The 288358-nt window shown below is 36.5% G+C and overlaps 1 protein-coding gene across 2 annotated transcripts; it reads left to right on the top strand.

The window, feature by feature from the left end:
- Nucleotides 1-112296: 112296 nt before the first annotated feature.
- On the top strand, nucleotides 112297-262822 carry CDH8 (cadherin 8). 2 transcript variants are annotated; one of them, XM_013941160.2, is made up of 12 exons: nucleotides 112297-112372; nucleotides 124206-124338; nucleotides 164986-165280; nucleotides 179904-180023; nucleotides 194946-195113; nucleotides 199328-199515; nucleotides 202274-202527; nucleotides 209891-210027; nucleotides 227772-227893; nucleotides 234779-234896; nucleotides 259349-259600; nucleotides 260811-262822. In XM_013941160.2, exons 1-12 carry the CDS (start codon nucleotides 112353-112355, stop codon nucleotides 261302-261304), a joined length of 2301 nt encoding a protein of 766 aa, XP_013796614.1. In that variant the 5' UTR covers nucleotides 112297-112352; the 3' UTR covers nucleotides 261305-262822. The 2 variants fall into 2 exon arrangements, with proteins under 2 accessions (XP_013796614.1, XP_013796613.1); XM_013941159.2 differs by lacking the exon at nucleotides 112297-112372 and having other exon boundaries at nucleotides 123992-124338.
- The last annotated feature ends 25536 nt before the right edge of the window (nucleotides 262823-288358 follow it).

Genomic DNA, 288358 nt, shown 5'->3' with positions numbered 1-288358 from the left:
ACAAGGTGGCTGGGAAGAAAAGGCACAGATTTACCAAGGGCAAAATGTGCCCAATTCTCCTCCCTGGTGAAATGATTGGCTCCGTGGAGGAGGAGAGAGCAGTGGGTATTTATCTTGATTTTAGCGAGGCCTTCAACATGGTCTCCCATGGCATCCATGTGGATAGATATGGAGAAATTGGGGAGGTATGGACTGGATGGGTGGACCACAAGGTGGGTGAAAAATTGGGACTGCCAAATTCAAAGGATAGTGGTTAGTGGTTTGAAGTCCAACTAGCAACTAGTTAGGAATGGCATTTCTCAGGATTCAGTAACGAGGGCCAATACTGCTTAACATCTTCATCAACAGCCTGGACAGTGGGACAGGATATGCCCTCTTCAAGTTCATAGATGACACCAAATTGGAGGGCATTATGGTAAGCTGGAGAGCAGGGCTCTCATTTAGAGGAATCATGGACTGAGAGGAACCTTTCAAAGTTTATTAGAGATAAATGCAAAGTCTTGCACCTCGGTCATAATAAGCCCATGCAACAGTACAGCTGGTGACCGACTAGCTAGGTAACAGTCTGCAGAAAAGAACTGGGGGCTCTGGTGGACAGCAGGGTGAATGTGAGTTAGCAGTGGTTTGTTGCAGCAGTGAAAGTTAACCACATGCTGGGCTGCACTGGCAAGATCACAGACAGCAGTTCTAGAGAAAAGATTATTCCCCTGTTCCCAGCAGTTGTGAGGCACCGTCTAGAATATTGTATCTAGTTTGAGCCCCTGTGAATAAGAGAGACGTTGACACAGTGACATGAGTCCACTGAAGGGCCCCTAAGGTTTTTAGGGGGCTGGAGCATATGATGTATGAGGGAAGGCTGAGGGAGCTGCATTTGAAGGAGCAGCAGGACAAGAGGCAGTGGTTACAAGTTGCAATAAAAGAAATTCCAATTCAACAAAAGGAAAAAATTCTTCACAGTGAAAGCGGCTAAGCACTGGAATAGCCTGTGGAGTCTCCATCCTTGGAAATTTTCAGAATCCAATTGAGCAAGGCCCTGAGCAACCTGATCAAACTTGGAAGTTACTAAGCTCTGAGCAGGGATTTGGACTACGTGATCTCCAGAAGTCCCTTGGAAATTAAATGACTGTGTGATTCTTTCTGTTACTCCATGCGGAACATGCTTTTCTGCCCTAGGTGGCTTAAACCGTTGGTTTCAGGTAAACAGATATACAGTACATGTTCTTCAGTGAGCTTCATCTTTATTGTCGTGGTTATATAAAGTGATCTGGGAGTTGTCTGTTGCAGAAATACTGAGGCTTGCTTTTCCCTTTATAGTATAAGCTGCTATTCCCTTTATAGTTTAAGCTTTATACCAAAACTGAAAAACTTTAATTTTTTAAATCTTTAATTTATTGTGCATTCTTTCCATCCCTGCCAATTGCCTTTTATGCATCTGCAGTATTCAACAACATACATTTCCTGTTGTTTTTGTAAATCCACCTTCTTAAGATAGGAATTATATCAGCTTAATGTGTAACTTACACAATTGTGTTTTGGGTCAGCATGGGATAGTTCTCACATACCAGTTCAAATTAGAACTCCTGAACTAAATTTAGAAGTCTGATTACAATCTAGTGTAAGGAAAAGTAAGGCCATGGGTGTATATTTGAGGTGCTGAGACATTTGAAGACACACACATGTATTATTGGCTTGCAGAGTTCTTTTCCATGGCTTCAGGCAACCCAACCAGGTATCAAGAGCACCTTCGCAGCATTTCAGCTAGAAGTCTTGCTACATTAATTTGTTTTGTGGCATTTCAAAGAAATGCAGGAAGGTAGCGCTTGGAGACCGTTGTTTTGAGGAAAGAAGAGGTTTTTTTCCATTCTGATGAATTTCATCCCTCAGGATAGCAAACTGTGAAAGCAAAGTAGACCAGTATAAGTAGGTTAACAAACTCTGAACTTTTACAGTAAAACAAGAGATGTGCCAGCTCTTCTAAAACTATTAAGAGGAAAAATACTTCAATACTACAACTCTTAGAGGTATGCAGAGACCCCTCCTAGTGAGGAGAAATGCAGCATTAAGAGCCTTGACATTAAAAGCAAAAAAATATTGAGGCAGCTGGCATTTAACTTAATTATTATTTATTAAGGTAATTAATCACTAGGTATTCAAGATACTGTTTATTAAAGCCAATATGTAAAATGGTGGCCATATTGTTGAAGAATTTCCCATAACCTTTTAGTTGCTAAATCACTAATCAGCATAACTGTCTCCCCCAAATTCCCCCAAATTAAGAGATATATTAGACAGTTCTCGCCTAACTTAGAAAAGTCTGTATTGTTTGTGGCTTCTTTCAAGTTTGTCAAGACTGTGTCTTACCTTGGCACTGCCCTTTTCAAAGAGGTTAGCCAAAGTACTGTTTGTGCCAGAGGCACAGCCTTATCTAGACTAATTTTGGATAACTGAAAGGTCATAGCCACAAAGAAACAGCATGTACAATTACTGCCACAGTAGAAGGGTGCAACAAATATATATGAATACCCAACAGAGTTCAGTATTGTTTTTTGAAGTGGTGTACATAAAGTCCTGATATTAGGAACAGAATGGAAAGCAATAATTAGGGCCTTTAATTTATCATTGAAATGTTAAAAGAAGTCTGACAGAGTAAACATCAGTTCTGACAAAAAGAGCAAGAGTCATGCATTTATAGAAAAGGTGAAGCCTTGCGGGGACTTATTCTTCCACTGCTGGACAGAAGTCCCATTGACAACTCCAGGAGATACTATTATTTCCTCAGTTTTTTTTCTCAGAGTGGTGGGAGAAATAAACACACATATTTAAAGTGAGTGACTCTGGTAATTAACAGAGGACCTGCACCTACTAATAAAGTGTTAGCAGAGTACAATATTTTTCCCAGCAATTTCATTTTTTATGCTATAAGAAGGAACATAATTGGCTGCAATAGTTTCATTCTGGTAGCTTTTCTCTTCCTTTCTCATCCTGCTATGTCACATCCTAAAGAAGAAGTAAAGCCTAAAGAAGAAGTAATGCCAGGTCATACAGCAATTTTTTTCTTCAAACATAAAACTTCAGTACCTTGGAAATGAACTAATTTATGTTAGTACCATTAATTTGTTTTCTTTTCCAAAACATCTAATCATGACCTCCTTAAATTCAAAATAACTCTACTCCTTTATCAGCAGAGCAGTTAGAGAACATTTCAATTTAGCAACAGCTTTTGAATTTTTGCCATGGTTTCCTTTTCCATGGAATACAAAACCTTCTGATTGTTTTTGCAAAAACAAAATTGCCAAAGTGTCAATTTTCAGATTAAAGCCTGATTTTTTATTTGGAAAGATTTTCATGTTTGGTGTCCATGACAATGAGACATAGTATCCCCTTTCTAAAACCTGTGTCAGGCATGAGTAAATCAAATTCTTGCTGTGCAAAACTGAGAGTTTGAATCTGTGTTTTCCCGTCCCATTCCAGTGGGATATTGCTACCTGTAAAGAACTTCCTTTGAGATGTTCATTCTGCATTCTTTTTACTTTGAGTGATCCTACTAAAAGTTAAATCAGTATCCTTAATTTCTTTACATATTAAGCATAATAATATAGAGGCAGTCAAAGTTACTTTTTTTTTTAATTATCTGTTCAGTTTTCCTTAACAAAGATTAGCTCTTCTCTCCTCCTTGATCAAGAGGTCTGACAAGCTGCAGTTTTGTTCAGTGTGTGTGTTTTATTAAATAATTTTGGCTACCCATCATCAGAGTTTGGTACAGATCAGTACAACTGGCAACTGATGCTCAAGGGAGGTACAGAGTATCAATAACATTGTCTGTGTAGGGTTTAGGATATGACTTTGCCATATCTAGACCACTGTAGTCAGAGCCAGCTCATAGCCAAGGTTTCCCAGCAATGTAGACAAAATTTTGTTTTCTCACTCTCTGGATCCCGCCTGGTGAAATGGGAAGAAATCTTTTTTCTTCCCCTGCACCCTGTACTCTGTTGTTCCTTTCTCGGAGGACATGGGACAAGTTTGGGTGATGACTGCTGCTTCTGTGGCAGGACCATCCCTCCCCACTTTTCTTTCCTTCCCACCCTCATCACTGCACCCCAATTGCCATACTATAGCAGCAGAAAACAGCTCCCAAGGAAGTGGGTGTAGCCATTTTTAGCTGTTTGACACAGCTTTTTGGTGTAGCTATGTAAGCTGTCAGACGAAAGTTGCCTTTCTCCACCAGTTGCTGCATTAGAAAGCTACTCACTTTGCCATTGTTTGGAGCTGGCTGTGATGTGGCAGATTTAGAGCCAGACACTTGTTTGAGTCAGTGCAATTAGAAACCCCTTTTCATCACTCTGAAATTGAGAAATGAAATAATGGGTGCTATTCCAAATGCCTGTTGTAAACTTAATAGTCTTAACAGTAAGTTGCAATAATCCTAGCAACATGGCAAAGTCTTCCTTAAAAGATACAGCATTCCTATGAGTGATATAGGGAGCTGAAAAAAAAAGAAACAATGAACTTCTAAAACAATAGGTTTATTACTCTTACCAGGATCATCATGTTGACATTTCCCAGTATGTAGACAGTGTTTTTTTATATATAGAATTTATGAGAAAAATTCATTTGAAATGTTCAGGAGTGTTGATTTTTTTTTCAACAGAAAGACTGGAAGAACACTAGAACAATTTACCACTTTCTCTTCTCATTTATTTTAGTGTAAGGGGGAAGAAGGAGCTGAAAAGAACCTCTGAAGCCTAAAGTTAGGCTGATTAAAAATTTAAAGAGCAAACAAAAAGCCCTCGGATTTGCTCCTTGACAAATGCTTTTAAGTGAAAGAGTAGTTTGAATTTTCTTAATGTTGTTTTTCATTTTAATTAGCTAATAAATCAAATTCCTTATATACAATGAAATTCAGAAAAAGAGACTTTTTATCCCGATTTGTCTATAGCATAATAGTTGAAATGACAATAGCTAAAATTAATTAGTTAAGATTGATGAATCATGCAATATTGAATCTATAATTGTGAGAGAAAACTGGCTACTCACAGAGCTTAATATATCCCAGGTACCTAAGCTAGAACTGTATCAGTTCTTTTAAAAGTTGCTGTGTATTCACTATGCTGGGTATGTCAGCAAAACTTTATAGCTTCATTGTAGTATTTAGACAATAAAGAGTCCCAGTAGTTAATGTAGATGGAAGCGTTTGCAGACTAGTTAAACTCAATATGTAATCTTTGATCTTAATGTGACCTGAGAGAGGATACCTACTGAGACCTGTTGAAGCTGCGGTGTCAGACAAATGGAAACGTTGCTGTTTACAGATTTTGCAGACCTACGCTTTCCAAACTTAGTACAGAAGCTTTCTGAGGTGAGAAAGAAATATCCAACTACAAATTAAAGCATTTTTTAAAAATTAGGTCACTAAAAATGAAATGTAAAACAGCTGGGAGATTTGTGCTTTTTCTGAACTCCTGCCCTGTGGGATGAATTTGACTGCCAACAGTATATTTGTTAATTGCTGCTGTTGTAATCCAGAGAGCTTCTCAGAGCCTGACGCTTATATTGAACATCTAAATTAAATTCCCTCTTGATGATGTATGTGCAAAGGTATCTCAGAACAGCTTTTTACATTACCTCATGAACGTTTTCCACTCCAAAGGTCTATAGCAAGTTTTCTCCTTCTCCCATTAATCTTGCTACAGAGAAACTTACTCTCCTATACAGCTAGTGATAATGTTTTACTAACTCACCGACTGTTTTCCACATTCATTTCTGTCATGACTGAAATGTAGTTTCAGTTTATAAATTCATATGATAGTGTAAGTTAAGTCAATTTTTATTCACTGAAGAATAGCAAGTGCAACGATAAGGTGAATTTTAGATACCAATAGCTTAGCTTACATAGAGGTTTGTATTTCAGCTAAATTAGATAATTTTTTTCTCTAATATTTAATTGTGTCAGCTATGTGAGACTCACTAGATCTTCCTGGACATCACTTAATAAATTATGGAAGCCCAAAAGTAATGAACTACAAACATATCCTAACAGGGGTTACTGAGTCACAAAGCCTGTTTCTTGCCCCTTGTGTTGATGTGTTTGTTTCAGTGTTTAAGGCCATGAGATAAAGGTAAAAAATAATTAGAGAGGAATCCAAATTGAATTTCTCCCGGATATAGAAGCTCTGCACCGGGAAGAAATCCGCACTTTGTATTCCACATACGTCTGCACTGCATTTTTGCAGGTTGGCTTCAGCTAAGCACAGTCCCGTGTCATTCTGTGCACTGGATTAGGAGATGCCTGTAGTTCAATACTGTCTATAGTTTGCAAGGACATCCTAAACTCAGGTTACAGTGTTGTATGCTTCAAGTACAGATGAGATTTGTTGGTAGCCTTTATTAGAAATGTCTCACGTACAGACATTTTGGGGAGCTGTCTGTCCCCAGATATCAAATATATGACATTGGCTTAATGACAGATGAGCATGCGGTGATGGCTCACATTCCCTCTGGGTATGTATTTATCTCCCACTAAAAGGGAGTACGAATCCAAGCTTTCATCCTGACGTTCCTGCATTCACCTCAGGCTGCTCGCCACCATAGTTTTATGTCCAACTTTGAATATTAGATAAGTTTGGATTAGGGGCTATGCTCAGAATTATTCTTAAATGCGATTCTTAAATTAATATAATTATTTGCATTTCTATTCCAATGTATTAAATTATGTATTTACAAGAACAGAAAAAATTGTTAACATTGAGAATACAGATTACTAGGAACACAGCCATTAAAAAGGGAGGGGGATGCATACAGACGCGCTCTTGTCCAAGAAGAAACTTGGACATTAGAAAAGATGAAAATGTAAAGTAACAAAATGACCTTAACTTTTTTTCCCTTAGAAATGCAGCCTCCCATGGTTTTTTTTTTGTTCCTGTTTTGTAAGAGGCTATTTTCAGATCACAGACTTTATTAATCTACAGCCTGTATCTTACGAACCATGTAACTACTGTATAACTACTGTATAAAACTATACTGTTTAAAATATAAGAAGATTACTTAAGAAGGGTGCTGTGAGACCTGATTAATTTGAATTTGGAATCTGCAGATAAATTGTGAAAATAAGATCCCCATTGGCATTCAGAGCATAAGGTTATGGTTTTGCTTGGTCTTCCAAAGAAATTTGGCAACTTCAGTACCATACAAGATATTACAACTTCAGCAATCCACACAAGATCAGAAGAACTGTTCCAAACATATCAGAATCATAAAGTAAAATTAACTGTTTCAGAAAAGTCTGCAGTTTCACTTCAACTTGATAATACCTTTATATGCAACTATTGTTTATATCTTCTGGTGATTTTTTTCAATTTATCATTTCTCTTTTGCAGCCCTATTAAAGATGGCTGATAGTAGAAGTGTGGCTACTTGGACTTTAAATAATGTGGTCTTCGTCGTTCTCACTGTTCTTCCCCACATCCCCTTCTGACATAGACATGCACACAGAAACATGTACACATACACACACACACATTGACTCTTGGTTTGCTGACCGACTGTCTTGTTTTTTCATTGCCCAAGCCTTGTTCTTCATGAACAGGGACCTCAAAGAGCTCCCATGCTCTCTCCAGAGCAGCTAAGTATTTCCGTCTGCACTCAGCACTTTCAAAATTATTTATACAATGTCCAGAGTCCTTGTCCAAGACAGTTTTTCCCATAAACTGCAATTAGGGTAAGAACTTACCGTGCAGTTTCCTACTACTCATTGCAACACAAACCGATCTCCCAGCTGTTAGCGTAAATCTTGCATGGAAGGTCTAAAACGCCCTTCTCACCCCAGCCCAAAAGAAAACCCATCAATAAATAGAGGCTACTTTTCACCAGTTCCTTACTGGAAGCTATGACCAGTGCAGCCTTTAGTACTACTATGCATGAAGTAGTGGTCCCTTTTGGGCAGAATTTCTACCACAGATAGCTTTTAGCAGACATATCACTTCAGCGGATGAATGTCAGGGAGCAGCAGGAGTGGGCTGTTCTGCAAGGGAAAGTGAGCTGGGAGCTGAGGGTGATATCAGAGCCAAGCAGGGGCCATGACCACCACCAAGAGGGTCAGTCACACAGTGCCCGAACAAAAGAGCATGACAGGTCTGATGTTAGTAACCAAGGTCAGTCGACAGGTCAGTGACTGCCAGACATGTCTGTAGTGATGAGGCATGTTCAAGGTCAGGCCAGGAACTGAAGCCAGCAGGTCAGGGTCAGGATCAGCAAGGTGCATGGCCAGCCACAGACATACTGACGTTGTGACTCATACAAGGAGCAGGGCAAAGGCCTGAGATTAAATGCAGAGTCCCAACGAGGCTTCTTACAGCTCTTTCTCAAACAGTTTATTTTTTTCACAGAAGTCTGCTCCAAGATTACACAGCTGCACTGTATCAGTGGCCTTGAACACAAACAGCTAAAATCCCAGTGAGGGAGAAGGTGTTGCAGACTCTCAACACCTCACTCAGGACCCTGACAGCAAGGACTTTAGGCAGTAATGTGGTTTCAGTTATACTTAACATAAACTGATCAGAGTGTATAGCTGGCATTTCAGATGTAGTCGTTTCCAAGCTTTCCTGAAAAGGATTAGCACCTTGCATGGCAGAAGATAGTTTTAGTCTATTATTCTTCACAAGTGAAAAAATATTCTCCTTCAAAGTAGTTGTTTTAACCTTCAATTTCTAATTGCTTTTTGAGTAACAATTACTAGGAATCTGGAGAAGACTGAAAACTAGTGGTTATTGCTCAGTAATAAATGCAATTAGTTTTCCTAAGACTTTTAGAATACTATGCAAAATGTTACCATCAGGTCTTTTAGTCATGTGAATTCGATTTTTTCTAGAGAAATAAAATTTGCTAAAAATTCACTGACATAAAGTCTGCTACAGAAGAATTTTCTAGTGGTCTGATATACCTATGAAACTGGGGGAAGTTCCACAACATGAGTTAAGGTGGGGGCCAGTTTGATATTGTATCCCATTCTCTTCTTACATGTGTGCCTTTTTTGTTCTCCTCTTTTTAACAAGCTTTGAATTCGACTCAGATCAGACTAATGGTATAGTGTTTAACCACATCTTACCATTTATATTACTGTTCTCTACTTTTACCGTACCAAGTAAATTGATGTATTGTGTAAATGTATTAATATTTGCTACTGGACATTGCCAGCGTGAACCAGTTCATTCAAAATGTGAGGACTGAGATTCTTCGGTTATTCTGATTTGAGTGTCATAATCTTTAAAATTTACTTCCATCTCTGCTACAGTTCCGTTTCTATACCTTCATTCATTTTAGCCGTACTGTTTCCATTCTGTTCCTTCTGTAAACTGGTAGAGTCTATCTAGGTGTCAGACTAAATAATAGACTGTCTTTAATATCTACCCCATCTTTGCTGCATAACATCTGTACTTCTTATTTTGTTTTAATTTGCTTTGCCTCACATAATTTCGGGCAATATTTAATCCTGTAAGTCTTGGTCCCCAAGACAACCTTTATTATGGAATAATCCTTCCTTTTCTGCCCTTTGTATACTCTGCTTCTTACAATGCCTAAAAGTGTAATAGAAAATTCAGTCCATTTAGAGAGATTCCAGGCTCTCCCATGGATATTGCTAGGCACATAGGTTTCAGAGAGCTCACACCTTTGGCCAGGAAATTTCAGGAATTCTCTGTGTTCAAAATCCTAGTGGTCTTCAGTCCTATGGATTCAGTTATGGATTTCATAATACAAATCTTTACCTGGACTACTGCTGTGTATTCTTCTGCACAACTGATAACTTAGCCAAGGTTTTCTTTCTCTGAACCATTCTTCTGCATGGCTTTCACCATTTCCTAAACCCAAATATAGATGTATAATCTTTAAAGCTCTTTTATTGAGCACTCACCGAAGAAATTTGATAGCTGTTGTATATAAAAGTGTATTTTGTTATAAATCATAGCATTTCTTCTGACATTTATGTTGGAAAATGATGGCTCCTGTTATAGCATTAGGCAGATCCATATAAAAAATTATCTCTTTGTCAGTAGCAGACTCCCAGCACTACCTCAGAAGATTCATTTTTACCTTCCTTCCCCAAAGTAATGTTGATCCACAAAGATTTGTTTTTAACCACTTTATCTCTTTTTGTTTTCCTTTGTTCATCATTAACTAACAGTACTAATAAATGACCTTTAAAACTATCAAACCTGGATTGTACAGTGTTGTATTCTTGATCGTGTTCTGTTTCTCTTGTATCTAACTCAAATGTTCCAAGCTTACATTTTGAAAATGTTCTATACCCTCCTTCTTTGTCTCGATTCTCTCTCCATTTCTGCTTTAAGATTTTTTTTCTTTTAATTGGTACCTTTATAGCCTTGTGAAATACATTATGGTCATTTTTAAAGAGAATAACTTGGAAGTGATGTCAAAAAAACAATGATAATCAGTCAGAAACTCTGTATTTATGCCTGTCCCTTTAACTTTCAAATATACTGGCTGTAATCATCCAATACATCGGAAAGCCTGCAGATTACTGGGATTGGAAGCCCATCCCCTCTGTATTTGAAGAGTCATTTAAGAGAGCACTAAAACAAGGTCCTAGGAATGTCTTCAGACAAGTAAGAGTGCTACAAAGCAAAGTAATTATGTTATCCATCAAAACTATGCAGGGGAAATTTTGTTGGTTTTCATTACTTCAACTGTCATTCCAAGTGCCAAATTTTCTGTGAAATTTGGAGATTACATTTTTGAACAAGCCACAGAGAACTCTGAAGTCACAAATCAAATAAGTAGGAAAATCAATTCATTTAACTGAGGAAAATTGTATGAACAAGTAATCCTAATAACATTTTTTCTCACAACCATCAACATACTGTATACTGACATAAAAATAGGTTACAGTATCTCTAAAATTAAAAATGGATCGGTATACATATATTTCCCAAGATATTCTCATGTCGTATGCATTTGATCAATTCTCACCCTCTTTTATGACTATTGATAGAACAACAAATTTTCCAGAAATAACTGATCAATATTAGAATCAGTTCATAGACTTCTTATATTATCCATGGTTATGTTATTACTTTCTAGTTTATGATTGCATTTTCTTATTTAGTACTTCAAGACTTAAGCATATTTATATACCAAACCCTTCAGGAGATTCTTTAAACACTATTATTCTCTAAAACTCAGCATAACCTCACATAAATACAGGCATACCTGGTTTTATTGAGCTTCACTTTATTGTGCTTCGCAGATGCTGCGTTTTTTACAAATTGGAGGTTTATGGCAACCCTGTGTTGAGCAAGTCTATCGGTGCCATTTTTCCAACAGCATTTGCTCACTTTGTGTCTCTGTGTCACATTTTGGTAATTCTCGCAATATTTCAAACTTTTTCATTATTATTATTATATCTGTTATGGTGATCTGTGAGCAGTGATCTTTGATGTTACTATTGTAATTGTTTCAGGGTGCTACAAATCGCGCCCATACAAGACGGCGAACTTAATCGACACATAAATATTGTGTGTGTTCTGACTGCTCCACCGACCGGCCGTTCCCCCGTCTCGCTCCCTCTCCTCGGGCCTCCCTATTCCCTGAGACACAACAAGATTGAAATTAGGGCAATTAATAACCCTACAATGGCCTCTAAGTGTTCAAGTGAAAGGAAGAGTCGCACGCCTCTCACTTTAAATCAAAAGCTAGAAATGATGAAGCTTAGTGAGGAAGGCATGTCGAAAGCCGAGACAGGCCGAAAGCTCGGCCTCTTGCGCCAAACCATTAGCCAAGCTGTGAATGCAAAGGAAAAGGTCTTGAAGGAAATTCAAAGTGCTACTCCAGTGAACACACGAATGATAAGAAAGCGAAACAGCCTTATTGCTGATACAGAGAAGGTTTTAGTGGTCTGGATAGAAGATCAAACCAGCCACAACAGTCCCTTAAGCCAAAAGCCTCATCCAGAGCAAGGCCTTGACTCTCTTCAATTCTGTGAAGGCTGAGAGAGGTGAGGAAGCTGCAGAAGAAAAGGTTGAAGCTAGCAGAGGTTGGTTCCTGAGGTTTCAGGAAAGAAGCCGTCTCCATAACATAAAAGTGCAAGGTGAAGCAGCAAGCACTGATGTAGAAGCTGCAGTAAGTTATCCAGAAGATCTAGCTAAGATAATTGATGAAGGTGGCTACACTAAACAACAGGTTTGCAATGTAGATGAAACAGCCTTATCTTGGAAGAAGATGCCATCTAGGACTTTTACAGCTAGAGAGGAGAAGTCAATGCCTGGCTTCAAAGCTTCAAAGGACAGGCTGACTCCCTTGTTAGGGGCTAATGCAGCTGGTGACTTGAAGTTGAAGCCAATGCTCGTTTACCATGCCGAAAATCCTAGGGCCCTTTAGAATTATGCTCAATCTACTCTGCCTGTGCTCTATAAATGGAACAACAAAGCCTGGATGACAGCACATCTGTTTACAACATGGTTTACTGACTATTTTAAGCCCACTGTTGAGACCTACTGCTCAGAAAAAAAGATTCCTTTCAAAATATTACTGCTCATTGACAATGCACCTGGTCACCCAAGAGCTCTGATGGAGATGTACAACAAGATTAATGTTGTTTTCATGCCTGCTAACACAGCAGCCATTCTGCAGCCCATGGATCAAGAAGTAATTTTGACTTTCAAGTCTTATTATTTAAGAAATACATTTCGTAAGGCTATAGCTGCCCTAGATCGTGATTCTTCTGATGGATCTGGGCAAAGTAAATTGAAAACTTTCTGGAAAGGATTCACCATTCTAGATGCCATTAAGAACATTTGTGATTCATGGGAGGAGGTCAAAATATCAACGTTAACAGGAGTTTGGAAGAAGTTGATTCCAACCCTCATGGATGACTTGGAGGGGTTCAAGACTTCAGTGGAGGAAGTAACTGCAGATGTGGTGGAAACAGCAAGAGAACTAGAATTAAAAGTGGAGCATGAAGATGCGACTGAATTGCTGCAATCTCATGATCAAACTTTAATGGATGAGGAGTTGCTTGTTATGGATGAGCAAAGGAAGTGGTTCCTTGAGATGGAATCTACTCCTGGTGAAGATGCTGTGAACATTGCTGAAATGACAACAAAGGATTGAGAGTATTACATAAACTTAATTGATAAAGCAGCGGCAGGGTTTGAGAGGATTGACTCCAGTTTTGAAAGAAGTTCTATTGTGGGTAAAATGCTGTCAAACAGCATCGCATGCTACAGAGAAATCCTTCGTGAAAGGAAGAGTCAACTGATGCGGCAAACTTCATTGCTGTCTTATTTTAAGAACTTGCCACAGCCACCCCACCCTTCAGCAACCACCACCCTGATCAGTCAGCAGCCATCAACATCGAGGCAGGACCCTCCATCAGCAAAAAGATTATGACTTGCTGAAGGTTCAGATGATGGTTAGCATTTTTTAGCAATAAAGTACTTTTTAATTAAGGTATGTTCATTGTTTTCTTAGACATAATGCTATTGCACACTTAATAGACTACAGTATAGTGTAAACATAACTTTTATATGCACTGGGAGACCAAAAAATTTGTGTGACTCACTTTATTGCAATATTTGCTTTATTGCGGTGGTCTGGAACCGAACCCGCAATATCTCTGAGGTATACCTCTATATGTACTGTAGCAACACTGATACTGCATCGTCTCTGTACTGGTCCATTTATTCTAGGCAAATGATAGGGTGTTCACACTTTGTGTTTTCAGCTACATACTTTAAAAATAAAATGAAGTATTCCAACTTAGTTACGTTAGAGGATAGGAAATAAACCATTAGTCTGCTAGAAAATGGCTTTCATTCTCTTATTCAGTCAGAGAGAAGATAAGTATTTATTTTCTTCTGTTCCATATAAATTGTCAGTATAAGACTGTAGGGATCAATATGAGGGTTGTTTAAAAGTGTGAAACCAGCATTACCTTTCAGTGGACAAATGTGTTGCAGTATTTATTTACATAGTGTACCTATGAGTTCATCAGTACACTATTTTGTAAATAGGACAAGTTGTTTACAGGATATAAAATCACCAGCTGTTTACTGTGAAGCCCTGTGACAAGTGCATTAAACAGATTTTTGGAAATGTACATCTACAACCAAAGCTCTTTCATTATACTGTCTATTTTTACGTAGACTATGGCTTAGTGTAGCACTTCCCATATTAAAGTTTTTAGAACAAGAACATGCCATTATTCATATTAATCCATTTGTGCTCAAAGTAGGATTTTCCTGGAACAAAATTAATTGTTGGCACAAGAGAGTTGGGAATTAATATTTTCGTAGACCACTTTCAGTTTTAGGCTTAATACTTTGTGATCTAAAAATCTATATTTGATGAAAAAAAAAGGGATAAAGGCTAGGTCAGCTTAACTTTTCTGCAGCGCTCCAAAGGCTGACTTCCCAGAGAAATATTTTTTTGTTTCCCTCCCTCCCCCCAATCATTTCATGTTCCAAAGGTTGAAGAGTTCAGTTGTTCAGATCTCCCTAAATTAACAAGTGTATTATCCTCCTTTTGCTGTGTAACACTGTACTACTGAAAAGTCTGGCAAGTGTAAATTAGGAACAGTCAGCTAAGTTGTGCAGATGTCACTCCAAGAATCATGAAAGATAGAAAGTTTTTAGAAATACTGGTTTTCATCTAAAAAACACCACCCCATCCACTATATTAGAAGAAAGTTAAGGTTACAAAGACAGTCAGGAGTTCAGAAACACTGGAATAAAGTTACTTGAAAAGCTCTTTTAATTTAATTCCATTAATGAACACTAAGGTTAAAGTTTTTTCCGCTTTGAAAAAGCAAAGATTCTTTCATATGCAACCTTGCCAGCCCCCACATGATTCAGCACAGACCCAGGCGTCTCAAGCAGGGGGAGCAGTAATGAGGAGCCTGGTAACGGGGGTAGGTCGTACCCGAATGCAGACCAGCCATTTGGCAGTGCAGAAGTACTTTGCACTGGTGGGGTTTCAGCTATTGCTGACAGCGGAGGCATGTGAGATCCTCAGTAGTATTTGGAGTTAGGAGGAGTCGTCAGATGGACATGTTTAGTAATTACAGAGCTTATGTGATTCACTTCCAGGTTCCAGTTTCTGAAAGTCTGCACTTAGAGTCTAAAATCTGCTTACCAGTATATATCAGCTGATAGGACATAGACTTAAGGGCTTAAGGAACAAGCAAGTCTTTTTAGAACTCGGGAAGTACCCACAATGTGCCTTCTCCCTTAACTCCAATAATGAGGATTTAAGCTCCGGGGTTGGAGAGCTTCATTTGTCCTATTGTTTATGGGAAGCATGAGGAATCTATTAATCAATACTAAAATATATTCTGCACAACATGTTAAAATGCTGATTTATATTGAGGCAAATTCCCATTGAATTTCAGAGGAAAACTTGTCTGTTTAAGGACAAGAAGCGCTTGGAGAGACATGCAACAAGTATACAACAGAATTCTAACATAAGTTCTTCATAACTGGTTGGAGAATTTTGACACGGTGTTATGATACACTCTATGTATGTGTCTCTATATATATGCCTATGTAAAATACATATATAAATACTTATATTATGGAGAGCATTCTTTGCAGCAGGTTGCACATTTCTGGTACCTGTCTCAACGAGTCACCCTGCCCAGGGTGTCCTTTTTAGCTCCTGTCTCCTGACAATACGTTCAGACTCTAAATTAGAACTATTTTGCCTGAGAAAGCGCCTTTCATTCTGGCTTCTTGAGTTTTATTGATAAAATACAGAAATAGTTATTTTTCTTCTGAATCTGGTTTTCCAAGGACAAGGATAAAACTGTTTCTTTAGCATAATCTGTGTATTTTTTTATTGAAAAATAATTGTTCAGGTATAAATGTTCCAGAATTAGAACCTCTAGGCTCTGTCTCTCCCAGTAAAAGTAGATGTGACATCAGATAACCAGATGTGACAGGCATTTAATCCATGCCTTAAAGCAAATACCTGAGTTCAGAACAAATATCTAGTTTCACAGAATAGCTAGAGATACTCAAAAGAAAGTCACAGAATCACAGAATCACAGAATAGCTGAGGTTGGAAGGGACCTCTGGAGATCATCTAGTCCAACCCCCCTGCTCAAGCAGGGTCACCTAGAGCACATTGCACAGGATTGCATCCAGGCGCGTTTTGAATATCTCCAGAGAAGGAGACTCCACCACCTCTCTGGGCAACCTGTTCCAGTGCTCTGTCACCCTCACAGTGAAAAAGTATTTCCTCATGTTCAGATGGAATTGTCTGTGTTTCAGTTTGTGCCTGTTGCCTCGCGTCCTGTCACTCAGCACCACTGAAAAGAGTCTGGTCCCATCCTCTCGACACCCTCCCTTCAGATACTTGTACACGTTGATAAGATCTCCTCTCAGCCTTCTCTTCTCCAAGCTAAACAGGCCCAGCTCTCTCAGCCTTTCCTCATAAGAGAGATGCTCCAGTCCCCTAATCATCTTTGTGGCCCTTCGCTGGACTTGCTCCAGTAGTGCCACATCCCTCTTGTACTGGGGAGCCCAGAACTGGACGCAGTACTCTAGATGTGGCCTCAGCAGGGCTGAGTAGAGGGGGAGAATCACCTCCCTCCACCTGCTGGCAACACTCTTCCTCATGCACCCCAGGATACCATTGGCCTTCTTGGCCACAAGGGCACATTGCTGCCTCATGCTTAACTTGGTGTCCACCAGCACTCCCAGGTCCTTCTCAGCAGAGCTGCTTTCCAGCAGGTCAACCCCCAACCTGTACTGCTGCATGGGGTTATTCCTCCCCAGGTGCAGGACCCTGCACTTGCCTTTGTTGAACTTCATGAGGTTCCTCTCCGCCCACCTCTCCAGCCTGTCCAGGTCTCTCTGAATGGCAGCACAGCCCTCTGGTGTATCGGCCACTCCTCCCAGTTTTGTATCGTCAGCAAACTTGCTGAGGGTACACTCTGTGCCTTCATCCAGGTCATTGATGAAGAAGTTGAACAAGACTGGACCCAGTACTGACCCCTGGGGGACACCGCTAGCTACAGGCCTCCAACTAGACTCTGCACCGCTGATCACAACTCTCTGAGCTCTGCCATTCAGCCAGTTCTCAATCCACCTCCCTGTCCACTCATCTAACCCACACTTCCTGAGCTTGTCTATGAGGATGTCACGGGAGACAGTGTCAAAAGCCTTGCTGAAGTCAAGGTAGACAACATCCACTGCTCTCCCCTCATCTACCCAGCCAGTCATTCCATCGTAGAAGGCTATCAGATTGGTTAGGCATGATTTCCCCTTGGTGAAGCCATGCTGACTACTCCTGATCACCTTCTTTTCCTCCACATGCTTGGAGATGGCCTCCAGGATGAGCTGCTCCATCACCTTTCCAGGGATGGATGTGAGGCTGACTGGCCTGTAGTTCCCTGGGTCCTCCTTCTTGCCCTTTTTGAAGACTGGGGTGACATTAGCTTTCTTCCAGTCCTCAGGCAACTCTCCTGTTCTCCAAGTCAATCATACGTCAGAAACAAGAAGAGCTGGTGGATTAATATCAACCAATCAGTTGATATTAATAAGAATATAGTTAAGAAACAAATGATTTTTTTGGTTTAGTGTTCAAAGGGCATTAGAGAGACTACTATGTGTCCGCTGCTCTGTAAAAAGAATGAGATACTGAGAATATCCAGAATAGACATTCCAGTTGATGGTGATACTAAGACAGTAGATAATATTACCACTAGAAGAGAGGTGGTAATAGAGTAATTTACTGACCAGGAAAATAGCATACATGTTTAGATTTTAAATGGCTTTCTAGCAAAAAATTGTATACTCCTTTAAGACTGACATTCTGATGGAAGTGTGGCAGTAATGTTTTCTAAATACAGATATTTACAAAGAGATGACCCAAAGTTAGGAGACCAATAAACTTGATAGTTTTACCTGACAGAGTGCTTGAACCAATTTGAAATTAATTAGACAACCAGAAAAAATAAAAGAGGGATCCAAAGTGTTCTGCTTCCAGATAATTGAAAGTCATTTATCATTACTAATCTTGGAATTCTTTCAGTTGAAGACATCAGTAAAATAGTGGGTAAAGGAGAAAGACTGGACTTTTTAAACTTTTTAGAGCCCTTTGACAGGGTCAAAGAAAGCTACTAAAAAAAAGAGCATAGGATAAGAGAGAATTTTCACCAATCAAAACCAGCTTGAAACACAAGATAGCAGAATGACCTTTTTTTTTTTTTTTTACAGAAAAAAGGGTTAATAGTGTGGTTATGTTCCAGCGTTAACCAATGTTTAATGTATTATGTGGAGAGGCAGCTGAGCAAGAAATGAATTTATTTAGGTTCATCTTGCCCAGGAAAACATTTCAGGGTGTCTTAACTATGCTAAATAGGGCAATATGATGACAGACTAAGTCTGATGTTAATAAATGCAGACTAAAGCATGCAAGAGAGGAAGATTCAAGTATGCATGTATTTTCTAAATGGTCCAGCTCACTTGAGGAAAGAGACCTGGCCATGATTACAAGCTTAGTGAGGGTTCCTTGTCAATATGCAGCTACCGTAAAAAATGCGAGATAGATTCTAGAATATTTAACAAATGGAGAAGGCTGAAGTACTGAAGCCACTACTTAAAGCATTGATACAACTCCAACACAAGAATTGCATCAATACTGCTCACTCCATCTCAGGTTTGATGCCACAGTAGCAACATAATCTGATTTTAATATCTGCTTAAGGTTGAGAAGGATCTTTAATTTATTTGAGCTACTCTGAGAAAAACTTTCATATGTCTACCTATTAGGTCTGTTAAAAGACAGTTGTTCTCACCACAGCCAAATAAGGTGCACATTATGTTGTCATGTCAGGTGTTTTTAAAATGAACAGTAGCAATCATCTTCAAGGATGTGCTAGCATAATCATATTTCAGTTTTGAATCCATTTTTTAATAGTTGATTCAATTTATGTTTGTGTATAGATATGTAAATTTACATTCTATACAGAAATACCACTAGAGCAAATGATGGTGCTGTAGGAACATACAAATGTTACTTCTATTTAGGAACCTTAATGTTATGGTTGAAATATTCCTTATACAATATTGAATCCAAAGAAACTGAAGAAAGCTTTTCCTCCTGTTTACTGGAGATCTTTAAAGAGCCAGGAGTCTCTGGAATTGTTACGTGGAATTCCTGCAGATTCTGCATCTGCATGTGCTGTGATAAGAAGCCTCAGCAAAGTGCAATACATTTTCCTTATGTTGCGAAGAAGAGAGGTCATGATTTAGTCTACATAGATTCTGTGCAGTTCTCACACAAAACTACAGTTTGAACTTAAAAGCACTGTTCAGTATCAAAAAACAGTTAATGAATAATACAAAACTGAATAAAATGAACAAATGTTGGTCTGAGTCAGAACCTCGGAATGAGGCACCTTTAGCTGTTTTTACTTCCGCTCTGGACCAATTGCAGATTCTGTCTTGACTTCAGGTACAGGTCTCCGAGGCGAGCGCTGAGCATGCTCCCCTGCCTCAGTGTAATGACATTATTGACATCATGATTTCCAAGTCAGATGAAGCATCAGCTCAGAAGGTGTACTAGCAGTGAAATGCAGCATGGAGTAGCCTACTTCATTGATTACAGATCAGAGACAGTTGACTCAGGTAAAGCATCAGCATAAAGATATTACGCAATGTTCAATGATTAGAAATAGCACTATGAATTTCATGTCAAAGATTTAATGAAGGATTTAGTGTCTTAAAATTTCTTCTTAAAGTGTTAATTTTCAATGTATCATGAGCTAATCTAAATCCAGTTAGACTATTTTGTCTGCAGACACTTTAGAATAAAATTTGAAAAGAAGGGCTCTCCTTCTTTTTTCCCTAAAAAAAATTGCATTTCTCTGTAAACCAAAAATGCTTTTTGCAGGCTGAGCCAGACTACCAGAAAGGCTTTGTTAAACAGAAATGGCTACAGGGACATAGAGCATGCACATAAGACTTCTGTTTGCTGGTATGGAGAGAAAAATAGGGTTGATCTTTACTTATTAATCTATGCACAGCAATGGGTTCAGAATTTCATATGATTTTTCTGACAAAGCCAATAGACTAACATGAGTTTTGCAATACAAAAAATATTTTTCAGCTTTGATATTTGCAGACTTTTATACTCATGCTTCCTCAAATTCTTAGTTACTATACCCTAAGTGAAATATCTGCCAAACTGATAAAAACAACATATATTCTTAAACTTGTTTCCTTTTTGAAAATATGTTTCTGGGGCAGTTTAAATCCAGAATATTTATTAAAGCAAGATGGACCAACTGAATAAAAAAGGGGTATCCATATTAGGAAGAGTTAACCTTAGGTCAAAATTTACAGTTTAAACTGTCCAGTAGCAATAGTAGTAAGAAATCATCCTAAAAAGAATAAAATAGAAGAATAAAAGCAATAGGTGATGACTAAAACTGCAAAACACAGCAGAAGAATAAGCAAAAGCATGAAATAAAAGCTTCATGCTTTGTAATGAGACAATATCACTACAAATATTACATTATTAGTTAGACAGTGGGAAAGTATTTGCTTAGATTTTTAGGACCTCATGCATTAAAAATATGAATCATAGCAGCTATAAATCTGAGCTTTATTGTAAGTCGCATGAAGAGCTGACAGGGTGGTCTCTAAATAGTGCAGCATAAAGGGAAACAGTAGGTGAAAAACCATAATACAGATAACTCTTTAAAGTGAGCAGAAAAATCATAGTAATCCATATTACAGAGCATTATAGGGAAGCTACAGAGGGCTAGAAAACACTGGGGAAATTTAATTCAACTGCTTTTTGCTTCAGTAGTGAAATAATAGTGGTTGATGATGTTACTAATTAACGTCTCCAGACACTACCCTGAGTATTGGCTGGGTAGCCTATGCAGGCCCAGAATCGTTTCTAACGGCTGGATCCCGACAATCACTGAGATGATAACAGGCATTGATTAGCATTGATTAGACCTCAGATGCTTATCCAATGCGTAGTATAGCAGTGTTTCATCTTATCAAGTCTAGGGGCTACTAGAATACAAAAAAAGAATTAAAAAATTCTTTAAGTAACTACAAAAACACAGTGAAAACTTTGCAAGTATCCTAAAATGTTACGGACAGACATATTAAAATCATTAAATGATAAAGGAGCAAAGGATGTAAAATTACCAAGGCTTATTAAAAACTGTTCAGAGACAAATACATTCATACATACAGATTTTTAATGGAATAAGATTGTCCAACACCTTCAGATTAAAGAACATTTTCAAAAATAAAACAGAAGTTTACACAAAGACTTTGATAGACAACACTGCTTTTCTAATTGTCTTCAGAGACGTTTTCTGTTATGATTATTCAAATTTTTAGTTTATACATTTGCTAACTCAGCCATTTGTCTTGATAAATCAGTTTAATCAATTAATTAAAATTACATTATATATTTTTACAGTCCACAGTCTTACAACTATACCTACAATTAACTTTTCTTTATCTGATTTTGAAGGAGGACTTGAGAAACTACTTCTTTAAAATGTTGAGATCCTTCTGCCACACAGTCATGCTGAGCCTCATGAAAATAACCTGTCTTTTGAAGTAAAAAAATAAAAAGATACTGAATGCAAAAGCATCACTGGTGACCCATTGTTTAGTTATCTTTGTGATTCATATTTAAGTAACTGGCTTGTCTTGGGTAGAAGCCATCTCTTCCTTCATTTAAATTAATGCTCAGCTGTAGTTGATGACCCTCTGCTTTTAGTTCTGTGCCAGACAGAAGAATTCTCCTGTCGTAGGGTTTTATCTTTCCACAGAGGAAAAAGCAACTAAGAGCCCAGTTTCAAGATATATTTTGCACTCTGGTGTACACCAAAAAAGAGCTTCCATTATTTGAGTGGTACCTAGATATATAGAGCAGTACCCAGACAGATTTCATCAGCAGAGCTCTGCCTGTTTTTGCCTAGCCTGCTTCAGTCTTTTTTGACTGAAAAGCAAACATTTGCATTGAATGCAATATAGCATTGAATGGAGCATGAAAAATAATGAAAGATATTAGTCACAAACATTTGGTAGTTTCCAAGTGGAGTTTCACTTTGACTCAAATTGTAAACTTCATTATTCACGTTTTGATTGCATTCATACAAACAAAATTATGTTAGCTGGAAAGTTGACCAAAATATGCTTTTACTGTAGCTGAAACCCATTTAATCATGGAACAAAATTTGCTTTGAGCAGCACAAAACTGAATATAGGGATAAAAAAGAAATTTTTTAAGTTCAAGTCATCAATCCAAAAACAAAAGAATGCAGTGTGACTCTCAGTTTGAATTGTGAATTCTCAATATTCACAGTGAACGAATTTGAGTTAACAGGATTAGAACTTGTTCCTACAAAAGGTTCATCATGCAGTCACCAAATACTTGAGTAAAAGCCTGGAATGTGTCTGTATACATAATACTAAAAGGCTACCTTTGCAGAATAAATTTTTGTCACTAATATTTAGTCCAAATTTGCCTCTGATCAACTTGAGCAGAGATATGCCAATGAGGTCACTGTATATTGTAGCCTATAGGGGCTACAAATGATTACTTTTGACCAGCCAAATATGGATATTTTGCATCAAAATCAATTCAGACCATCCTTGTAGATACCTCATATTTTTATTAACTTCTGTTGTCTTAGTTACATTCTGAGAGAGAAGAGCAAAAGGATAGATAAACATGCCAATAAAAGGAGACAAGCATGCTGTTATCCATGCCTTTGACTGTTTACGCTGAGTAAAATGGGAATTAGTATTCCAGGGTTGTGACTCTACCTCTTGGCTCTTAGACTTTTAAATGCAGTTGCTAATAATCTCCATGCATTCATGCATGCTGACAGATACGCCACAACACTTTAATCAGCATTGGCTACAAGGCTAATAAAGGTTAGTAATAAAATAAAATTCTGTAGGGGCTCCCTCTTTACAGGCAATATCAAGCCCTATGAACTTTTAATGCCTACTCTGTCTATTTAGATAGTCATGGTTCAAAGCCTGTATTAAAAATAGCAAGGAATGCTTATTCTGAAGTGTTTGAAAATATTGCAAATTATGCTGTAGTATTGGCTTACTCCAAACTAATCTTATCCTTTACTGACCTTTGCAGGAACACTTCTCTTTCATTTGGCAGCTTCATTTCCCTCCCTTCCTTCTGTCTTATTCCCCTGTCCTTCTACCTTTAGTTTATTTAGTCATCAGGAATTGGTGTGATGGGGCTGCTACTCTTTAACTATGTAACTGATAGGTTTGTTGCATTCACCCAGAAGCAAATACCTATTTCTCATTCCATTTCCATTGCAGCTTCATTTTCATCTCAATATTGTATTCCTCAGGAGCTGTATAATACATTTCTTTTGAGGAAAGCAGTGAATATATTTACTCTTTGCTTTACCTCAGTACAGAGCGCTGTGTATTTTCCTGTTCTTTATTTTCCTGTACATTTTATAAAGGACTAAACTCATCAGGAAGCTAAAAATAAATGAAAGAATGAGTAAAGAAAGCAACAATGTGTGTACACATGCATTTGCAGTAAAGGTCTTCTATTAATGTTATTTGTTAGAAATAGACTACAGTGCAGTAGCAGTGCAAGGGTTAGTAAGTCCAGTGGAAAGCTAAAATGTTTTTACAATGAAAGATGGATATATCCTTTATCTTTTAAGATCAGCAGACTTCCATCAGGTCTAATTTTGCCTTGATAGTCAGTATAAGTTTCCAAACTTTTTAGTGGAAATTGGGTCTTTGCACAATCAAGAAGAATAAAGTGAACCTGGGGTAGTCTTGACAGAGTGAGTGCATCTAAGTATGGCACCACTATTTCATTCCACTCTACATAAAATAAAATCCAGACAATGCCCTTCAGCATCCCCGTTGGTCTGTACCATCCTGTTGTAACCACCTGTTGCATCATGAGATTGAGAAAGAGCACTAGAGAATTCAAGCTAAGGGAAGAGTGCACCAAAATAATTTTTACAGACCCAAACAGCCATTTCATCTCAGCGTCTTGACTCACGGGACCAAGTAGTATGGATTCTTGTGTCCTGGCTCTCATCCTAATCCAGAAGTCAGCTCCTATCCAGACTTCCATTTATCTGTGGCAAAAGCAGTTTGGCACAGACATGTCCATTGCAGCCGTTGTTATTTAGGTAGTTTCTGAGGTCACAGATCATCTGCTTTATTCATCTGTAATGACACTGTAATTGTATTCTAAATATTATTCATTCTGTTATGCCAGAGCCATTGACAGGACACACAGTCTTACCCAGTGCTCCCTGGAATGGACCCGTATAATTCTATAGGATATCATTCTATTATGCTCTAGGCATCACCAGTTTCTGTGGGTGAGCTATCCATATTGTCAGCAGTACTGGCTATATTGATGTTTGTTTTGGAACATCCTCATTACCTTCTTTGTCAGTAGCCTGGACTGTATTCAGTGATATGGTGTAAGAAGCAGAGGCTCAGAGATGTTCTCCTATCAAAACCCACAGCTTGATTGGATTAACGTCTATCCTCAGTGATAACATTTAGGATGTCTGGGAAGCAGAGAATGTCCCGGAAGACAGCTGTGTCTGTGCAACAAGTGCCCTCACTTTCAAATACTAAAATTTGGGTAATCTGGATACAGGCTAATTGATGTGTTGTGATGTGATAATGAGGGGCCCAGAATTATCCCAGAAGCAAAGCGCAAAGGAAGGGCACCAGGGAAGACCTCTGTATGACAGGTCCCAGATACTATACCTACTTGAGGGGTATTTTTAAAGAGCTGGTGGTCTGCCACATCCTCTCCTTTCTTCTCTTTCTGTTAAGTGATGAGGTCCATCTTCTCCTGTGGTGACAAAGACTACATTGCTTTGGGGGTTTCCTTGGTTGAAGCCTCCTTCCAACTTTTCTACCAGATGCTGAGCTTTTACCCTTGGCATTTCAGCTGAAGTATTCTCAGGGTGTCCCAGAGATGGATAGTCAGAGTGCCCTGGAGCATCCTTGTATTGACCATATTGCAGGGTTGCTTGCCCTGTCTTCATTATCTGAGATACTCATGCATCTGCCAGGATGACAATCAAACAGTTCTAGGAAGGACAGCAGTAAAAGCTGAAAGACTAGTCATTAAAAAAATTCCAAATAACCTAAACCAAAACAACACAATAAACAGTACAAAACAGGACAGGGTTTTAATTTTTTTGATTTGGAACCTGTTGCTTCATATTATTCTCTAAAGCTTCTTTTCCACTGGCTGTTCACCACAGTGCTCTACAACAGACCAGAGATAATGGATAATCACATCTAAACAGTACATCTCAAAATTCTAAAACCAAAACAAGAGTAGCAAGCCATAAACAAAACGCTTATTTTGAAATGTGTCATCAAGTTGCTTTAAAGAGTAAATCTATGATCTATTCAAGGACTTTTTATAAGAGAAAAACAAGGACAAATTTGTTGATTACGGTATTTGTTCAGATTTTTTTGTTCAACTTCAGTACTAATTCTCTTCCTTTCATTTAAGATTAAGAAAAAAATCTGAATGAAATGTATCTCTGTATGGAGGACCAGCAAAGAGACTATTCTACTTATGCCTTGTTTTCAGGGCTGAAGAATGATTTAAATGATGCTAAGTTTTTGTAAGAGTCCTTAGCAAAGGTACTATGAATCTTTTCCATCAGAATAAGAAAAATCAGGGCATTTTCATATCAGTGTATTATAAATGTTTGAAGATGTTTCTAGAAGGTCTGGTTGCAGACACAGGCTTATATCCTTTTTTTTCCTTTCTAACTTTTTAAAATGCTTGTGGGTTTTTAATAGCTTTTACACTTTGTTCATAAAAGAAAATCACATACCATTGGAGTTATCCTATCAGAGAAAGCCTTATGTTTTGAAATAATGTGCCCAATTTACTGTACTATTTTTTGCAGCGCTGCTAGTATTTAAGACTTCACTATTCATCACAAAGACAAATCCAATTCTTTCACTGCTTGATTTCCTCACTGGTACTATAATTAATATGTCCTTAGTCCTGTTCTTGCGTGTCTTCCTTTTTATTAACATCTGGCAAACCTATATCCTTTGTGGTGCTACAATTCTGCAAACATTTACAATCAGATATTTTAACCTATGTTAGTGATAGCTCAGGATATAAAAATAGAGTCGTTCTTTTTTATTGCGGCACTTTCCTTTTGTTCTTATTTTACTTTGACATGGTTCTTCTTTCCACTGAGGATTTTGTAATCACTCATTCAGCACCAGCATCTCCGATTGGAAGTCCTGCTTGATCATCTGCTAGGACACAACTGATGTGTTGTGCAAGATGTATACATATACTACTGAAAAGAACTTGGTACTCTTAGCAATTGGCCATGTAAAGCTTCAGTGATGCAAATCATTCCCTGCTTATTTAATATAAACAAGACATTGAATTCACTGTCTCCCTAATCTTGTAAATAACTGCCCAGGAGTCTATTAAATGGTCAACACCAAAATGTCAGAAAAGATATATTATGATACTTAAAACATTTCTTCAATTTACCATTTTTCTCTTTCTGCCATCCCTATTGCCTTGTGAAGTGGCCTGTGATGTTTACGATGTAAATATAAAACTGGATTATATTAGTTCTGTCATTTAATGTTTGTTTTAAAACAAAACTAGTATTTTTCTGCAGTTGTCTTATAAAAGATTAACATTTTCACCATCTGGTTACCAATGATTTTGTTTTCATGACTCAGTGACATAATGCCCAAGAAACTTTAACATTAAAATTTAGTCCCAGTCAAACCACAGTTACACCTAGTCACAAAGGAGGAGAAGGGTAATGCAGTGTTCTGGATATGTACTGGCATACATGTTCTTTTTTATACTTAGGGTACGCATAGGTGACATCAGTATTAGAGCTCCAGTGTGAAATCAGGTTTGTGAGTTGCAGTGAGCTGGCCTGGAACTCTCTATGCAACCCTTCACTGTTCTCGCCCGGCCATGTCACTTACTTAGGCTGTTTCTTAAATAGCTCATCTCTCCTCTCTGTTCATATTACGAGGCTTGTATTTGGTTAAGGCCCCAAAGTAGTACCAAAATGCAACTAAATAAAAACTAACAATTATGGTTCTAAGTCTGCAATGTAACTTTGCCATTTTCTTAGCTACAAGGAAACTTATTTGTAGTGTATGTGCAGCAACTGTGTGGTTGCTCAGGTACTTAATGATGAATGCTTTGCATTTATAAATGCTAATATAGCTTAAAAGTCATAGATGATCATACTCATTTAAGTTATTATTCATCAGCATCAACAAAAGTTTTAAAGTCCTTGGCTGTTAAATATTACATAAAAGTTCTTTAGTAATATATTTCTGTTATTTTTTCTTTCAGTGTTGATTCATTGATTGAGAATTACTTGGTTTAAAACATTATCTTACAACTTTTATTATGACTATTCTTACTTTTTCTAGTGTTTTACTCCTGCTTTCAGTCTTCCTTTCCTTTTTTTAACGAGCAGCTGTAGTCACACGTTATCTGTAGCTACAACTATAATGTAGCTATGGCTACATTAGCAAGCAGTGTGGACCAACACAACCATGTAAGTAAAGCCAAAAGGTGGTGCTAAGAACTTGATGTCCACATTATGGGAATGTCAGGTGGGCTTATTTCATCTGGTCCCATGGACTAAATATCCATTAGTAGTTGCATCTAATGCGGTCCAGGAGTGCACCTGAAAGCAACCCAGTTTATGCTCTCCATGACTCTTCCCCAGGGCAAACCAGTGCATGGTAAATGAAGACCTCTGGGAGATGAGTTTCAAAAGTGCAGTCCTGAGTAAAACTGAAGCACCAATAGATGCACAAAATAATGGACAACATCTAGGCTTGTACTTTCTGGTTCCAATTGATTCTTCTTGCTGTTTGAGGAAAAAATATATTTAAAAGTATACACATTCCGGCACCCTTCCTAACATGTTATTTCTTGTGTGTAGAACATCCTTCAAGATCTACTGTGGGGTCCTACATAAATTAGTTTCCTTGACTTCAGGGCAGAAGGAGTTCCTGAGCTCCAGGACTCTGAAATTTGGAGAGATAAACAATTGTTGTTGTTACTTTGAAAATTCTATTGCTCATGAGAGAATGAGAAGGAACAGTCCTTGCTTTTGAAAACTTTGCTTGCAGAAAAAATTATCTTGAATCACTCCATTTCCTTACTCATTCTCTTTTTCATCTTAGGATTTGCCTGAGTAACATCAGTGCTAGAATCCCAATCAGAATTCAAGTCTATGAGTTATGATGTCACCCCTACCATTTAATGGACTGCCAAAATCTGCTTCCTTACCTCAATGACTGAAGAAGAAGAAATGAAAGGTAATTATCACATACCTTGGTCACACTAATCCTCATTTACTGGTACTTTTAAAAATTTTTATGGAGTTAAACTAGTGTTATGGAAGGTGCCACATTGACAGCATGGGAAAATGAAGACCTTTGTTTATCTGTAGGGCTATGTTTATCATCCAAAACAGGTCCTCCTTTACTATTTTATCTTCAGCAGGCTCCTAGTGGAAGCTTAGACAGGACCTTATATGAAAAGTGACTGGCCTAAAGTATTGCAATTTAAGCATTTAGCAGTTGATCTACGTATTGTTAGTGAATTAAGTTCTATTGAGGCTTCCTAAGTGGAGCTGCAATGAAGTTTTTCCAGCATAGGTCAGTGATTGACAAGGCAGCAATCCTGAAGACTAGACACTTCAAAAAATAATTAAAGAAAGGTTAAGAAATGATCAAATACTGTGAAGATCACAAGAAACACAGGCAGCTGACATCACAAAGCTAATGAAATAAACTGAATAATCAGCTGTGTGGAGACCATATTCTTGTTTATCTTGTAGGCTCTCCTTGGGCCCAACTTAAATAATGCTAAAGTTATTAAGATATGTCCTGTGGTTTCAGTGGTCTTCCGTGTAAACTGAGTTAAGCTTTACAAAAGGTCAAGAGAAATGATGCAGAGAATACAAGACTGCAGCATTTTCCATTAAATTTACTTTATTCAAGATTTTGATTGTGCTCAGTTACAGAACACTGGGGTTGCTGGGAAGTTTTGAAATACATTTAAGTTCAAACTTAAGTGGGTCTACAAAGTTATTGCATAAACTTTGTGCAATCTAAAGCACAGGTTTAAAGCCAGTTCTGCAGCAAGGCTGAAGAGCCACTGTCTTGGGAGTAGTAAGAGACCACACGCACACTAGAAGGAAAAGGTCCCTAAAATGCTTTTCTTTCCATTGCTGCACTTGTGACAGACCCTGCCGCAGAGACCTCCAAAGAACTGCCTGACACGTCCATCCACTCATTGATCACTGCAGCCTGGCAGGGAGAATAATTAGTCACTAACAGGATGGATTTTGTCAGGCTGATGTTAGCAGGGCAGGGTCTCAAACCAGTGTATCTTGCAGATAAGCTTAAAAAAGGCAGAAGAAAACATTGCAGTAATCATGTCAGCCTGTCAGATACCCAGCTCTCACTCAAAACAACAAGATCCAAGATGGTCAAAGCTGAGTGACCCAAAAAACTCTTCTTGAAATTGTTGTGTATAGTCTGACAGTTATAGACAAACCCTGCTTTGATGGAATAAAACCACTGCAGAGGGGAGAGTAATGTGAAGAGAAAATTACCATGTGAAGAATTTATATATGGTTCTGACACTTTCTTTTTTCATGTTATTATTAATGTGTTTTTTAAAAGTGCATTAAAATTTCATTCAAATTAAGATGTAATATCAGAACAGCAATAAAAGTAAGGCATTGAAAGATCTTATGTTGACAACCAGTTTTAGGCAGTAACCTTAATCAAGGCTAATATCATTTCAGTGCCTCATCTGAGATCTTCATTTTGTGTCTTAGGCAAGCCTGGCATTTTTGCTTTTTTCCCAGTAATCCATTTTATTTGTGATATGTGTTGCAAACTAATTATTATTCAGTCTTATCACATGTTTAAATAGCATCTGTGGTGGAACCTCATAAAATATTTATTAATAAATGTAAAGTACCCAAGATCTAAAAATATTTTTGCATTATTTTATTTAACAGCAACAATATTTTATGTGGACCTTCATAACAAGTTTTCAGTAATTTCAGTATCGTTCAGTTTTTTACTCTTGCTGTAGGGAAACCTATGCAAAGTAATTGTATTGCTAGGAATTGCAACATATAGTTCAGATTTGTTGATCTCTGCAAGATCCCATTACACTCAGCAAGTGTACATTACAAAGTATAAATTATATTGTATTAATTCTAGTTCATTACAAGTATTCTATTAGAGCATGGTATCCAGTATAAGCCTTTTGATACAACTGTGTAATATATACTACTTAGAATTTAGAATCTATATGAATGTGCCATTGATATGCCCTGCCAACATTATGTAGTCTTAAATCCTTAGTACTTTCAACTGGCCACTGATGTGTCCTCAGATGTAGAAGCAACCCAAATATGGATCCTTTATTGATCCTTTACCTAAGGAGAGGGTGCATATGGAAGTACTCAAGCATTTCAGTGGTTTAAGATCAGGATCTAAATTTGGAATCTCCATTTCTGGCAAAAATTCAAATCTTCCATTCTAAATGCTGATCCAGCAAACTTGCTAGATGAGTCATCCTAATTATGCAAGTGAACTTACTGACAGTGTCACATGGCTATACAATTTGAGAAAAGATTAAAAGATCTGGCTGTGTGTTAGAGGGTAAAAAATATGCTGCATTTAATTGAAAATGTGGGAAACACTGAAACAATAGAATGTTGTAGCTTTTGTATCTAAAGTAGACTGTAAGAAAATTGACTCATTATTCACCATATCTTATAGGAGTAAAACAGAAGTAATGGATTTCATTTATTCATTTTCTCTTTCATTGTGTAGTATGTATTTTGGAAACAGCACTCTCCAGTGGATGGAAAGACAGAGTTATGTTGGTTTTAGGTCCGTTTTCAGTGCAGGATGCATTTCTGTGTCAGAGTTGCTTGATTAAAAATATGTATAGCTTATGGTGAAAAATTTTTTGAAAAGTACTTAGAGATGTTAAGGGATGTAGATTTCCACACAAGAACTAAGTATTAGTTAATTATTTTTTATATCTAGGATATGAAACACAGCTCATTGGGCCATTTAATGAATGTTCTGACCAAATATAATTATCAATAATTGTGTTGCAGTATTTAGTTTATCAATCATGCTTATGGATGTAATGTAGATCTTCAGTAGATCTGTCCTAACACCAAATGGTAGGAATTTTCCGTGGTGTCAAACCCAGAAGATAAAGGGAAACAAGGTTGCAGGGACATTGCTTTCTTACATGGATGATTTGCCATGGAATCTATGTTAAACACCTTACTCTTCTTACTATATCACCTTGGGTGAGTGCCTATATGAAGTGCCATCATAAAACAACATAAAATTAACACAGTTGTATTTACTTCACTATGGGCAAAATTTTGATACTCAGCCAGAACAGAGAACTAGTGCAGATAATATACAAATACAATTAATGCTATACTTACAACCCACTCCATTTGAATTGTACTGGTAGGTATCATGTTCTATGTTAGATACAGATTTCTGAGTATTGACCAAGAATTATCACAAATGGCCGGACGAGTGAGTTACGCATGTTGTGCTTTCAGACAATTCACATTTAAGAATGAAGCTCAGTTCATTTATCAGGGGATTTTGTGAAGTGATGTACTGCTGAAAGACGGCACCTTCCATCTCCTTCTAGTATTTACTTTTTTAACTAGGTGTTAAATTTGATTAACTCTTTTTGGATCTGCATGTTTTGTTCAATGAAAGTTACCCTACAGAGGGCTGAAATGGGTTATATTCCTGAGTAAATATGTTGGGGAGGAGATTTTGGGAGGCCTTATGAAAGGGTGGGAGTGACCATGATGCAGAAATATACAGATGATTGTAATCTTCTATATCCGTCTGATTTATTCTTTTTTAATCACAGTACATTTTGCTTATAGCTTTGACTTTGCTCTGTCTTTGCTACTGTTTTCTACTGCATATCAAAAACTTTTGTCTCTTCTAAAAAATATTAAGCAATGGTCTAAGCTGCTCATCTGCTAAAAGCTACCCATATTTATCCACCTCTGTTGTTTACTGTCATTAATAGCAATTGCATTTCACAATCTGACCTTGAAATGACAGTTTATGTGCATAAATCTCCTTCCCTCTAACACACATATAAACACATAGTATTCATGAGCACAAACATTAAGTCAAAAATCTCTAATTTAATACTGGAAAAATAGATTCTGACAAAAGAGTACTTAAAGGTGTTAGAAATATTCTTGTAAAGGTATTTTTTCATTTTAAATTTTGAAAATAATATTTGCATCCTATCATTTTTTCTTTTCCCATGTAGCACAAAAATATCAAGTGCAACTGCACAGTTAGAACAGAGGCATTGTATGACTGCAGTGCTGTTCCATAGCAAGAATAATAGAGTAAACACTAAGAATTCTTTTTTCTAATAAAAACAAATATGCAGTTGGCTCACTATAAAAAATTATTTGCTGTACCCATAGAAAGTATCCGGAGACCACTTGATGCAAAACTGTTGTGCCTCCCACTTGCTAGTTAATTTTAGGAATATTTTCTATGTAAAGATTTGCCTTCAAATGAGAACCTATTTTTTGTTTCCCTCCTTCTCCATGAGCATGAAGAGAGTTTTAGTATTACCAATGGAGAAGGGCTGCTTTGTCCATCCCACAAGCAGCTATGTTTTTTGGGGTGGGTGGATGTCCCCTAGGGACAGTATTCATTAAAACACCTAGGAATCATTCAAGATAAAAGGCACTTTAAACTAGCTTATGTTAGAATTCTGCACCTAAAGAGTGTTGATAATGTTTCTCATTACAGTAAGCACATTAGATCTTTTAGCCTTGTATTCAGGCACGGATGTATAAGAAACATAGCTTATAGGTACCTACATCCTCTTCTGCCAGCTTTCTCTAGGGGGACATGCATTTTCCTTACCATAATGAGGACCATAAAGAAGAAAAATGATGTGGCCTGGTATAAATAGGGAGTCACATTACAGTAACTTTTCGTCAAAATTAGAGTAGTTAGAAACTACTATATTATAGCAGTGGTGGGTAACTCTGCTACTGTTAAGAGCCAGCTGTCAACATTTCTATTATAAACCCCATTTTTCAGAGGTTTATAACTCCTCTGGAAAGATCCGCTCAGGAGTGAAGCTTGTACAGCAAGACTAAGCAAGGGAATGATCTTTTAAAAATGAGATAAAGGGACAAATAAAAGAAACTCGAAATCCAAGGCATTTTCTGGTGATCGGCTTTTTTCCCATTTTGTTTCCTTTACCCTAGTGTGGTTGCTTAGTTACTTGTTTTAGCATAGGGACTTACTGCAGATAAAGTTTTCCAAAATGTTTCAGTGCTGATGCTGAAGTGATTACTGTATATTTAGAAACCAACTATAGCTCCAATGAGCAGCCTTACCAAGCACTCTTAGCTCATTACAGAAACTTCTAATGCCCCTGGGACACTCTGTTACCAAAAGAAAAAAAAAAAGGACAGTATAGGATTAAAAGGAAATGATGTAGATGTCTCCTTTAGTCTTTCTGATCCGGTTGTCTTCTCTTGGCCCGTCTCAGCTCCAGCGTGTTTCTTCACGTAGAACTCCGCTACGCTCTGGGAGTTTCTGTGGGGTGTAGCAAGGGGAACAGACCATTTCTGAGACATTTGATCCATCATTTCCAAATAGAAGTAGAGCCTGTGCAGGGAAGAGTTATGAAATAGACTGCAGGAAAATGGTTATGGTAATTCAATACGCGACATTTTTTTACTCTGAAAGGAATGCCTTACTTCAGCATTAGAGGGCAATGAAGGGGCTGCCTTTCCAGCAAGACATTAAACTACTAGCTTCTTGTAGGCACTGGAGTTTCCACTGAACTCTTCTTCTAAGAGTCGGGCTGTTAACCTTGGTGTCATAGCCAAATTTCACGTCAAGTGATTATTAGCGCTAATAATCACTGAGTGAACAATGCAAAATAAAGCTGTGAGTTTTCATTTGATTTTCAAAGCAAATTTATAATGACTGGGGTTTTTTTGACCTTTTGGAATAAATCTCTAGGAATGTCCTTGTACTCAGACGTTAGTAGAATGCCCATCAGATATCAAATTTCAAACTTTAATGTTTTGTAAGAGTTAATTTCAATTTGCAGTGAATCTTCTGGTGCAATTTGCAGCTTTGCTGAAAAAATTGGTCAACTGTTGCAAATAAGTGGAAAATATTAGGCTTGAAAATAGGTTAAATTTGCCTGTGTAATCATTTCTTGCAAATTATTCACCAAGTCTAGTAGTTGTCTGCTTACCCAGAATTTCTCTAACATTCATTTTACATGATGTTTTCTGTCATGCAGACAACTGCGGTGTTCAATTCTGGAGGAGGCAGTGTGGCAGTGGTGCATGAAGGCCCTCAGTTCTTTGGGGCATTGTAACTTAATTTTACATGTTTAATTGATAGATAGCATGCTTATATAAAAAAATATTATTTATTTTACTACATCCGTTATTCACATGCAAAGTAAAGAGGATGAGAAAGATATCTCCAAGATGAATGTCTTTCTACTGCTGTAGAACATTCCTGATCCCTTGCCATTGCCTTTTGGATTTTTCTTTCAAATATTAACACTTAAAAAGAATTTTTTTAATTAAATTTTGTGTCTATATGTCTGACTCTACTGCAAATCAGATCTTACCATGGAGGGTGAAGTAATAGATGCTTCAGAGGATAGAGAAGTGTCATAGAAGATTGCCGCTTGGTGTTTTCTTGGTGTAATCTTCCATCTTCTGGAAACATCCTATTCAACTAAGAGATTTGATTCTGGGTCAATCCATTTCTCTCTGTGTGTAAAAGCCACATACACAACACCTTCCCTTTGCAGACAGCAGTTTCTTTGCCATTCGTTCAACTGAACTTGCATCTTTCAACTATATCAGGCAGATATATTTCTTCATTTTATGTTTATTTAAATTATAGTTAAATTTAACACAAGGTAAAAAAATATGTAGTAACAAAGGTGATTATTAATTTATTCAGTGTTGTATTATGCATATATTATACTTTTGCTTGCAACTCATTGATTATGCTTTGGGTCAAGGAACAGATGTACAGATGATCTCCTCCAGTTTTTCCTATCCTTATTTTTCATAATTCTCTGTTCTCTGCAAGAAAGTAAGTGCAAATAATTCATTGCCAAATTTCTTTGCTGGATATTCAAATTATTAATCACAGTGTAACTGGAAGAACAAGTATCTCATCATTACTACAAATTTTATTACATTTACTTTTTTGGTGCTCATAGTAGGTAGAGGGACAAGAAAGGGCAGAGATTTTCCTCCTTCATTTTTCCACCCATCTTGACTTTGATATGGAGAATTAAGAATATGAAACACAAGGGCAGATTATTTTATCTGAGAACTAGGAAATTATACGCATTTTGTGATTATCAGAATCATGTTTTGTTGCTTCCTTTGCTATTATGACAACACAAGCTAATTGTTGCTTCTTCTTCAAAGGGATGGAAATGTATTTAGAATCTACTCATCGGTTCTCCTCCATAAACTAAAAATATTCCTGTTTTCTGAAAGTCATTTATGAAACTAGATTATTGCTGATAGCTTGCCTATTGAGCCAGAATAAAAAATTGAATTACTATTAATAAAGTAATTTCAGCCTCCATTCTGAAAAGGATTTTGTATTGCTCAGGTTCTGAAAAAAAACCACACTACTGGTGCAAAAAAGCTCTTGATAAAGGTCTCATCACAAAGGAGAAAGTTTTTATTCACCTTTTTTATCAAAGAAATATCGACAGCAGGTTATGCTGATGACTCAGTGGTCTGAGTGATGTATCAAACCATGTAGAGCAATAGTAGTCTTTGACATGAGTCTTTGACATAATCACTTTAGGGAGATGAATTTACATTCTTCTGGGAAATGTTTATAATCCCAAGTAAAATCTACAGAAAAATTAATCAAACAGGTTCTTCTAACATGTCAGATAATCTGTATGTTAACATGTCTACTTTCAAAGATAATAGTATCTATAAAGAAAGAAACAAACCCCTTTGATTTATAACAGAAATATATTCCTGATTGAATGCTATGAACAGATTTATGTCTATGAGAATATGTTTAAATACTTACTCAGTCTCCAATTCTAGGTTGAAACCTTATGTTTTTATGTTGAGAGACTGAGAAACTGCCAGAACAAAGCATTGAAATAAGTTTTATTTTCCTATTTCTGCAACTCATGAACGGGGTAATGTTATCAGCAGAGATAATAACACCTTTAAATGACTTGGAATTTATTTGGTTCACAAAATCGTATGGGAAGACTGACAGCATCTTAAACAGCAGCAGTCAGTGAGGATGTGGCTTGAGTATTGACAGGAGTGATTTTTCGAGTAATGAAGAAGGTTATGTGATTAAGTTTCCTGAAGCATACGTTGCCTGCCATGTGCACTTACTGTATATTGTCACCCTTCTGAGTCACAGAAGAGCTTCACTTTTTTTCGGAAGCAGGATCAATAGGATTAGGGGATTTGCACTCAAAGCTTGCCTGTGGCTTCTTGTTAAGTGTGTCGTATGCTTTATAGCTGCCTTTGACTGGCTTTTTACACTGTTCCATGGTATTAATCACCTAATAATATTCCTTCATTCTGATGTTTTGGCCATTTTTTTCTATTAGTACTTTAAAAAATAAGGTATTTAAAAATGAGTCAGAAGTCAGAGTCTGAAATTCATGTTTAGGATTTTAAATAATAGCCTGCTTTTCAGAAATTCTGAGGGTTGTTTGAATGTAGCTGTTCTGCAGAAGACCTCTTGCCTTCGTGCATCAGACAGTATATACAGAGAAGTCTGCAGAGCCAGGTAGATAATGCAGTTTGGCAGACACATCAAGTCAGGTGTGCGGAGGACACCTGATCTAGCTCCTTGCAGGTCAGCTCATAGCCCGGCGGCACGCATTAGGTAAGCTGATGATTGTGCAGGCCAAACATGTTTTGAAGACATGGTTTACATGAAATGGTAAAGTCTACTAGTGTGCTGCAATTCAGTGGGCTTCCGATGCGGTATGGAGATTAGGCATTTTATGTCGTCTGTATCGTCTCTGGTGTAATGGATTGGTAAAGTCATAACAAAAAGAAGTGGTTACTGAAGAAGTTGAGGAATCAGATCTTTTACAGAACTGTACACAAAGCACATAAAATACCAAGTTTGAATAACACATAACATTTCATTGTCCCAGTTCAACAGCAAGAGAAGTATACTCCTGTTTATCTTACCAAGTTTAATCCAATTTTTAACTTCTGTTCAGTGGGTATAATCTACTCTTTTCCGCAGACAAAGGCTGCAGAGACATACAACCAGATACTTGAGCAGGGTACATACAGAGAGAAGTGTGAGAGGAGAGAGGGTCAACTAACCCTGGAACAATGCGTATTGGTAGCCCCCCCATCCCTATAGGTAGGGAAAGAGCAATTTTATTACTTGTGTGGTATGACTTTAAGAGGTTTTTTATTGAGGAGTTTAGAAAAAAGATGCCATATACCTGTAACTGTGCAATTGAGTAATTCATTAGATAGCTGATTAGATGAACTGCTTGATCAGTGGTGGTAAAATGTGTTAGAATTTATCTGAGCACTGGATTAAGAATAGGCTTATTCTTTTTCTAGGATGGAACAGAAATAGATTCTAAAAGGAAAAAGGGCTCTTTCTCAGGAGAATTTGGCTTAAAAAATTCAGTATTAAAAAAAGTCACTTAAGTTTATTGTTTTTGGAGGTGAATTAGTGGACATGAATTAAGTACTGCAGTACTATCCAGGGAAAAAGATAAGGAATATAAATGTATGTAGAAGAGTCCAGGAGTTCAAGTATTCGGTATAGGACAGCCCTGTTGCAACTCAGTATGTGTGGATTTGAATATTCGGTACTAGAAAACAGACAGGCAATAGTGGCTGAACTGGCAATAGAAATGGACATCAGTGCTAGCTCAGTGAAAACAAATGTACTGGAAGAACTTGGCTTCACAAAAATCTTCCTTATATACATTCCCAGATATTTTGAAAAGGACAAAAGGACATGGGAATCATTGAGAAGAGTGAGGTATCTATCTTCTAAAGGATTAAACTTTCTCTGATGTTCATAGTCTGGCAAACTGGAATGACTTTTGCAGTGATATTATTCAACTGAAAAAATGGTCAGCTAAAGAGAGACTAAGAAACACTTTTTTTCTAAAATTGTGTCATGTGAACTTGGAATGAGTGTCTTTGAGGTATTGTGCAGTTACCTTTTTTATGACACAAAGATTTTGAAAGTACAAGAGCAGTATGGTAAAAATCAAAAAACCCCGTATGAATGTCTCACAACTGAGTGCATGCTACAGATGTTAATCCAGGAAATTATATAGAATAGATAGCACCCACTAATTACTTTTCAGATTTATCCTGTATTAGTTATCTGGTGCCCAAATGGAATTGATGACTTCAGCTGTGGTAATGATACAACAGCAGTAGTGAGAGTCATGTTAAAATTTAGTACCATGAGGAAAACAGTGCTGATGAGAAAGTGTAAACAGGCAGTTTTGCTGATAATAATCAGATTTTTTAAGTGTTTGTCATCTTTGATTGGGAAAGGAAGTGAAATTCAGGAGAAATATTTGAGAAAAAGCAGAACTGAGGGAGTACATGGGTGGCTCGTGCTCAGTGAAACCAGAAGTTTCCTGTGAATTCTTGTAGCAGGTCTCTCAGTGATTTAATGTGTTTATTCTTTCAGTTCCAGATCATCCTTTCTTTTTTTACTTTTTTTAAATCCAGATGGCATGTTCTTCAGGAAGGAACGTTGTAAATCTGATTTAAAACTTGCTGTTATGCGTGACACTGACCTTTGTAGAGTTCTTGAGTGTTACTGGCATTATAACTGCACTTCCTGAATTAAGTGAATTTCTTTCTGGGCGGTTCTAATGTACACTCACTTTAGCTTAATCTTAAACATTAGGCAGATTCTAACATGTATATTCCCTCTCATTTCAAATGCTACTCCACACTCTCACAGTTCACAGGATAGGATCCATCAATTAGTTAACCAGAAGGTTGTTGAATATATCCAAGAAAACTGGGTTTGACACTCAGTACTTCCAGCTGTGTGGTGTGTGTTGCACAGACTAACACCTGCGTCTGTACCTAAAGCCACTGATGACACTGACTCATAGATGAGGAAAAGAACTTGCCTTTCTGCCTCACAATGCTGAAGAGCTCTTGGATATAGCTATTTTCCGGGAAAGATTTTTTTAGATTACAAGCTTCATAAGAAAGCAGAGTATGAACAGAAAGATTGTTTGAATTTCAGACTGTCTCAGAACATGGTCATTTTTGCCTGTGTTCAGCTTTGTCTGTTTTTTTAATTTTACACAGACTGGAAAAGAAGAAAGAACCAAAGTTCTTGTTTCCAGAGTGAAAATTAGAGTTGCTGATGTAGAAAACTTGAGATATGATAAAAATGGTTTGAAAGGTCCTGAAGGGAAGCATGTGTTATTTTAAAATCCTAAGGAACTGTGAGAAAATAGGCTTGTTTAGATAATTTTGTGTGCTTCTCTGTAAGCACCTAGGATGACTTAATATAACCGAATTATAGCTGTGCTTTTGTTTGTATGTTTTAATAATAATAAGAAGAGGGAATGATGCAGTCACCAGTGTTTTGGTTCTCTGTAATCTTTCTTTGATTTCTCATGGGCAGTTTTTTCTCCATATTCAGGTTGAAGTTTATGAATTTCCAGAAGAAGTATAAAATAATTCCATCTGAAAGGAGCCTCTGTAGGTTATCTGGTCCAACTCCTTGTTCAGCACAAGCTAATTTAGATCAGTAATAAGAAAGGAAGAATGGAAGTTTGCAATGCTGTAGAAATTCATGATGCAAAATTTGTTCCTACATCCAATATGAGTTTTATTTCCCAAACAGTACAAGGAACTATAAAATGTCACCTTAGAAATGGTGAGAAGAAATAAGGAGAAAGTTCCTTTTTTAGTAAAAGGGCCAGATAAGAAAGTTTGGGTTTGGATAAAATGAACAGTAGAAAGGTTTGTCAGTTATTATGGTAAGAAAACCTATGGGAGGTTATTATTTGATTATGGATCATCAGGATACATTTATCAAAGAGAAATCACTGCAACACATTCTGTAAATTCTTTTGAAAAGCACTGAGTAGGAAATCCCTGGCTGCAATTTACTGAGACATTTAAGAAATCATTTTATATGTACAGTGAAAATGTTCAAAAGACTAACCTATCTAAACCAATCTAAAAATATAAAAGACTAATCAGCAAGATTAGTAAGTTACAAATGACGAGCTGCTCAAATGGACGAGGAACTCTGTGAGAGAGGGCAAATATGAATGACGACTTCAGGAAGGAGAAATTTAAATGCAAGCTGCCCAAAAGATCAGGTTCTTAACCTGTTTTCAAATTTATTGACTGATTTACTTTCAAAATAATTTGGAAGAAGAAATGCGTAGTAAGGCCAAGAAATGTGCTGAGGAAACAAATACAAGGCAGGGTGGTCAAAACAAAGTACTAGAAGGGAGGTCATGTCACAGGCATGCTAGCTATTAATGAATTAACATTGAAAGTTTTGATGTTTCAGTTGAGAGGAGCCTGGTAAAATTCAGGTGATTGTCCAAAACTTCACCTAAATGTGAGTGTCTGCAAAACTCATATGGAAATCTTAAGAACACAATCCTTCTTGTAAATTTAAATGACATTTTTTATTCCTTGCCGTGGTAGTGGCTAATTACACTGATAACCAGAAGATAACTTTATGTTTTGAAGTATTATGTTGATCTAAGACAGGGAAAGATTCTAAAGGTATGATTCAGAAACAATGATTCTCTATTCTTTACACTTGAAACCCATTTTGTAAGGCTCTGAGTTACTTGTTGTTCACACTACTGTTTAAGTAACAAAACAATTTCAGAAAAGAAGAACAGATCTCACTGGAGTATTCATTTTTCCTATTGATAATCTTTAATTAGTTCATTAACAATTTTTTACCCTAGCAAACATCATTACACTTCAGTGAGAAATATTATTTATTGTAATGTTATTGTGGAGAGGGAGCTAAAAATAGTATATAGCTCAAAGATAGACACAAGTAAAAAAGAAAAATTCTTCTCAAAATGACAGCAAAATGTGGCAGCACAAAACTCCTTTACTCTTAAATTACTTTTATGATTTTAAGACATTAATCATTACACGTACACAAGGAAAAGGTGAAAGTATGGTTCAAGCACTCATTTAAAGCCAATCCTTTACAAAAGTATTCAGTGCCATTTTCTTAGTAAATCCAAACATAACGAATCCAATGGAAGGTTATTACTGATTTGTCATGGATTGTTCTCTGTCGGATTAACTTTTTTGTCTTTGTTACTTATATCGTCCCCTTTTTGGTGTAGTTTAATTTTCCCCTTTGTATCTTATTGTAATTTCTTATTCCCATAACATACTGGCATACCTATAAAGGATCAAACAACAAATTTCATTTGTGACAGTTCTGTCCCCTGTATTATGGAACAGCAATACAGGACTGAATTACTAGTTTTTCCACTGTTGGGCCATTTCTCAGAAAATGTTCACTGATAGGCATAGGAGTAATAAGAAAGCTATGATGGGTCTCAATCATCTTTTGAGTTTTCCAGGTCTTTTCTGTGTAAGATTTGAGCAGGGGCACCATGAAAAATCCCTTTGCAGTGCTCTCTCTCTCTTTTTATATGTATATATATATACACATACATATATGTACATACAAATATACATATGTACAAACAATTGTGATACTTATTTTCCACAGATGTCACCTGTTTTTTCCCCACTAATTCTGCTACAGTCTTAAAATTCTTTATGATTATGTCAGCTACTGTAAAATATGTTAGATAAAAAGTGGTAGGGTTTGGTATCAAAATAAGATTTTTTTTCTTAACAGGCTGTTGTCTCTTTGGCCATTTCATTTACTTATCCAGATGACTTCAGGAGGTTCTAAACTTTAAGGCACCCTTATACTTTGCAAAAGCCAGTTCATATTTCTAGGAGGCATTCCTGGAAATAAAAAAGAGAAGGAATACTCTATTCACAGATGAGCTCAGTTTCTCCGAAACCCAGTCTGGAGATTCCATATATTTTTCTTCTTACTTCCAATAGCAAGCAGATAGTTAACATATCAGTTGAGTAGGCAACTTTTGCATAAAGCCGTTTTACTGCTTTAAATGTGTTGCTAAAAACTCCAGAAAAAAATGTTGAAGCTAGATATCAGTATACAAGTAAATTAAGAGCTGTTTCATCCACGTCCGTATAACCTGTTTTAAAATTTAGGATTTGTCAGCTTAACCCCAATGATTTTATTGAAGCTCTTATCTAAGTCTTATTATTAAATATTTCTGCAGCCCTGTTTTCTGTCAGCCTAACTATGTTTTCCTTCCATAGTCATCGCTTCTCTCAACGTTCCTGGGACAGATCTTAACAAACTTTGAGGGCCAAGTACTGTGAAGGTTTCGTTCACATTTTCGGTGGAAGTTGTGTTCAGCATCAAAGAGAAAAAGTCTTTAAATCTTTAAATACTAAGAAAGAGTTTGTACTTTTCGTGTAAATCATAGTTCCTATATTTTTAAGGACTTACAGTTTTAGATGAGGGCCTGAATCGTAGAGTATTCTAAATTATAGTTATATTACCAGTCATGAAAGTAACTTCTGTTTGATTAGACACTTTTATGTTGGATTTAACATACAGATCTGTTCTTTGTGAAAATGAGAACTACTGCCTAATATATGCAAACAAACAAACAACATCTCATGCCCTTTTATTTTATGTTGTAATTATTTGGGGGCAACAATAAATAACAGGACTTTTTTTCACAGAAAAGTCACAGCTTTAATAATGATGTAGAAATTCATACAAGGCAGCGTGACATCCGCTAATAAGATAGGAAATGCAGCATGCAACTCTACAGAAACCCATCAAGCCTTTAGAAATAAAGTCCTTTGTTACAATTCTGACAGAATAGCGGAATTTATGTGTATATATAGACACACATAAGCACATGCTGGGAGGATTATTTTCAGAAAGAAGCATTTCTGTCATCAAATACTTGTGATACACCTGAGTTTCAGAGTGGCAGCAAAGGGGTAGAAATAAATCACCACGCTAACCTTTTGCTGAGATGATTAGCAGGCTTGGCATGACTCATTAAATAATATGTGAGATAATTATTTTTTATTAGTGGCAGGGGATTTTCATATAGAGCAAAAATAACATTGCAGCTGAACATCCAAATCATGGAGGGGCTCAGACTGTACCCATGAATAGAACAGAAGTTCTAGTGTATGCAATTATTATTATTATTTTTTTTTTTAATGTGTTTATAAGGAATAGTCCACACACATCTGAAAGTGAATCTTCTGATAGCCTTTTGTTTTTCAAGCTTTCTCCTTTTACTACAGGTTGTGGAAAACGTCATTTTCTGTTTCATCTCAAAAACAGAGATGACAGTTTTCTGTCATTATTAGCTTCTTACAGGATGTTGCAAGTGCAGAATTCACAGGCCCCAGCTCCGCTTCTGCAAGTTTCTCCTTACCGCTGTAACTCTCATGCGCAGGCTGGCTGTATGCAGGCTCTGGGGATCCCTGTTGGACACAGAGTTGGATCCAAAGCTGTCCCCCTCTTTGAGGACTGGACTTTAGGAGGAAGCATGGGAGGAAAAGGCAGTATTTCCCTTTTGTGTAATTTTTAGTGCTCAGTGTACTCAGGGGTAGGGGAGGATCTTTAGCAAGTGATGTTTCCCTCCTGGGAAGAGGGACCAGAGTCCAGGTTCTTGTTTCCTATGCGGTATTCCAATTTCCTTTTATTGGCGGTCTCTCCCAATTTATTGTCACCAATAAGCACTTTTGGTTCTAGATATAGGAAAGAGCACAAAAATCACCAACTCCGAGCAATAGGAACAGTGGGTAGCAAAGGCACAAGGCTTCCAACAATTCCACTAAAAATTCTATAAATACATTTGCAATACTTTATCTTTAGACAACCAGGACTGACAGAACACTCTACCATTCTTTGTCCTCTGTCGTTTCTCAGGTGCATTTCTACTGGTCCAGCAATTCCTTATTTCAGCATACTGCATGGAGGGCTACCCCAACACCTCGGCAGTGACCTGGCAAGGAGCCGGGTGCCTGGCAGAGCGCATGATGGCAGCCCCAGAGTGGGCTCCCTGCGCACTGACCGAATTCCTGTCGAGGCCAGGCATGCGTATTCCAGTTTGTCAGCAATATCGAGCTGCTTCCCTGCGGCAGCTACTCAAGGTTAGTGCAGCTGAGATAAGGAAATAGTTCTAGTAGATTTAAGGGGCCCTTAGGATGCAATGAGTGAGTCCCACCTGGGCGCCCAACCCCTGCGTCCAGCAGCCTCCCATCAGCTGCCCCTCTGCATGGTTCCCAGGGCTCCCTGCACAGTTGGGAGTGCAAGTGCTTTACTAAATCTGTCCTGTTTAACCCCCCACAAACCTAGAGTGTCTCTCCACACCAGTACCCTACCCTCCCTTTTCCCACCTTGTGGTCACAACATCCATTTGGGAAATACAAAATAGATGACTGACTTGAATAGACATGAAACTTCACAGCAAGCGACACCTACTTCACCCTTCTAGATCCCAATAAATAGGCAATTAAATGTATTGATCCACTTTCCTCCTTTTTCTTGTAGTTAGCCTTTAGTAAAAGTAACCCTTTGTAACAACAACACTAATAACAAGTACAATTTTAATAAAACATTACAAGCCATTCCCACAGGTTTTGCATTTTGCACCCAGTCTAAAATTTCAGACATTTGTTATTTGTTAACTTTAGTAAGAATGATCCATTTGCTGCTTTGACCCACAGACATTGCAAACTAAGATACTGACAAAAGCTTACTGAAGTTAATAAAAATGTTTACTTGCTGCCTTTTGTTATGGAAATATTCAAGAGCCCAGTTCTTTTATTGTTCAGTCAAGTAAAGTCTTGGAGTCAGCATCAGAGAAGATTTTTCCTGGATTTTTTTATACTCTTGCAATTTCCAGATAAGAAATTACTCCAGTGCTATCTGTCTCCAGTAAGGTGAACTATTAACATGTAAGAGACAGCTTGCTTTTGTGCCCTGTTAAGCTGGTCTTAGCTTCATTAAGAAGAGATATGGTGTGGAAAACATTATTCTGGATAAGACAATTTTGTAACGAATGACTAGGATGTCAAGACTTTTGTTTACTTGCTTTTTTTAAAATGCAGTACTGTAGCTTCAATGGAAAACAGCAGCAGAGTGTTACAGAAATTTATACTCGTATTTTACAAAATAAGATTGATTAATTATCTAGTGATTGCTATTGCTGATGTAAATCTTGCCATTGGCTTGCATCTGAAGCAGCATTTTGTTAACATCTCTTAGAAGAATATCAGAAACCCAGAGGCTATTCCTGACCTGCCTTATCTGGCCAGCGCAAGCCTATGGGCACAGCATATTCTCAGGTGTCCTGTTCCCCGTTGGACAGATCAAGGAAGTGTCTGGAGCACGTTATTACTTCTGTCCCTGGGGTAAGGGGACAGTGAGGGTGCAGCTGGGATCTGCATCTTGTTCCAGGAACTGGTTCTCAGAGTTCAGACTAGCTGTGAAATACAGTGCCTCTTCCTGGCCATTATTCTACTCTGCAGGGGAGTGTTCTGCCCCGACCCTGCCTGCAGATGGACTGGCAAAAGGAAAGAAAAGTCATTATAATTTTTCGGTGCTCGCTAGTAGTGCCTCAAAGGAGTAGCCACATTCCTTATTTCTGTAGGATCTGTTTTCCCTAGTATTGGCCCTTCAACTTTCAAGCTTCAGCTGCTAATAGTATTTCTTCATTTTTATTTATATATATATATATATATGTATATGCATATATACACACACACACACACACAAATATTGCCTGATATATGTGAATTGAAAACCACAGAGAGAATTCATGGCTTCATTGACCCACTGGCAGAAGTCCCATTGGCTTTGAGGAGCTGGCATGTCGCCCCAGAAATGTAGATGTCCCACCCTATTTTTACTTGTATGTTTTGCCTCATTAATTAATAATAAAAAATGCTGTAACATCAAAGGTGAGACACCAAAAAACACCCTTTGCTCTCAGATCAGAGCCTCAGACATTTTGTTCAAATGTGTAACAAAGAGCAATGCAAAGTAGCCTGCTTCCAGTTTTCAGCGACAGTTTTGGAAGAAGCATGCAAAATGCCTTTGAGCCTATCCACACTTTTCAAGCTGAGCTGGCCATGGTAAAATATACAGCATGAAGAATTTTAATTTGAAACAGACTCCATTAATATTACCTATTTGTCTGAAATACATGCTGTTAGTGTTATCTCCAAGTGCTATACACAGCTGTGTTTTATATTTTTAATCAGAGAATATAAGGTTATCGTAGTAATTATGACATTAAACCTTTAAAATGAATGTATTTATTTCAGCTTGTATAATAAACTAAATAGGTGTTTTCTTTAATTCACAGCAGAATCAAAACTTACTCTGTAACAGTCTGGGATAGACCTTTATGTTTTGGGTCTTCCTCCCCATTCCCTCCACCACCACTTACTTTAATATAAAAAATAATCAAGTTTTAATGTTCTTCTTTGGGATCTGTTGACCTCCATTCCACCCGCACATCCAGCGGAAGCTTGAAACAGCAAACAAATTAATTTGGGTTAAAAAATTTAAAAAAAACTTTAAAAGCCCCACTGGGGTGCAGTACAGCTATGGAATAATTTATGGAGGGGGGAGGAGATATAATGCTCTTCAAATGCATTTGAGTAGCTAATTATTAGTTGTCCATAAAACTCAAAACCACTTTTCATTGGAAGTTATTTTACTTTATGAAGTTATATGTTTAAATAATATCAAAAGTAGCACTTAATTTTTTCTTGACAGTATTTAATATCTTAATATTTGTGTACTAATCAAAAGTTAGAAATAGTGAAACTGCACTAGTTCCCTACAGAATAGCACTAACAACATCAGACATTTATCTATACTTAATGCTGGACAAATAGAGAAGGGCTGCTATATTTCTATTTCTTCCCTAAAGGACAGTCATTTTAAACATTTATTCTCCACCACCCACTCATTTCCTTGTTGCCTTCATAGCAAAAAACATTTCCTATTTCCTGTCATCTCTATGTTCAAATTAATCAGCATCAATAGGCTGCATACCATAAGCTCTCAAAAGCAATAAAAAACACAGTATCTCTTATCTCTCAGCTAAAAGAATATCAAACCTTAATTATTTAAAAGAAGAAGGTAGAGAAAACACCTTCTTGTTTTTATCTAAGTAGCCACCCCAGAAGAACAAACAGCATCTGAAAAACCTCGTAAACAGTAAGAAACAGCGTTTCAAGGAAATGGGTGCATAATTTTTGTGCCTGTTCTTAATTTCCACTTAGCAATTGCTCTTGCAAATGTTAATTAGTCACATTATTAGTATGATTGTCTGTTTTTTTTCATGATCTTATGGTAAGTGTACCTGTTAGCTAGGCTCATAAACTGCTGTATTTTTGTCACATTGTATACAACTCAAGGAATATTGTACTTAAATCTTAGTACATAGCTTGTTATATGCGCATTAGTTGGATATATATTTCAGCTGAGGTGAGACTCACAGCTGGTGTCGATTGATGGAGCTGCATTAAGTTATGCCAGGCTGCCCTTGCAGGGGTTTTGCTGTTGTGAGGGGTGGGAGTGGTGTGGTGTGGTGGTCTTCAGTGCTAGGTAGATCGTTTGGTTTTACTGGATGCTTTTCTAATTCAAGCTGTCTTCAGAACAGGTATGTTCAAAGTAATCCTTTTTTTTTTTTTTTTGGAAGTAATGATATGCTAGAGATAGTTTCTCTAGAAAGATGTTTTAGAGATAGCAGCACAATGTTATTTCTCGTGGAAGCATTCAATGTTTTGGAAGAATACGGGGAAGCCAAAAGTTCCTCTGTTTTTTGGTATGTCAAATCTAAGTGTTTATAGCTTACAGACTTTAGCAATTACAGACTGTGGGCTAAAGAGGAAAAGAAATAGTCTTTTAGCCATATGCAATTGTAGTGATTTCGGTGTGTGTTGATGCTGGTCTTTATTGATGAAAATCTGATTAATTGGGGGGAATAGGGCTTGTTTCATAAGAGATACTTTGTGCTTTTATAAACTGACAGATTTTTAAATTAAGAGATGCTTGAAAGCAACATTTTATTGCTGTGTTGTTTAAGGTTATTTTCTTGGTAATATTTTTAAATGAATGCTGACTTCATCTTAATATCCAAAGCTAAAAAGAGTATCTGGGTTTCAGAAGTAAGTAGCTGTGACAAAACTCTGTTACGTAATTTTTCTCTCGAGGAGAGGTATGGTCGGCCTTAGAACACAATGATTTAAATTTGCTTGTTTTCAGAACAAAACTTACTTTTTTGAAAAATTTTTAGGACTAAAATGATCTCCATATGATTCTTTCAATTAGCAGTCTTTACTTTTGCTTAATAATGCTGTTCTTTATAAAGCGTTTGTGTCGTGCCCCCCCCATCCCCATTTTCTTCTCGGTGACCTTGGCTGTCTCACAACATCACTGTGTTGCTGTTGTGGACTTCCCCACGCACCTATATACAGCATGACTCATAAAGGTTAATGAGAGTACGTTCGTTAAATTAATCCCAATAACTAGCAGACTCAGTGCTTACTTCTCAGATTTCTAATTTGTGGCACAATCTTGGCAACAGGCTTCCCTTAGAAGCAACACTTGCATCAAAAAAGCCCATTTAAGAGAAAAACAGTCTTATTTTCATTAGAACTAAATTGTTGAATTTAAAATCTATTGATGATACTTACTGACATAGAAACACTTTTTTGCTTAGAAAAATTAACTAATAAAAAGAGAGTACATTAAAATACCTTTTATTTCTACACGCATATGTCCAAAATGACTTTTGGACCCAGTAAGTTTCCTTAAGTTTAGCCCCTGATTCATAAGAATACATCTGTCGACTCTACAGAAAAGATAGAAAACATGGCTATATAGCTACATTCTAAAAATCCAAAAGCAAATGCTAAACAGGCCTTTTGATGCTGTCTTGATCTTAATTTAATATTTGTTTTCAGTCTAAAATAAAAACATCAGTAAGAACAAGATGAAACTCTTAGAAAGAGGCTTACGCAAAGAAGAGATGATGGCTCTATTACACTAGCATGCTAATCTTAACAACAGTTAAAGACTGATTGGGAGGATTTTGAATGTGCTTCTATTTTTATTTGTATCCCATTGACTTTAACAAAGTTATTTGATTTCTTTATGTTGCTATATCTGAAAGTTGAGTGGGGCTATTGAGGTTTTATTGCTGTTTTGTTATTATACCTAAAAGGTTTCATCCCTGAGATAGGTTTTATTCTGTTAGAATTAACTGTGTACTGATACAGAAGGAAAAAAAAAGTCAACTTCTCTTTTCTTTCTCTTCCTAATATTAAAAAATCTGTGCTACTTAAAATACCGAATTTAGATTTCTGAAATGAGTTAGTTTTGCGATGGACAGCTAGTTCTCAGTTTTTATTTAAAACAGTAAACAAAGCATGTGCCAAGAGGAGAGTATGCTGTTTCTACTCTGTGCAGGGCAAGAGAACCAAAACCTTCACACAATTTTCAGCTAGTTTTAGTTCCTATAACCCATGGAGGTTGTAGTTCAGATAAGTTTTCATATTTAGGAACTCAAATTCCACGTCGGCATCGGAGCTCAGTTTTGTGGGAAGGGGCTATGACATTTGGCAGCTCCCGAAGTGGCAGCAACAGCTCTGGTTTAGGAGCCTGACTGCCTGCGCTGTGCCCAGGGGCAGGTAACTGCTTCCTGAGGACAGCCCGTAAACTCTAGGCACGGAGCCTCCGCAAGGCAGTCTCTAGCTGAGGGCAGCAGCGATTGGAACTCTCTCTTCCGGAGCCTGAATTCGACTCGTACAAGAGCTGCAGCTTTCTCCCAAAAGCCTAAAAAACACCTGAAGGAACTGAGTGCCACTATATATTTATATATATGTGTGTGTATATATATACACACACACAATTTTAATTAGAGAGATCTCATCTTTTATATAATACCACATTTTAGGTAATATTGTATTGGTTAGACCACTTGCTGCTAAGGTGGAATTCTTGCTGCTACACTGAAGACATTCAGATACATGTTTTCTAACCTATAGGTCCTGTATGTAACTGACTGGGGTACCCTTAACTTCTCTCTTTGAAAATGTGACTGTGGCAATTATACAAGTTCATAGAAGAAGAAAGCAACAGGGATTATGTGTATGTGAATTGTGGCAGCGCTCTTGAAGGAGTTAATGATGCAGAGGCATAGGGTGCCCTTTCCAGGGCCTCAGGCATGAAGAGCTCTTGTGATCATCACAGTTTAAAAATTTGCTTTGTTAAATAGAATTAATCTTCAGTTTAAAATAACTTTTGCAAAAATCAGATTTCTAAATATAAGCTGTTTGACCAATTGCCCAGTTTCAAAATGAGTGCTACTCTAATTGCAGAGTCTGCAAGAGTGAGAATATTTGTCTGTTTTTTTTAGAATGGCAAAGAAGAAAGTGATGACGATGATATCTATTGCACATGTGAATTTATTTTTAATTTTGCTGATGGGTGACTGATTAAGTGTTTTGATTGTCCTAGCATTCTTGCAGTTAGTTCTTTTTATATAGGCATTTGTCCATTGACTAGATTCACAGCTCTTCTAGGCAGGTGACCTAGGCAGACATCTTCAGAAATGACTGTATTTGTCTGGATTTTCAACAGCTTTATGGGTTCAGAAATCAGTGAAATGTATTTGAAGAGAAATAATGTTTTTTTGTTTTGCGTTTTTTTTTAATCCTAATTTAATTCAACCTTCCAACAGATACTGCTGCTTATGATGATTTAATTCATCATAAAGTAATGCTAAGATTAGGCTGAAGGCATGTTCCAGGCTATTTAAAAATAAAAAAAAAAAAAAGGCTGAGGAAAGATTGTCTCCTGAGATAAATTAAAACTATCTCAACAAAAAATAACTGAAGCATTTAGCTAAAATGTCCTAAAATGTCGTCTTTCTTCCCAAACAAAAGTCTGTCGGTAAGAACGTTCCAGTCTGTAGAGCATCACAACCTGAATTGCTCTTGCTCCCTGGGCTGCTACTCTAAGACTTCTGAATATGGTGAAAGCTGATGTGTTATGAGATCTTTTGATACTTGCATCTGTTTTCCTCTTTTTATAGTTTTTGATATCACTAGTTGAGAAGTGTCATACCAGTCTGATTTTCCTTGCTTAGCAGCAGTTAGAATGTTCTGAATATGTTTCTCTTTGTAATTGTACATCATTGACTTCAGGGAAAATTGTTTTGATTTTTTTTTTTGGTTTGTTTGAGTAACTGAGATGAAAACTGTTCTTCCCATGTTAGTTTTACCTAATCCAGATGTTGCTTTCTTTTCTTTAACGTAATGAAGTGTTTCAGGGAAAAAAAAGCTTTTTTTATGTGAATGTGTACTGCATTCTTGCATGCTGTCTTCTCTGAGAGGTATTGACAGGATGCTCCACCCTGCGACTGGCTGCTTTTAAACAAACATGAGCAGCCTTGAAATTTACAGAACTTGAAGTCTGGATTCAAATTTTGTAGCCAACAGTCACTTAGGGGTTTTTTGAGCCTGTTCTAGACAGAATTGAGAGATGAGAAAAAAACTTGAAGTTCCTGATTTCTAAAATGAATTTAAAAATAATTAACGTGAATAAGCCTAGAAGAAAAACAACAGGAAAAGTCAGTATAAGAGTAAGTGAGAAGGCAACAGTACTGAAAGCATTTCAGACTCAACTCTAATCACTTCAGTACTACAAATTTAATATGAAGTTTGCTTGTAGAAGACTTCCAGGTGACTTATCAGACCAAAGAGATGTAGAATTGAACTTAAACCTCCTTAGAATAATAAATGATGAGTATGTATCAAAAGCTAGATTGTTAAAATAAATATGTTTTGTTCTCAATGTTATGTGAAGAAATAGCCTAAGGGACAATAGCAAGCATAATACTTAAGGTTTTTTGAAATATTTTTTTTATCAAACTTCAGCTGAGTGTTGGAAAGAAATAAGAGAGGCTATAGTACTTCTAGGAAAATTGTAAAGTACCTACTGTGGGTAGTTGAATTCTTTTTTGAATGGACTGCTTGTGGATTAAGATACTAAGTATTGTAAGTGAAGTCCTTGGTGCTTTCCATTAACAGCCTACAGCTGCGTTTACCATTAACTGGATTATTGTCAAATGAATAAAGAAAAATCAGCTATCCACAAAGGCAATACAAGGTGATGCTCACTGCCAACAGGCAGAGCTAGATAAAGTATAAACTTGCCATAATATTTCTGTAATTAAATGCAAGAATTATTTCTTAGTATAGAGGCCATATGGAATTTTGTGGTTAATGACACTGTTTATACTGTAATAAAATAACTGATTTAAGAGGCTAATATTTAGGAAAGCAGAACAATTCTGCACTTAAGATTGTATGTATTCAGGAAGCCTGCTCTGAAAATGGAGTACTTTGTTTCCCTTTATACCATATTCACTGTGAATATTATGTCCATAGAACTAGTATTAATAAATGTTGATAATTTTCTTTTAAATAGAAGAATGAAATTAAGATCATTCTTTTAATCTAGATGATCAATAAAGAATAAAATCTTATTTAGAATAAGCCACTTATTCTGTAATGATTCTGCAACAAATAAAAGCTTTTTTGTGAAGTCATACTTTTCTTGAGTGAAATTTGGGAACCTATTTAAATCCACATCTTTCCACTTACAAATCTGCATCATCACTCTTCATAGTAGTTATCCTTCCATGCAGCTCATACTTTGTGTAAGGTTCGCAAGCAGTTTTGCGACTCTCACACAGTAGGTCAAGGAGTGGTTCTTGTAGTCTGTATGAAAGGTGGTGAATATAGAGACTACAAAATGACATTTTTGATAATCAGTCATAATTCTGTACAAAGTGTAACAAAAAAGTTATCTTAATGTGATTCATTTTCTGCTGTAAAGAAAAAATGAAATGCATTTTCAAGACAAAAACATTATTTACTGAAATAATTTTGCACTGTCAGCCAAAGTATTATTCATCATCGTTACTCATCCAAAATAAGCATATGTTTAATAAGCCTGAAATACAACTTTTTTTAACACCTGCATTATTACTGGACTTTATAGAGACTCTGGAACACAGCTAAGTGTTCTCTGAAGGTTCCACTAAAGTACAGATTAGGTCGTAACTATCAGTATTGATGTAATAACCTAAAGCATCTTTATATAAAGTTTTTCAGTGGCATTAAAATAATTTTGATACTGAGGCAAAAGAAAGAATGAAACTGTACAAATGATAGTGTTTTCTCAGTAAATTGACAGGTAGTTTTTACTTTTCCATTAGCAGAGTCATAAGTATCCCTGAAAGTTGCTTAAGATGTGAAGAGAAGTATTCAGCAAAGTCTGTGTCCTGTTTTATTAAAAAAAAAAAAAAAAAAAACACTATTTTTCCCTTACTTTCCCAAAAGACATAGGCTTTTAGATTCTGAAGTCTTTCTGTGAAATGGGAGTTATGGCTAGTACGCACATGTTGACCTGAGATAATTGTCCCTGCCATGCTTGGTACTTGCCTGCTGGTAGCAAATGCAAAAAAAACTTGATGTGGATCAAGTCTTTCACTTTGGACCAAGCTAATGTGATTTACTGTATACTTGATACAGGCTGAGAGCATATACACAGACAGTTGTCATTGCTGAGATGATGATACCTGGAGCACTTTTCAGTGCAGCATGATCTGGCTTTTCTTTTATCATGTGATTCACTGGTCTCCAAATTTTAAGTCATTTCATTGATGGCCAAATGGAAAGAAAGTGTATGGCAGATCTTGATGGGACCTTGTTTCTTATGGGAAAGTTCTGAGTACGGACTCAGTGTGCAGTATCAGTCAAAAAAGTCTTCAGGAAAGAAATGGAGAACCCGGTTTGGGTATAGTGTAAAGGTATACTTTTGAAATAAGTCATGAAGCTTTCATACACTCATCTTGGAAAGAAAAGGTCCGGAATAAAGAGCAGGCATGGTGAAAAGTATTGGATGGTCTCCCTGCACAGAGTTTCTGAAGAGACACCCGTTATTGGGATTGCAGAGTTTCTTTTTAAGAAACAAATTCCTGCTCATCAACTGCTCTTACACTGTTTGTTTTCCAAAATATGCCTTCATACTTGCATTTTTCACAGTGCCACAAATCCTAAATCCTGGTGCTTTTTTTCTGCAGTGACAAAGTCACAAAAATCTAAAGGGAGCTCTACTTTTCTTAAGTTAATACTACAAAATAAAGTCCACCTTGTGCTTCTAAAAGTAACACAATCAAAAAATTCATTATTTACATCATTCTACAATTGTCCTTGCTCCTTTACAGGAAGAAAATGTTTATAACACCACTGAAGTATCTTCCTAGCCTTCGTATGTTCTGTTGTCTCTTGAATCCTCAGATTTTCAGCTACCTACAAGATAAAATAATGTTGCAATGTTTCCCAGCTGATCTGTGAAAAAATATTAATTCATGATTCAGATTGTATGTGTGTGTGGATACTGAAACCATGATGATCAACCAACACCATTTTGTTTACTTACTGTTGTCCTGGAACATATTTTGAGACAAGTCTGGTTACTGGTTTAGTCTTATGTTCCCCTCTTTCCTGACAGATTCGGATAAAACATGAAAGGTGAAATAGTAATGAAGAGAAAATGATGAAAAGCCTGAATTTCTCCTGATTTTTGTAATTTCTTTTTCTGTGTTGAATTTCAGGTTGAGGGATGTTGTACTAACCTTTCATCCTTTTTGAGTGCTAGAACAAGATCACCATTTTGTGCTGTCATAAAGCCTTTTTTTAAAGGCAAATCTTTCAACACATTTGAGAAAGGGGAACAGAACAAAACCTGCAAACTATTGCCAGAGTTATAAATGGATTTACCTGCCAAAACAAATCTGATGACAAAATTGAAGCAGTCAAAGAGACAAGAAGCATAAGAAACGGTGCAAAGCTGTCTCGGATGTAGTTGGAGTTATTTTTAGTGGGAGGTGGGAGGGGGAGAAAGCTGTTGGCTTCTGATATTCTGATAAATTTCCCATCAATAGAACAGTTTCCACAAAGTATCATAATGGGCTGTTGATAAGAAGGGGACAAAATGAACAGACTGTTTTTCTATGCATATTTTCAGATTTGTTTTTTTAATCTACTTAGGAGTGATTGAGTTCATGGTTTTGATTTCCACCCTCCCCCAGCAGACTATTTCATACAGGCTTTGAATCTCTAAACAACTTTCTGTAGATATTCTGTGAAATTCAGAGTAATTTACCTTGTGGCTCAGCCTTGAAATAAGAATACTTGTGTGATTTACTGACCTTTACCTTACACCTCAGTACTGCAGCACTTATTTTTTTTCCCCCATGTCTTGCTTCATGTCTCTGTGGGGTGTATATTTTTTTGGCAAGGTGAAGAGGGTTCTACCGTGCTCAAATACACTTCGATTGTCGCATATTTTCTTTTTCCAATAACTTATCATGTATATTTTTATAGGAAATAAGATATGTAGAGAAAGCATTGTTTATTTCTGGCATCAGAGCATGGACAAACTGAATGACTGAAAAGACGCTGAGATATCATGTACAAGTACTGTTAGTCCCTTCTCTTGTTGACTGAATTATTTGCATTGCGAGAGGATGTTTCCCTGCAGAGTGCAGTGCCTTTCTCCAAGTCTGAATTGTTTGAGGAAAACATGGAGTGGTATTTTGCCTTTACCTTATTACACATAAACACACAGGTGATAACTACTTTTTCTTTGAATTCAGTTTTAAGTATGGTATCTTTTGTAGGGAGCCTTGAGTGGATACTTTTAGGTACTTTGGGGATGTTAGCAGTTGTATAATACCAAAGACACATTGTTGTGGTAGCATTGCTTGTACCTTTGCCTGGCGACTGCCATGTCTCCCTGCAGAAGGCATTTCGGTTCCAGGTACTTCAGTACCCAGATACTTCAGGTTTGTTTCACACTCTACTTGCACTGTTTGCACGTTTCTGCTGTCTTTGGCTGGCAGCTGTTAAAAATTAATGTTTGGTCAATTTGTCTGTGATGTTCCCCTAGTTGCATGTTGACAGTCTCAAGTATTTTCTTTATACTAACCAAAATGCTTACTGCTTGCATGTGAAAGGAAGTAACTGTTTTTCCCCAGTAGGGGAGAAGAGTAAATGGAGAAGTTGAGGCTAACTTTTCTTCATCAGGTTAGTAGTACAGAAGTTTCCTGCATTCTTTACAGTACTTTACTGCCACCTTGCACTGTGGAAGATCAGAGTCCCTGATAGTTTTCACAGTGGAAACTGTTAGCACAGTGATTTTGCCAAAAAAGAATGGTGGCTTTTATATAAGCTTTGTATAAGAAAACAAAGTCAGCTCAGTGCAGAAGAATGAATAATCTGCTGCTCGGAAGTACCAGTTTTTGGAGGATACCTGTATGTACATCTCTAATAGTATATGTGAAGCTGATTAGCTGCACGTTGCAGATTTTTAATAATGGTAAAGCTGTTGGTCAGTGAAATTCCCTTTCTTCAAGGTGTTTCTCTGCCAAGGAGTTCATGGTTTCACTTTGCTGGAATATGACTCCTGTAGCCTCTTATGAAATGGATGAAAGTGAGGAAGGACACTCAAACAAGTGCATTTCCTGACCTGCCAAAATATGAGCTTTAAGCAAAGCATGCCTGTTTACTGAGACAGGCAAAGTAGAAGCTTTCATCTAGAATCTTGCACCTCTTTTACTCAGTACAGCTATACAAACTCTGCAAGCTATTTTTAAGTCTGCATAGGAAACAGGTGGGACAAATTTGCCATAGTTTTGATAAACTCGAATTTAAGAAAAATGATGTGAAACACTATTCTGTCTGATACAGTAGGAGACAAGTCTGGGAAATGGAAAACAAGCATTAGTAGGTGCAGAAGCTGCTAGTGTGTTATTTTATTTCATTTTTAAATGCAGTGTGTCTATTTTTGTGATGATTTTATCACTTGCCTCTTGAATACAGTAATTCTCAGAGGACTAATCTTTCCTCCTACACTGCTGATGTAAGAATGTGCTGTATTTGGTGATCAACAATAGTATACTCCAGCAAGTCTTTTAAGCCAGAAGTGCTTGGAAGAAGCAGATCTTGTAACAATAGCAAATCAATACATTTTTTCATATTAGAGGAACATATATATTTGTGTTAGATAAATACACCACTACACAGCTTTTGTTTAGCTTGCTTACCTATATGACTTCCAGAGATCATATCTGTATTTTTATACCAGTCATTATGAAGCTTTGAAGTCTATTCAAAACAGATAGTTACAATATTAACAGGGAAAAAAAAATCAAATAACTTTAACATTCATAGTTGTATGTTGAAAGTAGATATGGTCTGGAGAATACCTCCTTGATGATTGCTTTACGCAGGAAGAACAAGAAAGCGGAAAGCCAAAATGCCATGTAACTCTAATTTGGAGCACTGTAATGTAGTTAAAGTGAGTAGAAATGCAACAAATGAAAATGAAATGGCATAATGAACAAGTGCAAATTATATATTCAGTTTCACAAGTTTTGATAAAGACAATTTTTTGATCAAGTGTGGATACATTTAGAGCAGTGTGCAAGACAGTTGACAGAAGGAAAGAGAGGGCTGAGTTCTGTAACAGTCTAACAGCAGTCTCGTATCAGTCCAACAGCAATGATAAATCAAGTTTGGTAAAAGTTAGGGGCTACCACAACAAATTTTTAGGAGTCTGAAACCAACGACTGCAGTCTGGAACTGCTCATTAGATGGGCAGTGTTTTGAGAACTGGGCATGTTGGCATGGGATTTGCAACAACCAGATACACAGAGCAGCAGGCAGCTGGATGAACTGGCCAAGAAGGGATGCTGAGCAAAGAGATGCAGGCAGACCATTTTTCAAATTGCTTTTTAGGACTGAAAGTGGCATCATGGGCTACAGGGAAGATAAGAGGCATTTTGGTTGTACAACATAGTGGTTGTGTCTTTTAGTGTGTTTCATTCTCTATTTTTGGGGCAGTGTCAATATTCCACAAAAGGGCCCTGGGATCCAGGACGCTATCTGAAGTTATTGCTTGTGCTGTCTAGGCAAGTGGAGACTTCTGAAGTTTAAAATAAAACAAAGGGGAGATGGCATACACAGCTATTTGCACTGCAAAAAAAGTGCATGGGGAGTAGAGTTAGCAGATTTTAAGTGCTTAAGTCCTACCAATGTCCCACTTTCGATATTAATGATGTCCATGCAAATGTTTGAGATGCCACTGTAATTCCTAGGATGTAAATGGTGGCCTTAAGGAACAGGTTTTATAAAGCACTGGGAAATTGCTTTGCATATGTTCAGTGGAGTAGGAATCATGTACTTTCAACTTGAGATGGAGAAATGCCTAATATATAACAGGTCTTTATTGTCTATAATAGTTGATGCTTGAAAATTCCATATGTGCTCTTTTAGATCTTGTCATAAATATTTTTATTTGTCTGTCATAGAAATGTTACAATGTGAACTGTATTGAATTCATAGTATTGTCAGTCTGGATTCTATAAGCAGGCTGGTTTAAAAACAGGTAGATTCTGGCTCTGTCTAAACTTGAGAAAAAGGAGGGTGTATAGTTCTCTTCTGAAATAAGGCATCAGTAATGTTCTCTTAATTTAGCTGAGCTTAATCGAGTGCCTCACTGTCAGACTTAGTTGCTCTCAGGTAAATGCCTCCTTATGATGCCTTCATAGGATTTTATAGGAAGTTAACATAAAAAAAGCACAGGTTTTTAGCATGACAACTTCACCTCTACTCTGTAGAACATAAGTAATCACACTGTTCACATCCATGAAAAGTAATTAAATATGAAATCATAAGTTCCAGTCTCTGGTAAAATTGTCTGTCATAATTCTGATGATAATGGCTGAAAGTTTTATTCTTGGACAGCTAATATTAATGTTTCTGAAGTGGATAGCAAAACACTGTTAAATGTGCATACCAGGCTGCATTCTTCTTGCTTAGAAAAGAAACAATCTAAAGGACAGTAAAATGGAACAGAATATTTGTACACTGTTGGAGGATTATATTGTAAGAATTCAATGCGTCAATGAGTGATACTCTAGTCCTATATTCCCAGTTAAGGTTAGATACAGCAAGGCAACTGTTAAAATGCATAAAAATGGAAAAGAAATTCTCTGAATTTTTACTTATACATGCCAGCAAATGAAGCAGAGAAGTGCTGCCATTAGTATCAGATTCTGCTGAAGTTTAGAACAGTGTCATTTTTTTAAAGACACACAGAAGATCTAGAGAGAGGACTTTTTTTTTTCTTGCTAAAAGGTAAGAGGCACAAGAGGACAGATGTAGTTCAGAAAGGGAATTGGCTTGGAACTGTTGTAATAAGGATGATATGAAAGTCTAAGGAAAATCTTTCATTTTGGAAGATAAAAAGCATTATGGAGATTTCAAAGACCTAGAGTGCTACTGAACTAGGATCTGGTGAAGGAGGATTGTGAAGTATTAAGCATTTGAAATGTTTTGTTCATATGGGAATTCATTTGAAATTGTTGTTGATTTTTATTATGCAGTTCATGTTAATGGATATTTGACTCTAAGGTTGATTATTAATGAAGGACAAATGAAATCTATGCTTAATGTTATGTCATGGCATATCACCTTGAAACTTTTTTTAATCATAGAAATTCAGTAGGGCTGGACTTGATCTGTGTTTTGATTGAAAGCTGTGAGATGCATGAAGTAGTGCTGGTGACAGGCCCCAGGACAGCTTAATGACAGTTCATGTTACCTTTGGAGAGCCTAAACTACTGCAACCTTTTCTGATCTCATATTATTTTAAGATGGAAAAAACTTCAAAAGGTCTGGTGACAGGCCAGGCAATAAAACCTGTATAACGCTTTCCGTAACTAAACTGTTTCTCAGAGTCTTACTAGTTGGAGGTTTTGGGGTTGTTTTGTTTTGTTTTGTTTTTAAACGATTCTATAAATATTAAATGATTGTTTGCTCTCCTCCCATGACCTTCAAATGGAAATTTGCTTCAGGGTTAAAGGCCTGTTTCTGAAATATTTTCAAATGGCCCAGAAATACTCATTGGAGGCGGTGAGGAATTTTGTGTCACATGTTTATGTGGAGGGTGGCATTCCTCGTTAGTTTTTTTCAGTAGAAAAACACTGGTTTGTCAAAATTTGAGTCTTTCACTAAATACGAAACTTTAGATCAGATCTAAGGGTGGACTTTTGTCATCAGAACCAAAGAGAAAAAGCCTTCTGTATTGCCTTCCCCACTCCCAAAACACTGACCTCACTAGCTGTTGTCAGTAACCTAGCAGTCAGGATTGCACCCGGGCTTTCGCAAGCGTTCATGCAAAATGGGATCCCAGGAGGCTCCAAAATGGGTGTCTGGCCATGTCTATAGTAGCAGGTTGGTGCGGTAATGCAGACTGATGGAAGCAAACCTGTAGAGCGCAAGACTTGTAGCTGAGGAGGACCTGACATCCACCATATGTGCTTTTCAGGCTTTTTTTATTAGCAGTAGTCTGGCTCTATGGAAAAGTATGTTTGCAGTTGGAGTGCCACACTGCCACGCCGTGGTTATTTGGAAGATAGTTGACAAGTGAAGAAACTCATCTGTGGACCCCTAAAACCAGAGTACAGGGCTTTGATCCTGGCTAATGCCTCACCGAGGTGAGACAGGTTTGCGTGAGGCTGATAGTCATGCCAATACTCCCACAGGCATTTGTCTCCTCTCTTTAACTGTGTTATGTTTCATTGACTCTAGCACTCATCTTTGGAAAACTTCCATGTTCTTACAAGTAACATGCTTTGAAGTAACCAGAGGGGACTATCATGGGAACAAACATAAATATTCAGTCATTTTGCTTTTTGTCCTTGTTCTCAAAATTTTCCAAAGCAAAATGAAGTTCAATAGCTATTTTTTTTAATTCAGGATTCAGGTGTAACCTGTATGTTCAATATAATCTGATATTTGTTAAACAAGGCTTTAAGCTCATTGTTCAAAAACATCAGCCATCAAGGCTGAATGGATTCCCTTAAGGGACCATTGTAGCTCTCTTCCTCTAAAAAGTCCCTCTTGGATCTCAGCTGTCTCTTCAGTCAAGGTGCTCAAGAGATTAAAAACCTACATGTAATCAATGAAATAAGCTAAAAAGAATTTCTTGTTTGTTTTAAAGGGTCTCCCTCAAGTATCTGTGGCCCAAAGCAGGGAGTAGCCAACTTGTGGGTGTTAAGCAGCCTGTAGACGGTGACCACCTCCAGGGGAGTCTGGAGGCCATGCCCCATCCCCGGCAGGCGGTGGGCACTGAGGCAGACACAGCAGCACGGTCAGCACGGAGACCACCCTCTGCACTGCGGGAGCACAGAGGTCCCTCACTCCAGGGCCTTGGCCCTAGGAGGATGGGTTTTTGGCACATGGCTAGTAGATGAGGAAGCCTGATCGCATCTGAGCCAAAATAAAGCAAAAGGAGGAAACTTTTGAAATGTACCCTTTAGCGAGGGCACTGTAATTAGTCTTTAGTTCCTTTTGAATCTGAGAGGGGTTCTCTTGAGCATGTCCTAACTGCTGATTTATCTCATCAACAGGGAAAGTACTCAAGCAATTATCAATCTATTTAAGCTTCTGTATCTCAAAACCGATTTCTTCAACTACAGCTCGGAAGTAGTGCAAAGCAAGTACAGACCATTATATTGTTATATTATTTAACTCTGTCTTGCAGGGCTGAGGGATGGTAATCATATAAATTTCAAATCTTTTGAATGCAGGCAATTTGCAGCTGGCTAAAGGCACAGAGAACAAAAGAAACAGGCAGGGTTATACAGTGGCTAGAAGGAGAAATCATGAGGCCTAATTTACTCTTCTCCACTTCTAAATACATTAGAACGTATTTTTTAATGGTATTGGGTCTCAGTATCACTCTGGCAGGAATCAGGGAGATCAGTTTAAATGCTCAAATTCATTGGAAACTTAAATTTTTTAATTAACAAATGAATGTTCCTTTCTGTGACAGGGAATACTACTGAAGCCTGTAGATCCAAGACATGTAGCCCTGATGCAGATTAAGCAACTTTAGTGTAATTAAGATGACAGGGATCTTTTGCAGTTATAATTACACATCAGTGTTTTTATATGGTGTCATCTTTTTCCTGTTCCTTGCTAGCAGCAGCACATACGTGATTTGACACTTTAGCCATGTGCATTGTTCACATTAGATCATGTTAATAAGGTCAGCACACCTGAGGTAGAACTAGCTACTGCACAGCTTTTCCCCTCCCTGCTCTAGCATGTGTCATCACTGAGGCTCCGCAGGTCGTTGTGCTGATATCTCTGGGCTTTCCTCTGGCAGATGGTTGGGTTGCAAGTGTGAGGTCTCATCTCATTCCTTTTTTATTTTTTTTCTTCCTTTGGTATATCTTTAATTCTGAAGAGTTTGTTAAATCTGAGTACAGCATGTATAATTTTCTCATTAAATCAACGGGCAAGGTCATTATATGTTAAAAGGAGGAAATAACTAGTTCACACATGTTATCTTCACAAAAATATGAGCTGAGCAATTCTGTACTGACCTTTCAATATCATTCAAAATTAAATTCCATATGCACTCTGCTACTATATTCCATTCTGATGCTATGTTAGAATGGCTTTTGGAGGAAAAATAACTGTAAAATAACTATTCTTTTGTAGCTATTGGATTGTGTTTGCTTGTCACACTTTTTTTTTGCCTCTATTTAACTTCTTAATTAAATGTTCATATGATTTTTTTTAACCGTATTGACATCAAATAGCTGCTTATTGGAATAAAAACTGTGGACTTTGCATGTATTGCTGTCTCCATAAATACAGGCCTTGATATGCTTAAGATAAAAATGGAAGGACCACATCTTTATGTACTGTAGAAAAGACATTAACAGAGATTTATAATCAAAAAATGAATTGGTCTGTCTCAGTGGCAGAAAGATTTCTGCAGGATGTAATTCAGAACACAACATTGCTACAAAGGTGCTGTAAAGATATAAACTTGGAGTACACATTTATTAGAGAAATTTAATATTAGAGTGATTTAAGCATGGAGAAATGGAATAATAACTTTATTTTAGGGCCTCAGTTCTCACATCTGTGGGTACGCTTAATTGTTTTGTTATCATGCTTTAAGTGTGGTGGATGGCAAATACAAATCTCTAGAACATTTCCTTATTAGGGTTTCACCTGAAGCCATCACAGAGGCATTTATCTTTGCTACTGGCAATGTTCTGTACTAGCTAACTTTTTATGAAAATACATGTATACAACACAAAGAGAAATGGGTACTTTGAGGAAAGACTTGTCTGTTATTCTGTGTTCAGGACCTAGCACTGCTGGCTTTTAATCTTTACCATGGCTTTGGAAATCATTAGAGCGTAGTTATTTGAAAAGATTGAAAGGTAGAGCAAGAGAGTTATTTGGAAAGTATTTTTTTTTAATGCTGGATGTTGCCTTCTGTAACCAAATTTGGAAACCCTTAAGTTTGTCATTTTACAACATGTATATGTTTGACAGCAAATTCTTTCTCAAGAGCAAGAATTGCACAAGAATTATAACCATTTCCTGATGTAAAATTATGGTCTGAATAGGTGCGTGGAGTTTTCTAAGCTTTCTTTCATAAGTTTTCGATATTGAAGAGGAGGAGGGAATTCTAATAACATACCATCTTCTTCTCATGAAAATGAAGTATTGAGGTCAGGGACTCTGGATAAATGGATGTTATTTTATTGAAGCATCCGATTTGTATTGGCTGAGGCCTGATCTGATGATAAAATTAGAGCTGGATAAAATGTTTTATCTTAATGCAGGTTGTCTTTCAAACTCAGATTTGCACGAGAGGAGAATAAAACTTTTCCAAGGTTGAGGACAAAATATTAAACAGCAATAGCCAGAACATTCAAAAGTCAAGGGTGCCTCTGCCGAGATGTAGAAGCTCTCATGTTCAGTCGGTTCTGCTCTGTACAAGATTAATGTCCTGACCCTCCTATTTATTAGTCTAGGGTATCTCCATATCTTTTGGGTTTTGACCAGAAAACTTTTCCAGTCTGTTGCTGAAACTGGTCTGTTCTCAGTCTTTCATGAGTTCTGACTAAAAACAATTTTGTTGAGCTAGTCAAGAATTTGGCTGTTTCAGATATAGCCAGATAGGGTGACTCGCCAAACGAGAGAGCACAGTAGAACGGTTTCAGTTTGAAGTTGAGTTCATCCCTTCACTTTTAAGATAAGAAATTCCTGAACTGAGAAGGCAAATACAACTTCCACTTTAAGAAAGGACACTGGGAAAGGTCAAAACAATTTAAAAGAGATTTGCCTCTTCAAATAAGGCAAGTAGTTATGTTGTTTTAAAAAAGGAAATGAAATCTTCATTGTGGAGGACTTATTCATGTAAAACAGATTAAAATATGCATTCATAATATGTAAATATAGAGTCAATTAGCATGAGATTTTTTTTTTTACAGTATAAATGATTGTAACCTGCCAGTGTCCTCTGGGACGACTTTGAAACTGAAATGCTTCTTCTCCATAGTCCCAGTTAACAGAAATCAATAAACAGTAAACATAGAGCAGTCTGTTGCCAAGTGAGCAATGTCTGAACAGGACAGTTTAATTTTCACCAGATGAGCAGAATATACCAGGAATAGGCTCAAGAGTCCACAAAGCACTCTATGCTTTTCCGGACCAATTCCAGTAGGCAACAGAAAATGTAAAACTCAGGAAGAGGATTAAAATCTGTGTGTGTCTGGACTCTCTCCTGTCTGTTTTGCCTCTTATTTAGTCAGCTGCGCTTCTATAGAGTCAGGACAAAGTAGGTATAAAAACATGGAAACACTTGCTCCCACTTTCAGTTTGATCTTCTCTTTGGCCCTTGAAAGGCTCCATCAAAGGAGGATGGTTTGAGCCTGTTGGGAGGTGAAGGAGGTCTTGGTGAGCCTGTTGAGGCCAGGTGGCGGCTTTGCCCCCCAGCGGCTCTGCCAGGGCTCTGCGAAGGGGCAGGGAGACAAGGGCCACGTTCTTGCTAGCTCTCACCATTGCTGCAGTTCTCTGTAGACCTGATAATGTCAGGAATAATCAAGTCATAATAAAGAGCAGCTTATTTATACATCAAATCATACAGGTGGACATCTCTGACTGTTTTTTTTCCTTGAACAGTTGAAATAATTACTCTATTTTGTAACTAAATTATACCATGTAATTTAAGCATTTAAGTGCCCATGCTTTGCTCCCATCTTTAGAATTTAGCCTTTCAGAAATCTCCATATATGACAAATGAATCTTTATCATACATGTAGATATGTAATACAACTAAGGCATCTGACCATTTTTACATGAAGTATGCTCATATACAACTTTCTATTCATATGCAAAATGAAAATTAGAGATTATGATCCTTGAAATATTCATCACTGCATCTTTAATTGCATTAATTCAAGGTGCAAATTGCTTACATGTTTCTGGCACTACAGAGGTTGGCTCAACTAAGTATGAAACTCTAAAAACTAAGCAGATTGCTGAGGGTTTTGCGCATTTGCAATGTTCAGCATTTGAAAGCAGTTTCTGCTGAAAGTCTGTCTACTTAAAATTCAAGCACTCTGCAACTAAGGAACTCCAAAAAGAGGTAATGAACCATAAATTATTGCCGTTAGATATTTAATACTCAATCAGTATGTGCTCTCTCATGCATATCCCACTGGCATTGCATTTATTCTGACAGTGTGGTACTGGTTCAATTACTTTGCTCATTTACAATAAAAGATTAATGAAAAGAGGTATATTTTAGTTCACAGAGATTAATTGCATCCCTTACTTTCCCTACACTAGAAATATTCAACCCATAATCCTGATAGCTTTTTCGTCAACAAGTACATGGAAAATTAATAGACTTTCTTCTGCTGGAATCCTCAGTGGGCTTGCAGATACAAACATCCAGGGAAAAGCTGACTGAAAGTTGGCTTTCTGGTATGGAGGAATTAATTTACCTTCTCTCCCTCTCTCTCTTTCTCTTTCCTTCTGTCTTTAATCCACTGTGGTGACTCTTTGAATTAGCCAGAATAAAAATGCTTGTGCAGTAAGGGTTTGAAACCAGCACCCTTTTTGTCTGTTGTAGTCCAGCTAATAAATATCGTGTATTCTCTACTGAGGTGCAGCCAAAGGCTGCTGGTCATTGTGAGGGTGGATAGACGTTTCGAGCACTTTCTAGCATGTTACTGCCTTAAATTTAACAGCTTTTGTATCTGCAGAGTATGTGCTAAGGTTACTAATAAAGATTTACTGTTCATCTTGCTACGAATGCAGTTTATATTTGTTTAAAATGTGAAGAACTAGGTTTTCACATGGTTAATGACTGAACAACTTCTTAGGCATTTTAGTTTGGAGTTCTTATTCCACTGTGCAAAGATGACAGGAAAAAAATCAACAGAAAGGCTCATCATATCTGTCGTGTTGACATGTGGGCAGAGGGAATAAGGCCTTATACTGCTTTATTTTGTAGGAGTTTTATCTAGCTTAACAAGTAAACTAATCAAAGAAAGAGGCAATAGAAGGAGAGTAATTACAGTATTGGGACAAAACTAACCAGTGACAGTGGGCTTATAAAAATATGAAGCTAGAGGCATACAAGCAACAAAACCTTACTGCAGATGTTGAGCACTGGATGTTTGCAGCTGGAGCTGGCTTTGGCTTTGCCTCTGCAGTGGTAGCCCATTTGTGACCTCTGGAATCACAGTCCAGCCAGGCTGATCTCCCGCTGTGGCTTTGGGTTCAGCTTAGATCAGCCTCCAGAAGTTCAGAATTTGTCCCAACTAGAGCCTACAAAACCAGAAGGGAAATCTGATGAAAATAATCTTTCTGGCAATATTTTGATAGTTCTGGTTATGTTCCCTACTGGAAACTATTAGTGAAAAAAGAAATCACATTTCAATATTTTAGACCTTATGCATTTGCTTTGGGCATAAAAATAGATGAAAGCTTTATGTATGTGTCTGGTAGATGTGCTTATCTTACCTAACTTGTTTGCCTCTTCATGATCACACAGTTAAAGCTCTTAGAACTAGCTTTGAAAATGTATCCTGGATATCCTTCCCCAAATCTACTGTAAAATATGTAACAGCTATCTTAAACTTTATATCTAGCTCAACCTAAAAATGCAGTTTTAAGTATTAGGATTTTTTTTTTTAATCTAGTGTTTTCCATCTCATTAAGGACTGATGCCTCATTACTAATTCAGGGTGAGCCTTGCTGACTTTGAAAGCAGAATGAAAACTGAACTGCCTTATGACTAGGTGTACAATTTACGGGCAGTTCAGACTAAGGTAAATGGAGAAGCTTGACTTCAGGGAGTCTCCAGGTCCTCTGTGGCCATTATATCAGCCAGATTTCTCTCTTGTGGACTAAACAAAGACTTGGATAAAATACTCGGGCTTGATTGCTTGTATGTGAATACTGAAGACTTTAGAGGCCCAGTTAATCCATCTGCCTGTGTCTTTTTCTTCAAGTCACTTTTTATCTCAGTAAAATAGCACGGTATAAGGGATTCTGAGCTCCAAGCTTGAGAAAGAGGGCATATATCAAAACCATCTGCACAAATTTTGAAGAACTGTTTAGACAGTATTGCTTAATGTACTAGGCTCTCACTGTGTAACGCTGTTGTTCATTTTACTTTTCTTAGGTTTTGGATCTTGGAAATGGTTTCACTGGGCAAAACTGGGTTTCTCTGGCAGCTTTTTGGGATAAACCAGATTTACCTCTTGTTTTCAGTTAGTATTTGCTGGTAGCTACCTCTGATTTGAAAAACCCACAGTAAAACACTTGCTGCATGTAATTCTTTTCTGTGTGAAACTTGCATTCTGGTATTTTAAAACTGAATAACTTAGGTTATTTTACTATTATTCCTTCATACTTAATCCTAACTAACCCTTAATCTAAAATTTAGGACAAACAATTTTCTACAAGGCTTATTAAAGAAACGCTATGATTTGGTCAAAGTTTGGGTGCGTTTGTTTTGTTTTGTTTTTTTCCTTCCTGCTGCAGTTGGAGCAGGACCTACCAAGGGAGAGAAGAGGAATGCCGGTCCCTTTTCTTCTTAGCTGAAATAAGATCTGTGGTGATTTTGCTTTCAGGACCTATATACACACATATGTGTGTAGGTATGCATATCTGTGTGTATATATAGAGCATCGGCTTGTTGTTCAATTAAAAATCAGGTTATACAGATATTGATTCTTTATCTCGGCAATAACATAAACAAAAACAAAGCAAAGAGACAAATGATGATGAATCTTGGGGAAAAAAAAATCTGCCAGCATATCTTAAATCAAGCAAGTTAAAGGTAATATGGGTGAAGAAATGTGGCCTGATCTGTTGAATTCTTGTAGTGACCTACAGTGCTGACTGAGGCTGTACAGGCTTGTGAAATCCTTCTCTTTTGCAGGGGAAGAAAATCGCGCTGTCTCTTAACAATGCAATCAAATATCCAGTGCAACTGCTCGTCCTTTAAGAAGGTAAGATGAGATTCATTTCAGTCATTTTACTTCTTAACTAAACCTTACTGAAGCTTAGTGTTTTAAATAGCCTTATTTATTAATGTACTATTTTAAGAAAGAGCAACTCTGAAAGACTGCTTGTTAGGAGTAAAAGGCAGAAAACCATCACTGTGAATTAAGAACCACCCTTAGATACAAATATTAATGTATTCTCGGAACCATCATCCTTTAACAACAATCTCTCCTTGGAGCCAAATAGGGAAGGTAGAAGAAAAAGGCTGCTTGAATGTATCTATATTGAATATATTCTGATATTCTTCTGAGTCAATCAGTTACTCATTTTTCTCCCTCCCTGTCTTGGTACTGCTTAACTCCATTACAATACAAGAACTATTTAAGTTTATAGAAGGGTTTATATGATTGAGTGAACTGAATTGAATGCTCAGGAAATTGGATGCTCAGGAAATTCCCTCTGCTTCTGTATACTGTGAGTCAAGAGGGAACAGCAGTCAGTTTGAGTTCTAAAGCTTAAAATTACATATGCATTATGAATTACATAGGGAGGAAAAAAGGCCTAGGAGCATAAAATACAATGTAGGTGAAGTTAGGCATCTTGATCGAAAACTATATTGCATGGCTTTGATTAGCTTCTATCTGGAGTTCTCAATTACTGTAAATTGTTGTTGCTTCATAGGAGTTTTCCAAGTTTTTGCAAAGACCTGAAAGTGCTTTCAGACTTGCTCAAAAAAGTTTCAATATGAGAAAAGAGCTTGTTTTTAGAGCTAGCTCTTGTTTAATTCCAGGTATTGATGATAGGAGCTGGGTGGTATTCTGCCAACTGGTTATGATCCATTGGGCATGGTCTGAGAATGACGGTCATCCTAATTGAATCATATTCTTCACAGAATACAACTCCTTCATAAAATGCCTTTCTTCAATTTTCCTACTGTCCTTATCCACTCACTTTATAAAGTCTGTTGGAATTTTGTTTCTGGATACGTGCTTGTGGATGCTAAGTAATAAAGAGTTCCTTTGTGTATGACTAATATGAACAATGAGCTTCCTTGAACACAGTGATCTCCAGAGCGGTATGGGATTTTTAGTCACATCACCCAGTAAATGTAGTGGACTAAAAGTCAGTCAATAATGAAGGATATATGGAGTACTACATATAGCAGAGATTCCCTCATTGCGTCTTGGCAGCCAGTACTATAGTTTTTATAGTAAAATTGATTAGTATTCAGAATATTCAAAGATGTACAAGTCTCATCATTAAAATGATTCCCTTTTGCATGTTTGCAAATCCAATACATTTGAATCTTTTTATCTTCAGAGATTTTCTTGTGTTCAATTTCTTCTTTCTGAAGCAAAAGATGGAGTTTCATTACCTGAATCTTCTGTATCAAAAATGCTACTGGCAAAACAATATCTACTAAAATTGGGGTATTATGCTCTGCATTGCCTGTTAATGGTGAAGCTGTGGGAAAAAAAAATCATTTGAAAAAGCTAACACAAGGCAGAAAAATAAAACATCTGTTGAGCAACATTTGTATTGGTTGAGATGAGCTACACTACTGAAGCAAACATCACCAAACAAGTTTTTGCTGGTAATTAGCTTGAAAAGTGTGGAGTATATGGGGGAAGAAGCAAGATTAGGGATCAATCATCTTTGCCTTTTAGCACAAATCATTTCATATTCAACAATCTATTTGATCAAGTGAACAAAGCTCAAGAGCTTTTATTAGCTGAACTTTCTGAAAAAAAGACCGTTGAGTTCATACAGTTGGGATATCTTGTTCACTATAGTAGTAATTCTACTTGTGGTATATATTTGATGTCATCAAAAGAGATATCATTATTTAGGTCTAATGAACTATTTTTCCTCCTTTCAAGTACTGCAGTACCATTCTTGAAGAACTTGTTTAGAAACTATCTGTTGAGGAAGGAGAAAGGCTGGTGGTTTATTCATCCTTTCTGATGAAGTTAGGGTAGTATGTTTTAAAGGGTAACAGTATCACTGACACATGACTCCCTTAAGCAAATGAAGGATCAGAAGCCTTCAGAGTACTGCTGCAATTCTAATCAAGAATCCAAGATTTATGCCTAATCTTAACTGGTACGTTTTCTAATTTATTCAAACTTTACTTTTACTATTAGAAAAAACGGCAAGAAACTAAGTTAAAAGAAAACACTGCACAAATGCTATGTGAATAGTATTTACACCTTCACAAATAATGTCTTTCATAATAATGAAATGCATCTCAGTTGGAGTCTTGAGTTCTTGTTGTATGGTGCAGCTGGTGCCGCTCCATTCAGTATGCCATGCATCCGCCTCAAAACCACAGAGCCCAGGCGGGGGTAAAAAGTAAACAGCTGTATTAGAAATGGGAAGGGAGATGCAGCTGACCCATCTGAGGCAAGAGTGGCAAGTCAAAACTTAGTTTCAGTAAATGAATGTGGATCATTGTTTTCATCAGCCAGCTAGGTTTATAGCATGAACTTCCTCTATTTTCTTTAAATCAAAGACCCTCAAAGATGAAAATAACCAAACTGGTATGAATTAATGCAACTCTGTCAGTCTTTGAGACATCACAATTTGTATGTCAAAAGTGTGGTGCACAATGCTTGAATCCTTTTTAACTGCAGGATTATAGAAGCTGATTTTTGGACTTTAAAGTGATTGAGTAGGTGTGCATGAATATATTTGTATCTGGGAAGGAAACAGAGAATGATGGTAGTCTGCACTGATGAAGCATGGGATAGGACAAGTAGAAAAGAGGGGTGATGACTTCAAGGAGGCTGCCTCACATTACATGTCTACATTACTGTGCAGGCTTCCTCACCCTATGGGGGATTGTATCAGTTTGTTTCTTCCAGGAGTGGGGAGCACCAAAATAAATAAAGACCCTGAAAGTAGATCCTCACTTCTAGCGTACTTTACCCTGACACTGTTCTTACTGTGTCTGACAATCTGAAGCACAGAAGATATGCTTATGAATGTAACTGATATATCAATGTCATCAGTAGTTCAACGGGAGTCAATAGTTTGTTAGAATGAAAAAGCAGGGAAAAGGGAGGCGGAGGAGACTGTTTAAGTGTTTTACGTGTTTCCCTTCTGCAGTTAAGACCAATGTTGTTCTGCTGCAAAGCTGACTTGAATAATATTATCTTTGAAAGAAATATGGACTAAATGAAACAGTTTACTGTAAATCCACAGATTTTGTGACGTTCATTTAAATATTGTTATAGGGGGTTCCAGTGGCTGAACAGGACAGGAAAGCAAAATTCTCAGGGCTTTTTTTTCTCTTTGGTCTTTGACAGAACATTATTTCATTTAGTATCAGACTTTTAAATACACATCAGGTCTTTGCACGTAGTCCCATTTCACAGGAATTCTTTCCATTTAGTTTCTCCCCCACACTGAATATTTTGTTGATTGATCTTGTCATCACCTAAGTGTGTAAGGGAGAAGGTTTTAGAAGGTTTCTCATTTCTTCCTCCAGAGATCTGCACCATGCCTTCTGCTCCTTGAGATGACTCCTACAGAAAAACAGACATAATTTTCCAAAGTAGGACCCATGTTCATTTGCTTTGATGTGACTTTGAGAAGGAGTTAACTGCCAAAGATTCAAGAAAATGGTCCTATATGAAGGAGGAGGAGGAAAAACTCCCAGGAGATGTAGCGTTTTCCTAGAAAAGCAAAAATTGTAAACTGGAGAGTTGGGTCATTGGTGTGGAATGGATGGTGTGCTTCTGACAAAATGCATCAACAGGACATAGCAGCCAGATTCAGACCCAGAGAGAAGCCAAAAAAATCTGTGAAAGCTAATGACATTATTGACAAACTTATCAAATGTATTTTGGAATAAGACTTGGTGAGAATACAACTGAAATGACCGATTGATGCATTTGTAATCCTTGAACCTGTCAGTTTTATCCTCTTTCAAGCACTCTAGTGATTTGTGTTCTCTGAATTGTTTTTCTTTGCAATCTCTGTCTCACTATAGGGTTCTCTATTCAGAGCAGAAAATGAGAGGGGAAAAAGAAAACTGAACAATTTCACAAGAAATTTATTGCAGATAGCAATTTAGAAGACTCATTATCCCAGCATGAGGAAAATACGGTAGGATCCTGAGACAGCCAATATAATACAAATGCAGCAAATATATTCAGCAATTGAATGCACAATATCATTTTTTTTCTGTTCAGATTAATAAAGATCCTAACTCATTTTGCTGTAAAAAAAACTGTATTAAGTAAATATTAAGTTATAAGTGCTAATTAGTATCCAGCTATTGAAAAAGCAGCAAATATAGTGCACACACACAGGAGATTACTTAAAATTGGTAGAAATTCTTAAGTTGCTGGTTAATGGGGAAGGTATAAGTAATGTATGGGCAGAAGTCTGAGTAGCAAAAAAGGTGAAGAATGCTTGTAAGAATTTTCCATGCAAGTCCAGTTACAAAAGAAAAATGCCCTGCTGGGCTGGTGGAGAAGGCCAGTTTTAAAGTTTCAGTATTTTTAAGACTGGCACAGACAAGCCAAAGAGGTAGTAGCTTCAGCATGGTCAGTTCTATTCCCACTGTTTTCTTATGATTGCAGTGGCTTTAACAAATGCTGTTTTCTGATGGTTTCTTCCTTTCCTCCCAACTAAACCTTTTTTTGAAATGCAAAGACACTCTTATAAAATGAGTCAACAGAGCTGGTCAAAACCCAGTAAAAACAGCAATTTTGTTGAAAGTATTCTGACTGGCTATAAAAGTCAATAATATTTCAGGCATTGCATTTAGATATATGTTCATCTCTGTGGTATTTCTTAGCTTCAGCTTTTGACTCTGTAGGAGGTATGTGGTGGTGAAAGTCATGCAATAAACTCCTGTGTCATGAAAAAACTTGTATTGATCAACCAGCTTTGACAGTCTAACCTTTGCTCTGCCCATGATTGCAGGAGCAGTGATTTTAATTTGTAAGGGTGAAGTGATATAAATAAGGGTGTGGGAGAGGCCCCAGGGGAGGCTGGCTGGGGCCGTTAAAACCTGTTGGTGTGCTCAGGGCCCTGACAATAGCAGAATTAAACATACCAGTTTTGTGTATAAACCCATTTCTTCTTCCCTCTTAGTTCTATTCTGGAAGTATTTAAAACTTTTATTCCTTGCTGATTCCTGTACAGCCCAACTTTGAATATAAAATGCTCAGATCCTATAACAAAAGCTTAGCAGCTTTGCTTGGTTTTATTTTCTGTGTCAGAGTAAGAAGTGAAGGGGCAATGGCAGCTGGAGCATGGGAACGCTTCAGAGCTGGTTCCTGCTGGGCGTTAACCAGAAGTTCTGGCTCTGGTCTGAATTTTACAGTGGTGTCATTGCATCAGAATTTGGATTTTCCAGAGTTCATGGTTAAACCCAGATGTTGCACACTTACCTCAAAAGATCAATAAACTCTTTTGCTCAAGAAGCCAAGTACAGTCAGCTATGTTGCTACCTCTTCTTTTCTTTGGTAAAATGTTCTCAGAAAAGTAATACCTGTCCTGTTTACTGTACTGAACAATGTATTAAAAAGAGCTCACATTCCTTTTTGTGCTTTATTTTTTGTGTATTCTAATTTCAACTGGTCTTGAGATACAAAATCCATAAATCACTTTTACCTCTTAATTATATATTCACTTCAACCATTATATTATGAAATAAATTTTTCCTCTTGCAATTGCATCTTTCGTAGTGTTATTTTCCCTCCCTTCCCCACCAACCCAGCTTTGGCACCAGTTGTCCTTCGTGCAACTTTGCTGTCTTTGCTGCCTCTTAAATTTGCCTTCCTACCTTGGGGGTTCTCTAGCAAGCAAAGCAGATCTCTTCATCTGCAAGTTCCATGACTCACTGGACCGCAACTAGGCATGCCCGGTATTGCTTTTCTGAACCCTTTCTTCTTTCTGATCCATGCTAATAGCACAAAAACATGGGCATTTACTGCCCCTTAAGCAGGGGACCGCCTACGTATCTAATTTTAGGCTTCTGGTGAACAATGGCTATAAAAACTGTTACTGTTCACTCAAGGATTTTACCTCTGTTCTCTTAAAAGCTATATCCATGTAACTGTTTTCTTAAACTTGCTTTTTGACTGACCTTTTTCAGTCTGTGAATGGCCTGGAGTCGATGAGAATGGATGTGTTAGCAACACAGAGCAGAACTGTAGAAATGCGGTCTGATGTCACATACTACTGCACTGAATAATTTAAAACTGACAAGGTAGACAAAAAGAGTATGTTCTTATTCAGTAATAGATGGGCTTAATCCTTCTTCTGTCTAGACAACAATCTGTGTCTCATAATTAATTTTGTTAACTACTTGCCGGAGTCATTTTGTGCCATCCAAAGACCCTGTAAACTTCTACTAAATGGGGCTATTGCGATACATTGTTAGAGAGAATTGCTGGAATGCATTTGCTCTTGTGCTGCCAACGCATTTGAGAAGTCATTCAATACTTCTGTGCCTCCCTTTACCCATTCATAAAACTGGTGTCCACAGAAGGTGTTATCCAGTGCTAACACTATTTCATATGAATATATTTTTTATAAACTCATTGATATGACTTTTTATGTGAATGGAGCTGTGTGGAGTTGCATCGAAGAGACCAACTCTCTTCTCTACTATCAAAATGCAAAGTTAAGCTTTTTGGATAAGATTAAAAAAAAAAGCCTTGTGCTTCAGAACAACAGGAGGGAGGGGGGGAAAAAAAAAAAGTACAGGGCATACTGCAGTGCACCAGACTTGCTAAGTCCTTTTCCTGAAGCCACAGCACATGTTAAGTAAACGAGGAAAACTTATAGCTTGTACCAAGTCAGGCGCTTCAACATGCGTGTTGGACCTCTTTGTGCATAACAAATATTGGAAAACTTGCTGTTGTTACTGTACCGTTGCAAAAATGAGCATCCAGTTATCATTGAATTTTCACGTAATGATGACTTCAACAGTAATTTGTGTACTAACTTTAATTAAAATATTTTCCAGGTAATCTTTGGATGTTATCCCTTTAGTTATAAAGGAAAACTGTTATTAATAGCCTTGGAGACTGACTTATTTGCTTTAAAATGTAGGTACATGTACAATTAAACTTTTGTGATGTTTCACTGTATTCTGGATAGGATCAGTGACCATTATGCATTACAAGGCTTACAGAGCTGTGATAATGAAGCAAATTTGTGCTGAAAACCTATACTTCAAGGGCATATTAAAGCTCATTAATTTCATTAGCTGAATGTATCTTTTTAACATAACCTTAAATCTCATAGCACCATGGAAGAGTAGTATAACACTGTAGAATGGACCAATTTGTTTAATAACTCTGACTTCATAGCAAATAAACATTTTCACATGATTAGTCTAATAGTATGCTAAGACAGGATTTTCTTTCAAAGTTTAGCATTTTCTCTTTTGCTTATTTCTTAACTGCATTTGGTGGTGACACATAATATATTCCACATCATTAGGAACTAGCGGAGTCTCAAGAAATGTCATTGCTTGGTACAGAACCAGTGAAGCCGGGAGTTATTCAGAACAGGCTCAAAGCACAAGTAAAACAGGCTGCAACCTAGGATGGGAGACAGTATTTGCTCATGTACGAAGAGGTTGGAGTTGGCTGCTTCCAGCTCAGCTCTTCTACTGTTACTGCTCCTCCCAGCATTGGCTGTTGCCTTCACCACAGTTACGAATTAGAAAAATTCAGCCTTTTGGGGGCTGCTGCTCTGATAGTGCATCTTCCTTCCAAGCTCTCTGCCTTTTGCTCTCTGAAGGGAAGGGAGGCCGTAGCTCTTGCCCCTTCTTTCTGTGGGCGCTGGGAAGGATGCACAGTGCGAGGGGGAGAGGAAAGAAAAGCCATTTCTTTTGCAGAGGTGGGGGGGGGGACTTGAAGGTGGACGGTTGTAGGATGGAAAGCAAGTCGAATGGATAGGAGAGGAGTTCATAATCCCCAGGGAGTGGGGGGGAAAGGAGGGGGATCTCAGGAGGAAAGTAGGCTGAGGAGGAGTGGAAAAATGCTGCTTTCATCCCCTGATCTCTCCTGTTCCTGTCTTTACCTCACCCTCTAAAATACTATTAAACTCTCCTCTTCCGTTCTCCCTCCATTCCCAAATGTAATTCTAATTTTTTCAGGAAAGTTGTGGTTTTGCTTTGTTTTTTTTTCGCCTGAAGGACTCTAGGCAGAAAAATGTTGTTTAAATCTCTAGAAAGCCTTGAGCTGGCTCTGTTCAACTTCTGCAGGAGATTTTTTTTTAAAAGCTGGGCTCCCCAGGGTCCTGCTGGGGGCAGAAGGATCCTCTCAGGGCAAAGGAATAGATGCACTGACCTGGCTGAAACTGCCACCAGCCAGGATCTGAGAAAGGGTCAGTCCTCTTCACTAAGGTCTGATAAGATACATAAAATCCTGTTTGCCCACTTCATTCAAAATTCCCATTAAATTTGTTGAAGCTTAGAAACAAAGAAAAGCCCCCGTTCTTATTCACCTCTGCCCTGAGTTATATCTTCTTAAATCTCTCTGCTGGGATATTAAGGCAGCCTTCCCCTTATACCAGTAGCAGGGGCCACTTATCCAAGAAGTGGCTGGGCTGGCAGGTGACATGTGATTCCTTCCTGTTTGCGTCAGCTTTAACTGTCTCCCTGACTGCTATTTTACGACTATCCAAGTTCTTCCCCTACCCAATGCCCCCCTCCTTTTTTTTTTTCTTTTTTTTTTTGGTTGACCCGCTTCCATACTGGTACAATAGAAACGTAAGGGGATTGCGGCTGTAAGGCCCCCAGGCGGTTTGCTGGGGTGGCTGGCTGGCTGGCCCCCTACCTACCCCCTACCAGCGCGTCCCAGTTACAGCAGCGTGGCGGTCGGCACTCCTGCAGCCTGCTGGCTCCGTGTTTAGGCAGCCGCCTGTCAGGCTTTGATTATCTTTTCAAGCGTTTCGTGGCAACAGCGAAGGATGATAGCAAAGCCCTCTGCGGGGAGAGGTGCTGGCGTCTGCTGCAGAAGGAACCGGGGCCCTCGCTTCTGGCCTGGGCTGTGCATGCTCCGGCACTGGCTTCAGCATCCCACGGAAACTAGTAGTATTGTCAGAAAAAATAAGTAAATGATATTAGAATTTAAGCCAAGTCAATCTCCTAGAGATTTTGTGGCCTTGGCTAGATAAGCATTTCTTATTATTTCACCACCATTCAAAAAATAATCATTTTTATAAAATAACATGCTGTTGGTAGTATTAAATGCTGTTATTAAGGACTGAAAATAGTCAAATATCCCTTATTTGACAATGTGCTGTGTTGTAACCCCATTTTCCTGACTGTTTTTGCTCTTTAATGCAAATAAGATTAGTGTTGTCTGCCTTCGATTTAAGGGATCTAAACCCAACTACATAGCTACCAGCATTTATTAGGATTTGCTGTCTTCATTTCTTCCATTAATAATTGATCTTTATCCATGTTAAGAGTTGGGGGGGGGGGAAAGCTGCTGAAGTCATAGCAGATTAGTTGGAACATAATGTAATGCATATCTTAAAATGATAACATAGTGCAAAGGATTAGTGCTTTGCTTGTTAGTCAGAGAGCTGTACTGTATCCCCTTAATCAGAATTATTAAACTTGTACATCTCCAAGTAAACATACTATTAACCCATTATTTTCTAGAATTCCCTAATTGCTTTCTTAAATGTGGAAACAAATTTGAATGAAGATTTGATTGTTGTAATGATCATAAAATCATTCATCACAAAATTGGTTTGGCTAGTGTTCATTATAAACCTCATTCCAAAGCTCTCATTTGTCTGGACTGGTACTTTCCTTTACAGTCCAAATTTTGGTTCACTTAGATTTTTGTTCACCCAGGACTTGCTTGGCCTTATCACTGTGTGCTGCTCTCTCTAACCGATCATTCTCTCTGCTAACGTGGCTGTCTGGTGCAACGTGTTTCCATAGGTGTCCCTTTCCTGTGTTGCACAGCCATTACTCTTTCTTCATAGGCAGAAGGTAGCTCAGGAGAGTCAGGGGAGCCTGAATGTTGCGGCTGTTCCCGAAGCAGGATCAAGTATTTTGTGCTTGGGGGGAGGTGGGGAAGGGGGGGGAGAAGGGAGTTTAAAGCAGGATTCCAAACTTAAGCAAAAAAGAACTTTCAAATAATTGCAATATGTTTTCCCATATAAAACTGTAAAACTGTTATTTCCTCTGTCCCAAGAGAGCAAGTGAGCAACTTAAAATAGTGAAACTGCAGCATATATTTTCCTGAGAGTGCTGATTGCTACCAGCTCTCTGCATTTGCTCTACTCGCAGCTCAGCATCGGTTGTGGAAAGGGCAGAGATCTTGACACGCGAGTAAGAACGCAGTAAGTGGAAGCCAAAATTGTGATCAGTGAGGGAAGACTTGATACAAAACTAGAATGCTAACTGCTGGAGATGACTCGCCGTTCTGAAATTCAGTTTCCTTCCTTAATTGCTACTATGTGGCATAAAATGTTTTGTCTAAATATTGTCTTCTGGATGAGCAAGGTCTGCACTTCAATACTTTTTCCTCGAACTGAATTGTTTACCAGCCTTTAGTTTTTATTTCTTTTTTCCTTGCTCTTCCCCCAAAACATATCTGGCTGAATTTGTCTGTTGTTGCTCAAAATGCAGCATCTTTCCTGATTTACAGCCAAGAGAAATCCTCAACCAGAAAGCAATTGTTGTTAATTAGTATCACAATGCCTTAAAGACAAGAGTTGAGTCTTTTAATTTTGCAAAGTTGATTTTATTTTAACGTCCTTGCAGAATGCTTTCTCAATGAAGTTTAGTAATGTTAATGACAGTAAAGTCATTTGCAATTACTGAGATACAGCTTTGGTTAAGACAAGCTTACAGGAGAATTGAGTTAGAAACTAGTGATCCTCTCTTTACTTAGTTGCTTTTAGTAATGTAATTTAGTTGGAGGGTGTATATGTGAGACATTTTGGAGTGGTAGGTTCAGATGTTTACCTATTATGAAATCAATCATCTCAATTTTCTGACAGATTATACTTCAGTGTCATGAACTCCTGGGCCGGGTTCTCTGCTAGAGTTAACTTGCATTGACCTCATTGGACCTAGGAAATTTATACTAGTTATACCCCTTCCAAAGCGACTTTCAAGGATCATTGTTCTGAAAAGAATTTCTCCTGAAAGTCCTGATGTGTTTTGGCTGCCCACTTGGTAGAAGAGGGATCATGCACCACCTGCCCCCTTGTGTTTTCTAAATTTATTATTTTTTGCAAGAACATAACAGCAGTTCCATTACAATGTTTCCAGTTCCAGAATTTTTGTTCTGAGTAGACTGCTTTTTTTTTTTTGGGGGGGGGGGGAGTTGGTTTAAAACACAATGTAGCATATGCTGTACTAGATTGTTATTTTTCGAATGCATAAACCTTTTCCAACTGCAGAATGAAAAGATAGGTTTTCAGAAAGAACACTGTAGATATTTTAAAATAATATACTATTAACTTGGTGGAAAATGCTAGAAGTAACGTCTGTATTCATTATGGTGGGGCACCAAATAAAAACCGCTGAAAAAGAGAGAGGTGTTGCTAACATCCTACCCATGATTACACTGTTTCCCTTATGATGCTGAAATTAAAACAATGTGTAGTTGCATAATATCTTGCTGACTTGCTAATTGCTTTGTGTCTTCAATGAAGTGTTACTTATTAGAACCTACTTTTGGTCTTTTCAGTATTATCTGTTTAAACAAACCATCCTCAATATAATTCTCTATTTCAAGACCGTGAAGTAGAAGCAGGCTGGATTATTTCATTAGGCTTAACTATTGCACCGTATTCCTGCAGCCAGCCACATGTGTGTTTATTAAACATGCGTTATATGATGAATTGCTTATTGGTTTCTGGATGTTGCAGTTGCTCTCTGTCTAAACCCAACTCACTAGTACTTGTGCCCTCACTGTGAGGGTACGTTTTTAGCCAAGGTGTCATGTGAGATAGCAGATTAAACAGTGATATTTGTGTGAAAAGTTAAACGGCTCATGCCATTTTAAAGGAATTTAATTTTTTGGCTGTTTCTGACCTATGACTGTGCGTGTTCTGCAATAATGACCTTGTTCTTCAGTTTGAGGAATGAAAAGATTGTCCTTAGTGGTACTTCCAGAGGTTTGGGTCTTATGAGTATCACTCATGTGCTAAAAGTTAATACATCACCTGCAGTGTCCTTAGCCCCTTCCCTAGCAATGCTTTGGCTCCTGCTCGTTGCTCGCTCCCGTTTAAAGTCTGTTTCCTACCTGTTTCCCCTAACCGTGGGGGGGGAGGAGGCGCGCAGGGGCCACTTCTCCTTGGCCTTAAGCAGCATTTGGTACTTCGTAGCTCAACAGTAACTTAATTCTTAGTAACACTTATTTAAGAATTAGCAATACCAGCAACCCGGAGACAGCATATATTCCTCCTTCTTTCCCCTTATAATCTGAGAAGTCAAATAAAATAAAATGGCTGTGTCTCAAGGGTATTATCATTCGAGGAATACTATGTAATTTAGTGGGTTTTTTGTTAAATGTCGTTAGATGTCAAGGCAGCTAATATTGATGATAACTTTGTTAATTAACAAAGACTGCCATGTTGTAGCCATATGACACCCACTAAGCAGTAGTAAACATATTGCAATTTGAAATTGGATGTTTTCTGTTAAGGTTCTGTACAATTCTTTCTTCAAAATGAACAGAAATATAGAGGAAAAATGAAAAGATGAATCAAGGGTAATCCTCAAAGGTACCAATATAGATGTATTTAATAGCTTGTATGAGTCTCTTCTTGTGCATACGTTTATTGCTTAAGTTTGATGTTGATCCTGAAGCCATAAAGCTGCATATGGCCCAGATGCTGGAGCCTGTGCTCCCGTTGGTAAATCTGAGCACTTTTGGTGAAGTTGGTGTAATCCGTACTGGAGCAAGGAGCTCATAGTGGGGCCTTGATGGCACTGAACGGCTCTCCCGAGAAGGTGTGTGACCGATGCTTCTTACTTTTGTACCCTGCCTGTATCCTTGTTGCAGAAGCCTGTCTTGTTTGCAGAGCCTTGGGACAGGTAAGCACACTACGTTGTATCTCAAAAAGTAAATGGCAGATTTGCTTTTGTTTTTGTTATTAGGTAGGGTTTGGAGCACAGTGCATTGTCTTTCTAAAGTTTAGTAGTATTTTACACTGTATACCTCAGCCATCCTGCTGCTGCCATTAAAAAACAAACCAGAAAACCCCACACTGTATTGTCTCTGAATGCTGTGCTGATACCAGGTAATATCAGTTGGGTGACTTGGCCTTAATTACTACATTCTGTAACAGGTATTTGTAGGATGGAGCCCTAAAGCAGGAAAAGCAAACTCTGGACACTGGAGGACAGGTCATGCGAAATGATAAGAGGTCACTGGATATTAAAAAAAATATGGATGGGCTCTTAAGAGGAAAAAAAAAGTCTGAAAGCTGAGAGCCCTTAATGATTTAAAAAAATAGTATGAAGAGATTTCAAGGTTATCATGAAACAAAATCTCTCTCAAACAATACTGTATTATGTTTTTTTCTTTGAATTAGTTACTGATCAGATCACTTCTCTTTTTATCTTTCCAAAGGTCTAGCGAGGTCTTTAAAATCACTTGGTCTCAACTATTCTGCATTGTATAAATATTTGATGACATGAAATTCTGTGGGCACTTCAATAATTATACCAACTGTAATGCTAATCCTTGGTATCAATAATGCCTTTGGAGAAAATAGCATTATATACTTTATTCCCAGAGAATAATAACAATATTAATGCAGCACTGACACTTGGCAGCACTGCTTCCCCAGCCTATGTTCACTTGGCAATTGGAATTGCAAAGAAGCATAGAAAGTACATATTTCTGGCTGCAGTTCTGCTTCTAGAGTGGCAGAAAGAATTTGGCATTTAATGATATGCAAAGTGTTGTTCCTGTTTGATTGTAGTATACTATATATGCCTTGGAGCGTGACTTAAAGTAATTTAACAACTGGAATAACAGGCATTTGGGAAGAAACTAATTTCATATGAAGGCAGATCACAGACACTAGGCTTGTTCATAAAAATGTTACCTTGTCATGCTATATGAAGTTGGATATCAAGCTAGCAAGATGATGATGTGGGGGGGGCAATATTCCTCAGTGCAGACTGGATGAGATCCACTTGACAAAATAACCTAATTAGTGAAATGTAAATATTGTAGCTAACCTGCTTTACAGACCCATATCAAAGATGGATGAAATAAAAGCCTAAAAAGGTTTAAGAAAATTACGGTATGCAAGTGTCCATACTCGCACACTTTAAATAAATAAATAAAATAATCATAAACCCAACATAACAAGATCATTGGCCTTAATACGGTGTCACAATGTATGGTACAGGTTCTGCACTGCTACATGGCTGCCCATCACTTTGTTTCCTCTATGTTTTATTGACTTGGAGAAGGAAATACATCATTTGAAGTGAGAAGTGATGTTGGTTTTGGAGTCTAGTTGCTTCTCAACTATTTTGCTGGTAGACTTGTCAAATTGAATAACCATCAATAACTGTTGCCCACAGCTACTGGAAGCTTAGCTGAAGCTGCCATTGTGTTCAAATAGTTCAAAGTGGGTCCGGAAGGACGGAAAAAAAGAAAAGGAGGAGGGGAGCAGAAAAAAAACTAGTAGAAGTTTCTGTTACTGTCTCTCAGATGCTGTGTGCCACAACTGAATCTGGAGAGCTAAAGCCTTACAGTTTAGCTTCCATGCCCACATTAGCTGAATGGAGGATTGAGTGTGGAGGAGATCTGGGCTTTGGGATGGTCACAGATTTTCTCTGCTTTCAGTCTTTCTTAAACTATCCTGATTAACTTTTCTGCCAGTAGAAGAATGAGGAGGAAAGGGGAAGTGATACAGTGTGTGGCACGGGAGAGCTTGGCAAAGAGAGGTGACTGTGTGGGTGAGAGTATGGAAGTGCTGCCCTTGATGTTGTCATGCACGTGGCTACAGAGTCCACAGTTAGATGATTATTCACATGGACTAAAATTTGTGGTGGTTTTTGACACCTTCAGCACTAATTATGGGAGAACCCCAAATTTCCCTTTAGGGGTGTAAACCCTAGTTCTCAATCTGTTGTATTCCACAAGGTTGTCACAAGACCTTTTTGAAGTAAAACTGAGGTTAAAATTATTGTTAGAATAGAAGTTACCTGCACTTCTGTAGTGGCTTTCATCCAAGATGTTATTGCTTTACCAGCTGTAATGAAGTAAACCTCATGACAGAATTGTGCAGTAAGGAAAGGATATAGCTTTTTCTTTGTGCTGTGATAGAAATGATGTAGCAAAAATTGCAAAGTCAAACCTTCCAAAGAAAGGAAAACCAATTTTTCTTCACTATACTGATTTTTCAATTCCTCCTCCTTGTTCATGTGTCCTATGATGTAGCTCTAAATTATATAAAATACATTTCTGTAAATTTCATGTGCATCCTTATTGAATGCGTAGGATAGTATCAAATAAGGTAGAAATATTTTAGAAAAAGCAGATTAACCCAGCCTTCAGTCCCTTGGACTTTACAGTTCCGTGGCATGTTATGTTTACATGCAGTATGAGTGTTGTATGACTGCTGTATGTGGAGATGCTTTTTCTGTAGCACAGGAAAAAAGACTTGACATGACATGCAGTCATGAAGTGTCAACTCATTATACCCCTTAAAGCTGGATCTCAGGAAGTCGCATCCCATTTTTGTGTCCAGTAATAGCTGCTATTTCTCTCTCATTACGGTTATTGTATGGTAGAATGTCTTGCTTCTAAAAAATAAATAAATAAATTAAAAAAACAAGAATACTATTTGAATCAACTGAGAAATGCAGAATTAAGACTGAAAGCAATATCTTTTGCCATTTCTGTTACTTTTAAGACTCTAAATTATTTGACATGGCAATCTGACAGATGTAGTAAGAGCTGGATGTTATATCCTAGTCTGAATTTTGTTACAGTTGCCATTTTTGGTGACTATTAACTAAATTCTGTGTGACACCTCTCCTGAAGCATTAGAATTCAATAGTATAATGAAATTCATAGTAGAACATGCCAATGCTCATTTGAGACCTGTTTATCATATTTCCTTCAGTTAAATAAAAAAGATAATTTAGGAAATGTTTTAGGTGAAATTATAGATTAGTGTTCTACTCATTCATGCTTAAAATTGAGTTCCATTTCAGCTGTAGTGACCAATAAATTTTATATTTTAGTTTTTTTCCCCTTATTCTTGAAGATTATTGTGTATCAGTAAACAATCCTTTTTTCTGCATTTTACCAGCTAATTTCTGATCAAAGGAGTATGAAAACCTAAACATCAAAGGTACTTCTTACAGATTTACAAATCTCTCCCTTCTTCAGTGTCAGAAAATGGAGCTGCTAGTTTTGAGGATACTGCGTTGTATCTGTCTGGAAAAATAATCTTCAGTCACTTAAACAATATCAGATCTACTGGTAATTTTCATCCTTGTATATTATATTAGCTTTTCCATTTCTTCAGCAGAGCCATCTGGACGATAGGCTGTAATAAAGGAGTGCATTGACTATAATTATAGTAATTCAGAGAAAAAGTGTTATTTCACCAAAAATTAACATTGTTAAAAATTCTAGTATGACTTTCAATTACAAAAAAAAGCAGTGAAATGGACTAGACTAAAAGCATATCAAAACAAGTGCAGCAGAAAAATCCATAAAAAGGAGGAAATGAACAGAATTCAACCACTGTTTGACTACTTTGTTCATCTCCCCTCTTACTGGCAATAACTGCATATGTAATAGCATCCATGTTTTTGTAGCAAAATTTTGCAGGATATTTCTGTTTTTAACCTGAGGTGCAGGCCTTTTGTGTTCACTGCTGCTCCTTCGTTCAGAAACTCCACCATTATGGGAAAATCTGAACATACACAAGTACTGGTGCATTTATCAAAATTGTAAACCTGAAGGAGAGAGTATGGCAAGAGACTGTGACTCTGTGTGTGCAGTTTGGCTCTTAAAGGAAGCCTGCAGTTGTGCATGTATGTTAAAATAGAAAATAAATAGAAGTTGGGGTTCTCAAGACTGACATGGTCCTGCTATGGAAAAAGCTAAATGAGAAAACAGCCTGCCTGAATCCTGGGGTTAGTGTTTGTGATATATATGTGAAGTCTTTATTAGAGTCTCAGAAGGATCTCAGTAATGTTTTCAGTCAGCTGTTTTTCAAGAGAGATTCTTCTCTCAAGGTGAGAAGTCCCCTAAATCCTATGCTTTCTGCCAAATGCATTGTGTTGTGATGCTCTGCTAGTGTGTTTTGCCACAGCACTGCATCTCTGAGCGCATATATGATCAAAAATCTACCATCCATGTAACAAAGATAGGTATAAAGCTATTGAGGGGAAAAAACCCACCTATTTCACAGGTCAGGTAAGATCTCGAAGTCTGTAAAACTCTCTAAAGGCTTCTGATCTCATCTCTCTTCCTTTTAAAGCTTAAGGGTGGTCTGTAGACTAGCTTTGACTTTTCTGCTCCTTTTGAACTCTCTCTTTGCTCACTTTCCACTGGATCCAGCGCGTCCTCTTCTACTCTGTTATTAACTATTACTGTTCCTTTCTATGATTCTTTTTCCTCTCTCACCTAATCCATGGGATTTCCGCTTCTCCTTCCCCTTTGCCCTTTCCTCAAGGGATTCTTTCTTCCTCTCTCCTGCCATGGTACTGTGTGACAAATACCTTTTCATTGGCATGGGGAAGAGCGAAGTTAGCCCCTGGCTTTTTGGCATCACTTGGTGCTTGTGTGTTTCTGCTTTTAGGCAGCAGTACCTTTGTCCTGCCTGCACATGCGGTAGTTAAGATAGCGTTCTCCTGAATGGAGCTAAACGGAAATTATGACAGGTCATCACTCCATACTCATGGAAGAATAAATAATAAAGGAGGATAAAGCAGTAATGGGCAGTGGCCAGAAAGATGATCTGCAGCCAGCACACACTGGGTAGGGACTTGGGATGGACTGTGATCCAACTGTGTCAAATACTGGCAAAGAGAGTATGTAGTTCCTGGGTTTCTGAATGAAAGCGCAGGTTGAGTTAACTGTGCCAGGTACAGATTTTTAGGAGCGCTAGGGCCTCCCCCTTATCATGCAGAGGAATGGCACTGACTTCTGCATGGAGGGGCTACGTGGCTCTCCTGTTTTGATTGGTATTGCCATAGAAATTGGTGTTAAAACCCCCCCATTGATCTGTATGGAAATCAGCTGGACTTGCTCCAAGTGCTTTTGGAACTCCTACTGTTTTTCCCTGAGATACAGTATGATGATTTATCCACTCTATTCTAAAGGGCAATTTCAATCTTTAATGGATGACATTGGTATTTTCAAATGAGGTACTTTTTAAAATGTAGAATTAGCTTTGAGAATAATTCCTGGTGAAGTAAACATGAGCGTTGGCTTTTTGTTGCTGTGCAGAAAAATACAGTTTTGCTTGGGGTTGATATGAGATTGAAAAGTGTGGTTCGTAATAAAAGCTGAAGTGGGAGTTGCTTTAATAATGGGATTGTCATGTGCAAGCCTATAAAATAAATAGTAATTATCACATTTGAGAAACTGCTGTTAGAATTTGTATTGCTCTTGACAGCTTCATCTGTACATCAAGCCTTTCTGGTTTATGCACTTTCTAGTTCTTAATGAGCAAAAAAGTGAAACAATTTCTTACTCTGATAGAAGGTGTTGATTTCAACAGAACCTAAATAAATACAGATAATAGAGCCAGTATTGAAGACTGCAGAATTATTTTTTCATGAATGCATTTTGCTGTTACAAAACAAGATTAAAAAACATATCGATATAGTTCTATTTAAATTTTTCCTCCATCTTCAGTATCATATATGCTGAAGGAGGTGAATTTTACATATTACATATTCCAAATTGAAGCAGTATTATGAGCAGGATTAAATTCAGAATAAAATTCAGTGTTTTTGTGAAGAGTTGTCAATGTCCTGTGTTTGTGAATCCAGAAATTTTAACATATCAAATCTTGAAGATGGGTGGTTTGGGTGGGGTTTTTTGTTTGTTTGTTTGTTTTTCAGTGGCGCTCCCTCCCTTGCTTCTGTATAAAAGCCAAATTCAGAAGTAAACAGCAGAAAACAAGTTGTGTTGCATTCACACTACACTGTCCTTGAGTTTTGTCATGTTTTCCCTTTTGTTCTCTTATGTAGGGCAATAAATTAGTTACTGTAAGCAGGACTATTTTGTGATATTGAGGGGTAATGTGTAAAAAGGGTGTAGGGTTTCCAGTTTTCATTGGTTAGCAAATCCAAATCAGTATGTCAGTGTTAAGGAAGTATATTTTCAGTAAAAGTAAGTTATTTCAGTGTGCTGACTTCATTCACAGTGATGTTAATGGCAAAGCTATTGATTTTGACATTAGCAGGACTTCAGACCTCTTTACAGTTTTATCTGAATTTAGTCTTGTGTTCATAGGCAAGATTTGATGCAGAGGAAGGAAGGGAGACGTATCAGGGCAAATAATGTTCTCATTAAAACAAAACAAAACAAAACAAAACTCAAGGGAGTAGCACTAAACAGAAGAAGTGGTACTAATTCACTGTTTTAACTTAGGATAATTCCTCAGTCTGAACCCACTTCGCTCTGCAGTAAACTGGGGAATTTTGGATGGGAAATGTGGGTTTTCTATTGGGAACATCCCTGGCCTGGTGGCTGAGCACAGTCTTTGTAGACTCCCACCCACGAGGGGGCAGGACGGTCTCAATTTACTGCTCAGTCAGATTAATATGTAAAGTGGAAGCAGCAGAGTTTCATTCCAAGATCTGTTTGTCATCCAGCTTCAGCACAAATTTAAGTAAATTAATCACAGCAACACCCTAGCAATCACGATGTCGGTACTGCCTGCAAGCGTTGCTAAAATGCTGCATGTCACTACGTAGCTCCAAGTATGTTTGAGTCTCTGACAAGGCCTGGAGTCGCTTTGGCAGCGCTTGGGTAATAGCAGTATTGCAAAAGACTCTTTGCAGTTCCCTAGCAATCTCGTTACAGCCCAAGGTGCTGCCGCAGCAGCGATGCTTTCTGGATAACGATAATGCCTGAGCTAAGCTAGTGCCGACCTGTAAAGCGAGAGACATTTTATTTAAGCAGCCAGGGTGTAAGTTGCCGGTACGTCGGGGCTGTGGCACTATGCCCCTGTAATCCAGCTACACCCCAGCCATCCCTTTGCTGCCACGACACGGCTGCTGGCTCCTGCCTCGAAGCCAGGGAGGCGTCGTCAGGCGTGTGCGCGCCTGGGAACGCGGCACTGCGTATTAAGCGTGCTGAGAAGGGAGGGGTCAGTGCAGATGGCACGAAGGTCTTTAAAACCTCAGTTACACGTTGTAGGCACAGTAGCCAAGCAGTAGATTTCTACGGAAGAGCCCTATTTGAAGTATACAATCGACTAGATAGAAGGTAGGGAATGTACTATGTGCAGCTGTGCTTTGCTGTTCAGAGAGCAATCGGGTAGCTGCCTTTGGTACCTGATCGCCATGGCCGCTGGCTCGTTTTGTTTTCCTCTTGCCCCAGTGCTCCTGTCCCGCCCTGGAGCGTAGCCTGTTGCTCCCGAGGTGCGTTTCACAGTCCATGATACAACTGGTTTATCCCACACGGACGAGGAGTGAAGGGCTGGTGCCTTCAGAAGGCATTTCTTTCTTTGTAGTGGAGGTTGTCCTTGTGGTGATGATACCCAAGAAAAAGGTAAAGCTAGTGCAGGTTGCACGTAAGGAATAACTGTAGGAGATTGCACTGTGGAAGCCTGGAAGAGGCAATAATGTGGGACAGAGAAATAACTTCACCAGTGGACTGACTTAATGGGATTGTTTTGGCTTATTGTCTTCATGGCCCTTTCCAATTGCGAGCTTATTAACATTATAGGGAGCTAAGTACAAAGGTAGAAATGCAAAGGAAAAAAAGGGGGAAAACTCAACTGTTTTGAAAAGGAAAAACAAGGTAATAATGAATGCTAGGCAAATATTCTAAGTGAATTATAGTGTTCTGGCTTTTGTCTGAGTTCAACTCTTGCTTTCAGAAAATCTTCATAAATACAGAATTCTCACCTAATTGTGGGGTGGGAGAGAGCCGGAATTTGTGTTCATTTTGTGCTGGTTCATGGCTGCGCACAAGCATCTATGTTTTAGTCATGCAATAAAATCCCTGCAACTGGATCGCAAAATGGGGAAACTCAGGCAAGGCAGTAGCAAATATTGTGCTAAAGGGAGGGATAGACTTATATTTGAACTATGCTACTACAGGTAGCATGGATGCATCTCAACTTGAATGCAAAAGATATACTTGAGCTATAAAAATAATAATAAAAAAAACCCTCACAAAGTACTGGTTTGTTCCAACACAGATAGATTGTCTTTAACACACTGAATGCTCAGTGGGTAATCTTCCTGTAAAACTCAAAATATAGCAAATTCTTTAAAGAATGAGTTCAGCTTGTCCCATATTACAGTGGTGTTCAGTGTCTCAGAACAGTCACTGCTCGCTCTGCAGAGATCCCTGTTCTGAAGGACAGAGTCTGATAGCCCTAACTACAATGAGAAGATACTTGCTTTCCAAATGTCTTTTTTCAGCTGTTCCAAATCATGAAAATAGTGTTTGTGTTCAGTTAATGTAGTGACTGTTCTTTCCTTTACTTTTTAGATAAATGATTGCCAGTTATGTTATAGTTGTCCAGTAAATTTTAGCAGAACTCAAACACATAGGAGACATCTGATAGTTTGCATTTGAAGCAGAAATGCTAGTTTTTGCATTTAAAATTAATATTCATAGATATAAGTTTTATTTACCAATATCCTGCTGTGATGAGAATAACATTAATACACTACATAACTTCAACTTTGCTAGATTTCCATTTTGTAATTACTTTTTTTTCCACCTGAATTTTTCTGTCCCTCAATGACAGAATGCTTTGTATTATACAGTGGAGTATAAAAAGCCCAAACTGATCTGGATCTGTGATGCATAATTTCTAGTCATTTTTATGTATATTAGTGCTAAATTATCTTGATTTCCATAAATGACCCACACAACATGCCAAACTTTTTCCGCATTTTAAACAGCCCTAGATTTTGATGAATAAAATTGATAGGTATGGGATGAACAAAAGAATACTGATGACACATAATATAAGGCTTGATCAAAAGTTGTGAACTTGTCAATGATCTGCCAAAAATAGATTATTTTCTAAAAGTTTGAAATATGGCTGAGATGCATGGTAGGCATTATTCAAAGCCTTTAATTTTTAACATTGTTGCCATTAGGCAAGTGATAATCATAGGTTTTAATTTCCTGTAGAATTGGACAGAAGTAAAAAATGCTTTGTGTAATTTAATATGGAAAAAAATCAGAGAAATTACAGATAGAATTTATTTCCTTGTGAGTATAGGTTGTCTAATCTGACATAGATTGATATTAATGTATTACATAGGTTTTTTTCTAGACCTGTGCTATTTTGCTGATTCCTTGATGTTCACAATTTTAGAAATACCTACATGCAATTTTTAATAATATACAAACTAATATTTTGTTTAGTTAAACTTTCTCCTGTAATTTTTTGCTGACTTAATGCTGTTTGGTCACCCTGTGTTCAGTTGAGCTTGTTGAGATCACTCTGGCGGATTTTGCATAGATTTTAGGCATGTTGTCTATACTGCTTTTGTTCTGCCGGTTAACAGTAAAACTCAGTACCTATTAGGTGAGTGTCCCATTTGTGATGCATATTATTTTGCTACATGTATTTTTGGTATAGCTTTGAGTTCTTTGCAGTATGTGTATATTCTAGTTTTCTTTATCAAAGGATAATAAAGTCAGTAAAACCCTCCTGCAAAAATCCTTATACATGTCTTCATCGTATTCACTTCCAACAAACCTGATTTCATCAGAAAAAAGCTGTCTAGCTTTTCCCTGTCCAGCAAAGACAACCTTTGCCATAATGCATCCAACAGGCCTCACTGAGTGACAGTGTCTGGTTTCCTGGTGGCTGGCTGGGTAATCTCTGCTTGCTCTGGTGTGTTCTGCAGACAGGTGGCCTTGGGGTGTCGTGGATCTGAGCTCAGGGGTCTTGGTCAGTATTAGATTATTCTGGAGATTAAATCCCTAAGCATTGAGGATTCATAGGTTCAGGGAGGTCCTTGCATGCCAGGGTTTTTGTTCTCCTAGTCAGACTGCTACAGCTAGGGATGTCAGGACCTCTACGCTTCAGAAGCCATGAATTATACTGAAGAGGTCATGTTCCAGTAGCCTTGGAGAAGCCCTACTGGAGCAGGGATTTGTAGGTGTAGGACTCCTCAAATTCTGCAAGGGATCCGGGATGCCCAAATACTCCAGTCAAAGTTCAAGCTCTCAACTTTGTTTTTCTGTTGTGGCTCAGGAACTTGGTAGTGCTCAAACTGGCTTTTGGAGCATGGTGCAAACAAGTCATGCAGATTGACCCAGGATGATGATCATCAGAGTTTATAGACTTTCTGGTTAGCTGGCACAGGGCTGATTAGACAGCAGAAAAAAAACAGCTGACAAGGGACTCTGGAAGACCTGGGGTCCCTAGTGCATGCCTCCACAGACCCTTAGGAATGCCAGAGCAGCTAAATGAAGCTGATCTTTGGGACTTAACAAAATATTAATTTCACTCAACAGCTCGAAGGGTTCCAGAAACACTAAGTTCCAAAGACATTTTACTGAAAATTTTCATGAAAAATATATTCTGTAGAATAAGTTTGGCCAGCTTGACTCTGCCTTGCCTTATTATTGCAGCTTATTTGCTCTGCAGCTGCCCAGAAGTCTTACTATTTCCTGACTTTTTTTTGTTAATTGTTCTTTTAATAATTGTGGAAAGCATGTTTAGAATGCAGTGTTAATCATAATAGCTCTATGGACTTTAACTTATATTGTTTGAGAATCTGACAGTGTTCTACCAAGTGAAACGTCTTCCTGTTAAATATTTCTTTGGTTGGACTAACAGTATGTAAGGATTTGGCTAACTCCATGGTGTAGAGGCAGCAAAGAACAGGTTATGTCTAGTTGTAAGTAAAAGCTAATGTTTTGCCTTTTAACAGGGAAGGAAATGAACAGTGGCAGTATAAATGCATCTGCTAGAGCAGAGCCGAGCCTAGTGGCAAAAGCTACCTCTTGTTAGTGTGATGACAGTGTCCAGATGTCACACCGTTAGGGGTCTTTGCTATAATCTTTTTGAAGTAGGAACACCTGTGACCATCAAAAGTAATAAATATTAGATAATAAAATGCATTCCTAGTAGGTGTACTGTATAACCAACATAGTCACTGATAGAGCAGTCAACTTTGTCACGCTTTCCTTCAGGGCACTTGCTTCTCTCTGCGTATTCCTACTTATATAGTATTTCTCCCAGGCTGAAACTCTTGCTCTATTTTTCCTCAGCTATTACTACATATAATGTATATCTTGATTTCCCATTTCTTCTGGTTTTCAAAATTTTAGACTGAGATTTTGCAGGCCTGAAGTTTGTGTCTGGGACTTGAGATTTAACTGCTGGGAATTTGGGGTCTTTCTCTAGTGTTGCATGTGACTTGGTGTCTGCTGAGTGTTGCTCCATTATAAATAAGGAGATCATATGCAATGAACACATTGCTGTGAACTATACTTAAACATAAATATTTGAAGTATCATTCTGTGGTCGTTGTTTTCCTCGGTTTCAGTGAATTTGAAAGAGTTGTATGCTTCTGAGGAAACACAGATTCTGTGGCATGCTTGAGTTTATTAATTTGAACTCAAAATATTGACTCACCTAAAGCAAAAACAGAGCACCCCCATCACCAATGCCACCAACCCAAACTCATTTGTTTTGCAGTGGAACATAAAAGCTGACCACTTATGTTATCCCTCCTTCTAGAGAGTCTTTGGGTGCCACTCCTAATTTCAGTATGGCTTGCTTCCTCTGTACAGCATTCAAGGTGCTGGCAAATCCTTCTCTTCCCATAAACAACACAGAGGGATGGTGGAAGATTATCATATTGACATGGTATAAGAAAGTTGTCTTCTATAACTGCACTGCTTTCAAACATGTCTTTGTGCATTTCAAAGTCCAAAAGGATATTATAATATCCTCTGAGTATCTGCTTTAAAAAAGACAGATGCAATTCTGCATTTCAGGAAAAAAAATGATTACACTTGCTTTTAGTTTTTGGATAAAAATCAAATTGCATATGCAAGTCCTTGCTATATCAAATTCCACTGTTTCTATTCGATGCATCAATACTGACCTCTGTAGTTTGTGTGTGATTGGTTTTTTGTTGTGTTTTTTGTCTTGCTTCTCAAGGGGATTCTGCCTCCACTACTTTGGCTATATTCCAAGTTTGGATGACAATTTCAAGGTTAAAATTTGGGGTTTTTGCATGCAGAGACAGGGGAGATCAATCCTAATCTATAGAGAGACTGAATCACAAATGCCAAAGTGCAAAGGCTTGACCCTCAGAAGTGCTGAGCACTCTGTGTTTATAGACTACTGTGTGGCATTCAGCACCTTGAGGGATCAGACTTTTCGTTACTATCCTCTACTTTTCCCTGAGAACTGATTTTAGTCCTTTATTTTGCTTTTGTGCCAGAGGATCTTCTAATTTAAAGTGGCTAGTGGCATTCACTTTTTTGCTCTTGCAAGTTTAAAAAATATATATATATTTTTTTCAAGGTTTACAAATTTTCCTTTTTCCTTAGATTGTTTTCTACAAATCCTCTTCTCCCTTGCAATCTGTGATCCTTCGTTTTCCATGTTTGCTCAGAAATGTAAAAACCAGGCTACCTGAATGATTATTTCAGTCAGCAGCATCCTTTCTTTAGGAACTAACCTTTGGTCTTTGCTGATAGACCTAAGATAAAGCTGAGTAATGAAAGGCACTAGTGTTTTACTGTTGTCAACAACAGCAAAGAGAAACAAAGATTGTTTCAGTTCTTTCTTCTTCCACGTTAATCCTGAGGATCTCTTCTTGTGGTCATGAAAATAGAGGTATTTCCCCTGATGCTTTGTGACCTTTAGCAGTACCAAAAGGAAGCTCAGTACCAGTGACAGCGGGGAGATGTCGGCAGACTTCAGAGCCTGACTGAAAACACCCAAGCACGGCACTCCTCCGGGATGACTGAAATCCTATTTTTGGAGAAGATAACATCATAACCTTTTAATTTTCTTTTCTATTTTTTTCATGGTGACAGATTGACAAGCCTTGAGAGTGAGGTTCTCTGTTCATAGCACAGGTTCAGCGTGGGCTGCAGCAGGGGTTGTTTCTCATGTTGCCCTGCCAGTGTTTCTCAAACCTGACCTCAAGAGGCTGCTCCTGAGACTGAGGAGTTCAGCCATCAGTCCAGTCTAGTCCTTGCTGTCTTTACTGAGATTGTCAAGATGACTGATGCTCAGTGCTAGTACAAAAGTGGTTTTGCAAAGTGAACAGCTCTCCACTAGAAATTGCACTGATCACATTGATCACTATGCAGCTGAGTTGTTCATAGCTTTTGGTTCCTAACAGCCATCACATTTTCTATCCCCCCCCGAAATCTTTCCCCTTTGTCTCCAACCTTTTGTGCTCTTAACCACTGCTGACACTTCAGATGGTGTAGTTAAAAGCTTGTAGAAGGACATGAGTCTGCTCTTGTGAAAAATTATTTTAAGTATTACTAGTATGGTAAAAGAAACAGACAAGGAAATATGGAATCAGATTGGAAGTTGTTGTGTTTACATAACATACATTTACTATATACAGCAAGCTGTAACACAGGTTAAGAAAAAGACATGCCAAAGATTAATCTTTGAGTTTGTTTATCTTTTTCCCTTTGATAGATAATTCCCCTTTCCTAAATCCTTTTGCACAGAATGTTGCTGTTAGTATCATCTATTTGCTGTATGTGTAAGATACCCCTTTATTTTTTGCCATGAAGATATTAGTCATGCATTTACCAGAATTGCTGCTTCTGAGTGATAATAAATGAATTCTGGGCCCTCGCAGCAAGTACATAAGAGAATGTACTAAAAGAAGATGATTTTGCTGTCTCTACTCCTACTTGCATGGATTCTCATCCACTGACTGTGAGAATGAACAGCAATAAAGAATCTCCCGAACTAAGCTAGGATAATATCTAATAATTTCCTGCATGGGCAAAGAAAGTATAGGGTGACCTTAGAGGGTCTTACTATCTCAACTTTAATGATATTATGATATGTTGTTTTATATTAATTTAGAATTCGCAACTTCATAATATTCTAGGGCCTCCACTCTCCGCACATGCAAACCTGCTAAGATAGAGTACCTTTCTAGGCTAGAAAGAGACATCATTCAGTAATGCACAATACTTATCAAAGACATCACAGTTCCAAAGGTATCATTAATACTAATACAGAATAGAGTGCACTGCAGCTTTTAATACCTCATCTGAAAGAAAACCACATAGTAAATCGCACTTTTCCTAGCTGAGGAGGAGGAAGGGATGCATCCACTCTAAGATTTCTCAAGGATGAGCACAATTTATATCTGTTCAGACAGTGTTACTTGAGTTTATATTTGCTTATGGATCACTCCAGTTATTCCTTTAGGAAATAAAGCATTATACTGTCAGTCTTCAAAAATATATATTGTTAATATTAGCTTTACTTTGCATTAAACATTTAAATTATATATGAGACAACTCAGGGTGAGGGTGTGCAGTGAACTGTATCTTGGAGACTAAAAGTCTGTCTGAAGGCACTTTAACAGAGAGCTCTGTGTGAAAAACCATACACCCATCCAAACACGTCTGGACCGAACTATTAAGCAAGTGATATATCCTGTCTTCCTCCCAGTGATGGCAGTGTGAGCGGACTTTTCAGAAGTGATCCTACAATATACTGAGCAGGTGCAAACCTCTACAATATAAGCAGTCTGTATATACATGTTTATACGTCCCTCTGTATATTTGTGCCCATGTATATTAGTTATGAGGCTATTTTGGGGGACGAAAGAGCACTTTGGGCATGTTGCTGACAATCTTCCATGTACATTGAGGTCAAATAGAAAGGCAGCATTACCATAGAAAAGTATTTTTGACTCGGTGATTCCAGCGTTCCTGTCTGTGCAGGCAGGATGTTCACATTTTCTTTGTTGGCTTAACCAACATAGGGAATATGGCAGTGGACACTTTTAGACTATACATACCACCATATATCATTAAAATTTCACCTGGGAGTGTGTTTCAGCAGCCACGCAGCTGATACGCAGTTGCCCTGGAATTTTCAGCATTCTCAACTATGCTGGTTTGCAGCATGCTTGGTAAAACTGCTTTACCCTGTGCTTCACGGATTATCTGTTTGGCCTATAGTATGTTTTTTATTTGTTATGTTTTACAGATTAGGCTTTTTAATTGTAGGCACACTGTCATCACTCTCTTCTGTACCTTCTAAGTTGGTAACAAATGCTTTATTGTGAAAACTTTAAAGTTTGTTAAAAATATAACACTGGTGGAAGTTCACTTGGTATTTCTGCTGCCTCTTCAGCCTTAGTTAAATGAGGTAGCAGGATATGATGCTGCTGAAAAACTTTTCTGTAACTATTCCAAATAATTTGATACCATATTTCCAGAAAGTAGTTTACTAGAAAGGTACTGAAGTTAAAGCTCAGTGCTTGTTTGCTTTTTACCATTATGTTTTACTTGCACACTCAAAGGAGAACATTTTAATACTGTGACTGTCAGGTATACATAATGGAATACGTGTTTGTACCTGTTTAGATTTGCAGTATCATGCATTTTAATTAGAAGACTTTACATCTCCACTGCACTCTTAGCTGCCAAACAAAAATGTTACTTATTTTTAGGTGACAGTTGTCCAATTGTCCAATGTGTAACCAAGCAAACCAGACTCGGTCCAATCTTTCTTTTGATAACTCAAGAATATTCTTTTACTAACAGTTGATTCATATGATTCTTTAATATTCTACACAGTATTTGCACTGCATAATGGCAGTACTTCTGCAAGCAACCTTATACATCTGTCTACTAGAAAATAACATTTCTGTAATTACAGTATGGGTGATGATGGATAGATGAGTGGAAACGGTGAGGGATAGTAGGAAGACAAAGTAACAAAACAATCTACAGAAGACAAGTCAAAAGAATATTACAAAAATGAAGAAACAAAGGATTTTTAGGGAAGAACTCAGAAAACAGTATTACTGTGGTAAACAGAAAGAATGACTTAGTTGAAAGCATGATCGCTAAGCAGATAGGGCATCATATTTATGTGCTTGCAAAGGAAGAGAATTTCAACTAAAGGATCATTAAATTGTAGCCCCTCTGTGCTAACTCTGAAATGCTGATGAGTTAGATTTGATTTGTTGGTGTTTGCAGCTGATTTTAATCAGTGTTTCTGCAAGTACATGTAACAATTTTTCAGTGAAAAGTTGAGACATGCAGGCTATTTGGGTGTATGGTTTATATACAGCAAAGGCAGAAAACAATCACAGTATGCTGAAGAGACATACATTTTATTTGGAGGTGTGGTAGGTATAAGGAGACATCAAAAGTTTTGGAAACTTCTTCCTGACAGAAGTGTATTGTTTGGTGTGGGTTGAATTGTTGCCTGGCATTTGCTTGATTCAGAGGCTTTTCACCCTACCTCTCTGATATCTCTCTCCTTGTAGAATAGTAGTACAAATTTACAGAAAATAAGTAGAAATAAATCGAGGTAAGGAAAAGAATTTGTGATACCAAGGGATGATGGGATGGACTGGCATTCTTTGCAAAGCTTGTACCCACCAATCCTTTGTAAGTAAACTGACCCTTTCTCTTGCTTGCAAGATACAGACTTTCCTGAAGATTTCCTGATAGTTTTCAGTTGTTCTTGCACCTGTTTTCTGTAAGTCATAGAAGGGAGGATGGGTCAGTGCAGGGATAGAAGCTGATGATTGAACACTGTCCTCTACCCTTTCCATAGGGTTAGATGTTAAATGGTATGCTAGAAACATGGATAGCCACGAGCTTTATTCATGGTAGCCTAACTTGTTTCATTACCATGATGTAGCCAAGCTAGTCCTAGAGAAAGAAGGGAATAATTGAATAAAAAATTTCAGCAAAGATGCAGCCCTTTCAGGCAGGGAGTTGAGGCTTGTGGAAGTGCAGCTTGTTCTGTCCTGAAGGCTGACCTTGACTTGAAGAGGTAACATATGGCTCCCTTCTCACTTTATCTGTAATTGCATGGCTATCAAAAAGGTTGCTAAGAGGGTTGCTAACCCTCTGCTGGTTTTTTTTTCATATCTTAAAGGGTTTTTACAAAAGCAATAGATAAAAAAAAAAAAAAAAAAGAAATATGTTAAACAAAAACAACATTTATTAGAAGACATAGTTTTAAATATTTAATGATATAATTAAGTCTTATTAATGTAATGGTCTTTATTTTTCAGCTTAAAAATTCACAAGGTTAATTTCTCTTTCATCTTTATTATGCAATGTTGCCACAGTTGTTTGTTATATATTCGTATAAATATTTGATGAATATTAGAGAGTTTAATTTAAATAAAAATATGGGCTGCCTTTTACCACAGCATTACTCCTATCTTAAGCTGAAATTAGTGAAATAGCACAATAGTGAATCAGGCCCTACTATTCCTTTAGTTATGCCACAATTGGTTCATTTGACATCAGCAATTTGTGGAAAACACTGCCTTTTACTATTGCCTTTTTACTTCAGAGAGCTTACAAGAATTTGAGGATCAACAAAGAAATAAAAGTTGGTCAGATCACTTTCATGTTTCCTGTGGGGGGATGTATTTGCAGCATCTCATTCTCAGATATGTGTTTTATTTACTTGATTTTACTACTATTTAACAATAAACGCCACCTTTCAAAGTTCTAAAATGACTGCAGAATACCTATTTCAGGAAGTATTTACTTGATCTACTAAATTACTGGCATTAAAACTAGATCTTTTCAGTAAAATGATTCTTCCTCTCTGCTTTGCAGTTTTAGCTACTTACTGAAAAAGAAAAGTACTTCAGTATTCAGTCCAGGGGATTTTAATGATTTATATTTTCCTTCATTAGTGATATTTGTTACACATGCACTAAAAAATATTTTTTTCTGGGAAACTCATGTTTTATTTTTACCACAGCATTACCTCTTAATCTTTTTAAGATCAGTCTGCCAAGCAATGATGTCAGCAATCATTTTGGGGGGGAATTATGGTTGACTTACCTTCTTAATTCTATAAAGAAACAAAACAAAAATCTCTGGAGAATATACTTTCTAAAATAAGTATATGCTTCTAATCTGTGAGCATGTTCAGAATGGAAAATCAAATACTATATGGACTAGCAGCCAAATTTGGGCTTGTGTTGCCATTAGATTTGGGTTCATGTGGCATGCAAAATTACCCTTCTGGGAGTTTCTTTAGATGTTATATGCTGAAACCTTAAGCTTGTGCTACTTTTTTTTCCTTTTGCTTCTATCAATAACTACAGCTACCTTTAGTTTGTGCACCTGCTATTGTTGACTCCTACTCGTGGACCTAAGATATACTATTTCTACTCTTTTTAAGGCACCTCCATGGAGAGCTGGTCTAAACTTAGAGATCTCCCATGCAGAAAAGAAGTAACACAAAATACTGTCAATTTTTAAAAGCTATCCAATCTATAGTAAGGAAATACATCCTTGCCACTGAATGGCTTCTTATGGCTATTTCGTTTCCTTATGTTACAGACGTAGCAGCTGTTACAGGTAGATTATACTACTGCTGTAGTAGCAGTTTACCCATATATTTCTGTATTGTAATGATGAGGGCTGACTGCAGCCTGGATAGGTTTACTCAAGTCTGATGTAATGAATCCAGTTCACAGAATGGTTGTGGTTGGAAGGAACCTCTGGAGATCATCTGGTCCAACCCCCTTGCTCAAGCAGGGTCATCCAGAGCAGCTTGCCCAGGACCGTGTCCCGTTTGGTTTTGAATATCTCCAAGGATGGAGACTCCACAGCCTCTCTAGGCAACCTGTTCCAGGGCTCAGGCACCCTTACACCCTAGAAAGTTGTGGGTTGTTTTTTTCTTCCTCCTTACATTCAGAGGAATTTCCTGTGTTTCAGTCCGTGCCCATTGCCTCTTGTCCTGTCACTGGGCACCACTGAGAAGAATCTGTCTCCAACTTCTTTTCACCCTGCTGTCAGATATTTATACATATTGATAAGACTTCCCCTGCCCCTCGCCCAAGCCTTCTCTTCTCCAGGCTAAACAATCCCAGCTCTCTCAGGCTTTCTTCATATGAGAGATATTCCAGTCCCTTCAGTGGGAAGTTTTTCCCAAACCACCACTAAGACCTATCTAGCCCCTAAAGACAAGTACAGGCCTAGCATACATGCTGAAGTTTGAGACTGTCTTTTCTGGTACTGTTGCTGGAATACATCTAGTTGCTTGCTGTGTTACTGCCATCAGTGCTGCCCAGGTGCAGTGTGGCTATTAAGATAGATTAAAAGAGGCTCTAAGTGTTTAAAAACTGAGTACTGTGTTGCTTAGCCTTCTAGTCATTTAGCCTTGTATGTATGTCAAAACTGTGTTGATATGTGCTCCCTATGGAATGCATGAAGAATAGTTACTAAAAATGACATTCAAAAGCACCAGCATGCTAAGCAGGGAACAGTCTGAGCTAGCACACAGGAAACAGTGGGGGCAGCTCCTCTCAGCACTTCACTTTGAAACCACAGCCCTAGAGCTTTAACTCAGGTACAGGGATGATCACTCCTTCCCCTTACAGGAAGCTCTACCGATTCTACAACTTAAAAGATTCAATTCCCTCACCTTGTAGCATATCCCTATTACATGCGAGTGTTACATCTCTCCGGGGATCCACCCATTCTTTTTACATTAGCTCTCAGTTAGAAGTCCATTTAAAAATTTGTTTTATTTAGGGAGTATGCTTAAGCTTGCTATTATCATGAAATTTTATGGTAAATCCTGCTTGAAAGTGAATATTTGGCACTGACGTTAAACCACAGCAAAATGGGGAATGAAAGAAAAAAGTCTTAGTTGGTTTCCCCTAAATATTAACTCATTTGTGTAGTGGAAAACTCAAGTGCTAGCCTGCTTTTTAAATATAGATGATCCATTTAGAAATATCTTTAAACAAAATATACTCTTGCAAGTAAACTCTCTACTTTTTGTTCTTTGTTCTCACAGCTGCACCTGGTAACTTTTCCCTTCCAGACTCTCTCTCCCAGCTTCTGCTCTCTTCCTGTCTTTCCCTTCTTCATCCCTTGTCAGGCATCCTTCTTCTCTGTCCTGCTGATGTGGCATTTAAACAGCTAAAACCGGCTGCGTGCATTGTGTCCTGCAGTGAAACAGAATTGTACATACTTCTTGTCACTGACTGACATGACACAACTTGTCCAGCCAAGTAACTTCAGTATTTTGACCAAGCACATCAGCATAACAGAAGGACAGAGCAATGCTGCTGTTAAGGAGAGATGAGAGCATATAGAACTTGTTACATACGTGCATCAGTAACTTTTTGTTTCAATTCATGTAGAATTACTTACATTCTAAATTGGTAATAATACTTCTGTTTTGGCATTATTCAATCACTTGCTAATAAAAATGGGATACGTGTATCTATGTAAAAGAGTATCTCCATTTTTCACAAATTACAGGGTATTAGAGAATGTCTTTTGCCTGGGACACCTAAAAATAACTTTCAAAGCTAGGATTATTAGTGAGTGTACACCACTTAGGTTTTTGGCTTTTGGTTTTTTTTAGGCGTGTTAAATCTTGCTCTAGGGTGGTATTTTGCTGATTAATAAGTTAATTTCCTTTTGGAGATAAAGAGGACTTAAGTTGTTTTGATTCTGATAACACTGTAAACTTTTTGGTAGAATGGCCAAAAAATTATTGAGCTGTATTTCACTAATATCTGTGAGAATAAAAACTTGACAGCAAAGGGAGTGATTTGATTTTTACATAGAGCAGAGAATTCATTTATATGCACACAATTAATGCAGTGAACACTGAGTTTCTCTTTCCTCTGAGAAAAAAAGCAGTGTTACACATTACTCTGGGATTTAGAGAGGCTGTTAAGGAAAAAAAATTTTTTTTAAAGATTTTTAACCTGCTTAGTTACTGCACACTAGAGGGCACTTGAAGTAGAGCAAAAAATATTTCCACAGCTTCTACAACTGATTCAGTTACCTGTATATGCAAGGCATATTGGAAACTAAGTGCAAAATATTAGCTTTTCAAATTATATCCAGAACATTAGTGTACAAAAAATATAACAGTTGATTGCCTTGCTTGATATAATTTTCTTTTGTCTTTATCTTAGTGTTTGTACAAAACAAATATCTGTTTTCCTAATAGTCAACCTGACAGCAACTAATCAAAATTGCAAACAGTACCTAAGGTATAATAAAACTTGATAATGTGTTGTTATTTTTATGCACTTTGTAATATCATCGGCACATATGGTGCACAAATTAGTAGTTGGGGTTTTTATACTTTAAAATCTCTAGATGGTGAAGGGGGCCCAGAACTAGTTATGTTTTATTTTACTAAATGGAGTAATTTTGGGAAGGGAAAAGTGTGTTTGAGGGCTCCAAGGCCCCAGTGCTGCTATTATATTAAACCTTTGTTTCTATTTGACATTCCATGGGCTGGAAATGGAATTCACATGGATATAAAGATGTGACTGTCCAATCAAGGCAAAAGTAACTTAATCAAAATCAATGCATTCTTTCTTCTCATGTGTTCAGTAACAAGGGAATGGATGTTGATTAAATGTCTTTGACAGAAGGCCAGACTACCAAGAGAATACCTTTAGGTGATTGAGAATCACTTTTGTTACTTATGGATGCTGTTGCTCTACGGTCTGTTCTTTGGGGTTTTGGGGGTTTCTGTTGTAGTGTTGGATATTGAATTTGAACCATTGTTTGATCTCTGTTAAAACAGAAGATACCTGGCCATTTTGAAAATATAGTTCTTTGCAAAATTCTCACATAAGTTTCTCGGACTGTTTCTAGCTTTTCTTGTTTAAATGAAGCCATGAATTTCTATCAGTACCAAAACAAAAACACCCACCCAAACCATATACCTTACCTCATGAGCCATTTGTGTCATTTCTTTTGTTTTAATCTATAGTATCAGTTGTAAGCATTATATAATGGAACTTTTCAAAGTTACAGATGTCTTCAGCAACTTCCCAAACCCTAGGATACATTACTTCTCATGATAACCAACTTGGGATAACTGTATATAAGCAGGTTTTAAAGGTTGTAAGAAGTTGATAAGAAACTATGTTCTAAAGGTAATTATGTTTTTGTTCACTGGCCTAGTGAACTGATAAAAGCGCATATTTTATTCAGAAATGTTCTGGACTTATCTTGTTTCTTGGTTTATAGAATGTAAATTCTGGTCTTTCAAAGCAAATGAGATTTAGGAATAATCCCTCACATAACTTGAGCAAAAAGTACAAACTAGGTAGAGCATTCTGTTATTGCCTGAGAAAATAGTCTCTATCTAAAGCTGTAACAGAATAATGGTAGGATGTGCCACTATTCTGTATACTTGCTTTAATAGCTTTCAGATCAGTTACTAATTTTTTTATTATTATTATTATTATTATTATTACTTTGAAGTGGCATGCTAGTAGAAATTTTTGTAAGCTGCTGCTTGCAGTGATTTCAAAATTTACCTTAATGAAATAATTCACACTGGACTCATTAACTTCAGGGATCATGTCCTACATAGCATACTAAAACCTAAACTTGACTACTGATACTTTGAGGGAAGTATCTTGCTACTAGATGACCTGATGGAATAAAATCTGAATATAAGGAATTAACACATTGGTTTCTTTTCCAAGCATGCTGCTTTTCATTCTGCTCTGCTTACCCTCTTCAAGTTCCTGACTTTTGAATTGTTATTTAAATGAGATGATGCTAAGTATTTAGATCAGCAGCAGCCCTTGTAAGGTTCTGTTGTGATCAAGTTGCCCCTTGAGCTTATTTCAAGTCATTTTTATTTAATTTTTAAGCAGTGAGGGCTGAGCTCTCTGTCTGCATAAAACAGTTTATTACACTGCTTGGAATACTGAGAAACAAAGAATATGCGATAGATAATCATATATGATAACTGTTTTTGCAAAAACAGAAAAGGGTGAGAAGATGCTTGTACTCAATTACATTCCACATGTTTTTAGAAGGTAGCCAGGTATTTCCTGTCTGCATATGAAAAGTCCTATTAGGTTTGCAACCTTTCTCACTCCTAAGAGCAAAATAATACAAAACAAGATTATCAGCTTCTCTTCCAAGCAGAGGTGTGTGTGTTTTGGTTTGGTTTTGGTTTGGGTTTTTTTTTGCCCTTATTAGTCGCAATCAGTCAAAACCCTGGATTTTTTTAAGTTTCTATGTGAAATTTTCTGGTACAAAGATATAATATTAAAAATTACATTAGTTTATTCATGATGCACTCAGTCACATTTTGCACCTGACTTTTTTCTTCCTTCACTACAGTGATTAAACTAAAAATCTTTGTCCCATTTCAATTGGAGTCAGAGCTTTTTGTTTACAAAATGAAATGACCATTCAGGAGATAAACACATATATTATGAGGAAGATAGTTCCTTTAAAATATTTAAGAGGAAACAATTTTTAGCCAGCATACTCAAGTGCTATATGATATTAATAGGAATGAATTAGTTTGGATAGGATGTAGAAAACTGGAAATATTCCTTTGCTATTCCAAGATTATTTTTAAATTAAATATGAAGCCACACAGTCTTTCCTGTTGACTTACTCCATCTGAAAGGCTCTCTAGAAAGGGAATCCATGGGTGACAATCCATTTTAACAAGACAGATACCACCCCTCATTCCACAGTTTCTGAGGATCAAAGAGCACAGCATTTGCCCCAGTAATTCCCAACTGAAAGAAAGGTCACTTAGAAAAATTGTCAAAAGGCAAAGGTTAAAATCAAACATAAAACTAAACTTCTAAGTTGTACTTGGAGATATACCTCTAAACATCATTGACACCAGGTTCAGGGGAGCACAACATAACTTTAAAGGTACCATTAGCCTTCCTGCTACACACAACATTACTACCTGTTTAAAGCACAGACACAAGGGGTCTAACCCACTCTCATTAGTCAAAATTTTTATTCTTGGTTGCTTCCTTCAGTTATTTTCAATAGAAATTAAAACACATGGTATGCAAGTACTTTTATGTAAACTTAAAAAATTAATACCTAGGAGCTGTCATTAATACCCAGGAGTAAAGACAGACTAAACATCCTCGTCTCTCATTGTCACACCATCTATATTCTCATAGTGTTGTTCAGTTGGTGGAAGGATGGGGGAGAAAAATACCCTTTTTGTCAATGCAACTCCAGATAAAGGGAAGCCGCATTTCTGATGTTATCTATTGCACTGCAAAGTGTTTTGTATTTCCCTCAAGGCTCTCTGCCTGCTTCATCAAATAAATATTTTATAAAATATCCATACTTCTCCAAGGAATCACCCTGGGCTCACAGCTTGGAAACTAAATGTTAGGGTTGAGGGAAGCAAGGAAATACAATATTTAGGGGTGTCTTTACTGCCCTTGAAAAATGTCAAAATTCCAGGTGCATTTTCCTACCTGCTGATGAGGTCGAGGCTTTTCAGAATGAAACACTTGTGCAAGAAGGAATGCACCTCTACCTGAAATAACTTGCTAGGGAATATTGCGTTTTATTAAAAAACAAAACAAAAAAAAAAAGTACATCAAACTTGCAAAGCTCCAAATGCAGATGTGCTTTTTCTCTTGTGCATACACACTATCAGTATGAAAAAGACTACTAACAATCAGGATAATAATTTATCTATTCCTTCTGTACAGAGGAATATCAGGGTCCATTATCTTCTTTTTATAATTGTAGATAGGTCTTGAAGACTGCATCTTACTTAAAGTTAAAAGATTTTCAGATTTTAGGATTGAGTTTAAGATGACCAGTCATTAAAAATAGTTAATGCAGAACTAGAATGCAACAAACTAGCATTAGTCATACAAAACCACACTGTCTTAAACATAAGATACCTGGCCAAGGAAAGTCACAGAGCTATAATGGAATTGAGTGTACTTGCTTCCAAAACAGTATCAGTTAAGTGTTGAATCAGCCCTCCATTTTAAGAGTCATAGTCTGTATCTGTATTTCAGGCTCTTTGCACCATTCTTAATAAATATTAAAGGACTTAAAGATAGGTGATGTCAACATTTAGAACCATGATATATGTAATTACTAAATATAAAACACTTCATGTGTTAACAGATCATACATACATGCAGCATAAAAAGGAAAACTCCTAAAACTCAATTGATGTGTGCTAAGACACCACTTCCATTTTGCTGGCCTTTCTTATAATGCTGGCTGAGGAACTGTTGGGACCTCTACATGGGCACTGTGCTCTTGGCCCTACCTTGAACCATGCTGACTCCTCAAAAGGGATGAGCAACCTTCAGCTCTTTAAAGTCAACAGCCGTTGAGGATGCTCAATGCACACTGCCTCTTAGACTCTTTCCAGCACTTCACGAGACAGGGCTCTGTACGACACTATCACAGCCGGTCACAAAAAGGAGTTGGAAACTAGGAGTTGCACATCAGCTTACTGTAGCACCCTTGCCCTTCAGCCATCTCTCGCTGTGCAGAGGGATCCCGGCTGTGCTTTGCGTTTGTCCTAGTTCAGGCTTCTACTCTACCCACCCTTGGCTTGGAGGAGTACAGGAGAGAATCGGAATGCCTGCAGTTATCCGCATTCTTTTGGGGGTCTGGGGGAAGATTTTTAAATTATTCTCTCCCAGGGTCCAGCTGTCTCTCCTGAAGGGTTTCTTCAGAGATGAGTAGCTGCCTCCTGCCCTCCTCCCCCCCCCCAAAAAAAAAAAATCTTGTCCTGCCCGCCCCGCGGCACCGTGCGCCGCCACCCCGGGCGCTCCCCGTGCCGTCTCCCGACCCCTTCTGCCCGCCGCTGCCCGCTCCCAGCAGCCCCGGCCTCCCTCTTTAGCGGGAATCGCCTGAGGGGGCTCCCGCCGCCTCGCGGGGGTGGGGCGGGGGAAGAGGCTGTCACCTCGGGGGCAACTGCCGCCCCGGCCGCGCGCCCTTCCTGCCTCAGCCCTGCGGCCCGCGCGCCCTCTGCCTCGCCTCAGCCCTGCTGCCCGCGCGCCCTTCTCGCCTCAGCCCTGCTGCGCCCGCGTGCCCTCTGCCCCGCCTCAGCCCTGCTGCGCCCGCGCGCCCTTCCTGCCTCAGCCCTGCGGCCCGCGCGCCCTCTGCCCCGCCTCAGCCCTGCGGCCCGCGCGCCCTCTGCCCCGCCTCAGCCCTGCGGCCCGCGCGCCCTTCCCGCCTCAGCCCTGCTGCGCCCGCGCGCCCTTCCCGCCTCAGCCCTGCTGCGCCCGCGTGCCCTCTGCCTCGCCTCAGCCCTGTTGCGCCCGCGCGCCCTTCCCGCCTCAGCCCTGCTGCCCGCGCGCCCTTCCCGCCTCAGCCCTGCTGCGCCCGCGCGCCCTTCCCGCCTCAGCCCTGCGGCCCGCGCGCCCTCTGCCCCGGCTCCCACCGCGCCCGCCCGCCCTCCGCGGCGCTTCACCCCGGCTCTCCGCGGCGCTCCGGGCACCTCCCAGCCCCGCGGTGCTGCTTGGCCGCCGCCGCCGCCGCCGCCGCCGCCTCCCCGGTGGCCTCACGACTCCTCTTCCCCCCCCGGGTGCCGCCTCGGCGCCCGCCCCCGCGGCCTCCCCGCGCGCCTGAGGGAAATGCCCCGGCTCGGAGTTGGCGGCGCGGGTGCCTGCCGCGGCTCCCGGGCAACGAGCGGCTCCGCGGTCTGTGGAAAAGTTGTGTGCTTACCCGGCTGGAGCGGGGGGAGGGAGGTGAAAAGGCGGGGGGGGACCCAAAACTGCTTACATGAATTTCCAAGCGCTAGACCTGCCTCCGAGATCAGCCCAATAAGAGCTGTCAGGGGAGGCTCCCAGCTCACTTTTCCACATCACTTCACAGTTACATTTGGCAGGCAGGCACGTTGGAGCGCTCAGACCCGGAATTAGTGGATTTATTTGGAATATCCCTGCTTTCCTGGAGATGTGCTGCTGCTGCTGATATGTGCAAAGGGAGAAATTAATAACTGCACTGTAGCATGCAGGCACAGAAACCTGAGAAGCTAAATAACCAGTATCTCCTCTAGCATCAGCAGCCTCAAAAAGCATGAAAAGAAAATCTGGAGAATCCTGCCTATTCACAGGGACTGGCTAATATTTTTTACCTCACCCTCTTAATCCATTTGTGAAGTGTCTGTTAGCAAGCTGTTTTCTTGCTGCTTGGAAGAGTGAGTATTCATTTTATTAATATTATTTATGTCTTACTGGCAGAGGCTTTCTCTCTTTTTGACTTAGTGTCTGTTTTTTGCAAGGTGCACTATACAAGTGGCTTTCTTATTAATAGGTAGGGTATTAGACTGAACTGTAGTGGCTCATTAAGTCGGATCTTTTGAAATTTCTGATAATGTAAATGTCATGGGATGGTAGTTAGGATTTGTTTTTTTTTCTTGGGAGGAGGGGTAGTGGTGGTGGTGTGGCTATTTCCCCCCCCCTTTTCTTTTCTTTTTCTTTTCTTTTAAAGGATTAGAAGGACTTTGAATCACAGAGGGCTGCTTCTGAGGCTGGAGAATCTGTTTCTTCTCCTTGTTTTCCTATTTAGTACAATAAATCTCTGGGCTATTTCACCGTGTTGAATAGATGCAGGGCTGCATTCATGCATTGAAATAGATTGCAGTTTTCGTGCTGAGAATAAAAATCACCCACCAGCCAGATATGTAGATGAGGGAGGAGGAGGCTGGAAGAGGCACGAGGGGGGTGAATCCCCCCCAATCTATCACCAGCGTTCCCCCCACCCCCCCCAAGCTTTGCGCCTCCAAGTAAATAAATAAATGGAAATAGTATGATAGCTTTCTTTCCTACTTTCAGAAAGGAAAGTATCCCAGAAATACTGCTCTTTCTCTTAGAGCTGAGATCAGAATGAATCTTTAGCTGTGAGTAGCCAAGAGTCCTCCCCGTCCCACAAGTTGTTTTCCTTCCCTTTCTTTGGTTGACTAAATAGATAATGCAGCCAGCTGAAACTTCCAAGAAGGAGAGCGCCCTTTGGCTCCAGTTGCTTGTTACTTGCATCATTACTAAGGCTCCTAGACGAGAAAGGCAGGAGACTGTCGACCCCTAAAGCTGGCTGTTCCACGAAACGCTTCATCTCCTGTTGGAGGAAGGCTAGAGGAATAACACGTCCTTATGTTCTGCTTAGCGGTAGTATCTGCTGGGTAGCAGCATCCCATTCGGGAGACCCAAGCTGTCAGACAGCATCCCTGCTAGACAGTATCAGACCAGTAAGAATACTGTGCTTGTCTGGGGAGCTGGGGAGGCACTGCATCAGTGTACAGCCCTGAAAAGCCTCAGAGCAGAAAACCTATGGCAGTTTCTCTGTGGATATTATAGAAGAGATTAACTCAAATCCTTATTTAGGTACTGCCTACCGCCATGAAGGTGACACCACTTAACATACCCAGGAATTCCTTTGTGGTTTGTTGCTGCTCAGTCATGTCGTGAATCTCTCTCAGTTTAAACAGTGTGCGTTTAGTACCAGACTAAATAGAATGGAACCTGTCCAACCTGGCACATAACACTATTGTACAAACCTGTTCTTGTTGCCAACAGGTATCAAACTCCATATCCTCACTTCTTCCTCCCTCTTCCTCTCTTTCACACATGCACAAATGCACACACTGACTTTCATACAAGCAGCTCTATCTTCCCTTCCTCTAAATGTGGGAATAAATACTTGTACAACTTTCATAAAGGCTGACACTTTAAACAGCCAACTTGATGAGCACATAAACGGCTAGCCATTTGTCTCTGTGAGTATCGCAGCCAGATGTTTTTTGGGGCTGCTGATTGTAAGAAATCAAATAACATTAACTGTTTATTGTTTCAAATCTACCACATTAGCGCTTAATAGAAGGGAAGCTAACAGCTGCTCACTTCAGTTTCAATTAAAGAATATAGCTGATAACTACCAAAGCTATAGATAAAGAATCCTCTTAACTTCACTCATCCTCTTTTGTAAGTTCTTGAAGAGTTTCTTTGCAATAAGGATAAAGAGAAATATGCAATACTTTTGTATGACTGATATCATTCTCTACATTCAGTACCAGATTGTTATGAACAAAAGGATATTTCAGAGTTGAATTCTCTGTAAATAAATAAAGAATACACTCAGAAGACTGAAAAAATACCCAGTGTATGTTTTATCTGTCTTAATAAAATGGTTAAGTGGCTAAAAACAGTTAGTATTTTGCATACTTGTGAGATTATCAAACTTACACTCACAAGTTGTGATAACATCAAAAAACAAAAGCTCTCTAGTATCACTTCCTGGCCTAATTGTATGAGCATTTGCAACAGAAAAACTCTAGGAAGGGAACTGATTATTATGTAATATTCTAGTCTAAGGTTTTCATCTATTCAGCCTTATTGTTCTACCTTGCTGAAAGCAGAATGAACACAACCTTCTGCTATCTTCTTACTAGGGTTGCTATTTATTAACTCTCCATTCTTTTTGTAGAACTTGCAATATCTTGGCTTTAAAGAACTTCAGTTCATGTGACCATTTGTAAGCTAGGGCCTTCAGTGTCCTCGGAGGTTCAAGTATTTCCTGGAAGTAATTTCTTAAGATATGCAGATGAACAATTTGTTAACTGAATAGGCTGCTAGCCAAAAAAGTAACTTTGGACATTTTTTTACTTCGTTAACTAATCTATAAAAAATATATGTGCTTGTTTAATAAACACAGCTGGTTTTAATAAGAAGTATCCCTATACAGGGCTTCTACTTTTTTTCTACCTTTCTTCAAAAAAAAAAAAGGCCTTTCATTTCTGAGATGGAATACTCCTTAGACAGTCACTTCGTACTTTTTAAGTATACTCATTCCCATCAACTTCTGTTACTGAAGCCCAAAACAGATTTGTAAATGGGACAGTGGTCCCACAATCAGCTTTAAATTGACTTACTTTGTCATTTGTAATGTCTAAAATTTTTCCAATGATATTACACCTTTACCAAATTAATAACTTACTTCTCGGTATTTTATTGGTATCACTGTTAGTATGTGCAGCAATCTTCTTAGACTAGAAAAAATAAATTTAAACTCTAATCTCCAGTATATGGGAATACTACAAGTATGGAGACATAATTTTTTAGGTCTATTACCCCTAGAAGTACTTTCTCACTTTTTTTTCTATTTTTTTTATCATGCACTTGCAGATTTCATCTTTTAAAATGTTATTTCCACAAGACCTAAGCGCCCTACAGAGTTTAGCTGGGACTTTTTCAGCCAGTTATTGGAATTAGGTGCCTGGACCCTACCCACTTGACCCTTAATACATACAGATAATTTCATTTTCAGAAATGGAGAGACTTTGAAGGAAAAAATTCTGACCTCTAAATTTCTGTGAACAGGAACGAGATGTAAATGCATACCGTAAGCTCTTGATGCTGCAGATCTCTAAGTGATTATGAATACTCTGTAACTGAAAACAACTGCTGATGCTACATAATATAAACAGGTATTTTTTTTACAGCATATCTAGTAATCATTAAGATATTGTATACATCAGCAATATTCCTTTTGTGATCTGTTTTCCATTATGATATCATTAGAGTCTGGCCTTTTGAATATACTATTAATAATGACAATTGTGTGTTTAGAGTATAGACCTGGGTTGCGTCTTTATTCCTGAAAATTATGAAAGAATCCTTGAACCCTGAATTTAAAATAATACAAACCAAATTTTATCAGTGGGAGGGAAATGCTAAGGCATTTTGAGCTTGGAACATTTTAAGCATCATTGCTACCATAAGATCGCATCAATAGAATTAAATTAGATGATGGAAACTCAACATTTTTCTTAGTGTTGTTGCCATAGAAAAGGTGGTTCACTTCATAGCTTTCTGAACATAACTATTTGAGCAGTAGATAGAAACAGAACAAAATAAAACACATTTCAGTTAGAGATTTCAAATATTTATTTATTTTCCCTCAGATAGACCCCATATGCCTTTTGTTCTGGAATCTATTCAGCATGTTTCTCATTTTGCCAACCAAATAAATAACATCAACACAGTGGCATTTCAATGATTAATACAATTTTGTTTCCGAAACATATTGAGGACTGGTAGTACCTGGAGTGGTACCTGTAAGCTGAGATGGAAAGATGACTTCTGAGCCAGTTTAGTACCAATAGATAGAATTTAAAGCATCTGACATTATACAAGAGGCTGATTCCTACTGCCTTAGTCATGAGAGTAATCTTTATCCATCAGTTGCAGTGATAATACTCACAGCATAGATTCTCCAAGGTTTTGAGTGTGATATGTCTTGTGGAACTGAGGATGATCAGCACGTTAGCTTGGATTTTGAATTAGTAATGTGAATCGATCTTAGACCAGAATATGCAAAGCCTTCCTTGAGAAGTGTCTACTGTACCCCGTGGTGCCTAAATCATAGACAAGCTAAGAAGAAAGCTGTTTCTCAGCCTGTCTTTCTCAGGTCTTTGCAACCAGGTGTGGAAGCTTAAAATATTATGAAAGCAGTCACTCTTGGCCATTGTTAGTTCACAGCTTCAACTTTCTAATTTGATGTATGTTCATTCCAAATACCTTACTCACAGGAATCAATGTTAATCAAATTTAAGGAACTCAGATAACTATTTAAGTCCATTTCCTTTGCAGTCACTGGTTAATTTAATCATATTTATAAAAATCACTATACTATCAAAACCATATATATATATGTATACACACACACGCACACACACACACACACATTATACATATATTAATTCAGAGGTAGTGCTATTTGTTAGTTGGGTTTTGCAAATGAGCAACATTTCATACATGGATCTCTCTTATGGATTGAATATAGCAGCTATTCTTGCCTTTTAAATAACAAGATCGTCAGAACTTAATTTTTCATGTCTTTGAAATTTAGATTGAATTCTATATTGCAGTTTGTGGTCTTTGGTTTTTGTGCTTTTCTGAAAGTCGGATAAAAAAAAGCGCTTGGCGACTGCAAAAGAAATAAGTTTCATGACATGTTGCAGGACCCCAGTTCTTTTCAAACAACTCATTAAATTTGATGACAAAACTGCTATTAACTTCAGTGATGCAAAATTAGAAATCTTCTTTTCCAGTTTCATATAGTTCATCAAAAACTTGAGTAGGCTTACTGCAGCACTAGTGTATGAAGTTAGAAAAGTCCAGTTATGTTCACTTTTTTTCCTTTGTAAGATGTTCTTATCTACATGCACATTTATGTGTATGGCTGGAAAATTTATACTGCTTTCACTAATTTATGATCAGTCATGACTACATTTTTAGTTTAATCAGATTGCATGTCAGGAAGTTTGTGGGCTTTTCCTTAATTACTGTATTTTGCTTGATTATGTAAAGGATATCTGACATTCTTAAAAAAAAAAAAAACAATGAAAAAGAAAGCTCTGTTGTATATCAAAAAAAGACTGAGAAAGAAGCCCAGAAAGCAAGATATTTATGTCCTCCATTAATATTTAAACATTTTTCAGCAAGTACAGGATAAGCACATCCCAGATGCTGAAACTCTCATGATAAACGATGCCCTAGGCAGAGCATGGTTAACACCTAATTCTCAGTCACAGGCCAATCTGTTTGCCTTTTTGTGAGCTCTCTTCATGTTGTGCACAACTTGCTTTTTTCTCTCTCCTTTAAAAGTGATATAGGTCTTCAAATTATGTAATACACCCTCATAAAAATGAACATTGGTTTGAGGGATGAGATTGGCATGAGCTGAAGCTATTAAATCTGTAGGTAATGCAGTTCTATTTTAGTCAAAGGAAAATCGCTTTAATCAGTGGACTGTAGAGAATAAAAATGACTTCAGTTCATTTCTTCCTCTTACTGTAGAATGAAAACAATGCAGATCTGACTGTTTTTGTCATATTTAAGTCTTTGGACCACCTTGGTTGTTCAAACTGATTTTGACTTTCTTCCCTCTCCCTTTTGAGCTAGAATCATGAGCTTCTCAGCAAGACAACGTGAAGTGAACCGACATTCTGACACAGATCAATGGGGTATCTGACTCCCAAACACCCCAAACCAAACCTTTTTCTTTTTTCTTAAGTACGACAGTTTGAAAGAGAAGATTGTAGGTATCTTTTGCTCTACATTAGATCTATAATAGTTATATTGTCATTTTAATGCCTATTTTTTGGTATCAGCTGTCATAAGAAAACTAAGTATTATAAATACTTATTTCATTGGAGAGGAAATGCAATGAAACAAGTCATATTACTTCAATGCAAACTATCTGGAAGTGCTTAGAGCAATGCAATTGGTTTTAGTTTTGTTTTTTTAATAAACTCTGGTCCTGCGAAGTAATGAGCATTTCTGCAAAGAGTGATACCTTTATATACCGAGTGATACCAAGTATCAGAGCCCTGGCAGCTTTAAAGCTTGCTCACGTTGATTTTACTATCAAAACATAATAAAAATATCCCTGAATATCCCCAATAACAAATTCTCTATATTTTCTTATACACTTATACAAATATAAGTTAGTCACTAACCATGACATCACAAGGCTGTGATACTCTCTTATTAAAAAAAAAACACAGGATTTCCTAAAAGTAACTGTTTGACAGAAAAGTATAAACAAGTTTTAGATAGTCACTAACATAAAATAGACTTTGTAGATAGAGTATCATATTAAGCAATCAAATAAAGAATAATGGACAACTTATTACAATATTATTATTTGATTAAAGAAAATGTACTTAAATGTGATATGCATATCATTTTCTCTTTATCCGAAAGCATTATTCAAGTTGTGAAATGACCTGTTTCCTGTAGCAGCCTCATCTCTACTTCAGAACACCAGTCATAGTGTTTTGTAAGTAAGGGAGAAGAGTAAGGAAACTGAGGAAGAGTAATTTGTATCTGAAAAAAGCTTTTCTAACCCTTCCTTCACTTCTGTGTCTAAAATGTACCCCAAAACTGAAGTAACCCACTTTTGCTAATAATAATCTTAGAGATGGCTGAATAAATCTCCCATTCAACAGTAAAGGTCTGTATACTGAAGAAACTACTGCAGTTCTGTACGTGCACGTGTATATCTACATGTCTGTATTACCTGGACATAAATGTAAGAATTCCAATTGTTGTGTGTCAGATGCAATGACAGATGAACACTGTGCTTAAAACACCCCCTTAGCATTTTACACAAGCACAAGAATGCACATAATAACCTAAAGAACTGTTCTTTAACTATAGTCTTTAACTATAAAGAGCTGCAATGCATGACTAAGCTTAAAAATTAAGGTGCCATATCTTTGCTTGTTGAATTGCTGTTAGGACAGAACACCTAAGACAAAAAAATAAATAAATAAATAAGAGGCAGCTTCTGTTGCCTTTGTTGCTGAAACAAGTATTCTTTTTCTTTAGATAAGTGCCTTTGATTCTCCAAGCAATCATAAGCAAATGGCCATGCACAATATATAACAATAAACTTGGACAATTGATTTTCACTTCTATTGGCAGGATTCTCCTGTGCACGTTTCTGATAACACCAAATATCCCTCAAGTATATGTCGCCCTGCTGCAATAGCACAGAGTTAATGTAACATTTCCTATCTTGTTTTCCTTCCTTTGAAGTTTTAGGTGCTTAGCCAAAGGAAAGGCTGTGTGGATAATGCTTTTCTGTGTTAGGGTAACTCCAGGTGACATAACAGTCCCTTAAAATCACTGTTAGCCAGTGGAATTTAGAGCAGCTACAAAGTATAATTATGATTTGAGGCCATGACTAAAAGGTGCATGGCCCAGAATCTGGCTTGCTGGCTCATTGCCATTTTCAACCCCTTTCCACTGTGCTGTGGTATGCGCTGCTCATGGTCAGGATCATTAAGTGTTCCCTTTCTGACTGAGAACATGCTCAAAAAACCATGTCTGACTGCAGCTTGGCTGCAGCTGAGCCAGTGGGAGATGCTTCCATCCCTAAAATCTCCCAGCATCAATGAACATAGCTGCATCAGAGAGCTGTGGTTATGTGTTAGGATTCCATCAGAGTTTTATTAAGTAGTTTCTCTGTTCCTAATTGCTTGCTTCCTCTTCTTTTCCAGAAGCTAGTCTCCACTCAGTTTTCTTGATTCAACTGTTTGTGTGGCTGCTCTCTAAAGTAGATAGCCAAACTTCATATGTTCTTTGGCAGCACAGCTGTTTTCAAAACTTTCTGTCTCTGCCCTCTAGTTTATGGGCTCTTCAGTTGTGCTGATGCAACTGCTTGTGTGGCCGTCATATAAACTGGATCAGTGAAATGAACTTTGCTAAAAAAATTAAAGAAAAAGACTTCTTGAAATTGTTTTTTTTTTTTTGTAATTTAAGCCACCACATTTCACTGGTCTGGCTCACAATGCTGCCTCACAAATAACACAACTGAGAGAGATAGTAAACAGTAGTGAAGAAAGGAATTGGGAAGGGAGAAGAATGACTGGAAACATGCAGCTGGGATGTTGGGGGTGGGAGCAAGAACCTCTTAAATTAAATTTGTTGTTGATGGAAGATTAACATGAGCAGTGGCCTAACCCAGCTCTGTCAAAATGATTTGGTTTAAAAAACACCTTACTATTAAAAGAGTTTAAGTTAACGAGATCATTTTGACAGAACTGGGTTAGGGAGTGACTACACATACAGTTACGCTGGTAGATAAGAGAGGCAGTAAAGTCTAGCCAGGGCATGCGATGAGTTAGCAGTGGGCACTGTAAACACGATCTTAACTACTGCCATAATAGTACATCTGATTGCAGCCTCAGCCCTTATTCATCTCACAATAAGATGGAGAATTGTTTTGTTTTTTTTTTTAATTTTTGCATATGAGGGTAGTTTTTACACACATGAGTAATCCACTGAAAAATAATCATTATTATTTATGGCAAGAAGTACTCATTCCTTTACAGCAGAAACATGCTGATGTAGCTTTATCCAAATCAAGTACAGTTACAACGTAATGAATACATGCTGGAAACAGAATGAGTATGTATGAAAGTTAGGGGGGTGAAGATGACATGATTATTTGTTAGTTATGGTGTCTTGATAGTTCTATTCTGATAGACTTTTGCTTTTGTTTTGCTTTAATAGCAAATTAAAATTCTTATTGCAGTTCTCTTGTGAATAAGAATTATTCCTACAAGTAAGATTGGAGTGCTAAGGCCTGATGTTTTTACTGTTGAAAACTTAAGGCTTTACTGTGCTGCCAAAAGAGGATCAATGAAGGAAAGATAATTGTGCTTCCCACGGTGGGAAGGCTTTGCATCATGTCGCTGCTATTGATGGAAAAGGACCCTGTCTGAATCCTTGAGAAATGGGACTAGGAAGCTTAAGTGGTAGTGCAGCCAATACCTGCAGTGGTAAAAGTAAACCTAAAGAGAAATTGAGCTTAAAGAACAAGAAGAGCAGTGTGAAGCCAAAAAAACAAGAATGATATTCTGGCTACTGTGGGGGGAAAAAAAGCAGGAAGGAGAGAAATGCTAAGAAGAAGAAGAAGAAAAAAAAAACCTAATGTGAACAATAACGAAGAATATACTCAGATGTTAACAAAGGAAACACTAAGAGGTACAAAATAGCTATATAGGCCACAAAAATGAATCCCAGGTTTGTAGCCCTATAGACAGGGGAAATCTAATACCTGATCATGAGCTGTGGGAAACCTGTGATAATGTAAAGAGAAAACCAAGTGTTGCTTGGTACATCTTAAATGAAGGAGGTCAGAGGATATAAATTTTTGTCAAGGGCACCTGATTAAGCTTCTTGTTGTATTCTCCTAACCTATATGAAAACCATTACCCACAGCTCTAACTGCTTTGTAGGAGTAAAGATCTTTATTTCTGGCAGAAATTAAATAAAATTCATTCTTCTGGATACAAAAGCCCATGTGGGTCTGATGGAATTTCAAGGCTCCAAAGCATGCAAAATGCGAAGGCTATCTTCCTCATGATGTACAGTGCTAGTTGGAACTCTCTAGTTGATTGGTAAATAAACACCTTTCATCAGTTATTCTAGGCTGCTTGTGTTATAAGGTGTATTTGCTTATAATGAATCAGCATGCCAAAGGGAGAGATTATGAACAAAAAGATCTGAAAGATTTTTAATGTTAATTAATGTTAATGTGTTAATTTTCAACTCCATTCATGTCCATTTTCAACTCCATTGCCCTTATATCACATTTACCTCATCGTATTGTTGCAGTTTGAAATCAGTCTTCTGAATGCGGTTAATGTCCAAAAATGGTGCAAAAACCCGTTTTAGACAGGGATCTCTAACTTTGGTCTGGCATCTCTAATGGAATTTATTTAAGTAAATCAATATTTCAAGATTTTGGGTTTTTTTTTAACATAATTAACAACAGTTGTCTAGGAACTGTTAAAATGACCCCAATGAAACGGTGAGGCCAGAAGAGCTTAGCTATTGATTGTAATCACTATGAATGATTAGGTAAATGCAAAATGAAATAAAGAATTAGTTGCCTTCAAAATCTTAAGAGAACCCTCTGTATGTTGCTTATGTGAAGAAACACTAGACTGGCTATAAAATCTCTTAAACTGAGATCATGGTGTAAATCAATGCACTAGCACTGTAATAAAGTAGTTTACTTCACCAGATAGATATTCTGTGGTTTGAAATCTAAAAATAAATTGATTTTTAGAGCTTTTTATGATCTTACTTTGCTTCTTTTCAGTAAGCAGTTTATATATTAAACTACTTTTATACATTTTATTAATCCTTATAAGAAATCTACTGCATTCCAGTGTCCATCTTTAAAGCTACAAGATTATTCTAAAATAATTGTAATGAAATTAATTATTTCAGATATGCTAGCCACCATAAAGCTATCAACAACATGTTATGCAAAATGAGAACTACTGTCATCATTTAGTATACCTATTGTAACTAACTGCTGGCATACTTAACTGCCTGCCCAAAGCAGAGTCAACTTGTACAAGTAACCTACGTAGATTTTGGTTCCAAAAGAAGTTGCAATGTGTCTTATATTAATTTCTGAAGTTGGTATGTTAGAGCATTATTTGTTATGTGTTATATGTGTTAGGTCATAAACTTCTACTTCATTGTAATCACTTTTTGATTTGTACTTGTACAAAACCTGTCTAACACTAGGCAATGAAGTCCATGAGTGGTACTCCAAGATGCATTCTTCTGTTACAGTAATAGACTAATATCTGTCCAAAAGTGTATCAGCGCATACAGTAAGTGGAAAAAGGACTGCTTAGGTTTATCTGTACTTCTCTGTGGGTTATGTATGGAGAACCAAATTTACAAATACAACCTTATGTTTTTGAAACATAATTATCTAAACCTCTGCTATCTGCAGCAGTGTCACTTTTTCTTTAATTTATTTGTTACACGGAAAAAGTCTTCATATTTCAAATATTACTTTCCCTGCTCAGGGTTAAATAGAGAACGAAGGCTGTTTTGTAAACCTGTGCTTGAGGAAAGGCTTTGCTAGGTTAGAGCTGTATGTATAGTCATATACATCAAACGCTATATGGGGAAATCACTTAGAAGAACAGTGCAGTTTTGTTAAAGAAAACAACCCAGAGACATTTGAACGCCTGAAAATTCAAAGTCAAAATTATGCTTTTATCAACACAACCAAATCCTTGTGAAAGATGGAAATACAGTCTTTAAGGGCCATGTGCTGATCCTCTTCTGGTTGCTTAGCAAAAGGCAGTTCTGACTTTACTGGAATAATTTTTCTGTCATTCCATGTTCACCACCCACTTAGGCCCTTGCATAATATAAGAAAGGAAAATGTACTATGCCTCACCTGCTAGTCTTTCTTGACTGCCAGATGTCACTTTACACATGGCTATTTTAGCACAGTTATAGTAGCTTTATTCAGGAACTGTATCAGTTGCTCCTGGACACTTAATCCAGAGGATTATAATTTGACTAGCAGGAATTTATTGATTTTCATATTAGTCAATATGAAAATTGCAGGTTCAAGCATTTTACGATGCTATCTTTTGGTTCCCAGTCACATACATGGTGTTTTGAACGCAGGAATGGGGAAGAAAATTCATTTATACATTTGGTAAAAGACCTTGGAACAGCACAAACTCCATGCATTGCACAAAATAAATGCCAGCATTCACTGATAGAGCAGTGAATCCCAAATGAGATACTTTCTCAAATATATCTCAAAAAGCTCCAGCAGTCTGTTTTTAACTGTAGAAATACTTATCCAGCTCTAATATTATTCACTGATCATATTCCTCTGAAGCACATTGATACATGTAAAAGCCCAGTCAGATTTTTTTCTTTACTCTGCATTGCCTAACACTTGTATCACTTTTCTATTGGTACTAGAGAATCTCTTGCACATTTATGTTCACGGTCCTTGCATAACTGTCAGATTTGCTGGATTATTTCATTGAGCAAGGTTTAATGACTTGTGGTTTGTGCGTTAATATTATTTTTTGTGTGCTTTTGGCTTTTGTTTGCCTGAATGTATTGCAAATAGAGAGCTACTATGAGGATGGTCCAATCAGTGTGAATCATGATACATTAGTGGTAGTGGATAGGAACTAAATTTGATTGCAGTAAGCAAAGAGTAATGGGTAGGAAGTTTGGGGGAGGAACTGGGGAGGGATACGCTGAAATGAACTTAATGCTTGCCAAGGATTCAGAGGGGCAGTCTGAAAAACAAATATCCTGTTCTTACTTCAAACAAAAATGTTTCTGTGAGCATCATAGTGTTTTATCTCATTTGTTTTATCTCTTTTGGAAGAGAGTCTGCGTAGATTAATTAGGAGTTGTTTTCAAAAAGCCTTTTGAATATGAAAAGTGTTTTGCTTTATTATTATCATTTGGTCCTGCAAGTAACAAAAACTGTACCAATCTGAGTTCAAAGAGTAAGAAAATCAGTCACAGCCTACTTGGAATCATTTTAAGACTTTTTCTGGACAAAGGTGTAACTCACTGGTCAGTGTTTGGGCCTCCATTGGGGTCCAAAATCACTTTGGATATAAATGCTGAAAACTCTGTTTATGCCCCCATTTTGAATATCATTCTCAGTACTGAGTGGAGATAGTAACTGTTTTTCTGTTTTACAGTGGTTCTATTTCTGCTGTGTTTTGCTTTTTCTTCCATTTAGGGAATCAGAAAAATCTATTCACAGACAGACAGACACGTGCACACACACAAAATCCATATGCATATATACACTGATCCCATACAAACAGTTTATTGCTTTCATTTAAAGTTTGACTGCTTCTCTCTCTTGATACCTTCTACTTCCACACATGCCCTGGGAAATCTAGCTTTTTAACACTTGCCAGAAAATGTCAGCAGTAGCTTCCCTGTAATTTCCTCACTGGACCAAAGAGGATTTGCAGAGAGTGACTTGACAGACCCTTCCCATAGAGTAATTTGATGGTTTCCTCTTGGTCCTTTTCTCTTCTCTAGGATTGAGAGAATGGTGAGAGACCAAAGACCTCTCTCACTTCCCTCACATTTCTCCCAAAATCTCATTGCAAGACCACATTTTATTCTCTGATTTCTTTCTCTCTCTCTCTCACTCAGCAATGGGACCTAAGCGGCATTTCCAAGCCACACAGTTAGTTCTGTAATGGGTATTCACTTCATTCTTAATGCATTGTCAAAGCACTGCCCTATTAGCTTACTGTTCTTCCATGCTACCTGAGATACTGAGTTTTAGTTTGGTAACAGCTCTTTTCCCCTTTTAAAACAAGACAAGTTTCTCTCAGTTTCAGATTTTAATGCAACAGATTTCACAGCTGCTTTGGCAATTACTGAAGTTTAAAAAGAATTGTCTTTTTTTACGTTGTTTGCTTTTAAAAGAAGCAGCTGACTTACTGATCTTATTCACGTTTTCAAATATTTTCGTCTGTGATTGTGTCTGAAACTTAAAAAAGAGGTGAACAACAAGATTTTCCTGCAATGCTAGAAACTCATTTAAAAAAAAAAAAGCCTAAGATATACTGTAATCTGTGGGTAGGCAGTTCTACCTATCTTCTATACAGTGGTTTCTCATGAGATTGTTTGGATGTGAATCAGTCAATGAAAATGTATCAGGAATCTTTTTACAAAACTCCAGTCTCATTAGAGTAGCTGTAATGTAGCCCTCCTCCTTGAGTTATGTCCCATTTATCTTTTTAAGTAATCTATAGCTGCATTTCAGGTTTTGCCAATCACTGTGGCATTAGCAAGCCTTACTATATTAACTTGTCCCTTTCAGAGAATATTTATGCTGAGATGAAACTTGATGTGAATCTAATGCATGAAAGGGTGGGTGGAGAAAGGAAGACAAAATGCTCCTAAAATGTCCACCAAGGAAAACGTTGTTGAAATAAAATCTGACTGTGTGTTTTCTCTGAAAGTGGGAGAGAGATACTGGGAGTTTTGTAGCGCAGATATACATAAGGGAGCTTATCCAGGTTCTGGTAGTGGTCTGGTAGGGGATTGTGGATTTCAGGGAGGACCTACCAGCCCTGCTCTTCTGGTGGGTTTTGAAGGTTTTGCTGAGCTCTGTGCTGCTGCAGCTAGATGATTGCTGATGCAAGGAAGAACTACTGGAGCTTTATAAATTTACTAGGAGTAAATCTTTCTTTCTTATGGAGGAAAAGAGGGTATGTCTATATGCAAGAACATTATTTTATTTGACTTTTCATATTTGATATGCTAAGCGTTTGTAGTTGACTGGCATAGAAAGTATAGGCTAGCAAGAGGGCCAAGAGCTTCATCAGGCCCCAGGACAAACTACAAATAAAATCTTTTCCTGGAGAATGCATAATCATTTATCTGGATCCTCCCTGCTTCTCACTATTGCAGGCCTTGAAGGAATTCACAGAATCGCTTAATTTTTGTTTTTAAACCCAAATAATATACACTAAGATTATGTAATACAAATATAAAACTTAATGGTGTGGCTTGTTTATGATGTAAAAGTAAATAAGATCTTTCAGCACACTTTTCCAAGCTCTTTACTCACTAATGTGACCTTTTTTTTTCACCTCACCAGGAATCTTTAATGACTGGAAAACTCAATGGATCATGTTTTTATAATCTAAGCTATTTTTATGTTGACTGTGCTGTAAACACGTGGAGGAGCTGTAAGTAAATGTTCTGTACTGCATGATGAATTGGATTGCTGCAGTCTGGAGGAAAGCAAAATAATAATTTCATTTCTGTGGTGATTTGCGAAGCTTGTGGTACAATGCCAGAAAGACTAACGGAAATGCTTATGGATACATGGACTCCATTAATAATATTATGGATTACTCTGCTTCCTTCCATTTACATGGCTCCGATGAATCAATCTCAAATACTACCAAGTGGATCCAGTACAGAACTAAAGAGGCTAACTGAAGAACAGAGAGTTTTGAACCGTTCCAAGAGAGGCTGGGTTTGGAATCAAATGTTTGTATTAGAAGAATTTTCTGGACCTGAACCAATACTAGTTGGCCGGGTAAGGCGAGATTTGTTTTTTCTTTGAATATGCAAATATATAGCATGTGAAGGTCTTCAGTCATTTGGATTCTTCTAAGATGTTCAGATTTGAGATGCTGTGTTATTCTGAAGTTCCTCTCTAATGTCCATAAATTTGTGCTTTAAATAGACATCATTCTAAGGATTTGATTTTCTGGTTAACTACAGTGGAAAACTATTGGAAAGGCTGGGGACTTCAGGAAATGAGATAATCTGTCTAAATTACCCATATTTCATTTTTACAACAAAATTATAGAAGCATGTACACATCCATATTTTAATGTCATTAGTCACCACACTTTGTCAGCTGAAGACTCTTCACCAAAGCAGCTTTTGTAAAATGTTCCTGTTTATATTCGTTCAAAAAGGTTGTTACACTTATAGGTCATTTTCTGTCTCCAGCCTGATTACACATAAGTTTTTTATGCTCCAAGAATTTGTATAAATAAATAAATAAATAAAAATGCATTAAAGGAAAGTGTGGTGCATTTACAGCAAATTTCAAGTTGCTGGTCTGTACATTTTTAGGGAGGTCCTGATATATATGCATATAAATAACATTATTGCCACAGCATTTTGTAGTCTACTTTCAAAGTTAAGAAGACAAAAAGAGCACAGGGAAAATTATCATGTTTTTACATGTGTTCTAGCTTGTCTTTTGCCTTACTCCTTTGATTCTTGCCAGGCATTAGCTTATTTTGTAGCTCTGTATTACCCTGAACCAGTGAATCAGACTTGTACTTTCTTTAAAAAGAGATCATGTGTCGTCTGTATTCATCAGGAAACCTGCCTAGTACAGAAGTAACTGCTCCTAAATGTGTGTTTGACCTAAAGTGAGTAGTCAGAAATACAATGCACATTCATCATTAGAGTTCAGTTCCCTTTGAATAATCAAGTGTGTTATTGTTGTATTTCTTAGCTATTAAAATTGTAAAAAATTGAGAACAGACATCATGGATGTCATTTCATCTCATGATAACTTTGGAAATTCTCTGGGTAAATGAATAGTATATAGTATAATGGCAGGAGTGGCAATGGCTATACCTATTATCAAAGAGAATACAGATAAAATTTACTTCTTACTTTTTGATCATTTTAATAGATGTATATATAAAAATTTTTCCCCAAATTCTTTCCTAATTTTTCCTTAATTTAACCACTTTCCAGTCTTCAGGATCAGATAGTATAATGAGTTTTGGATCCAGTGACTTTTGGGAGCTATGTTAATTTCCATTTATTTCAGGTATTATATATCTGTTTACATTTTTTTTTATGTGGTCAGTAACATATCTCGATTTCAGAGGGATAGCAACAAGCTTATTTCAGATCTTAAAATATTTTCTCCAACCTGCTATTTTCAGCATGTTTTGGTCAAATCTTTAAAATGATTTTGAGCTGCTGTTGGCTGGGGACCTTGTAGTTGGTACTTTGTAGTGCTTTGTTTTTTTGAGTGAATTCAAGTCTTAATATTTCTGCAATATACATTTGTTTGTGGGTCTAATATTCTGAATTCTTCAAATCATTAGCCAAATCAAATCATAAGCCAAATCAATAAAGACATTATCCCATCTACTGCTGACATTTTGAACAGAATTAGCTACTCTAAAATGCTGTGACAATCTATTCATTGAGACTGCTGCATAATTAAAACACTGTATGATATAGGTGGAAAAGAGCAAAAAATGAAATTTGCTCCCACAGAGAGAAATCTTTGGTTTATTCCTGAACTCAGGCTTAAAGTAGTCTTGTAATTTTTGTCTGTGTTTATCACTATCCCCAGAAAATCATCCTTATTTCTGACTTATTTTCCTTTCCTGAGGTTCCTGAGTACTATGGGCACTTTCAAACTCTGCTGTAGTCATCGGGAATAGAGGTGCTCCACATCTTTCAGAGCTGCTCTTAATCCTTCCTGACTTTAAAGCAGCAACTCCCTCTTTTATGGTTCTTGGCAATTCTTACTCTCAAAACTTCAAGGTGTGCAGAATGTCACAAGGAAAATGCTCTCCTTCTTCGCAAAGCTGGGCTATGACATTTTTGTTCTCTGTCATCCTCATTGGTTTCTTATCCATTGCAATTTAAAAATAACTTCCTTTTTGGAACTCACAGTAGATTTGCACTATTTCTTACCTAGTTCCTCCTCATCTCTTTTCTACTTGAATTCTTCCTCCACCCTTTCCATTTTGCCTCCTGCCAATGGCTTTTGCACAGCTGGGGTATCTCCTTCATTCTGTGACTTTATTAAATATTTTTCTGCCATATGACATATGACTTATCCTGAATCTTTTTTTTTTTTCCTGCCATACTTTGAATGAATGGCACTCTGTAAAATATGTTACAGCAAGTTACTGTAGAGAGGCTTAATATTGTGGAGAGAATGATATGTACGCCACGTATGCCACTTGATTTGCTGCATTTTCTGGGCACAGATGTGCTTTTGTGTCATTATATAGGCAGTGTGATTCCTACGTTCTTTTTACATGTTTAAAGTACAAGTATAATTTCCAAACAGATACAATATTTGACAGCTCAATGACTTCAAAGCAAATCTAATTATATGGATTTTGGCTGCAGTTTTTGTGTTTTTACAGTATTGTAGGGTAGTGGTACTTTTCTCATAGTAGCATATAGATAGTACAAACAGGTAATTAGGTGTTCTAGTTAGTAAATACAAAAATAAGTTTTTGCACTCAAAAAAATAAAGCAGAAGCTGATGTGTATTTTCAAATATATCTTCAAAGCCCGCTGAAAACTCAGCCCTAAAGACTTGCTCAGGATAGTATTGATACTTAAATAATGTTTCATGTTAGTAGGTGGAAAGGTACTAAATAGCAGCATGTGATTCTAATGGCATTCAAAAATGTATATCAGCAAAATAAAACTGAAAAATAAAATTAGTTAAAATATGTACCAACAGAACACCAATCACTTTCTAACAGTAAAAGCCTGAATATAGAGTCTTTACATTATTTCTGTTAGAAAGATCTCATAACAAAGTTTCCAAAATGCTGAAAAAACTTTATCAGGGCAGGATTTGCAGGGAGAGGTAATATATATATATTTTTAGGCTAACCAGCCTAAACAGCTTCTAGGTGTAAAAATCCTTCTTCAGAAGTGTTGCAGTACAATGCACAGTCTTCAAAGACACTTACTCACTTCTGTTCTGCACCAATATATATTAATAGCAGCATGCTCAGTGTATTCTTTCTAGCAAATGAAATAATCTGGGATGAGACTAATAGGAGGATTTAATGTGACTTCTTTCATAAAGCAAAGTGGTTTTCTTCAGTGTCTTGAGTAAAGGACAGGAGAAAATCTTTTGCTTTTAATCTTGGACTTCTTTCAATGAATTTGAACAAGATGCACTTTTAATGTCAATTTTGTCATTAGATTCAGTAGGAACAAGCTCAAACTATTAAAATAAGCAGCTCTGAGTTCACACACCTGCAAAAAAAAAGTGTGAATACTTATCTCAGGATGATTTCAGGATAAATGAGGTTTGTCTATAAAATGCTACAAACATTCTTGTTTTCCTTTTTTGTCTATAATGATATTTTTATTGTATTTTGGCTCATGTTATAATAAATTCCATAGTGTTTTAAGCTGTACATGTAGAAATATATATATATACACTTTTCTAGAAACCTACAAAGTATCCTTTTTCATATTCATGTGACATACTAAATGAGCCTAGTTTTGTTCACAATGCAGAAATGTAGATTTACAAATATCCTTTTATATTTTTCTTTATTTTTTGCTTCATCCATAGTAATAGGCATGTACCTTCCAGAGCTGCTGTATCTACTTTAGAAGACCCCATATACTGCATATTGCTGTCAGCAGTTTGCAGGCCTCCCAGTGGCTGACAACCTCATTCAACTGTAGAGTGATATGTCTTGTGACACTGCACGCTGTCCCTGTGGACTTGATTAGTTAGATAGAACTTTTACTTGATATACACTGCTGCATGTTCTTAGTCTCCTCGGCACGCGTTTACAGCACCATGGCAGATGTGCTATGAAATCTGTGGTGAAGCAAATGCCACTGTACATTCACTGGAGACAGCAGCTGAATTCACAATGAAATAGACAATATAGTTAAGAAACATTAGGAAACTAGATTTGGGTCATATAATCGGACTCCTTTTTTATGGAACCTATAATGTGCTATTCTTGATGTGTTAAACGGGATAGGACCCGGTCTAATATACACTTCCAAGTAAATACCTGGGATAGTTAATGTGTTAAGTTGTCATTTATAAATGTAGTGCACAGAGAGAACATAAAAGAGTGTGAAAATGACAAAGTTTTTCAATTTTTCTTATTCTCTGACTGACCACTAAATGAATCAGTAATTAAGCCCAGACACAAAAGAACACTAACAGTCCTTCAGATTGGTGCTGTTCTGTGGTATCACTCCTCCTGGAGTACCCTTCCACTTCTCCCAGAACCTCCCCACACTTTTTTCAAGTTACCTCTTCCCAGTCCCCAAGTCATATTTTGCAGTGACATCCTCTGTGATGAGATATCTGTAAAATGGGCTGACCATGTGTCTCATGCACCTGATGAGCAGGTTGCGCAGGGCGGCTGTGCCAGGTCTGTGGCGTGTGACTGGTGGAAGGGCTGCGCTAGCCCTGGAGCAGTTGCTCTGAAAATCCAGGGAGAGGAAGGAAACAAACCAGAGGGAGTTACTGAGCCTTAGAAGGAATGTGGCCCGTTCAACTTTTTTCTGCCTTGCAGTCCCAGGTAGTCATTTTTTATCTGTGACTATGGAGCTCTTCTTCTTTCCTTCTGTCTTACGTGGTTTGCATCTTGATTCTTACATGCAAATTCTTGTAGGCGGCTTCTGGGATCAGGGAGCTTGGCAACTCCTGCCCTAGAGACTGATAAGGATTTTTGCCTTGATATGTGGGACTTAGGATCAGGCCTCTAGAGGACAAGTAATTTTCCTATAGGAGGAGCAGTAGAGAGCTATGATGTTTTCACAGTTTGGTGCTTCAGGCTGTGCTACTGTAAAAACTGAACCTGCAAATGCAGAGAGCACTTATAAATGGCTTCAAGCTGTATGTTCTGCAAAATACATGCTTTATGCAGTCTTTGATTTCACTGCCAACATACATTTTATCTCTTAACAAGTAAATGGTAAATTCTTATTGGTTTAAATCTACAAATAGTTCTGTGAAGTCTGAGGGATACATATATGCAAAGTGAACAAGGTTTTCATTAAACAAGTACTTTCCGCATGTTTTCTTTATTCCTGTATTGAGCTTGTGATTATAATGGCTGCCTGAAAATATTGTTCTACTCAGTGATAAAAACAGAGTTGTATGTAATTCTAAGGATCTCATTACTTTAGGGATGAATTATGTACTGCTTCCCTAAATGGAAGGAATCATTGTGAAATATAGGTGTAGTAAAGCCTTTTCTTAATTTTCATAGGATGTTATGTCATCCTATGTCCATGCATTGTTAAAGTTTTCAAACATAAAACTGTAGAACTGAGAACTCCATGTTACACGCTTTCCTTCTATTTTCCTTCTGTCTTACTGTCTATGATTTAAATGTGCCATAAAATATTCAAGATTTGAAATATTGCAAAGACAACATTGCTTTCTGAACCCTAGATTTCTTCTTGTTTTGCAGCTGTAATTATATACTATTTTTCCTACTTATGTTTAATAAACTCCCTGAAGCTGAAATGTATCATTCATTTTTCTACTGTATTTTTAACAGAAATTACTAATTGCCCCTGCCTTTTGCATGCTTCTGATGGAGAAGAGGTGACTGTGTACTTCACAGAATGTCCCTGTTTTCATGGTCTAAATCCTGCTTTGTCAGCAGGAGTATAAGTAGCTCTGAAAAAAGCTCTTCGTAATTAAGTATCGCTGCAAAGCCAATAAGTACAGTATACAACATTTTATATAGGGTTGATAAAAGTAGTGTTTTTAAATAAATATTCCCAAGTCTGCATGAATTTCATTTGTTTCTTTTTAACTAGGTACAAGCTCAAAGAAGTTTTTTTCCTGGAATGCAACAAATTTAAACAAGTACAAACAGTTTGATTAAAGTGAGCCAACAGCATTTACATTTTTTAATACAATGCAAAAATCATTTAACTGATAGCTTATTCTGCTAATAAACAAGAATATACCTATCTTCAGAATCTCAAATCACATTTCTGTGTGTTTCTGGGAGTATCAATGAGAAGGTTTGAATACTTTCATGATCCCCCATCTCCAGTCTGGGGGCATGATATAATTTAAGCAGGGCTACGATATAGCCTGCATATCAGCTAACACAACTGGCCTAATGATAACTTTAAAGAGCCATTTCATCAGCTAGGAGAATTGCTTGTGCTTGCCTTCTCCATTTCTGCTTCATGCTATTAGAGCAGTAGACAAAGAATGTGGCACATACTAGTTTGGGCCACTAATGTGAAAATGCTTGAGGTAATGCATTATAATGTCAGTTCCTTATGAAGCCTGCATAGGAAAGGTTCAAGCCACAAAACACCAGCCACCTTCTGAGCCATCTGTATTTTCTTTACTAAAGCGGGAACACTTCTTAGATGTGATTGGCATCTTAAATTTTAGATTGCATAAACAATAAGTATGGAATAACATAGAAGAATTTTTAAAAAAGTATGGTATATACAATGGATATGATTACACTGTATCTGCTTAGGCATTTATATCTCTTGATGCTACTTTAACATTATCATCACTTAGATTTCCTTGTAACATTTTTCTAAAGCCGCACAGATTTCTACTCTTCTGAAAAAAAAGTAGATAAAATTGAGAATTCTTTTTCTTCATAAAGAATTAGAAGTTTGTGTACTTTTTCTCAATATGTTGATCTAAACACTTTATTTTTCTCTCAATGAGTTGAAATGTTTTCCGAGTATGCATGCAAAATACCAAAGTGACAGTATGAAAAATTAAGTAGAGCCTTCCATGTGATCATCTACAGATGCACGAAGTTTGTTTGGGCTTCCGACCATTGATTTTGCAAATGGTTTTCAGTTTCTACCAGTAGGGACCCCGTCTGGTGCTGTCAGGGTGCCTGAATTCCATTTGTCAATGTAGCTACCAACTGGTGCCAATTGTGATGGTGCGTTTCTTTGCTAAAAGTGCCTGTCCTTTCTGAATGTGACAAACATTTTCTGTAGGCCACTGAGAAGCCATCAGATGGTAGTGAGCTCCCATAAGTGTCAGGACACAGGTTTTAGACCAGTAAGGTGAAAGGGTGTGTGCATTGTTATCAGGTCCTGATATGATGTTCCTCAGTTTGCCGAGACTCAAGCGTAGGATGCATGCAATGAAGATCTTAAAAAATGATTTATGCATTAAAATGAGAAATACTTTGGGACTAATTCCTTTAGTATGTGCAGGCTTCCAGATAGAACTCTGGAGCTGAAGGGGGTGATACCTCTTGCGCTGAATTACTTTTGAGAAAGGTCATCTTTTTAGCTCTTGCACAATTCTGCATTTTTGGATGGAGTAAATACACATTCACAGTAATCACAAGAAAAATCAGTCTGTATGTGAAAATAACAGGAAACAGTTTGCATAGATTTTATTTCTTGGATGTTCTGTTAACAAAATTTTTCTCTAGTAAAGGGAGAGAAGAAAAAGAGGAGGGGGAATACCTTTTGTGTGCAACAGACCCAAGGACTTCACAGCTGAGAGGTTTGGATTTTTTTGACAAAGCCAGGGATGCTGATGCTGTGCAGGTTAATCTTTGGATGTGAAGCAGTCAGCTTCATTACAGAAATAACTTACTGCAATAAGTATTTTAGACAGTGTTTAAAGGTAACTATTATTTAAAAACAATGTGGGACACATGGCACTGAAAATAAATATAGACCCTTTTCCTAAAGTTATTTATGCAAGTATTTATGTATCTGAGTAGCCTCTTTATGACCCCTGAGGAACACCTGTAGTAACATAGAGTAATATATAACTTTTTCCTGAGGACTCTCTACTAGTGTAAAGATTCCCCTTCTATAATTTCTTTCAAAGCCTTTATTTTACAGCAGTCATGCCAGCAGCTAAGAAAAAGTAAGTGTAGCTCTCCCTGGAGACTATCAATGCCATTCCTGAATTAAGCGGAGGAATCATTAGGAGCAACATAAGAAGTCCCTTTTCTTGTTTCAGGATCTGAGCTCAATAACTCTGTTACACACCCAGCCCCTGGTGAATAGAAGCAAAGCTGAGAGTGAGCATTTCAACTTGATATGCTGTGCATTGCTGTTAGATTGCTTCAATGAGGGGGAACGTAGTGAAATAAAAGACTGAGTCGGAGCGGATCACTGGAGGCAAGGAGACCAGTTGTAGGTAGAACCAGCAAAAATTATTTCTTAGCAATTCGGAGTGCCCTGGTCATCTGCTGGTTTAGACGAAATAATAGTTTCTGGATTTAATTTTCTTTTCCATTGCTGAGAGAGCTACTTACATAGAATAGGAGTATTGTTACCAAATGAGGAGGGAGAAATTTTAGTGTACTGGTGGTGGGCATCCACAAATGATATACATTGAAGATTAGGGAAGCCTTCTAGGGCTGGAGGGGGTGGGGAATTAAACCAAACCGTAGCGGTTTATATCACCTTGTTTTCTAAGATTGTCAGGCTACAAGCATCATTAAGAACTGTGACATGTTATACACTTAATCTAAGAAATCAAGGTATTAAACTGAATGGGGAAAAATTATTTTTGGATTAATTTGGGATAATCTACAACATAAGGCATGCTGATCCTATATGCTAGAGCATGATGCGAAGTGCTCAGAACCTGATATTTCTCAACTAAGAGCTTGATGAAAATCTAACATTTTTATAGAATAAGTTTTCTAAATATAATTGCCAACATATTTGCTATTCTCTTTTCGCCCTCTCTCCTTTTTTTTGAAAGCATCTGTTTTGTAGGCAACCTGCTCTCTAATTATTATGCAGTATGATGCATTTAATGTAGACCATTGGCACAGTTTGCAATTTCTATTGTTGTCTTGTCATATGGACAAGAAAATACAATGTCCAGAGGCAAAATGTGTTTCTTCCTTCATACAAAATCATCTGAAACAAGACTCAATGCCAACACAATATTTCAAATTTATTAGTTTATTTCTGCTAATTAATTTGTCTTGATTATTTTATTGGATATCCCACATATTTGCTAGAAGATTAGATGAACTGAGAGCAGGTTTTGATCTAAATATACAAGGACTTAAACTTACTTTTTATTGAGTTTTCGTATGAATAAACAGATGTTACCTAAATCATTTAAAGCATATACCAGGATTTCAGTTGGCAGGAAAAGGTGCACAAATAGAACTGAGCTTTAAGCCAGGGGGATTTTTTAGGGAGTCTCAGCACGTACTTTGTTCTTGTTTTATGAATTCTTACAAACATTGTACATACCCCCAAAACACTTGTGGGGACATTTTTGTAAAGTGAACTACAGCATATGAGAAATGGTACACCTAGTGTAACAATAAATATGAAAGCTATTAATGCTGCTGTTTGTATAACAGAAGCCCTAGCTAATTTTTTTGTTCTACAGACGTTTTGTAGGAGACAATGCCTGCCTCAGAGATGTTACTGTCTAAGTAGGATGTGCAGGCTGCAAGTGAGGAAGAAAACACAAATGCAGAAAGTGTAGGAGGGTGATTCAAAATGTCTGCAATCATGCCTCAAGTCCATGGCACAGCTGTGGGTAGAACCTAAGCTTTGTAATTCTCTAACTAGTACTTTCAGGAGACTTTGCTGTCTCCCACTTACCAATACTGGTATCACAGTGTGTCAAGGCCTAATATTATTGGGAAGTCTAAGAAACCATGTAACTAATTTTCATGTGCATGGCACATTTATATGAGATGCGTACTATACAATTTATTAAAATTCAAATGCAATATAATAGCAAATATACGTACACTTTTTATGTATTGAACATAAAGTTTACTGTCACTGTGAAGTTATCATACCTTGAAAATAAAGAAAAAAACGACTGAAACCCTAAAATGTTAGGCAGAATTAGCCTTCTAGCTCTCCATAAAAGGCAACTGCACTGATCATCCTATTAAGTAATCATTCTGTGATTGATCTAAATTCTACCCCTCCAGAAGACCGGCAGCTACTTACTGCAAATTCCTGATAAGCAAGAGGAATGCTAGGAATTGAGTATGCTTAAAGAAATATTTGGAGCTTTTTGTGAGTAAATGTTTCTATCTCAATCAAATGCATTGTGCACAAAGCCTGTAATACACAGTTCTCTGTGGGACAAAGTCTGACAGAAAATAAAGAAAAAAATTTGCTCCGCTGCTCAGGCAGGAATTCCAGCCCTGATCCAAAAGGTTTACTATGGTGCTTGGAACGAGTTATTTAAATTCACTATAAAGTGAAAAAAATGACCGTGATTGAGTCAGTATTTACTCCAACTGACATCTCATATGCAGAATCAGAGAATTTGTCAATTCTGCAAATTGCAGAAAAACTGGAAAACGTGAGAGATACTTTCCCCACTCTAAAGTGGCTGAATGTGGATTCGTCTTGTCTTAAGGCTCATTTTCCAAGGTAGTTTCTTTGTGAGAGGAAAGCTTTGATATCACTTTAGTAAGGCAGGTTGGCTGTCTGAAAGGATACAAATACTGATTCCTCTGATAGTCCATTTTATATTTAGGGGTTTTTAGAACCTCCATCAGTAGGATCTAGGCTGGTGTGGGTCAAAGTAACCAACCTTAGGAGTCTTTTTCTTGGTAAACTTCCTGCATTAATAACCATGATAATCTTCAGGAATACACATAATTTTATGTCCCCATGAGCCACTATCAGAAGAAATCTCTTAGGATCATTTGAGAATTCTCAGGGAAACTAATAATGCAGTAATATTTAATAAATAATTAATTTATTCTTTGCCACTTAACTTTTAAGTTCCTTGTCCTTATTATGCCCTGTAATATGTTATGTTATGTTATGTTATGTTATGTTATGTTATGGAGCCTGAATTTCTGCTTTGTTGAAGTGCTTTAGGGTTCTGCTTTATAATACTCCTTTTAGATGATGAAAGTTTTGGGGGGTCCAGCCTTCCAAATACTTTGTGTTGCTTCAGATGTGATAGGTCAAATTCAATTCAAATTCTGTTAGGAAAGTCACTATGGTCTAGGTCTGTCTTTCTCAATCCAGTTAATGCAAAGTCTTATATACAGTTTATACAGTGTCTGCGAGGGCAGGGAGATAAGAAGCAAAGATGACTATACTGAGATGAAGACTGATGTACACATGTTGTGTGTATGCCCAAGTTGGCCTGCATATTAGGAGGATTCCTGTTAAAAAGAGAGAATGACAATAATCAGTAGTGGATGTGTTTCATTAGTGAAACTGTTCTTTCCTTAATAAAGTGAGCATAGGAGGGTAAGAAAACCGTAGCACTCGCACAGCTTTCTGTCCATATAGATTGACCTCTGTAATTTTGATGTCCTTTGTCATTCTTTTAGGAATACTATTAACCTCTTCTGTGCTGACTGTAATGTCATACTTGATGCAGCAGTATTGTGAGTTGAAATTCCAAAAGAAATGCACCAAAGATAATTTTGCATGGCATGTCAAGTTCTGCTTTGTAGCAGGAAAAGAGCTGCAGCTACGTAAAATCCTTTTTTTGGTAATCTTCCCCGTTGCTTATGCCTGTATTATATTGTATGTGGGAGCTTAAATATTCATTGCTAGGGCTTCTCAGAAATAATTGAGTTATCATTTCTTTCATAGGAGAATCAAAAAGTGATAATGAGACATACTTTAATTTCTAGAAGTCAAGGGGTTTTTTTTCGTTCTGTACCTTACCTACCTGGCATTAGTATGGGTTCTTTTGGAAATGCAGCCCTGCTCACTAGGAATGTGTGAAATGAAATAATTTAAATAAAGGAATGTCTATCCAGTGTATTTCTAAATCTCTATTCTTTTCAATTGACTTTTAATAGGAAAAATGTCTTATTAAGCTTGTTTTTAGAGGCATAAAGTTTTTTGGCTGTCAAACAAAAGCTGATACACTTTTGTTTACAGAAATTAATGATAGGCTATATAAGTAGGAAAGGTATTCTTGCACATAATGTATCACACATATGATGTATCACAAAATTGTGCATAGCTTTGTCCTTGATACTGTTCTGGCCTTTTGTTATGAAGAGCAGGAAGAACAGTCAATAATCACTTATTAATGTTTTTCTCTTTCCTTTATTGTAGCTTTAGGTACATTACACTTTCAGTAATTATCTCATTCATAATCTTCTATCACAAGTAATATTTTCTGCATCTCATGAACCATAATTGGAAAATATTTTCTTCAGATGCACACTATTTCTATTCCCTCTTTAATATAACTTTACCCAAGAGTACCTTGCTTAGGAAAAATGAGCAAGCATAATTTTATACAGGTAATCAAATCTCTCAAATGTTGGCACATTTTCCTGTATCTCCATGGGACCAAAAGTTAATCTTCAAATAGACCTAGGCATTAAGAGAGAATTTCAGGACACAGTTAGAACTCAAATAAGCTTGTAGAAGGAAACTTGAACAGAAATGCTACTTTGAGATATTACTACTGTGTTTCTTCTACAGCGTATTCTATTCGATTAATACAGAACTGCAGGGGAATATATTTATGTCTGAGAGTATGCGTGTATGACTGTGCATGTGTGTATATATTTATATATACAGATAAAGATATGTCTAATATTATTTAAACACTGGCTCATAGCAGGAGCTTACTGACTTTTAAAATAATTATTTTTTCAATATTTTTCACTTAAGGCTCAAAACCACATCTTGATAGAGGTTTTTATCTTATTATGTTGAGCAGAAGAAATGTATAGGGAAAGAAAGAAATCAGCATAATTTTTAAAATCATCTTGGTTGCAATACACTATAGAACAGTTAATTTATTCTAAGCCTTCTGACATAAATTGTGTTGAAGTGGGAGACAATGAAAGCCATGCTGACTTGTAGATAGGAAACTAAGGACTGGTTTTAGGCAAAGCATATCTGTTAAAGGGACACTTTCAAGGCTAGTATATGCTAGACCCACAAAGAAACCTTCCAGTCTCAATTTTTTTTGTGGAGCTGAACATTCTCATTTCTATTTTCACTCATTTTAGTATCAAGGACGCTTGTGAATACCGAACTTAGAGAAAGAAAGAAAAGGTAGGGATATGACTCTCCAGCTGTAAACAAATTACAAGGGTTCTCTGGTGTTGTGGGACCCAGCAAAGTAGCTGCCATTTTCGCCATATTAATTTTAAAGGAGCCACTAGATCTTTCACAATGAATAAGACTATTTTTTCTGTTTCAGTTTAAAAGTTTGGCTTGACATCAGTTGCATCTGTGAATGTAATATTAGGCTTACGTTAGTCATTAAGAATTGCATAGGGTGAATATGTTCATTGTCCAAGACCAGTTTGGGGATTATTTTTAATCCCATTTTCAGATGGCCAGATTATTCCATTGCTATCATCTGATAACTGAGGTCAGAATTTGGCTTTTTATGTTGTTAGGCCAAGTTCTTCCTATTTTGCAATACCATGAAAATAGCCACTGAGTTCTCACAATTATAATACTTGAGTTATAAGATTATTTGCTTAGTGAGCTGTTTGTTAACCATTCTTTTGATTTAATGTGAAAATATTGTTAAAAATGGGATATTCAGCAATATGATTTTTTTAAATTTGGTCCAAGTATTATTAAAAAAAAAGAGACCACTGTAAAAAGCCCTAAAAAAGGTCTCAATACAAAAGTTATATTTTTAGCCTGAGTTTAAACAGCAATGGAGGTGAGGTAATTTAATAGTTTTGATAATCTGTTAAATTCAATTGCTGGCTGATCAAATTCAAATCACTTGTGTCTGCCTGGAATTTCTTCCCAAACAGGAACTCTCTGTAATTCACAGTCCATATGGATTCTTTCCGAAATTAGACTAATAGCTCAGGCCAGTATTTCTCTTCTGGAAGAGGAAGTCTTCATTCAAGAGACTTTGATATTCTGAGGTGGGTCTATTCTTGAAGTTCTGCACTTTGCACAAAATTTATATATCATCAGACAAAATAAAGAATGGGGATAAAGAGAAGTGGTATAAACTACGGTAAGGGAATTAAGAGGGGGTGCAAGCCACTGTTCAGTTCTCTAATCTTGTGGAGAGAAGATTTTCAAATCTCTTCCTAGTCTATGTGAATAAAATGTGGGATGAGGAAGTTTTCATCGTTTTCTGTGTTCTGTGAAAGTTAGCTTTATGATTCTATAAATTAGGCCCTCTGTGAGAAGGTTTGTATATTTTTACATCTAAGTGAGGTGCAAGGCTGAAATATGTGCAAACAGAGGGCTGTCAGCTTTTGCAGCAACCTGGGAAAAAGCATTTAGTTGTTTCAGGGCTAGAGATACAGTTTAGATTTAGTTGTCTAAAACTGCTGCTAGATATCCAAGTCGCTTAGTGACTCTAAGAAACCATGGGCTAGTGTCCATATTAATGCTGGATAATTGACCTGAAAGTGACCTGGCAGATAATTGACCTGAGAGCTGCTTGAGAAATAAAATTTTCTAATCCTCTGATGCCACTTCTTCTTTATAGGTGATATGACCTCTAACATTCCTTACTTTCCTCTCCATGTTCTTTAAACCACACTCCAGTCTATTTTCTGTTGAGTTCTTTTTAATATTGTTGAGTGTTTCATTTGCTCTTGTGAAGCTTTGAAGCATGCCTGTAAATCAGGCCCTCCAGGTGAGGGAGAGCGTATTTGTACATCTTGTCAAGTCTTAGGGCTTGATAATACATTCAGTTTTAAAAATAGAATTTAAAAAGTAATGAAAACCCAACCTTAGAGTACAAACACTCTAAATACCACAGCAGTAAAGTCAGAGGTGTGGAGTGCTCACTTACGTGTGTGACAACATATGCCATGCCATCTTTCTCAAGAGAGTCTCTACAAACTTGTACAAACACATTGTATCATTTGCTGATACAGAAACGGTACTATGTCTTTTTCTAGTTATATCCTGCTTCACTCCTACCAAAATGAACTTCTTCAAACTTCACTTCAATATATTTGACATTTTTATTGTGTTTGGGTCTTTTTCCTGTTAATGAGTATCTTTCTGAGCATCCTATTATTCACTGGGTCAGCTTCAAAAGATTCATGAACTTAATGGCAGTATTTCTGCTGTAAAAATATTCACCCTTCTTTCTTATCTTTGCTTATTTTTCTCTATCTTTATGTTCCTTTTGCTGATAAGGAATCTGAAGTTTCAGAGATGTTTAAAAATTTTTCTCTTTACTATTTACTTTTGATTTGTCCTAGTATATCTATGCTAATCTCATGTTGAATAGTATTATCGTTAGAACTGGTTAGGCAGTGGTAAGAAAGGGTGTGGGAACAACAAAAAAGAAGAGTTCAAAGAAATGAATTTTTGTCTTTTACTGAAAGGTATTTTCAACAAAATTGTCCAGCTAGTCATTGTTATCGTTTAAGATACTAACCGACCTTACAAGCTTATGGGACTTGTACTGTTGGGAACAAGAATTTCTGAAAATTTGTTTCTTTCTAAATCTAAGAGAATAGTATTTGAGATGAATAGAGGCTACGTGCTATTTTATTTATTTTGCTTGAAAAGATGTATTGTTCTTGAAACGCTATCTGAGTTTGGTGAAGCATTTGCATTACAACACGTATTTTATTATAAAGTACTTTTGCTTAGCCATGCACGTCTGTAGCAGGGAACTTGCTGCTTCTCTTTCTCTTAGAGTTCATCTTACTTCATTACGTTGAACTCATGTAGCATAAAAATGTGATGCACTTCACTGAAAAACTGGGAATATATACTCAGAAATAAACAGTTGTATGTACTCTGAGATGAGACAGTCACTCTCAGTATCTATACTGACTTTTCAAATGGCAATAAAGGAAACACTGTAATAGTAACTGAGCACTTGTGACTTGGCAAACTCCCTCCTGCAGTTCAAAACTGGAATATGAATAGACACCATGGGAGACTGGCCCATTTCTGATGAAAACAATTTTTAACAGCATGAATTTATGAATCTGCTCAGTGCAAATGAGAGTTTATTATGCTGAGAGTCTAAAAATGATGCTTCATTTATTAAATTAATACAAAAATTGTATTCAGATACTGTTAGAGAGTCTTGTTAGACCTTCCTGAATTTCAGAGCTGTGGCGAAACCCATTGACTTTGATTATGGGAGGCAATAGTGAAAACACAGGACAAGCTGCCAAAGACTTCCCATTCTTTCTTTTCATGAAATTTGTATTTAAACAGTGCCTATCAAAAATTTCCAATCCATGCACTGGAGAAAATGATACTTGCCCATCTTTGAAAGTACTGAGATCATTTAATGAAAGCTTTTTTGTAATTATTTTGCCCTGTAAAATTATTTTGCCCTTTTAAGACTGTTTGTCCACAACATAGGTCAGCTACACCCAGTTGCTACAAAATTGGAAACAATGGCTTGTACTGAAGTAGAATCTGAAGTATCTTCAAATTTGCGCTGGTACAGTAGAGATAAATTTGCCTGAATTTGGTGTTATGATACTTAGTCACGCATAATTCTAAGGCTTATTGCCAGATTTTGATATCCAGTCTGCCAGCTGTACTGTGCACTGCCCAGCTCATTCAAACCATACGTCTTGAGCAAACAATCAGCAAAGTGTGTTTAAAGCTCTGAAAAGTACCACATTAGCAGTAAGTCAACCAGCTTCATGAACTGTAGTATTAATTTGGATAAAAACTTACCCCCCCAAAACTGATGTTTTGACTATTTTGTTCTAAAAATATGTCTTAAATATAATCTGTGCTTTTGCATTTAGGGTTATAGCAACAATTTCATACTATCTGCAAAATAATATTGTATTTCTATTTAGGCTTTTAAAGTTTCCCTAGAGACAGAAAAGTCCATTACTAGTCTCTCTCTAGCTTGAAAGGAAACCGTCATTCATAGAGCCACCCCAAAGCCTTTAGAGCACATTTTCTATGTATTCTCAAAAGAGTCATGGTCAGAGTAGACCGTTCTTTCTTGTGCCATGAACAAAATGAAAAATGTATGTATTGTTTTTCTTCTGTGGATGGATTTGGCTGATGCTCAGCCCATCTGAATCACTATCCTCTGGCTATTTGCAAGATCATGTCAAGAATTCAGTGGCAATGATAGTAATATAAACTTGAAGCTGTATGAGCTGTATGAGTTCTGAATTCTGTGAAGCTCTGGCTTGTCTCTACACCTTCTGTACATTTTTTTTTATGTGTCCTTACTAAAATTGATTCTCTCATGCTTACATTCATGCAGCTATGGATTATTATTATCTGCCTATTAATAATAATAGGTGAATATGAAAATAAGGAGATAACTGCCATTATGACTAGTAGAAAAACACACCTTCTCAACTATGATCATATTTTAGAATCCAGGTTATTATTATTTTGGATTCAATTTTTGGAAGATTTAGAAAGAAGAAGCAATGCATATTAATAACATTTTTATCAATATCTCTGAGTTAAAATGAAATATATTGCCCCAAGCAGTCTTAGCTAAATAAAAAGGGGTAGCAAGTATATTGTGAATGAAACATTTTCGTTGCCTCTTCCTACCTACATAGGTTTCTGCTGACCATCCTTTGAAATATGCTGTCAAAAGAAACTAGTGTTACAACTAATAGCATAGAATAGTAATTCATCCTACTGGGGTTAGTTGCAAGTTCTTTATATTTACAGTTAGGCCAAGGTAAGGCATAATTAGGCAAGGAAATTCAATCTACTTCTGCATTAGTCAAACTAATATTACTATTATTAATATCATGCTGCAATGTTAGAAACAATATTTCAATATTAGGGTAGTAAAAAGCCTGATAGGCTGTTGTTGTTATCTTATTTATCTGTTGACTAATGTTCAGGAACTCCCACTGCACATACAAACAAATGACAAGAAGATAGTTGCCACCCAGAAATGCTTTGAGCCTATGCAACAGATGTAATGTACCATTATTCATCCTTTGTTGCTGTAGGTCTGTATCACATCACAGACCTATAATTTCTTTATAAATAGTGATATGGCTCAAGTCCATTGACTGAGATTCCAGTTTTCATTGACCTTCCATTCCAGGTCAACCCAGATGGAATGTGTCTTCGATTAGTGCAAGATATTTCACTGTTCTAAATAACTAAAAATTACTAACGTTCCTTCTCACCCTTGCAGAAGTTTTGGGTATTTGCTGTCCTTCAAATTCTGGTCCTCAGGATTAATGATTCCAAGTGTGTCGTTCAAGACAAGGGCTGAAACCTGGACCTTTACACTTTCCACTTGCTGTGGAAGTGGCTGAAAATCGAAAGATGTTTTGCAAGAACTTAGCTGTGGGTATGGAGTCTTAGGACTTTAGGTCTGTGGAGACATACTTACTGATATGAATATGAGTTCGTAAAGTTCACTTCAAAGTTGGGATATGGCTCCCTGGGGAAGTATTCCTCCAGTGTTAAACTGATACTATGCTGGATGAGAGCCAGCAGGCCCTCAACTTGCTTTTAAAAAACTGAATCTGGAAAGCTTTTCAGAGAATACATCTGTATTTCTAATTTGCACCTTGAAGGATAAAATTGACTGGAGAGATGGTGAGAATGAATAAATTGATTCACAGTAGGTTGACAACTCCCTGTGTCTCGCTTTCTGTGAAACATCTGCGGGTGATGCCACCACAAAATTTGACTGCTGGCTTGCAAGCTGGCCTACTAGCAATACATGATTAAAAACCTGTTACTCAGATATGTGCAACTGAATTCATGGCACTGTTTTCCAGATTACTTTGTGTGACTTTGAATAGGTGATAGCAGGGCTGGAGTAGAGCAAGGGAAGACCTGCTTCTTCAGCAAATGTTGTCTCAGCTCTGCTGCCTCTTATTGATATGCAAGTGGAATAATGCAGCAGAAACTCATGGCCAGGACTTGAAAGTAATAATTTATTCAGAAGATTTTTTTTTATTTAAAAGTAATTTTCTTGCGAATTTTTTTTACAGCTTTAAGGGGAAAAATAATGAAGACTAAGTTCTAGCAACTATTACAGGATAAAATTTCTACCAGCAAATCATTAGATGCATTCATTTGTAAATATAGTGATGGCAATGACAAGTTATATAGACTGCAGTTCTTCTCTTTTTGTCATGTGCAGTAATAATTTATTATTTGATTAATCATATAAGACAGTACAGAACTAAAGTTCACCAAGAAAAAGATTCACAATATTTATGAATATGCTATAATTTTATCAGCTGTAAAAATTATAAACTCAGTAGAAATCTTCAGTTTCTAAAATGCAATGCATAGACACTGAATATAGCTGATGTATAAAATAGAATGGTAGACCTGTGAATCAAATGCTTTTGCACATCATATATTAACTACAGAATTTCCTAATTTGTTTCTATTATAGACAAAGCATATTCACCTTCATGCCTCTTTATTCTATGATGAAGATACATAATGTACTCTCTCAGAAAGCATCCTTATGTTGAGAACACTTAATAAGTAGAACTGTACTATTTGGCTTTCTTTCATCCTGAGAATTGTCCAATTTCATGCAAAGATGAAATGAGACAAGAGACTCAGATGTCCTGGCAGTCTATGCTTGGTGCTTAAGAATGAAATAATTAAATACATGAAATTCTTAACTATTATCTCCTTACAAAGGAAAACACAAAATTAGGTAATTATGCAATATTTGGATTTAAATTTATTCAGTCCTTGTAGAATATGCCCATGGGTTTTTTGATTCTTTTGTTTGTTTGCTTTGGACTTTTTTAGCCCAAACGGACATTGTTGTAGCTTTCTTATAAGGAACAATTTGCTGTATCACAGCTGGCCATCAGTGAAACATTGTAGACTTAATTCCATAGATGGCCTTCAGTCAGGCATTGTCTGATTCATTCTTAGATAAACAGTGCCAGGACACATACTTGCTTACTGAAACAATGACACATTTTATGTGTATTTGTATTTGTGTGTGAGCGTGTGCCGTAGGTTTATTTTTTCAGGGTAAAGGGAAGCACTATTAACCACAAACTCTAGAGCCTCTGATTTTATAATTGGAAATCAATTAGGCAAAGCCTAGTTTTGCATATGTGACCTCTTCCCATAACTGTATCTCAATATGGCTTTCTGCTGAAATGATTTGCTTAACAATTTTACATTAACAGCTGATCTGTTTGCAAAATCAGTTTGAAATACTAAATCACCTGTGTGCTTCTGGTGGCCACATAGAATAAGCAACATGGAATTACGTGAATGTTTTTTGTAATTTCCATTTTAATCCCATTGTTTATTAGTTTTAATTAAAAGCTGTCACAAAACCTGTTGCCACGGCAAAATAGCATTGACTTTGGTAAGGGCACAGCAAGGCCAATTACATTTGGAGTTTATATTCTTCATTTTTGTCTACGAGGAAGGTAAAATGAAGCTGAACTATGTTATGGTAGCCAGATTGCTAAAAGACATTTACTCAACTGATTTGGCCACTATGGGCCAGTACAATGCTGTAGATTCATTTCTGTCCTGATTTCCCTGGTATTTGGGACTCTGCAGGTGGCACAGATGTAGTACTTCCTATTCTGCTTATTTTCTGGTATTGTGCACATAAAGCATTTCATAAAAGAAGGTATCTGACCAGTGTGTGTCATTCCAGTGACATTTCCTTCCAATGTGTTGACCATTCAAACAACAAAAGATGTTTTCCTGGATAATAAACTATTATTTGTAGGACTTCACATTTGGTATTGCTGTTAAGTTGCTACAATAGGGAGGATTTAGCACAGGGTAATGCCTCTGTTGCTCTTATTCCTGCAAGACAGCCAAACTACCTTAGACAAATAAATGTAACAATGAGGTAATGTATGGAATACATTGCTCTTCTGTTCAGGTTAATTTTATGTTAGGAATAGAAAGCTCTTTCCATGCTAGAGATAAAATTTCTAATGAATAACTCAGTAAAATTGTTCAGGATTTTTAAGTCAATAATAATTTTATTCTGGTTGTAACAACATATATTCTGGAAGAGAGGGAACAAAGAAATACTTGTTCTATTTTTTTGTGTCTTTTTAGCTGATATCTAATTATCTATGCCAGCTTATTATTTACTATCCCCCAATAATACTATCTTAAACTGTGCAAGACTAGCTGAGATTTGTGGTGTCATAGGGCTGAATGGAACTGGATCTAAGTAACTGCAGATGTGGCTGATTTCATCTTTATCAGCTTATCTAAGCTGTTACACTTAAAGGCTTCTGTCAGTTCAAAGCACAGATGTTGCTTGGCTGAAGAGAGTCAAACTATGGTTGCACTCCCTGGCCTTTCAAAAATAATGCTAACCTAATTCAGACTCATATACTACAGATCTTGTAGAAGTTTAGATATGCATCAAGTACAAATTCCATTCCATTTTTATAATACAAGAAGTGCCAGAAAGAAAAATGAAACACATCAAAGCTCTTGAAGCTTAACTTTGTTTTTTGAAAATATGCTTTTTCTTTCCATGTGAATAAATTTACTTTGAGTTCTTCCCACATCCCCTTACTTAAAATAAAGAAATTGCTAAATTTTGGTTGGTATTTTGGTATCAGAGAGCAACTTTGTCAATAAAGGCATTCATGAAAATTCTTAGAATGTTGGAATAATTCTAACATGGGATTTGTGTTCAGTATAGGCACAGACAAAAAATTGCTACTGCATAACATAATGAGATACCTAAGTACATTTTCTGCATTTGAAGTGATGGGAGAGCCTACTAATGTAGCACATTTGAAAACTGCTTTTTTTCCTTTGGGCTTTGTTCTGGTTTTATCTCAGTTTTTGATATTTTGCAATTCAGCGGGGCATCACAGTGAATTCAGAGCAGAGCTGGTATCCTTTTTTGATTGTACCTTTGGAAGGGAAGAAAAATGGAATGTTTCACAAATGTTTTGATTCCGGTTGTTTCAGAAAGAAACAACCTCAAAAATTAAGACCTTTTTATTCTGACATTTGCAGAAAACATTTTAATATCTATTTACATTTAACCTTTAATTTAATTTTTAAAGAAGGAGGTTACTGAAATCATTCCAAACTGAAATGAAAAACAAACATGGAATTTCACAAAATATTTGTGCTCAAGGAAATTTAAAATGAAACAAAGTATTTGATCTTGAATATTTTTCTTTTGACTCTTGAACAACATTCATTTGATATCTAAATACTGTTATCTCCATTTTGTGAAGCTACCAGGGGCACAAAGCAATTCACTTCTCATCAATCTTTTACTTTTCACTATTCTTCAGTGAACAAAATAACCATCTGAAATCAGATTAAAACAAATCATAAAATGTCTTTAACACCCTATTTCACTTTTTGTTCCCCTTTTGTCACTTTGTTTTTCTCAGAGGTCCTTTTTCGTTATTTATTCTTCTCCCCAAGGCATGAGATTACTACAATGCTTATATAGTAAACGTGTGGGACTTCATTAATATGATGGTGGGAGTGACTTGCTTTGTTACCTGCAGCTTCAATGTGCCTAGTAAAGACTGGAGATTTCCAAAAGCCAGAGCAAACTCAGTCCGATTCATTTGCTAGCAAAATATATTTAGAGCACTAACAGGATGGACTGTGCACAGGAATGATTGGGTTTGAGCATCAAAACTTTTATTCCAAAATCCTTTGGCCAAGTTAGGGACTCTGTATAATAAGCAGGAAGAAATGATTAGGAAGAGACTATGTTGAATAACTGAGAGATCAGGTCTAATCATCTCTCTTCCTTTCCCAAAACCCAGTCCATCAGCTTTCAGACACACTTACGTGTTGACTTTTTGCCTTGGGTCAAATCTATCAGGCTCCTATTTGATATTTGCTATTTATGAAAAACTGGCCTTCCTCATAGCAATATCGTAAAAAAGTTGAGAGCAAGTTTTGAAAATATTATTTCCTGATCCCTGCTAAAGTAAGCAATTGGATCCCCTATAGTATATACGGATTCTCAGACTGTGCTGATCAGAGCAGGCGAAAAAGACCAAGTCCAAGGGACAGCCTGTAGGGCCTTATAGCTCAATCAAAGGGCACCAGTGGTGACCCTGTCTGAGGGATCATTCATCTAGAATGGCCCCTGTCATCTTTTCTGCTGGTGCAGATAGTTTGCACGTCTTAGTCAGCTGAGTACGTGATAAAAATTTTAGATGGCTACTAGACAAAGCAGCAAGATATTCCTTTATGCACGACACCCCAAATAATGTAAAGAAAAGGAAAAGCATGCTAGGAGAAAAAGGGGGAGAAAGAGAACGTGGAGAGGGGGGTTTGACTGAACATCTGAGGCTTTGACATGGTGGGATGACCCTGTCACTTCTCTGTGTCGGAGTACTGTCAGTTGTGCCAGTGGCAGGAATTAATTGGGACTGTCCGTTTCAGAGGTAGACATCTGCAGTGCCTTGCACCTCCATCTTCTTTTGCACCACAGCAGCATGGGTATGTGATTAGCGGAGATTGTTTATTGAGGGAAAAGGATTGTCTTCGCATGTGAGACTTCTTTATGTTTTATGTGGATTTAAAAGTAACTGAAGGGGAATTCTGTCATTGGGAATGAGAGGACACTAGTTTAGGAGAAAGTATTATGTGGGTATTTATCATCCTCTAATATAGTTCAATGACTTGCGTTACAAACTACTAAAAAGTCTGAATAATCTTAAAGGGCCTTCTAAATCCTATGCAAGTTAAGAAGTACTCTTGGTGGGTATTATAAAAATGGATTTTACTCCAGTCTTAAATTACCTTGCTGTGATTGCTTACTCAAAATATACTGGCAGCTACTGAGATATAGATGATCACACCCTTTATCACTGAAGAACATTACTTTTGTTGGCTGAGATATACTAATCAGACGTATCTTGACCTATGTGATTCTAAAGCACAATCTAAGATGTGATTTTACATATATTAATATGTACTAGATGAATGCCAACAACAGCTGTTTAGCCCTTGCTAATTTGAAGTATTTAAAGCATTCAATAAAACGGGTGTTTGCTGTCCATCCCTGAGCAGAATGTCAATTCTTGTTTATAACATTATAAAGTTAAAAAGAAAGGCCAATAATTGTCTCCAGAAGGCTCATTTGCATTATTTCTTCATAGTAATTACATGAACAATAGGGATTCTATACCTAAGAGCAAAATATATGTTGATCTGTATATGCTGAAATATAATCACAGCAAATGCGTTTTAACGTATGTTTGTGATGCTAGTGAAGTTAAGGCACAACAGAAAGCCATCTTAATATCTACAGAATGACTCATAGCATAAAACACCATAACATTAAAATAAAACTGGTTCTAATAAGGGAAATAAATTATGATAAAGGGAATTAAATTGCTTCATTTTTGTTGAAAGTAAAGGTTTAATTGGAGGATTTGTGTGGTTTTGCTTTTAAAACAGGTAAGAATTGAATTCTCCTAGAACTCAAGTGCTTCCTCTGAGATGAATAACAGATTTCTGTTTCATGGGCAATTTTGAAAAATTGGGGACAAAAGTTAATTTTGTATCAACTGAAATAATTTTTGGAATATCAAAAATTTAAAAATACTTTGGATTAGGCATAGTATTTTTGTTATTCCCCAAAGAAGCCCCTAATATGATATGAAATGAAATGAATTTAAAATGAAACAATTTATTTACAATTTGAATGTTTTAAAATGTTAAATAGTTTAAAAAAAGAAATTGAGAAATATACAGACATGAAAAAACTTTTTTGAATATAAAATCAGATTGAAACGTCTCAGTCAAAACAAGTTCAGGAAAAATATTACACTGATCTTTTCCCAATCTTGTATTTGTTTCCTAAATTAACTTTTGGGTAAAATGAAGATGAATGGTTGAAGTGACTGAGTGCCACTGAATCTTTAATTTTATTCAAAAAATATAGGTAAAAGGTGTATGCAGTTGCCTACGCATATTTTGGGTCTGGCTTCTTAGTGGTCTTAGGCAGCTGTCCATAGGATGTTCGGAAACTCAGTTTATTCTGAAAATTTTGCCTCCTTATTTCTGTGACTCTGTTTCCCCATAAGCAGAATGGGAAGAAAAACTAATTTTTGCTTCTCAAAGGTGTGGTGAGACTAATTTAACTACTGTTGTAATTCACTCAGATTGTGAAGTAACATGCATGATCTGAGTGTATTAATATTCAGAGGATGATAACGGTACCTTAATTGCGGGACAACAAAGAAAGGGTTATGTCTGTTTTGTGCAAGACTCCAAGTGAATTGCTGGTGTTTGGGATGTGTGATCAGTCTCAGCATTGTACCCTGGGGCTGAATGACATGGCCAGTTTGATGATGACTCTCTTTGCTATCAATATAAAGTGTCAGTTCCAGAAGAGAATCAGGCCAGAAGAGAGCTTTAGCCACGGGGAGTGAGAAGAAATGAGCTTGGCAGTAAGCTACCAAGCAGAATAAATCAGGTTCTGGAGTATTCTTAGCAAAGAAATACACTTACTTTTGAATGTAATGAGATCCAAATCAGGTATTACTTATGAAAAAAACAAACTCAGAGGTTCATTTAGTTCTCATCTGCAGCCAAAGAAGCTATTGAAATCTATGTTATCTTTGCAAACAACTTGTGGCCCACCTTTCAGGAATGTATTTTCCTTGATTTCAACCAGCTGCTGCACTTTAATTTTTCCTCGTGCAGATTGCTTGGAAGAGCTTCTTCCCTTCAAGCAACTCCCTCATCCTTTTGACGGTGAGGGACTGTTTCTCCAGTGCTTCTCCACTCAGGCTTAAAATTTCAGTTACTGTCAAGTCTCATCTATTCCGCCTTGTCACCCCACCTCCCTTTATATTTGTAGACGAACAGCAGAGGAAGGAAAAAGTCTTTAGCAAATTAAAAACTCTCCAGGTAACCCTATTATCACAAGCATACACAGATCGTTGGGGTTTTCTTTTTTTCCTCCTTGCTTTAGGTATTCATAAGGCTGTGGTTTGTTTGTCTTTCATGATCAAAAAAAAAAATCTTGTAATCAATAAACTGGCATCTGGAAGTTAAATATTTTCAGCTTCATTTTCTGTGCAAGATTTAAATTGCCTAACAGTCATGTAACTTTACTTGATTTTTAGGAGCCTTATGCTGGGTATTTACATCCTTTTGTTTCTTCCCTACTTTCTCTTTTATTTACTGTAGGTATTTCTATTTCTTGGTTGTTTTCATCCTCCACACTGGCTGATATTTGGTTTTTGTCTTTCACTATTTCCATCCCTTTGGAACTGTATCTTAGCAGATGGAGGAAAGCTGAAATAGGTGGATTTTTTTTTTCTTGTGACAATACAGCATGCTTTAGATGGAGGCTTTTTCCAGCCTTTTTACATCTTCTCTGTTATCTGTCACCTTTTCTGCACAACCTCATTCCTTTTTACTGGTGAAGAGCAGTTGTCAGACTTTTAACTAGTTAGCTCATATTGGTTTTGCTTTTTTTTTTTTTTTTTAAGTGTAATGTGTAAAGAATAAGTACACTCTATATATACAACTTCTCCACTGTCTTCTGTTCTGTCTTATGAATGTACATTCTGTTCAGGTCTAGAGAATGGTATTGATGTTAACTGTTAGAATTGGACTGAGCAGAGACTAACCATATTGACAAACAGTGTGTAAAGATTTAAAGTTAGAGGTGAAGTGTAAGCAGTCCATGGTTTTCAAAGATCAAGAAGTGGAACTATATCTCTAAATACAATTTTTAATTACAATTTCCATGAATGTAACTCATCTTTAAAGGACTGTTCATGAGCTATTCATAACTATTGACAAGCATAAGGATTTTTCAGTCCTTCTGGATTCTTTCACAGACCTGGAACTGTTTGTTAAACCTGCATATCAATAATATATGAAACAAAAGAAGACTCTATAGCTCTCTCAGGGACTCTGCTTTCTATTCTGTCATAGGAAATGTAAGTGTTGCATTCCTTTGAAATTGCTGTGTATTTTCTCTTTGTCAGGTAGAGATTGCTTGGATTCTGTGCTGGTTAGGAGGACAGGGTTATATTCAGGCTAATTATTCTTTCTTGAAAATATTATTTGAGCCACTGTGTCATACTTTCTCGTAGTACATACTGAAAAAGCAAAGGAGACTGGAAAACCCATGGGGTTTCCCTGTTTAGCTGCATTGCTAACGTGTTGCTGTATAATCAGAAGCAGTTATGCACCACATTGAAGAAGATTATGGCTTCCAGCATTCTCCTCCTGTGGGCTTCTGTCTTTTTCTGAGGAAAGCTACCTATTAGTGGAGCTGGCACAGCTGAGACAGGGAGCTATGGTACAGCTGATAAGCACATACAAACTCAGAAACCAGTTGTGGTCAGTAATGAGACGTTTAATATGTCTGCAAATTTTAGGTATGGGGGAAAAAAAGGGTTGGTTTAATCATGCTGTCATTGTGATTTTGACTGCCTGTGATCCCAATTTGTGTCAAAAAAGAGCTATATTTGATAAGCCAAGAGACGTTTGTTATCTGTATCGTTTTTTGTGCCAGAATATCTGTAACAGAACTGAGTAATAGTGCATTTATGCTGCTAATATTTTGCTGAAGAACATCATGCAGCAGAATGTCTTTTCAGTTAGCTTTGCCATCAATGTCCATTTACATACCCAATGATCCCATCTCCCTAGGCAAACAAAATATTCTATTTCCTATATTCTGAGTAAATGTGAAAAGGCAGCTTTACTGACTTGATAAATAATCTCAAATATTTTACTTTACTTCAGGGTCTTGCTATTTTCAAGACTTTATTATCTCATAGTTAGATAATTGTTGATTTCATTATTTATCCAGTTTATATTAAAGTCAGTTACAACTGTTTTATTAGTATTAGAAAGATATAAATAACAAACTTGTAGGCTAGTGGTAAATTATGAATTTAATTGGACTTCCAATAAATTATGGAGTCATAATATGAATAAATAGTTAGATAGCAGATATAACATGCCATGAGATTCTCACCTGCTGAAAATACAGCATGTATTATTTAGAGCTGGCCAGGCAAATTCAGATTAATGTTTGTTGGAATCTGTTGATTTGTAAAATCAGAATATTGGGCAGTGATTTCATTAAAGTTCTTGTAGAATATCACCAACCTCCAGGAGATGAGGGGTTTTGTGTCTTTGGTACTCAAATGTCAAGCCAAGAAATGCATCTCAGGCACTGGTCAAGCAGTGCTTCCCAGCTGTGTAATTTCTGGACCAATCACTGGGAAGACTGCCCCAAAACCAGAACTCTATTCCCTTTTGTAGAAAGTTTAGAAATGTTTAGTTCTCATTGTTGTTTAGAATATAACCTGTTTTGGATATGAAAGTACAACAGTGTTCTTTCACCTTTCACTGTGCAGAGTTAATGGCATTGTCTGTTATTAAGAATCCTCAGTATCTGAAATAATATAAACTTGATTTTAGTTGCAACTTCTGATCCGTAACATTTTAGGTCAACCTCCTTCATGTCAGGTGTCTGCCTCAGGCTTTCTTTGAATATAAGCCTTATGGCTATGCAGCTAGTAGTAGTTTTGGACAGGTCTGGAGAAAGAGCTTGACAGGGGAAAGACAAGGGTGTGAGCTAATTGGGAATAGGGACTTTGGAGAAGAACCCCACATGAGGAAGGTGAGATTCAGACACCATGGGGATGGGCAATCTGAATGTTTACATAGGAGAGAAACAAGCGGGGGAAACCATGAAAAAGGGAGTGGAATTAGCTGGAAAAGAAGGCTGAAGACAAAAAATTGAGATAATGGGAACTTGGGAAGCTAATCAAATGACTGAGGATGAATGTGGCAGTCACTGGGAGCTGGATGGAAAGGATGAAGGTGAGGTAGGTGGAGCAGAGACCCTAGTAGGAGGTTCTGGACATTGTAAACAGGACTGAACGAAGAGGGTGAATAGCAGAGACTACACCCATTTAGCGTGAGACAAAATTGTGCAAAGGAGGCAGCACTGAGACAGAAAGAGGAGTGGGAGCTGGAGACAAAGATGAGGGTGAGGAAATGATGGGGAAAGGCAATTCTCCTGATAGCACTCTCTGTTGTGTAGCATGGAAAGCGACCTGAGTTGCCAGAACTTTGTCAGTCCGCTGCTGACAGGGAACACTGCTGGCCAAATGTTTAGCTGTGGTCCACTGAGAGGAAGACAGTATTTCTAGTTGAAGTCTAATTACATTCCTTGTCACTGGCTCAGCTCAACAGTAGCTTCAAAATGTAAAAATCAAGTTTTACAAATCTGAAATTATTCAGCTGAAATTATTAAATAGTATTGCTAATAGTAAGCATCCTTTTAATTTCTTTGTCTGAGTTCCCAATATATAAAACAAGGATAATCATACTCATCTCTGCCATATAGTAACTGTTGTGGAAAAGAATGTATCCATGTCTATAGCATGTTCTGACACCACAGTAATGAGCGCCACAGAAAAAACTCAGGATATTAACAATTCTGTCTTGGAACAAGGCTTGTATTTTAGGTAGTAAAAGTACAGGGCCATGCTTTGACCAATGAGGAGAATACAAAATATTGAAAAGCTGCTCATTAAATGAAACTATTCTGTGTGCAGAAAGACTTAGGGGTGTCTTTCTTTTTTTATCTCTTTCTTTATATCTCTATATATGTTCAGGTACAGAGTCCAGTGTGCCTTGAAATTTGAGAGACAAAGAGACTACTATTGAGTTCCTGGGTTGTAAATCAGCCTCTGAAACCACTCATATGCACATAAATAATTTCCTTTTAGGACTAGAAATTTATTTGAGAATTCACCTTATTTTCCCATGTGTTTAAGCCATACTGAATCTATAGGTAGTAATTGTAGAAATTAGGCAGTGTCTGAGAAGCTGGTTACTAAAATGATATATTCTGGATTCATTCTTCGTAATCTATCTTTCTGCAAAAGGGAGGAGGAAAAAGCCCTTTAATGTTCTGCCATAGGTAGAGGACAGTGAAATAAACTCAGTGAAGGTTAGGTCTGTATGCAGCACAGTACAACAGAGCCCTAGTGTCAACAAGGACCTGTATGTGTTATTGTAATACAAGTAATTAGTAATCATTATTTATTGACGAATACTGACTCTGCTGTTATCAGCCCAGGTGACCAGCTGTCGTTTGGTGGGCCTCTGAATTTTGTTAAGTATTTTCAGATAAATTTTGGGAATGTACATAAGATGCTCAGATTTTGAGCCATTCTTTTATTTTTGCATCATTTGGATCATTTAAAAGCTTCAGTTCTAAATCTTGTACCTCTTTTTCAGCTTTTTAAAGTTTTTTTTTTTCCTTCTTACTGTGCCCTTTTAATTGGTACCTGAACCTGTTTTCTTAAGCAAACTCCAGCACAGACCTTGGAGATCTTCAAAGATCTCCCTTCTGCAGGTGTTTCTCTCCCTTGTTTTGCCTTTTGTGGCCGTTACGTTCTCTGGTGGGCTGCATGATAACCGGTTCCTTGAAGCTGGGGAATCCATATATCATTTGGAAAGAGGTCCTGAGAAATCACGATATGCTCCTTTGCCTCTTAACTTCAGTCTGTGGTATACTGCAAGTATTTGGCATTCACAACACCAAGAGAGAGGAGTGCAGGATAGCTGGTCACCTGTCCTAACAAGAATACCCCTTTAGGGAAACTTAAAGGACAGCTGAGTGAGGAGAGGACCATATGGCTTTTTGGCTCTTCTGTGCTCCTAGAGTGATATAAGCACTACCAAGCTTGTGTGGGTAGAGAAATCTGACAGTGATTCAACCATCATTAAATTAGTACAGATGTCTCCTGCAGCCTCCCACAGTAGTCTTCACCGTGAGCTCAGACAATTTGGATAAAGGTCTAGACTAAATCATTGCTAAGTCTGTATGGATTCTGGCTGTTCTGAGATTCACATATGTTACACACTTACAGCTTTTGTGATACTGATTTGTACAAAATTTGTCTGTATTCGTGTTGGGCCAGAGTTTCTTTTTTGAGGATATATGGGACAATGACCTCTAATTTTGAATGTTTTGAGTTACAGACAGGTTAGCTGCTTACAGTAAATGACATAAATATTCCAAACAGTGTCCACACTTATAACCGGAGCATTGCTATTTTTTACTCAGGGAAAACAGGTCAGGTATCTAACGTGCCAAAAAAGTGATAACTGTCACAGAGACTTTTGTCTCCATATGTATTGAGAAGGGGACTGCAGGACTCGATACTACTTCCTAGAGAATCAGAATTAACATATTAGTGAATATCAAACCCTGCCAGACTGGGCACAGTTGTTTATTCCTGCATATTTAATACTGTGCTTTTGGAAGGGTTTGTGTTCTTCACCCCTCTGTCAATTCTTCCAGAAAAGCATTAGTAATTACAGAAGTTATGATCTATCTCTATTGGTTTGCAAAATATTTCAAATTTAATGGTATTGCAAAATGATTGTATTATGAGAGACATAACCTTTACAAGTCAGTCTGTAAGAAACTCACAGGAACGCATGGCTTAGTAAAAATGCATGTGAAATTACATTAGGAAGCTCTGAAAGCCACACAAATAATGTGGCTAGTAATTTCTTGTGAAACTGCATGAAATCATAATAACTGAGTTCAGCCAGGTTCTCCTGAATAACGTACAATTCTGCACCAGTTATCCGTGATAAACATCTAACTGCAAGAAAATGGGGAAAAATAATCAAATTATCCTCATGTTATAGCCATTTAGTTCTGATGTATGATGCTGTGATGTTAAGTATCTAGCTACAAACACGTATCTTCAAAGAACTCATGTTTAGTTTGTGAATTTGCTTTATTATAGCATTTCCTTGTGTTTATTTTCACATTCCAGGTAACTTGAAAATTATTTTTTTTATAAGAAAAAACTATTCACTGTACCCATTTGCACAGTTCAGTTTAGTGTAAATACACTCAAAAATCAGTTATACTATCACATGCAAGCAGAGAGTTTTATGATAATCAATATTTAAGTACTCGCTATTTAATTTTTCAGTTCTCTTCTTTTCCTTAACAAAACAGGTACCTTCCCAACAGTTTTCAATTTTAGCTCAAAGCTGGCTGCATAGCTGATGTTTATGTTTTTAAACTCTTGATGTGTTTGACAGCCAATTGCTAGAAAAGAGCTTCTGTTTGGACTGCCAGCTTTACATATTATGTGGTTTTAGACAGAGCACTCACTTCCTTGTGTTCAGACACTGAAGTATGCAAAACAGTCACCTGAAGTTTGAAAAATTACCTGCATAAAACTGTACCTTTATGCTTTCAGGTTTTGTAATGGTTTCAGGTTTGTAATGTTATTCTATGTAACGGAATACATTCTACGTGAATTTGAAATTCTAGGATTAAGAAGGAAGGCAAGTTAAATATATTATCTCTGGGATACTCCTAATCATTGTGTGCAAAGCATGTTCAGAAGCCAGGGTGGTGAAAGCAGCTGAAAGCAGAGCATTTAAGAATTGTAAAATCATGACAGCTTAAATATGTTTAAATAAATAGAAATATCCTGGCACCTTTGACCAAGCTGGCCTATTGTATTTTTTTCTGCCTTTCCTGATCTAGGCTATAGCTTGTCTAGTTTGACAGATTTAGTAAGCAGCCTTCAAATTACTGCTGCGGGTATGTAGTGATTAACTTTTTATTCCTCTTCTGCAATCCTAAAAGTATGTATTATAAGATATTGCTCTGACATTCACTTGAGAAAATCATTTGAAAAACACAAAGAGGTCTTAGCGCTCAAGTGCCATGTACTCTGTGCCTGAGAATGAAGCCTAGCAAGTTATAATAAGCTTTTAAAGAGGAAAGGAAAAATACAGCTCAAGCAACACAGAAGAAAAGCTCAGAACAGTGTGAATAACAAGATGATTAAGGGAACAAAAGGGAAGGATGTGGTATATAGGAACTGCCCAGCTTCTAGCTAGCACCTTGAATGGGATATTCCCACAGTTTAGGTTTTTTTACAGTCTTCCCCATCTTTTGTCTGTATTGAGGAAGGAGGAGCAAGGTAGGCTCTGCTGCCAGTAGAAATTGTCAACCGGAATGGGAACAGCCTTCTGAAGCTGTGTTTGGAGATCTCACACCATCTTAAAGATACCAGAAGCCGGTTTGTTTCCACGACTGGCAAGGTGGGGAAGGAAGTAAATGGCTCTACTGCTATTTCATTGAGGTGGGAAAAGAGAGAGATGTGCAGGAGGCACTGTTAATTAGAATGCATGAAGCTTGACCCCGAGCAGTAGGAGATTAGAGAGAGAGATTATTTTTTCCTATAAAGACACAAAAGAGGGAATATGTTTTACATGACTGAAAACTGGCTTTGCATGCAATTTTTGAGACTCTCTATATCCAGTTTTCAGCCCCCCTATGGTGAACCGCAGTGCACTATAGATGAAATAATAGAGAAGTAAACAAGATAGGAAAGGATATATACATATCTGGCAATGTGACACAACTGCACTGAACACTTGTAAGTATTAGAAATGGTTGTGTTAAAAAATTAAGACCCTTTTACAGGAGGGGTGTCTGCTGAAACACAAGAAAGGAACAGCAGACGGGGCTCAGAAATAGTTGCATGAACTCCAAGCTAGGCAGAAAGCCAGCTACAAAAAGGTGCCAACCATCTGAGGCCGCTTTACGTAGGACAGTCGGGCATTAAATAGCTGCAGAAAGCAATGGCAAAAGGCAGTAGTGGAACTGCAGTGGGACACAGGTCATATGTGGTGGCTGTGTTCTCAGGACAGAAGGGGAGACAGATGGTATCCCCAAATGGAAAGGGCCAAGGCCAGAACTAGGAAAACAGAAAGCCTCAGCTATCATCTGGCTTAACATAGGGATTCAGAAGAAAGAAGGTGTATGAGAAATACAGAAAAATCAACCTGAAACCATGTGCTGAAATGAAGAAAGCAAAGAGTAGAAACAAACTGCCCTGTCTTTGTTGCTGCCACAAACACTGAAGATGAACACATGGCTGTGGCTTTGGGGAAGAGTTTGCATCCAAGGCAAACGCCTGAGGGCATGGTTTCCTCTCTCTCAGAGAGTCCTAGAGAGTTGGGGGAGGGGTGAGAGTTTTCTGTGAATCAGCACCTCTCTGTCTAACTATTCTAACTATTAACTATTATAAGTATTAAAAATGGAATACTGTGATTAGCTGAAGATAATTGTGGAGAGCTTTTCTGGAATGTTTTAGGTAGTCCTACAGTCTGGATATTTTTTCCTACTTCAGATCTATTTGAGACTGAAATTGGGCTTATCTGTTCCTTGGGTCTCCCATCTGTAAAAATGAGGATAACTGTCTTTTTCCTCTCAAGGTGCTGGGTGAATGTATACATTAGCAAAAAGAAATTCAGATAGCCTGGTGATGCAGCTGATACATGAGAGATGTACAGAAAGGCCCAGTGGTGGTCTAGCTAGGCAGGACTTCGATCAAGATTCAGTCAGTTTCCTGAGCTCTTTTCTTGAATCAGTTGATCATAATCAGTGAACTAGAACAAACAGATTCTTAGGTCCCAATCTTGTCTCCACTTTTTAAACAACAGTTCACTCTATTGTATTATACAATGAAACTGAAAGGTAAGCAATGAAAAGCGGTTTGTGCATGGCTGCAGTAAGAATATAAACAGACACAAAATTAGCAAATCAAATAGAATAAAAAAACAGTGGCAAAGAATAAACCAGAACATAAAAGAAGCCGTCTGGAATCAAAGATAGTGAAAATGACACGGTAGGAAACTGAGGCAAACAAAAGCAGAGATTACACTCTTAAATGAAAGTATTAGGGATATTATTGCTTTAATTCTCTTTGAATACAGTTATGAAACTGTAGCTGAAAAGTGTGAACAGTAATGTCTTTTGACAGTTACTCTAGAGGCTTCAAGTTACATGATCCTCATATCTTAAATGAGACCTTTGTCATCCATGGACATGTCTCTGTTCTTTCTGAAAGTGTTCAGAATACTGACATTATGTCAGGTACATCAAGTGTGTGCCCTGGTTTGTTATTACCCTGAATAATAATGCAGTATTTTTGGTTTTCCTCTACCTCATTTTGCAACTATAATTACCATTACTAAAGATGGGATCAGCCTATCCATGAAGAAAATGATGGATTCTATTAAATTGAAATTATGCTCACTTTATTAATTCCACATTGCATAAAAATGAATTGAACCTATCTATAATAGTTTAATTATGAATGGTTTTTTTAAACTCTGGGTCATCAATGAATGTGCTCATTTTCTGTTACGTGTCACAGCTCATCAACAACAAACACAAAAACCTTCCATAACACCTAATGATTTTCATATTATTTAGTAAAAAAAAAAAAGACTAAAAGGTTACCTACAGAAAGGAACGCATGATGAGTAAGGTGCATTTCAGTTATTAAAAGCAGTGATATATATAAATGATTGCAAAAGCCACTGAAATCTTTCCACACTCTTACAGAATGAGCTAGAGCTTCTTAGAAACTAGAGGATTTAGAAAAGAGTCCTAAAAGCTAAAAATCGTGTCTCTAAATTCGTTAAATGGGGTCTGCCTCATAAATGAGGAATTTTTATTGCAAGGCATAGGAAAAAAATAGAAAAAGTCAAAGCATTAGGGTAATATATATATATATGTGTGTGTGTGTGTGTGTGTGTGTGTGTGTGTGTGTGTGTAACATCAGGTAAAAAAGTCAGTGATTCACTAGTTGATCTTTTAAGAAAGATTCCAAAATTAAGAACATTCTTTCATAGAAGAATGATACAAAGTTTTAAAGGCATATAATGGCTTTTCCCTTGAAACAAGTAAGGGGTAATTCCCTTGTAATTATATGAGGATGAATTAATTACTTTCTAATAAACTCAAATAAAAACTTGACTACATAATGCCTTTTGTTCTCTTCTTAATTAGAAATGTCCGTGAGTATTTTCATGATACATAGATTTTCCCCCTCTTGTGAGTTATTGGTAAATGTATACCTTTTGACTAAATATAAGGAAGTTGGGGTTACAAATCCTCTCTCTGATGATAACTCATTATGGGCTAATCTGTATGAAGTTGTACATCAACAACACAGTTGGAGAGGACGCAAAGTGCCCAATCCTACTACAAAGGCCAGGTGAACAGGTTTCTGCTAATTGTGGATATGGACCAGACCTGGAGTTCATTATGCACTTTTTCCCTGATGGTGAGCAGGTGGCTTGAATTTGCAAGTCATCGTTTTGCCCATCGTTTGGCGAGGTAGCTGACTGAGAGCAGGTGAGACAGTTACCATCTGCAGAAGAAACTCATACATTTCTCTGTGCACCAGGAATTACTTAAGAGCTTCATAAACCTATCTTGGAACTTGTGCTGTGTTGGTCTATACATTAAGTCCTTGGCTACATATATAGAACCAAGTATCCATTAAGAAAACATGGTTAAAAATATAAAGAATGAGCATCTGTAGAATAGGAGAATTTAATATGAATAACATGCTCATGTATTTGGTTTTTATTGCAGAGTAGTACTTTTAAATCTACAGAATAGAGAGGCTCTTTGAATAAGTTTCATCTCTGCAGTTTCTCTTGCATTGATTGTAATTATGCATGTTTGTAATATATGTACATGGGAGACTATAAATATATGCTATATATTTGAATAGCGTGTTGGCAACACTTCTAGATATGCATTCATTATTACTGAAAATAATGTTAGTTTTGTGGTAGTACACTATGTGTGCTATTAGCATTAATCCTGGCTTCGTTGATCATCATCTGTATTATAATACAGAATAGCTAGGGAATTAATAATGATTAGAAACTCTGGTGTTTAGAGAGTTCATTTTGAGTGAAGCTCATTTTTTTAGGAGAGGGCCTGTGCTGAGGCTACATGAGAGCTGTTAGTAGGGTATTAATACAGAGCATCCGTATCACCATTAAAACTCGGAGAGGATCCAGAGCCTCTCTTGTTGACATAAATCCGTGCACAAATTGGGTGATGGGGTTGCATCTGCCAGTTTAAGGGAGAGGGATGTTTGTGTGTCCCACAGGGAAGGCAATGATGGAGGAAGAAGAAGATTTCACTTCCTTTGAATTCTCGTTAACTGAATCTCATGTGAAAGAAGTGAGTTTGACTCACTGAAGATAATTAAGTTTTCCAGTAAATGTACTTTTCTCTTAGTTCTGGAACCATATCAAGTACTAGGACATATGGGCTAGCTATTGATGTTTCCTTTGTTAAATAGAAATTCTTGTTATATTTCTAAATATCATTCTGAAAAATAGGAGGTCAGCTTTTAAACACAAACGCAATGAATAAAGCTACAGGTGTGGAAAGCAGTTTCACATTTGCAACATTTGTGAGGCTTTTTCAGCCGAAACTGATATTCATTTATCGTATTCATTATGGCTCTCTGTCATTCACCTAGACCCTATATAATTATGTGTTTAATGATCTTTAACCTTCACATGAACACAGCTTGCTGAAGCTTGACAATTGCTTTAAATTATCATTCACATCTCGTAGAAGAGAGTAAATGTTACTTGGAAAAACATACTATGCTTTCTGACTTAGAATTTCACTTCAGTTCTGTGATTTGTCACTCTACGTAGATGTGGGTGTTTTAATCCTAAATCAAAATGCTGAAATGATTTCGAAAAATTGACTCTTCCATAGGTCATTTATTATAATATTTTGATATTAAAGTGTAAGAACTTTGATGTCTAGAAAAGACATCTTAATATATCACCATAAAGAGTACATATGATTTCAGTAAATGCCATAGTTATAGTTTGTTTTTATTAAACAGCTAAGAATAATACTATCATTTTTGGCATCATTAATTTGGGGGTAAAAAATTGGTCTTCTACTGATCATACTCAGTTTCAACTTTAAGGTTATAAAATGCTTCTGGCACTTCCACTTTTGGTTTAATGTTTAGTCTGTCAGTTTATAGTGTTTCCAATAGCAATGTCTTTTTTTTGGGGGGGGGGGATACATAGCACTTTAACCATTTCTTCTGGTAAGTTAATACTAATCACAGACTCTTTTTCATTCCAGCTGTTAGCAATGCAATGCAAAGCTTTTGTAGGTCTCCATTCATTTATCCCAGTTCTGATTTATGAACCATAACTTTTTGTTGTGTAATGCAGGTAAATCTTATGCTGGAGATTATACTGACAGCCTCTCCTACTTATTAGCAAATAGCAAATTGGAGAATCTTCGTACATTCTTAAACAGATGTGCAGAATCTCCAGTTTATCCAGCCAGTGCCCACTTAGAAATTCAGAATAGACTTTTTCACCATAACTGTTTGTGTACTTGGGTGAACTGGAGATGTTCCCAATTGCTTTGCTGAGCTGTGAGTGTCCAGACAATGTTATGATATGACATCACTGTAATTCAACTAAGAATATTCTGCCAAAACACTCATGTGCAGTGTTAATAGCATATATATCTTATTCAGGGATCAAACAGATGCTTAAAGTATAAACAATCTGTTTAAAAGACAGATAGATTCTGAATTGATCTTGACAGGTTCTGGGACCCTGGAAATAAATGTTTATGTTACGGATACATCCTGACACCTAGATGAAGTAGAGTATAAACCTGCTCTGAAAAAATAGAATCTTTAAGACAAGAAAAAAGTTGTATTAATATTACTTTGCAGATAAAACTGCAGGATCAACCAACATGAGAGTGCTGTCGAACTTAAATTGTGGAGATTATTCTCAAGTAAAAGCTAATGGCAACTACAAAAAGAAAAGAAATAGCAGACCAAGGTTTTGTGAAGAGGACTGAGCTGTCACTTGAAGTCTATGTAGGTGTTTATGTGAGTTGGGCAGGAAGAGTGAACTGGTTTGAGTCCATTCATATTCACATGCAATTAAACTGCTTTTTCAAAAATGTTAAAATGATGGTGTGGTAATAATGCGTTGCCCAGCAAAACACAGAGGATCAAGACACATCTGTTGTAGTCAATGGGACTTCAACTACTGTTGCAGAGCAGAGACTGCACTGATGGCCCTAGGTTTTGTTCAGTGCCTTTTCGTGTCCAAAGCACTTGGAAAGAAAATAACATCTGCGAAAGTCGCTTGTTGCCCAGATCCAAAACACTGGGCAAATACTAGATCAACCGGAAAATCAAACCTGACTACAGTTATCCATTGTGCTCATTGCAGCAATTTGAGATTCCTTTTCATAAGATGCTGTTAAAGAGTTTTCTAAGCTCTTACTTCTGAACAGTTAATTTGCAGATACAACTGTATATGACCAGTTATCTGTGAAAGAACCTGCACAGCCTACCTACGGTATGACATAAAACTTACTTGGGACATGGCTGTAGCTAGTGCTACAAGACTTTTCTCCTCACCTATTTTAATATGCTAATACTAGCTCTTATATCAAATGACAATGCTGCCAGGCCTTAGCACCACTGCTATGCATCAAAGTGCAAAATGCATAACCAGCAACAATTTCTGTTGAGCTGTATGCACAAAAATCAGCAAACAGGACCAAGTCTAGTAGTATTTGTTGCAAGGCAAACAGGTTGTACATATTTCTTTCAGATCATCTTTTGTGAGGTAAAGATAAATAATAAAAAATGCAAGTTGCAATTTTAATGATGTTCTCATTGAATGTGTTAGACATAATCGTAAATATATTGCACTTAAAGTGTTATTACTCTTTGTAGTAACTCTTTGTATTATTAATCTTTGAATTATTATACTGTATTTTTGAATGTATTGACATTAATACATTTTGTCCACCAATTGGTGCACTTGCCCTTGCAAATTAGAAGTTATTGGAGAAAACCTTGTATTTAGGAGGTGGCTCTGAGCCCACAGGAAATCAGTGGAAGTCTTTTGTTTGCCTCCAGTGTTCTTCAGTTCAGGCTTTTAATTAACAACAATAAAAAAAAAGTAAAGAAGAAAACCTATTTTTCCTACACTGTTTCAGATTATTATAATCCTATATTGTTATTTTTTGAAGAACCAAGTACAACCTAGATACTATTTTTTCTAACAGGAGATGGAGAAAAATGGGAAGATTTGCGTAAGGGTTCTTCTCATCTGTCTGGAAACTTACTTTAACAAAGTATTCTTTCAGGGGTAATACTTCTGGAATAAAGATCATAGAACCTTTTAAGCTCAGTTAACAGTGGAGTTGTGATACAGTTCTAAAATTTTGGGAATGCTGTCAATTAAAACGTTTATATAGATGCTAGTGTTCAGTCATCTTCAGACACCTTAAAAGGAGTTGAAAGTAATATCTAAGTATAAGTAACTAGATTAAAATATATGTTATTGTTAATCCTCCATTTACCCTTTGATCTAACAGATTAAGGACATTTAGTGCTCATTCATTTTGACTGATAATAGTTCTGAAGACCCATTTTAGAACAGGGATTTAAAATATATATAACAGCTGCTTTTTAAATAGAAAGTCTAATTATGCCTATGATTACATTCACTTTTGATTAGCATGCATACAAATCCCTACTCTGCTTGTATATTCAAGCTGAGATATGGATCACTGGAGCTAAATTTCAAGTACAAAAGACTAACTTGAGAGAATGTATGGTTAGACCAATGGAAAAAAACATCTGGGTTTAATTTCTATCTCTAAAATGCTTATTTTTTCTTTTAGTTACACACAGACTTGGATCCTGGCAGCAGCAAAATCAAGTATATCCTATCAGGAGATGGAGCTGGAACAATCTTTGTGATCAATGACAAGACTGGAGACATTCATGCAATGAAAAGGCTTGACCGTGAGGAAAAAGCTGAGTACACTCTAACTGCTCAAGCAGTTGACAGGGACACAAATAAACCTCTGGAGCCTCCTTCAGAGTTCATTATTAAGGTTCAAGACATCAATGACAATGCCCCAGAGTTTGTTGATGGTCCATATCATGCCACAGTTCCAGAAATGTCTGTTGTAGGTATGTATGTCTAAACATACAACAAACTTTGATTACTTACCCTTTAAAATAGGCCAGTATGCCACTGAGTTGTTGATGAATAATAAGATATTTATTATGTTGTTAGTGCTAATTTGCATATTTTCAAATCTCTTCTTGGGCAAAGCTTTCATCTGTAGCACAATAGTAGAGTCCCTTAGTAGTAAGAAAATGACTAACAGATGTATTAATGTGTCTTTCTTTGTCCAACAAAACTTTAATGGGATAAATTTATATTCCCCTTATGATGCTGTAGTTAGAGAATTGTTATTCAGAAGGATTTATCAAGATTTGTTCCAACATGACACTCTAATCCTATTGATATTTTGCTGATGTTTAATTATCTGTGTATTTTTGTACACAGATGTAGCACTTGCAGTACATTGATACATACTTATTTATTTTCCTCTAAATGCAACTGTAATAAGGAAAAAAAATTGAAATGAAAGATGCTGTGTCTGGGAATTGATGGTTATACTCAGGAGTGGACTTAACCGATTACCCATGTGATTTGCAGGGAAAATGGAAGGTGAAAAGGAAGAAAACTACAGAAAAAGATGATAAAAAGGGAAATTAAGTGTGTGACAGGGGGAAGAAAGAAAGACAGTATTAGGAAATAGTCTTTTTAATAAATTTCACTTGTATTTATTCATTTTGTTGGATTATTGTGAGTCCATTTCCTGATGGATTAATATATTGGTTTCATTTTTGTGGAGTTAGTCCCTTGTTCTGTATTTGCAAATGTACAAGTATGTACCTACAGAGGTACATATTTGTGTACCCAGCCCCTCATCCCCTACAGATACATATGTATTCAGTGCAGATCTTTAGCTATCACTAAAGTAGAAGGGAAGTAAACCCATCAAACCAATAGAATCAGTTTCTCGTAAACATTCAGTATAAGCAAAAACATCAAAATCTGGCCATAGAATGTAGAATAAATTCTAGTGTTTTCTAGTACTAAGTTGAAGATAGTGTGTTTTTCAGCAATTTGTCTACATCTGTCAAAGCAAGGTAATTGAAAGAGTGCCAAGCCACTTAGCAAAACAAAGCAGCACCCTATCAAAAAGTTTCAAAAAAGCTCTTTGGTCTTATCATAGCTAAAAAGAGGGGGAACGTGAGAAGCAGAACCATCCTCTTGTTGATATTCAGTACAAAGAATTGTGCCAGGTCCTTTTCAGATGTAAGCATGGTATGTTGACTAGACCTTGATAGTTGAGGTTGCATTTTTTTATCAACTCTTCTCCTCCAGATTTTTATATTTTGGTTGCATTGAATTGCTTGTGCTGAAACTGATATGTGAATTTTCAAGCCTGCGTGTCAGTTCTTTTACCAAAACACAGGTTTAATACATTAAGTTGCTTTTAATTATACAGCAGCACAAACATAATGTGGACCTGGTTTTAGATGATATTTTTGCCAAGCTCTAGGCAAGAAAATGGCTTAATTAAATTAGAAAGAAGGAGGGAGTAGGAGAAGAAAGGAGGGAAATCGAAGGCAGTTAATCCTTTTACAAATGGGACTTGTTTGGTATTCCAGGGAAAAAAAGAAAACAGAGGTATATGCAGGCAAGGAAAGATGGTTTCCAATCACAAAGGCTACTATAAAAATAATTTGTACCCATACATATGGGCAGTTTTTTACAATCATTAATAAAGACATGGCCCTTATCCAAGGAGCTTTCACCCTAAATAAAATTAGAAAAAGTATAGGCAGGAAACTGGTCGGAAGATCAGATGAATAAAAATATAGGGAGTTGGTTAACATGCAGTTTAAAAGATGGTGCAATGAGAGCAAGAGAAGGCTAAAAGATAAACATTACCTAAAGAGAGAGAAAGTGAAACAATCCAGAAAAGTATTAGGGTGAAAGAGAGAAGGGAAAGACAGAAAGGAATGCGATGAGAGATGAGTAAGAAGAGAAAGATTAAAGGTGGGAAAACTTGATAGTAGAAGGTTGTACAAGAAATGACCAATACATGGACAGCTTAGGGAATAGTAAAGGGGGGTGGCTTTTGCAGGATATTAAGGACAAGATCTAATCCGGTTGTTTCCCCTAGCATGGTGGAAACGCAGAGAAGCACAGTTCTTCCTTGAACTGCCTGTGAAATGATGCAGTTCTTTACCTGTACATATTCCTATGCTGCCTGGAAAAATTTGGTCTAAAGTCAGTTTATTTTAACACCACAAATATGGGTAGAAATATGTCATAGGTTACCTCAGAGACCTTCTATTTAGTACCTTTATTACCAAAACTATGCAAGTTTTGTACCTCTGTGTCTTATGATCCCTGATCCTTGCATGTTCTTTATATGACATTCTTGGAGGCTTAAGTTTTCAAGCTATTTCTCTGAAGAAGTGCAAGCATATACTACTGTTCTTTCCTTGCAAAACAAAACCTAATTCTGAGCTGCCACCCCAAAACTCAGAGCATGTATCCCATTGCATTACCTGGGTAATGAATGACTAAAATCAGTGCAGCATGTACAATCAAGTCTCCCTCTTAATTTCTGGTGGAACCAAAATTCAAGGCTGACAAGCTGAAGATGAGGATGTTACCCCATTACCAGTTTTGCTCTTACTATTTTCTTCTCCCTTTCTCCTTTAACCCACTGGTAGAAACAGCAAGAACTATGCTAAATGATGAACTCTGAATGATTTCAACTTTTTTTAGGTTTCACTAGTCCTCTTAAAATTGCTTTAACTCCTCTTTAAGGTTTATAAGGAAGCTCTTCTTCCTTTCAGAGTTCAAGGAATTTCCTTGCTATACTATATGTATGCCACTTCCATTATCCACTTACTTAATTCCCCTTAAAGAGATCTCCACCTACTGCTAATTTCAGCCTTGACATTTCTACAACACAGTCATTACTAGGCAGCATTCTTATTCAGGATAACACAAAGTTCTGCTAAACCTCTTCTTTCCTCAAAATGCTGTAACAATTCTGAATGCTCTGAAACAGAGGAGGAACTTGTATGCTATATATATAGTACTTATGTAATGAGGATGCGGTACAAGGCATTTTATTTTTGGACCTCTATGGAAAGCGGTGCATAAAATACAGATGAACACATTAACCTTTCAGAATCCTGTAACATAACTGTTGAGGTTCTTACACAATGCAGTTTTTCTAATAGATAATACATTCTGCATAATATAGCAGATACTGGTCTTATGTTTCTTGCTGCAAGAGATGTATATATAAATATGTTGGTGGTACTTTTGCATCACTGACTAGAACATGAATGATGCACTATGGGGATGTGAAAACTGCAGTATACATGCAAACCTTCTGTATGCAAAATGTATGTCTGTATGCATAAGGAGATTATCGCACACATACATGGCCATAAGCCAGCCTGTTTGATTTTTATGTTATATGTCAGTGATATCTGGAAAATCCTACTTCCCTAGTAAGATAATAGAGAAGGATTTGCAGGGCTTTCCTCCCACTGCTTGGCGCAAAGACGATTAGTATTACAGTGTGTTATCTCCAGTAGGAAGGCTGTTCACTTTTCAGCTGTCTTCACAGAACACACACCCACACACGTACTGAGTGGTGTGTACAGTCACTGTGTTCAGAGTTATTTTGAAATAATGTATTTTTCTCTTTGAGGACAGAGGACCACATTGCAGAAAAACTTTTGGGACTTAACTTGAATTTTCCCTTATTTCATCTCTGTTTTTCCTTTCTTCTTTTTTTATAGTGATTTCTATATAATCTGCGTTAGTAAGCCTTATCCCCCAACTCCAAAATGATGAATTTGGTTGTGAAACCTGATGATGCATGTGAGGAATGTCCTCTTTGCTGAAATAAAACATTTTAATCTTTTAATTCTGATACTAGTTTTCTTAAGGAATCAAAGATCAAAACATGGAATTTCTGGAATCACTTAATTGCAATGGTATTGCATTTCATAAATGGGAAATAATTTAATTTGTCTGTAAAACCTTGGTTTTAGATGTAAAGGAACATGCTGGGAATGAAATTCAGTTAAAAACCTTCTTAGGAAGAGATTCAGCTAAGCTTCTAGGAAAAAGAATCCAGTGACTCATTTCTTTTAAAATTTTTCAATGAATTCTGTATGTATGCCTGTAATGATGATAGCATATCATATGGATGAATGAGTAATTTTGAAAGATAAGATCCACTAGGATAAATGGAACTGGTCCTGAAGCTTGTTTTTTTAAAAATAGCTGAGTATGTTCAGTTTCTGTGTTGCCTTCTTAGCTACTCACAGGTTCATGAATTCCCTGAAAGCATGCTGTAAAGGTGGTAATGCAAGCAGAAGTGGGTATTGTCTCCCAACAGTATATATTCAGGGGTTTTTTTTTTCAGGAGAGGAATGAGGAACTGGATTTCTTCATTCTGTTCTCAGTGAAGCCAAGAGTGTTTAGACAGCTAGCGTCATGTTGAAAGACAGAGGAAGACAGAAGTAGAGTGACAAACATGATGAAATAAAAAAGGGCATAAATGAAAAAAGAACGAAAGCAGTAGGGGAAGAGAAATCTCTCATAGTTGGCCTGGATTCAGATAAGCAGCCAAACTTTATATGAATTTTCAGAAGTAATCTCCAAATATTAAAATTTTTCTGTCACCTAGTCATAACCACCGTTTCTCTCCACCTCCCCCCCCCCCAGTAAAATATATGGAGTGGCATTCAGTGTGCCATTGCTCTAGAAGTGCTTTGCCTTTAATATCTCATAATATTAACAAAGTGAAAAAGCTCAGAATAATGCTTTGGTTTTTAAACACTTCCATGAAAACTATTTATGGGGGAAAAGGTCTGTATTGGAAAAGGTTTAGGCTTTCAGTTGAGTCAGAATATCAGTTTTCAATTTTGGCACAATAGTATCTACAAAAGCAATGTCTTCCTTCAGAGCAAAATTTGCCCTTGGTTGCATCACTGTAGATAAGAAGTCATTCAGTCATTTGCTTTTTCCACAACAACAGAACAGACTTATAAATATAGCCACATATATTGAAGCACACCATACACGGTGCAGTTTTTCTTTTCAGTGCTCGCAAAGATACTAATTCTCCTCCAGTTACAAATTGTTTGCAAAAGGACAAAATCTGCTGGATATGAAATCAACATGCAATGTCTGATATAAATAATGATAAAATAAGTTGATAAATTGGAAAGTTGTAATAAAAACCTGAGATGAAGTGTTATCAAGATCCACCACACTCATGCTCTTTTTTTTTCTTTATAATCATTGATTTTTAAGGCACTGTGCATGACTGTTAAATCAATGATAGTTTGTCACAAAATTGTAGAGTAAAAGGACTATGTTACTAGGGTCAAATACAAATTAGCCCAAAGGGTAAATGCAAAGGGAGTGCAAAAGCTAAGGAAAGAAGTAGCAGATGTTGTAAAATATGGCAATAATGTAACAGCTGTTTGAAAATGTATATCATAATGTTGTCTTGTTCCTCTACTTGTTCATCTTGTGCATAATCAACTTCATGAGCTGTGGTGCTGAAGAGCATTCTACATGAGGAATTTATTTAGGGAGCCCATGTGTGCTTAAATCTTTTCTGTACGTTCTGTGTGACTGAGAGAAGGTTTCAAAAGCAAAGTCATAAGTAACCTTCAGTAATTGATTAGGATATATTCACTATCAAGACAGTGCTGTCCCTAATTTGACTTGTTATTGAGGCTTGGGAGAATACATTGCTAAGTATTTGTTTTTATTTTTGTCCTTTCCATTTCTCATGAGGTCAGATTGAATATGTCATTAGATTTTATTGTTTTTAAATGACCATTATGAGCTTGAGGACCGTAGATGAAGTTATGATATTGTTCTTTAGAGATTTATAATCTGACCCTTTAGTTTTACCAACCTTTATGGTCCTGAGTGTACTAAGGTATTTTATTGACTTCATACAGAGCTGCTAAAATCAATACTTAGTAGCAATGGCAGCAAGTCAGGCAGAATTGTCAGGTTCTGAAGACATTGTTTCATTCTTAGAAATAAGCCCTAATTGCCCGTGCAAAGTTTGGAACTTTGAAGGTGTGATGATTTCTTAGACAACCTTTTTTCTGTCTGTTAATGGTCATCAATTTGTCAAAAATTATCTTCTTTTTTTTTTTTTTTTTTTGCACTCATATATTTACTTGTCTTGGAAGGTACATTGTGCAAAAAACACATAGTGAAGATAAAGTCATTTGGATCAGAACTGAAGTCATAGTTCCTTCCGGAGTCCCAGAAGGATATAGAGGAATACTTCTTTGTATGAAGGTCCTGATTCATAGGATGAGGAAAGAAAGAAAGACATAGCTATGTGTTGATCATATGATGCCAGAGCAGAGAGAATTTTGGCAGTCTTAGTTGCATGCTTCTCTAGTCCTATATAATCTCTAAGAATCTGCCCCATAATCAATTTTTCAGATGATTCTTGTCTCCAGATAGTCACAAACAGTTTGTTCCCAGTATTCTGAATCTGAAATTCTGTTTTTGTGGTTGCTTTCATTTGTACGTATCAATCACATGGTAGTATTTCTGTTCCATGACTATATGAAAATAAATCTTTGGCTCAGGTTTTTGATATGTCCTCTTTTGGCTATAAGTTTAAGACCATTCTTAACAAGGCTTTTTCACAATTTTCCCAAATTTCAAATTATGAAGAAAAAAAAATTTAAAACAGTGGTGGGTTTTTTGTTTTGTATTCTTGAAAACGTGATTTCATTTTTCCAGCAGCTATGTTCGTGATATGTGCCATTTTCTGGCTGGTGGATAATGCCTAGCTGGAAACCAGGCAGATGAGTTGAAGTAGACCAGCAGAGATTTCTGCCAAACGGCAGGCGGCTGTGTGAAATGCCCCAGAACTACGGACCAGAATGTATTCTCTGTTTTCCAGTTGTGGGAAGTGTAGACAAGTTCTAATCATGAGCTACATTGTTCTAGGTCAGAAAATTAAATTCATTGTGGTAATACATACTCATAGGAACTTATATTAGTATAATTTATATCATTCTGTTAACACAAAAGATTTAGACTTTAGAACGCTAGGGACCAGTGCTCCTCAAACTCTGTTAATTCAGGTGTGTCTGTGTTAGATGTCTCTTTGAGGGACACATTTGATATTTGGGAAAATGAGATTCAGATCCAGTTCAGAATCCATTTTTTTCTGGCACTGGTCATTTCCCCCTCTCCCCCTCCCCCCAGTCGGTACCTTTGTCTTTGTTTAGTTGCTGAATCTGCAGCACTTAATGTTTCTTCATGAATACAGATAAGCAGTTGCCTGTGGAGCTGATGTCAATACGGCTTTCTCATGAATCAGCCTATAGAGTACTGCTGGGCATCTGATCCAACTATACCCTCTCCCTGGGGCCCAAATGGTTTCTGCAGCCATATGCTTGCTCCACAGTGGCCTGAGGGGGCAATATTTCAGAGTCTGCTCTCACAACCTGGATTATAGTGGCTGGCATTATTGGCTTCCCTCTACCAAACAAAGCAAGCAGATCATCAAAGCTGCAAGATTATACCAACTGTCTTCTGTTTTCATAACAGAGAGTTATAAATGAAAGATTTTCTCCTGTACACAGTAAGGGCTGCTTTATTACTCACTTTTATTTTCATAATATCTACCTGAGCATAACCTGAAACTTCCACTGAAGTCAACAAGCATTACAGTATTTTTTTTTCTCTGCTTGGAAATATATTATACAGTGATCATCCAATTTTACTGTCTTTGCCTGGGGACCTCACAGAATGAATGCTGATGAAATAGTCAATTGATTAGAGACAAGCAGTCTTTCAAAAAATCCTGAACAAAAGAACAGCTATTTCCCACATCTCTCACAAATATCAATTAATATTCCATAGTGAAGGTGATATCTAAAGGGAGAATAAAAAAATTACATGAAAAGAAAACATAACTCTTTAAGGCAAACACAAAATGTGTTTTACCCTTCTGCTGTTGCCAGTGATGTTCCAGACTCTATTCTAATCCTAACAAACAGTCACCCAGGGGAATTTATAAAGGAATACCTACAGGCTCTCTAATGGCACCATTTTATAAGTTGTAGCAAGAAAGAACTGCCAACCTTAAAACTGAAAAGACAGTGTCCTCCTTATTACATTTGCATGAACTAAACCTGAGCAGTAGGTAACATCAGCAAGGACAATTGCTGAAGAGTTACCTGTATCACTAGATCTGCGTATATATTTCCTGTGTTGAACGTTTTTTGTTTCCAAGAGATCATATTAAAAAGGCAGTATCAGAGTTCTGAAACAATTAGTTTATGCACAAAAAATTATAAAATATGCAGCTTATTATGTTTCACAGCCATGCTTCCTACAATCCTCATTATACAGTTGTAAAATGCCGAAGGCTGCCAGTTTGCTCCATTGTCTGTATGCTGGACGGAAGGCAGTTTTCTCCTATGCATAGCAAGCACCTTGCAAAGTTCTACAGTAATACATTCACATACAATATATTTTTTCCATTTGCCACACATGACAGAAAGTCCTTAAAATGACACATGAACAAATTAGAAACAGTGTTGTGTTACATGTTGTAGGATATTCAATGGTTCAAAGACTTTGACTCATACACATGTTGCATGATATTAACATTTTTGAAACATTTCATTCATTTTCTAAACTGTCTGCTCTAAAAATTGTATTAGGATATTTGTAACATTTGGAAGAAGCAACTCAGATTCTTCTCCTACTTATATGGAGCTAAACCTGACTTTGTGTCCCAGAGGTATGTGCGTGGAAAGTTTAAAGTTTCCTGGTGGAAACTATTTCTTGCATCTTCCTGCATGGTAGTTCATAATTTGTCTTAGTGATAATTTCCTACTGTTGACTAAACAGCTGCTCTTTGATTCTTTGAAACCCCTTCCAAAAATCAGATTTTTCAGATGCTAAAGCATTTTTTTAAGACTTACTAGTTCTTTTGGGCAGCATCTGTTATTTCCTGTAGGTCTGTAGAGTCAGAGGGTTCCCAAATCTCTGGTTTTTGGTGCATTTCAGTGATATGAAATACTACTACTATACTACACTACTGCTTTGTAAAACAAGTAATGCTTTATTACTAAGATCTTTTAGATTAATTTTAAAATGAGTGAATATGAAATATATCAATTGCAGAGTGATTCTTTCAGAAAGTGTAAATGAATGTAAATGAAAACAGAACTCTTGCAAGGTTTGTACTTGTCTGGTATGTCGGTGTGCCAGGCTACTTGTTTGAAGTTCCTGGCAGGTTGGTATTATAGGCTGGTATGGCCTATTTTGAGTACATACACATAAGAGGGTAGTCATATGATCCAAATTTAGGCATTTAAATTGGCTGGGTGATTTACTTTGGATTCCTATCTAGTCAACCAAGAAAGATCTCATGAGGGAGCAATTCAAAGCAAAAACCTAGACTGTCTTCTTCCACTGAACAGAGCAGAAGCCTCTTGCAGCTAGTTATCTAATTTAGCCAGCTGAGCCTAAAACTGAATTGTGTGAATAACCCTCTTTTCCTCCTTCCTCACCTTAATCATCATAAACAAGATCATGACAGCATCACAGTATTTCACTACTTAGAGTCAGATAAATTACAGCTGGGAAAGACAAATTACCCTATTAGTTAATCTTCCTGTCTTTCTAGGATTTTCCCTTAGAATACATTATGTAGCATCCTGCACAGTAAAGTGAACTCTTCAGTGAGGAGGATTCTGTTATTTCCCTTGGGGAGCTATTCCTCATATGTTTTCTCATTGTAAGGAGGCTTTTGCTGTTGTTTTTAACTGCTTGCAAAAGATTAATTGAAGCCTTATATCTATCAGTGTGTTTATGTGGTCCTCATCACCCACACATCTGTATCACATCTGTAAAGTACAATTTTTCTTCTCTTTTTCTTCTCATTCCTCCCTCTCTAGTAGTGGCTGTATACACCATTCTACTATAGGTATAGTAGAATATATCCTTGCTTCCTCTTTCTCTAGCAAGTCAAGCATAGGTTGCTCATCTTTCCTTTTGTGAACCATTCTGACCCATATCTCTATCCCTCACCACCACTTAGGGTGTTGTCTTGCTTCCACTAAGCTTCTGTCACTGTAAGGTGTCCAGTGGACAATTAAAAAGCAAATACCTTTCTATTTTCTCACATACTATCCTTTAAGTGTGGGAAGATCTTCCAAAAACTCCGCACAAGGCCTCAGTCATCTGTTCTGAAAGCAATTTCAAAGCAATCCTTAAAACTCTTCTTTTCCGTGGTACCTACAATACCACTTGACAATAGCTAGGCCAGGCTGTGGCACCACTGTGTGCTGACAGCATTGCTTCTCATGATGATTAACACCCTCTCTTCATTTCCATGTCTTTCTTTAGGTGTCTGTCTGCATTTCTCTCTTTTGTGGTACTTGGCTCATAGACTCTTTGGGGAGAAGATTTTCATGCATTGTGAGATCTAATCCATGTATTGGGCTTTTAGAGCTTTGGAAATATAGTAACTATTAAGAAGAATATGTTCAAGTACACATGTAGAAGGTAGGAGTGAAATAAGATACAATCTGCAAAACACCCTAAGCAATCATACAACATACACATGTGTGTGAGTGCACAGTCTGTTTCAAATACTTGTGCATCTGAATGCACAAATATATATCTACATATGCAGCAAGCTATGCAGTTTAAAATACCAGTCATAATATTCTACCTGTATTTTAAAGGTTTCTGTATTTATTACGTTCTGAAGTGTGTCACAGATTTCTATTCCATATACCTATTGTGTATTTGGCTACTGAAATCTCTAGCTGATAATTTTTGTGTTTAGAGATGGTCTCATGTAGAATAATATAGGACAATGAAGCTTAAAACTATGTTTTTACCTTTTAAAATTTCAGCAACAATGAAAAACAAATAAGAATAAGTTTCTTCAGCTTTGAGGCAGTGATAATTTACATGTCAAGAAGTTATACAGGTTTTTATGAGATTATTGCAGTTTTATTCAATAAAAAATAGTTACCATGACAACAACTGTCATGCTACCTGTGAGATTATAGCAAAGAAGGACAGTGAAGAAAAGGCTTCATTTTGGAAAGAATGCTTATCTGACCTGCTGAATACAAACAATGCTTTGCTTTGACCACTACTGACTGCACAGCAGCTATCAGCCAAACTCAAAATCTAGCTAGAGATTTTGAAGCATGGTGATCCTCTTAGAAAAACAAAACAGTCGGTAAATAATGGTAGGTCTTTTTAATGCAAATGCACCCTTAATACCCTTTCAGATTGGTAATCAGATGTCCTAAATGAAATGGAGTTTTCAGTCTGTCAAGATTTGGGAAGAGTAGGGGAGAAAGAATGGGTGAGACTAAAAAAGGGCATCAGAAAAGCAAAGAAAACAGAAGTCTTGAGGAAAATGAGCAAACATAGTCCCACTAGGTTGCATTATGGTCACATTTTTTATTTTTACCAGCCATTGCAATCTTTCAGAAAAGAGGTGGCCTCATTGAATATGGATTCATGGAAATTTCAGGCACTGCCTATGTGTCATGTCCTCTAGAACATGCAAGTTTTATTTTTTGCAGTACGCACGTTTCACTGCCACACCAAAAAATCTCTGCTTTCCTACTCCCTGTGGCAGCATATGCATTCTTCTTTCTGACTAATGTGCAGAATCTGTACCCTGACTTGCACATAAAAACACAGCCAAAACAACAGAAGAACACTAGCTGAGCACACACATCTTATTTTTATGAAGGCTTTTAATCTTAGCTTGCCAGTAAACACAGGCTTTCTTACCTAGCCATGTAAAAATACTTTTATTGTTAATTGTGTCTCTGATTGTTAGGCTGTTGCAAAGAGAAACTATGAAACCTGACACTAACAGAGTAAAGCAATCAGCAATGGTTAATAGCTAAATCACATTAGAAGTGTTCATTAATTAAAATCTGTTGAATCTCTTTGCAGCCCATATTTAATCACAGGGTCATTAGCATTGCAGAAATGTACCTCAGAAAAAAATGCAGAAAGTTTTAAAATGGACTTAAAATTTGCCTCATCTATCTAAAAATGGTTTTGTATTACATAGGGCAATATTAGGTACATAAAGAAAAAACGAAACGGTGATTATGTTGTTGGGACAGATTATATAAAACTGCTATATTATTGTAATTAGGACAACAGTGACTTGGACTATAATAGTGGCTTTCTTGTAAAAATGGCACCATTTCAAATTTATAGTCTCTAGCTAAATGAGTTTGTTGTAGCATTGACAAAGAAACAAACACATGCCAAATGCAGTCAAAATTAAACACAAACAGAAACCTTGGCTGTTTATTTGCTGGATAGAACCCAGAACACTATTTTTCAAAGAGCATATACTTAATAAGTGCTCCTTCTTGGATTCAAAGTGCTTTTTCAATGCAAAGTTTTTACCTTTAAAACTTTAAGCACATTATGCATGTAAAAATATTTATATACATGTAGTTTTTAACTGTAGTGGCTGTAGTGGAGTAAAATCCTACTTAAACATTGATAATCCAAGCTCTAGTCCAAAGCACGGAGAGTTCTGCTGCGTTAGGGAGACTGCCTAAATAATAGCCACTGTGGCTCTGAGTTCCTTTTTTTGCAGGGCTCTTCACAGTCAGGAATTTATCAGTTCTTCAAACCTTTTGTTCATGATTAGCTGAAAAGAAACCAAAGATTTGGGTCCATCACTTGTGGGGGTGGGATAGGTTGCTAGGTTCTTCTGGATCCTTAGTTAGCACCTTGCACTGGGGTCAGAGCAGCACTGAGGTAGCAACGTCTTCTGCAACTGCAGAGAGGAACAAGTTTGCTCCTTTAATTCTATATCATTGCCGGTATGAACATGTTAATGTGGCATATTTCACATCTACAGAAGACTGAACATGAGTAGCATAGCATAAAACAAAAAATTCAAATGACAGGTGATAAAATTTAAACTATATAGAAACTTAACTATATAATTTCAATAGTGGAAATCATTTCTTTAATCTCTGTTTCATGATTACTTACATCTGTTATAAACAATTTTCATCAATAAGATTGCTGGGAGTACATTACTAAATCTGAGCGACCTTCTCAGAACTATGTATGATGGTCTGAAATGAGTGTAGAGTGGCAGACTGGCAGTGTGAGAAATTGATTCTGGGAGCTGGGAGAGTATGCTATCCTTCCCTTCTCTTCATTTTTTTATTAGGTGAGATTATAGTTACACTTCAAGTGATCTCTAAGTTTCAGGTGATCTCTAAGGAAGAGAAAAAGAAGGATATGCTATTTTTTTTGCCTCTTTTTGCATATACAAACAGTGACAGGGAATACTGAAAAACTTCCACTCCCCTGAGTGAGGTATTATCCATCCCCTCAGACACTCCAAAATCCTGCCAGCTCCATATCCTCCTTGATGCTGGAGGTGGCAAGGTATGAAAGCCTGAGATGGAAGCTATGTAGTGAGATGCAAATTATCTCTAAATATGCAAATATTCCTCCAAATAATTTGCATGTACTGTAATGCACAAAGCTGCCCAAAGCCATGGCAGCAATGTGCCTCCCCTACGCTCCCATATAGAGAAAGAATAAAAGCGAGTGCAACGTGAGGAAAGGACAAAGGGATCTCCTCCCCCTTCAGTTTACTGTCCCTGTCCTGAAGCAAGGTGTAATTTGGATTCAGCAGCACAAAGTGTGAGAAGAAAGAGGAGGCTATTTTTATTGGCACACCTAGAAAGGGGGAATATTTTGGTGGGTGCCGTAATTCTTTTCCTTTCTAAACATGTCTCTGCTCATGAGAAACATAATTCAGCCCTTAACCTCTCCTGCTTTCGCTTTCTCTCCCTCTATAGATATTGTCTTTGCTGTTAGCCTAATTAATGTATCATTATATTTTTAAATCATTAAAAAAAGTCTCTGCAGCAAGGTTAACCTACTGAATTTTATCTGATTTTGCTTATTACATAAACAGTATGTGCTATGTTGCCCAAGAAGTAAAATGGGCAATTTTTTCAATTTTTTATTTTCCTTCAGACGACTATGGAATGTATAACTCTGGCTAGACCATGGACCCCTCAGTGGCAGAGACTCATTTCAGAGACAATAGCTGTTGCCCTGACTCTCTCACTCTGGCCACATCAAACCATTATTATGGCTGAAAGCCAAGGGAAGAAAAAAAGAATCCTTTTTATTATTGCTTTTCTATGCAATTGCTGTAACTTGGCAAGGTTCTTTCAAATGTGATTTTGCAAATCTTAAATGCAACATATTATATTGTATTATTAACCTTGTATTTCATATCCCTTTGATATGATTCATTTGCAAATGCTTGAAGTTTGTACAGATGTATCAGGTAGCTTTAAATGCATTCTACAAAGAAACATTAAATATACAGCTACTAAAATGGTTTTTCTTTACCCCGAAATTTGGTCTGCTGGCATATATCATCTTGAAGGAAAATGTTTTGTTTCGTAAAAGTAATGTTTTAAGTTATTACTGCTGATTTTTCCTCTTTTATTATTGTAATAAACCTCACAAATTTCTTTAGAGTTTCAAGGAAATTATTTATTGTTTCAAATTATTTATAAATAACAATTATGTAAATTTCTAGTAAGAGTTTAAATATTAATTATATATATTCTTTTTGTTTAGGCACCTTTGTTACTAAAGTAACAGCTACAGATGCAGATGATCCAGTTTATGGAAATAGTGCTAAGCTGGTTTATAGCATTCTGGAAGGACAACCTTACTTTTCTATTGAGCCACATACAGGTAGGTGACCCTGAATTATGAATCTCTGGGTTATATTTACACAAGTGACTGCACCTCTTACATATTTCATGTCGTATACTTAAACAGGGAGCATAAGTAGATATCTTTCAGCATAACTGAGTTGTAATGCACGTCTCATTTGTATCCCATCAGAATCTGGTCATGAAAAGACAAAGAAAAATCTGTATTACCAATAATACAAGTAATGGTGACACTAGTATTACAGAAACTGCTGAAGCAAAACTGAAGGTAGTGGAAGTGCTGTGTGATTTACAACTGATTAGGGATTGAAAGACTTGGCTGGATGGATTTAATGAACATAATACAATTTTCAACATGAGACTATAGTATATCCAGTTAAAGAATGTACAGCCTAACTTGGGAATTTTAGTGAATATATTGTGTGTTTTCATTAAAAATGGTTTTTCTTTCTTGATTGAAAAGATTTGGGGAAAGAAAGAAACTGATACTGAGTGGTGGTAGGAAGTTTTATTAGCATGCGTTTAAGATGTCTTTATTTCTCTGTGGCTTTAAAGCCTTGAGTGAATCATCTGAAAGAAGTGCCAATAAATCCATTCCCTCTTTGTTTGTTATATATATGTTGTACTTGCAGCAAATTCATTTAGTTATGTTTGATAATGGTTTTTTTAAATGATTTGATATTATTTTTATATTCTTTTACCTGTTACTAGAAGATGCTTTTAATCACTGAAACTTAAACAGTTGTGATCTCCTAAGGAGAAGAAAAGTATAACTCATTCTAAAATATACTAAAATCACCTGAATTTATGCTGCCATAAAGGAGTAAAGTGTGAGTAAAACATATCACACTCATGCAGATTAACAAAATTATGAAAGAAATGCTAGGAGAAATTATTGAAGGATGTTTCTGACAACAACAAAACTTAGTGTCCTTAGTTTTCTGACTAACATTAAACAGTTCTTTCAGACGTGGTGAGGTTGCATGCGAGGAATTATTTCATTTTCCCAGAAATGCCTTAATTTGCAGGGACCTTAGATAAAAAGTGTATATGGATAAGTGGGATCACTCCATTAAAGTATTTTCCGCTGGTTGAAGGAAAGCTGTCTGAGTATGAAAGCAGTCCCTGGAAAGTGATTCATTTTTTAATTTATGCTTCATATAAAAATCTGAGATCTACAAGAAATAACTCTAACAGCACAATGGAAGACACAGTAGCTTACTTCAAAAATAAGCATGTTAAGTGGGTTATCATTGAAGCCCCTTACTTCATGCTGGCTGATTTCTTACAGATCATATCTGTGAATAGATTCCTGACCATCATATACAGTTTGGTTTTTCTTTATATTACAAATGATAGTGTGCAGTAATGAGTTGAGTTAACTGTATTGGTTCTGCAGTGTTTGCAACATCTAATATGGACTCATCCTCAGACACAAGAATCTTACAAAAAGAAAACAGTTCACTGTTGCTGAGGAAGAAATACTCTAAGAGTAATGGAATAAAATGCAATAAACAAATTCTTAGTTTGAATATCAGGAAAAAATAACCAGGAGTGATACCTTTAAGACCGTAAAATCATTTTTTAAGGAAAGCAGTGGAGTTACAATAACTGAGAATACTTGAATTTAGATTGAGTAAACCACTAGAAAATATGCCATATAAAATACATCATTAATCAAAGGATAGGTTAGATGTAGGCTCTTTCTGTCACCGTTTTCTTGGTTTCTACAAGGGAAGTTCATGAAGTACATACTTATAGTCCTTTAGCTGTTGTCATAAGCTTTCACATAGGAGCTGAGAAGTGTATCCTCCACCGGGAGAGAAGATTTTTACTTCCTTCACACAAAATAGCCTTAAAGAAAATATTCCAAACCTAAAAAACTGTTTAATTTGACTCAAGTTTGTTATTTGTATTGCGTTAAAATCTTATGCTTAATCCAGTGAAATAACCATTCATCACCTAGGAAAGTGATTTCCATTATCATGATAGCCGGAGAAAACTCCAAAGGTTTTTGGTGAACCTGAAAATTGTGATTTTTCTTCTGTTTCACTAGCATTAAATTCCCCCTCCTACCTTCATTTCTAGTTATCAATATTCCTTTGAGTAGCAGTTCAGTTAGCAGGAAAATGACATGTTAGTTTTTAAAGAGAATTTAATCATAAAGAATTCAACTATGGCTTTGCCACAGTTCCTGAGTATGTGGCTTCATATTCCGGAGCTGCTTCTGAATGAATAAGTGGTTTCTGATTCCCCCTTTTTCTAGAACTATGTAGGACATAGATTACATTCTTCTCTAAAGCAATATAGCTGAATGGGTTTGTGTACTGGGGCCATCCTCTCTTTCTGTGCCATCTATATGTAATGGCCCTCATCTGTAGTGTAACTACAGTACTACTTGTATGGCTACACACAGAATAGTTTAAGCCTATTCTCAGTTTAGAGTATGCAGTTATTTCTATGATATCAGATGGTTCTATTCATTATTTATAATACTTGATATTTTCACATTTGCTGAATTTGTTCTTGTCTTTGTTCTTCATTCACTTAGAGAAACTTATTAGCCGTCTTAAATGTCAAATCATATAGAGCCCCCCAGCATAGATTTGTTGTCTAGAATATGTAAACTAGAAACATACATAAAATCTAATAATTAAGCAAACCAGATACAAGTATTCCTGTAGAAACTGCAGCCATATATTGTACAGGGTGAAAAAGATTGTTGTGGATCTTCTGAAGAGAAGTGTTGATTTCAGAAAAATGTGAAGAAGTATGCAGCAGATTTTCTTGGTAATACAAGAATTTTGGAACAAAGGTATGATAATGCTTATTACATACCACAGAGAGTATTTTGGGTTGTTACATGCAGCCTCAAAAAGTCAATAATAATATATTAAGATAGCTACAATTTTCCAGTAGCTTGTGGCATTGCATATTTCACCTTTTAGAGGTAGTGATACATAAAATATGCACACTAGTTTAGCAGCTTTATAATTTGGATAGTATGGTTGTTAACACAAACAGATAGAATGGAAGATGCATTTTAACAACAGAAAATGTCCAAAGCAAACAGAAACAATGTCGATGTTTGATTTTATATATATATATATTTATCCAATCTTAGCAATGTGAGTCATCATGCCTAATACTTTTTTCCTACTAACTAGAAAAACACATTATTTGCACATTTGTATTTAGTACTTAGGAACCTTGGTGAAAGTTTTAATGTGGGGAAGAGGTTCAAATACTATGGTGACAGTCTGCAAGCTAAATCAGAAGAGCTACATAGGATAGTGTCTTGTCAAAAACAAAAGAAAAATGAAGGTGATCCTCCAAATAGGGTAGTGCTTTTTCTCTATAATTACATTGTCATGCGCCCTTGCTAAATGGAAAATCTTTTCAATATGTTTGAGACTGAATTGATGCTGAAGACAAATATTACATCTAAAATTGTGTTTTTCCGCAAATGGTATCACTGTTTTAAGGAATAGAATATGTTAAAGCGATCGCCTTAAAAATGTTTAGATTTTCCTTCAATCATGGGAGAGTATCAAAGGTTTAAGTTCAGCTCTTTAGAGCTAAATGACTGGCCTTTTATTAACTTTGTTTTTTTAAAAATTAAGGGCAGATTTAGATCTGAGCAGCTACCAGCAGCAGTTTTCAGCAAATTTTCCTGCTATCTTGATATTAACCAGGTTTAGTCCTTCTTTGAACCACATTCTTAGTTGCAACTAAGACGTTACTCTCAACCTCCTTGGTGAAACAATTCTGTAATGCTAGGTGCACAAAAGTAAGTACTGGTAAGTGACCTATAAAACAATAATTTTCCATTACCTTAGATGAAAAATGAGTATATGTAGAGTACTTCTGTAGTTCCAGTTTGCAAATTCTGTTGTATGAGTTATAGGTACATGAAAGAAGGTAATTCAGAATTTATTTTTCATTCAGTGCTATGAATATGGCTTGGAGTAAATGTTTTTTTTGATGGCTTGTTCTGGATATAATTATTTTTCCCTTTCCATAGGTGAATTTTAATAGGATCACTGGTTCATTGATAGAGAGTAAAAATAAATAATACATTATAAAAATGCAGATTCAGATTTTCCATGGGAGATTCAACATATAATGAGATGACATCAGATTAGTAATGTAACTCACAGTGAACTAAAATATATTCCATAAATCATTATTGTTACATCTGACTGACTGATGTCAGATTTGCTGACCAGTCATGTGTGTATTATTTATAAAGGTATATAAGTTGTATGTATTCTCTCACAATCCAAATACTGACAATCAAAATGCTGGGGGAAGGGATTTCTTAAGGCTGCTAAAAGAAGCTAAAGTACAGTTCTCACTTTTAAGATTTTTCAACGATATTAAATCACGACTGTCAGCTTTAAAATAAGATTATCATAATGGAACATAATGCGAAATGACACTGTGTTCTACAGTATAGGAATGGCAGAAAAAATACATTTTCAGCTGTGTCTGACTTATTTACATTTCATATGAACTTACTTAAATAATATCGTTCCTACACATAGCTGAAATACAGTTACATGGGCAAGACAAATTAAGCCAAACATCTTACTCTACTGGAAAACTCATTCTATTATTAAAACATAAACCCTTACCATATGTGTATAAAAATGGATTTTTAAAGCTGCCATCTTGGATAAGGTCACTGGGTACAATGGCCAAAGTTTGATTCAATAAATCTGAGATGAAAATAGAAGAGTCAGAAGATCTAGAAAACTTAGCACTCTTCTAACAGAATGTGGATATTTCATTGGAGAGTGAAAATTTGATTTTTTTTCTATACCTATGCAAAAATATTTCTCAGCATTAATTTCCAGGTGAAATTGCATGTGCTTTATTCAACAAAGCTCTAAATGATTTGGTGGTTGGCCCCCTCTGGACCACACTGTTGCATCTGAGATACCTTGTGGTTCTGAAATCAGAACATAAATGAGTAGGCTTAGGAAGGGTGAAAATGGCACTCAGCAGAAGGCAGTCCTGAATCTTCTCTTTTAATTTACAGTCTTTATTATCCTCCTTCATCTAGGCCTTGAAATGTAGCACAGCAGAATAAAAACAAATATGATAACAACAGGATAAATGACAGCAACCTTTGAGTTAAAGACAGTTCTGTGATGTTACAGACTATTTCTTATATCTAGTTGTTAATGCCCGGTTTATTAGTAATCCTGCCCATCAATAACTACTCAAACTGCCCTCAAAATATTGTATGTTGTACTGATGAGACCCATCACCATAAAAAAGACTACTGAAATTCTGAAGAAAGTTCAAAGCAAGATAGCTAAGGTGAGAGAGACTAAAGAATATGACATATAATGAGAAATTGATTGAACTTAATTTGTATAAACTAGATAAGAGGTGATTAAAGGAGGATATGAAATCACTGTACAAATATTTGAGAGGTGTTAATAAAAGAGAGGCACAGAGACTGTTTCTGTAATTACTTTTGATAAAATAACAAAGTAACATTTTCAAACTAGAGAGAGAGACGGGAAAACAGAGTTTTAATACAAGAAGTAATGTGCAACTGTAAGGGGAAAGTAATAAGCTTCTTACGAAAAGAACTAAGTCATGTTCAACAGAGTCTTTCTAAACAGCTCAGTTTCTAAATAGTTTAGGTTTAAAACCTAGTGGTATTAGTGTAGAGAAAGAATGTATTCTACATTAGTCAGAGCCTGGATTGAACTACTGCCTTCTAATTCATTCTGTCAACTACTGTTGCTGTGATAACTCTGCCAATTACTGTAGATTTAGTTGCAGTTAACTAGTTTTAACTGAAATAATTTTAAGAGGTATGAACTGGGAGGGGTGGACATTGTCGTGGCATAGCAAGTGAGGTGTGTGAACTCTAGCTTTACTTCCGTTCATTTTCCTAAGCAAGAATGAAAGTGGGTGCAGTAGCATACAGAGGGTAGATTTGTGCAGCGTGGAGAGCAATATCATTGCTACTGATGAAACAGAATAGGCTTCAGCACGTGCAGGAACCTCCGGAGTTCATACTCGGTTGCTTCCATTACAGTACCTTCAGCTCTGCCTTGACAGCACTTGATGCAATCTGGATAGGACTAAAAGACTCGAGTTAACATGTGATATGTTCACATTTTCAGTTTTCTGTGTAGACTCACCTTTATAATGCACAAAGGAGTAACATATGCTGTAAAGATGGAGTTAAAAACTGCTTAGGACAAGTGCCTATTAGTACTTAGCTGGGTAAAAACTGAACTTCATACATCAAGAATGGCTGTTAAATCTGCAACCCAGTGATGAGATATCAGTACTAGATCATTTCAGTCCTGGTCATTCTGGAAAATTACAAAAATGAAAATACAAATATTTAACATAACTAATTTAGCATAACTTTACATAGCTAAAGAAGCATTTTCCATTCACTAAGTAATATACACCGGCAGTAGTGTGGGAAGAACTTAAACTTTTCACCCAGTCTGAAGGGAAAAGTATAAACAAGTTCTTACTGTATATAATGTTAATGTGAAGATACTTCCATTGAAATAGCCATTTCATCATATCCATTCAGGGCCATCTTTCAAAATGTGAGCATCTGTGTACATTTTTTGGTTGCAAGAAGAAAAAGCTGGAATTTGGAAAAGTTAGACGCAATGCTGAAAATATAACGTACTGTATCTACAAACTTGTATAAACCTTATCCTGTCATGCCGTACTAAGTATACTATGCAACCTTAGCAGTTGTGTTGAAACATTGACAATTTTTGATATTGACAGGCCATGATGAGTCTTGATTTCCATATGTATCACAAGGGCACGACATCCATAGCTATCGATCTCTCTCGGTACACATCGATGCCTCTCGAGATTGCGTCCTGTCGCTTTCCATGGCTCCTCCTTGGGATCAATAAGACAAGGTCCGATAGTTATGGGTACCTGTCGGTATCGATCCCTGCCGATAGCCATTGATACGTGTGGCTCTCGACAGGCATCTCTGGCTTTAGGTCTGGGGCTGATTTTGCTATTGGTAGGCATCGAAGGGTATTGACGTGGATTGCTCTCAATATTGCGGGGCATTGATGCCTGTTGAATTCCAGACCTATCAAGGGGGTTTGATATATCGATCTGGATAAGAAATGGAGGGGGTATGTGATATGTCAGAGGGGGGCATAGTAAGTGGCAGGGGGTGTAATAAGTGGCATGGGGGTGCAATAAATTGCAGGGGGTGCGTAATATGTCAAAAGGGGGTATCTCAATGGGTCTTAATACTTATCGGTATTGGGAGGTGCAAATATTATGGATAAGGACTGTAGGATTGCATCCTTCTGTAGCAGCAAGAGCTGTCTTTTCTCATTAATAAAAGAAGTTTTAAATCAGTGTGGTGGTGTTTTCAAACAGTTGTAAAGATCTGTAGTGGGTAAGGATGAGTGACTTACGATGAAGACAGGCATTTGAATAGTGTTATATCTGCTTCTAAAATTTTTCTAATAATAATAGCAACAACAAAGCTGATACTGTTTGCTTCTTGTGGTTTTTAGCAATACCTGTATTTTTTTAGAAAACTAGTGTTGTAGTTGTGGGTTAACCATTTTCCTTATGTTGAGTAGAAAAACAGGGGCAACATTTGTGTTAAATAATGTTCTATTTCAGTAGACTGAAGTAGAGAGAGGAATTTAAACTGCAGAGCTAGATTTGGAAAACATTTCAAAAAGCATCCAGAGTTACTTTCCCCACAGTGTCCAGTATAATTATGGATATTAGAGGATCATTAGAAATACAATCCTAAGGAAGCAGGTTTATAAATGCAGTGCAAAATGCTTATTTACTGCATTCATTCTCAGTTGGTGTGAGGGTGATCCTTCCTCTATGCCTGTGAAATCTTGTTCCCAGGGAAAAAAGGCATGGCTGGTAAGTATAGATGAAAACTTTTTCCCATACAATAAAACCCAGAGAGAAGTTCATCTGAATTAAAAGACAGTATTGTAGTAGATGTTATAAAATAAAATCTCATTAGATGTTCTTCAAGAACAATATATGTTGTGAAATGTAGGTGGTCTTTATATACAATGGGAAACTTGCAAAATCTACTTGAAAATCAAATAATGAGCAGAAAACACAGACAAATGGAAGCAATAAAGGCTGAAAAATAAGATACGATAGACTGTAGGTTATACAAGAAACGAGATTTAATACAACAATATTTGACCTTCATCTCTTTGTTTGACAGAGAGGCAGGCGCTGTCATCTTCCCTATAAACTTGTAAAAATAAACCTGGTGGTAAAGCATGCACATTGCTGGCTTCTTTCTTAAGAGCACAAAAATGGGAAAGAATCACTCCAGATATGCTTATATAACATAGTATTTAATTCCTCCTAGTGAATATTTTTACTGTGGCTAATGGCTCTTATTTGAAATATATGTACATCTGAATGTAGTTCAGATGTTCCTGTAATTGATAATTTTTTAGAAAGTTAGCCAATCTAGATAGAGACTGCAGATCTTTTTCCTTTCTTATTAAAATAAAAATTCAGAAGTATTAAAACTAAGAAAGAAGTGGTGATATATGATAATAACTTTTATTAAAATGATTATGATTCTTATGAAGGGTAAATTGAATTAAGAAATAGTGAATTAATATGCCTGTACCATCTCTTCAGAGGATTAGACTTTCTTTAATATTCAAGAAAGTTTGTAGCGATCCATTCCTTTTTTTAGGAATTATGGTGCAGGTTTTTCAGAGGTCTCCAAGTGAACATTTGTTGTAATGTGCTGCTAAAGCATCACTGAAATCAGTGCTCTTCATGGGGATACAAAGAATGCATCTTGTGGCTCTCTAAGGAAATTACAAGATTGACTTTACAGGAGAGTGGGCCCTAAATGACTGTTATATTTAATAAGAATCTCCACCAAGATTTTAGCACGGAAGGTAGATCAAAGCAATTACTTAGCTCTTCCAGAATGAAGAAGGGGAAGTTCCAAAGCATGCAAGCTGAAATAGCAGGAACTCTTCATCAAAACGTACGAGATGAATGAGATGCTTAAGAAAGGCTCATCAGGGTCAAATTCCAGCTTTGCATGTTGCTTGCTTGGTTTTGTTCTATGTTCTCAATTATTTTGTGTAGTTTTATAGTGTTACCATAAAGAGATCCTTAAAAAAAATGGAGGGGAAAATGAAAAGTGAAAAACAAATCTTCATTCCTGTTGTCCTGCTTGCTTCTCTTCTTCCTCTGCGTTGGCTACAGCCTATGACACATTGCTCCTTTTCCCCTGATCTTTTCAGCGTGAGACAGTGTATATTCTTCCAAATAGGTTTTTGAAAGTAGTCCACAGGGGTGCATTTTAACTGATTCAAGTTGTGAGGCAGATTGTGCAAATTGCTCAGTGTGTGCATTTAGGACCACTGTAAAAGTAAATCCCATTCTGCAGCTGTTTTATTTGCTATTGAGCAGTGTGACACCAATAGCTGTTTAGGAAAAGCAACTCCACTTAAAAAAAAGAAAAAAAAAAGAAAAGGAACATCCAGTACAGGACATGGTTTCATTCTTTGAAGAGAGATGTTACTCCTTGATTTCTTCGCTCTCCAACCCATTTCCTCATGTTTCCAGCTTCAGTCAGAGCATATTAGCCAAATTATGATGCAGGTATCTGTTCACTGGTTGTACTACAAGTCCATTGAGGGTTTTCACAGGACTAAGGTTTGCTGAAATATTTTATCCTGACATAGTGATGAAGCCTTTTGTTAGACAGTATGTATGGAAGGGACCTGAAGTGAGTATGTAGTGAGTACCCTTGCCCTAAAACAAGATCAGCTCTACCTCACCTCATTCTTGAAAGATGTTTGTCTAACCTGTTCTTAAAAACTTCTGTTAATGGAAATACTAAAAATTCTACAAGCAGCTTTCTCTTTCTGCACTTACTTATCTTTTCTGCTAAAAAGATATTCCCCTAATGTTTAACCTAAATCTCTTTCTGCAAATTAAACCTATTCTGTGGTTCACATTTGAGGTCCATTGTTTTTCTGTTATCCCCAGTCAAAGTGGAGATTAGCCCCCAGTAATTTTTACCTCCTTAGCCGTAAAGTCTTCCCTCAAACTTCCCTAAACTGCATAAACCAAATATTTTCTCAAAGACTTTCTGCTGTTATACTTGCTGCTTTGGACAGTCCTGGTCAGTTCCAATAGGGAAAACTAGACACGCAATTCCAGCTGCAGCCTTACCTGTTTGAGTGGAGTGAAAGAATTAGTTTAGGGTTCTTACATATAACATACTAGCTAATACATCCTCAGAAAATACTTGAGCATTTTTAACAGCTCATTTTGATTCCACATTCCTTTCTGTCTTGTGAGTCATCTCTTGTCTTGCAATTGTGAAGTTAATTGTGTCACCCACACAAAATACTTTTCTACTTGCCAACTGAGTTGCACCCTCCTTTTTTAGACTGTCCAATTTGTCAAGATTGTTTTGAACTCTAGTCGTGGTCTTCCACTACGTGCAATTGTTTCCAGCTTTGTGTCATCTGAAAGACTTGATAAGTTCTTCCTGTCCTCCATCATTCAGAAAATATTGAATGATGCTAGAAGCAGAGCAAACCCTATGAACCACTTCATCCATCTATCCACTTTGACACTAAGCCATTGATAACTGTTCTGAATACAATTTTCCAACAAACATCTACCTGCCCTACATTAGTTTACGGTAATTCCCATTCCTAGCTTTTAAACTACTCTCCTGTTTGGCACATATCATTTTCATCCTTCATAGCAAGCTGGAAGTGATTATGTTTTTACTCTCAATTTTGTTTCTGGGTTGAATTGAAGTAGAGTAGGTTGAATGCTCAATGAGTTAATGTTTTGTGTGCTGGATGCCTGTTAGTATTTGGTGAGCCTGAACTGACTTCTAAAAGTGGTCTGAAGGTTTCAGTATTTCCTGGGAGTCCAGCCTGAGAACTGGTGAATAAAGCGAAAGGACAAATAAATATCCTTCAGCAAGTTAAAATTCTCTATACATAACACTTTCTATCTGTCTTTGTCTTGATCACATTACTTTTTTAGATGGGCGTGGAGGCTTTTTGTGTTTATTAATTTGGTTTGTAAGAGGTATTGTTGCTTCTGTTCTCTTACTGTCCTCCGTTCTAAAGACACTGAACATAGAAGTACTGGTGGTAATAATAAACTTGTAATTCAGTTGTATTTGATGTTTAAAAACCTTTGGATCCTATAATAGTAATTAAAACAGTAAACTATTTTTCTTTCTATCTTTTTATCTTGTTCAAAATTGATACTTGACTTTGTCTTTGACTTTTAGCCCCCAGCAAATCGTTTATGGGCTGAGACAGCAGGTAGGAATATGTATAAAACTGTTGAAGTAACAGGTTCTATTAGTATCTTTACATGGGAAAAAAACATAATTTTATGTCTTAAAATTGAAAACAAATTCTGATTAAGATTTTTTTTTAATCTTCCTCATCTCTTTCAAACCAGAGACAAGAGGTGGAGTGTTTCATACATTAAGATACAGATTAAAATACATGTGAAAATGTCTGGGAAAAATTATCACTTTACTGAAGCAATTAACTTATCTCAAACAGTAGCATGAAACAAAATGTGTTTTCTTACACAAGGCATCTGTAGGTCTGGCATAACTGTGTAAACTAGGATTAAAAAAAAAAAGAAGCAACAGGGGAAAGAACTATCTGCCAAAAATAGTAGTCGAAAAAAAGTTAGAGCAGGCTTAATTCAAAACCCATGAAAATAAATGAAAAGAGTAGTTTTTAATGATCTTTGGATCAGTTCTATTATTGAAAAAATTTGATGTGGACCCAACTCTGATACCTCTCTGTATTAGCACTCTTTTTATGAGTCATCTTGTTTATAGCAGTAGAGTTATTTGCAGAATGCATCATTATTAATCATGAATAGTAAACCAGTCAGTCCAGACCAGTCAGTCACAACTTTAAACTGCTTTTAGAAAAAAATATCATTTACTCTCCATACCCAGGCTGCTATGAGAGAAAATTCTTTCAAAATTTTCATTTTGAAATTCTTTCAAAAAAAGTGTTTTGTATGTAGTACCTCTGATAAATGTTTATCTTCTGAATTTTGCTGTTCCCCGTCTTCATTCAAAATATGAGCTCCAAAAGAAGTATGTTCCTCAACGTTTTGAAAAATAATTTCCTTAGATGATATAGAAGAATAGTGAAGTGATGTGAAAGTTACTTCAAGGATGCTTCATTAGTTTTACAAGCACCAGATTGCATTATATTTGTCAGCACCCTGAGGCACAACCCCTTCTAGGGGTTTAGTTGGCTAAGTTGAAGAGTTTAGCTGACTGACTCCAAGATCAGCTCCTTCACTGATAAGAGCTGTTGTGAAGAAAGCTGGAAGTGGAGCGGCCCTCCTGTCCCTTGGGAGCTGCTTTTAGGCTGTACTGCTGGCTCCCGCCTGTGCTGCGTGGCAGCTGTGCAGCAGCTATGTCTGGTCTGGTTTTGTTCTTCCGCAGTTCGGACCCGGACCCGGACCTGCCAGCTCAGCTTGCTGGCTTGCCCTTGGAGCTGCCTCGTCCCTACAAACTTACTGGGCGGTCACCGGATCGTGTGTGATGCTGACCACTGTCTCTGGACCTGATCCTGACCCTGGCTTGCCTCTCTGCATCCCGGCTCCTTGTTGGCGAAGTCACTGCTCCCGCCTGCCTTATTACCACGCTCCGCTCTCGACTCACCTTTCCTTGCAGAGCGGCCAAGCCTTGCTGCTACCTGACACTATTAATCATTTCCTAATCCCACTTACAGCATGCTGGGATGAAAAATCACTGATGTCTGTTGAGTTCCTTGGGAACGAGAGATCATTTTGGCTTGGTGGTAACAGACATAAGACAGAGCTTTCTTTTTCATCCAGACTTATATTCTGTAAAATTTTCAAATATGAAAGACAATAACCCATAATATTTTAGGAAAATTACTTACAAAAACTCAGGTTACAAGACTGCCATTGCATTATGTTTGGTGGTTCATGTAGCAAGTGTATGACTTTATTCTAAATGTCTTATGCTGCCTTGTTCTTAGCTTTGTTCTGTACTCAGACAAGAAGCGGAGGTCTGGTCAGGTTCTCAATATTATAATCTTAAAGAAAAATGGATTCTAAATTCTACTTAAATTCATCTGTAATAATGAAAGAGATGAGGAACATTTCTTTATTCACCATAAAAAGATGAATTAGATAATCTTGGCGATTCAGCCAAAGAGCATCTTTTTTAGGGAGCTCACTGTTATTTAATAGGAACCAAACTATGTGCAAGAAAAAGAGCTATTTGAAGTCTCCAAGGCTGCACTAGTCCTAATGGAGAAATCAAAATTCATAGATTTTATTTGAAATAAATATTGATTGACATCTAATAAAATCTTGGCAGGTTTTAACAAAAAACATATAAATATAGAGTGAGAGCTAATGAAATGTATGATCCAGCACATGAAGAGGTATTTATGATCCAGGGTGTGAACTGGGTCATTCTACTGAACATGCAAATCTTAATGAATGTGCAATATGATACACAATTCTTACTTTTTTTTTAATGACTTCCAAAGACTTGGTAGTTACTGTCAATGTCTGCACATAAACAGTGTCCTTCAGCTCCATAAGTACAGACACCTGCAAAGAGACACTCTTCTTTATGCCTCATAAGAACCCTCAAGCACCATGGTTTAAAAAAAACAGTGTAATGGTGGATTTGATATCCCTTGGCACTCTTACACTTCACTTACCACTAAGATAATTCAGTACCTTGAACTTTGTGCTCTCTTTTTACGGACAGATGATTTTGTTGAAAATATGATTCAAAAACAGGATTAAAAGAAAAAAGGCTATATTTCAATTTAACATTTAGAGATGTTTTCCAGATGTAGAAGGTTTTGTCGGACTTCTTTAGTTTTTTTTTATTATTATTATTATTATTGTTATTGTGGTGGACATCACTAGACTGTAACAAACGTGAGCTAAATTTACCATTAAACGTTTGGTATTGCACTTTCCATACTGAATGCTGTGAATATAATAGCGCATTAGAGATGGACAAGTATTGGAAAGAAAGAAATTTTATTATTTCTTCTGTTAGATGCCCATGAAATTTATAGGAGCTTGCAATGGATTTGGCCCCATATCTTTAACTGGACTGTCCCTTGCAGAGAACTTCCTGCTAGCCCACTGACATTTTTATTTTGATGTACTACAGATCATTTTACTAGTAGTTTTCCATAAGAAAAGACTTCTAACCTAATGAAGTAGGCGATAGCAACCTACCAAGATTGTCCAACAAGGTGCCCTACTGGAGTAGGAGCAATGAAGTGACTGTAGGAATTGTTTGCATTATTGATGACTAGGTTCTGAAAGACAAGCTGTCATTCTCAAGTAGAAGTTTAGGCACTTGATTTAGGACTTTCGGGAACATCTGTAGCCTGCATTATATACAAGATCAGATGAAATAATGATTTTGGTTTTAAAATATTTGAAAAAATTAGTATGACAGATACAGTTAACAGTGTTTGCAGATTGTGTCTACGATGAGGCCATCTTCCATTTTTAATTCTGTGGGAAAACAATTGATTTCTGTGAGGGATAGGACAGAAACCAAAGTGTTTTATCAAGAAAAAAGTTGTAAAAATGTGTCACAGGTTTGATTAATTTTCGTTTTTGACTGCAATGTCATTGCACTTCTAATTAAATCAAAGTAGGCCTCTGAGACCTCTAATACACTTTTCTGAAAATTTCAAATTCTTCTTTATCCTTGGTTCTAAGAGGCAACTCAACCAGACATTTAGCAGTTCAGTTTTTATACCAATATTTACCTGTATCTGTAAGAATAAAAATACCTGCAAAACCGAGTTTGGATCTGTACCTGACCATCCCTTTCTTTCCACCTCCTTCTCTCCCCCCCTAATTGTAGCTATAATTAAAACAGCTCTTCCCAACATGGACAGAGAAGCCAAAGAAGAATACTTTGTGGTCATCCAAGCAAAGGACATGGGAGGACATATGGGTGGACTCTCTGGAACTACGACAGTGACGATTACTCTCACTGATGTTAATGACAATCCTCCTAAGTTTGCACAGAGTAAGTGGCATTTTCTCCTATCTAAGAAAGTGTTATAGCTCTTTTTTTATCATCTTACTGCCTAGGTTTGTGATGTAATTTAAAAATACATAGCTGCTGCTAGAGAAAGATTAATAGTCCTCTGCCTGATTAAGAGCTTTGGGAAAGAGGCTGTTATGTCCACATCAGTGTACACACGTCTGTCTTCCCTGTGATCCCACTTACGTCCACACTGCAGGGCTTGAGGATTTTTTCATTTGTTTGGGTGATTTTGCTTTCACTTCCATTGTTTCTAAGTGTTAGTTTTAGTTGCTTTTGTATGCGCTTCCTTCTCAGATGCAGACAAGTGACACCACTGCTCAAAGACGTATGTAATTGATAGAAGAAATAAAGGTTTGAATAATTAGGTATGAGTGAAGAAAATAAAGAAAATAAGTCAGAGTCTAGTTAATTGTTGACCTTTAATTCAAAATCCATATTTACTACAGTGGTTCCAATGGATATCTTGCTGGGCTAGGTTAAAATGATTTGGTATCCTGCTGAGCTTCTCTACAAGCTTTGTAGTCTATTTCAAAGATAAAGACAAAAAGGAGAGGGATGAAGGAAGAACATAATGACTGGATCAATTTTATTTGGAACAGGTGCATTTTAATGCACTATTAGAAACTTATCTTTTTATCCAGCTTGTTCTGAAAAATTGAAGTTGTAAAATAATAAAAATCTATTTTGGGGTTGGAGAGTGTTCGCATCTAGACTTTGTATCATCATTACTCTTTGATAAGCATGGTTTTTAACAAGTTTTACTTTTGCACCTAGGGTAAAATTAGTTCTTTTTCACATATGCATCACTTAAGGTCTACTTTTGCCCTATTTTGAAGACACAAAGAGTGAAATGGTTTTGTACTACTACCCAGCATGTGGTAAATATTCCCCAGTAGTCTGGAAAAAACACATATAAATACACATAGAGAAGAATTATAAAGTAAATAAGCAGAGGTAAGAGCTTATTTGCAAAAAAATGCATCTTATTAGCTCATCTTAGTAAGGTTTTTAACAGATAAGCACTCTATGCACAATAAAAGATTTTCTTTCATTATAAAATATGATGAAATGCATAACTTCTTGACTTCATATCACACTGCATTACTTGCACTTGTGCAGTAATGTTTCTCAATGTACGATGACAATTCCCTTAACAATGTGAACATCTATAGATGAGACTCCTGGCTGAACCATATCACCATAATGCAGAGAGACATTTCTTTTATACATGCAATGTACACTAGCTCTAAATCTCTGACTGCAGATCTACTTTTGCCAGCTTACCTGGCTTTTATACTTGTATCAGCAATTCCTTTGTCAAAAAACCTTTGCTTGCCAGTAGGAAACAAGCTGATGGTGTCTGTCCGGGCCCTAGGAGACAGGTAAGCAGATCAGAAAATCAGCAACGCAACTGGTACTAATTGGTATATTTGCTGGAGGTCTCAGCAGGAAGCCCGAGGAGTGAATACATATGAAGATGAAAATGTATTTTTACTGTGCAGATTACTCGTATCTGTTCTCCCCTAGATGGGATACAGTGACATGTTGACTGGATAGCATGAGTAAGACTGCATCACAAATCCCTGAAATATATTTGCTATGTGGAAAATTAATTAGACTAATTAGACTAATTTTCCTTCAACAAAGAGTGAGTTGCTGTCTTCGAGGCAACTTTGTATATAACCTTGTTATATCCAGTGCACTCCAGCACAGCATTCAAGCTAGCATCTTGTCATAACCATCCCGCTATAACACTATTATGCAACTTCATTAGAAAAAAATTGCATGTAATATATATTTATATTTTCTCTATTGCATTTAATGAGACTGTGCCATAGTAAATATTGTAACTGGGTATTATTACGAATTCTGCATTTTAAAACAAGTGTTCATAGCATGCTGCATAACATTACAGATTAATCATGATTCTAAACTTATACAATAGTTGCCCGAGTCTTTAACATTTTTTACACTGTTAAAGCACAGTTTGCATTTGTCTGAAAAGGAAAATAAGAAAGGATCAAACTTACAATAGAGCCTAACCAGAAGAAATAGAAATTCATAAGATGTAATACATGCTGCTTTCACAATAAATTGTAATGAACTCAGAAAGCAGTGTGTTTTATCGGTTTATTGTTTCCAGGCAGGACAGAAATGTATATTTATGGTTAGATTTCAAAGAGTGTTAGCCTCCTGGGTTTTAGAAATGAGAAAGATGAACTTTCACTACTTCTGTGATCTCTCTGAAATCATTTTAGAGGTATTTTATAAGTCATTGAAGTTTTTAAACCAACAGTTTACGATAGGATTATATTGAAAAGAACTGTGTGTGACTGTGAAAACTTAGGTTTTTCAAAGATGCTTAATGTAGATTTTTGATCAGCTCTGAACTATGACATGTTGACAAGCCAATTCATAATTCTCAAGAGCAATTTTTTTAAAAGTCAGCTGCATCATAATAAAAACATTTTTTACAGTATTTTGTAAACTGTCTTAATAAATCTAAGAGAAAAATACCAATCTAAAAATGCAATCAACTGTGTCGGGAGAGTCAAACCACAAAGTGTGGACAGCAGTATAAATTATGAACCCATAATTTAGTCTCCTGAGGCATTTGATTGCTTTGGCTGCTCATTGTTTGTGAGCCATTATGAGTATCCTTGAGGAATCTTGATGATCTCCAAATTATCTCTAATAATTTAGCCTGGAAACATTAAAGGAAAAAAAAAGTAAATTATAAGTAAAACTGCTGTTACATTTTGTGTTCCATGGAAATGTCACTTTATAAATTAAATCTAGAAACATAGAAATTAATACAATCAAAAGAGAATAACTTCTGTACAGAATCTTGGCTGTATAGTGAAGAGGAAAAACATCTTTCAAAGAAGTTATTTCATTTTGGGGCAGACTATATGTGTATCTAATGTATGTATTTGCAAATTACACATACTTTCCTTACTTCATACTTTTAACCATGGCCACTGAAATCAGCCTGCAAATAGTTACAGCAGCAACTTCAGAACATTTTGTCTTTAGAAAAATATTTAGAAAAATACTATTACAGTAAAAATCACATATTGTCTTAGAAGAACCGTGAAGAAAGGAAACAAGTCCAGAACCTTTATCAAAGAATATTTATATCATTTTATAACAGTCTCATCTGCTAAGCTTTAATTCTTTTTTAATTCTTTTAACTAATAAATAGTACTGCAGTTGCGTAGCTCAACTATTATCCATAGCTTCAATATGTGTAAATTACCAAGAGGTAATAAAAATAGGCACTCCATAAAGGATTTCTAATGTACAGCATATATGTGTCTTCTGTTTTTCAGAGTATTGCTAAGGACTGAGAGTATAATAGAAAAATGTTTTTTTTTCTTTTCCTTAATAAACTGCTTACCTAAAATAATATACTGCAATTTCTAAATAGATTTTTGATACATTTTAGGTCATAAGTTATGAAGCAAGTATTACAAAAAATAAAAATGTTGAGGATTTGAATACTGCTTTCTAGTGGACGGTTTGTTGTATGGTTAGACAACAAAACAGTAAATACAGTAATGATTACTATGAAAAGTTATTGCTTCCTTTAAGATATAAATTGCAGGAGTTTCCTCAGATGTTTCTTGATTAGTTTCTTACCACAAAAGGGGGATGGGAGGAGTTAAAAAACAAAACAAAATCCCAAACCAATTAGATTCTGTCCAGATCAAATTAAAAGGCAAGGATTACAGTTAAAAGAGCAGTAAAGATCTGAAATTGTAAAAGACATGTTTTTAGTCTCTGGTGGTTTGCTGCAGGTAAAAGCCAAAGTTTCGTAACTGGATTTTATCAAAAATAGACTGCAAGTCTGTAAATAAAAAGGTAAGTTCAACAGTGTCTTGCAGTGGATTACACATTGCATATTTTCTGTGTTGAAAGTAGCTTAATATTTTATGTTTGGCAGCAGTGAGCATCCCTGCAAGCAGGAGACAGGTTAATACCGTAATGGAAAAGAACATTCGCATGCAGTATACTGAGTGTTCCCATGTATGGAGCACATTTTGCTGTTTTCAGTGGATAGCTTGTGTAAATGTGGTTTGTATCAGTTGCATGTCTGAAGAGTTTGCTCTGGAGAAGCACAAACAAATGAAGAAAACACAAGAGAAACTGGAATCGGATGTAATGTTTAGTCTTTTCCTCTTATTTGTAAGGTCTGTATCACTTCTCAGTAATGGAAGATGTTGCTCTTGGTGAACCGATAGGAAGGGTGAAAGCAAATGACCTGGATATTGGAGAAAATGCTAAGTCATCCTATGATATTATTGAAGGAGATGGAATGGATATATTTGAAATTACTACAGATGTCCAAACTCAGGACGGCATTATTAGAGTGAGAAAGGTAAATGATATCTCTATAAAAATTGTTTGTTTATTGTTCATACAGCTGCCGAGCAGACTGTACTCTGCGAGTACGCGCTGGATTTCAAAAGATTCTGTTATCTGTGGATGTTGGCGTCAAGTCAGTGAATTTATAGAACTGGAGGTGTATTAGCCATGCCTCTCAAAATCGCCATTTAGGAGACTCCCTAAGTATTTTCTGTGCTGGGAATGCATTGGTGCTCTTGTCTGCGCTTCCTGATCCAGCCACTGCTTCACATGCTCAGATCATACAGGTTTTGCCTCCTTGATTCAGAAGGGGAAAGAGTGGATTGGAATTTGCTCTGTTGGTGGTATAAACTTTCATAAAACCTGGGCTGACTATTCATCAGATGCCTTTTCTCTGTTATTTGACTTGCTGTATAGCTGGTCAAATATTGTTGGGGGGGGATAAAAAACATTTTCATAGATTATTATTTAAATTACCTGATGTGCAAGAGACTAAATTTTCCACCTTTTCACATGCTGAACACTCCTTGCTCAATGGAATAGTGATTTCAGTGAACCTTATCAAGGACATCCGTACTGTTTCAAATGAGTAGAAGCGGCAAATTCAGGTCCTAAGGGAGCTTGCAACATGGTTGCCTTTTCGGTGCTTGTACAGTCTTGATATATGCACGATGAGGTATTTGCATGTATGCAACAGAAGGGTCATCTAGGTATATACAGAAAAGTGGGGGGTAGACGGAGCTTCTAGAACAAAATTTGGATGGTAAAGTCAATGAAACATTAATTACAAACTTAATTTGCATTATTTTCTGGGGAAGGAGAATACAGACTCTCATGCTGTGTTCCAGAAAGGGATATGAATATAACTTACAACAGTATGTTATGGAGGGTTTTAAGTATGTAGTATAGAGCAGTCTAAAAGATTCTTTAGAAATAAACAGCTGTAAATGTGATAACATGACATTCTAGTGAAAAAAGAACCCAATGAGCACAGGTAGTTCATATTCAACTTATACCTGTGATTAAAGAGGTCAGACAAGAATACCTGTCAAAAGTTTATATTTTCTGTTTCTCAGTGAGTAGGTCAACACTGTAGAAGTAAAATAAAATGATGTATCTATCTGTATATAGATTTGTTTTCTTAAAGAGGAAAATATGATATAAGCCCCTGATGTTCTTTACTTTTATTTATTGTATGCTTTGACCTCCTCTGTAAACTAAAGCAATTAGCCTTTTGCCCCGGTTCCCTTGCCTGTATTTCATAACTCAGTCTCTACCATGTTGTTTCATATATTCATTTTGACAGCAATAATTGTTTTGGTTCTCCTACAGTAAATGATGTATGTAGGGTACAGTTCACCAATATATTTTCTCCAGCATAAATTCCTGGGTTTTAGACAATGTAGAATAAATTTTCAATATGATATTCTGATTAAGCATGACTGGTTCTATTGGGGTGCTGCCATTTTTGTGAGGCATATGGAAAGCACTTGAAAAAATGATATAGGAGGTATGATTAGCAAATTGTGAATATGCTGATTTATAAATCACCATTCATAATTACAAAAGCTTACTAATTTAAGAGCTGCTAAAGAAGCAAGTTTTTCTCATGTTTACTAGAATTTGTAAGAAAGAGAAAATCCCATTAGAGCTTGATTTATACCTGAAAAAATCAACACAATTTGAAAGTATACATATTGAAATCTTTGACAGACTTCTTGAAAGAGTTTTGTAATTCCTGTTTGTGTTCTAGCTGATATTTGCATTGCAGATTCAGTTTCTATGTCTTTTCTTTTTATCCCTGGGACATTGTAATGCAAATCTTAATATCTTTCCAAAGCTTGGCAATTTGCATCTTTGAAATGTGAATCATTGTGAGACACAAGAGAATTATATTGTGAATATACTCATGTGCTTCAAGTCACAAACTTGAGTCTCCTATAATGAAAAATTCTAATATTTGAAAGTGTCATGGATTTGGGTTTTATTCTGTAGTTCATTCCTTTAAATCCACTGTGTTTTCATCTTTTATGTTTTAATACGAAGCCGTAAAATAGTAAAAACAATGGTGACATGGCAGGTATATTGGTGGAAAAAAGTAATTGGATTCGTGTTTCTCTCTTTGAAAAAAAAAAAAAGATACAGAAATAGGAATTGCTGCAGTTGTAAGAAATTCCTGAGAGATATCTACCTCATTTACCCCTATAAACAGAAATGCAGAGTTATCTGAAGTGCAATAATATTGAAGTACTTTCTTATATGATTAGCTCTAAATTTTTCCACATAATGTCTCTTATGTCCAACAAATAAAAATTGCTAGTTCTTTACGTTTCTCACACTGTTCTGGAAATAATAAAATATTTACTCCTTGTGGAGCTAGTATATATATATTTTTTTCTTATCTCCAGCTAACAGAGAACTGATTAAGTGCATGATTAGTATGCAGGTCATGTCATCACCAATGAATTGGTACTATTTATCTGATAGGAAATTGTAATGGTATAATTCATGAGCGAATATTTTTGTAAATTTCTTGTGAAAAGCAAGAAAACAAAACAAAGAGTTCTGGTTTCTCTAAAGCTAGGTAATAAACAGGTATCAATATATACCTAGAAAATTTACAGGTTGAACTTCTGGAAGTGGGAAGTGATTGCATTAAAACTCACTGAATGTGCTTAAATGCACATAACTTTCATCCATCAGCATTATATTCATTTGTTCTTGCTCTGTGGCCATTAGTAAAAGGCATTTATCTTTGTCATTCTTAACAGCCACTGGACTTTGAGACCAAGAAATCCTATACTCTGAAGGTAGAAGCAGCCAACGTTCATATTGATCCTCGCTTCATCAGTGGAGGACCATTCAAGGATACAGCAACAGTAAAAATTGTAGTAGAGGATGCTGATGAGCCACCAGTCTTTTCATCACCTACTTATCTACTGGAAGTGCATGAAAATGCTGCTATTAACTCTGTGATTGGTCAGGTGACTGCTCATGACCCTGATGTGTCTTCCAGTCCTATAAGGTAGTGCTGCTTTAAAGTTATCATTTAAAAAGCTGCTGGCAGATTACTAAGCATATTTTCCATACATTATATGTATGAGTTTATTATCACTCTGCGTTGCTTCTATAAAAATCCTTGTATAGGATTTCTTTGCTTTATGATAGATTTATCAGTTGAGATCATTTTCATAATCACAGAACTACTCTTTGCCACATCAGTAATCTTATCAAACAGTAATTATGCCAAAAAAAAAAAGAAATAGGGCATAAGAAGCCTGACAAGGTTGGATCATCAATGTTTATTTCTGCATTTATTTTAAATAATCCACTAGTTTCCACACTAACAATGCTGAGTTTTTCCATGTAGTTGTAAGAGTGTAAAACCATATTTTATATTCCTTTGGCTAAACCCATCCTTGGTTTTATGCTAGAAAATTAGAGATTATTATGCCCATATGGCTTTTGCATCTTCAATTTACACTATTTTCCCTTTTGATCTAGCTTGAATTGAACCAAATCTGTTATTCGAGTTTTAGCAGATCAGTGTGTTTTCTGTCTCATTTTGATGTGCACAGATCTTCCCCCACTTTGTTAACAGCTAATATGATATGATCCGACTGTTCCCAAAACATATTTTGCTATGTATAGTACTGCTAGCTAAAAGCATTATGAAAACAAACACCAAAAAATCCAACTTATAGTAAAGGTATATTTGGAGAGAATTCATTTCATAGTAATCGCCATTGTATATTACCAGTCATATTAGTCTAGTATTTAAGTTCCTCAAGCAGTCTTCAGCATGGTAAGGATGATGCTAGCGTTTGTAATCTATCACTTAAGCCCATTTTCTAATCACTATTATTTACATTATTTTACGACAGAGCCAGACTTTAATCCTTTATATAGTGGGGCTATGTGATGCATATCGTGTTTTATGATCTTCAGAATTAGAAATTCAGAATTTCTAAAGTGTTTGGAAATATTAGAACTTGTATATGCAGATGGAGTACATGGAGTCTATAATTTCTAAATCATCCTTTTGAATCTAGCTAAGTTCAGTATTAACTATCACAGATTCATATATGAACGTCAGTAATTGATTAGTATAGACTTGATGCTACTGCTCACGACCCAGTCGATGCTAACAGGCACCCATTGTATTTTCGTACCAGAGGAGCTTTCTGGAAGATCAAATATGATCGTGTCCTGATCGGAGAAATGGCAAATGAATGCAGTATTCTGCATGGAATAGTTCCCTAGGTTAAAAAATTATTAAATAAACAGAAAAACAGGGTGACACTGAATGCACCCAGCTTGACCTATCACGATTTAAGCTCTGGTTCCACCCCTCATTTTATTGCTGCTGTCCACTGAATCTGTGAAAGAGGTCTTGCACAGCCACTCCAAAGACAGGGTCTTCTGAAACACATGGTGAGACCAGCCCTGGTGACAGCAAGATGGCTTTCTTCCATTTACCCCGGCTAATAATCATTTTTTCTTCAATCTAACTGGAGTTCCTTGCATCTGCCCTGTTCTGCTCTCTCCTTGCCTAACTTTGTGTGTCCTTTGCTCCTCTGCCTCTTGACTGTGTCCCCTTTGTTCCTTGTCTCAATCTGGCCCCAGCTTCGCTTCAGTCGTACCTTGGCTCTTTTGCCAGTCTTCCTCTGGTTCCTCGAACTTTCTTTCTAGTCCTGCCTTGAACTCCTATTCCAATAATTTAGCCCAATTATCATCCTGTCTATGTCCTAAAATTGAGCCCCTTCATTCTCTCTAAGCTCCCAAATTGAGATGAGTAAAATCTTTACCTCTTCTCCATTTTTGCGTCATTGTACGTATCATTTTCAAAATTTTAGAAGCAAAAATATTTTATGTGAAAACTGAATTAGAATGTTAGTATTCTAGCAAGTTATAAAGAAAAAAATGATCTACATGAAACAAGATGGGGCAAAACTAATTACATCAAAACAAATAGGTCTTACTAAATAGTATAATTTATTTCCTTAAAAATATTATATGCAGTACATTATAAGGCTTATCTTTGAATTTTTCCAAAGTATTGGCTTGATAATGAATTGAGGAAAATACAGACCATCATTTTCTATGGAATTTGATGATTTTTTTTTGTTTACACACATTAATTTGGCTCTATGTAGGACAGCTCTGGAAAGTTCCAAAATGCCTTTTTTGCATTTTTTGCCTAAAAATATTTCAAGGTAAAAACAAGTTTTCAAGTTATCAATTCTACTATTACACTAGCAGGAATATTCATCAGAGATAAACAGGGAGCAGAAATGCAGTTACTTTCTTTCCAGTTCAGAACAAAATTTGAAAGTGGCAGGTTCTCTGACAAAAATAATTCTGAAATATTTTTTTGTTTAATTAGAATGTTTCATTTTGATTGTGCCTTTTCAAATGTTTATTCTGTCATTATATCACATATATGATGTAAATTATGGGTATATGATCTATAATGAACTTTTAAAAATATGGAAAAACAAGTTAAAAAACTTGAAAAGCAAATTAAAATATTCTGTTCTAAAAATAATGGAGTGTTTTGATACTGCCTGGCCATTTTTTTTTACTTTATTTTTTTTTAAACTACATTTTAGGAAAGAACAAATAATTGCATTTCAAGGAAATTATATTTTTCAGTAGATATCTGTTCTAAATATTTTGGTTGTCAGAGCTTTTGTGTACATTGGTTACAAAAACCCTAACAACACAAATGAAAATATGAGTCACCTTACCTTGCTACCAGTACTGCATGTGCTGCATGTTAGAGCCTTATACGCTCAGGCTCAGTAAACTAATAAATGAAACAATATATAGATGCCTCGAGTTTTAGCAGATCAGTGTGTTTTCCGTCTCATTTTGATGTGCACAGATCTTCCCCCACTTTGTTAACAGCTAATATGATATGATCTGACTGGACCTGGAATTACACTGGTAATTGAGTCACAAGACAAGAAGAAAAGAGTTTAGGGAAACTAGTATAGAAAAGAGCCCGGAAAGAACAGACTCTTCTCCTATATTCTCTTTTCTACAAAAAAAAAAAAAAAAAAGCTCATTTCTATCCAACACAGCAGTAATCTCTTTTTTACACCTGCTTGGAAGAGATGAAACACATCATCTGATCTTTCCATCCGTTCATCTAAAATGCATAAACCAATCAGAGATGTACAAGCAGGTGGATAGATGGGTTACTAGTCTGGCTCTGAATGTTCCCATCTTAAGGAAATCCCTTAATAAGGCTATTAAGCAATACCTCATGTCAAATACAGGGTTTTGGCACTGGTTTTTGTTCTGAAATTTCCATATCAGCCAAAGATCTTTAAAACTTAGGCAATTTTAGATGGATGAAGCTAAAGGATGCATATGTTGAATGGTGCTTTTCTTATTGTTGATGTTTATCCATAATTTTGGAAGAACAAAGGGACTAGTGTCTTTGAATGGGTAAGTGATAATGTGAAATTCAGCTGAATTATGTCATTGTTATCCTTTTTTTCCAATGAATGTGAACTATCTCTTCATATCAATTCTTAAGTGAGTACAGATATATGTCTTTCATAATGCAGCGGTTTTTTGATAAGCAGCAAAAATTCTTTCTTCTCTTTATTTGCTATTCTGCGTTGCATATTACTTAAGGAACTGGCTGACTTTTAACCCTGATGGTGAAAAGATTTACAGATTTTGCTAAGAATTTTAAACCTGGTCAGTAGTTTGTCCAATTGTATCCTGATTGTTTTAGAGGTGTACATCAGTGTTCCAAGCTCATATCTTGCCGCATGTATTTCTTTTGAGAAAGGGACCCAGTGAATTCAGCTGAGCTAGTTGTAAAGCTCTACTCTAGTTCAGTAAGGGTGACACATTCTGGATTTTAGTAATTAGGCTTGTAAGATCTTTATCTATTATCATAAAAGAATATTAATTCCAGTAGTACTTCATATTTCTGTTGTTATTTTATAACCATTGGCTATTTATTTGCAGTAAATTATCTTGGATAAAGCTTGATCCAAATGCATAGCAAAAAGCATGAGTAATAAACTTTCTTCCTATACTGTCTCTGCCCTCCAATAAAATCACTGCCCGGCAGTATCTTTCTCTGTGGGGGAGGTAAGCTTCACTATGGCAGGTTTCCTCCGTTCAAACCTGGGGAGATTTCATCTTTGGCAGCAGTGGATCATTTACTTAATTCTCAGCAGGCCTTAAAAACTCAGATACGATATTTTCTGCCTCCCTACAAGTGCAGCTGTTTATCCCGGTCAGTAAGTGACGTGTCCTGTCTGGTTGGTATTAATAAACAATGGCGATTTGCCATTGATGGGGTATCAGTGTAGTGATTCAGATCTCAGCATGTGAAGCAAAAAAGGGTTTCTGCTCTTATTTACGTTGGTGCAAATCAAGAATAGATCAAATTAAGTCATAATGTCAATAGTGTGAGAGGAGTGAGTAAGAATCATTTTATGTCTTGTGTTACACCATGGGGTTATTCCTGTTTTTGCCATAGCAGACCAATAAACTAACCAAACCTTCCCAATAACCTGTGCTGATTTTATGGCAATTTCAAAAGATAATATTTCCAAGATAGTCTTTTCTCATTTTTAGAGAAATGTACATTTTCTGTATGGCTTATGGTTCTGACCATGCATTCCCATTAAAAAGAGTTAGAATACTGTTATCATGACAAGGAAACTTCAAATACGCTATCAGTTTTCCCAAGTTTCTGACATTGCAGATTTTATTTTTTACTTTTTACCAAATATTTATCAAAATAAATCAGGAGAGAGTTTTACCTTTTTGTACTCTTGTAAACCCATATAACTTGTTAAAACTGTTTCATTTTGAATGCTGTTTCTGCATTGTGAATAGATACTGTTGGGATGAGATGAAATGCAATATAATAAACTCCCAGATGTTATACTTCTGCTTTAATAACTTCAGAAAATATATTGCAGGAAGACTGTGAATGGAAGGAGATTGGTAGGGGGATTGATCCTTAGGGAAAAATTCTCTCTTATCTCAGTGGAATTCATGTCAAGCCCAGGTCTACTGAACATTAAATACTGTATAAGCATTTCATATTTTATTTAGTTTATGGACTGTAAGAGTTTTATAAAAGTTTGATACCAGAGGTTTGATAGAGTCATTTCTGTATACTTACATAAACTTCAAACAGGTATAGACTAATACATTAAAAGATAGGTGAGTTTTAAGTAATGGCATCTTAAAAAAGTTATTTTGATCACTCTTTGTCTTATTTTCTTGAGTGAAATGTTAGACCTATGAAAGTCTGTAAGATATTTTTCCACTAACTTCACTAGTAGTAATTACTTCTAAAACTTTAATGGGAACTAGGGAGACATTAAAATAAGGTTAAGATACATTTTCAAATGTGATTGCCTGAAGTTAGGCACCTACAGCTTTACTTTTCCATACAAGTGACCTGATTTTCAGAAATGCTGAGTGCAGTACAGTTCCTGTTAAACCACTGAGAACTCAGTATGTTGAGCTCACTAGAAAATCAGTTTACTTAAATGTCCTAATATAGAAGTATGTGCCCAGCTTTAGGCATAAATGTTTGAAATTTAACTTCATATTTTTATGGTACTCTTTTTAACCAAACTACTGATTTTTAGGTGAGTAAAACTAGCTCCACTCAGAGTTTAAAAGAAGGAAACTTAAATCTAGGAAATCAAAGGTGTTTTCACTCTTAAGTTCATTAGTTGCTAAGTATCTTAGCAATGTGACCATGCTAACCTTGATCTTTAACAACAAATACAGTCTTTAAACATTTAAATTGTAAGATTTTCATAACTTACCTAAAACGCATTCTCTTTGAACTAATTTTTGAAAGTGGATTGTGTCTTACTGAAGGTATTGCACAAGTAATCTAATTGCAACATATCTCTTATTCTAAGTATGAACAAAATATCTGACACTGAAATGAAAAAAGATGAATAGTATAACACTAACCTTTGAAATCAGATCCTAATGCTGCATCTATTGAAACGGTGTTATGCTGGAGTGAGTTTGAGTTAATCAGGATATGTTTACTCTGCTTTTTATAGAGTCACTGTGACATATAAAGGACCTTCAGAATCGGAACTTTTTTTGGAAATGTCTTATGATAAAGCATGAAACAGAATGAAATAACTGATTTTCAAATAACCATGCCCTTGTGACTGTAGCAAAATATGTTTGTGCTCTTGTATCACTGAATTTAGCAGCCTATTTGCAAAAAATAGAAGTGTAATGAGAAACTGATAGTTTGAGTCACTTTTCTGACCACAGTATAACGTAATCCAGTCTGACTCTGTGTCCTAACTCTCCCTGTTAGATATAATGCAGAACAGATGAAAAAATTGTCAGTCCGTGCTGTTAGGTTCTGTAATGCACAGACACAAAGGCCTTAAAAGGCTCTTGTATAAATCCACAATTAGGATTCAGTAGGACTCCTTGAAGCCAATTTTTGTTGAACCTTATCAATAGTTTAGCGATAAACTCTCTTATTTTGTACCTTTTCCTGTCAAAAAATTGGAAGGCCTCATTTTGCAATTTATTTTCTTTTACAAATAATACATTAATAAAGTAACTTGCTGAAAATGGACAAGCAAAAAGCTTTCCTGGAGATCCTGTTCTGAGCTTTAAATCATCATTCTGCTTAATGCATCTATGGAGCAATCTAGTGCAAGTCTTTTGTGTTGTCAAGCTAGCTCTGTTTAGGCTGCATAATTTACCTGGATATTCTCATTTGCAAACTCTGACTACCTGTCAGATGAAAGTTGTTTTGTTCAAAATCAGTGATGTCAATCCATAAAATAGTCAATCCTGCTGTGTTTGAAGTGTTTTACAGGTTTTACAGGTAAATGGTGATTCATTAACTGCCTTTTGCCCATGGAGCTGCTTGAAACATAACCAAATAATGTGTTTGTTTAATAGTCTATGCTTCATTAATCTGAAATTTATTAGTAAAATAATGTTATTCAATCCTTTTTATAATAACCATGAAGCCCACCGTTTTTGTTTGCTTAATATGTTACTGTTGAAATTATCAGCAGTGAAATACCATATAAACTGTCTAATAAATGTGATGGATTGTGTAATTAACTCTTGATCAGCAGCATTTTTCAAAGATGTTACCCAGTGAACCTGGGGGCAGTTTATGACCTTCATACTGGTTATACAGCTGATTACTCCTTGGACAATAATTATTAAGCTTTTTTAGTCTCAGTTTGTCATTTTGTCTTATAAATTATCATGCTGTTGAGCTTCTCAATCCATTTGGCTTTAAAACTGCAGTTCTCAGAGGGCTACATAAATTGTCTTACGATTGTGTGGATCACACCAACTTCTTAAAGTAGATTACAGGGATGTCTATTTTGTAGGTTTTCCATTGATCGGCATACTGACCTTGAGAGACAGTTCAACATTAATGCAGAAGATGGGAAAATAACTTTGGCAACACCGCTCGACAGAGAAACAAATATGTGGCACAACATAACTATCGTAGCTACTGAAACTAGTAAGTATTTGTGTATACTTACTGCTAGTTCTGTTGGTTTTATAACTAATTTTTACTGCGTGTGCTATGGAAACTGTATGTAACTCAGGAGAAAGTAAAACATATTGGATTTTTAAATTACAAATCTTTTGAAAGAAAGTGTTATTTCTGCTGAAGTCCTTTCTATATTTCTTCTTGAAAACCACATTTTTTTCAGTGAATAAAGTAGCATAGAGTTTGAAGAGATACAAGAGTACATTTGTACAGGAAATAAAGGGTAAATGGAAAAAAACCCTGACAGTTATAAGAAAAGGGTAAAACTTTGCTATTGTGGAAGTAAATTGTAGGCCAAACCCAGAAGTTCTTAATGATGAATGTTCTTTTGTTTCAGTCCCATAAATGGTTAAACATGTAGGTAATGTTGCATGAAAGTAGTCTCATTTGATACATATGAAGAAATTTACTCATATACAGCTATAGATAAGAACGGGGATTATTGGGATCTCCAGAACTATTTAGATGTGTGACTGATCTGTACACCTAAGTTACTGGGAGCCAGGAAAGTCCTCCCATCTGGGGATATGGATCTCAGATTTTAACCAACTAAAATTCTTGATTAATTCAGAATTGAGGCTGATAGGGTGGTGGCAGGTTCTCATGAGAGAATGTAATTTATTATTAATATTAGCACTGTATTTTAGACTAAAAATTTGACATAAACATATTGCAGCAAAAAAACAGAGCGTAAGAAAGTAGAACTGTAACCCCTTAATGAAGAAATTGTTTTTCCATTGTCTTTTTCTTAACTGAAACATAAACTAAGAAAATGTTTCTGCTAAAGTATCTATTCTGCAATCAATGCGTATGCATAATTTCCATAAGTGCATATACACTCTGCATGTTGTTGTAAGAACATTTGTCTTCAAAGCTTGATGAACAGTGCTGCTAATTCTTGCGTACAGAAAGTAGTATATCACTGCTTGCTCTTTCTGCAGAGCATCTTTTTAAATATGTAGTGTTATGATATAGAACTTTTAATGCTGAGTTTCATAACACTGCAGTTATGAACATGTCAGTGAATGGGAGAATAAAGGACACTTGCTTGGCTCATTTTTGTTGTTTAATATTTTTCTGTGGTACTTGGATTTAAGAACAAACCTGTTAGGAATCTGTGAGGGGTAACTGCAGTGTATGCATAAAGGAGGAAGTTAGAACTGAGTGTAAACTAAGCCCTCCACTTACAACCACTGTAACTATAACCATATTCCTATGACCCACTGTAGTAATTCCTGTATGTCATTGCCAGTAGTGCTTGCCCTGTCAATTGCTATTAAATCTTGGAGGCAAACACTGCTTTGATAAATTAGCAAGAATACTTTCCACTGGCATGAGAGCCAACCTGACACAGGGAATCAAACTACATGAGGAAAGAAAGCAAGCTCTGATTTCATAGGGCATTTTTTGCCAAACATAATATTAAGCCAGTTAATAATTTAACTGTTTCTAAAGGAGAAAGGTATAAAAATCTCCCTTCCAATTTCCTCAAGACATCATCATCATGAACTTTACCAATAGCATGAGAAGGGGTATCATTAGTTTGTGATCCAAAACACCAGACATTAGAATAATAAGACATAATGGGAAGGAATTTTATATTTTGTTTTCTCCAGAAAGTCTAAAAAGACAAAAATAAAAAGAATTTTTCAAGAAACTCCTCCAACTGACTGTTCTGATCTCACTTATTTGACTGTGTACCAGAGCAAAGCTAGCAGAAGTACACTTTTGTGGGCCACATCAGAATTGTCTGCCTGTTCCTTCTTGAGATTTTTAAAACACGATTATATGTCAGAATTTTTTAAGAATCAGCCTTGTCATTAGACTTCATGGGAGCCTCAGCATCTATCACTGTTTTAAAATTGCCTTTTATAACACTGGCTATGAAAATACTAATGCCAATCTTTTTCTAAGCATTTGGGTTCCTGCTGATTTTTTTTTAGCATTCCCAGTATAATTATTTGACATTTACATAAAACAAAAGCTGAATTTCATAAAATACTATATTTATTTATTTGAGAGAAATTATCTTTGAAGTTCCTAATGAAGAAACTAAATGTGTTCAGAGAATTGTCAAGTAGGGTAAAATGGGCATTTTTAGATTTTGTTCCAACATAGTAATAAGCAAGATCTCTGTTGTAAAATAACAGAAATCTGTTGGAGGCAGTGAACTACCTCAGATGCAAGCAGCAAATGAAAACACAAACTGTGTCATCACTATGCTTTTCTGAGATAATATTAATGGACTCCTGATCTCTCACAGAAAAATAAATATGTTAGCATCATTCATACAAGCAGAATGTGAGACTGAGATGAACATTTTCTCTTTCTTGCCTAGCTGCTTTCCAGGCTCAGTTGAGGGCTCACCTCTATTCGTATGGGTGATGATCAGACCATTTCATTGCCATTGCACTTACTTACTAATAACAGGCCATGATATTGCTTTTAGTTCTTGATTCTCAGCATGGTAGATCTTGAATGTACCCTCATTTATCAACATTTTCATAAATAGATAAACATAAAGTTTTGCCGAACATCAACACTGTTTCAAAATGCTCTATGCCGGTAAGTTACCTGCACCTGAAATTATGCTTTAAGCACAAGTCATTTTTGGTAGTTTTCTGCTGGCACAATGACAAAGCTATTCTGACCTCAGCTACTGCCTTTGGTGGTAATTTTCCAGAACTAGATTGGTCAGGCTGAACTGAGCATAACTTGTGCATTTCCACCTGGCTTGAGGATGAAGATATATAGACTCAGGCTGGCTGATTTTTTTGAAGGCAATCTGTTTTGGAGTGTGGATGGATAATGTTAAACATGCTACTATTCAATATTTCTGAGTGCCCCAAAAGGTGGACCTAACCCTTTCAAGTCCAGCAAAGTTAGGAAAAACATGAAAGCATGAGCTAGTGGTGACTGTGACTCTTTCCTGTATGTCCTTAACAGGCAGTTAAGACCAGTTTGTTTTTCTTGAGAAGAACATTTCCTAATCATAGGCAAGCATCTATCTAGTTCTAATTCAGAATAAATTCATGCTATTTGTGACAAATAGTATTACCATCATATTTTAGGACCTGTGCAAAGTGAGACATTTTGGAGGCTGGTGTTTCCCTCCTTTCACTTTCCCATCACCAGCAGACTTGGTCCAGCCTCTGTAAAGCAGTTCCGAGTTGTTGCTTCTCACTTTATGAATCATCACAGATGTGCATCACCGTCCTGGGTGGCTAAACTAGCCAGACAGACTTAGGAAAAGTTGCCTTGACTGGCTGTCCCTCAGAGTTGCCTAGACTGTTGTATTGCCTTCTTGCTCTGGTTCTGAAAATATGTAGACAGGTTGCATATATTTGTATACCTCATGTTTGAAATCACACTAACTACACTGCATACGGGTTGTATACCCCCTACAGATGGTTCCCCAAATATTTCATCAATTTGGATCTTTTTTTGGCTACTGAAGATAAAACAGTGCAGAGAACTATCGGTGAAAAAGACTGGACTGAAAGTGATTAATGTGGTATGGGTGATATTTGTGTGAAATTTTCAGTATTTCAGATTTAGCTAGACGTTTTCCATGAGTTTAGTGAAAAATGATAAATTCCTTGCGCAGCTTTGATCCTCTCAACCCCTACTCTTAAATCTGATCACCTTCCATTCCTTTTGTGTGACATTTTTTCCTATTGTATGTTTTCTTATACTTCTTTCTTATATATTCAAATTAATTTTTGCTTCTTTGTAGTTCAGTTTTTTTCCTGCCTGGTCATGTAGTGACTTTACTATGCTGATGAACTATATCACACAGATTTTTAAGAGAATATTACAAAGAATGTTGACCTCTCTGAAAGACCACTGTGAAATACAAGCTTAGGATGCACAGAAGAAATTCATGTATTAACTCACATGGCAAGAGGAATATTGAAAATTGTTATCCCTGTGAATTGATTCTTAAATTTTCTCTCCATGTTCCCATGTATCCAAGTTTACTCTGATGAGTGAGTCAGGAGCAGGAACATCTAGGTGATTACAGCCTAGAGGATGCAGGCTCTTTGGCCAAATGACCTTTTCCTGAAAACACGCCTTTTGGTCTGTGGATATAAAAGGTGAACTTTTTTTTTCTGTCACTGACTCTGGACTTTAAATACTGGACTAATGAGATTTCTCATTGTTTTGTTGTATAGTGAAGACCTATGTGATGGAGGTGTAAAGAGCTTAAAACCGTATGCCAAGGTTGGGAGGTTTATTTTAACTAGATGCTTGAGAGAATGGGAGTGGATATCGCCTTGCTGTGAAAGTCAGGGTTGATTATGCTGTTCATATGTTTGGGCTCTCTGGAGCCAAGCCCTGAACAGGAGAAGAATTTGAGGGCATATGTGTATTTGCCAGGAGGCTGAATTGAAGTGTAATAAGAATGAACGATTAACTTACAGACGTTTCTTTTGGTTCATCTTTTTTTGTGTACACAAAGGCTCATCATATCTTTGGTTCTTGCTACCTTTTTGAAATGGAATTTTCTGACATTCTGTAAAATCTAGTAAAGTCAGAAACCTTCTGGTCATATGTAAGCCTATTCATCTGAACACACAAATGCATTTTTTATTTTTTATAAGGTGCAATTATAGCTGTAACTACTGTTCACATTGACATGCTTGTGTTGCTTGCGTTAACTGGTTAGCAATTTTGCTGGGCAGTGAAGCAGAGCAGAGTTCAGCCTGGGCCAACCTCCTTAGTATTCCCTCAGTTTCTTGGACGGGTTTTGCAATACTTATGAGTTGGGTTGTCAATGCTACTCAGCCACTAAAAGAAAAGCAGATAGCCATGGTTTGTTTATCAGAACATTTTTGCTACAGTTTGCACAGATTCTGAACTGAATTCAGCCTGATTATTCAAGCTGTTGGAATGTCATACCTCTATAAGCCATAGAACAATTAAACTCTTATCGTCTTTCCAGCTCTGGCTCCATGATTTTCTATTTCTGTCTTCTAATGGGAATAACAGCCACATTGGAGATATTTCCTCAGTGTCCTCCTAATGTGTCTCATTAATACTAAGGAAATGCCCTATGTTTCAGTCATTGCTGGTTAATTGATGTAATAAGAGTAATAATAAATGGAGAACTAATGTAGTTTGAAACCAAAGTAAAGACTTATGTCAGAGAAGCAGTTATAACTTAGGCAAGAAGGAAGTGTGTTTGTCTCATAATTTAACTGCACATCATTCCTCTAACTTAAATATGAATATGCTGGCATTTGCATACTCATCTCTCATAAGCTGCAGCTGAGGTCTGCTTGAAGTATAAGATTCTAGTGAATTCTTTAAAAAGAATTAGTACATTATAATGCTTCCATTCATTATTAACAATGCCTATCTGGAATTCTCTTAACAAAAGTGAGGTAATCCTTTTCTCAAGAAAGTGTATTACACTGTAAAAATTTTTTGAATGATGTCATAGATTTCAACAAGAAAAGCTTCTAAAAATATTCTAGTTTGCAGCTTGTGAGATTTGTGAAGAACACCACCAACAAATGTTGGAAACCATGACTCATAAACTTTGAATTCAATTAAATTATGATCCCTTTGAAGTGCCCAAGCTTTCTTTTACCTAACATAGCACTTAGTGGCTACTCAAGATTTACATTTTCTTCCTGCCCTTCTTATGACCATGTACTGCACTGGATTCCTCAGAGAGCAGCTTTCAAGTCAAATCTCAGTTAAGGCTTGTGAGCTACACTACCATTAGCATATTCAAGTATAGACAGGTTCTTTTGAAATTAGTATAGACTCGAGCCTATTCAGACTTACTGGGATATGTAGAGGTGAAGTATGAATCTGTTCCTCTTTTGGAACAGGTTACAGGAAGGCTTTTCCAGAACTTCTTGTCCCTCTTCGGACTCCCTGTGCATCACAGTCATGAGAGTCTCCGTCCCTCCAGACAACAGATCAGTCAGCAAAGGGATTCCAAAGCCAGTGCTGGATTGTATGGGAGAGGATATTTCTGCTAGCCTGGAGCAATGCTTTTAGCCAAGTTTTAAATCTCTGAATGGAATTCAGAGTTTTTAATGGAATTTCTGTTACCTTATTCTCTGAGAAGTATAGTCAAGGAGCTATTATTTTGATTTTGATTGACTACTTTATCCATTGATTCCTGAAATACAGCTTCACTTGCCAAACAAAAAACATGCCAGTGTCTAGTTAAGCCAATGGGGGGAAAAAAAAAAAGCTTGGCAAAGTACCAGAACTGCCACAACTAGTAGAAGTTCTGCTGAATCATTAGTCAAAGCAGTAGATGAAAATATAGACAAGATCTTGAAATGAAAATGGTGATTTGACCACAATAAATATTTTCCAGGCATAGAGCGTAGGAATCCCAAGGACAAAGCTACGGGCTATGTCTGACAAAGGTAATTACCCATACCAACTGCATTCTTTAGAAATGAAGAAGTATGAGGCAATTTTATCACCTAATGGGAAAGGGCATAAAGCCAGAAAGACTCTTTATGGTTTACCAAGGCTCTAAATACAATAATTGAATCATCATCCAGCACATGCTCTGCTAAAGTTACCTATATTGTGTATTATTTTAAAAAATACAAGGACATTAATTAAAATGGGAGAGAGACATAATTACTCTTCAGAATAAGCATTCAGCTACGATGTACCTTTTAGTGCCATGAATAACTTTTTGCTGATGATTTTCATTTGTTTAATTTTATTTAGTCTTTTATTGTGAAAATGACTATAGACATTATTAGCAATAATTCTAACAGTTTAGAGCTACTTTGGTGCATCATATAATTACCTTTAATTTAGAGCTGAGTAAAATTAAGTAAAGTTTTAGAAAGAAAAGGAAACAAGCCTTTATGGAGATTAAACAAGAGAAGCTGAGGAATATTAACCTTTTTCGCTTGACCCTTTTTTCTCTGGCTTAATGAAACTCAGACTAGATAATCCATCAGTTTTGCACTAAGGGAATTTAGTAAGGTACTTTTGATTCATTTTCACATAAATACAGGGTTATACAGAAAGAACTCCACAGGTTCTAATGAATCATAGAGCATTTGCCATTGGTCCATGGAGAGCTGGTGTATCACACACAGCTACTTTGCAGCTCTCAGCTGTTAAAGTGCATTCAGACATATCATGAACTTTCCCACTGGTGTTTTTCACAGCTCATGAATGGCAAGAGATGTCATCCACATGGATAATAGTGTGGGAGTGACCATATTATGAAAAAATATGAATGAGAAAGGAGTGTACTTATGAAACGATCTCTCTATAAAATGGCCTCAATAGTTAGGAGCTAGCATAAAAATTCAGGTATGAGAAGCTGAATAGAAGTCGGTAACCTCTGATTTCAGAGGAAAGATCTGAAAGAGAACCATGAATATGAAAAGGATTTGAGTAATTAACTGAAAACAAATACGTCAGAAAAATCCGCTGTAGGAGATAATAAACATAATTATGGCAAAGAAAAAGAGAGAGATTTGCATCAACAGTCTAACTTCTCTCATCTCTGGTTTCAGAGCATTATAAAGCCAGGGTAGACATCTTAGGTCCAGATTTCCAAATGTGGATTTCAGAAAAAGATGGTGGAATATGACAATACTGTTCAAAGCTTACACTGCAAAAGGTTAGGAAAACAGACAATGTTTTAGAAGAGAATAAGGTTTTCTGGGGCACAAAACAGATAAGGATTGAAGTATGGAATAAAAGGGTCATTAGTGAAAATGTATTTGACTAATTTATGTGAAATATCTTTGTCAATTACTTTGAAAAAACTGGAGGAATGTTTAAACTGACACTATACATATTATATTAGCAAAACGAGTGCATTGTTAAGCTGAACAACTGACCATTGGCCTTCTGCACTTTGAACATTTGAATTAGAATTTCTGAAGAAAATATGATTCATCTTAAAAATACTGCATAGTATTCATCTAGTTTGATAAGAGTAGGCTTATTACTTCTAAACAGAATATGACTCTGTGCAAGATCTCCAGCATTTTTTCTATAAGGCTGAAGCATGACTGTAGGTCAGAGTAGAGGTTTGTAACTGAATATCATTTTAGTTGACTGAAAGCACATTTATAAGCACACTTGTTTCTAGAATAAAGACTCTACTCAGAGTAGCATGCTTTGAGTTTTTGGTAAAGTTGCTGGATAGCACAGAATGACAGTATTTTCAAGTTGAAAGACAGAGGGAAAAGATTTATTAAAGGTACATACTGATATGCTAGGGAGTGGGGTTTGGTTTTGTTTTTCTTACTACTTTAGGTACCGAGGTAGTAACTGTTTGATGCTAAACTCTTAGACTCTGATTCAAATCCAGCATATCTAGAAATTTTTCTTAGCCATGAAGGAAACCTAAGATCTATACAACAGCATTGTTAAGAAAATCAGTCCCAGAAAGAGATATGAGCTCTACAAATGAAGAAATTAAAATAATCTTTTGTAATAAATTCTGATTTAATAAAAAAGCTGTATTAAAGCATTCCAATATTTTGTCTAGCAGTAAGAAAAAGATGGAGGTTTCTTATGAGCAATTATTTTACTTCAATCATGAAATAATTTAAAATAAAAAATTCAAAATATTCCAGACATCTTGTCCTCAATCAATCTTCTTATTGTTATTTTTATCACTGCTAGTCATTGTAAAATTTCAAAGCTAATAAGATGTTGTGTATCTGAGTCAATATTTTATAACATTTTAATATGCATGATGTATTAGCATATTAACAATGTAATTGCTCTAAAGTGTGGGCCAGATTCCTGACTGCCATGCTTCAGTTTTACACTAGTGCCAACTCCCTTGGTGTTTAAGATACAACATTTGTTGTGTCTTAAGCTTCTATTCAGTTTTCTTCCTGACTGTTTGATGGCTTCTTTTTTGAGCCAGATACTTTTCAGTCGTGTAATGGCACCACATTATTTTCTGGAAATTTTTCTCAACATCGTATTTAGAAATGAAAACCTGTTACTTCCTTACAGTGATTAATGTGTTACCCATTGCCTCACTAGGTTTGTGGTGCTGTGATCTACAAGAAGTAATAATCTAGTAGCATTTCTATCCCACTGTTATTAATGTTAATTCAGATAATAAAGGTAGCAGAAATATGGCTGTTTTCTGTGGTTCCCTGTTTTTCTAACTCTTTTTTTCCTTCTTATCAGTAGCTGCCACAAGGAAGTGGAAAAACTTTTTCAACAGCTTTTAGTAGACTCTGCCTTTTGCTAGCATGATGGGTCTACAGAAGAGCCCCTCCTAGCTGCAGATGCTTCCAGAGATTACAGTGGCTGTTAGATTTGCTATTGCTATTGCTTATTCTTTAAGTTAGGTATAATTTTTTTCGTGTTAAATGAACACGATACTTCTTTTATTTGCATTGATTTTGGAAGTTGTTGCTGATACTTAAGCCATGTTTGTAATTTTTTAAACTAATAACAGTTCACCACTTCATGCAGTTAGTTTACTGAAGGTGACATAACTGCATATACTCCAGCCTGACTTGCCTCATCATTAGACAAAAGTAAGCCTCAATAACACAATACCGTATTAGAAATACAGGTTGTTTTCTGCCAGCATTTGTTTCAGCTTGGTCTCTGGATAGATGTGTGGGTGGAAGGATGTTAGCAGCACACATTTTTTTCCTAAAGAATTTACTTAGGATCCGCGATGAAAACAGCATCGTTTTCATTGTCATAAAGCTGACACAACTGTAGCAGGTTGCAATACAACCCGCTCAAGCAGCTATACTAATAATTTATTTTGAATTATGTATTTGTTTACTCATATTGATGTGTCACATATATCTTGATTATGTGTCACTATGAATATAAAGCTCACCGTGGTCAAAATTAGATATGCAGAAGAACAGTCTCTAAGGACATGCTGTTTGCATCCAGCACTTCTGACAAGAGACAAGTACCCGTAATTGCTACTTAAATATTGAAAAGGTGCTGCAGTTTCTGATTAGGATGCCCCTTTTAAATCTCTTTTCAAGCCTCATCCCATCCCTTTGCTCTCTCTTCTTTAATACCCTCCCTTCTCTTCCCTAGTGCATATCCCATGCAGTCTAACTGCTCTCTTAGGCAGCATGTAGGTTACGTGTAGTGAAAAACTCACGTGTTACCTAGTATGTCTAGTTGCTAGTGTATCTTCTAGCATTTTCTTTTTGGAGTCTGTGAAAATGAATAGGAAGTGGTGACACTGCAGCAGATTTTTTCAAAATACAAAAGAATTTATTTTCATTAAAGGGTGATGAGCATGCAAAGCAATTTAAAATAAACAGCAACCTATGAGTGTGGGGGTTTTCCTTCTTTTTTGGCCTAGGCTTGGCAATTCCCTCCAGCTTTAAGGTGGACATGAATTAGTTTCAGTATCCTCTGCTCCCTTAAGGACAAAATTAGAGCTCACTTACAGTACCTGGTTCTCAGGAGATAACTTTTCCTCTCTTATCCTGCATGGCCAAATTTAACAGATCAATGTCTTTTGATTTTCTCTTCTAACCAGGGTTATGGTAGAAGACATCCTCTTCACAGCCGTAAACTAGGTTTGAGGGGGTGCTTTGCTTTTCCAATCTAGTTTTGCCTTCCCAAGCCCTTTTGATCTTTCTCTGTGCATTCAGACAAGATAATATCATGCGTGTACACCAAGGAGAGTATGATACTTCTGAAAAAAATTACAAATATTTCCCAGTTTTGTAAATGGATCTTTCAATTCACAGAGGATCAGAGGTAATTACAGAATAACTATTTGTTAGGGTGCTGAGTAACTGCACAGCTTAATGGTATGAAAAATGACAAAGAGGTTGTATTTGAATGTCAGATTATACTCTGCCCTCAGATATGCAAAATGGGAGCCAATTCCATCAATGTGTATTGTGTCTATATGAAGAGAATACACTGATTTAGTTTTTAGAAAATATATAAATCTGCAGTTTGATTGATTATCAAGTTTTACAAATCAGTATTGATCCTTTGAATTTAACAGGTTCCGTTTTTTATAATTTAAATTACATTTAAATTTTTAATTATTTAAAAGATAGGAAATAGATAATGTGATATTAAGGACAAGAACTAGATAAAACTTACAGAGTAGGAGAGATCTAATTAACTTCAGTAGGATCTGAATCAGGCCTTGAAGTGAAAGTACGTACCAACATGGACTGTTTACATTATTTTGCTACTACAGTGACAAGCAAAGAAGTCAGTGCAGGGTTGGGTGGAATGCCACTGATAAAAAAAAAAACTGTTTGGTCTTTTTGCCAGCCTGTTTCATTTTTCTGCAAACTTTAGGCAGCTAATCCCTATTTCATATTGGTTCTGGGCTGTATTCAACAATCTTTGTCTGACATGCACTAAGCAAAAATAAGTGATAAATGAAAATGATAGTGGGTGAAAACTTTATTGAATGAGGCCTAAAGAATATGGCTTTATTTAATTAACATTTTCTGGCATAGATTGTGCATCTGTCACTGAAATTTTACTTACTTTTTTTTTTTTTTTTTAGCAGCAAAATTAAAGTATAACCTGTCCTTTCATGCTAAGCCATAGATCTTATATATTCATCAAAGGAAGGTAGATGGCCTTAGTCACCTCCTAACAGATGCAGGTGCTGAACTTCAAAAACTTTTTAATTACAAATTCAGCTTTGAAGCCAGTGACTTTAAAACATAGTCTGTCCTCAGTTTCCCCTCCTCCGCATCCTCCTAGCAGAGTGCCCAGTCTAAATACTCTCCTCATATCACACCTGGTTAGCCAGGATGTATGGTTCCCCCTGATTTATCCAGACCTGTGGAAGTATGCGTTTTGCAAAAGTCTGGCATTTTTTTCATGGTGATGAGATGTAGAAAAATGGGCAAAAATGAAGGAGATAGAAAATTTTGAGCAGGTCTTTGGTTAAACTCTTGACAGCCTATCAATGAGGAAATAAATATAGAATGTAATATAAGTTCTTGACTTGTTCATCTTGCATCTGGAGACCCTAATAAAATAAACTGAGAGATCTACTGAGAGCAGACAATACTTTTCATCTCCCTTATTATTTTTCTCCTAAAGAATGACTTAAGTGACAAACTTGAGAAACATTTCACATCTTTTTTTTTTTCCTCCCTCCCACACACATGCACACACATACATTTTCTGCAAAATGTATTTCTCTAATATACTCCAGTGTACTGGAATACATATAAATGGAATATTAATTTTGAGCTTGTTTCTTGTCTTAGCAACTTGTATAGAAGTTTTTCTGCTATTCACGGATATGTTTATATTATTTTATAGTAATTCTATAACTCTCAGTATTTTCTCATCCTTTAAACATTTAATTTTTTTTGGTCTAAATATTCATATTCTAATACTGTTTGTTTAATACCATACTTTAATATTGTTTGGGTTTTTTTTTAGTTTGGCTGCTTAGATTTTACCCTAACTCAGAAATAGCTTATGGTCTGTTATTTTAACAGAAATGTTGTCATTTAGTGATGTCTTTTCCTTACAATTTCAGTGTCATTTTCAGGTTCTCAGGCTCTTTTGAATCAGGTCATTACGCAACACTTCAGATAAATGAACACAGCATTTGCTGCAGCATGTGATTTCTATAGTTAAACTTCAAGATAAAGAAAATTTCAGCTTCACAATAACATCTCTGTTTATCAAGAACTTGAATATAGATTTGTCAGTGTTCCTTGGCAAAAGAATTGTTATATGCTGTAGTGTTATCTAGGTAAAGGATTGCACAAGGAAAATACCAATGTAAAACCCAACAGGAGAAATAAGCTTATGTGGGTTACGTTACTAAAATCATCAGATAAAACCATGATAAAGGCATGGGAAATGGATCTGTTAAAATACAACTTCATAAATTTGAAATATGAGAGTTGTGAAATAAGTGCTGTTGTTTTTATTAGGTCAGTGATTCAGATTTTTTTTTGATTTCTCTGTTAGAACTAGCACTTCTATTTCTAATTTAAAATATTATTATATTAGAAATTTCATTGAATCAGGAAAGCATGAAATAGCCATTTCCAAGCCGTATGATGATGATAATAAAAGATGGGTTATTCTTCAGTATTCTACGTTTTATTCAGGTATTTTTAATTAAAATGCAAGACAGTTTGTGACTTTTTAAAGAGAACCTTGATACGATTTCAGATGATTTAATTAACTAAAGGAACTAAACGAACTGAACTGGATTTCTCTGTGTTAAAGAAATGCTGAAATTACATTTTTTGCGGCTAATAATTCCCTTTCTTAAATACCTCTGACTTTTAAGACCAGTGGTATGTGTTTGTGTCAAGGAAAAACAGCAGAGAAGGGTTTTAAGTCTTAATGGGAGCTGAATAACTGCCTTACCTTCTGTCACCAAGGCATGAGACCAAAAATTTGATTTATAAGTGCTAGTTACTCTGAGTATTACTTGCTGCATTCAGTAATAGTGTTAACACTGCTTAGTGCTTTGCATTAGAAATTTCTAATGATAAACATGCACGCACAAACACATATGTCTCAAATACACGGAAGGAAGGAAGGAAGGAAGGAATATGTTGATCACAGTAAGAGCTAGCACTGGTATGTAGGTCAGATTTGGAGATACTTAGTCATGGAATTTTTTGTTTGCTCTTGGTTATCTTATCTGACTGGACCTTTTGTATCAAACTCCGCAAACTTTTTTAACCCTGAGCAAGTTTCAGTGTTTTTCAAGTTTCAATGTTGCCCAAGGATGAGGCTGACAAACAAAGGCTGTATCTCAAGCATTTAAAATACAAAGAGCATCTTGAGAACTGGGAAGTAAAGCAGAAAATAAGAGCTTTCCACGTGCTTATAAATCTTGTAAACCTTTCAATCTGCATTTCTAAACTCAGCTGAACTTTCCATTATTTTCAGGTTTACTTATCGCTGATTCATTCCACTAGTTGTTTTTCCATTGAGTTATCCTTTCCTAGTATCTCTCTAGGTTTTTCCTTTCTTTTTTTGCATAGTTCTCATCTGCCAAAAAGTACTGGGTCTTACAACTGTGGGCGGTAATTGAGACTTCAGCAGAGACATAAAAGCGCTGTACTTTTAGGAAATTATTTGCATAGTTTGCCTATAAGTTTGGTTCTTAAAGCTCCATGCTGGACTGTGGCAGTGGTGTCCACAGATGACCAACTGAATGTATTCAAACTGAAAACGACGTCCTTACAAGTATCCGTACTCTGAAAGAGTTTTGGTTACCTACAACTAGTGGAAATCTTCTTCAGTATTTTTTAATATTACATCTCAATATGCTAAATTTTCAAACCAAGCCATTGCTTCCTAAGTGACAGTCCTAGTGATGTGCTTGCATTGCGAGACTCAAGCTATGTGCTTTTAAGCTGTGAATCACCATGAATACAGGTGATAAAGTTTTCACAGATTAAGATGGTTCCTTAGAGATAGGTCTCCATCACATTATTTTCAAGAGAACAGTAATACTTGCAGAACTTCACTCCCTTTTATGATTTTGCCTAAAATAATTGACTGGAACTTAAGCAACCAGTCACTATCTACCTGATACATGCAAGAAGCAGATTCAGCCTAACTTAATTCTATTGGCTGTGTGGTTAATTGGGAAAAAAAAAAAAAAAAAGAGAGAGAGAAATTAAAATTCAGTTTTGTCACTATTTTAGAAAGAGCTGACTCTCCATTCATACAAACAAGGAAGAGTTCTGAACACTGAATGCGGATCAGTATGAAGGCCAAGCAATATGATGGCAAGTAGTTAGCCTTCCCCTTCCCAGTTCATCACTGGGGACGTCTAGGTGCAAGTTCGAGAGGGAAGAACCAGCTGCAGAGGTGAGCAGGGAGAGCAGATCTCCTAGGAGGGTGACGTTGGCAGGAGTCAGGGACTAACAGGCAGTTCCGAAACTGGACATGCTTTCAACAGCTGGTTTAGCTGAATGAAACTAAAATTTCCAGTTGCCCATGCAAAAGTAACATTTTGTGCAGTCATATATCAGAGTGGATCCACTTCAAGTGCTTTCTACTTTGTTCAGAGAAATAAAATGTTCAAGGATATTCAGCACTGCTACCAGAGACAGATTAAAATTTGAGAGGGTCATGCTCCATGTACATGTTTTACCTTTGAGTAGCTAGCAGACATTAAAAGTATCAAAATGGGAAGATGAAATTATTTTATATCTTCAGTGTCTTCATCCTCAAGTGAATCTGTATTTGCTTAGTGAGAATTCATTAATTTGTTTTAGTAGGGATGCTTACAGTGATTTTTATGTATGGGAAAAACACTTAGCATAAGTGAAAATTCATTGGAAAGTTTGCAGTGACAAAATAATAATGCAATATATTAAGTGTGGTGGGCAATAGAAGCAGTAGATAAAATTCCCTCTTCGTCTTTCTCTTTCTTTCTCAACAATATATTTCATTGTAGTCACAAGAACCCGAATAGGCAGTGGATATCCCCTTGTTTGGAGATTTCCAAACCAGTTGGGTCTCTCTTGTGTTTAGTAAATTAATTTTTTAAATGAATTCTCATCAAGTTTCTAATTATAATATCTTTAAATTTAATGTTTGTATTTCTGGTGAAAGACAAACATTTTGGGGGCAGTCACAAGGGACATGAATAATTTCTTTTAGAAGCTTATCTAATTAATTACATTCCTCTGTAATGTCTTTAAAATTTGAACTGCCATCATTTCATTAATTTAGATAAAAGTAAATCTTTAGTGTTTAAATGTGACACTAGCGCTGAGAATTCTGATAAGCTGAAGCATTCATTGTCTATATTTTTATCAAGTTAAGATTAAAGATATGTTTTAAAAGTTTGGTATTTATGCTTTGCATATCAACTTTTATTTGATTTCAAATACATTATTAATTCATGGTGTAAGTGTTCACCTCACCTGTTAATAAGTAGGTTCATATGCTATGTTGTGGAATTGACATAAATACTGGTCTTACAATATTTTGGTGGGGATTTCTTTTTCTTCTGTAACACGTTTCTTTCCAAACTAAACCTTTGACTACCTCAAGTGGGAAGCATTTGGGATCTGATGTCTTATAATCTTCCATATCCTATACAAGTAGAATTTGAGTATTTTGAGCTATCCAGCTGCCACAAAGACTTTGTTTATAGCACTAGTACTTTTAGTGATAGCATGGCTTTAACTCTTTTGAAATGGGTATTTTTATGCAATTTCAGATTAATGTTAGTAGAGCAACTGAGTTTATACAAATTTAGATTTATAGGTGGAGCCCTAAAAATTACGGTCATCTTTAACATGCAAGAAAAAAAAAGGTGCAGTTGTCACAACACATTTAACTTCTGTGGAATACATATAATACACAGTGTAAACTGTGATTCTTCCTTTAATCATCTTTACCAATTGTAGGCTGCCACCATTTGCTGCCTGCCACATCACTGGCCTCCAGCGCACTGGTGGAGCAGGACCTATCTCTCTCATTTTGACATTTGCTGTTAGAGGTGCACTGAATACTTGGTGATAGGAACTTCTGTCTGGCCCCCCAGAATTTTAAGGGTTGCCTTCTCCTAAGTCAGTTCTGTATTGCCAGAGACCAAAGCCCTCATGGACTGCTGAGTGCTGTGGACAGCTGTTAAGTTGTGACAACAATAATACATAAGCTGATACCCTGACGTAATGCAGCAGCTTTCTTGGCTGCAGTAATAATTTAGGCAAAAGCAGGCAGTTCAATTACAAGTCACCTGAGCTCAGTTCACATAGTGTGCAATTCTTCAAATTGTTCATGACATAAATGAGATAATATGGTTGTAAAATAATATTCATTAATAGATGGATTTTGAAACAAGCATTGGGTTACTGGTAGAGGTACGCATGAGCTATAGAGCATTTTTTTTTAACTGTTCAATCAGCTGATCACCCTCGTTTAATAGAGTTCATGTATTTTCTGTTTGGGAAAAAGAATCATAAAATCGAAAATATTTATGAATGGTCTCTTTAAATAAATTAAATATGATGAATAAAGGAAAGACACTAGAAACAGACTATGAAATTTATTCAAAGTAGAATGTAAAATGTTGCTTTAGCTTTTCTTTCCTTACAGCTTAACATGGTTATTCTACTCTCTACAGTGATAAACTCCTTTATGCAAAATAGCTTTATATTATAAATGGTGAGGCTTTATTTCAATGAACTAAGAATTTCAGAGGACATTTTTCTGTTCAGATAAAAAAGAATTAGACTGCTTTAATAATCCAAAGTAATATCTAGTTTTACCTATGTCAATCTACAGACTGTCTTTATCACAATTTAGGTCTCAACATTAATCGTATTTGCAATGAAGAAATAATAGATGTGCAGTCAGAACAGCTAATAGAGTAAAATGCTCTGTGCTCTGCCAAAGATAAACAAAGAAATAAATCTATGTTGTTTACTGCCTTCCCTTTTCCGTGTATAATGGACTTTATCAATAAAACAATACAAACTTCATCAAAGAAAAATCTTACCAATTTAGTCCAAGAAAGGTCTTCATTGAGCTAATCTCCAACAAATGCTATTTGTAGTAGGGATTTATTTATTCTTTTCAACCATAAAATACTGGCCATCCTTCTTTATCTCATGCTCCAACTCTACTATTCATTACAGATAAGGCAACCCAATTAAGCAAAGACAGAGGATAGGAAGAATATGTTTTCTATTTAAGCATGTATGTATCAATCCCAAATTAAATATGCTTACCTTTTATGCTATGATTTTTTCTCTTAGGGAACCACAGCCAAGTGTCCCGGGTGCCTGTTGCTATCAAAGTTCTTGATGTAAATGACAACGCTCCTGAGTTTGCATCAGAGCATGAAGCCTTTTTATGTGAGAACGGGAAGCCTGGACAAGTAAATATCTCCCACGTTTTCAATGTTGTGTTATTTGGTGTGTGGGAATGGGATGCAATTTATTCCTGTCATCTTATCTTACCTTTATTTCCAAAATATGTGCCTATGAACAACTTTAAGACATCTTTCATTTAAGGTAAATCTATGATCATATTCTCTGGTATGTCTCTCTCTATACACACATATGTATTTTTTTAAAATACAGATTTTAAAGCAAAGGTAGGTATCTTGGGACCAGATCCTGAAAAATGCTGGATATCTGTAAACTCCAGTTGTTTCCACTCTTTTTGATCGAGCTCATCACTTCATAGTACTTTAATTCTTAGTACTTTAATTCTTTAGTACTACATAGTTTAGTACTACATAGTACTTTAGCTCATGTACATTGATAAAAGAAACTGTAATCCAACCTGAATCTCAGTCCAGACATTGGGCTATATTGCAACTGGCCCAAGGCATAATTTAGGAGAAACATTTAAAACAATAAACTCATTTCCCCCTACCCATGTCTCAGTTATAATATATAACTATCTAGTTCTTACTCACTTTTCTATGATAATTGAGAAGAACCAAGAAAGCGAAACTGAAAGACATAATTGAGGTTGAAAGTGTCTAAAGAGAGATGGAGTGTTGGAGAATTTAGGTTCCAATTTTTCATTATATCTCAGAGAAAAAGTGACTTGACAGGTTTTTTCTGTCTTTATTTGATGAAATAAGAAGGTTGGAAAAGGAACTTATGCATGGCTTTATAAGGTCAAATAAATAGAGCTATATTTCAGAAGCAAAATGTAACTTGTATAGCCTTTTTCAAAGAAAAGAAACAAATCAACCTTTTAAAAGGTAAGTATAATGAAGGACAAATGTACAGAATTAGGGAAGAATACCTCATATGCTGTATAAATTATAAGATAAAGATTCAACAACATTTACAGACTTCTAGAAAGTAATGCAGTATAACTGAGATTTATATTTTGTCCAGCTGAAGAAATATTTTATGTTACAACAGTTCAGTGTTTTTCAACTTTCTGATTTATTTCTAGATTGTGACATTTTATTTAAATAAAGAGCAGCTGACAGCTTGACACTAGACTTGATAATCCAGCTTTTCCTGTGTCTCATGTGGGTGTTCGGCATTAAATTCACTATTTGCCAAAGTAGGTTACCTGACAATAGAGTCAGAAATTATTTTCTTTTAGTAGTACTAAATGACAACCTATGTAGTTGCATATGACAACCTATCTCTGCCAAGATCAGATTGTTAGAGAAGATTTATGATTTGACTTTCTGGCACCCTTTTTGTTTATTAAAAAGGTGTCAAAAAATGCGTCACTTAAGAAATGAGAATTCTCTCTAACCACTGAAGAGAAGATTATTGAAATGTGCCCTTATGGGCAGACTTTTCCCAGCAGAGTTATGTTACTGTTGGTATTTAAGTTCTTTTTAGCTCCAAGTGGATTTCTGTTTATCTCAGGGTGGATTTCAGGTGCTGAGTAGTTGTTCTGTAGGAAATATTATATTTGAATGAGTACACCTTTATCCAGGGCTCAGTAAGCTTCCCTGAAATGAGAAAGATATGTTGCATCTGTTTTCAGAATGTATCTATCTCAGTATTCTTATCAAAATTCAGGTGGTTGAGAAATAGTGAAAAGCATTCATACCATTTTCGCTTTGGAATGAAACAATAAATGAGATCGTTGATAGTCAGCTGCTAGAAAAGGCTTTTATTTAAGCACTTATGGAAATCTTTTGTTAAACTGTATGCTATTCTTCATGTTACTATCACCTCTTATACTCTTGATCTGTTGGCAGATGTCACTCATGAGCATGAATCCTTGTATGAACTTTACAAATAGTTTGGCTGCCATCATGGCTAGGGGTGGCATTGATCCTGCAATTTATTCTGTGTTTTAGACAAATAATTTTATTGGGATAATAAGTATCCACCAGTCCAGAGCAACCACCAAGATCAGAATAAAACTGTCATTCAGAAATTATCTGCTCCTGTAAATATCTTAGTATGTATACTACCTGATTGTTTTGTTATGCTCATTATTCTATATTCAAATTTTGGAAGTAATCATATTAGTCAAGATGTAGAATTCAAAAAATGGTTGAAATATGTGTCAGCTATGAAATAGCTAATATGAGAAAGACACTACCATTTTACATAGTAGCAAAACCCTAATTGGCTAGTTCTCCAAAGTTTAAACATGAATATTACATATGCAGAAAAGGTGCGATTGTTTTATGATACTCCACTATATTTACATTTGCAGTTCAACTTAAATATAACTTTAAATTAAATTTGAATCAGCATAAGGGAAATGATTACATCTGAACCTTTTACAAAACCTTATTTGCAGTCCCTAAATATATTGACTGAACCATCTATTACAGTTCAGTTTTCCTAGTGTTCTATTTTGGGTTCTGATATAATTGCGAGTGGCAAGTGCAGCTGCTGGTGATGTGACAGAATGTATTAAAAACTGTTGATGTATAACATTGCCAGATGTATTTTCTTTGCTTTAACCTACCTCTAACAGTAGAGTACTAACCTTAGAGCCAGTAGGAGAGGAAAGGGAGGGAAGGAGGAAATGTGTATGTGCATGCATATATTTAGGTACTCCTTGCACATTTTTACACACAACAGAAAGTTGCCAGAAATGTTTGTCAGTTTTAGGAAGAAAATAGAGTTGATTGTACTATTATAGTTCTTCTAAATGAAACATAAACCAGCCTGTGCCTTTCTGTATTATTCCTTATCTTGCCAGTTTGTTACTAAAGCCAGAACATTCATGGTTTCTCTCTTTATAGCTGTACAGTTGTTCTCCAGACCAGCTAAATTCTCTTCCCCTACTCCTAGAACAGAATGTCTGTATTGCTGAGGAAGGGAAGTTCCTCGCCTGCTGTTCCCCAACCCATACCCAGGCATTTCTGGGGGAGTGCTGTTTGCTCAGGCCAAAATAAAACCATTTTCAAATAGCTGAATAGTGTACATGATCATGTACCAGTGCTCAAGCCCATGTTTAAACTACAGCAATATAGAACTGAATACGGTGTTCCATGAATCCCTCGCAATTTGTCTCTATCTTTTTTAGTTCTCCTAATGGAGTAGATTGGCTCTTTCTGAAGGATCAAATCTCCAGATAGATCTTTGTCATTCTGAAGAGTGGAAACTCATGCAAATGGCAAAGTGCAGGTTCTGGCAATAAAGAGCTGGCTCTAGCTGAAAAAGCAAAGTAAAAATTGTACAGTGATGAGTCCACTGCTCATAGCATTATGAGTCCGCAAAGTAATTTAAAAATAGATGTGAACACCAGCAGAGCTGCAAAAGTTTTTTCAAAGGTGGAAGAACTGTTTTAATAAAAGTAGGAAACAGTTTGCTAATTATAAGGAGCCATTCTAAGTCAGGCTAATAAGTTGTGTTAGGAAAAGACTTTTAAACAGTACTGTATATTAAAATCACACAAAGATAGTTATGATATGTCATAGGAACTTTGTTTTGCTATTTGTCCTTCTACATTATTATTTATGGTTATACTGGTAATCTTTTATAAATACAATTTTGGGCACACATGACTTTCTAGAAATGCAATACAAACCTGCAGAATATAATGCTGAATTGTCCTCTGGGATCGTTTAACTATTAAGTTAAAACCAGAGCTTCCTGTTGAGCAAAACATGCTGATTTACTGTTGTAAGCTCTTGTGATAGGGAAGGTAAGTCATCCCTGGGAGTTTCTCTAGCATGTTATGAACCACAAACTAAGAGTTAGAGAATTACTTTAATAGAGTCTTCCACTACATGTTCACTTAACAGTGAGCAATATGGCATGCTCATTTGCATAGTAATAAAAGTGCAGTAATGAAAATTATTGGACTTTTCTCACCCCTATGGAGTGAAAGATACAGCACTTTGTGGTTATTTTCTTTTTTTAAAAAGCCTATTTTAATGCAAACACACAAAGAAATAGGGTGCAGTTGCTATGGAAACACTAACTCTTAATTCCTTGATGTGTGTATGTAACACAATGACTGTAGTATTTCACTAAGCCTGTCTTTTGCGTATAATTTTCTGTGCATTTTTAAGGAATGATTTAGTAAACAGCTAGGAGAATGGATGGAAAGGACTGTAACATAGGAAAGACTTCTATAGGACATTAAGACTACATATCTGTAGTTCCTGAACAACAAAAAAAAAGACTTAAAATATGCCCAGTTTCTATTTCTTGAAAATTTCCAATCTAGATAGTCTCCTAAGCTTATTTCATATCATTTCTGTGAGCTGAAAACCCATAGCACTTATGCTCTTGGCTACTGGCTTTCAGGTATATTAATTGAAAACCTGGAGAGAGTGAAGCAAGTTTTTAGAATCCACTGTCCTACGTAATGCTGGAAAGAATTAGCAGGTATATAGCCAGTACGGATGAAATTGCATAACCATCTGATAAACTGCATCTATTATGTGCAATTGACCTTGCAGACTTCACTGTGCCCAATATCCTTTTTCCCTATTGCTTCTACTTTCTGCATTCTAACAGTGTTAGAGAAAGGGAACAATCATAAAATATGTGTGCCTAAAAATACTTGTTTGTAATTCCATTCTAAATTGCACTTACCTAAGATCCAGAATTAATAAAATCTAGTCCAGCGCTAGGCCAGATGCAAATGGATAGGTCAGTACCTTCTGCCTCTGCAAAGAGAAAGCTTGGAATGTTCCACGTCCGTAAGTGGGTCTGTCTTTGCAATGGAACAGACAACACCGGTTATACAGTTTTCAACTGTGTACATTTTTTCACGATGGTTAGCTTTCTGGGTTCCGTTATGAAGCTATTAAATTGGAGATCTAATTCTTTAAGCAAAAGCTATGTTAGGCTTTTTTTCACCATCTCTTGGCTTGAAATAATGGCAATCAAGATTTCCACTTTGACAGATGCAATAATCCAAAAATTGATCTAATTTATGTAATACTTAAACTATCTAAAACTTTTTCCAGTAGATTTTTGGTAGTAAATCTGGCCTATCCAGAATATATAAATACATTAGGCAAGGAATTAATTGTCTCACATTCCTTCCTAGGACTTCTTACAAATTACTTATGCCTATATCAAAACCTGTTCAAACATCTTTCTAGATATAAAATTTCAAATATTTATATTTTGATGCTGTTCCATGTGGTTATCTAGTAAGATTTTATTCTTTCTTTGACTCTTCAAGAACATAGAAGAAAGAACGTGATAAAGAATATTAACATATATGTAACATTTATATATTGATAGTCTGTCCTCCCTTGTAGTACAACCAGTGTAAAATATTAGTTATTAGCATTGTGTTAGGGAAGCACTGAAAATTTAAAGTAATGCTCAATGAATCTAGACAGGATCAGGCACTGTTTCCTTTTTTTATTCTACTCTTTAAAAATGAAATTTATAATGATTTCTAATTGGAATTTAATTGTCCGAGAAATTATTGGTCAGTTGCTTTAGGGATTACAAAAATAAATATATAAGACAAAAATGTTATTGACTTCATTGGACACAGGAAAGTTCAATAATTCTCATTAAAAGCCTAATAAACCTTATCTAGTATGAGCTAACTACTGCTGAAATTCGGCTCTGAGTGCTGGATCTGGATCCACAATTGTCTTAGTTTCCACTTCTCTGGAAAATGCTTGGAATCAAGTGCAATAAATCTTTCCTGCTTATTTTAAAATGATATCTCATCCTTTCATACCCCTTTGCAGCTCTGTGTGATTTTAAGATGATCAACTGCAGTATCATTCTGAGTAATCACAGAGTAGTTGGGGTTGGAAGGGACCTCTGGAGACCATCCAGTCCAACACCCCTGCTCAAGCAGGGTCAGCTAGAGTAGGTTGCCCAGGACCATGTCAAGTCGGGTTTTGAATAACTCCAAGGATGGAGACTCCATGACCTCTCTGGGCAATGTGTTCCACTGTTCAACCACCCTCGCAATGAAAAAGTGTTTTCTTATGTGCAAGCGGAATTTCCTGTGTTTCAGTCTGTGCCCATTGCCTTTTGTCCTCTCACTGGGCACCACTGAGGCAAGTCTGGCTCCATCTTCTTTACACTCTCCCATCAGATATTTATAAACATCTGTTTGACATAAATGAAATACTCTGCAGATACTATAGATGATCATACAAATCATATGAGGTGCTTCATACAAAGTTATTCAGATAATCCCAATCTGGCTATCCAAACAGTCTTTCCCCTTCTAACCTTAGTAGCTTGCATTATTCTGGGAAACAAGCAACATTGGTTAATGATGATATGTTAAAATAATCCTATGTTCCCAGGACAGGAATGACTAAGGTTTTATTAAATTAAGGTTAGATTATTATGCATATAAAATTTCACACCAGAAGTTAATTTTTTTAAATATATTTATTCAACTAAGGAAAAAAAGGTGGTAGAGGAAAGGAGAAAGGATTAAAGATAAATTATATATTTTGGTCCAGTGGCTGTAGGAATCAAAGACTACTGTAGGCATCATGAGTTTTTCTAAAACATGCTTTTCCCCCTTCTTTACTGCTGAATGAGATTATTTTGCTTGCTTAAATCAGCAGCAGTTTTTTGCCAGATGCTCTAAGATGGGTACCTTAGGGCAGCCAGTGAAAAACTGCTGCTGATTTAGGTAGGTAAAATATACTCTGCCTCTTTGTTCTGGAGGAAGGTTAAATGGGACAGATCCAGTTCCTGTTCCCAGAACTTTCAATCTATGGTCTGTAAAGGCCTTGCAAGATTGTAAATTAGCATCTTTAATCTGACACATGGAAAAGTGAGAATTTGTGCTATAGAATGGAATGTTGTTTTCAATACTCTATGCCAGGAATGTTTGTATTTAACAAGAGCTTTCTCTGTTGTAGGTAATTCAGATTGTCAGTGCCATTGACAAAGATGATCCTAAAAACGGGCATTATTTCCTATATAGTCTTCTTCCTGAAATGGTCAACAATCCAAATTTCACCATCAAGAAAAATGAAGGTAAATATAAAATGTATGTTGTGTGTAGCTGAATAGCTTTGTTTTGTACTGCCTTGTTGACTTCCAGTTACTTTACCAGTTTGTTGCTCGAACATTACAATGTAGTTTGTTTAATGGTACCCTAACTACATCTGTTAAGCTAATTTCAATATCTTTACAGTAGACAAGAATAAAGTAAAATGAATACTGAATTTAGATCTAGAAGACAGTTCACTGGCTTATATAAAACTTGCATCAATGGATTTAATGCCTGTTATATTTCTATTAATTTTGAAATTCCAAAGAGATACACTATAAAATGAAAATCTGAAATTCTATCAAATGAAAATCTGAATTGTTGATCCAACATTGGCTGGATATTGATGGGGGCATCAAATTAAATATCTACTAAATCCCCAACTGGAAACACATTTTAAGCCTGTTTGTTGTGTGTATAAAGGTCCCAACGTATTTCAGTTAAGCATTTTTACTAGAAAGAGAAATCTGCTAGGTCAGCAAAGCCTGGAAAGGCACTTTGTACCATTACACTTAAGAGCAATTCTGGAAAGGCATAGTATCATTTGGTAATATTATAGAAGCAGAATTTCATTCATGATGAGAAAAAAAGACTCATGTTACTATTGTTGAGCTATAAATTTAGACTGATCCTTTTTCTTGGCACGCATATACTTGAAGGTCATGTGAGAAAGAGCTGGGAATAATCACAAAAATGCTATAAATTGTGCCTTATATATTTGTACTTACTTGTACATTCAGCAAAGTTTTTTTGTTTTTTGTTCTTTTAATATAGGAGCACCCTATCAGGAATTTTAGCAAAGTTCATTTTCTTATTTCCTATATTTGAAATGATAATAAAGGAAATCACTAGTTAGTCTATTAATAATAGGAAGATATTTATGTGTGAGGTGTGTGTGCATGAGTGTAAAAGTGATGTATGAATTGTCAAAAAATAAACAGAAAATGCTGTTTTTACTTTTTATTATTCTAACTGTTCCAGTCAAGAATGATTGTTAAATGATATTATAAAAAGCTAAATTCTTAAACCTGTTTGAATATATCATGGTTTTCCTCTTCAGTTAGATATGTTTTCTTTTATAGCAGTCACTGTAAGTATATATCTGCCTATATCTGTACTTTCATGTAGGAAATGAGTCATTACATGTTTTCTGCACTTACAGTGGAACATTAAAAAAAAAAAACAAGCTCTGTTTCATAACCAGCAGAGCTGTAACACAAATTGAGTTAAGCATCCTAAATGTGAGATGGTTTGCTTAGAACAGCATGACAAAGTAAACAAAGGTCTTAACATTTCTATTTGTGTTTAAATACTTAGTTCATATCACTAATTAGCCTTGTCTCTCCAGTCTGTTACCTATTTAAGACCCACTCTTACTCCCAGTTACAGCCAATGGCAAAATACCTCCTGAACTGAGTGGGAGTAATGAACCCTCCTGTATAACATTTTTTGGAAAAATAAGTCCAATTTTGTTACAACTCAGTTTTACACATAAATTTTAATGCATGGAATCCGTTAAATGTGTAAATCCTTTTAAAGCAACCAGCCAAAATCCCTTTGGAAGTAAAAATCCACTTGAATGGACTCTTCAGATTTAAGCTTTCAGTATCAAAAAATAAAATTCCAACTATACATACCATCTTTTTTTTTTTTTAATCAAAATTGCTAACCAAAAAATTTCGTCCATGTGCTACATGGACTCCAACACGATCTTCCATGTGAAGCAAATATTCCTGTCAAAGCCAAAATAAGGGTATAATTTGGTTGAGGTGAGGTTTTATGTCATAGTAACACCATAAATCTTTATTCAGTTACACCACTTAAACACTAAACTTGACCATGACTTTGTCTTTCATATATCTGCAAGATAAGCATGAGTGATTATTCTTGCTGAACTTCAGTGTTCCTAAAAAAACAAAACTCAGAAGTCAAACTCATAGTCAAAGTACTAATGAATGTCTGGCTTGACCTAAAGTCAGTTTGGTATGGTTTATTAAAAGCAGCAGAAAATGCCTATAATAAGCTCTGCTCTCATTTCTGGAGAAATGTGTTTCTGCGGCTCAGATCAGTTCTGAGGCACAACCCACTTAAGCTTGGAAAGGAACCATTTCCTCGTACTGGTGGGCAAACTCCTCGACAGCTTCCTGACTTGACTGCAGCCTCACCTTCCTCCCATATCCTTGGCCCTGCCCCTAAAACAACTAAATATTTGTTTGGCAACAAATTCCTGAAGGCAGGAAAGACCGCTATGATGGCTGCTGAAGAAATGATACCATCTTACAGGTCTTAACAATGGATTCCATTATCTCAGGAAACCTAATATAGAAATCCAATCTTTTATTTGATAAAATTAGTGGAGTTTTTTTCTTTATTTAATGATTTTTCAACTGTTGACTTTCTCCAAAATTCTATCAAGTGCAGAGGAAAACAAAACAACCCTTTTTCTAGAGCTTTTCTGAAATTATCTTATTGTTTTGGGTTCTTCTTTTGTGCTTTAGGTAGCATTGTGGCATTTGGCAATTACTTTTGTACTTCAGGAAGTAATGACATTATTTGATCTCATCTGTTGGCACTAGCATTCAAACAATGCAATTTGGCATCTGCTGTGGGAAGAAAGCTGTGAAGTTCTGTTTCTGTCCCTCATACTAAAGGATACATATGACGCATGTACCTTCTCCTGCCATATGGAACATAAGCATTAGCATGTATTTGAGTTTGTTGCCTATGGGCTAATGCTTTTTTTTTTAACTTTCCAGATTGCCCTATGGCAATTTCAAATTATACTTCAGCAATTAACTGTTCTGCCCAAACAGATCTACAAATCTTCTGATAGGGTACTTGTTATTGACAGATATTTTCAGTTGACTGACACAAATTCATTAGAGACCAAAAAAACCACTTCTCCTAAGGTTATACTGGGTTTTACAGAAATTGTCCTCTGATCCATAGCAGAATCTGTTCCTTGAAATGATTTACAGGCACTCTAACAAGGGTTTTATCTGTTGGTCTGATAAATTTGCATATTTACAATCCCTTCTGCAGACAGGATGTCCTAAAATAACCCATAGAGGCTCTACTGCCTTTCTGATGGCTCGACTAAAAATGTAATCTTAAATGTCATCATACATCTCACCAAATGTCTCTAGATCATCTCTCAGCAATCTTTATTTCTCATACCTTCTGATCTGTTCTTTCTGTTCTTTTCCCAGATCAAATGTCTGCTACTGAATAGTTTTTCTTAGGCTTTGTGTAAAACAATCCTACTATCTTGAACTGTAATGCAAGGAAAGCTGGTCATTTAGCTGGCCTGATGCATAAACTTTTATCTCTTCACAAGAGAAATAATAAAATTGCATAGCAAAGGTATAATAAGTTCATGCAACAGCAGAAAGCGTATAATGTTTTCTGTATCACTCCAGGTGACTAAATCTGTGAGTCCATGACAGATCAAATCCTTGATTACATAAACTCATATAGACTGTTCGGCTGATCATTTTTCACCTGTCATTGTGCTGAGTTTCTGGATAGAAGCAGGAATGGGAAAAATTAAAATAAATGCTTTGTGTAGTGTTTCTGACAAACTTCAAACCAAAAAGAATCGAAGCACTCAGATGAAAATGTCTTATATTTAGACAGAATTTGATACACTCTCTTTTGAATCCTGTTTTGAATGGTTTAGAATCCTTAGCTGAATGAGGTTAACCCTTCAAAAAGTCTGTAGGATCTACAGCATAACAGAAAGCTGACAGGAATTTAGAGGACTGGTAAGGATTTTGTACCTTCATGGCATCAGTAAATTGAAATGAGATCTCTGGAAACGGAATTATCATTTGTTTATAGTTTTTTCTCAGGTGAGTGGTCTTCACAAAACATTATCTGAAATCTAATGCTAGTAAATGGATTGTCTCCTTCATTCCAAGCAATACACTCACAGCATTACACATGTTCAACACTGAAGTCCCACCATTCTTATGGTTTCCTTAGGATGATCAACAGAGAACAGAATTTTGTGATAAAAAGCAGTTTTCACAGATGTAAACATTCCGATGCTGCAAATGCAATTTTTACTTTCAAAAACTAGCAAATACAGGTTTGCCATAAAGTAATGAGACTTCACATTTTTCCCAAAAGATTTTTCCATTGTGTTTCCATTTTTGTCATGCAAAATAATGTTTCCAAATGTGCTAAACACTGAATCAAATGTTCTGTAGTGCCTTTGGATGCAACTGTTCTTCTGACAAGAAGTGATATTCCATACCTCTAACTAGGGCTCATATAGTAGCAGCAGTCAAAGGGTTATTTGGAGCATGGGCAGACCTTACTGTTAGGGTTAGAAGGACCATCATAATGGTATACATTCCTATTCCTCCGGAAGTCCTATAGCCTCATAAGAAAGCAGCCTCTCCCTTTCCCCATGATGTTCTATGTCTATCTGGTGATTTGAGCTCTTAATTTGAGCCAAAGTGAATTTGGCATAGTTAATAGGGATTTTATTTCTTTTTAAATTGAAGCATTATATATACTTCAATGATGAACTTCTGTTGGTTCTCTATAACAAACTTAGTATTTATTTTCAGTCATGCATAGTCTATTATGCCTATGAATGCCTATAATAGTTCCAAGAATGTTCATGTTTAAATGTTCATTTTCTTTGTTCTTTGCATCTAGCAAGTTTAATCTGTCACTTATGTCCTCATTGTACTGCTTTGAAAGTAGTAGGCAATGTGCCATATGTTTAAAAGGAAATAGCCTGGTATTATAATCACTCCAATCACTAACTGGATTCCATGCCTTTGTATACTGTTGCACATCTTATTTAAAATTTGTTGTTTTCCATCACCTCCTTACCATTTATAAACCAAGGTTTCTAAACTATTCAGAAATAGCTGGAGAAGAGAATACCTGCAACATCTAATTTTGATGTCCCAAATAAGAAAACTAAAAGCAAATGACCAGAACTGCTTAATTAAAGAAAGTACTTCTGTATCAGTCAGTGGTTTCTAATACAATAAAACCTAGATTTGTTCACATTTTTTCCCTGAAAATACTTTTTAGCAGCATCTGTCAAATGCCTACCTGGAAGATGTCTTTTTTGTTCCCACAATAGTAGCTCTCGTGCTAAAATGAGTTTCTTCCCCTGAATTAGTTTCATTCTGCATTTCTCCATAAGTCTCTGGCATTGTCTCAGCTGCCAGCTAAAGCTCCTCTGTGTTTTTGATTGACTTTTCTTTCCAAATATATATCTTGGAGAGTTAAGAGGTGGTACTGTTATTTCAATGCTCTCCTTCTACTTTGTGCAGTTTCAAAGTTAACCCACTGGCCTCAGGTACAAATTGCCTTAGCAAGGACATCATTAAACCCATCATTTCTTGATGAAAGTACAATAAACATTCAGAATAACAGCACCCACATGGTCCCTTGGATATAAGCTGTAAATCCTCTTCCTCTTTTGCAGCTTCATGCAGTTTTACAAGAGCCTCAGGAAACTTTGTGGCCCAGCTGCCATCCACACCAGAGGGACTTTCACAATAGCAGTTCTGCAGGGAAGCACATGCTTATACACTTCTAATATGTTTAACGATCATCCTCTTTTTTTTATACATAGGTAATTAGACATTTGCATGTTTTTTCTAAGTACAGTTATAAAATGTATGAAATCACATCCTTGTTAGTGTTTTTCTTAAAAATTAAGATTAAGAGATATGATCAGAGATGTGTTCTACATCCTATAAGCAAATATTTTTCTACCATGTCTGCAATATTAGTGGCATGGAGTAGCATTTAGGAAACCACATCTAAAATAGTAAAAGAATATGATGCGTAATCTGGGAAATGCTATTGATCAGAAAATCTCTTAATAGGCATAGTTTTGTCACCTGAAATCACAGGGAGTACTTACATAGCTAGGCGCATTCAATGTGCAAGTAGCGGAGTTAAAAATAAATTATGCCTATGTATTAAAAAATAACAAAGACAAATTAACCTATAATCTGGCACTTCTGTGCCAGAGTCTGTCAGCCACAGACACACGTCATGTGTCTCCAGGAGCATTCAAAGTGTGAAAAAAACATACATATGTATATGTGTGTGTGTGTATGTGTGTGTGTATACACTATCAGTCTTTTTCTCAGCATGGAATTAAAACTGGAGCAGTTTAAAGAGCAAATATCAACATTTTTTATAGAAAGGGGATAATAGAACTACCTGATATTGTTATTTTTATGAAATGATATAGTTAATAATGAAATGGTTAATAAAAAATTATTGAAAGATTTCATTTGGCATGGCTGAAAGACTTTTTTCAATAAGCTCTTTTTTATACTTTTTATTGTAAATTATGATTTACAGAAGTTAAAACAAGAAAGCTTAAATAAGATGTTTTGCCCAGGCTGAGTACAAAGGTCTCAGTTTTATCAAAACAAATTGTTTGGTAGTTAAGGACTTAGCCTCATGAAACATTTTAGTTCTGCATATTCAGACTACTCTCATGTGAAATTCTATTTCAGAAACCTCCTAATTATATTTCAGACATATAATTGCTTTTCTTACTTGAAAAACAGTATGTGATTTATAGGCCTGAACTACTGCATTCTATTTCTGATGCACAAGTTAGACTACACAGCTGGGTCCAAGCCCCTTTCTAAGAATAATGTCTGAAGTGTATCTCAGTCTTTGTGCTGGAAAACAAGGAAGAATTAGGATCCGGCTGTGTGGCGATAAGAGAATGTTATGCCACCTTACCTCTGTCACTATTGGAGCAGGCAGGCAGGGATATAGGCCTGGAAAAGGAAAAGGCAGATTCTAGCTTCCAGTCATTAATATGCAAAATGTGGTATTCAGCCAGTGCAAATGCTTTTCCTGGAGCAAGTGTATGTGCCTTAGGTGATATCTGTGAGACCCTGAAATCATTCATTTTTATAAGGGGCAGAGGAAATGCAGTTCCTTATTTATTATAATCAGGTTCCTTCATCCTTAGTCCTTAGACAATTGCCCTGATTGAAACTGCTTTGGATCAGAAGCTATGTTAGACCATCCTTTGTAGGAAAAGTAATCAGTGTTCTTATTTACATATCTGACAGAATTCTAAGCTATAATGTCATCCTGTGAAGTAATAGCCTGTGTCTAAGGACTCAGAAAGACAAGCCCTCTCTGCTAATGATAAAGTGATAAGCAACATCAGGTGGTTATCAGTGCTATAAATCTTTAGAATAGTCTCAAAATCTAGAAGACTGGTAGAATTTCAAGTTAATTATAGTATTACCAAGGGACCTCAATACATTCCAGTAACACTCAAAAGTTCTGTCTTGCTAGGCATTGAATCCATTTCCAATTTCCATTGTATGATTTCCTATTGCAGTTGAAGCAATATATTCAGCTCTTCTACTGTACCAACTTGCAGTCCTAGTAAGCTTTTCCATGGTACAATAGTGTTATTCCCATCTGCTCTGAGACCACCAGTGAAAATATTCTCTCTATATATATCTTTCATGTCTGGTAGCTTTCTGCTGTTGGCCGTTTTCTGTTGTTCCCTGTTCTGTTATTCCTTGATGTTGAATAACAACTGAATGCTATTTGAAACAAGTTCTCTGGCATAGAAGGATGTTATGTTATTCTCTGAAGTGAAGATTTCATTAATGTAGATGGGAGACCAGCATTTTTCCTCCCTCTGTCCTTTGTATGCCACTTCTTTCACTGACATCTGATTCTGCTGTCTTTCCCATCTTTCTTCTTGCATGTAGACCACTTCTTTTTCTGGACTCCCTTCTAATTAGAGCCACAGAACAGGTGAAGACTAAGTGCAATACCCCTGCAAACATACTTTTTAGCCCTATCTGGATGATTTACTCCTTCTTAAAATTATTATGTGCTTTCCACTGCTTCTGTAGGCTGAAGAGATGAATTCTTCTTGGTGCACATAGCTGCTCTAGCTGAAACTGAATGTCAGAAAAATAGAATCAACTCTTCAAAGTGTAACTCAGCTACCAACTTCTTCCACGCTTCGACCATTCTGTCTATTCTGTCCATCTGAAACCTTATTCACTCCTCTCCTGTATTCAGGATGCAGGGCTCCAGACAGACAGAATCTCTCTCTTCTCCGTCCTAAGCCCGATGTGATCCATCAAGTCTTCATTCAACTGGACAGGCCAACCTGATGAATGAACCAGCAAGGAGGGGGCCATCTGGTAAGCCGATCGTCCTCTTTTAGGCATCTTTTGGCTCTTCTTCAGCTCTGCTGTGTTCCCCACCACATCTGTACTTTTTACAGCTTTGTAGCTGGGAAAATGTTTCTCCTGGAGCATTTCTGTTCCAAATGCTATTTAACCTTTCAGTCTTGTTTTAATCTATCTCTCTCTGTTATGATGACTTCTTTCCAACCCTCACAAGTATAATCTTACAGACAACTGCAGAAGAGTTGTATATGCAGACTGGAAAAGAAGACTCATTTCCACAGCATCGTATCCTTGTAGGGAAAGCCTTGTTTTTATTTATCATGTGAATCAATCACGATTACATAGTTATTTCAGGAAATTTATGTAAACATGACCCAACCCAAAACAACACAAAATGTGAGGGATGAAATACAGGAAAATACTATATATATGCAGTATGCTATTATGCTTACATGGCCAAAGAGACTTTTACTTTATTTATTCATAATTTATTAGTTGTGCTGCTAGCAACATAATGTTGACAAGGCGTCAATTATGTTTCATTTTATAAATCAAGCTAATTAAGAACCAGATGCAATCTGAGTGAAAAAGATCTGAGGTCAGTGTTGTGCACCATATGTATGACAGTATGATGAGGAGATGGATTGGACAGCTGTGAATTTTTGTGCTATAGGAGTTTTATCATGCCCAGATAGTGTAACATACTTATCTCTTTTTTTCTAGTTTATCTTACTAATTTCTCAATAAAAGTGCATGCAGAAAAGTGAGTAACACTAACGTTACTTTAAAATAGTAAGGAAAGGATAAAAGGTCATGAAAACAAAACAGAAAAAGAAAAAAATTTGGTCAGTAAATTACCATGAAATGATAATATGGAACATGGATGAAAGAAGTGATAGAGATAAAAACAAATTAAATTTTCAATATGACCTAATTTCGGAAAAGTAATGGGGAAAATAATAATTAAATCAAAGTCTCAAAACTGAACTGCTCAGGAGACAGAAGACACTTCTTGGCCTTGTTCTGACTGAGTACTAAAGTTCTGTATTAAGTATTATTAGGACAATAGTAAGATCCACAGTATCATTTCTCTGAAATTTATCTTTTCTTCCCCAGAAACGTTGTTCCAGTAGCCCTTTACTTTTCAAAGCCTCCCTAAGTGCTTTAAAAACAGAAGTCATTGAAGTCCAACAGCAACCATGACAATTATATGAGAGGACTTCAAAAGTATTTAATAGTAGTATTTGCCTCCATTCCTATCTTTGTCTGCTTTTCTTTTAAAATGGCCAGTGTTGTAGTGTTACATCTACTTTTCAAAACATTTTTGCATATAAAAACTGAAATTAAATTTCAGTTTTTGAATGAAATTAAATGATAGTAGCCACGTGGACAGCAGTAACTTGCTCTTTCCATCTCACAAGTCATTTCAGTGTTTTAAAATGTTTTGGTTATGTATGCAGATTAGTGAGCTAAGTATTATTTGATCACATTAAAAACTGTTCTAATGTACATTTTGCTTTAATCTTAGCAGAGTGAACCAAATTCTGATCATAGACGGAGAGACCAGCTTTCATGAGTTCATAGGTCTTAAAGCAGCAGGAGTTAGAGGAGAAGTCTGCATAATTTGCTCATCACTATCATTTGTCATGTTTGCTAGACTTACTAGGTTCTCTGAATGATGTAGTATTTCTTCTGCCACCTGACAGTTTGCATTGGAAATGTAAAGTGATTATAAAACAGAAATATCTTTCCCACCAAAAAAAGATCACAGGATCTGTTGAACAAGAGATTTAAAATTTCTAAAATGTGTTGCATCATTTAGAACTCAGACTGCAGAAGTAAAAGAATAAAACTATTTCCCTACCACCTTTTCATGCCATATGTTGTTAGGAACATGTAGATGAGAAAGATGGCTCTCTTGCTTTCTGGGTGAGGTGAATGTTTTTTGTTTTTTGTTTTTTGTTTTTTTTATAACCACGTGCACATAAGAATATTTGGAGATAAACTTCCAGATTTTTAAGCAACTATCTTCTGAGCATACGTTGTTTGGAGACTACCCCCAGATAATGTCCTAGAGCTGAAGGTTCTGCTAGGGCCTTTGCCCATCCACCATCTGGTCATATTACCTGACAGAGCTGTATGGCATCTTAATATGTCCTTCTCTGTTTTCACCTCTCTGTTAGGTTTGGTTTTGGTTTTGTTTTGAGCATTGGGATTGTCTCTCTAAGTAGCTAATTGGTAATTATGGCATAAGACCATTTTTCTTCCTTGTTTCGCATCTTGTAAATTTATCAGTTGTTCTGATAATGGAGTGTTTCTTTGTTTTATCATGCTCTGAATGAAGGCAGTTGGGGGGAATAACAATTAATTTATTATTCTCCCTAATTGTGCCTCTTCCTTTTGTCAGTTAATGAGAAACTAGCTACTATTCCCATAGTAAAATTACAGTTGTAGTAAAGACAAAAAAAATACCCCGCTCTTGTACTAGAGGAAGAATCTAAAAAGGGTTAAAAAAGAAAAACAAAGCAGGAATCATCAGTTATTAGCTGTTAAAAATTTCTTATTCTATTTGGTAAAATTCTCCTTTTATCAGTGTGGGATATAATAAATCTACCATAGAACAGGTCCAAAGTATACAGACAATATGCACGTGGTTCCTCCTTTAAGATAGAAGGCATTCGTTTTTCACACTTAGCCTAAAGGCTTGTCTACCTAAACTATTGCACAACTAACATTATAGTGTGAATTAAAAAGACAAAGATCATGTTCCAATTTGCATCCTGTTTTGAGCCAATTACACAAGTGGTGTGCAGGAAGGAAGTAATTATTATTAGAATCTCAATCATTCTTCATAGTAGGTGACCATTATATTGAGTATTATATGAACTCTATATCTGTATATTCTCCTGAAACTGTCTGGTGTGGTCAAATGCATTCCATACCGTTTCAGTTCCTCCTTACTCCTTTTAAGTTCAAGAAAGGGCTGGATTTCTCTGGCAAGAGCAAGTGTAGCAGTGGTAGCCTGCAGGTAGTCTCAAGTGTCTATTATCCCATGCTTTTTTTTTTTTTTTTTTTTTTTTTAAATCCTTTTAACCAGAGCTGCTTATAGCATGCTCTAAAGAGTAATGGAGACAAAGCCCCCTGGCTTTTATTCTGTTGTTTTTTGTTTTTGTTTTTTTTTTTACAGCTTGTGATTTTTCCCATCAACCTATGATTTTGTAGCTTGTATGGGTGGCCTTGTTGTAAAATGAGTCACGTTGTTGCCTTCATTTAATTCTGTCTAATTAGGACTGAATTCTATTTGGCAAAAATCCAGTAATTATTTACACATTTATATAATTATTAGTATTTAATATTTGTATAATAAATGTGGCTAGAAGATATTTCATTCAGGGGCCAGAAATGAGGCAGAGTACATGACATTCCTCAATGCAAAACTCTTACAGACTGAGCCAAATGCAAACAAATATGTTGACCTGTCTAGAGTCTGGGGACAAAGGTTAGCTAAAATGATAGCATGTGGGTACTTGGTAATAAGTGCTGATTACAGAGGGAGTGAAGATGGACCCCTGTCTGCAGTGAGATAATAAGCCAGCTTGTAAATAGAAGAACTTGAAGAAAAGGACCAGATGTCTGCTTGACAGTGTTAAAGAACAAGAGCTAGTGGAGGTCCTTGGAAAGTAACATAGATGCTCAGTCAGATCAGTGTGAACCAGCTGAGCTGTGGTAGCTGTCTGCCCATGTTGCAGTAGCAAAGTCAGATTACCCCAGCTCGACTTGAACTTCTTTGTGGGCTCAAGTAAGTCACCTTCAGTTTTGCTGAAGGCTAAGGGCTGTATACATTCCCACAGTTACTGTTACACTACAGTAATTTTTCATACATCTCATTCTATAAAAGAGATAAGTCAGGAATAGTCTTCTGTGTAGAATTTTGATTGGAGTTCGGTATTGCAGTCATAAAGTTTAGAAGGAGCATCAATAATCACTGAATGTCAAAAGATAGTATTCTATAGAATGCTGGACCATCTTGAACATGAACACTCACTTTTTTCTTTTTTTCTTTTTAGACTGAAATAAATGTCCTAACAGTTTTGCATTCCTTTCATAAAAAATACATCGAACTTTTTGGCTTTGTCAAGTGCTTTCTTACAAAACTTTCATCCAGTCTAACCTAAAATAAAAGCTAAAATTGAGGTTATAGGAAGTCATAAGAAATAAGATAAAAATGTTTCATGTAGCCCTTTTGAACTCGCTGCTCCTTGAACTCACTTAACTCTGTCATGTAGCTTTCTATAACATTTTAATCCATTATATATGACCCTTCTCTAAATTATACAGCGCTCACCCCAATAAAGATTTAGCCCTGTGATCTAAGAGCACTCTACAGGAGTGATGGTTTTGTGGTTAAGGAACTGCACTGGAGTTCAGAATAGTTTTCTATAGCTTGGTTACAGGTTTCCTGTATGATTTTGGACAAGTCATTTAATCACTGTGCCTGTCATTGTGCCATGCATACACTGCAGACATTCTTTTAAAATGCTCATCTGATACTCACATATGACATTGATGGCACCTATTAGCAGCTCCCTATGGATCACTAAAGACTGTGATTTTTGAGAGTGCATTAGGGTGTCTCTTTGGGTTCTTTTGAAACTCCCAGTTAGAAAATATGCAGAAGTGCTTCTGCAGCTCAATCAAGGAAATGGCAGAGACCAGTCTAATGACAGCCTGTAGCTGAAGCATTGTTGTATCTTTGATACAAGCTGTAATACTAAACATAGAGGAAGTGAGTTGGGACTGGATTCTGTACATCTCCTGTATAATCTTTATCAATCCTACAACATTGCTACTTCTGTCTTTGTACTACCATTTTCTATTTTTAAATGAGAAAAGTAATTTTTTATAACAAATCAACTTTCTCATATTTTGTGCTTGTCTTCAAGACCAAAGACATAAAAGACCAAAAGAAGTATTTGCTAAAAAATTTGTGGAGTTGTACAGCACTCCATCTAGCAGGAGCACTTGCTTCAGAACTTTTTATGAAGAACTTAGCTTTTTCTAGATTCAAATAATCTTTCTTGATCTTTTTTCTCTTCTTTTTCCCAGTAAGGAAAATTATATCTTTCTGAGAGTACCTATTGCTTTTCTGCTCTCCTTTTTGACTATTTCAGTTTTCTTTCATAATCATGTTTTTTTTTTCATATTAAGATATACTCTCCTTTGCCACTACAATTGTCTAGTCTCTTGTAATACTGTTACTTGATCATATTTTTATTGCAGCTTTTGCCTACACACTTCATTTGTGCTATGCCAGACTCTTCATCCCTGGATTAGAAGATAACAGGGAACAATTTCATTATGATATGCAAGTTGCTCCCTTGGCATAGAGATGGATTCCATACTTGTATCTTATAAGTCCTCAGCTTGATATGAAGAGAATAAATAAATGAAAAAGATGTCTTCTGTTTTGTTGCACACGTTTTAATTCTGACTGCCAAATGTTTTATTATTTGCAAAGCTCTGGTACATCTTTTGAACCAGTGCTATAAATTAGTTTACAGATCTATAGTATTTATCAATATTAGCATTGATTTTGAAAAATCTCTACAGCTGTGAGGCAGAATTCAAATGCTGACATCTTTCCCTGACTGCTGCTTCTTTCCAAGTTAAATACATTTTGTGAAACAAAGCATAGCGTTTATGCAAAGTTAGAGTCCTTCAGTACATACCAGTCTTGAAATTTAAAGGCATATGCATGCATGTTCTTGTACACCTGATTTCATTCTCAGTAATCCAACTGTATGCAAGCTTGGGATTTCTGGCTATGTCAGGTTATCTGTATGTAATGTTTATATGGTGTGCATAAAAGTTCCAGAGAGTATCTGGAATGTTTCATTTGAAAATTGAATACAATATATTCTACTCTGCATACAGGAAATTGTTTTTTTCACTGACTGAAATTCTTTCCCTGGATGCATTTTGCTGTGTCCTGCATATCAAATGACCATTACTCTTCACCATAAGAGATGTCCTAATGGAGAGGTGTGCAGATAATAAGGCATTATGTGTGTACTTGGGATGTAAGATGGATATAAATTGCTACTATTAATGGTCTGATGATAAATTGTTATTGTTATATGTAATCTGCATATGAGAATGTCTTCAAAAAGTCATTATTAGATTGCCTGTGTGCCTAGGGGCAATCTTATACCATAGCACTTCAGTCTTTCAAATTATAAAAAAAGCTAATATAACTCTCAATGACATTTACAAAAAATATATAACAGCACTTTTCTGCAGTTCTCTCACACAAATTATTCTCAATGAAGTAGAGTTTTGTGTATGTAAGAACTGCAGGATCTGGCACTTTTTAAGAGCAAAGCCACATTTTTTTTTTTTTTAAATCACACCAGCTCAAGAAAATGTTGTCATAATTTTTATTCTTTTTTTTTTACTTAAAATGTCTGACCCAATTTAAGTCACATTTAACTTTCAATGTTCTTTGGCAGAGAGTACACATTCTAAATTTCTTCTCATAGCAAGTTGTTATGCCAGAACTATAACCCCTGAAAATCAGGGTTCTGAAATGAAAGTGCTGCCAAGACCTTTATTATACCAGTACAAATAGGCAGCACTCCGATAAATGCTGGTCAGTTTTTTCCAGTCAGGTGGTTGCTTTCTGCCACTGTATTTCAGAGTGAACGTTATAAAAAGTAATAGCATAATGGAACTACACTGGCATGACCTGAATTTGGCTCTCTAGCTAACAGAACTCCAATATGGTTGATATGTTTGTTTTAGACTTAGTTTTAAAGGACTGTTATATGTTCTATTGGTAAAATCATTCTAAATTCTTACTGTGTGCAGGTATGCATTTCATACAATATTGGTACAGGAAAAAATAATGATCATGGCATTGAGAAGTAAACGTGAACTTGCTTTGTGTGAAACTTACTTAAATGCCAAAATCATATGACATTTTAAAACCAGAAATGTTCATGTTTAACTTTTATTTTTCTTACTATGGAGTTCATGGTTAAAATACTAGAAAGCAAGATTCATTTCAAACATCTGTGATTGTCTTCATTTTCATGAAGGCCTTGAACTTCTCCAGAACCTAGAAGCAAAACAGTAAGTGAGAAATGAAAGATATGGGTGAAGTGAGGAAGCTGAAGAACATAGGATGGAATTCTTGGAACTCTCCAATCACCTACCAAAAAGCATTATAAATTTCATTGAACCTGCCTAAGATTTAGCTTTAGACATAACAGAACCCCAAATCAATGTAATGTGTAGAAGTATAAATCTCATGGGGTCTGAAAGCATAGATACCTATCTTTCACTAATTTCACCTCCTGGAACTGCACATGTAAGTATTCGGTCAGAGAAACAGAAAGAATCCATTAACCCTAAAGAGGAATGCAGATGGAAAAGCCTTGGGGCATTTTGGCTTTTTTATTTATCTTTAAAGCATCTTGCTGGAATTTGGTAACACGGTCATGGAAAGGTCTTGATTCAAATGCAAACTGTGGCCATTATTTTATCAAAGCATTATAAAACAGTATTACTTTCTGAAACTTTTTGGTTAAATTAACAAGATAATAGAATTAACTAGAATATGTAGATTTCAAAAATGATCCATCAGTCTGTGCAAATTGCTGCGTTAATAATGTATTTTTAATGCTGAGCACATTTGACAGCCATTTCGTCTCTCTTTCTAAGCTAGAGCTTGGCAACCTGCACTAATTCTTATACTTTACAGATGTAACATTCAATGCACATGCCATGTAGTGATGTGATCCGAATAAAGTAATGCATGTCAAAGAAATGTGATTATTAGTAAACAAGTTTGTGGCTGGCCTGTTGAGTACAGCAGAGAAAAATAAGAGGCAAAAGCCAGTGCTGATTTAACATATCTTTCATTTTCACTGGCATGAATTTGTTTCAGATTATGGGGGTGTCAATTATAACTGGTACCAGGGGACTCAGAGGAGATAAATGGGTATAAAATCAGAGTGGGTGAGATTAAAATCAGGGATGTTGGGTATAGTTCAGTGAGAACTGTGGTAACTGTGTGGCATAAACAGAACCAAAGTTTCATTTTTCACCTGTCATTAGCACCTATAAATTAAAAAGAGAGATTTTACATCCTTATTATTTCTCTACCCTGTTAATAATAAAAATAGTATTATTTCAGACTTAATCCATGCTTCTACATGATAATTTCATAAGCAGGGAATTTCTATCCTTCCTTCAATGGATTAAAAAAATATATATATATAAAATGTAACAGCTGGTGCTAAACTGGAAGTGACCATATAGATATGTTTGATTATAGCTCTGCTGGACTAAAGGTCAAAGGAAAGTTTGAGAATACTTAAGAGACAATTAGCTAAAGTTCAGACTTTTCCAAAGAGGTAGAACTAGAAATTATACAATTATTTAAAGTTCACGTTTTGAAAGGAAAAAGGTAGGAATAAATGCCTATTCCATTACATTGCTGTTATTTGCCTGTATTTTTTTATTACTTCAAGAATTTATTTACTACAAGTTCTGCATCAGAGTAGTGTTAATGTGATTATTTCCCTTTTTCAAGGAATTTTAACATATGAAAGTGGTAAGAAGATACCTTAAAATATTATGTTGATCATGATTTGAAATTCTCAGCAGCACTTTTTATTTCTGTGCAGGAATACATGCCCTGGAAATGTGTTTAGTTCTTTTATCCAAAATTTGATTCAACAGTTAAATTCTGGCATAAGCTAGAAGTGTTTAGGTCAACTGGTAAAGAGAAAAAATTCAGAGATACAAAATATGTGAAATTTTCCAATTTACCTCCTCATCCATATATTTTCTCCCATGTAATACTTTTTTCCTGTGTTCTTATCAGTGTTTTAAAGGATTCCAGAAAGTCCAGGTCTCTAGAAAAATAAAAATCCTTTAGGAATTTGGTCGTGAGTCATAGGCACGTTTTGTGAATTGCTTTACAGTAGCAGCTATATTATGTATAAGTGTGACACGTGACTTACTATGGTGCAAATGAGACAGTTTGATCAGCCAGGTGAATTTTTATGGCACAAAAATTTTTCTTCTTTTGAACTGGGTGTCTACTATCAAATCGATAGCAGTCATTCATTCTCTTTTTCTAAGACACATCACAAATTTTCAGCATCCATGAAAAGCAGGTCAGTTTGAAATACCTGTTAATGCTTCAGTGCCTGTATGGTCTGGTTATAAATCAGACAAAATATACTATAAAAATGACATTTTTATTTTCAGATTATTTTATGAGCCATCCACTGGCATAGGGAATTTATGCCTTTACCATAATGATTAGGCAAAGGGTCATCTTCCTTGAATACTGTTGTTCACCAGGAATTTGTTTTGTTTATTTTGAGATATTCTGTCCTCAAGAAAGATCAAGTAAGTATGTGTAACATATTATACATAACATACAGTTGTATATATAGAAGCATATATACATGTAGGCATTCTCATAAAAATGTATGTGGTATGTATCTATTCATCCATATTGAAAATACTGAGTTTAATCAGGAAACAAAATTGTTATACTAATAAACAAATAGATCATCTTTTCACCTGCTAATACGATTGGCAAATGCGTAACATGCAAATTCAAAATCATTCCCTTTTAAAACAGGTATATGCTCTCTTTAAGAAGTGTTGCAGACTAACGCAGAAACAAAAGCACCTTCTTAGATAAACAAATCTTTTAAAGCATTTTAAATGGCATTCTTCTACAAGCAACAAACTGATGCTTCTAACTTGTACTCTAGTGTAGTCTGAGACATACCGATCAGTTTTGCAATGCAGGACCAGTCCTATAAATGGTACGTTCCTTTACAAAGGTGAACATTGAGGAGGGTATGCTTTGAGTTGCCTCTGCTGTTCTTTGCATTAGATGAGAAAGCAGGCTGCGAATATTCTATTCCACTCCGTTTGTCAGAATCAGAATTAAAAAAATTCTCAGTCAACAGTTGTGTTTATAGAGGAATCTCACATGTGGGACTAGGAGTAGTGAATGGTTGGGGGTGTATTGCTGAAATATTCTCAGCATTTTTCTAGGGCATTTGCAATTGACTACTAAATATATAACTAACATTTCTTTGAGTGCAATACATACTGGTTCCTCTGCCTCTGCTGTCGTAGTTTCCACCCAAACATTTATGATAATAACTTAATTACTTGATTATTTCAAGTTTTTTTTGTGAAAATGTATGCCATTTATGAACTCAGAAAGGAAATGAACTGTCCTTGTCTTTTCATTTATAAAAAATAAAGGCAGTATCTTAGTAAGGATATTCTTGCTGCTCTTCTATTTATGCCAGAGGACTCTTCATATTACAGAGAATCTGTTTTTCAGACTAAAATATGTATACAAAGCCCCCTTTAGATAATGACTTCAGAAAATAGTTTCAAACATAGCTCTAATAAACATAAGGAACATATATCTCTGTGGTTCCAGGGTTTCCAGCTGTAAAGTTTCCAATTAAAATTCTTTCTTTCTTCACATAAGTAACACATCCAGCATAGATAACAATTTCTACCAGAAAGTCCTTATTACCATTAATGATTTGATCTTTCTGAGAGCATTATAAAAGGGATAAAAAAAGAAAGACAGAAAAAGAGCTATGTAGGTGTAAGGTTACGCAGCAGGGAAGTCCACTGATCTGAAAATATTAAAGAGATCGTCAGGGAATTAAAGAATTGCAGTGATGTGCACATAGAAAGTGACATTTGAATGTAAACTGACTGCTTCTGTTTTTATTTCTGTTCTGTCATTTTATTGTCAAACTTAAAATTGCAGCATACATGTCTTGTACAAAGTGGAAGATGACTCCTGCCTGTTATTTTCATGTCCAAAGGTTAATGTCAATACCATTAAGGTCACTTACATCCACCAAATACAAAAATTGCTTTGTATTTAAAGTACTACATTTACTTTCTCTTAAAATCTTTCATCCAAGAATCTCAAGGGATTGGGAATCTTGAGTACAGTCGGATATCTGCAGGAAACCCTTGCCCCATGTTGAGCATGTCCTCAGTTGTGCTTATTCAAACCACTTTTGTCTAGAAATCACACTGAACACCTTGTTAAGACCTGCTTCATTATCATTATTTGTTCCAGCTGTGAGGGAGATATTCCCATAATTGATGGTCTATTTGATGGTTGTTTGGCAAATCTGCTTGTAGACAGAACAAGTAGAAACAGACTGAAGAGAAAAAAAGTGTTCATTGGACTGGTTTTGAATCAAGATTTGGGGAAACAATAAGTTGCAGTTAGTTCTTACTTTATTACGGTAATGCCATTAAGAACTGGAATAAATAAGAGTGCTTCACAATTTTGCCCTCTAATTGCTCATAAGTTTTTTGCTCATAAATTTTTAACTTCTATCCTTTTGGCTGAAGTACTGCTTGATAAAGATCAACTCCAACTTCTAAACTTTCTATTTTCTTTGTGAAACACCATGAAAAATGATTCAGCCATTCCAGAAAGTGAATAGAAACAACTTCAGAACCCAAAGAAAAATTTAAGACATGAATCTCCATAAACTATGGCAAGCAACGTGAATTAGTAGAATGAAATGTTGTGCCAGAATGATTATCTAACAGAACTAGCTCACAGTATGATCCACAGGTCTGTTGTGGTGTCCTGGCCATCTTTTCTGTGTATCAGCTGCAAACTTAAGAAACTGAGTCATCCACTTATCTAAATGACTGATTTGATTTCATGTTCTAAAAATGGTTAAAATGGACCCCTGATCTAAGTTTTACATATGTGTTCCTGGAGTTGTCCTTACACTGATGTAAAACGTTGTGAAGAGTTAAGGCAATTGTTAAGATCACTTGTCTCACACCATTCCTTAAGCTTGCAGGACAGAATGCAGCTCGTAGTCTATCCTATCTATTTGGTACATTATCAGTGAAATGGCATTTAATAGGACTCTGGCATTTCAATGAACTTCATCAATCCCTTCTCCTCATAGAAGGATAAAGAATTCAGGGAGGCTCATTTTGATATTGTGACTACTAAGAATGTCAGAGGACTCCCTGAATATACCTCAGTGACCTGAGGTAAAGACTCAGTGTCTCTCTTTGCCTGTAGCAGTTTACCACAGAGCTTTATTGACAGAGAGGGGTTCTTCTCTTCCTCATGTAATTTTCCTTGTTTTGCTAAAAGTAGCATGAATAAATAAATAACCTGAACAATGCTATAGTGAAAAAACAGCAGGTTAATTGGAAAGATGAAGGGAAGGTGATCAGCTCCTTTCCTGCTGAGCACCTGCTGCCAAGTTAATTCATGCAGCAGCACTGGGGTTTGTTCCTGGAGAAGATTCCTGCTATTTTGCCACATCCAGATGCTTTAAGGAGAGTGTCCACAGAGAGGAAAAAGCCAATCAGATAAATTTTTATTGCTAATCAGTTGCTATGATTTATTTTCAAGTTTAGGAGCCAACTAAATAGTCAGATAGGGAGTCATTTTTCTTCACTTGGAGTCACACCTCCAGCAACACCAAGGGATATTTCTTTTAGGAGATGGCAAAAAAGGGGAAGGAATTTGTCGCTAAACAAAATTCCCAAGGCAAAAGTGAGAAGTTTCCATCCACTGGCAAACCAATGCTGTCATTTCATTTTGCTTTTCTGGTTAGCAACTTCTGATTGCCAGTTTCTTCCTGGGCACAACAAATTGAACCTTAGTCTAACACAACAGTTTTTAACAAAACAAATCTCTGTAAAACAGAAAGTTTATTCTCTTTTCTCTTCTGCTTGTCTTGTGGCTCTTCTTACATGATACTAGTACTAAAAGACAGTTTAACATCTATTACGCTTAAATAGTTCAGATAAATATTGGCCCAGATATCTTGGTTTTCTTGTCTTTTTCTCCTCTCTTTTGAGCTGGAATTGATAGTCATTACCAAGTAGCTTCTAACTCACAGAGTAGCTTCACTGCTTAGCAGGAATGGGTCCTTTATCTTCTCCAACCCACCTCCTTCCTCTTGTTTTCTTCTGCCCTCTTCTTTTTGTGTCTTCATACTGCTCTTTCTTTTTTTGTTTTGTTTTGTTTTAGTCTCTGATGCTGGTTTATTAGAATTTTTTTAACCAGGCAGAATAGCAATGTTTATGTGTCAGAGAGATGGAAGGGATCTGAAGCTGCCACCACCCGCAGCAGTTTCTTTTTTCCATTCCTTCCTAAAGCACGTGCTGTACCTTTCCTGCATATCTGTAAAGGGCAGAGATGCTAGGGCTCAGCATATCAATCCTGCCTTCCAGGTTGGACAGAGAAGGACTGTAGCAGGGTAATAGGAAAGAACTGTCTGTATTAGGATAGATTCTAGGCCACAAGAAGCCATTGAATGATACAACGTTAAGAGTATCTGGAGCTCCAAATAAGTGACTACAGATGTGACACTATCCTGAATGGGACTTGTCTCAAAGACACGGAAAGCTGGAAATTGAGCCCCACATCATTTTTCCCCTTTGAAAGCTTAAAGCAGAGGATTATAGAGACAACTTATGCTTAGATATTTTTAACTGCCATTAGAAATGTGTAATTTTGCATGAGAAATAGATAAACGGACAGATTTTGTGTGTGTGTTTGAAATTGCAGGGAGCGGAGTAGTGTTGAGAAGGACAGGGAAGCTCTCAGAGGAAAATGTACCTTGTACACCTATAGTAGATGTGAGAGCCTCTCTTCTTTTGGTAAAGCTGTACACACTTAAGTTCAGGAAAATTTAGCAACAATATTATTTTACTAACAGAATATTTACCCTTGTTCCTTCTAGTTCAGCTAGAGAGCAAGTATGACAGTGGAAGTGAGTTTATTTGCTATGTGTATATTTAAACCTCTGACACATTTAACCAGCAAGGAGTGCAGGTTTTGCTTCATTCTAAAGGTGTGCTAATTGGTGACTTAATACACACCTGCTTTTTCCACTGCATCGCAGTGGCACAGATAATACTGAGTATAATCCAGGAGTTTGATCATATCTGAGTTGTCAGAATTCTTAGGAGCTCATACCTGAAATTTATCTTTAATAAACACATATGCTTCCTTTAATTTTAAAAAGGGCATGAGAAAGGACTAGACTATTTATTTAACTCCAGAGTGCCATCAGTTTTGATGTGGCTGTTTCTAACTTGAATAGATAGAAACTTTGGATTCCTAGAAAGAAAAATCATAAGAAGAATCCTTTCTGTTCTGCAAAGGTATTATGAAGTAATCATATTTATATTGCTTTATAAAGTAGCTGATTTTTTAGGTGAAGAATGTCTTTATAGTATTAGCTTCCATATGTTTCCCCTCTTTCCTTCTGCATCTTTCTCTGTTTTTGTACTTCATAGACTGCAAGCTGCTTGCAGCATACATTGTCTTCCTTTATGCTGGGGTAGTGATACGCTGCACAATACCATGAGCTGCCAGAAATGCTCCCGGCAATTATGGACAGTTGCTACAAATTAAACATCTCTTAAACTATTTTTTGTTTTCAAGCAAGTACCTGACCAGTACCAAGATCAAAGGAGATACAAAGCTTTCCTACAGTCACTATACGAATTTGCACACGCATGTTGTCACACACTTCAGCTACATGTTTTTCAGTTTCATCTCAAGATAGGGTGTTTGTTGTATCTGTCATATGAACATTGCCTGTCTTTGAACCCTTTCTCTCCCTGCCTGCCACATAACTCCCAGTAACTTCCTTCCTTCCATGAAATGTCACTTAGTGACTGCATTAGTCCATTCCATAACATAAAATATCAGGAGACTTACTTTTGTTCATGATATTTCAGGAGCATTTACTTTGGTAATATAGGAGAAGAGAGGTTAATGAAAGGAGCTACAATCTAACCCTCATACTCGCAAACATGATGCACAACTTTATTTTTCAATTGTCATTATATTCTTCAGTAACACATACACATTCCTATTCTATGTGCGAATCCTATTCTTATTCTGTGAAAATCATTTTGTTAGCTTGTGATGTTATTTTTGATGAAGGAACACAGGAAAACAAACTAGTAGAAATCAACATGCACTCTTAGTATATAACTCATAATACTGAATTGATTTTTTTAATTCCATTTTTATTCCATGGAATAAAGCATTTAAAAGCTAAATATTTGTGTATGTAAATAAATTGAAGTGTCTTTCATATCTGGCACATACAAGATTATTGATACTTGAAAAGAATATATTGTTAAATGGCTAGAATCTATAATTACCTAAAGGCTCTAGAAAATCTCAGGCATTCAATCAGGAATTTGATTCAGAAATTATTTGTACATTAAATGACTGACTTAGTTCTTACAACTATGCAGAACAGAATTTATACAATTACTCTAAATGAAATCAACTCTACTCTTACAGCAATTGCTTACAGTGATCAATTACAATTAATAGTATTTAAAATATCACAGATACCACATTGTCCTTAAGTATTCAAGGAGTTATATTTTATCATTTTAATGGTGAATTGAGAACTTAGTGACTATGAGAAGTTTAACTGTGTATGAGAAAAAGAAAGAGGAGAGAACAAAAAGGCTTGTTAGCCAGCATGCCTCGGTGTGTTCTAAAGTTAAGTACCTGGATAAGTCTGCAAAGGTAAGAATATCCTGGACTCACTTCCTCTGGCTGTCTCATAGGAAACACATTCTGTTTTGTTTTGGTTTATTTTCATCAAGTTATTAAGGCCTACTAAATGTTTAAATCATTGAAAATTAGGCCTACAACTCTTAATACACTCAGCCTTTATATTACCCGTTAATAAAAAAGAAGAATCTTTTATTGCAGAGTGGAATATTGCACAATTTGTGCTTATAAGACATGGAACATTTGCTTTAATTGATGAACATGCTTTATTAAGTTTGGGTTACTCTAACAATTAATTTCTCTTGTTGTATTGGCTGAATTTTTATGACTGTGACTTGAAAAAATCAGTGATGAATCATGATGGGAAGAGATTGACAGCTATAGGGATGTATGCAGGGAAGAAAGTGGGGGGGGATTGCTATTCAGTTTTGATCATATTGCATGACACAAGAAAATGCATATGTTATATGCATTCATTTGGGACATGGGCAGCCAGAGGAGAAGCGGAAGGATTTCTCCATCATGTGCTGCCAGTTTAATGTGTATAATACAGTGTGCATGTGTTTGTTTAGAGGTTTTCCGAACTCATTAAGAAAAAGCTGTGTTTTAGCAGTTATTTTAAGTGATAAAACAATGCAAATTTTCTCTTTTCCAGATAATACTCTCAGCATTTTGGCAAAGCATAGTGGATTCAGCCGGCAGAAGCAAGAAGTATATCTATTGCCAATCATAATAAGTGATAGCGGAAATCCTCCCATGAGCAGCACTAGCACCCTCACTATTCGAGTCTGTGGTTGCAGCAGTGATGGTATTGTCCAGTCCTGTAATGCTGAAGCATATGTACTTCCCATTGGACTCAGTATGGGAGCCCTAATTGCAATATTAGCATGCATCATTTTGCTACTAGGTATGTATTCATTTCACAGCTTGCAGTTCAAAATATTTCTGATTCATAAATGGCTATAAGTAAGCAAAGAAATCACATAGAAGGCAATACAATCTGGAAAATTATTATCAGTTTGGATATATGTAATATGTATTGGTACCAAAAGACATCAGGACTGGATCCCTATGGTACTAAGAGCTGAAAAAAAACATATAAAGCAAAGTCCCTGTCTGAAAGAGTCTTACATATAAGTTACATAATTATAAGGTTGAATTATGAAACCAAAAATCAAATCAGGTATGTTGAATAGCAAGGTGAACAGAGTATATAAATGCAGATGATGGAAAATGGATTATTTGTTATGTGTTATTTCTTCTAAGATTTGTATGAGTTTATTACAGATTGTAATGGCTTAAGGGATATTGCAGTTTTACAAGATAAGAAGCACTGTATATTTTAATAAAACATACAAAATTAGTATATGACATCAAGCAAGCAAGGGAGAGAACAGTGAATGAAGAGCCCTGTTTCTGTGCCTTGCAGCTTTACTTTGTATCTGAGATTTACATCAGTAACTGAAATTTCAGCATTAAGCTGCAAAAACAAGTGTAACCAGTGTGGTGCTGTTTGTGCCTCTCGCCATGATTCTGAACCTGATGTGACCTGGGCTCATTCTTTTTCCCTTACAGTTTCAGTCTCTTTTTTATTAGATAGTTTAAATCTTTAGCAACATATAAACAAATGACACCATTTTCCTTCTGTCGTTGGGCCTATGCTTTCAGAAAAACACCCTCTAATTCTGAAAAAAACTGCATGTGTAGATCATTACTACTACAAAGTGTAGATCATTATAGACTACTGTTCAGTGAATGATAGCAACTTGACTTCACCTAGGTCTGTAACTCTTAGAAAAGGAAAATAAATACTGTTGTCTAAATTTGAGGCTCAAAACTGGAGGTATTCAAAACATTATTAATTAAATAAAATTGAGCTTCAAATGTAAATATGGGCTGATAATAGAAAACTAGAGGACAAACCAGAGCTTCTGATTAAATTTTCATCACTCAAGTGGAGTGTGGTTATAGTTTTAGGTCTTTCAGCTTTTCACTATGCTTTATTACTCTTATTTTAACAAAAAACCCCTACCTCTCACTTTCCGTGAATGTGCTTTATATGTAATGCTTTGATTAGAAAATTTTCACCTAATCAGTCTATGATGCTTTCTTTGCAGTCATTGTGGTGCTGTTTGTAACACTGCGAAGACATAAGAATGAGCCTCTAATTATCAAAGATGATGAAGATGTGAGGGAAAATATTATTCGCTATGATGATGAAGGAGGTGGTGAAGAAGATACAGAAGCCTTTGATATTGCAACTTTGCAAAATCCTGATGGAATTAATGGATTTTTGCCTCGTAAGGATATTAAGCCTGATCTTCAATTTATGCCCAGGCAGGGTCTTGCACCTGTTCCTAATGGTGTTGATGTTGATGAATTTATTAACGTAAGGCTTCATGAAGCTGATAATGATCCTACAGCTCCACCATATGACTCTATCCAGATTTATGGCTATGAAGGAAGAGGCTCAGTGGCTGGTTCCCTTAGCTCATTGGAGTCCTCTGCATCAGACTCAGATCAGAATTTTGACTACCTCAGCGAATGGGGTCCTCGCTTTAAAAGACTCGGAGAACTTTACTCAGTTGGAGAAAGTGACAAAGAAACTTGACAGTGGATTACAAACTTTTTCACTGTTGACTTAACAATCATGTAATATTCTAGGGCCACTGCTGTTAGTTAAAACTAATGTGGCTTTTTGTTTTAGAGGCAAGTTTAGCGCCAGTCATCTATAAAGTCAACTACATTGTAATGTTGAACCAAAAAAAAAGTATATGTTAGGAGGTTAAGTCTTGTGGAGTGTGAAGTAAAGTATGTGGAGTGTCTAGAAGTCTTTGGATATTTGATATTCGCTTGGCCGCTCTGAAGATGGAGATTTGGATCTTTGATTATCTTCAGTGAAATGAAAAGAAAACGGTGCTTTCTTAGGTAATGGACTTGCAGGGATTTTGCTGTTGAACAGTATCTCCTGCCAGTATGTGTAAAGCTAATGGTTTGTTTCTGCATTGCCAACAAAGATCCCACCACAGAAATGTTAAAAAGCAATATCTTGGTCTTCTTAGCAATGCTGAATAGAAATAGCATTGTAAATCCCTACTGGCTTCTACTGTGCAGTGACCATACATTGTACATACAGTAATTGTTGGCCACGTAACCACAGACTGATCATCATTAAATATTGTGTCAAGCCTTAAAATATTCACATGTTCTTAATCCATTCCAGTGATGGGTAATAAATCCTACTCATGTGCAGAGATTCGGAGGCAGGGGTACAAAACCTTGCTTTACAAAAGGATTTCTTCTAGAAGAAGGATCAGTCCTGTGCTTCATCTTCTGAAAGGAAAAAAAAAACTCTGAAAGGGGATGGACTTACATATATGAAAGAATTGCTGATTTTATTGCTAAAGATCGAGTTTATTTGTTCAATCCTTGAAATAAATATTTTATTGATGTCCATTACTGCTTTTATTTATTATGACTGATAATCTGTAGAGTAAGATTATACAGAAAACTAAATTATATCCATTAGAGGTTTTTTTTTCTATATATAATGAATGTTTAATACATGTACATTTTGAAAAGAAAAATGACAAACTGTTGCAGGTTAAAGCAGTAACCTATCCATTTGCAGTAGCTGAATTTTAAGAGAATGCTGGCAGGAATAAAATTTTCCCAGAGAAAACTTTTGACAGTTTTATATCTTCTTCATAAATCTAGTAACTGGTGTTTTTAATACAAGCACAAACAGCTGGAAGTAAACTGGTTCATGTGAATATTTAAACTATTGACTTTTAGAATTCCACACATAACACAGTACAGTAAAAAAAAAAAAAATGCTTATAGTTCTCCACTGTATTAGAGCAGGAACCAGTGTGTACATAATTTTACTGCTTATGTTATTAGCATTTCTTTTCTATAATATTCATGGTGACGCACCAAGGCTCTTGCACACAGAGAAAGAAATACACTAGAAGCTGCAAGCATATTCAATTTGTAATGCAAACTTGCCATTTAGAAGTAGCAACTGTATAATAAAACTATGTATTACATGAAAATCATTTTAATTTTCTACTTTGTTTTGATGCTATATTATTGTTTGTTTATTTACTCCATGTATTGTATTCAGAGAAACTCCTGTATTGTTTCCTACTTTGTGAAATATATTTTTATAAATACCTTTCTTGTTACTGCTCTTCTTTCAGTTTTACCTGTACAAAACAGAAAAGAATTTCCCTGAATAATTTTATAATGTGTTGATGGATGCATTTCCTCCAAAATCATTTATTTAGCAGCCACAATAATGAATACAGTCAAAATAAAAAAGGCATGGATGTTTGAAACAATTTTTGACAATGCATGGAGAATTAGATATGCAGCAGCCTGTGACCACAGGAGTTGTGTGTGTGTCCAATTCTCAGTGTGCCATGCTGAAAATTAACCTCACAAAATTTCTTTAAAGTATTGTTAATAAAAACAACTTGCTGTTTTAGGATCCTCAGTTATGCTTATTCTGCAAACAAAAGTGTCTTAACACATCACCCCCAACTTTGCATGCATTTCAAAATGGAAACATTGACATTTGCTTTAGTTATGGCACAGCTCGTTTAATGACTGCATTTTGCAAATAACTAATGCAAAAGCCACTTCTACACGTATTGTAAAGCTTTTAATGAAATTAATGAAGTCCCCAATTCATTTAAGTTAGACTGTACTCACAAATTCTGTCTCTGAATAACTTTATTTAGCAATTTTGGTAATAATATAAATAAAGAGTGAAATCATCAGAGAATAGAAAAGCAGCAGTCACCAGGGTTTCAGTGAAATCAAATACATTTATCTAGCAGATTGTAGTAACAGCCAAACACATTCTTACTAATCACTTGCACCAAGTGCCAGGGTGTGCTGCATTGCTGTCATGCTAAATCTTATAGTAGCATAAATGCAAAAGTCTGATTTGAAACGTAGGCTGAACCAATTTCTAGTTTACATCACAGTCCTGAGAGTAAAAGAGGTGCTGTGAGATATGGATCACATTATTGTTTATAGTCACATAAGTGTTTAGGACAAGTAGCTCTGACTTTGAGTTATGGTACACACTGCAGAGCTTTGCAAAGCTCCTTAGTAGGAAAACTCACAAATGGATAACCTTCTGATTGCTTTTTTGATTGAAAGTTCCATCTGAGACCACGACAGCACATCCAGTAATAAGATTTCTAGAAAAAAAAATCCCATCACTGGCACTGTAGGAGAGGCAAAGCATGACAGAAATCTCATCCTTGTCAGTCAAAAAGATATGGTAGCTACTACTGGTGAGTATAGCTTTAAATTGTGCATTTATATAGGCTTTAAACACAAATATCTACAATGCATAGGGGAGAAAAAATAATGAATTTATGGGATCTGCCAATAGTGACATGCTATTTTTAAGTCACTGCTACCCCATCAATGGGAAATGATTCATTCTGTAAACAAATTCAGTGTAATTTTAATATAAAATTTATAGCACTACATGTTAGAGGGTTAAGTGTTGATCATTCAGTTTTGCAGTACTTGCTCCTTTTTTGACAATGAAATTAATTCTGTGTAAAATTGTTTTGGATAACAACAGTATTTAGGGGTTTAGAATCATCTTATGTTTCACATCTAGATTTAGACATATTAGCGACATTCTTTTTAAGCATGTTAAATGGTAATTCATCTTTTTTCAACAACATTTAATTAGCAATTGACTCCTTGTAAGTGACAGGGAAAATGCATTAAATTATAATTATTAATACTGATAAATTTGAGAATTTAATTCTCAAAATCTTTTACAAGTGGCAAGAGCCTTACAGTCCTACTGATTCTGGCTCGCCTTCACCTAGCTATGTCTCACATTCTTTTGTCAGAACTGCTAATGTAAATCATCCCAGATGTAAATGCTGGAATCCTAAATTTTTAGCGTGGACATTGTCCAGACCAAAAATTCAGCTCAGGCATTTCAATATGGAAATACTGTGAAGTGATTTATGTTTATTCATTTACTAATTATAGCTGAGATTACTAAAGGTCTTCAACATCTTCTGTCCTTTACAGTGACTGGAAGTAGATGCTATTTCTGTGCTTTGACCTTGAAACCAAATCGCAGAAATGCATTTTTCACCTGGTATCATTTATACCTTTTTGTCTATGATGTACTTGAAACAACTGTGAAATATATGAGAGAAAAAAGCTGAAGATTTTCATTTAAATCAACAGCTGCTGATCACAGAAGAAACATTTAAAACTATGACAACTCCAAATACCATCAACTATGTCTCCGCTCAGCACTAATAATTCTCAATCTGGAGAACAGACAGAATGTCTGCAAAATAGTATGTTCTAAGTATCTTTATTTGTACAGCTCTGCTAGAGTTGGAGCTATTGATTTTAATACAGGAAGAAAAATAAATCAACTAGACTATATGCATGCAGTTGTATGTATCTGCATATGTTTGTGGCAATTTTTTTAGCAGTCTGCATTGTCAGTGAATTCTAGAAATGGATAGACAGGTTTGGAAAGCTTCTCTGAGATTTGTCCAGCCACAGGAAACCTTGCCAGGTGCTCTATCTCTGTATCTGATTTTCTTGGGATATAATTTCAGTCTTCGTCTGAGCTATTTGATTGTTTCTCTTCTTTTCCCTGCCCCTTTCTGCCCCAGTTAACCTATCCCAAGCTGTAATACTGTGAACGCAATATTAGGAAGAAAGCTCATTAAGACTGCATAGCTCTTTTTCAGTTCATTTCAGCTGGTGTTGCTCAGAGACTGGAAGAAAGCTGGCAGGGCAGGATAGTAAAGTTCATAAAGCTCTCTTCCTCCTCCCTTATTATCCCATTTGTGTTTTTAAAAAATCTGTATGCAAGTGGCTTGCTTTTTGGCTGTAGTCACAGGACTGTAATGTTACTTTAAGGAGATCAAGTGCTATGTAAAAAAGTAAAATGCATAACTGGAAAGCAGTTCAAAAATTTATTATAGGAAGATTTATAGTGAACAGTCTGGGCTACTTATACCAAAGGACTGCTTTTATATTTAAAATGATGCAGAAAAATCTGTCTAAAGCAAACCATGGTACTGTTTAATTAATAGAAAGAATGTACAGTAGCATCAGAGGTGTGCACAAAAATTTCTAATCAAGAGAAATGGAGAAAGGTTACTCAAAAAATTTATTTTCAGATTTGGAGAGTGCAGTGGCAGGATGTTCTAGTAAATTGAAGCTTTGTAAAAGAAAAAAAATGTGGGAGTATTCACCGATGTGGGAGTATTCACCATTATTAGAGTTTGCTTTCAGAATGTAGTAGGTGTCATTAGCAGACAGAGTATTGATGGAGTGAACAGTGGAAGTTTTCTGTAGTCTATCATTCAGATAGGCTGGACTCATATTATTTCTACATTTGTACACTATTTGTGCAAGATAATATTCTGGCTTTGCAGAAGGTGGAAACCAATTTAGCTTGCTGTATAATTCACTATGATGGGTTTTGTAATCACACTGCGAAATGAGTCTAGCTGCTCTATTATACAATACTGATACAGGCTTGTGTGCTGCAGAAGTAGTCCATCTCCAAATAATGTCATAGTATTCTAAATGAGAAAATATAAAAGCACTGACAATGCTTTTTGTGCAACTGCAACTAAGACATCTTCCAAAATGGCTAATAACGGCAAGCTGAAGCACACAGTTTTTGGCAAAGCCTTGTAAATGTGCTCATTAGCATTGCAACACAACTACATCTTCTTTCTTTTTTCTCCTCCTACCCCCCTAGATTACCAAAATTAAACCAGTAAAATGAACTAAATGAAAACTTCAGCCTTCTCTTTATAGGGGAAATGTAATAATTTATAAAATTACATTTCCTCTCCTTCCACTATTTCAGATACTTGCATGAATGAAGTCCATGTGATGATGACACGCAGAGAGAATAGAGGGGTGGAAGTTACCTGTTTCATTACACAAATGAAGAAAGCATATATACAATGAGGGTAGTACCCTCTCCTCAAAGTTCTTTTGAAATAAAGATCTTACAGAGGTTCCTCTAGGGAGTTCTTATGCCACATGTATCCAAAGGTATCCAAAAATAGATCTGTCCTTTGTTCTGTGCACTCAAACGACTACTGTTTCCCAAACAACTACTTTATGTCAGATATTGGCATCTCAACTTCCCATTCATCAAATTAACACATGCCAGCTATTCTGTGCTAGACGCCCATATACAGACACGCTCCATAGTGCTTATCAAATACATAGATTTGCTTTTTCATTGATGCAGAAAGGTTCTGATTTGGGAAGTCTGGCATAAGCAGTCAGAGAGACAGAAGGCAGGTAGCATAGGGTTGGAAATAGTTGAGGGAAAATTCAATGGCAAAAAGTCTATTCTCTGCTCCTTGTAACAGCTCCCTTTTATATTATAAAACAGGTCTTTTGTTTTATTTGTTTTCTCATTTCTTCATTAATGGAACTTATACTGATTGCAACATTAACACAGTTCATGCTGCCAAATTTCACAATCTGGCAATTTTAACAATATGAAAACAAAAGATGTGCTTTTTTTTTTTTACTAAAATGCAAATTATATAATTGGACGCAATGCAAAAGCATTGAATCACCTTTAAAATAAATTACAGCAGTCCCACATTTCTATGCACAGATGTGATCACTTTTGGTCTCATTTTCAAACATGCTGGTATACCTGTATTCACATGCAGTTGCTAAGAGTTTTGCATGCATGGGAGTACCTCAGTTTCCTTAGACTTTGATAACATAAAGGAAGCTTATTCTTCAGCAAAGAAGTATGCCATGACCCATACCTACGGACAAGGAAAGAATTGGTTCTATCAAGAACCAAATTTTATATGGATTTATATTCAAAATCACATGCAAATGCAGAACCCAGAGCTGCATTTCAAGTCCTGGTCAAGTGTCTTAGCTGTGAGATACTGGAGCTCCAAGCCATTTTTAAGGCACAGCCAAGTAGGCAACTGATTGGAGCAAAGTGATACAACTATTTGGGCAATGTGTATGACCTCCTTTCTCCACACAGCAAGCCAGTCTTGTTGCAGCTGTCAAGCACACAGTTATTTTCTAGGTTACACCAAGCTACTGCCAAGTAATTTCTATGGCAAAGTGGTGAAAGTGGCCAAGAGCCTGCCATCTACAGCAGGGTAGATGTAGCATTATAGTCTTTGCATTAATACAGTTTTTGCAGTCTTCCAGTCAGCACTGGATTCCTTATAATTTTTGCAGTTTCAGCTCTAACTGTTTCAAGCTGTAGCAACCCAGTATAACCTGTTACACCAACTAAAGGCAGGGTATTGTTAAGCAAAATGTCACTGCAACATAGAGCAGGAGATACAATTAATCCTTTTAGAAAAAGGTCAAGTATGATTCATCAAATGCTGTAGGATTTTAATGGTTATTTTCCAATCTCCTTATTCCACATGAAACAGCAGCCATCTATTTTATTGTATAAGATATTCCTTCCTTAAATAAAACATCACAGTTGATGAAAAAGCGGCTTTATTTAGACTATCCTAATGACTGCTGGTTCTTTTTATAACTTACAAAGCCAAACAGGAAATTTTCAGCCCATCATTGCATAGAACCAGTCTAATACCTGACCAGAGCAAGAGACTACATTAGTGACTCCTTTCTGTCCCATCTTCATGAATGCTTTTGGATTGTTTAGCCATTCATTATGTTTAGCATCATGTTTGGTCTTGTCCACAGGAGAGCTCGTTTGAGAGCTGTTTGACTCAGACTCTATTAAGAACCTTTTCCTTTCAAGCAGTGTGCTAATAACACACAGGGACGAAAAGTAATACCTTAAGAACTAGTGACTGCCTTAACAACTGCTTTTCCAGTTTTTCCACAGTTTCCTTTTCTCAGTATATTTTATCAGTTAAAGACACAAGAATTAGGTGACTGGTTTTCGGCAACACTACTGTCATGCAAACTGAACCTATTCATTGTGAGAGTTTACTTCCGCTTGTATTATGAAAGTCAGAGGAACACATGCTGATGTTAAGAGTACTTATCACAAATCCACCTTGTCTTTTTATTCTTTCTTTCCATTCACAACTACATTTAAAATAAAAAGAAATGATAACATATCTTTTCTTCAATCTTGAGAATGATTCAGTCCAGTTTTAATTTTCATTTCCTACTTAGGGGTTCCAATAATTCTAACAGTTACTTGCACTGAAGTCCATGACTGCTGGCTAGCTCTACATAACAAAGGCCTGAATTTAGCCCCAAGATATGCTAAACAAAATATTCATATTGTGAAACAAATTACGCAGACGAAATCCTTTTTCTCCACTCAAGGAACAATATAATGAGAGTTCAGGTAAGCTTTTTGATAGAAAGTAATATTTTACATTGAAGAACATGTCTCCATGGCTGAATATTCTTGGGTTTCTCCTACATCATTCAATTCTTTATTACAAATTAAGCAGTGGCTACAGTAAACAGGAGGTTTACAAAGCATAGGGAAAGTTGTTGGGAAGACAGGGATTGTTATGATGTCTTTACAGCAGGAGCAGAAGAGTTTTATAACGGTGGTGGCAGATTTTGATAGCCTGGGAACATTGTTTCTTAAATAACTGAAAGCTCAATAGTGCTCCAGATTTTAGTGTTATGCTGTTAAATGCCTCCTCATCTTAATTTTGCTCACTTTACTCTCTAATTTTTTGTCTTGGTAGGAGCCTAGAAAACAATAGGCTGAATAGGCGTTTTAGGGAGTGGACCTAGGAATCTGCTATACAGACTGGTGGGAAGCAAACAACCTTTCATTATGTAGTATCTCAAGACAGAGGAGGAAGTGTGTAGGGCTTTATACGGTGTTATATATTGCTGTAGAGATTTCTATGGTGAAGGAATGAATAAGAACTGCACCAATGAGTAAAGGGGTAATGAACTGTTTAGCAAGTGCCCACTGTACCAGCTGTGAGTGCTTTAGACTGAGAAGCACTAATTGCCTATTTGTGTTTTGGCATTTGTTTATGATTGTTTTTAAGTGGAAGGTGAAGCATGGAAAAAGGAGTAAGAAAAAACCTGAGGCACTAAGCCAGAAATAACACAGTACATTCTGATTTAACCTGATACCTGACCAGGTAAGTGTGTATCAATTATTTTTTTTATATTTGTCATAGGAACCTAAGTGTTTTTCTTTATATTTTGAAAGCTAGAATTGAAATTATGAATGCATGGAAGTGCCTATAGAATATGGTTTTTATTTGTAGCACTAGATGCTTCATATAAAACATTGAAACAAGTTTCTAGAAGTTGTGAAGGGCTAATAATGAAAAAAGGGGTACAGTTGAAGGAAAAAAATTACTGCTGTGAATAGTTCACCTAGCTCAAAGGGTAAAAGCTTCCCCTGTGCAGGGAACTAGAGTGAGACCTATACACCACTTAATTAACACTTAAACCCACAAAATATGGCCCTCAGCACTGCAGTGATTTTCTCTGAGGACACAAATGTAGAGAATAAGCTTCAAACTTGCAGGCTATTGCCATTATGTTGGCAGTCTCATACATCATTGTAACTTTCATGCCTGTACCCAATGGCTTTACAGTCTGGTAGTGCAGCGTAAGCTGAAAATGTTCAAAATTGTACCAGTCAGCTGGTGAAAATTCAAATAATATACAAGAGTTGAAAGTGAATGAGCAGCTAAAACATGAGGTGTCGCTTATAATCAAATCACTGTGTTGCAATCTGAGTCTGAATATAATTGCTTTTATTGTGTATGCCGTAAGCCCCAAATCTGATTGGGAATGTAGTGATTTCTGGGATGAGTGGCAGAGCAGAAGAGAAGTATAAATGAGAATAACAAAATAGCTTTTCTTTCTACCAAATATATTAGAAATACAAGAGACAGTATGTGTGTGGAGTGTGGGAGAGAGAAAGACAAAGAAATTACCAAAATTAAAAAAAAAAAAAAAAAAACTGTAGAGATGGACATTTAACATCCTGACATCCAGTCTTTATAAACAGGATTAGAGGTCCAGCTTTTACAGTTCTCAAGCATGCCTATCATATTGAGTTAAATATTAGTAAACTTATATACCTGCTCAGGTTATTTTTTTACTGTTCTTATCTGCAATGCAAGCAATTTTTTTTTTCTTGTTATAAAAGGTATCATCATCAGAGTCACATGATTTGAGTAATAAAAGATGTTGTCTGATCTTATTGCTATGCCTTAAATAGAATTCCCTATTTCAGATTGCCTTTCACCCGAAGGTGAGAGACAATCAAACATCTTACAACATCTTACAGTATTTCTTTCTGATGTTTCAGTATTTCATCTCTTTGATTTGATATTTATATAGCTCCTTTGCCTGTTGCAAACTGAAGGAAAGAAATGTAATTTTTTTTTTTTAAATCATCCTCACTGATCAATTTCAGAGAAATAATATTGGGTGAAGAAATTGTTTTCTTCAGTAGAATTCAGTAGAATTTCACAGCAACAAAGGAACACTTTTATGGGGGGGGGGGTTGTTTTTTTTGAGACTGTTTTCCAGAACAGATAGATTTTATTACCTCTCGTGCCCTGTGTGCGCACGCACATGCATGCACACACACAAATACTTGTATTAGGGAAAGAATTACAATGATCCTGATGTTATTAACGCTGATGCTTAAAAGAAGCTAGATAGCACTGGGTTTTTCTTGAAGTAACAGGTTTAAGGCTGAGCTTGATTGGCAATAAATCCTTTTGTGTGATACAATCACTGTGGAAAACGCTGATTGAGCCCTGAAGGAGTGAATGACTGTCCATGCTGCACAGCTGTCTAGCTGACAATGAGCACCACAGAAGCATGATGCCAGAGAGCATCGTTGTTTTTTCCAAAGAATCATAGAAACATTTAGGTTGGAAGGGACCTCAGGAGGCCTAGAGTAAAACCCCTTGCTCTGAGCAGGGCTAACTTCAAAATTGGAGCAGGTTGCTTAGAACTAGGTGAATTCTGAAAATATCCAAGGATAGAGGTTCCACAGCCTCTGGGCATCTGCTGCTGTGCTTCATCCACTTTCATGTGAAGATTCTTCCCTCTGTGCACTCAAAATTGTTTTTGTTGCAAGTTGTGGTCATGGACTCTTGTCCTTTCCCTGTGTGCTTTTGGGAAGAGTCTGACTCAGTGTTCTCTGTAACCCCATTTTAAGCAGCTGATGACTGCAGCTAGGTTCCTCATTATCCTTCCCTTTTGCAGGCTAAACAAACCAGCTCTTTCATCCTTCAGTATGGTTTAAGCTTTTTACATTTCACAGACAAAACAATTTTTCAAATATATACAGCTAAAAATGATGTGTACTTACCCTTCAGATAAAATTATTAAGAAATGGCTAATCATATTTTTTTGCTATGTATTAGAAAGAATATAAGCTATGGAATTAGCATTTTAAAAGAAATTATATGACAGCTTATTTAACTATTTCATACATAGGCAGGAGAAAGGAGTAAAAATCATATGTGGCTCAGAGTACTAGCTGGCCTAAATCTATATGCTGAGTTTTAGTATGAGTCTGTGGAAGCTTCACTGATTTAAACCACTAGATGACTTTAGCATTTAGCCTTTTTCTTTTAGGCAAAAGTTTAAAAACAAACAAACAAAAAACTTGTATCAAAAACAAATACCAGCAAAGCATTATGTAGATGCCAGCAGCTCTTAAACAGAAATCAAAGAAAGCTCAACTTCTGTGGATCAACTGACTATATCTGACTATTATTCTCCCAGTATTTGAAAAAGCAAAGTAAAAATCAATTCCATAAGAAGTCTAAGGCTACATCTAAAATAAATGTTTTGGAGATTAGAGAGAGATGGGGAAAGATTCTGAGAAATATCTAGAAATATGGTCCCATGCTGATACAGATTTTAGACTTAGTTGGAACTTGTAGCAGCTTCTTTCCCCTTGTGTGTCAGGAATGTCTTCCATGGAAACCAGCGTATGAGGGAGGACAGTACCTGGAGGCAGGATGCTGAGTCCTGAATGCATTCCTGGGATGATCTATTTAGGTGTTGCCTAGATGAGTTCAGGTTTATCAGAAAGTGGTTTTGCTGTCTCATTAGGAGACCAGAGTCTGACTTTCCTTATTGAGTACTGAGTATATTACTAAGTGTGAGTGAAGGCATTAGAATCAAAACCATAAAAAGCAAAGATTAGAAATTAAATATCTAGTCCCTTGTGAGATTAATTCCTCTTGAGACTTAAGAAAAAAAGACTTCCAAATCTTGTTTTGTAAAAATATGCAGTAAGCTTAAAGAAGTTATATGATACTATAAATAACCTGAATTTTTTGAGCAGGAGTTGTCATTGTAATACAGGGATCAATAAAGAGGATTTATATAGTTCCCAAGCAGCTGCTTTAGAACAATGGTCAATTTCTCATTACCCTTTACTCTATTCCTGTCTTATTTTATGTGCTGATCTCTCACAAAAGATTTCTGGCTTATGTCTGTGTGCTTTGCTGATGATGTTCCTGTGGAATGTGTAGCATACCAAACTTCTTATGTAATGGGGGCGGCAAAAAAAAAAAAAAAAAAAAACAACCACCCTCACCCCTTTTCTCCTCTATTGCTTCTTTTTAGTAACTTATATTTTCAATCAAAAAAAAATAAAGTCATTCTAAATCCTTTTGCCATGGCATAGAGGAACTGTATGTACATCATATGCTTTGATGTATGTTTGACTTCTGGGGAAAAAAGTTATTTTTAGTCATCACTTAACTCATTTAAAGGGGAATGTCATGTACCAAAATAGTGCCCTTCTCAGGAACTGATACTCTGTTTATGAGTGTCTCTGTGAATGGGACTGAAGATGATTGTTTTAAATGATAAAATCTCTGAAAATAAAATCTAATGTGAGATTCGAGCTAGATAATTTCTGAAGTCTATCTCATCAATTAAAAAAAAATAAAGTGAACAGTTTGCCCTTGTATTGCCTGGAGTTAGTAGAAAGGCAGAAAAGAAAAGAAGGAAAAGAGGAGGTCATGATATTGCATTGGTGAGAGACACAAAATTGTAATGGAGATCAAAAAAAAAAATTTTTTTTTTTTTGTTTGTTTGGGTTTTTTTGTTAGTCACAGGAGGTGCCTAAAGCATTAGCCTGGCTATTTGCCTCCAGAGTTAAATAGCCACTGTTCAAGACACTGCAAGAAATTTTTCTTGAGAGTTTGATTCCATCGGGAGCCTAACAAAATTGAAGGGGAGGTATATACTTCTGTATCTCTAATGTACATGATGCAGTTTCCATTACTGTTGTAGCTGAGTGCCTCAGTTTTTTAACAGCTACCCTCATGACACCTCTGTGTTGTAACGATATGCTGTAGATGTAACATTGCATAGATAGGGGAGCTTAATGGGCCTGCAGAAAATGTAATGAAATGGGAACTGGGACCTAGAATCTATGCGTGTCCTGTAAGACCAGGATAGCATTCTTTCCTATTTGTAATAAAGCAGACTATACAATGGCTTGAATTAGTAAACAGAATAAATTAAAACTGAAGAAAGTAAAAAAGGAAAGACCTGATTTCAGTTTATTATCCTTTGATTATACTCCCTTTTAATATATTTGTGATGTTGTCCAGTTTCTACTGAAGTGAACAAGAACCTTTCACTGAGCCTAATGTCATTGTGACCAGCTGATTAATAAATGCTTTCTTGCCATTCAGATGAGTGATCCGCCTCATCCCTTAGTGATATTTTTAAGTGAACCAAACTAGAATTTCTTCTCCAGTTCAAAAGCCTTTTTTTTTTTTTTTTTTGCTGTTGTCTGTAAATTAATAATTTGCATGACTCTGCACTCCCATCAGGTACCTAGGAGTAGAATGGAAGTATGATATGGGAAAGGCATTTCTGAGTAACCCAAATAGGGATGGTAGTCTCAGGAGATGAAAAATGACTCCTGACTGCTTTTTAAACCAAAGGGCTGCTTTGGATAATCATTCAAAAAGCTTTTGAAATGAACCTTCAAACATTTGAGAATCATCCCTCCCTCATAAAAGGCCTTTTCTGCATCACATCAGTGAGATGAAATGAAGATGAAAGTTGCTCTGTTTAAAATTATTTCTCTCTGACATTAGTTTGAATTTGGCTTTTATTCGCTCTAAGCAATCTCAGTGGAGATTATGTGGCAAGGGCTGCTGTTCCCATGCTCAGAAATTTTACATTTCAATGGCATGTTTGTATTTCTAGATCTAAGCAGATAGAAATAAGTAGTGATTTGAACATGCCCTGAATCCAGAATGTACTGTCCACAAGTTACAGAATAAATGTATTTATTATGGGTTACACAGTCATTCCTGTTCCTGAGGGGGCTGGGACTAGAGGAGAGGATTCTAAAAGTCACAGTGATGTTTAGATTAGTCCTGCACTGCATGCACAGTGAATCTGATGTATCGGGGTAGTTTGGCCATGCTGAGCATATGCTCTGAAGTTGATGGGCATACACAGCAAGGAGCTACTCTTCTGACTGAGCTTCTGACTTTGACATGTGGAGCTCTTGGACAAACGGCCAAGATTATTTCTTTTCATCTGGTTTGCAAGGAGGTAATATAGGGGACCTTATCTTCTGTGTGGAAAGAAAAAATGGAAGAGTGGGTGCTGTTAAAGGAAATGATAACTCATTCCCTGTAGAACTGGAAGAAAGTTGACAGATTTCTCATTTAAATCCATGAAATACAATATGCCTGACAACCTTGTTACTCTTCCTTTTTATTACAACATAATGACTGTGTCAGGCTGTCAGCTAAATAAACAGAGTGGCTGCCACAACCTCTTTCTAGACAATGAGCTTTTTTTTGTAACAGTCATGATCCGGAAGGCTTTAAGTAATAACATTCCATAAACTATCAGTCCAGATTCTTGACTATTTTTTATACCACTGTGAATCTGCAGTAATTTCAATGAAGTTGTCATGCAGAGCCAGCTGAAGCCAATGAAAGGAATGGTGGGTTTGCCTGCAACCCTGCCTCCAGATTTATACTAGTGTAACCTTGCCCACATGTGGGCATTGATCCCTGATAACATCTGAGTCATGACCCCTGTTAATGTTTTTTTGCTTTCAACATGTTTCCCATATTCTATTTGGCCCATATGATTAAAGGTTCTAGGCAATTTTTCCCTCAGTGATTTGAGGAAAAACAATAGTCCTGGAGAGAATGTCAACAAATGACTTCTGTTTTGCTTTAATATATTTTGTGATGACTATGGATAAAAGGATGAGATAATGGATGCTGATAAGCACAGCAGTTCCTTACAATGCAATGTTCTTTAAAGGTATGACAACACTTCCCCCCATGTCTATGCATTATTCATTTACCTAAATATTTCTTCTTCACTGTTCTCTGTGTTTTGGAAATAACAAAAGTTATCAGTCTCCTGGAACTGTGCTGATGTTTCCATGGGAGTTTAGCAACTGGGCCTGTTCACCAGGGGCTGTGATTAGCCCAATAAACTCTTTGTGCAATTCTTTCAGGAAGAGTATTATCCTGTGTTGCTAGCTTACGAATAAAGTGCAACTCTTCAAACCAAAGACACTCATTTTCTCATTGATAAACAATACTTAAGTCTTAAATGCCTTTATTGTGTTCTTTTAGGTTTCTCAGTATTAAATTCTGATCTAGAAATCTAAGCTATGACCTGAGAGTGATCCTCAGCAGCGAGCAAGCAATAAGTCTTTAACAGTTTCTACTCTAAAAAGTGCTAATAGCAGGACAGTTCTTGCTCCCAAATGACCAAGGCCAGTATGATTTAACTGTTAGACACTTCTCTTCAGAAGAAACAGAAGAACAGCTCTGTGAACAGTTTACGCTATTTCCACAGCTATTACACCTCAGCATTTACAAATGGCCCTTCTGCTAAGTTCTTATAAATCAAAGTACTATCTCCAACAGATAGGAATGGGGTGACTAAGATGAGCTCATATCTGTTCATGCGTGTGGCCTGGCACCTACTGCATGGTTCTCCTACCTCAAGTCAATGTGCCTGCAAAGCTGGGATATGACACTCATCTTGGTCTGACTCACACATATAATGAAATCATATTCATACAGTTGTTTATAATATACAAGTGAAACTTCTACTGTATTTCTGTTTGTAGAGAAATACATACTCCCACCTATAAGTATTGTTACATGCAATGCCACAGGTGCAACGTTTGCTAGGAAGTGGTTTGTATGATTAAGATATGGGAGCAGATTCAGATATACATGGTAGAGAGAACATGAAGTGAAGTAGTTTTCATTTAGAATGCTAAAGGGAAACTCTGACATGAAATTTCATGTTGATTTTTGGTACTACAAAGTGCCAAATGTTATACTAATCCATTGTTTGATTTCTTCTCATTGCACCTTGCCTTTTCTTATGTTTAGTAATCAATTACTTCTACACAGTAAGTTGCAAATTCTTCAGGGTTCTCCAATAACATTAATTAATTAAAGACTTTTAGGTATTGTTTGCAGGTGTTTTGTTGAATCACAAGTCTATGCCATAAATACAATGCATAGAAGTTTGTGTTTTCCTAGATAGTATGAACATAATATATGCGGTTTCCTATAATAGTATAAATGCAATCCTCACTGTTCCTCATTCCAAACATATACAGATATTTGATTAAGCAGGAAGTGAATGAAAAATGGCAGGTATACACTACATTCACAACAGAAAAGGAATGAAAACCACTAGCAAAGTTTCATTAAAATTTAGAAGTGAAATTTCAGAAACTTGGTCAAAGTTTGGGGGGGGGGTTGATTTTTTTTTTTTGTTTTTTTTTTTATGACTTTTGATACGAAATGCAATACTTTTTTGTAGGTCAAATGGCAGTGAGAAAGAAGAAGCATAGTGTACTCTATTTTGAAAACATACATTTTGAAAGAAGTAACTTTCATCTACTCCTTCACCCCAAAAAAGAGTCAAAAAATGTTGTTGCTTCCTCGGTCCTACAGCAGTGAAAACATGAACTGTGGCAAATGCCAAGGAAATACAAAATATCTCATTTCTTTTTCAGTCCTTCAGCAGTTTTATGCTGAAAAATATAAAGGAGTTTCATGCCACTTAATATCTTCTCATCTGCTTGTCCTCTTCAGTCTTTCTTTTTTTGTTTTTGTTTAACCCAAGGACTACATAAGAATTTTTATTTACTGAGAAAGAAAAAGAGGGTGGAAGCACAATTCCACCTAAAGTATCACCACAACAATTGAATAGGAAGGCTAGATGTATCAAGTGGTAACGTGAAATGTTGCTTTGACAACCAGAACTGTCAATTAGCTTTAGCTTTGTTGCATGGACAGCATGACATCTCTCTTACACCAATGTTGGCTGTTAAAAACACAGCAGTAAAGCCTTTGTTCATGCAAAGTCTGAGGTGTAGTTTTCTGGATTGTGGGATTTTTTTATTATTATTTTTAAGTGGTTGACCATGAAAGTCAAAAATTGACCTTTTTAATAGAAAACACTGAACTGGCTTTTAAGGAAAAAAAAAATGCTTGCTGATACGGCTTGTCTTGACACAGGATTCCAAAGTAAAAAGAAAGTTGAAGTTATTTGAATACGTACTTGATTCATTTGCATCAGAAACACACAGGTATAACCAGATCTTTTCTGAAGACTGTTGTAATCTCCACTTTTTCTTCCATCCAGCAAGCAACCTTTGTTTTTTCTTCCTGCCAATAAATACAACCTCTCCTCTTCTAGAAAACATACAAATAGGTGAAAATATGATGGAATATGAAGATCGCAAAAAGAGAGCTGATCTGTGACTATACTCAAAGATAACCGGTGCCAAGTAGAATAAAAATATGGCCATCACTTTTTATTCAGAGGAAACAGATGCTCAACCCACATCATTGCCATGGAGACCTTCAATTTCTGACTACCCTGTTGTTGAAACTTTAGAGATGTAAATGGGACATGCAGAACACATAGCTCTTATTAAGTTTTGAATATGCATAAATACAAAAATGAGGAATCATCTACCTACATACAGCCTATAATTTTCTTGAGACTGATTTGTGAGTACTAGTGCTAATTTTAGTCTTTTTGTTAGTATACATTATGTTTGCTATGAACTAAATGGCAGGGATTGCCCTTTTAAAGTACCTTGAGTTTTCAAATGGCTACCTGGAAGTTGGAAGAATGAACAAAGCTATCTTGTTAAAAAGCACTATATTTTTTCAAGTGCTCTATTATTTTGTGCTTTTTATATAACAAATGTTGTGATAAGAACAATATATGAATACCAACAGCATTTCTTGTGGAGACACTTTCCTCATTGGATGCAAGAGGTTTACAAATGTACTGAGGTATCTATCAATATATTTCATGTATCTGAGGTATTATTACAGTTCTGTTTACATAGCCAACTGTCTAGTTGAGATGCATAATCACCATGATTATCGCAAATAATGTTCCGAAAATGGTCATAAGTATTGCACACTTTATTTACGTTATTTAGTAATACTGGATTAAATCAAATGACTAATTCATGTTCTCTTCTGTATTTGTTAAATAATTCACTTTTAGATATACTGTTAGACATTAACCCAGTAATTCATGATTCAAGATGCACATTGACACAAAAGCCTAAAATATTCCATATGCATAAATGTCAACTAAAGTACATGAGCACTAATGATGGGTCTGAGCAATTAAGTTCAACTCCAGAATTTTCCAAGTAGTTATTTTGTAATGACACATTATCATATATTTAGAAATTTTTTTCTTACTCCTCCTGTTGAAGTAAGTATTGCTAATTTAAGCCAAAGAGGGATCTTGATCTTGTCCTAAGAGCTAACTTTGTTAGTATACTTATTTGATTCTTCATAATTCCAGTTATTGAGTTGTGTGTAGATGAAAGCAAAGAAGCAATGCTGCGAATGATGTAAGGCTACAAGCTAAAAAAGCTTAAAATAATTTGGAGCTCTTTTGCATAAATTTTACCCAGTCTTATAGTGCAGAAGAATGAGTTATTCTATGATAGAAGTTCAGAAAGTGCAAGTTAACCTAGCATCCTGGTACCTTAGTTCCCTGTCTCCCCCCCAACACACACACCGTTTCTTTCTTCAGACTACTGGGTACCTAGAATGGGTTAACCTAGTCTAAAGATTTCTACTGTTTAAACTGTTTTAAGTTTACAGTACTCTTCCTCTAGTGTATCATATTTAAATTTTGACTAAGCTTCTTCTGGCCCATTCATTATTAAAAATTCAGGCAACAAAACTTTCAAATACAAAACAAACAAAACCTTAATGCCCCTCCTTACTCCACTTGTCTCACTGGATTTGAACTTGGTTTAATGAAAACAAAACTGAATGTGCTCACTTTTGATACTGTACTTGTTCCCTGGATATTCTGGATATGGTTTTTCAGTGTGTTCATTTTTTTTCTAGAGTCCATTTGAGAGCCACACGTGATTCATCGTCTGACTGCCTTGGCAGCATTTCAGTCCAAAGAAAAAACAATAGCATAGTTCTTCCAGTAATACAGATCTCTGTTTTTGTTTAATTTATCATCACACTATGTTTTAATGTCCATTTTCTAGTAGATGAAATGAAAATTATATCCTTAAGCAAACAATGGGGGATTCTGCCAGTATGACCTTTAGGGTCAATCATCTCATTAGGAGTCAGCTTTTACAACTGCATGTTATTTATAGGAGAGGGACTTACAAGCTGTTAAACTAAACAATAAATTAAATTGTCCGTGAGCCATTGTCATGTGTGGTACAGAAATTCCCCTTGGGTAACAAGCTGTTGCTCTTTCAATGGGGAGTTTTGGAAAAATGTAATACATTCTATTTGTTGCCAGCATAACCTTTATAGGGAACAGCCCCTTTTTTATTATGAGGAAAAACTGTGCCATCAGTGTAAACTGTTCCAGATGCACAGTGAAAATTCAGCAGTCACAATCCACAGGCCTCATTTTAATGAATGCTCACAGGCAACTCTCTCTTCTGCTAATTGTTTTCAATCAAATTTAAAATACCACAAATAGAGAGTAGCTCAGTAGCGCATTAACAGTCTCCATTAACTAACAGTTTATATTAAATATATTTTAAAAGTAATAATCTGAGAGGCTGGCTAAGCTTTAGGAAAGGTTTTCATCTCTGCATTCTGAAAATAGTAGCATTGCTTCAAATAACCTGTCAGCCCAAGCATGACGTGATTATAATAAATACATTTTGACATGGTATCTCCAATGTGCTTTAAAATAGGTAGACCAGATCTCTAGCATGCCTAATGATGCATTCAAGCTTAGGTCCTGATTCACCAAAGCTATTAAGCACTAGCTGACTGAAGTGTACAAGCAATTCAGTTACTATTACTGATACTGTTCATTCTGTGTGTTTTGCTGTAATGTTTATGCCTTAATCTTTTCAGGTACTTCTGTTTTAAGTATTACTCTTTTCATGAAAATTGTATTAATTGTTTTGGTTTGATTCAAATTTTTTATAGTTTTCATAGCTCTAAGTCACTGCTCAATTGTGTGTTCCAGCTTACCTTACTTCCCTGCATTCCTTTTCAATATTTTCCTTATGAAAGCAATATAGTCCAGATCTAATTCTCATTTTTCCCCTGTTCCAGCACCTCATTCTTTTTCCTGAAAAACATCTGTATCATAATGATTCCAAAGCAAATCTTCTGTTACTCTGTGCTTTGTGCTTGTTCCGACCTTTTGCTCCTTACACTGTGTATGGGTAAAGCAGAGAAATAGAACATTGCTTTCAAGACTTCTGAACTCCTCATAGTCAACTGTTTCTGGAAAAGATATCCAGAATCAAGTGCTTTCTTCAAAAGGAAAAAAAAAAAAAAAAAAACCCACAGCCAAAAAAACCCACAGAGAAACTCTTCTGCACTTTAACATTTAGTCTGTATTGCTAGATAATTTAGGGGAAAAAAAAACCCAAACATGATATCATAAGTGTATGTGAAGCAAAGCTTAATCATAGCAACCAAATGTTATTTATAAAATCTTCATTAAAGTATCTGTGCCATAATCCAATCAAGCCAGCAAACCTTAGATAACTTACTTGCTATGGGACCTTAGTCAATGCCAGACTAACTTCACAAATTTAAACGGTCAATAATTTTTGAGAAATTTGACTCTAAAATTAAACTTTACCAACATCAGGCCTACCTGTTGTCTTTATGTTTAAACTTGTGTTAAATGCACAAGAAATGTTCTGCAGAATATACAATCACACAAAACTATTCTTCTAATTCATCACATCACATCAATGTGAACTGATTTACTTGCAGAGTGAGCTCTTGTCTGGCTGGGGTAATGGCTCTGTAAAGGACTTTTCGAGTAAAAAAAGGAGGAAAGGAAGCCCCTAAATTTGGGTAGAAGGCTTGGATAGCTTAGATTGTATCAGGTTGCTTATCATCACTGAGCTTATGATGTGCCTAAAGAGTACATGCTCGGTGCAGCAGAAGAAGGTGGGAAGGAACAATGGGAACTTTTGCTTGGGTGGTAGATCTTGGACAAGGTATCAGCTGCTGTATAGTCAGGGAAGATATGCTGCTCCAGCCTGAGTTGTAGCGTCAAATTCTGACAGGAGAGGAATTGTTCCTGTGCAATTGGAGGGGGGAAAAAAAACAAAACCCCAAAACCTTCATGCCTCCAACATAACCTGAGTGCTCTGGGTGCTCAAATAAGCCAAAATGGATAAGCATGCAAGCAGCTTCCACTGGACTACCCAACAAAAATGTTCCCATTCCACCCTTTTGATGCTTTCAGTAACTTGAAGACATGGTTGCAGTGGCTGCATGACAGTTAGCAGGATGGACATTGCTCAGTTTTACTTCCATTTTGGTAACCAGTTTTTCCTCTTCAGAAATACTATCACACTGATTTAAGGGGTTGACTAGCACTAAATGAAACCTCCATATATTGACTTGATTTTAAATTGTGCTTGACTGTCAATACAAAGCCCCCATGGCGCCATCTGGGGTGAAAAACTGAAAGTGTAGCTTATGACTCATGTAATGCAATCTTCTGGAATATTCCAGCATTCCTACATGATGCCTTCTATCCTGCCAATCTATTGACAGAAAATAAAAATGTTTGTTTCTGTCTGTAACTTAGCTTACAGACAAGTCATATCAATGAAGGTAGAGATCTTGTTACTCAACAACAAAACACAGTTAAGTCAGTACACTTAAAATAAAATCCGACCCCACAGAAGTTGCACAAAGGTTATGAGGACCACTAGTTAGGGAGGAGTCCTTGGCTAAGGCAGTGTGGGGGGGTTATTTCTGGGCTTCCATGAAAAGCTGAATCTAAGTTCAGACTGACAAGAGGTCAAGGAGGACATGGAGTTTTCACAGGAAGAAGGGCCCAGCTGATGCCTAGCTGATGCATTTAGCAAGAAGCAGACAAACGCACAAGTTACCGTGTTCTCAATAGTGTGTTCATGACACTTAATCAGGTGATGAATAGGAGGTTTAGTTCTCTAATATATTGACATGTGAAGGAAATCTTGGGGAATAACACAGGGTTCCTAACACCTAGAGAAGTGAAGAGAAAATACTCTTTCCCAGTAGGCTGAACGCTAGCTGTGGATGGCTGCTGGCAACTTTCACCCTGGCAGAAAGATTATGTAAGGATCTGTGCCCTGTACTGTGGGTTTTAATTCTGGATAGGTCTCAGATGAGCTAAATTAAACAGGCTGTTAGTCAGTTAAACTTCAAGCTCAATTTCTTTTTTCGCACACATCAGAAGAACATACTCTAAATCCTATAGCGAGAGTTCATGTTAAGAAGGCACTACATTTAATGTCAGTTCAGGACTGTCAGTAAACAACTCAGCAGAAAAGAACAAAATGTGAACCACTACTTCATACCTGTGAAAGTGTTACAAAATGTTGTTTTTCACAATCTAGAATGAGAATATTTAAGTTTCAGAAATCAAATCTTCCAAAGGAAAGACTTCTGTGAGACGCCAGGCATAAACGACCGACAACATTGCCCTGTCCCAGGTGATTAATTCAAGCCACGCTCAATCACCTGAGTGACATCCAGTTTCCACTTCTGTTATGACTATTAAGCCAATGGTACTGTGAGCTGGTATATATTTTGTTGCATGCGTCATCAGCAGAATTGCAGCTGGGTCTCAGTGTAAAACTTTTATTAGAAAGATGATGTATGAAGCAGAAGGAACACAGCTTGACTTTCAGATCCCAGACTGAGTTTGCTGCTCTAGCAGTTGGAGAAGTGGGAGAAAGGCTTTTGACATGCAAATTGTGTATCATTTTGGTACAAAGGCAAATGATGGATGATAAATACCATATCCCATTATATACACTTTACACTTTGCAGACAGAACCACACTTTGATATGCACAACCAGGAAAAGGAGTCAAAGGGGGACTATGATAGGGACATAACTGTCTACAAATAATTGAGCAGCAAGAATCCCTGTTGTGTTATTGACAGTGGCTGAGAATGGCATAATAAGGAGCAATAGCGTGAAATTACTGCATAAAAGGAAACATTTAAAACAGACATTAGGGAGAAAAGTCCTTAACAATGAGGAAAATTAGGCAATAGAAGTACATATCTGCAGAGATATTTAAAACATCACTATGTGGTGTTCCAAAGTATGATTCCACCTGACAAAACAGTTATAAAAATGGCAGTTTCTTTACCCATTTGATCTCTTTCTGTTTATTCAGTCACATTTACTGATTTTCAGTGACAACAATTTGTTTTTATACCATGCTGTTCTCCTATGGGCACTGACAAGCAATGAAGTGAGAGAAGAATTAGGTGAAGTTTACTAAGGTTCAGTTGTAATCAACAGAATTGGTGATCTTTAGAGCAAGTTGACAGTGTCTTTTGGGTTTCTTAAAAAAGATCTTGACGTTTTGATTTCAGGATTAGTTTTGAAGTGATAGAAGTAAGCATGTCACTTTCATTGAAAGGCAAAGTTCAGCAATTACTTTTATATGGTTATTCTAAGCAGAAGAATCACTTTTTAAAAGTATGCAATAGTCATATTGAAACTTGGTATTAGATAATAAAAGAATCAAGGTCTGTAGGGGAAAATAATATTTTTAATTAAAGCTCTGATATTGCTACTGAGTCTATTTTTATAATTCAGCATGGCAGTACCTTTTAGGTCTCAGCCTCATATTTTGATGGTATTTTGCAGGTCACAATAACAAATGAATTCTGAAATTTGTAGTAGTATGAACATGCTGAATTGTACAAAAAAAGGAGGGTGAAAGTTGACACCAGTTCTTCTCTGCAAGAAACAATGAAGCTTGTATTCAGAGAGTCTCTTTTTTGTGAAGAACTGTGATAGACATCTTTCTTTATTTTTTTTGTTTTATGAAAACATTCTGCAGCCTGGAGAGCAACTCAGTTGCACTGCTAAGATTTCATATGGGTAGGTAGGGGACGTTTGCTTCTGGTTTTCTGAGTGCTTTTTTTTTTTTTTTTTTAAATCTTTTGTTGCTGTAGAAACAGTTTGTTTCACATTTGGGGAATGGAATGGCAAGGAAGGAATGGATGGTATTCTCTCTTAATGTTGGCCTTTGGACAATAGCCGTCTGTAAAGCCTTCTCCTGGGAAATGACCATTTCAAAATGGAAAAGCTAAGTAAGTCCTTATACCAGACATACTCTTGCAAGGAATTACATACGACTTTCTGCAGCAGAACATGTGGTAGCATGGGGGGAAAAAGCTCACTGCAGTGCATTCATATTTCCTGTGTATTTGCTAGAAAATTCTTGTATGAAGTAGGAAGATATCTTTCAAAATTGGGCAAGTCACTCTTCTGGTTATTAATGAGGCTATGATCAAGATATACCCTTCACAATATCAAAATTTGCCAGAAAGTATTCTCTGATTTCTTCTCTTTATTTCTCATTCTGTTTGATTTTATTTTATTCTTTTGTAAGAAAGTCTTTTGTTTACTTACTACTTTTTTGGAAAATTCACAGTAGCTTAGAATTTGGAGTTGGCTGAGACTCCTCTCCATTGCTAGTTTGTACTAGATTGTATTATGTGCATTCAATACTTAGGGCTTACTTATGAACCACAAGAAATCCATTATGTACGGTATGCTACAGCCTTTAGCATAGTAGTATATGGTACATGTTTGGCTTAGTTTATTTTATTATTTAGCTTAGTTTATTTTCAGATAGATCAATATCACCTGTTGGCTTTGGTACTGTTTTCAAGATACTCACTAGCATTGTGGCTAAGAAAAGAAGCACCAAATCACAGTGTATATTCTCCTTGATCACTTAAGATAATTCCAGTTAAATCAGCTTATGTACACTTTAAGATACCTAATGCTGAAGAATTTTAAGAGGATCCAAGAGTAGAATTACTGAAACTCTGAAATTATACTGAAGGGCCAGTTTATACTATATATTAAATACTATACATTAAATTCCAAATACTATACTATACTAAATTCCAATATTATATATTAAACTTGCCAAGATTTTAAACTTTCCTTTTAGGTCATCATTTTGCATTTGTTCATTAGCAGGCCGTAGCTTGCCACTTTTAAATCACTAATGAGCTTGCTATTTCAATTCACTGTGAAAAGTAATGTGGTACATGTAATATTATGGGGCTCCATGACTGTTGAACTTCAAGGCTTTACTGAATGTGCTTTATCATTCAAGAAGAGGGATCTGTCTGTCAGTCTGGAAAGCTCAGGCTGTGTTCTGAGTCAGGTTTCTTTCCATCTCGAGCACTATTACTAGTAATAAAGAGTCAGTTTGCTGAAGTAAGCCTCCAGTGGCACCTGTGTTACCTCTATTGGTTTGCGTGGAATTGTATAGCTATAACTGATTGGAACCTAGAAAACTATTTTGATGATGTACTACCAGCAGTACCCTCCAGTTAATTCCAAACTATTTTGACTCTGCAGGAGTAACAGGAATAAACTTTTGTCACTAATTAGATATGACTGGGTACATGTACAGATCGGATTTGTTGAGAAAGAAGGTGCCATTTTATCTTGTCACTTTCCAAAGCAGAGAACACTGCTCTTTCTGGTGTTTGAGCGGACTACTCGATGCATTACTGTGTAACATCACCATTTGTTTGTAGTTCTTCAGCCAGCTTTCAGTCCAGCTGGCATGTATCCAAGTAATTCTGAATTGCTTTTGGAAGATTATGTAAGACATTCTGTCCCATAGTTTATTACTATAGAGATGTTGAGCCAGATCATCCTTTTAGAAGCTTCTCTATATATATATATGTTTTTCTATATGGGGAGCAGTCCTGAAGCCAATTTACTCAACCTTTGGAGGAGTTCTTTCTACACATGGAATACTCTTGTGGCACAGAGAGACTATAGCATCCTGAACCCTTTTTAAGGTTTTTGTCCTTGCCTTCTATTACACCTTCTAGAAAGATCAGGCTGTTTATTTTCCTGTTACAGTCTTGCTTCGTAATACTATCAAAAAAACTAAAAATAATGAGGGTAGTGAAATGGAGGACTTGTTCCCTTTATAAACTCACCCAGTTTCTGGATGGCAGTGTGAGCTGGTGTGTAGGCTTTTTGGGTTCGGATCTCAGTTCTGCTACTTTCACAGGAGATCTTGGCAAGATTCTTTTCTCCTTGTGCTTCAGTCTTCTCTTCTCTAAAATAAGGATAATGAAAGGTCAATTACCTTTGTAAATTATTTTGACATCTCTGATGAAAAGCTTGAGTTGAACTGATTGTCCTATTTTTATTATTTTATTTTATTTTATTTTATTTTATTTTATTTTTAAACTAGAAAGTAGTATTGAAGTTTATGTTGTGGAACTTAAAAACATCCCTCCTGAACAAGATGCACTAAAAGGTGTCTGCCAAGTTTATTTTCTGGGGCTACTCTTACAGCAGAGTTTGATTAGCAAAGCTTCATCTTCACTCAGGTCCTTTTTCTGGTAAAAGAGCAGCAGAAAAGAACCCACAGAACTGTCCAGCACTGAGCAAGTCTTTTTTTTAATGCTTGAGTGGGTCATTGTTCAGTAAGATGACTACATGTTTCTTGCATTACCGAGAAAAGAAATAATAGATTAGATAATTTTTCAGCTTTCTCTTTTTTCTAAAAATGTAATGTCATAACTCCTCCATTTCCATGTTTTCTATTTCCTGTTATTTCTAAAAGAATGAGTCAGAGAAATGGAAACATAGTTGCTGTGAATAATTTAAAAGTGGTCTGAGAATAGCTAACCATTGCTTCTGATGATGCTGCTTGTGATGGTTACACAATGATAAGATTATCGTAAGAATTGTGGGAGATAGAAGAATGGAAAGGATGCATAAAGTCATGTAGTCAGCTTTGCTATTGTAGGATTATTCCTTACATTAGTTTTACTAATGGCTTGTCTGGCTACTTTTAAAAAGTTAAAGGAAATGGATTTCCAGTATTTCTTCAACACTATCCCTATAGCTTCTGCTTTCACTAAAAGATTTCTTTTTTCAATTTCATTCTATTATTCCCATTTCCTGTTCTTGCTGCTACAGATTCTATAGATTAAAATAGATAGTGATCACTCTCTTTCCCTTTCATACCCTGTGATGTAAAATAGACACTTCTTATCTGTTGCATATCAAAAATGCATGACAATACAGGTGGAGGATTCCACAGAATTTCATAAAAAATAGTGGAAAAACAAAACAAATTTCCTGGCTTTGTT

This window comes from Apteryx mantelli, chromosome 10, assembly GCF_036417845.1.
Source record: "Apteryx mantelli isolate bAptMan1 chromosome 10, bAptMan1.hap1, whole genome shotgun sequence".
In the NCBI taxonomy this organism is placed as follows: Eukaryota; Metazoa; Chordata; class Aves; order Apterygiformes; family Apterygidae; genus Apteryx; species Apteryx mantelli.
This window is presented reverse-complemented; position numbering and strand designations above follow the sequence as displayed.

Bases quoted from the DNA above. Each gene is read 5' to 3' on its own strand.
- CDH8 (XM_013941159.2), top strand. From the start codon at position 124,087: ATGCCAGAAAGACTAACGGAAATGCTTATGGATACATGGACTCCATTA. The intron at 202,528-209,890 runs GTAGTGCTGCTT...TCTATTTTGTAG, and splicing joins GTGTCTTCCAGTCCTATAAG to GTTTTCCATTGATCGGCATA. The intron at 227,894-234,778 runs GTAAATATCTCC...TCTCTGTTGTAG, and splicing joins AGAACGGGAAGCCTGGACAA to GTAATTCAGATTGTCAGTGC.